Below are 288358 nucleotides of genomic sequence, written 5' to 3' on the forward strand. Positions count from 1 at the left end.
TCAAGCTCATGTTCTAATAACAGCAGGAGCCTGGCACTGAACTCAAGAGAAGTGCCCTACAGAGTACCCTACAGAGTGACCAACGGAGTGCACTCCAGCATTCCACACCTTCCACACAGACAGAGGCTATTATTAGAACACAGCGAAGGAGACAAATTAGAGCAAAGACCAAAGATCATATATCACTGTATTTTGGTTCTGAAATATTCTGCAATATCATCAAGTCCGTAAATAAATGCTTTCGTGGAAAACAGAGGTTCAGGTTTACGACGGTGATACAGACGGACAGATAGACGGAGGGAAAGAGAGGGATGGAGTTTCGTCAGAGGTGCAGGACTACAGTGTGAATATTTGATGCTGATAGATGTGTGGTCACTTTCGCAGAACAAACCAGAATGCAGCAGAACAGTGCACACACTCTCTCTCTTGCGCACGCACGCACACACACACACCTGCTCAGGTGGAAAAGGCTCATTTAAAATCAGGCCTACTTGGTCTTACATGGAGTCCTATTTTTTTTTGTATGGCATAACCAGTTGACCGCTCCACACCTGAGCTCTCTCTCTCACTCACACACACACACACACACGTCATGTATTTCTGAATTCAATCAGTCATGCTTTGGTGGGACTGGAGTACGAGATGGAACTTTGAAAATATTTATGTATTTATAGGTTTCCAAATTAAATCATTGCTGCAAGCTCACACACTTAACCTTTCTGCCCTTGTGTGTGTGTGTGTGTGTGTGTGTGTGTGTGTGTGTGTGTGTGTGTGTGTGTGTGTGTGAGAGAGAGAGAGAGAGAGAGAGAGAGAGAGAGAGAGAGAAAAGGGTGTTTTAGTGCAGCCATTAAGAGTTGGCAGGAAGGAGCTGGTTGTGTAATAACGTATGTGTAAAGACAGCAGCCCATAGCAGCTGCTCAGCACGTGCGTGTGCGCACACACACACACACCTACAGATATAAAAATGTATTGTGCATACGTGGCATTCATGTCTGATTTTCCTCTCTGTCTTTCTCTGCAGGTGTAAATGTAACCTGCATGCATCGCAGTGTGTGCTGGCGGACGGGAATCTGCAGTGTGTGTGTGAGCACAACACCACAGGCCAGGACTGCCAGCGCTGCAAAAAAGGCTTCAAAGCCAAAAGCTGGAAAGCAGGATCATACCTGCCAACTCCTATCGGCACACCTAACACATGTGAGTAAAACACACACACACACACACACACACACACACACACACACTGTAAAAAAAAAAAGTTACGAATTCAAGGCAACTTACTGCACAGGATTTTTGAGTTTATGTGACAACTAAGATTTTTAAGTTTTGAAGAAAGTTGTGCCAACTTATACTTTTGGTCTCAGATAACTTAGCCTTCATATTCACACAAACTTAATTTTTTTCAGTTTTACATCATAAGAATTCAACTTTAAGGCCACTAATCTTTCATCCAAGTAAAAACTTCAAAATTTGAGTTCAATTTTCTTTTTATCCCACAATAAAACAAATAACAATCCAGTTCAAATAGCATGTTTATTTTAACATGATGGTAGCAAAACTGCTATAAAACTGTAGTGGCAGTGCTTTTTTGTTAAGTCACACATTCACTTATTTTAAGCCTGAAGCTAATTTGACCCAGTATACTGAATTGTTTGCACATTTCGTTTGTCAAATTAGTTTTTACTTGGATGAAAGATTAGTGGCCTTAAAGTTGAATTCTTATCATGTAAAACTGAAAAAATTAAGTTTGTGTGAATATGAAGGCTAAGTTATCTGAGACCAAAAGTATAAGTTGGCACAACTTTCTTCAAAACTTAAAAATCTTAGTTGTCACATAAACTCAAAAATCCTGTGCAGTAAGTTGCCTTGAATTTTTAAGTTGGCGTAACTTTTTTTTTTACAGTGCACACACACACACACACACACACACACACACACACACACACACAGAGATTTGTACGTACTTTTTTTTTTTACATTTTTTAAAATAAAAAGCTTCATCTTTTTTACAACCCCAAATCAGAAAAAGTTGGGATAGTTTGTTGAAATTGAAATTAAAAGTGAAAATAATGATTTTAAATAATCTTTCACCTCAAAACAATATAACAGCACATGATTTGATATTTTACCTCATGAATTTTATTGGGGGTTTTGTAATGAACGCATTTCAATTTTGATTCTTCAAATAATTTCAAATAAAATTGGGATAGTAAACCATTTATCACTTTATAATATTGCCATTCCTTCTCACAACACTTAAAAGATGTTTAGGGACTGAAGACACCAAGTGATGAAGTGTTTCAGTTGTTCTTTTGACCCATTCTTCCTGCAAACAGGTCTTAAGGTGTGCAACACAACAGGGTTGCCGTTGTCCTATTTTCATTTCAAAATTCACCACACATTCTCTATTGGGGACCGAGGGGACAGGCACCCTCTTCTTCCACAGCCATGCCTTTGTAATGTGTGCAGAATGGGGTTTTGCATTGTCTTGTTGAAATATCCCTGGAAAAGATGTTGTGTTGAAGACAGCACATGTCGTTCCAAAATCTCAATATACTTTTCTGCATTAATGCTGCCATCACAGAAGTGTAAGGTACCTTTGCCAAGAGCACTGACACGACCCCATACCATGACAGACCCTGGCTTTTGGACTTATTGCTGGTAACAGTCTGGATGGTCCTTTTTGTCTTTGGTCTAGAAAACATGGCATCCATTTCTTACAAAAAAAGGGGGGAAAAGGGGACCTGGAATACTGATTCATCTGACCACAATATGCATTTCCACTGTGTGATGGTCCATCCCAGATGCCTCTGAGCCCAGAGAAGTCGACAGCATTTCTGGACACAGTTAGCATAAGGCTTCCTTTTTACACAGTAAAGTTTTAACTGGTATTTGTGGATGTAACTCCGTATTGTAGTGCTTGAGAAAGGTTTGCCAAAGTAATCCTGAGCCCATGTGGTTATATCAGCTATAGATGAATGGCGGTTCTTGATGCAGTGCCATCTGAGGGATCGGAGATCACGGATGTTCAGCTTAGGCTTGTGCCCTTACCCTTTACACACCGAAATTCCTCCAGATTCCTTGAATCGCTTCATGATATTATGCACCACAGAGGGTGAAATATCGAATTCCCTTCATATCTTTCTTTGAGGAACATGTTTTTAAACATTTAAATAATTTTCTTATGCATTTGTTGATAAAATGGAGCTCTTCAGCCCACCTTTGCTCCTCAAATACAAGGCCTTTCCTGGATGCTGATTTTGTACCAAATATGATTGCAATCACCTGTTGACATCACCTGCTTCAAATCACATCATTATTTAATTGTTTTACCTCGTTACTAGCCCTAAATTGCCCCAGTCTCAACTTTTTCAGAATGTGTTGCAGGCCTGAAATGCAGGAATGGATGTATATTACCAAATGAAATGAAGTTGACCAGAAAAACATGAAATATCTTGGGTTCGTACTGTCTGCAGTTTAATACAACTCAAAGTAAATTTAGAAATCACCACTTTCTTTTTTATTTGTATTTTCCATACTATCCCTACTATTTCTGATTTGAGGTTGTATTTCATGTGTATGGAAGTGTATTGCTGCCAAAACAAGAAAAAGAAAAATGGATCAGTATCACGTTATGACATGAAAAGTTTATTGTGATAACAAGATGTGATAATAAACAACATACTGTTTATATTGTTAGAACATGAAACGTTTCACGTTATAAGGAGATAAGTTAGTCTCGGACATAAGTCCCTCCCACGCCAGGATCTGCTCTTCCCAGGCAGTCTCCAGTCCCAGCATCACCCAGCTCTTGAGGTGCATGGGTGCCAATCTCTGTTTCTATAGCCCTCGGCCTCTCACCTATTATATATAGCTAGGGTTACAGTGGGGAGCTGGTCCTCTGGTAACCGTGAGACTTTGACTCCCTACTCACATCTGTATTGTAGCGTACCTTGCTAGACGGCAGTAGATACCATTTTTATGATGGCCTTTGTTATGACCCAACCACAAGTAGGACTCACGATCTCCCAGTCGAGAGGTGGACACGCTTACCACTAGGCGAGCTTGCGGTCCTAGATATAAGTAGTGAGCCATATTCCTCAGTTTATCCACTCTCCACACACCATTTCCTCATTCAAACATACATTTCACCTTATAGCCTGACAATATAAACTAGACAGATACTGTGACTAAAGTCACAGTGATTTGCGCTAGCTCTTACAAACCGGGACGTTTGGTCACCGTACGCTATAGATCCAGAACGGTAAGAGATAGTGATGCTGAGTGAGGAAAAAAGCCCGTTTTTTTTATGGATCATTCCGGTTCGGTGATCCGGATCAGCACCAAAAGTCATAGCTCAAAGGTATTCTTTATGTGAAATTTGGTGATGATTGGTTGAAAACTGAGGGAGAAAAAATGTTAGGATGATGATAATCATAAGAAGAAGAATAAAGGAGAAAGATCCTGAGTGGGGCGGCACGGTGGTGTAGTGGTTAGCGCTGTTGCCTCACAGCAAGAAGGTCCTGGGTTCGAGCCCCGGGGCCGGCGGGGTCCTTTCTGTGTGGAGTTTGCATGTTCTCCCCGTGTCCGCGTGGGTTTCCTCCGGGTGCTCCGGTTTCTCCCACAGTCCAAAGACATGCAGGTTAGGTTAACTGGTGACTCTAAATTGACCGTAGGTGTGAATGTGAATGGTTGTCTGTGTCTATGTGTCAGCCCTGTGATGACCTGGCGACTTGTCCAGGGTGTACCCCGCCTTTCGCCCGTAGTCAGCTGGGATAGGCTCCAGCTTGCCTGCGACCCTGTAGAAGGATAAAGCGGCTAGAGATAATGAGATGAGATGAGATGAGATGAGATCCTGAGTGAGAGTAACAGTTTGCGCCAGCACTGCTAGTGCAAATTAATTAACATAATTGTCATGTTGTAACAAGATAGATAGTAAATTTTATAGCAAGAAAAGTTTGTATGTTGTCATAACGTGAAAATATCTTGCGACTTGGAAAATGAAGGAAGAGAAACAGAGTAAATACTGTTATGTCTGTTCTGGGAGATACTCCGAATCAATCTATCTCTCACAAACAAACAAACAATCTGAGCTTGTGCTATCCTGAATAACTAATCACAAAGTTGTGATGTATGTAAATTCAGTAACTCTTTCTGTGTCTCTTCTTTTTTTTCCTCTCTCAGGTGCTCAGGCTGGTACTTCTTCTGGGTCCAGTAAGTAAAGCTGATCTTCAACTTCAACTGGACATTCCCAGCTTCATTCCTCCATCTCGTTCTTTCCCTCACTACCTCATTTTCTCTTTTTGTTTGTTTTGTCCTCTGTTCTCATTGCTTCATTTTTAATTGGCCATATGTCTCGTGCCTTTCAGCAGCAGCTCAGGAGCACAGACTGCAGTTCAGAGAGCATGAGTGAGAAAGAGAGTGAGACAGGGTTAAAAGACAGACAGTTAGAACAAGGGAATTGTGTGGGAAGTGAGGGAGAGAGAAAGGAAGGGGATGGAAGGATGGGGTCAATCCCAGAGGAATGGAACAGAAGGAGAGTGATTAGCGATTCTCTCCGAGGACACGCCCTCAGCTCTGGAAACACTTCACACATACAGTACATTCTCTCTCTCTCTCTCTCTCTCTCTCTCTCACACACACACACACACACACACACACACACAGAATTAGGGAAGGTGTTCCTGTGGGATATAATCAGGTTTGACGTTATGACTTGAGCGCTGAAATAAACCGATGGTAGAACTCTAAAAAAGTTCCCAAAGGTTCACAGATCATTATGCTTTGCTATTGGTTCACAGTTTTCAATACCATTCTTTACATAATCTTCAAAAAAGAACATCTCTCTCAACTGATGCAACTCCATAAGTGCTACAAAGGGGGACACCATTGCAAATACCGTGACAATGGTTACCATGACTACCACCTCCATTACCACACCCATTGTGCCTGTTATTAAGCATCTTCTTTCTTCTTCTTCTTCTTCTTCTGGCTGATCCTGATTAGGGGTCGCCACAGCGGATCTTTCGTCTCCATTGCTCCCTGTCTTCCGCATCCTTCTCTACCACACCTGCCACTTTCATGTCCTCTCTCACCACATCCATGTATCTCCTCTTTGGCCTTCCTCATTTTCATTTGCCTGGCAGCTCCATCCTCAACATTTTCCTTCCCACATGCTCTGCATCTCTTCTCAGGATGTGCCCATACCATCTCAGTCTTATCTCTCTTAGCTTAATTCCCAAGCTCTCCACATGTGCTGTCCCTCTGATGTGCTCGTTGCCTGCACTCTCTTTCTCACTTCACTATCGCAGCCCCCATTTTCCTGCACAGTTGACCCCAGGTACTTGAATTCACAATGAGAATGTTAAGCATATCAGGTGAAAATTCAAATTCAATCCAAATCACTTGAATCTGATCTCATTGAATTCATAATCGAATGCCGAACAACATACTTTTTACGGAATTACAATATGTTTATCCGTTCTTGAGATATTACAAATCAAAGATTGGGAAAAAAGCGGCTTAATTTTTAGAAAACTGCCATAATATTATGTATTTGGATCACATGGTCCAAAATAGGCCTTATTAACGCATGAGATCAAATGTTTTTTTCTTAATAAGTTTTTTATTTTTCAAGATATTTACATGGAAATTGGCAGGCACAAATACAAAGTTTAAAAAATTTGTAAAAACCAATTATGCAAATTAGTATTAATTGTGCTAATTAGGTAAAAAACGTTAAAATCGGTACACTCTCTTCTTCAAAGTTTCACCAAATGGCTTTATTTGTGCAATATAAAGCTGATCTTAACTCTCGTTTACACATCACAAAGAAGGAGAAATCAATGTTAATTATAAAATATGCATAAATAAGCATTGAATGTCATTCACATCTACCATTCTCTATCAAAATAAAAAAAGTAATAAAAGACTATTTCTAATACCCTCTTTGTGCTCTGTAGGCCTTTGTATTTCTAAGAATATAAATGATTATTTCGATTAATATTTACAGCTTTCAAGGCTAACCTTGAAAAAACTTCATGATCCACATCCAATAAACAATTCCAATTCATTAAATTGAAATTGACACTTGCGTTTCTGACTTCTGGTTTTTTAAAATCTCATTCTGACCACTAAGATCTCAGTATTTTTCATCAAAACAACTACAGTTATATTCTAAAATAGTTATTTATTGACATGAATCAGTTTGATTTGAAAAAATAAGTCGGTAAAGCTATGAAAACTCACTTCAAAGTACTGTACAGATACACAAGATGAATAAATCAGTGTGTGTTAGCATGTGAGTGAGTGAGTGAGTGAGTGAGTGAGTGAGTGAGTGAGTGAGTGAGTGAGTGAGTGAGTGAGTGAGTGAGTGTGAGTGAGTGAGTTTAAACCCATAAATCATCCTCTTCCATTTTCCCTACATTCTATAAGCAGGATTTCTCAGTTCCAGTCCTCAGCCCCACTGCACTGCACAGTTTTGAGCTCGACTTGTTCCCTGCACACCTGCTCCATCTCAGTGGTTAATGATCACCAGTCCTGTGTGAGTACCAGCAGGTGTATTTTGAGCAGCGAAAGCTCGAAACTGTGCAGTGCAGTGAGTTCCACATGACTTGAGCGCAGAGTCCCAGGTCTAAATATCTGTGGAGTTGTCCTACACCAAACACACTCCAAGACATGCCCATGCACACGCACACTTGTTGTAACTAATGAACTGAGCATAGTGTGTATCTTAATATGCCTTCTAGCACGCTACTGTGAACCAAAGTTTTACTAAACTGCCACTGTTCCTTTTTACTCAAACACAGATACTGATAATGCAACTCTGGACTTCAACAAAGGTGGGACAAGTTTGACCTTTAGAGGCTCCTCTAGTGCTGTAGCAAAGCTGTAGAACACTTGGGCATCATCTGAATCCTCAGTATGTACTAACGATGGTTAAGTACTACCCGGCATAACTGTAGTACGTGATATGAATATATATTATATGGACACGAGTGTTTTACAAGGAAATATGCCACTTTTATTTTTCATACGAGATACATCTGGGACACAGAGAACCAAAACCGTGACATAAATCTCTATATGCCACTTGTGAGGAAATCAATGAATTGTTTTTACACATTTGGGTACTTTTTGTTTGTGAATGTGTCGATATAATAAAAATAAAATCACACGCTCACTTGAAGATATGAAGTTTATCTTCTCGTGTTAAAAAACTCGCATTGTTCATATGAAATACATCATGGATCTGAGTGATATATTTAAATAACATTGGCTGGTGTTGCGTGGTATATCAGATATATTTCATGCTAGCTGAATTGAATATATATGATGTACCACAAAAAAAGCCAGCCAATATTAGTATTATTATACATACATACTCTCTTTTCCAGTTTTTCGATGTCCGTTGGTATGTTTTGCTCTTGTAAACAGAGGGGAACCGTCAGGGCCTTCTAAGCCTTCAGAGAAGGCCCAAACATATCAGTATTATCGAAGGCCAACGCAAGCTTAACCACGAGTCGGCGCAGCAATGAAGTCACCTTCCAGCCAGTGTAGGGTTCATCAGTAGTGTTAGCGAATGCTAATAAAGCAGTCAAGCCAGTGCTATTGAGAGCAAGTCAAAAAAGTCAAGTCAAAGTCCTTCCCGCGCCGACAGTACCTGGTATTCCTAGGCAGTCTCCCACTCAAGTACTAACCAGGCCCAACTCTGATGGTGGCGCATCCGGCGGCGCCGATCTCCGTTTCCGTAGCCCTCGGCCTCTCGTCTATTACATAGCTAGGGTTACAGTGGGGGGCTAGTCCTCTGGTAACCACGAGAGTTTAACTCCCCATGCGCATCTGTATTGCAGCGTGCCTTGCCAGATGGTAGTGGGTGCCATTTTTATGATGGTCTTTGGTATGACCCGACCGTGAATAGAACTCACGATCTCCCGATCGAGAGGCGGACACGCTACCACTAGGCCACTAGTCGGTATTGAGAGCAAGTAGCACAGGCTAACGACTGAGAAACTAAGATTTCTGTTCCTAGATTCCTCTTCCATGCACGCTTGCCACAGTTTTTTTCACTCGTGCTGAAGTATTCATTTTCCTCTGTAATTTACTTAGTTACTTTTAAAATCAACATCAACAACTGCACACAACAGAGCTATCTGACACCCTGCTGCTAATCCCTTGCAAAATCCTTTTCCCTGTTGCTGTTTTGGTGTGTTTGGCTAAGTTTTGGCTGAGCTGAATTCCCAGCTCTAGTAGTAACAGTTCGCCACCACTTGTAAATATGTGTGAAGAGTATCTAATGAAGGGCGGCACGGTGGTGTAGTGGTTAGCGCTGTCGCCTCACAGCAAGAAGGTCCTGGGTTCGAGCCCCGGGGCCGGCGAGGGCCTTTCTGTGCGGAGTTTGCATGTTCTCCCCGTGTCCGCGTGGGTTTCCTCCGGGTGCTCCGGTTTCCCCCACAGTCCAAAGACATGCAGGTTAGGTTAACTGGTGACTCTAAAAATTGACCATAGGTGTGAATGTGAGTGTGAATGGTTGTCTGTGTCTATGTGTCAGCCCTGTGATGACCTGGCGACTTGTCCAGGGTGTACCCCGCCTTTCGCCCGTAGTCAGCTGGGATAGGCTCCAGCTTGCCTGCGACCCTGTAGAAGGATAAAGCGGCTAGAGATAATGAGATGAGTATCTAATGAAGTTTTGGTAGCCTTTCGGGTGTTCAACGCGTCTTTCTGTTTTCCAGCGAACAAAGAAATGCTACTGCGCATGTGCAGCAGAAAACTTTGCCATTGGATATTTGCATCAGCGCTGACATTTTATGTCATGTTATCTTGACAACCATGCAATATCGTAAACCATATTGGACACTCATTCTCCATTAGGTAGACTGACGTAATACACTCAGGATAAGTGACATGCTAATAATATTGCATGCTATCAAACCAAATGAACGAAACCCACTAGAAGGGAATAGAACACATTTTTATTCCATTGAAAAGGTGTCTTGTATGTATAATAATTCCCGATATTTCACTCCGATGATATCACTCCCAGTGTTTTCCTGTTGACTAGAAGTGCATTGTCAAAATGGCAAACCGGTTGGTTCAAAATTAAAATCCTTTTGATTAACTTGCATTTTTTTGTGGATGTGTCCATATAATATAAAGAACATTACATGGTGGCACGAAGAGATGAAGTTTATCTTCTCGTGTTGAAAATATTTTCACTCATTCACTTCGCTTACTCGTGAATATGTTCACCACTCGATGATAAACTTCATAACTTCGCACAACTGTGTAATATCCTCTATGTAAGCAAGTAGTAAGGAAACAATTTGGACATACTCCACTGCCATCTTACTTGTCCAGTGACCCAGATATTCACAGATGACATATCGTATGTTGCAAAATTTAAAAATATATACTGTATATTTTTGCAATGGCAGAAATGTTTAAACAATTCCTAATACATTTGTACACGACTGCAACAAACAACTTTGCTTCAGACAGCCATCTTCTTTCTGTTTTTCCCTAAGGAAATTCAAATTCTTTGGTTATTCAGAGGCTCCAGCTGAATTATGAGATAATGTAGTGTGGTAAATTTACATACTACAGATGTTATTCAAGTATTATTAAATGCCTACTGAGTTTTCGGACACCCTACATACTGCTTTTTGTGTACTAATAGTATGGAAGTATGTATATTTGGATGCTGCCTTGGTCTTACAAGTCTTGGTCTAGCTTCACATTCATGCTGCTTTTACTACATCCCAATGGTGCACTATTGGATCAGGTGCCCAGGAAAGCCATTGAAGTTCCTTGAATTCAAAATTATTTATGCAACCTGTTTGAGAATACATGTGCTTTGTGACATGGTGTAGTATCATGCTGGAAGTAGCCATTAGAAGAGGTATAAATTGTAGCCATAAAGGGATGCATATGGTCAGATAGGCTGTGGCATTCAGTTGCAGTGTTGCAGTCGAGTCACTAAACCTCGAGTCCAAGTCCAGTCTCAAGTCCCCAGTGTTCAAGTCTGTCAAGTCCAAGTCATTAAAGAAAATTTCAAGTCAAGCCCGAGTCGAGTCCGAAAACAAGACTCCAACCGCACCATCTGACGGTGGCTGTTGCTGCCTTTATGTGAACCCACCTCTGCCACTGTGTTGGACTAACATTACTGCTTGACTGCCCCATTTTAGTTAGTGGGCTACAGATAAAAAGTTTGCTCATTGCTCAGCAAGCCCCGCCCACTACCAACAGGCCAAATAACATGAGAGAGGGTTAACATTAGCTAGTTCATCGGTCAGCAAGCAAGCAAGCCCTGCTATCAACAGGGCAATGAACATAGCATGTCATTTACTTACTTCTCTGGGTGGAGTCTTGCCAAATAACGATTGAAGTTCGATTTTGTCCCCGCCGTCTCCTCGATAGTTCTTCTACATATGGAACACATAGCAGTGCATTTCTTCCCACTGCACAAGAATCAAATCAAATCAAGTTTATTTGTATAGCGCTTTTAACAATAAACATTGTCGCAAAGCAGCTTTACAGAATTTGAATGACTTAAAACATGAGCTAATTTTATCCCTAATCTATCCCCAATGAGCAAGCCTGTGGCGACGGTGGCAAGGAAAAACTCCCTCAGACGACATGAGGAAGAAACCTCGAGAGGAACCAGACTCAAAAGGGAACCCATCCTCATTTGGGCAACAACAGACAGCCTGACTATAATATTAACAGTTTTAACAGGTATAACCCTCAACTGTCCTCATGGGGCCGTCCTTCACAGGAGCGGTGCGATAAAACTCCGACCAGACACAGGGCACCAGGATGGATCAAGCAGGTCCGAGGGGCAGAAGAGGCCAGCATCTCAATCCCAGGATCAACATGTAACTCAGAGGGACAGATTGGGGGGGGGGGGGGAGAGAAAGAAAACACAGGTTGTTAGGTATGCCCTAAAAATGACAAGTATTAAATCTGTGTGGTAGGCTCGCAGAGACGAGAGTCTTTACATCAGGCATAACACACAACAATGGCATGTTAATATGGTAAAAATATATCATGACCTGCTCTGGCTGGATGCTTGATTGGGTGATGGGAGCACACTCCTCAGCAATGATGAGATGCAGATGGGACCCTTAGGGCTGGCCAAAACAATTCAGTTACATTTCACCGGGTCTGGGACATGCGACAGAATGTCTGACGGCCGATTCCCTGCAGGCTACAATAGCCAGTCGAGGTCTCCACCCTCTCCACCAAAAAATTTCCTGTTGACTCCATGTAACTCAGAGGGACAGATTTGGGGTGGGGGGGAGGGAAAGAAAACACAGGTTGTTAGGTATGCCCAATGTCACCTGAATAAGTAGGAGCAGTATATATATTGCACCGAGTACAAGCAGGGACTCCGGCAACTAACTATGACAGCATAACTAAAAGGAGAGAGCCAGAAGGTAACACAGGCATGAGGGAGCCCCGGGACATAAAGCAGCCAGCCACTACACCGTCAACAAACTCGAGTGAGCAAGCGAGTGGGGACTGACAGCATCCATACATCCCAGTTTACCAAAACACTCTATGTCTGAGGACCCTCCAGATCTACTCCTTTACCTCATAAACACCATTAACAAAAGGCTTGACTAAACAGATATGTTTTCAGCCTAGACTTAAATGCTGAGACTGTGTCTGATTCCCGAACATTACTTGGAAGGCTGTTCCATAACTGTGGGGCTTTGTAAGAAAAGGCTCTGCCCCCTGATGTAGCCTTCACTATACGAGGTACCAGCAGATAGCCTGCACCTTTTGATCTAAGTAGGCGTGGCGGGTCATAGAGGAGCAGAAGTTCACTCAGATACTGTGGTGCGAGACCATTTAGTGCTTTAAAGGTCAATAGTAGTATTTTATAATCAATACGAAATTTGATTGGGAGCCAATGCAGTGTGGATAAGACAGGCGTGATGTGGTCATATTTTCTAGTTCTAGTAAGGACTCTTGCTGCTGCATTTTGAACTAACTGGAGCTTGTTTATGCACTTATTGGAACATCCAGACAGTAAGGCATTACAATAATCCAACCTGGAGGTAACGAAAGCATGGACTAGTTTTTCTGCATCATGCAATGACATTAAATTTCTTATCTTTGCAATATTTCTGAGATGAAAGAAAGCTATCCGGGTGATGTTATCAATGTGAGTTTCGAATGAAAGACTGGGGTCAATAATCACTCCGAGGTCTTTTACTGCTGCACGTGAAGAAACAGAAAGGCCATCTAGAGTCACTGTGTAATCAGAAAACTTACTTCTAGCTGTATGTGGTCCTAGCACAAGTACTTCAGTCTTGTCAGAGTTAAGCAGAAGGAAATTAATAAGCATCCAGTGTCTAATGTCCTTAACACATTCCTCAATTCTATTAAGCTGGTGTCTCTCATCAGGTTTTGCAGAGACATACAACTGTGTGTCATCAGCATAACAGTGGAAACTAATACAATGTTTACGAATAATATCGCCCAGAGGTAACATATATAGAGAAAAAAGCAGTGGACCCAAGACAGAATCTTGTGGAACACCAAACTTTACCTCGGTACGTCTAGAAATATCACCATTTATATCAACATACTGATAACGATCAGTTAGATAAGACCTGAGCCAGGAGAGGGCCATTCCCTTAACTCCCACAACATTTTCTAGTCTATCCAGAAGAATGGAATGATCAGTGGTATCAAATGCTGCACTAAGGTCAAGCAACACAAGTAGCGAGACACAGCCCTGATCAGACGCCAACAGTAGGTCGTTTACTACTTTAACCAGTGCTGTCTCTGTGCTATGATGAGGTCTAAATCCTGACTGATACATTTCATGGATGTTATTCCTATGTAAATATGAGCATAACTGCTGTGCCACAGCTTTTTCAAGGATCTTGGAGATAAAGGGGAGGTTTGATATTGGCCGATAATTGGACAGCTGACAGGGATCAAGGTCAGGTTTTTTAATCAGGGGTTTGATAACTGCTAGTTTAAAGGATTTGGGTACATAGCCAATCATAAGAGAAGAATTTATTATTTTTAGAAGCGGTTCAATTACTCCAGGCATTATCTGTTTGAATAGATGTGTCGGTAAGGGATCTAGTATGCAAGTTGAGGCTTTTGATGTAGAGATTAATGAAAGTAATTCAGTTTCTTTTAGGGGAGTAAAACATTCTAACTGATGATCTGATACAGTTATATTGTTAACTACAAGGTTACTTTCATTGTCTAACCTTAAATTAGTAGTTTGAATTTTTTGTCGGATATTCTCAATTTTGTCATTTAAAAAATTCATGAAGTCGTTGCTACTACATACTGCAGGTGTGCATGTGTTGATAGTGGACTTATTCCTGGTTAATTTTGCTACAGTATTAAATAGGAATCTAGGATTATTTTTGTTATCTTCTATTAGGGAGGAGAAATATGTTGATCTCGCAGCACTAAGAGCTTTTCTATACTTCAGGAAGCTCTCCTTCCAAGCTAATTTGAACACTACCAATTTTGTTTGACGCCATTTACGTTCCAATTTTCGAGTGATCTGTTTTAATGTACGAGTGTCATCATTATACCAGGGTGCTAATTTTTTGTCTCTGATCATTTTCCTTTTTAGAGGAGCTACATTATCTAAAGTATGGCGGAATGTTGACTCTAAGCATTCAGTTGCCTGATCAAGTTCTGCAGGGGCTGACAGTGACCCAATCAAAGTTGACAGCTCTGGGAGATCATTTATAAAGCTCTGTGCAGTAGTTGACGTGAAAGTACGTTTAATACAGTAGCGTGGTGAGGTGCATATATTATTACTCAGACATATCTTGAATGAGATGAGACAATGATCTGAGATAACTTCAGACTGTGGAAGTATGACTATATTATCTACGTTTAATCTGAATGTTAGTATTAGATCAAGGGTGTGACCACCATTATGGGTCGGTCCTATGACATTCTGCTTAATCCTGACTGAGTCTAAGATGGACACAAATGCTGTTTTTAAAGGGTCTTCTGGGTTATCGAAGTGAATATTAAAATCTCCGACAACTAAAGCTTTGTCTAAGGAAATAACCAGATCTGAGATAAAATCTGCAAATTCAGAAAGAAACTCAGAATATGGCCCCGGGGGCCTGTAAATAATAAGCAATGGAATTAACTGGGTAGACCTATTTTTCGAGGCTACATACATTATATGAGTATGAAGAACTTCAAATGTATTAAATTTATAACCAGGTTTTTGTGTTACACCTAGATAATCGTTATAAATAACTGCGACGCCTCCTCCTCTGCCAGTTAGACGAGGCTGGTGTATATAACTGTATCCAGGAGGACTCGCTTCATTTAATGCTATATATTCATTTGGCTTAATCCATGTTTCTGTTAAACACAGTACATTAAACTCCTGATCAGTAATGAGTTCATTAACCATTAGCGCTTTAGATGTAAGAGATCTAATATTTAATAGCCCCACCTTTAGATCAAAGGTGCTGGCAGCAGCTGTACAGTCAGTATGATCTAATTTTATATTGATTAGGTTACTGGAACAAACTCTCTGAAAATTTCTACCTTTTTGTTGAGCTCGGGGAACAGACACAGTCTCGATGTAGTGGGCCCTGAGTGACGACTCTGTGCAGCTAGCAGACAGTCGGTTTAGCCTGTTCGTCTGCTCCCTGGCCTTGGTTCTGGATTGTCAGAAATTAACTAGGCCTGTTCTGAGACTATGACCTATGCTGCAGGAAATGAGAGCAGCACCTTCCCGAGTGGGATGGATGCCGTCCCGCCCTAACAGGCCAGCAGTGCCCTCAAAATTAGCCCAATTATCTATAAAGCCCACACTGTTTTCAGAGCACCACCTGGACAGCCAGCAGTTCAGCGACCATAACCTGCTGTAAGCTACATCGCCACGCCGCATTGGGATGGGGCCAGAGCATACTACAGCATCGGACATCGCCTTCGCTAATTTAAACACCTCTACAAAGTTACTCTTAGTAACCTCAGACTGATGAAGGCGTATATCATTAGCTCCTGCATGGATAACTATCTTTGAGAACCTGTGCTTGCCTAGGACCCTAAGATTGTCTGCTATGTCCGGCGCCCTGGCTCCCGGTATACACCTGACTAAAGCTGCTGGTGCCCCTAAAGGCTGAGCTAATTTCACGTGCCGTATGATAGAGTCCCCTATAACCAGAGCTCTTTCAGGTTTCTCAGTGGGTGCATCACTAAGGAGAGCAAACCTGTTCGACACGTGACGCGGAGAGGAGTGGTGCTCCCGTGGGCGAACCTCAGCGGTAGCTTTGGCTCTACGCTTATGCCGCCAAGCCGTCACCCATTCGCCCGCTGTAAGGGCTCTAATGCCGGAGTTGGGGGATTGCTAACTCCACCTAGGGTGTCCAGACTTTCCCTAACAGAAACTACACTGTTCTCACGCTCACTAACCTGCTCTAAAGCCTGGACACGCGCTTCTAGCACTGTAATCTTCTCCGTCAGAGAGCTAACTAATCTGCACTTATCACAAGTAAAGCTAATAAAGCTATCGCTAGTGACGGAGGAAGAATGACTAAACATCCTGCACTCGGCACACTGAACAGGCTGAAGGTGTGCCATGATGAAAAGATTCACGTACCTTAAATGAAGATCTGTTGATATTAAAGCAGATCAGATGTGGATGGCCTCCGCTTGTGGTCTTTACACAGGAGGAGAGAAAAAGAAAGCTTCCGGTCTCGGCGTTCTTCCGAAAAAAGAAAGAGAAAAAACCGGGGAAAAAAAAACGGAAAAAGGAAAGCGAAAGTGAAAAGTACAAAAATGAAAGCGACAGTACAATAAAAATGAAGAGGATACTAGAAATTTATTTGTAGAAAAAAAGTTAAAAAAGGATTAGTAATTAACGCCAGCACTCGTGGGAAAAAAGGACTCGGCACGAACAACTCAGGAAGCAAGAAGTCTGTATAAGCAAGGTGGACAATCCTAGGGGCGTTCTCTCCAGGCGTTTTAGCACCATTAATATTAGTTGGTTCCTGAACATGATGTACAAACAGGTGAATGTGCATTCTTTTGCACGAAATTAGTATAAAAATTAATGTAGATATAAATATCTTATGCCAAATTATTATGGCATGTTACAAAAAATAAAGAAAAAATCTGAGGCCTCGTCTCCAATTTACAAGTCTGAATGCAGTTAATGCACAAGTCCGAGTCATCAATGCTCAAGTCCAAGTCAAGTCACGAGTCCTTAAAATTAGGGCACAAGTCACTCGAGTCCGAGTCCTGGACTCAATTACTACAATCCTGTTCAGTCAGTGCTCAGTTGGTGTTAAATGGCCCAATATGTGCCAAGAAAGCATTCCCCACACCATTACACTACTACGAGCAATATTTCTGTTAACCCTAACTGATGCAGTGAGTAGCTTCTCATTTCTTTCAAAACCTTGTCAGAAGATGTATCCCGTGCTGGTGGAAAAGATGTCACTGTGTTTCAGAAGGGTCAAATAATTGGCCTGCATCAACAAAAACAAAGAGATTACTGAAATTACTGGAATTGGGTTAAGAACTGTCCAACAGATTATTAAACTTTGGAAGGATAATGGTGAATCAGGGCAGCACAGTGGTGTAGTGGTTAGCACTGTTGCCTCACAGCAAGAAGGCTCTGGGTTCGAGCCCAGTGGCCGACAGGGGCCTTTCTGTGTAAAGTTTGCATGTTCTCCGCGCGTCTGCGTGGGTTTCCTCCAGGTGCTCCGGTTTCCCCCACAGTCCAGAGACATGCAGGCTAGGCTAATTGGTGGCTCTAAATTGACAGTAGGTGTGAATGGTTGTTTCTCTCTATGTGTCAGCCCTGCAATGATCTGGCAACTTGTCCAGGGTGTACCCCACCTCTTGCCCATAGTCAGCTGGGATAGGCTCCAGCTTGCCCGTGACCCTGCACAGGATAAGTGGTTATGGATAATGGATGGATGGAGTGGTGAACCAAGTTCGCATAAGAAATGTGGTAGGAAATAAATCTTGACTGACCATGATCAGAGATCACGTTAACGCTTGGTGAAGTTGAATCATAAAAAATCTACAGTATAACTCATGGCTGTGTTTAATAGTGAAAGTAAGAGCATTTCCACACACATTTCCAGAGCAATGGGTGTGTCAGGGTAAGAAGGGAAGCGCACGAAGCAATGCACCCATCACTCATAGTGGCCACTGTACAAGCCTCTGGAGGCAGCGTTATGATCTGGGGTTGCTTCAGTTGATCAGGTCGAGGCTCAGGAACATTATGTGGCAATAAAATGAAGTCAGCTGACTACCTGAATATACTGAATGACCAGATTATCCCATGAAGGGATTTTTTCTTTCTTCATGGCACGGACATGAAATTAGAGCTCAAATTGTGAAGGAGTGATTCAGGAAGCAAAGGGAATCATTTTCACACATGAATTGGCACAACAGAGTCCTGATCTTAACCTCATTGAAAGTCTTTGGGATGTGCTGGAGAAGACTTTATGGAGTGGTTCGACACTTCCGTCATCAAGACAAGATCTCAGCAAAAAATGACTGCAAGTTTGGATGGAAATAAATGTTGTGATGTTGCATAAGTTTGCTGAAACAATGCCACGGTGAATACACACCTTAATCAAGGCTAATGGTGGTTTAATAAAACATTAGATTGTGCGACTTTTTTGGGGGCCGGGCGGTGACAAGGCCTCAAATTGACTGATTAGTCAGAGAATGTTATGGTTTCTGTTTGGCCTAAATTTCATTGCGAGGCTGAAAAGATTAGAGTAGAAAAATTCTGAACACTCCTGTGACATCTACAGCGGAGCCAATAACAGGGATTTCTGTTTATTGTTGCTAGCCTGTTGTCCTTGGAGAGGAAAACCTGCTTACATAGTGAAAAACAAATCAAACCTTCTTATACCAGGGGAAGTGTTTTACGACAGCAAAGCGGTGGATACTCTATAGTCAGGAGCATCCATTTCATTGCAAATGTGCCTTAATTTCATAGTGCTAAATGGATATGAATCCCCCTCAACACACACCATAACATACACTGCCTTTTGAAGAGTCTTCTCCCTTAAAACAGACAAGGTTTTTTAGCATCTTAGTGCTAAGGTAGTAAATAGATCCTGTTAAAAACATATCTGAAATAAGCATAAAAGCTCAGATAAAAGTGACACAAAAGGCTGCAGGAGAGAATGACAGAGTCTCTCGAATATTGTTTGCGAATTCAAGTCAGAAAGATGTTTATTGATGAAAAGCCATGTTAATTTAGACAATAGACATAGCTAGCTGCTACTAATTAGCACAGATCATAGCTTACTATTTCAGGCATATTTTCAGGAATTCAACAACTCAAGTATGCTTTCAGGAACCTGGGCCTGTTTTAGTTCCTGGAACATTATTCCAGGAATGTTTTTTTTTTTTATTCCTACTTTATAATAGATACTTTAATCTTGATCAGAAAGTACTGAAGTGGAGAATTTCCAGAAAGAATGGGCTGTCAGTATGCAGGCATCACATACCTGTTAACAAGAGACTACGGATGTTTGTGTACATTTACATTACTGGCATTTAGCAGACACTCTTATCCAGAGCAATATACAACATACCCAGAGCAGCCTGGGGACCAATTCGGGGTTAGGTGCCTTGCTCAAGGGGACTTCAGCCATTCCTCCTGGTCCAGGGAATCAAACCAGCAACCTTTAGGTCCCAAAGCTGCTTCTCTGACCATTAGGCCATGGCTTCCCATCAGACATGGTGTGGCATTACCAGGAAAAGCAGATTGTCTCAGCAATGCTTTTGTTGTCATAAATATCACAAATGTTATAAATATTGTTGGAGTGGCGATCAGCAAAACTAGATTCAAAGCATAGTGTGGGCAATAACTGTTGCCCTTTCCAAAATATATTGACAAATGGTAACATCAAAATGCTCACCCTAAGTGTGGGGATACTGTGAAACAGGAACTCATCCAGGAACTGTGCAATTTTCCCTCAGTGCTGTTTAATTCCTGAAAATTTCTAGAATGTGCAGATAGAGTATCACACTAAAATGTGTCACATGTTCCCTACACTTTCAAGATTGGGAAGCACAGAGTCCTTCCACCTGACTAATCTTTTTAATGCATCAAATTGCCATGTGTGTCAGTTCTGGTGCAGCTGAAATCTGAAAATTTTCCTCTCCTGTTTCAAATTTGTATCCCGCAATGCCTTGCATGAACAGGGAAAGCCCACCACGTGCTACATGACGTAGTATCTTGAATTGGGTCACAGTGAAGCAAGAAAAAATAGTGGAGAATTTAGGGCCACGTGGCCCTCTCTCTCTCTGTCTCTCATTATCTCTAGCCGCTTTATCCTGTTCTACAGGGTCGCAGGCAAGCTGGAGCCTATCCCAGCTGACTACGGGCGAAAGGCAGGGTACACCCTGGACAAGTCGCCAGGTCATCACAGGGCTGACACATAGACACAGACAACCATTCACACTCACATTCACACCTACGGTCAATTTAGAGTCACCAGTTAACCTAACCTGCATGTCTTTGGACTGTGGGGGAAACCGGAGCACCCGGAGGAAACCCACGCAGACACGGGGAGAACATGCAAACTCCACACAGAAAGGCCCTCGCTGGCCACAGGGCTCAAACCCAGACCTTCTTGCTGTGAAGCGACGGCGCTAACCACTACACCACCGTGCCGCCCCCCATGTGGTCCTGAATTCATTAATTGTTCTACTTTTTTTTTAAAACTAATAAAATTGGAAGTCTGTGATTCGAATTCAGTCGCTTTCGGTCCACTAAACAAAAATAATTTGGTGTCAGGGAAAATTCTTTTTATGACCTACACTTGAAAAATCTGAAAGGCAGTCTACCTGCCTTTAAAGGAAAGTTAAGGAAGAAATAAAATATGGCAGTGTGTGCTGTTATAAGTAAATAATCAACAATGGGGTGGTGTGATGTAGTTCAGTGGTTAGTATTGTCACCTCACAGCCAATGGGGGCTTTTCTGAGTGGAGTTTTCATGTTCTCCCTGTGTCTGTGTGGGTTTTCTCTGGGTGCTTGGTTTCCTCCCACAGTCCAAAGAGCTGCAGATTAGGTAAAATACCCAGCTACTGAGGTTGCATAAGCCAGTACATACTTAGTGTTGGTCCCAAGCCTAGATAGATTGGGGAAGGTTTGTCAGGAAGGGCATCCAGTGTAAAAACCTGTACCAAATAAAATATGTGGATCGTGATGATCCATTGTGGTGACCCCTAATTGGAACAGCCAAAAGAAGAAGAAGGGGTGATGTGATCTAATGTGACCTTAACAACCTGAAGTTGATTACTGAATGACACACCATGTATTTGATTTTTCTTTTAAAGTGCAGCTCGTTGTGTTAACAAGAAACCACTAAACTTAAAGAATCAGTCTTTCTTTTGACTTACAAAGTGCTGACACTGGAGACTCCTTCCATAAATGTTAAATAAACATCTCTAAGTGCCACTATATAACCAGTTACGCATGTTTTTGTTTGTTAAATAATGGGGCTTTTTTTTTTAGATTATGTGGAGCGTCCAGCATGCAAATTGCTGTTACTATAGAAACAATAGTGTATTAGAACAAGCACATTAATATCAACATGGTATTTGCCTTGCAGAAGGAACTACTACCAGAGCTGCTGTTTTAAAAAAATAAAAAACACCTTCTGGCCAATCAGAGTCAGTAATTCAGTCATCGTCAGTGGCTGTCCATCGCTAGCAATGATGACTGCTTCATTAGGATGCACAGAAACGCAGATGGGCCACGAGGCCCGCACCAGAGCAACAGAGCCGTCCGCAGCTGTGGCATGAACAGCCTGACCTCGTGAGCTCTCGTATACTATTCTCCTGTCCTAGAGAAGTGCCTTGCACAGTAGGGTAAGACCAACGATGTCGTGCCCCCATCGTGTTGTCTCTCTGGACCTCCAGACCTGATGCCAAGTGGTGCACAAAAGTGCCACAGACCTGATGGGTATGGAAGTTGCCCCACAGTGACAACTGACTTGCCGAGTGATGCCATCCATTGGCCATTTGAGTGGCTCTTCCACATGCCATCTGGTGGTGTGCCATTGACCCTGTTGGGTTCATCTGCCACACTGTACTGAAAAGCGCCCTGCTGCCAGCACCTTATTGGTGATGTACTATTTAACCCATAGCTGGAACCCACGCAGGTGCTACCACTCCGGGTTCAAGCAGACCTGGGAGCAATGGTGATTCGGGGTAACTTCACTTTCCCCAATACTCAAGTCCTCCTGGACCTGAGACTCACCACTGGTTGCAGTTTAAAGTCATACCCAGGACTAATAATAGGAATTCAGTAATCATTATATCAGACAGTATGTTTCCACGCACACTAACATTCCATGATTATTCCAATATTCCAAATTTGATAAAGGTCTTGTAAACAGCATATTCCATTTGGATATTCCAAATTTAGCATATTCTGATTAAGACATGTAGGATATGTTGATATTATCCAGATTTTAGGAGCATTCTTTGGACATGTATACAGTGCATTTGGAATATGCATCTCAACTGGGGTTTTTACAGCAATTTGCGACAAATGGCTTCTTGCTTGTTTGCGGTCATCTCTGTATGTTGTACACAAACCAACTAGATAATCAGAGTATCTACAAATGTAAATGAGAATATATAGTATGAGACAAAGGTTTGGACACAGCTTCTAATTTAATGTTTTTTTCTTTATTCTTATTAATTAAAAGACACTTCATGTCATAAAGTAATGATGGATGTTGTTTCTCTTTACTTAGTTGAGAGATTCTTGACATAATATGGATTACTACAGTTGTGGAATAGGGCCATTTACTGTTTGATCTCAAACACATTAAGAAGGCAAGAAATAGCACTAATTAACTTTTGACGAGGCACACCTGTTAATTGAAAAGGATTCCAGGTGACTACCTCATGAAACTGGTTAATATAATGCCAATAATGTGCAAAGCATCATCAAGGTAAACACTGGCTACTTTGAAGAATCTAAAATATGAAGCATCTTCTTTCGGCTGTTCCCGTTAGAGGTCGCAACAGTGGATCGTCACGATCCACAGATTTGATTTGCCATCGGTTTTCACACTGGATGCCTTTCCTGACTCAACCCTCCCCAGTGTGTCCGGGCTTGGGACCAGCACTAAGTATACACTGGTTTGTGCAACCCCAGTTACTGGGTACTTTTACCTAATCTCCATGTTTTTGAACTGTGGGGGAAACCGGCGCACCCAGAGGAAACCCACGCAGACACGGGGAGAACATGCAAACTCCACACAGAAAGGCTACCATTGGCTGTGAGGTTCAAACCTGGAACCTTCTTGCTGTGATGCAACAGTGAGAACCACTGCACCACCATGCTGCCCAATCTGAAATATGAACCATAATTTGTTTTTTAACACTTTTTTTTTGTTTACCACATAATTCCATCAATGTTCCATCTGTTATTTCATAGTTTTGATGTCTTCAGTATTGTTCTACAATGGAGAAAATAGTCAAAATACAGACAAATCTCTGAATGAGTAGGTGTGTCCAAACCTTTGACTGGTACTGTATGTGGAATATTCTGTTTCATTAGCAATGTAAGCAGCTTAGAAGGAATACTGCCTTTTTTGGAATATTTTGTGCATATAAACATAGTGATCGTTCTAACTTAAGTACTAGTTTGCTTTTTGGTAAGTAATAACCTGATGAAGCTTTATCTCTGAAGTATTCCACTGAGCAGAACAGAATTTTGGGATTACCAAACGTTAGCGTGTATTACATTATGCTATCCTGGCAACGTGATGACACACTGCTGCATTTGAAGTGCATCTCAAACCTCTGGTTTAATACAACCTTCATAGTTATTGAATTGCTGCCTTCAGAGCCAATAAGTCAGAAGACAGCATAGTCAGCAAGTCACCAAAGCAGCTGACTTCTGTTTCAGTCACACCCATAGAGTGATGCCAGTTGTCCTCTGCAGAGAATTGTGGGTAGTCTCATGCAATGAGGAATATTAGTGCACAGTTCTTCTTCTTCTTCTTCCAGTACTAGACGCTGTCAATCTTGACCATTATGTCTAGTTCTTACTTAGCTAAGTTCAACAGTACCCATATATTGAATGAAACTGGCAGAGCTGAGATTTCTCATATACGAAAGTGCACATAAGCATATAAACGCTGCATAATCGCACAAACAGCACACACACATACACAGAATGAAAATGCTGATAAATGAGTAGTTCATAGAGCCAAATGAATCAAACGTAATGTTGTGTAAGGTGGACAGTAGAAGAGAAGGGACAATGGAGGGAAATGAAAAATGGTGGAAGGAAGAAACAAGAGAGAGAAGGAAAATGTGTAGACAACAGTGCATACAGGTTGATTATCTGTATTTTAGCCTATAGCAGTGACTGTGAAGGCTAAAATAGCATTCATTAGACCCTGATTTTGGAATCAAACACAAGCATGCACACATGCTTCATTTTCTATTTGGAGTGTAGCTGCTGGACCTGAATAATAACTAGTGTCCAGTGTGTATCAGGGTGATTTGTTCAAGCTAATACCATTCTGTAGGGCTGTCAGAAAGCATTACAACGTTCGAATCTTCATATAATTTAAATACAAAAAAAAAAAATCCACATTTGAATGTCAGCCCTGCAATGATCTGGTGACTTGTCCAGGGTGTACCCCGCCTCTCGCCCATAGTCAGCTGAGATAGGCTCCAGCTTGCCCGCGACCCTGCACAGGATAAGCGGTTGCGGATAATGGATAGAAAAATTTAAAAAGTGTGCATCATGTACTGTAAGTAATATTATAAGTTTGTAGTTAATCATTTCCATTTCCTATGTGTTCAACATTTCAAATTTTTAAATTGCCTTCTCGTGATCTCAATTTACAACCCCAATTCCAAAAAAGTTGGGACAAAGTACAAATTGTAAATAAAAACAGAATGCAATAATTTACAAATCTCAAAAACTGATATTGTATTCACAATAGAACATAGACAACATATCAAATGTCGAAAGTGAGACATTTTGAAATTTCATGCCAAATACTGGCTCATTTGAAATTTCATGACAGCAACACATCTCAAAAAAGTTGGGACAGGGGCAATAAGAGGCTGGAAAAGTTAAAGGTACAAAAAAGGAACAGCTGGAGGACCAAATTGCAACTCATTAGGTCAACTGGCAATAGGTCATTAACATGACTGGGTATAAAAAGAGCATCTTGGAGTGGCAGCGGCTCTCAGAAGTAAAGATGGGAAGAGGATCACCAATCCCCCTAATTCTGCGCCGACAAATAGTGGAGCAATATCAGAAAGGAGTTCGACAGTGTAAAATTGCAAAGAGTTTGAACATATCATCATCTACAGTGCATAAGATCATCAAAAGATTCAGAGAATCTGGAAGAATCTCTGTGCGTAAGGGTCAAGGCCGGAAAACCATACTGGGTGCCCGTGATCTTCGGGCCCTTAGACGGCACTGCATCACATACAGGCATGCTTCTGTATTGGAAATCACAAAATGGGCTCAGGAATATTTCCAGAGAACATTATCTGTGAACACAATTCACCGTGCCATCCGCCGTTGCCAGCTAAAACTCTATAGTTCAAAGAAGAAGCCGTATCTAAACATGATCCAGAAGCGCAGACGTCTTCTCTGGGCCAAGGCTCATTTAAAATGGACTGTGGCAAAGTGGAAAACTGTTCTGTGGTCAGACAAATCAAAATGTGTAGTTCTTTATGGAAATCAGGGACGCCGTGTCATTCGGACTAAAGAGGAGAAGGACGACCCAAGTTGTTATCAGCGCTCAGTTCAGAAGCCTGCATCTCTGATGGTATGGGGTTGCATTAGTGCGTGTGGCATGGGCAGCTTACACATCTGGAAAGACACTATCAATGCTGAAAGGTATATCCAGGTTCTAGAGCAACATATGCTCCCATCCAGACGACGTCTCTTTCAGGGAAGACCCTGCATTTTCCAACATGACAATGCCAAACCACATACTGCATCAATTACAGCATCATGGCTGCGTAGAAGAAGGGTCCGGGTACTGAACTGGCCAGCCTGCAGTCCAGATCTTTCACCCATAGAAAACATTTGGCGCATCATAAAATGGAAGATACGACAAAAAAGACCTAAGACAGTTGAGCAACTAGAATCCTACATTAGACAAGAATGGGTTAACATTCCTATCCCTAAACTTGAGCAACTTGTCTCCTCAGTCCCCAGACGTTTACAGACTGTTGTAAAGAGAAAAGGGGATGTCTCACAGTGGTAAACATGGCCTTGTCCCAACTTTTTTGAGATGTGTTGTTGTCATGAAATTTAAAATCACCTAATTTTTCTCTTTAAATGATACATTTTCTCAGTTTAAACATTTAATATGTCATCCATGTTCTATTCTGAATAAAATATGGAATTTTGAAACTTCCACATTATTGCATTCCGTTTTTATTTACAATTTGTACTTTGTCCCAACTTTTTTGGAATCGGCGTTGTATAAGTCTATAATGTTTATTTGTTCTGTATACAATTATGGACTCATTAATATTTGACTCATTGAGATTTTAATGCATTTGAATATACTAGTGTGTCTCAAGCTATTAGAATATCATGAAAGTTCATTTTTTCATTATTTAATTCAAAATTGTAAACTTTCATGTATTCTATATTCATTGCATGTAAAGTGAAACATTTCAAGCCTTTTTTGTTTTTTGATGATTATAGTTTATAGCTCATGAAAATCAGAAATCCAGTGTCTCAAATTATTAGAATATTTCCTAAGATCAATCAAAAAAGGCTTTACAATACATAAATGCCCAGTTTCTGAAAAGTATGTTAATTTATACACTCAGTACTTGGTTGGGGCTCCTTTACCATGAATTACTGCATCAGTGTATCGTGGCATGGAGGCAATCAGCCTGTGGCACTGCTGAGGTGTTATTGAAGCCCAGGTTGCTTTGATAGTGGCCCTCAGCTCGTCTGTATTTTTGGGTCGGGTGTTTCTCATCTTCCTCTTGACAATACCCCATGGATTCTCTATCGGGTTCAGGTCAGGCGAGTTGGCTGGCTAATCAAGCACTAAGCACAATATGATGGTCGGCAAACTGTTTGATAGTAGTTTTGGCACTGTGGGCAGGTGCTAAGTCCTGCTGGAAAAGGAAATCGGCATTTCCATAAAGCTCGTCAGCAGATGGAAGCATGAAGTGCTCTAAAATATCCTGCTAGATGCTGTATTGATTTTGGACTTGATAAAGCACAGTGGACCAACACCAGTAGATGACATGGTGCCCAAAATCATCACAGACTGTGAAAACTTCACACTGGACTTCAAACACCTTGGATTCTGTGCCTCTCCACTCTTCCTCCAGATTCTAAGCCATTGATTTCCAAATGAAATGCAAAATTTACTTTTGTCTGAAAGGAGGACTTTGGACCACTGAGCAACAGTCCAGTTCTTTCTCTCCTTAGCCCAGGTAAGACACTTCTGATGTTGTCTCTGGTTCAGGAGTGGCTTGATATTAGGAATGCAATAATTGTAGCCCCTTTCCTGAAGACGTCTGTGTGTGGTGGTTCTTGCTGCACTGACACCAGCCTCAGTCCACTCCTTGTGAAGCTCTCCCAAGTTCTTGAATCGACTTTTCTTGACAATCCTCTCAAGACTGCGGTCATCCCTGTTACTTGTGCACCTTTTCCAGCCAGCCTTTTCAGCAATGACTTTCTGTGGCTTGTGGAGGGTGTCGATGATTATCTTCAGGACAACTGTCAAGTCAGCAGTCTTCTCCATGATTGTGGTTGCATGTACTGAACTAGACTGAGAGATACATGGTATTTATATTGTTTTACTCAAACTTGAAATGAAATATTTTAATATTTTGAGAAGTATTTGTGTGTGTGCTTGTAATTATCAAAATTAAAATAGAAAAATGCTTGAAAGATTGTAGGTTACATGTAATGAGTCTAGAATATGTTAAATTTTCACTTTTTGAAATAACTGATGGAAAATATGGAACTTTTTAAAGGCTATTCTAATCGTTTGAGATGCACTAGTATAATTTGAATGAAGCCATCCATCATATGTACTGCTTATTAATCAGGGTCACAAGGAAAGCTGGAGGTTGCCAGTCTATCAGAGGACTAACACACAGTGCATTTACATGCACATAGAGAAAATCGAATTTCTGCCATAGCTCAACTGAAATCGAAGTTCTAAATGCCATGGAAACACCTTAGCTCGGCTGAAATCGAACCAAACTGGATTTCTCGTAATCGAGCTACGCGACCTAGATTATGCGATTGTAGCCGAGCTACTTAGTGCATGTAAACCCTATCGAGCTACGTAGTCGAGCTACTTACTTCAGCACTGCCCCTTCCGGAAGTGACGAGACCACAAGCGGGAAACACAACAGCCTCGGTCGGCATGACAACAGTAGTAGAAACGTGCACTTCTGGAGCAATGAGGAGATAGAGTTCATGCTCATTCAGCTTAAGGAGTTGAAAAAATATATATATATATATATATATATATATGGGCGTCACGGTGGTGTAGTGGTTAGCGCTGTCGCCTCACAGCAAGAAGGTCCTGGGTTTGAGCCCCGGGGCCGGCGCGGGCCTTTCTGTGTGGAGCTTGCATGTTCTCCCCGTGTCCGCGTGGGTTTCCTCCGGGTGCTCCGGTTTCCCCCACAGTCCAAAGACATGCAGGTTAGGTTAACTGGTGACTCTAAATTGACCGTAGGTGTGAATGTGAGTGTGAATGGTTGTCTGTGTCTATGTGTCAGCCCTGTGATGACCTGGCGACTTGTCCAGGGTGTACCCCGCCTTTCGCCCGTAGTCAGCTGGGATAGGCTCCAGCTTGCCTGCGACCCTGTAGAAGGATAAAGCGGCTAGAGATAACGAGATGAGATGATATATATATATATATATATATATATATCTCGATGTTGCTGTCCTCGTCGTCGTTCTTCTTGTGAACACGGAACTGATAACTTTGTTTATACTCTTGAATAGCTCTTCTTCATGACGACAACCGGAAGTGTACCAACACGATGATGGGGCGTGTAGCGCCACCTGTGGCTCGGGTGCACAATGTACCTCACACAATAGCTCGATTTCCTTGTGTGCATGTAGGATTGGATTTCTCTGGCACCCCTGCTGGGACCCTTAGCTCGATTACCGACAGTAGCTCGATTTGGATGTGCATGTAAACGCACTGACAGAGATGAACCACCATTCAGACTCACATTCACACCTATGGGCAATTTAGAGTAGCCAGTTGACCTCATCAGCATGTCTTTGGACTGTGGGAAGAAACCAGATCACCTGGAAGAAACCCACACAGGCATGGGGAGATCATGCACAGGTTTGAACCCAGAACCTTCTTTCTGTGAAGCGACAGTGCTAAAAACTGCACAACCATGCTAGCCTGAGTACTGCATATTTTAAATAATTAAAATTTGAACTCATTTTACAGGGAATTTGACAGCCCTGTCATGTCATTCTGTGGAAGGTAGACAAGTGTGAATGGTCATATCAGAAACTAAATCTGTAATTGTTTTCTAAGTAGATTAATGTTGGTCCTGTTGGTTGCTGATATGCAGTACAAAATATGAATAATTGGTTACTTTCCATCGAGTCTGGAACTCCTCTCCAATGTACTGTAAATTGTGCAGGCCTAATTTTGGATAAACCTTCTGTGTACACTTGAATAGCCTTTTCTGAGCAAGTAGGCTTATGAAGACAAACTAGTGAGGGAATAATCCCAGTCTTAGAGGAATGGATCAGAAATGGATTCAAATACAGGTTAGGAGCTTTTATTTAAAAAAAAAAAAAACATGAAGGCAAGAGATGTAAACAGGAACAGGCAAATAGTCAGGTGATCAGCACCTGAGGGGGCAACACTGACAGCGGGAGGCGTGACCGACCTGTCAATATTGGCAGGGAGGTCACGCCTCCACAACATCAGCTGATTATAAAGGCACGTCACACACCAACATCCGGGTGACCCTCTGATGAAGACGGAAGTTACACCGTCGAAACATGTCAGGTAAAGGTAAAAAAGCTTTTACATGTCTGAAACAAAAGAAAAACTAATTATTTTGATTTAAGAAGAAGACATAATGAACGTAATATATTTAATACTCGGGTAAATCCAGAAATCCAAAAACCAGGTAGCAAGACAAGATCAAAAGCAAAATATCAAAACATGGGATCAAAACAAGGCTTGGTAAATTCAGGTAAGCATACACTGAGCATTACTTTGCCAAGAGTTCAGAGTCTGTATCTAAAGGCCCGGTCCCACTGGCCGATGGACACAAAACGTATGCAAAAAGGACACAGCGGACGAGCAAAATTTCGGGGGTGGCTCTATCCGTTTTCATCTGCTCCAGAAATGGACAAAATTGGCGAAAATTTGCGAAAACAGAACGGAAAAGAACGGACGTGGGTAGTATATAGCGGGGATGTTAAACGCATGTTCATAGGAAGCCTAGCGGATGAAAGCGGATGGAAGTGGATGACAGCTCCGAAGGGGTTACCGGTGATAACTGAGAAGCGGACGCATAGCAGAAAGAGCGGATGCATAGCGGATGAAGGGGATGCATCACGTACCCCTAACGGAAACAAAGGGGATGTTGCGCGGATGTATATCGGATGCAGACCGTTCATTGCGCATGCGGGGAGTATGAATTGCGTCTGCTCCGCGGATATAAAGGGATGCAGCACGCACGCCGTCAGCATAAAGCAGAAAGATGTGCTGGCGGCTACATCAATACATCTCTACTACATCTCGTTTTTGAAGAAGGCTACATTGATACATCTCTACTACATCCTTCTACATACTCTAGACATACTCCAGACATCCTAAATATACGAGATACATCCCAGATCTAAACGCTTTGTCCGTTTTGAATACTTTATATACGAGATGCATACGCTTACATCCTTTCTATTTCCGTGCTACTAACGATGAATAGACGTTTCATGTACCTTATCTTTCCTCCCTCTTTCCGTTTTCAGCTGCAGCGGATGTGAGTTGCGAGGATGCCCAGAGGATGCAGAGAGGATACAGCAGACGTTTAACGGATGATAACAGACATAGAACGTTTGTTGCTCGTATATGTCGCGGATTTACATCGTACACGGCGGAAAGTTCATCCGTTCTAAAAGTTTTGTGCAGCTCAAAACTTTTTGCGCGGATGAAATCACAGTGGACGGATGCTCGATGGATAGAGCGTATGAAGCACGTATGCAATGAGTACACAATGGATGCATAGCGTTTTCCGACGGATGGCAAAGATTTTTTTACGTTTTACATCCTCTTTGCATCCGTAAGTGCAGTGGGACCGGGCCTTAAGCATGTATGTAAGCATGAGGTGTGCTTGTGAACAGTTGCACAGAATTAGTACTCAGGTGAGTATGAATGTGTTGGTGGAGTACAGTGCTTGTAGCCCGTGGTGGCCATATTGTAGGCTGTGGTGTGTTCTAGGAAGTGGAGTTTGGGGTGGATTCCTGGTGCTGATGTGACACCTAGCAAACGCTGTGATAATTCTGTATTTCACAAGGTTTGTACGTTTAGGATGGAACAACCTTGAGTCTTCTCATCATTCCTTGCACAACTGTGGGGTGTATCAGACTGCAGGGTTTGGACAGAAGGACATGACGCGGGTTTGCACATTAGAATATTAACATGATACGTGTACAGTTCTCAGATTGCTCTGATGAGTGAATCAAGAGTGGTTTTGTATCAGATTTCTATCTTGCAAGATGTTTGCTATATGACAGAATTTTTTAAATACTTCATATTCCCATGCTTGTGATTCTGAACTTTATAAATACAATTTGCTTGACTTGACCTGACTCTGGTAAAGGATTCTGGAAATAAAAAAAGACAAACTTGAAGGATGATCCAAAGACAAAATGAACAGAAGAACCAAAAGGAGATGCTGAGAGAGCGATAAAAAGAGAAATAAAATGTTTATAAGGTTTTGCTGAGTTGGCAAGTGCTGTGGCTGAGAGGACAGAAATTGTTACAAAGTGACAGAGGAATAGGACTGAAAGAGTGCATTGTGGGAAATAAGTGTGCGCTCTGCGGTTGATAAAAAAAATCCATTTTCAAGTGTCTTACCTATAAAAACCTATAAAAGCTTTATTAAAAAAAAGAGTGTGGGAATTTTGGTCAGAAGAGACTGAACATCTGATATTAGATTTGGTATTCAGATACATTCAAGTAGAACATATGTACTTTTACAATCAGATAAAAAATGCATTAGTACATATACTGTATATCCATTCAAATGTAGCTATCATTTCCTTTAAGCAAATGTTTTTAATCAGTGTACTTATTTATCATTTATGGCTGCCCCTGTGGTCACTAAGATCTACTGAGTATTAGACACATTACTCTTTTTTATATACTGTACATCCTGATAACGGGGCGGCACGGTGGTGTAGTGGTTAGCGCTGTCGCCTCACAGCAAGAAGGTCCTGGGTTCGAGCCCCGTGGCCGGCAAGGGCCTTTCTGTGCGGAGTTTGCATGTTCTCCCCGTGTCCGCGTGGGTTTCCTCCGGGTGCTCCGGTTTCCCCCACAGTCCAAAGACATGCAGGTTAGGTTAACTGGTGACTCTAAATTGACCGTAGGTGTGAATGTGAGTGTGAATGGTTGTCTGTGTCTATGTGTCAGCCCTGCGATGACCTGGCGACTTGTCCAGGGTGTACCCCGCCTTTCGCCCGTAGTCAGCTGGGATAGGCTCCAGCTTGCCTGCGACCCTGTAGAACAGGATAAAGCGGCTAGAGATAATGAGATGAGATGAGACATCCTGATAACAATGTAAAGGAAATATAATAATGAAACCATCAATGATGGCGTAGCTCACTCCGGTCCCATCTAGTCCAGAAGGAACGATCTAAAGTGGACCACCTAGCATAATAAATGTTGCAAGCTATATACACTATATAGAAGCTATATATAGAAGCTATATACAACCTAGGAATACCGATCTATTTGCCAGAAAGAATCCAAAACAGTGAGGAATTGACCGAGAAGAAGTGATTTTTGTTGAACTGCTCATTAAGGCTTAATTAGTCCATAACTTCATTAATAATTGTAATTAAGTAAATCTGAGTAGAAGTTATATGCACTCTAGGTACCGCTACCTTCATGCCAGAAAGAATCAACATTGGTGAAGAATTGAGGGAGAAGAAGCAATTTGTGTGGAAACTGCTCGTTAGGGCTTAATTACTCCATATCTTCATTATTAATTGCAATTATGCAAATCTGGGTAGAAGCCATATGCATCACAGGCAGACTTACCTTCCTGCCAAAAAGAATAAAAATCAGTAAGAATTGAGAGAGAAGCAATTTTCGTGAAATGTGGACGACGCCGGATGGACACCGGACAACACATGATGGCATAAGCTCATCGCCTGTCGGTCGTATGAAATAATAATAATAATAATAATAATAACAACAACAACAAAGTCCTAGTCAAAGGGGTCCAGTGTTTAGTGTTCTCAAAATTCAGCGTCTACAGTACTAGGTACACTGATAAACATTATGGTTTGCTATACAGAAATTCTTCTTCTATTTTGGTGCACTATTTAGAACAGCTTTATATAGTTTTAGATTAAACTATTTATTTTTCTAAACCATTTCTGAAAGCTTATTTTGCAGAAGCTGATCCTAGATCAACACTTTCTTTTAGTGAGCATCTTTTTTTCCACTATTTTCTATCTATAAACATATTTGTAATTAAACATGCCAAAAAATAAAAATTTAAAAATAAATAAATAAATACCAGAAAAGAAAAAGATGAGAAAAAGCCTCAAGAAGGTACCAGTAAGATACTTGAGTCTGATTTATTTCGTACAATGGTGTGAAAATTTAATTTGGAAAATTACTAGTTTACTTTTAGTGTAAAGATATTTTGGTGGACATTGTTCCTCTTGGTGTTTTGGAGTGATAGAGGGAGTTGTGGAGAAAATAGTGGTTTAGTCGTGAATAAGAGCGGATGTGAAATGAGAGTGAAGGGTTTGATACCATGAGTTACCACACTGTGTGCCACCAACCCTAGTGATGCTACTGAAAATTAAAAATGGATGTTTTAGAAAACAACACACACCTTGTATATGGCAGGAACAGCATCTATGCATTAGTGAGTAAGATGATGCAGTGCACAAGGAATATAATCTCGGCGGGCATTTTGTAAGCAAAAATTATAATTACTCAATAATAATAATAAAAGTCTTAGTCCTAGCTGTTAAGCTGGGGAGCCAGCTAGTAAAGTTTCCAAACTAGCTGCTGTCAAGTGCGCGAGAGAGGCGGATGTATGTGCAGAAGTGTTTATTATAATACAGTGCGATATATACATGAAGTGCATCAAAAACACACTAAAGCAAACAGTCCAAATCAGCAAGCAAGGTCATAAACAAGAAAACAGGCAAAGGGTCAGTCAAGGCACAAACAGGATGTCAGAGGTAAAACGAGAACTAGAACCAGGAACAGGAGTAGAGAAACCAGGAAAACCACAAACACGGGAAACAAGGCTCGGTAATGCGCACTGAACGTGGCGTAATACTTCGCAGTGTCTTAGCGTCAGCACAGTCCTTAAATAACCCAACCCTTAGGTCTCTAATAGAGTTCAGGTGTGCCTTGTTCACGGCGTGCGTGCTGGAGCTTACTTGGCGCGCACGCAGCCTGAGGCACACCTTCTGGTGCACGTGCCACAGCACGCAGGACTGACAGCTGCTAGTTTACAGACTCTGCAGCAACTTTATTGTAGCAGATCACAGCCGCATACTTAAGAGAATATGGTAATGCATTGACCTGATTTTTGATGGGTTGACTGTACAATGTCCGTACGTATGAACGTCTACCACAATAGGGAACCCCATCTTAAGTGCAAGGCAATGTAGCACATAAACACTTGACTGTTGGACAACAAAATTTGTATCTTTATTTACATAAGATAGATGGGTTTTTATCCAGTGCTTATTTTTAACTTGGTTTTTAAAAAATTACATTACAGACATTTAGCAGCCGCTCTTATCTAGAGCAACATACAACATACCCAGTGCAGCCTGGGGGTTAGGTGCCTTGCTCAAGGGCACTTCAACCATTCCTGCTGGTCCAGGGAATCAAACCAGCAACCTTTTGGTCCCAAAGCTGCTTACGCTAACCATTAGGCCATGACTTACCCAATTACATTACATAGGAATATTTACTAACACATTTTATGGAAAATATTCATGACAGTTTCATATAAAACTAGTTAAAACAGTTTTATTAGTCCACTAGCTTGTTGGACAATTGACAGTTTCTGTCATGTAAAGAGTGATAGATGGATACAAGTTCAGGAAGAGTTTTATTGAAAGCACACCTAGCAAACATATCCAAAATGGAGACCAAGGCAGAGTCAAATAACAGGCAGCGGTCAACCGAGGCACAGACAGGATATTGGAGGGAATACAATACTCAAAGTTCAAAAACACAAACAGGGTCAAAACCAGAAAAGCGATACAAAATATAAAGCTTTCACAAAATCTGTGTGTTACTGAGAGTCCTTATATGTATGCGCTGTAATTGAGCTTTAAATCAGGAACAGGTGCATGGTAATTAGTCCTAAAGGTGTGCGCGCTTTGCAATCTGCAGCTGTGCGCTCTGAGGGCTAACGCATATGGACATGAGAGATGTAACCAGACAACTGTTTGACATATGAAATCTGATATTTAATTGTAACTATATAATAATTATGGAAAGTGAAAGCACTGGTTCACTGCTGTCCACCAGGCACCCAGCAGAGTCACAACATAATAAATATCGTGGTGTTGTTTCTGATGCATGGTACACAGTGTCAAAAAAAGGGATAAATATGTATTCGTAACTGCGATGCGTATCTCATTATTGGTATCACTGTCACAAGACAATACAGCAATTTATTGATGTGAAATACACGACACTACACAACTCGATGGTTCCTATAATAAATATTATTATTCTGTTCAGGTTAATTTTGTGCCCTTGCAAATATTTTGCTCATACACTCATCAGGAGCTCCAGTTTTAGGCACTGCCTAAATATCTATATTTTATTCTATCCACATTCAATGGATATGAGCAATTGCACACTCTGATTGGCTACCCTACTACTAGGATATCAGCTCATATACCATGAGTAGAGAAAAACAAAATGGTGGTGCGCATCAAGTCAGATATATCACTTTGTTATCAAGTATTTAAAAGAAACAGAAATAGCTAAATAAAAGAATATAGGTCCCCCCCCCCCCCCCAAATAGCTCCTGTTCCACACTCCAGCCCAGTCGGTGGCAGTAATGCACCTTTAAGTTAGTTTGCCAACCGCCAAAAAACAAAGAAAAGAAAATGTGGGCCATGTTACTGAACCAACCGAGGACAAAATAAAAAATCTACTCAAAAGCAAAACCCCAAAAAATAAAAGAAAAGCAACAAAATATGGAATAAAAGTATTTGGGGGTAAGAACGTTTTTTTTTTTTTTCAAGAATTATTATTATAGCAATTTAAACAAATTGTTACTGTCATTTCACCAGTTTGTATACACTCTAAGCAGAACTTATGTTGTCAGACGTTTTGTGTAAACTTTTCATTTATCAAATTTGAAAAAAAAAAAGTTCTGTTTCTCAATATCCAGTGACTATGGATTATCAGTGAGAGTATTGAGAACAACAACAACGCTGAGCAAACTACAAACATGGCCACTCAAGACTACAATGCCCATGAGCCACAGCTCCCCATCACCGCAGTATTGAACTCAGCTGAGGATCATTAACAATCAGCAACCACGCTACTTAAACCTCTCTCTCACAAACACTCAGGCTACGTTTACATTAGACCGTATCTGTCTCGTTTTCTTCGCGGATGCACTGTCCATTTACATTAAACCGCCTGGAAACGCCGGGAAACGGGAATCCACCAGCGTCCACGTATTCAATCCAGATTGTGTCAGCTCCGGTGCTGTGTAAACATTCAGAATACGTGGATACGCTGTGCTGAGCTCTAGCTGGCGTCTCATTGGACAACGTCACTGTGACATCCACCTTCATGATTCGCTGGCGTTGGTCATGTGACGCGACTGCTGAAAAACGGCGCGGACTTCCGCCTTGTATCACCTTTCATTAAAGAGTATAAAAGTATGAAAATACTGCAAATACTGATGCAAATACTGCCCATTGTGTAGTTATGATTGTCTTTAGGCTTGTCATCCTTCCACTTGCAAGTGGTAAGTGATATGCGCTGGGATCACACACACAGCGGCTTGAAAACACTGCTAGTGTGCTTCACTCGCGCGCTCTGTGAGCTGCGCAGGGCCGGAGTGCGCACCCTCCAGAGGGCACTCGCTGTTCAGGGCGGAGTGATTTGGAGCGCAGGATGCCTGCGGAGCCGAGCGTACCCGTGTATTGGTATTGTTGTGTGCACGCAAATCGTGTATTGGTGTTGCTGTGTGCACACTAATCGTTTTAAAAACGTTAATCTGATGATCCGCTGATACGGTCTAATGTAAACATGGGCTCAGTGCGAAGTATCGTTCTGTGTTCTCCAGTGCATACCGAGCCTTTATCTATCGATCTATCTTCCTGCCTATTGTTGTTTTGATTCTTGCTATCCTTTCTCGTTTACGTTTCTTGTCTTTCCTAAGTTGTCCTGTTCGCCAATCGACCAACCCTCACCTGCCTTATACCACGACTCTAGTCTCACGATTTGGCTTCATTACTGTTTGCTCTCCGCTTTCCCCTGCAATTACATCTGTAAGTGCCTGCATCCTGACAGGATACTTCACCTACAACAGATGTAGCCGAGGAGGCGAAGCAAACTGCACTGAACGCTCAGGGGCATTTGTTGGGAAAACATCAACAGATGTGCTCCCACTCCCATTCACATTCAGGTGGGAGCACTTCATTCAGAGCACATCTCCATCGATGTGACAACCACTGTACATCACGACATCATTCTTGGGTATTCTTGGTTGCAACTTCGTGACCCACTGATCTCATGGCAGAATAAGGAAATTCTTCAATGGTCTCCCACATGCTTTCAAAACTGTCTTTCATGTCCACAAGTTTGTATTGCATCAACGTTGGTGGAGAGTCCTCAACCAGACTCCATGAAACATGTCCCCAAGTGTTATCTGGATCTACAGGAGGTCTTCAGCAAGGGGAAAGCTTGTGGGCTACCGCCCCATCAACCGTACGACTGTGCCAGAGAACTTTTACCAGGTATGTCACCCCCCATGGGGCTGAATCTACCCTCTTTCCCAGAAGGAGCACGCCGCCATGAAAGAATACATTCAAGAAACCCTCAACCAGGGCTATATTTGTCCATCCAAGTCCCCTGCCTCCGCAGGCTTCTTCTTTGTGGAGAAATGAGGTGGTGGGCTCCAACCTTACATAGATTACAGAGATCTCAACCAGGTCACAGTCAAGTACCCCATCCTCTTCCTCTCGTAATGTCTGCCCTCGAGCAACTTCGTTCAGCCAGAATATTCTCCAAGCTTGACCTGCACAGTGCCTACAACTTAATTAGAATTAGGAAGGGCGACAAATGGAAGGCTGCTTTTAGCACGACTACCAGCCATTTTGAGTACCGGGTAATGCCTTATGGCCTTGCTTCAGTGCCCAGTGTATTTCAGTGCCTTAATCAGCGACATACTAAGGGACATGCTAGGAAAGTATGTAATTGCATATATTGATGATATTCTGATCTACTCCCCTGATGAGAAGAGCCATGTGGAACATGTCAGAACTGTCCTCCAATGCTTACTAGCAAACCACCTCTACATCAAGGCACAGAAATGTGAATTTCATTTCATTGGAATCAAATTTCCTTTCTGGGATATATATATATATATATATATGTATATATATATATATATATATATATATATATATATATATATATATATATATACACACACAACCCCGATTCCAAAAAAGTTGGGACAAAGTACAAATGGTAAATAAAAACAGAATGGAATAATTTACAAATCTCAAAAACTGATATTGTATTCACAATAGAACATAGACAACATATCAAATGTCGAAAGTGAGACATTTTGAAATTTCATGCCAAATATTGGCTCATTTGAAATTTCATGACAGCAACACATCTCAAAAAAGTTGGGACAGGGGCAATAAGAGGCTGGAAAAGTTAAAGGTACAAAAAAGGAACAGCTGGAGGACCAAATTGCAACTCATTAGGTCAATTGGCAATAGGTCATTAACATGACTGGGGATAAAAAGAGCATCTTGGAGTGGCAGCGGCTCTCAGAAGTAAAGATGGGAAGAGGATCACCAATCCCCCTAATTCTGCGCCGACAAATAGTGGAGCAATATCAGAAAGGAGTTCGACAGTGTAAAATTGCAAAGAGTTTGAACATATCATCATCTACAGTGCATAAGATCGTCAAAAGATTCAGGGAATCTGGAAGAATCTCTGTGTGTAAGGGTTAAGGCCAGAAAACCATACTGGGTGCCCGTGATCTTCGGGCCCTTAGACGGCACTGCATCACATACAGGCATGCTTCTGTATTGGAAATCACAAAATGGGCTCAGGAATATTTCCAGAGAACATTATCTGTGAACACAATTCACCGTGCCATCCGCCGTTGCCAGCTAAAACTCTATAGTTCAAAGAAGAAGCCGTATCTAAACATGATCCAGAAGCGCAGAAGCCTTCTCTGGGCCAAGGCTCATTTAAAATGGACTGTGGCAAAGTGGAAAACTGTTCTGTGGTCAGACGAATCAAAATTTGAAGTTCTTTATGGAAATCAGGGATGCCGTGTCATTCGGACTAAAGAGGAGAAGGACGACCCAAGTTGTTATCAGCGCTCAGTTCAGAAGCCTGCATCTCTGATGGTATGGGGTTGCATTAGTGCGTGTGGCATGGGCAGCTTATACATCTGGAAAGACACCATCAATGCTGAAAGGTATATCCAGGTTCTAGAGCAACATGTGCTCCCATCCAGACGACGTCTCTTTCAGGGAAGACCTCGCATTTTCCAACATGACAATGCCAAACCACATACTGCATCAATTACAGCATCATGGCTGCGTAGAAGAAGGGTCCGGGTACTGAACTGGCCAGCCTGCAGTCCAGATCTTTCACCCATAGAAAACATTTGGCGCATCATAAAATGGAAGATACGACAAAAAAGATCTAAGACAGTTGAGCAACTAGAATCCTACATTAGACAAGAATGGGTTAACATTCCTATCCCTAAACTTGAGCAACTTGTCTCCTCAGTCCCCAGACGTTTACAGACTGTTGTAAAGAGAAAAGGGGATGTCTCACAGTGGTAAACATGGCCTTGTCCCAACTTTTTTGAGATGTGTTGTTGTCATGAAATTTAAAATCACCTAATTTTTCTCTTTAAATGATACATTTTCTCAGTTTAAACATTTGATATGTCATCTATGTTCTATTCTGAATAAAATATGGAATTTTGAAACTTCCACATCATTGCATTCTATTTTTATTTACAATTTGTACTTTGTCCCAACTTTTTTGGAATCAGGGTTGTGTGTGTGTGTGTGTGTGTATATATATATATATAAAATAAGTTCCGAGGGAGTCAGCATGGACTCCTCCAAGGTTACTGCAGTCACATCTTGGCCAGTTCCCACATCCATAAAGGAGTTTCAACGATTCCTGGGCTTCACAAACTTCTACCGTCACTTCATCAGAGGCTTCAGCACGATCGTGGCTCCTTTAACCCTTTGGAGTCAAAGGCCTTTCAGAGACTTTGAGGCTGTTTGCAACACCCTGACATTTTCAAGTATTTCAACTAACTGTAAACATCTATGCAAAAGTGGCACATATGGTTGTATTCTGAAAAGCCTAACAAAAAATAATATGAAAGTAAAGTGAATGTAATACAAACACGTTTTATTTAAATTGAGTGTAAACAAAAAACAGGTTTTAGAGGTCTTCAAACAGTGCAAGAAAACACACAATAAATATATCTAGCCAAGACTTTTGAAGTTTGAACCTTGTAAACAAAAGTGTTGGCTGCATAAAAGTAAAAAGAGCATTTAGAAATGTTTTGTTGTTTCCATATAAAATGTAAAAAAGTAATTGTATGTCAAGCCAGTGTCTCTGTTAGTCGAATACTAATTAGATGGGCGTGCTCTTACCTCTGAATAGCCACTCAAGCACCGGGTACAAGCACCGGGTACTTTACATGTGAATAGCTATAGGTGTGGCCTCGGGGGCTGCTGCAGTCAGACAGTACAGAAAATCCAAAGATTTCTTTTCACTTTCTTTAAAAAGGGCCAGCTATATAATTTATTTCATATACATATATATATATATATATATATATATATATATATATATATATATATATATATATATTTGAAAACTAGAAGTTTCAAGGTTTTTAATGGTGTCACTTATATGTTTGAATGACAAAAACTCACAGGGTTACAGATGTGTTTTTGGAGAAGTGTCAAATTGCCCACCGGCAGGCACTTTGACTCCAGAGGGTTCAGTCCTGCTTAAGAAGGGACCCAAGAAGCTCCAGTGGAACACATCAGCTGAGGAAGCCTTCAATCATCTCAAGAGCAAGTTCACCTCGGCCCTAATTCTGCAATATCCCAACCCAACCAAGCCCTTCACAGTGGAGGTTGATGCATTTGACACAGGAGTAGGAGGAGTCATCCCAGCGTTTCAGTGAAAGACAAAAACTTCACCCTGTGCCGTTCTCTTCCAAGAAACTCACATCTTCAGAGAGAAACTATGATGTCAGGAATTGCGAACTACTAGCGATCAAGCTTGCTCTTGAAGAGTGGAGACACTGGCTGGAGGGAGCCACTCACCCCTTCGTAATCCTCACAGACCACAAGAACCTGGAGTATCTTAAGAAGACCAAGAGACTAAACCCTCGCCAAGCTAGATGGGCATTCTTCTTCACATGTTTTAACTTCACAATCTCGTTTCATCCAGGTTCAAAGAACATGAAGGTAGATGTCCTGTCCTGCACCTTCATCTCATCAAGACCCCGCCACCCACTCAATTCTTCCCTCCAAATGCAATCCATTACATGGGACTTAGATCAAGAGATATGGAAGTCTCAACCCAGGACACTTCCAGTCAGCCTTCCACCTGGCCTTTTCTATGTACCCAAGCATCTCCGGGGATGACTCATTACTTGGGCACACACATCTTCTGCCACAGGACATCCTGGCAGCCATCGAACTCCTCAGCTGCTGAGAAACAAGTACTGGTGGGAGAACATGCTTACGGAGATCAACCAGTTCATCACATCATGCTCTGAGTGTGCACAAGCAAAGGTTCCACAGACTCCTCCAGCTGGTAAGCTTTGTCCGCTTCTAGTACCTCAAAGACCTTAGTCACACATAGCCATTGACTACATCACCGATTTACCACTATCCCAGAGTAACACCACCATCATGGTGATAGTCGACAGGTTCTCCAAGGCACTGAAACTCTTTCTGCTTCCAGGCATCCCTACAGCACTCCAGACAGCAGAACTACAGTTTCAACAAGTGTTCAGGTACTATGGTATCCCTGAGGACATAGTCAGCAACAGAGGTCCCCAGTTCATCTCACACTTATGGACTTGCTTCATGGAGCAGCTCAGAGTTTCAGGAAGTCTCACATCTGGCTACTATCCCCAATCCAATGGCCAAGTGGAATGGGCCAAACAAGAGCTCGGATGCTTCCTACAAATTTTCTGCATGAGAAACCAGGGGGACTGGTCACACTTTATCCCATGGGCTGAGTATGCACAGAACTCACTTAAGCACTCCACGACTCAACTAACCCCCTTTCAGTGCATACTCCAGTATCAACCACCATTGTTCCCCTAGGACAACTGACCAGTCCAAGTCCAAGCTGTTGAAGACTGGTTCTCTCGCACCCAAGCTATCTGGGAGGAGGTACATCAGCGTATTGAGACAGTCAACGCCAAGTACAAGAAATATGCTGATAAGCACAGAAGTATCAACCCAGATTTCTCACCAGGTGACAGAGTGTGGGTCTCAACTAAGAACCTCAGGGAACCCAACACATGCCGAAAACTACAAGCACAATACATCGGTCCATTCAAGATACTTCGACGCAGCAACAAGGTTTCATACAGGTTAGAATTCCCCTCCCCCACAGCCAGATCTCCCCAACATTTCATGTCTCCTGTTTAAAGCCTGCTATTCCAGGTCCACTGGCCAAGAACTGTCCAGTCCTTGAGCACCCACCACTAAGCCTCGAAGGTGAGCCCATCTACCAGGTCAACAGATTACTCGACTCCAGACACAGAAGAGGTCAGGTTGAGTATTTGGTAGACTGGGAGGGCTATGAGCCTGAGGAACAAAGCTGGGTGGGAGCCAAGGACATCCTGGATCCTCTGTTAAAGCAGGAATTCCATGCTCAACACCCTGACATGCCTGCGCCTAGGGGGAGAGGGCACCCAAGGAAGACTGTAGCTCCCAGAGGGAGCTCCTCAGGGGGGTCCTATCAGTGAAAGCATTGAGAACAACAATGCTGAGCAAACTACAAACATGGCCACTCAAGACTACAATGCCCATGAGCCACAGCACCCCCTGCCACCGGAGTATTGAACTCAGTTAAGGATCATTAACAATCAGCAACCACGCTACTTAAACCTCTCTCTCACAAACACTCAGTGCGAAGTATCGTTCTGTGTTCTCCAGTGCATACCGAGCCTTTATCTATCTGCCTGCCTATTGTTTTGATGCTCGCTATCCTTCCTCATTTACATTTCTTGTCTTTCCTATGTTGTTCTGTTCGCCGATCGATCAACCCTCGCCTGCCTTATACCACGACTCTAGTCTCAAGATTTGGCTTCGTTACTGTTTGCTCTCCGCTCTCCCCTGCAATTACATCTGTAAGTGCCTGCATCCTGACAGGGATAGAATAAAACAGTTATTCCACTCAATCTCGTCGTACATGACTTATAGCCAACTTGGTGCTATGCGCCTCATCGGCTATCAGCTCATATACGACTATTGGAATAACTTAAATATACAGTGTTAATTTGTTAACAAGCCACTTGTGGTGAAAGTACTTTTTTGTGGTGGAAGGAATGACTTTTTTTTAATTGATACAGTATTTGAAACAATTTTGGAACTAATTATACTTTTCTGTAGTATGAAAGTGACAGAACACTTGAGGTCATGTGTTATCATGAACAGCACACTCCTTCTCATATTCTCTTGCTTAATTAGTTCATTAGTAGTGTAGTCATATTAGTTCTAGTTTGGCGCATAGGAACTAAAAGTAACTGACTGCTTCTGTAGTGTATATCAGAAAGCACAGCTTAAGCAGATAATCCTAATTGTCTAGAAATCATGTTTGTGTGATGTATGACAGAATAAGGGTGCCATCATGATCCTTGTCATTATTATCTTCTCTGTATCACCTTCATGCCTCTCCCACACTACCCTCAGAGGATTCTGGGGCAAATGAGGGGCCTTTGGGAAAATATGGAGAGAAAGGAATAAAGGAAAGCAAGAGTGTCAAAGTGAACGAGAGTGACAACAAGACAAAAGGTATCAGTTCCACTTTCTGGTTCAGTAAATAAACAGCAATACAGAGAAAAGCATACTTCAAGTTGGCTTTTGCTACTAAGCATCTTGTATGGCATTACAGTGTCGGTGAGTAAGTATGTTTTTCCTTCTTTTATTAATGCCCTGTGAGCTTACCATTACTAGTGCTCATTTTAACAACACTTTAACAGTTAATTCTTCAGCTATCATAATGTTTATCTCTTTCAAATAAAGTGGCAGTAAAGTCAGGGCTGTCTCACGTGGTGTGCAGCGTTCAAAGGGGGTGTAGTGTGTGTGCAATACAATAAACGAACACCAAACATAACACGTTTGCATTGATGCCGAAAAATTTCCTGACGAGGCACGTAAATTTTCACATCACAGCAAAAAGGTTCCAGGGTCAAACCTGCTGGCTGACTGGGGCCTTTCTGTGTGGAGTTTGCCTGTTCTCCCCATGCCTGCATGGGTTTCCTCAGGGTGCTCCAGTTTCCACCTACAGTCCAAATACATGCAGATTAGGTCAGCTGGCTACTCTAAATTGCCCACAGGTGTGAATGTGAGTGTGATGGTTGTTCATCTCGGTGTTAGCCCTGCTATAGATCATTGACCTGTCCAGGGTGAACCCCAAAATCAGCTGGGATTGGCTCCAGCTCCTCATGACCCTGACAGATAAACGGTATTAATAATGGATGGATGGATAAAAGAAGAACAATAACTTTATTCATCACACGTACACTTGTGAAATTCCTCTCTGCATTTAACCCATCTGAAGCAGTGAACACACACGTGAGCAATGAGCACACACACACATACCCAGAGCAGTGGGCAGCCATGCAAACAGCACCCGGGGAGAAGTTCAGGGATGGTGCCTTGCTCAAGAGCACTTCAGCCCAAGGCCGCCCCACGTTAACCTAACCGCATGTCTTTGGACTATGGGGGACAACTGGAGCACCTGGAGGAAACCCACGCAGACATGGGGAGAACATGTAAACTCCACACAGAAAGGCCCCCATCGGCCACTGGGCTCAAACCCAGAACCTTCTTGCTGTGAGACAACAGTGCTAACCACAACAGTACCGTGCCACCCAGAATATGTAACTAAGATTGAAGACTCTTGCCAGGACATACAGTACTGTACAAAAGTCTTAGGCACCCTATTTTTTTTTCATAGAAACTTTGTTATAGATTTCTATTGTATGACTTCTACATTATCAAGTCAGTATAAAAACATTTTAGAGTCCAAATGTTCATTTTCCAGCACAAAATTAAATGTTACAGAAAAAAGTTTGCATCTGAGCAGCATATTACATAAGAGATCACTTTTCAGATTAAAAAAGAAAACATAATGAAGGCTACTGGGTTTTGCTGCAAAATTAAGAAGCGAGTGTGACAAAGTGTCCAGAAGAACTGTGGCTGCTTCTGTAAGATGCTCAGTAAAACCTACAGCTCATTTCCTTATAAAACTGCACTCACTGTACCTGAGACTATTTTTTTTAAAGCAAAGGGTCATCTCACACCAAATATTGACTTTCATTTATTATGGCTGTCTGCTGTTTATATATATTTTTTTTAATGTTGAAACATTTCATTTCATTATTTTGAAGCCCTTTCTGGTCTACAGCATTTCTTTGCATGTGCCTAAGACTTTTGCACAGTACTGTATACTGTATGTCCCCTAATATTTCTACAAAAATTCATCATGTATATGTTGAAGCCAAAGAAGTCCATTTCCAATTAAATATCAATTAAATAAAATATACTTCACATAAAACAGCAACCTAATCAGGAAGTGACTGCTGATATTGTGTTGTTTCTTTCTATCGACAACTCATTATCTATCAGTAGCACAATAATAATGATTTCTCAATTGCACAATAATTTCTTTTAGCATAAATACACAGGTGATGATAGAAAATCGAGTGCACTGATTGGTCGAGAAATTCGGATTATTTCCCAATAATCACTATGAGCGCCTTGGCAAAATGGCGGCCAATCATTTTGTCACCATAAGTGAGGAAGAATTACAAATGATGAAAGAAAATGCTGTTCCTAAAAGCACTAAAGATGCTGTGAAGTTTGGTCTAAAACTATTTAAAGGTAAGATGGAATTGTGATTTATCACTTTCAAAACAAAGTATTTTATGTGAGTCGGCATAGATAAGTGACACAAGTCTGTGCCACGTCGTTATTACATTTGCATGCCAATTTTGAAGTTTGAAATGAATGATTTTCTTAAATACGATTTTTTTTTAATCAGCAGTGTATTTATACTAAAACAATTATTCACCTCAGGCTCAGTGAATATCGGTGAATAATAACCTCGACTTTGTTTTGGTTGTTATTCACAGATATTCACTGAGCCTGAGGTGAATAATTATTCAATAAATAATATGGAATGATAGATTTGCCCGATTTTATTTTCCATATAAAATTTAAGACATACACACCTTCCTCACTGCTATAGCCTCTCCCAGGTGAAGCAAGTTGTGTGCACTCCTCATTGTAACATTAGTGCTTGATTACTAAAAAGCACATGTTTTTTTGCAAAAATTCAAAAAGCATTTTGTGAGTTCTCAGATCATTTGCATTTGTCATGCGGAATTTCACCTCAATATTCATTTCACACTCAATGTTTGTTGCTATTATTTTATCTCATGCATAATAAGTATGGATTTCAGAGAACACCCCAGTCACCCACCCATTGAGATGGCCCTAGACGTAGCAAAGCTATTTCTTCTTTATTTATATTAAACATATTAATCTTAAATCCAGTCTGTTGGGGGCATTGAACTTAATTGAGGCCAGTTCTATTAAAACATTATAACATGAATAGCTGAAGACTGAAATGCAAATTCCCACCATCAGACCACAAAAGAAAAGATGGAGAGGATTATATTCATGAGAAAGAAGGAATGGAGGAAGAAGAGGTGGAAAGAGAGATGAAAGAGAGAAACTTGCCAGAAAAAGAGAAGAGCAGAAAAGCTGAAGGTGAGGAAGAAAAGGAGAAAGAAAAGGGCCATGGAAGAGAAAGGACTGATGAAAGAGAGCATGGGAGAAGACATCACTATGAAAGTGAGGAAGAAAATGAACAAGAGAGAGAGAAAGAGAAAAAAGGGCTTCCTGGAGAAGAACATGTAAGAAGACATCACTCTGAAAGTGAGGAAGAAAGAGAGAGGCTCTCTGAGAAACAGCATGGGAGAGGACATTACTTTAAAGTAGAGGAAGACAGAGAAAGAGAAGAGTATGGGAGAATTCATTACTCTGAACATGAGGAACAAATCAAGAGACCATCTGAAAAAGAGCATAGGAGTGGACATCACTCTGAAAGAAATAATGAGATGCAGGAACCCTTCAAAAAAGTGCATAGGTGGGGACATCACTCTGAAGAAGAAGAAATGATAGAGAGGACAATTGAAAAAGAACATGGGGGAAGACATCATACAGAAGATGAAGAAGGAAAAGAGAGACCTTCTGAAAAAGAGAATAGGGGAAGACATCACTCTGAAAAAAAGGACGACAGGAATGGAACCTCTGAACGAGAACATGACAGACGAGAGGAGGAAAGACAGGGGTCAGCTGAAAAGGAACATGGTGGAAAACATTACTCTAAAGGAGAGAAAGAAAGAGAGAAATTGTCTGAAGTAGAGCATGGTGGAAAACATCAATCTGAAGATGAGGAAATGAGGAAGAGCTCAACTAAAACTATGCATGGGAGCAGACATCACTCTGAAAGAAAAGATGAGATGAATAGACCCTCTGAAAAAGATCATTGGAGTGAACATGACTCTGAGGAAGAGAAAGAAAGGGATATGTCTTTTGAAAAACAGCATGAAGGAAGACATCACTCTGAAGGAAATGAAAAAAGAGAGATACACTCTGAACACGAGCAGTGGGGAAGACATTATACTGATGGAGATGACAAGACAAGAAGGTACTCTGAAAAAGACCATGATGAAAGACATCATTCTGAAGAAGAGGAAGAAAGAGAGAGGTATTTTGAAAAAGGGCATGGGAGAAGGCATCACTTTGAAGGAGAGAAAGAGAGAAAAAGGTTGTCTGAAAAAGACCATGGGACACGACATCACTCTGAAGAAGAGGAACAAGAGAGATCTTCTGAAAAAGAGCACGGCAGTAGATATCCCTCAGAGCACTGGGGAAGACATCACTCTGAAGCAGAAGAAGACAGAGACAGGCACTCTGATAAAGAGCATTGGAGTAGACATCACTCTGAAGAAGAGAAAGAAAGAGAGATACCCTCTGAAAAAGGCCATGGGGGAAGACCTCACTCTGAGGGTGAAGAAATGAGGGGGGTGCATGCTAAAAGAGAACATGGGAGACATCATGAAGAAGAAGAAGAAGAAGAAGAAGAAGAAGAAGAAGAAGAAGAAAGCCTGGTTAAAAAAGAGCATGGAGGAGGGCATCACTCTGAAGTAGAAACAAAAAGGCAAACACTTTTTGAAGAAGACCATGAGGGAAGACATCATTTTGAAGGACAGGAACAAAAACGGACACCCTCTGAAAAAGAGCATGGGAGAAGACATCACTTTGAAGAAGACAGGATAGGGAGGACCTCTGAAAAAGACCATGGGGCAAGACATCACTCTGAAGGAGAGGAAGAACGAGAGATACCCTCTGAAAAAGACTATGGGGGAAGACATCACTCTGAGGGTGAAGAAACAAGGGGGGTGTATGCTAAAAGAGAACATGGGAGACATCACGAAGAAGAAGAAGAAGAAGAAGAAGAAGAAGAAGAAGAAGAAAGCCTGGTTAAAAAAGAGCATGTAGGAGGGCATCATACTGAAGTAGAAACAAAACGGCAAACACTTTTTGAAGAAGACCATGAGGGAAGACATCATTTTGAAGGACAGGAAGAAAAACAGAGACCCTCTGAAAAAGAGCATGGGAGAAGTCATCACTTTGAAGAAGACAGGACAGGGAGGACCTCTGAAAAAAGCCATAGGGCAAGACATCACTCTGAAGAAGAGGAAGAACAAGAGATACCCTCTGAAAAAGAGCATGGGGGAAGACATCCGTCTGAGCACTGGGGAAGACATCATTCTGAAAGAGAGGAAGACAGAGAGAGACACTCTGATAAACAGCACTGGAGTAGACATCACTCTGAAGAAGAGAATGGAAAAGAAATATCATCTGAAAAAGACCATGGGGGAAGACATCACTCAGAGGGTGAAGAAAGGATGGAGATGCATGCTAAAAGAGAACATGGGAGACATTACAACAGAGAAGAACACAGAGAGAGACCTTCTGGTAAAGAACACTGGAGTGGACATGACTCTGAAAAAGACAAAGAAAGAGAGATACCCTCTGAAAAAGACCATGGTGGAAGACAATCCTCTGAAGAAGATGAAGAAAGAGGGATACCCTCTGAAAAAGACCATGGGAAAAGACATCACTCTGAAAGCGAGGAAGAAAGAGAGGAAGACCAAGAGAAACACTCCAATAAAGAGCATTGGAGTAGACATCACTCTGAAGGAGAGAAAGGAAAAGAGATACCATCCGAAAAAGACCATGGGGGAAGACGTCACTCAGAGGGTGAAGAAAGGACAGAGATGCATGCTAAAAGAGAACATGGGAGACATCACAACAGAGAAGAACTACACAGACAGAGACCTTCTGGTAAAGAGCACTGGAGTGGACATGACTCTGAAGAAGACAAAGAAAGAGCGATACCCTCCGAAAAAGGCCATGGTAGAAGACATCACTCTGAAGAAGACGAAGAAAGAGGGATACCCTCTGAAAACAGCCATGGGAGAAGACATCACTCTGAAGATGAGAGAAAAAGAGACATAATTTCTGGAAAAGACCATGGAGGAAGACATCACTTTGAAGAAGAAAAAGAGAGAGAGATACCCTCTGAAAATGGTCATGGGGGAAGACATCACTCTGAGGGTGAGGAAATGAGGGAGATGTACACTAAAAGAGAACATGGGAGACATTACTCTGAAGAAGAAGAAAGCCTGTTTGAAAAAGAGCATGGAGGAAGACATCACTCTGAAGAAGAAAGAAAAAGAGACAAATTCTCTGAAAAAGAGAACAGGGGAAGACATCACTCTAAAGCAGAGGAAGAACGAAAGGGAAGACATCACTCTGAAGGTGAAGAAATGAGGGAGATGTACTCGAAAAGAGAACACTGGAGACATCACTCTGAGGAACAAGAGAGTCTGTTTGAAAAAGAGCATGGGACAAGACATCACTTTGAAAATCAAGACAAGACAGTGAGGTCCTCTGAAAAAGACCATGGGAGAAGACATCACACTGAAGAAGCTGAAGGACAGCGCCTGTTTGGTAAAGAACATGGAGGGAATTATCACTCTCAAATGGAGGAAGAGAGGAAGAGACTATCTGAAAAAGAGCGAGATAGAGTAATCAAAAGGGAAGGCAAAGATCATGAGAATAAGAAAGGTAACATAGTAGTGTAGAGATAGTGTAACCATTTATTATTAGGAAGGAGACTAGAGTTTAGCGTGTGTGTGAATACATTAGTGTGAATTAAAAGAATTTTTATCTCTAAAGCTCTACTGAAGCTTCTGCTGTCTGGAGGAACCCAGCCCAAGAAGCTAAAGGGCATAATATATGATGACTTTAAAGGTGAGAACAGTTGGTTGGATGGATGGATGGTTGGTTGGTTGGATAGTTGATTGGTTGGATGGATGGATGGATGGATGGATGGATGGATGGATGAAGAAAGCTGATTAGATGGATAGATACAGAGAACCCAGAAATAGAATCCTGTAATTTATCAAACTAAATATTTGGGGGGAAATCATGCCTCAAACACACAGTATTAACACTAGCCACTATTATTGGTTGCACCAACAAGGTACATCCTTATTAATAAATGTTAGAAACACACTACACTGTCAGAACTAGGGGTACAGTAGGGGTACCATATCTGTCCCCCCAACTGTGGGTGGTAGAAATGGGCAACTGGACTTGCTTGAAAATTCTTGAAAACATTTCACCTCTCGTCCAAAAGGCTTCCTCAGTTCTGTCTGACTAATAGGGAGTATCAGATATTTATCTTCTCCTGGATCAGAATCAGAATCAGAATTCTGATGACCAGCTCATCTAAGCTGTCTACATTCATCTTAATAATAAAGGACACTCATTTCAGGATTGTAACATACGCATTTTAGCCAGAGAGGATCGTTGGTATGAGCGAGGAGTTAAAGAAGCCATTTTTGTCAACCTGGAACGGCCATCACTGAACAGAGGTGGGGGTCTAAGACATCATTTGTCAAACATCTACAAGGCGGTCTTGGACACTCTTCCCAGATGGCTGGGTGTATGCCAGGACCCAGCTGTTTTCGGTGACTCACAGGAGGACAGAGAGAGTCAGCTTGCCATTGATCACCCTAATGGGCAATCCTTTGATCACCCTAATGACTCGCCATTCACACCCAGCCTCCAGTGACCCACACCAACATGATGCCTCAATGACACCTTAGATGAGCTGGTCATCAGAATTCTGATTCTGATCCAGGAGAAGATAAATATCTGATACTCCCTATTAGTCAGACAGAACTGAGGAAGCCTTTTGGACGAGAGGTGAAACGTTTTCAAGAATTTTCAAGCAAGTCCAGTTGCCCATTTCTACCACCCACAGTTTACTATGACCTGGATGACTGAGAATCTTCACAGACATCTGTCCCCCAAGGTACAGTTTACACTCATGTACCTCCTAGGGCTCATTATTGGATCTCAAGGTAACTATGTGTACCTTTTTAGGGCCAAAAAGATGCATACATGTTCCCTAGCAGTATATAAAGGGTACAAATAAGTCCCTTAGAGCAGCATTTCTCAACCTTTTTTCAGTCACGGCACCCTTCAGAAGTATGCAAATTCTCATGGCACCCCCATATAAAATATACGCAGTCACGTTGACCATACGCTGACCCCGGCAGTGACGTTGTGACATGGGAAAGGGGGCCGTGAGACAAATTTTGATGATGCATGAGGCGGCGATGATCTGCATTAGTGTAACTATCGCTTTTTTTAATTTTAATTCATTTTATTTATTTCAATGTTAGAATATATAATTTTTTGATGGCACCCCTAATGAAGCCAGACGGCACCCCAGGGTGCCACGCCACCCCGGTTGAGAAAGGCTGCCTTAGAGGGTACTGCCCCAGTGACAAGCCACTGTACTCCTAAAGGTACAATAATATACTTTACATGTTTTAGTTTTATTTTGCCAGTGTCCTTTTATTTTAATGCTGTGTTTATTGCTTATAGTACTTTGGTCATATCCATCATATTGAATATTTGTGTAATTGAACGTTATATTAAAAGCTTATTATTTGAAATATAAAACATCCAGGACTTGTAGGGGAAGTCATTTTAACATCAATTAGTATTTTCTAGCATTTGAATGCAACATTCGGAAGCTAGATGAACCAAGATTAAGTCTTTTAGTTTTGCTTGTTTTAAAATAAGAATTTTTGAATAAATAGGCCCATTCTGCATGGATCCACATGGATGGTTCATGGATCCCCTGGGTCTCCACATGAATCTGTGCCCTGAGCAATTTACCCATAAAAACAATATACACTTCCTAATCTGCATATATATTGTAATTGCATATTTTTGATGGAGTTTTCCTTTAAATATAATGTTCTTCAGATAATTAAACTATGAAAACATATTTCTGTTGGTTAAACATACAAAAGTTTATACTGTTTACTATATACTCACACTGTCTATCATGTGAAGATAAATAAAGCCACTTCATACATAGTCCATTTTGGTTCTTTTTAGAAATTGGGTATTTAGTTATGTGCTCTGTAACCAAAGATGCCAATTTTTCTACCTTGCCTAATAAGGACTACATCCATGCTAATTTATTAGTTGTTTAACTCAAGTCACAAGTCAGTCAGTGTGTGACTCAGACTCAAGTCAGACTTGAGTCAGTGGCCAGATGTAATTGACTTTTGTTTATTACAGACGTTACAGGTTCATCTCCGGTAACCTTGCCAACATGACCCTCACATGACGGATATGATCCTCTGGGCTGAAAGAGAACACCAGGATATTATTGATAACTACCCAGACATACCTGTGTAGCATTTCATGGACAACCCCATTTACTGAAACGTGTGGAGCAATGACATTGGCATAACCAGAGTACCAGTCAAAAGTTTGACTATTTTCTACATTGTAGAACCATACTGAAGACATCAAAACTATGACATAACATCTGGAACATATATGTGATTATGTGGTAAACAAAAAAGTGTTAAACAAAATAAGTTTCGTATTTTAGATTCTTCAAAGTAGCTGCCATTTACCTTGATGATGCTTTGCACACTATTGGCATTATCTTAACCAGCTTCATGAGGGAGTCACCTGGAATGCTTTTCGATTAACAGCTGTGCCTCGTCAAAAGTTAATTAGTGCGATTTATTGCCTTCATAATGTGTTTGAGATCAAACAGTAAATAGTAAATAATAAATCATACAGTAAATGACCCTGTTCGACAACAGTAGTAGTCCATATAATGTCAAGAAACGTCCAACTAAGTAAATAGAAACGACATCCATCATTACTTTAAGACATGAAGCATCTTTTAATTAATAAAAATAAAGAAAAAACATTGAATTAAAAGGTGTGTCCAAACATTTGAGTGGTACTGTATAAACACTAACTGACCACTTTAACAGGAACTTGTTCTTGATTCTAATGCCGCTTTTCCACTACAAACGCGGCTGAGTTGGGCTGAGCCGTGCCGTGCTGAGTTGGGCTGAGTCGAGCTGAGTGGGGCTGTTGGAGTTGCATTTTGACTACAACCGCGCTGAACCGTGCTGGCTGGAAGTGGGTGGACACATTGGGTGGAGTTAGCGAAAGTGGGTGGACGTCACGTGATGTCGTTAAGCAGCGCAAACAGTGACATCAGTGAGCTTTTAAGCGGTAGTCTCACGACCCGGATAGTAAACAATAAACATGGAGGACATGGAGTCGTTAGTGTTGCTGGTCTTGGTGCTGTGGCTTGTTGTCACCGACAATGCCAACAGATACTGGCAAGAGTGTATAGATGAGGCGAGGCACATAAGGCTTCAGAAATTCTCGTAATTCGTAATTCTTCTTCTTCCGGGTTTACGGTGTTTACAGATCCCAGCGTGCTCGTGGGGCGTGTGAGGACACTCCTCCTCACCAATCAGTGCACAGGGGAGTGTCTGCTCACGCCCCCAGCCTCACTCGGCTCGGTTTGGCTCGCTTCAGCCCCACTCCAAAACTGTGCGAGTTTTAGGGGCTAAGTAGGGCTGAAGCGAGCTGAGTCGTGCTGTTCTTTGGTAGTCGAAACACGAGCCGTGTCGGGCTGAAGTGAGCTGAAGCGAGCTGAAGTGAGCTGAAAAAGGGTAGTGGAAAAGGGCCATAAGATTCCTGTTCTTGGCTGCAGGAGTGCAACCCAATGTGGTCTTTTGCTGTTGCATGCTGAGATGCTTTTCTGCTCACCACGGTTGTAAAGAGTTGCTATGAGTTGTTATGTCCCCTTCCTGGCAGCCTAAACCAGTCTGGCCATTTTCCTCTGATCAACAAGACGTTTCCACCCGCAGAACTGTAGCTCACTCAGTGTTGTTTGTTTTTCGCACCATTCTGTGTGAACTCTAGAGATTGTTGTGTGTGAAAACCCCCAGGAGATCAGCAGTTTCTGAAATACTCAAACCAGTCCATCTGGCTCAAACCAACACCCATGCCACAGTGAAAGTCACAGAGATCATATTTTTTCCCATTCTGATGTTTGAAGTGAACATTAACTGAAGCTCTTGATTTGTATCTGCATGATTGTATGCGTTGTGCTGCTGTTGAGTGATTGGCTGATTAGAGAACTGCATAAAAGAGCAGGTGTATGGGTGTTCTTAATAAAGTGGCCGGTGAGTGTATATTAGGACAAAGACACATTTCTTCATCTTCCTTTTCCATAAAGAAGAATCCATAAAGAAGATCCTGTACTGTTAAGGGTTTTTTTTCCATCTCCGGCCTTCACCATCTCGAGATCAGTCCCCCCGTGTCACCCAGACGTCTGGGGGTGAGTCGCAGAAAAAAGAAAGGAACCCCAAAGTAGTTCACAATCTTTATCCGCAAGTCCCCCCAATACAACGAGAGAATACAGGGATTTTATATATGTGTGTGTGTGTGTGTGAGTGAAACCTTGGATCAATCATGTCATATTAAACAAAGACTATGTTTAGTCTAACAAAGAAGTGTCTTCTCCACTGGATGAAGGTCAGGTTACACAGGAATAGTTTAAAATCACTGTTATAGTATATGTAATAGTCTAAAATAATAAAGGATCTTAAAAAGCTCTAAAATATTAAAATCATAAAGTCTTAACACCTTGTACAGCAATAAGGCTAATATAAATCTATAGAGCTATAAAACTAACTTAAATCATGGCTTTAAATCTAACTTTTAATCCCAAATACACGTTGGATATGCAGCCGTGGGTGTGTGTGGGTGTGTCTGACATCATTGCAGACTTTGGCGCTGTTCAGACACAATAATCTGATCGATAACACACATTTCACATCAAAATAAGCAGAATGTTCTGATGACACGACAGCAACGTCCAGACAGAATGGAACCTTCAAACAATGTCTAGCTGAGCCAGAAGGTCATCCCAACTGAACAGAATGAATCCCTACAACCCTGTCACAAAATAAATTACTCCCTTCTTGGTCAAGAATAAATACTTACAATTATTTATCCTTACAAAGGAATAAAACCTTACATGTACTATTGTTGTTGCTGTTCACATCTCAAAACCATTGGGACTTTGTTGATGATAGTACAAAAAGTAATTCACAAAGTAATAAGACTACCCCATATAGCAGGCACACACTCAGGGATACACTGGAGAGCAAGGTGGAGTGGCCCATGCAATGAAGGCATTTTCTCATTTCTTGCTAAAGACCTCTACCAGGAGTGAGTACACCCAAAGAATTTTAACCACCTCTTTAGTTGCACACTTAATCCAGAGGCAATGGTCCTTGGTACTCAGGGGACCAGGCTGCAGTCTCTCTACAGGGCCAGCATACTTGTGAGAGAGGTTCCTCCAAATATTTATGGTTTCTACTTGCAGGGAATCAAGCATTCCTGGCTGAAAGGGTCCCCGCCTACATGTAACTGGCCTAAAGTTCTTACTAAACTGACCTATTTAGCAAAACTTAAGCATCAAAGCAAAAACTTACCTACGGTATAATCTGTTTGTTCAGTGAAACCCTGCTGGTCAGTTGCTGGTTAGCCTGTACATTCATACACTCTGACACACATATAAGCAAACGTTCAACATTTGTTTCACTTCACTAGACCCACCACTACAGCTGATATTAAAGATTCACTCCAGTCAGCTGATTCAAATCTGTGAATCAGGAATCAATTGCCTCTCTTAGAAATTCTCTTAGTTTTTCCTATCAAAGAGAATAAGTGAGCAGAACAAGAGAAGATGAAGAGTGAGGAAAGATCAAGACCTAAGCTTTTAACTAAAGCTTGAAAATCGCTTTCATCATATGCTCCAAAAAGCTGAAACACCCACCCACCCACACACACAACGTTGAACGAGTAAGGATCTCCACAGATTAAGTGAAATATTGCATTGTCAGCACACTTTCTTCTCCAGATTAGCCTTACACATACCGTACATCTTTTCCTTTTTCTTGTTCTTTTTCATTCATTTCCACCCCCACCCTTTCATCTGCAAATTCATTTTACTCCAACTTTATCCTTTATGTTTGCCATCAGCTCATTATTTATTCTCTTTCCCTCTTTTTCCTCAGACTGTGAGTGTCATGGCCACTCCAACCGCTGCAGTTACATCGACTACCTGAACATTGTCACGTGTGTGAGCTGTAAGCACAACACACGTGGCCAAAACTGCCAGCACTGCCGCATGGGCTTCTACAGGAATTCCTCAGTTGAACTGGATGACGAGAGTGTGTGTGTGGGTGCGTGCTTTATGTTCTACAATCATTTTGTTCAGTTTTGTTAAACTCCTGGAGGCTGAAGAGGAACTCAGTGCATATGTGCTAGCAGAATGTTTAATATTAATCGAGGTGGAGCTTTTCTAGTTTTTTTTCTTTACTAGTATTAAACAAAATTGCAATTTGAGGAAGCTGGAGAAAGGTCTCAGATTGTCAGGACTCCTCTGGAGTGGGAAAAGAAACATGAAAATTTATAGCGGGACTCATTTAGTATAGAAGTAGTCATAACTGTTTCAGTCTATATTGCTGATATTAAAGATTTAGATTTTTATCATTGTTGAATTTTATTAGCTAAAATTGCAAGTATTGCTGTTCAGAAAAAAAAAACCTCTTCTCCAACCATCCAACCAAGAGAGAGAGAGAGAGAGACTATGATGAACAGAAAAGGAATGTAGACTTCCTTACTTTATATAAGTAAAGTAAAGATTTGGCCCCAAATCTCAAAAAACATTGATGAAGTGACCCTTTCCTGTATGTGGCCAAGTTTACATTAGACCGTATCTGTCTCGTTTTCTTCGCGGATGCACTGTCCGTTTACATTAAAATGCCGGGAAACGGGAATCCGCCAGGGTCCACGTATTCAATCCAGATCGTGTCTGGTCCAGTGGTGTGTAAACGTTGAGAATACGCGGATACGCTGTGCTGAGCTCTAGCTGGCGTCGTCATTGGACAACGTCACTGTGACATCCACCTTCCTGATTCGCTGGCGTTGGTCATGTGACGCGACTGCTGAAAAACGGCGCGGACTTCCGCCTTGTATCACCTTTCATTAAAGAGTATAAAAGTATGAAAATACTGATGCAAATACTGCCCATTGTGTAGTTATGATTGTCTTTAGGCTTGCCATCCTTCCACTTGCAAGTGGTAAGTGACGCGCATGCCCGACATGCACTGAGATCACACACACAGCGGCTCAGTCCCAAATCACTGCTCGTGCGCTATACTCGTGCGCTCTGTGAGCTGCGCAGGGCCGGAGTGCGCACCCTCCAGAGGGCACTCGCTGTTCAGGGCGGAGTGATTTGGAGCGCAGGATGCCTGCGGAGCCGAGCGTATCCGTGTATTGGCGTTGCTATGTGCACGCGAATCGTGTATTGGCGTTGCTGTGTGCACACTAATCATTTTAAAAACGTTAATCTGATGATCCGCTGATACGGTCTAATGTAAACCCCACCTGTGTAAGGAAGAGGAGAAGCTCTGGTAGGGTAAGGACCAGTATGACAAAGAGTGTGGTTCAGTGCCCTGTTCTATCATTAATAAAACAGTTTATTTAAAAAGGTAACTTATACCATGTACCAGAACTTATTTCTAGACATTACTGATGTTGAATCGCAGTCAGACCACCTTGTTTTGTTTTATATTTTTTTTAAAGGCAATCAGACCATTTAACTTTTTTTCTGTTGATTTTGGTCTCTCTCTAGAATGCGGCTGTAACCAGATGGGTTCACTACATGACCGCTGTAATGACACTGGATTCTGCCAGTGTAAAGAAGGCACAATGGGCACCAAGTGTGATGAATGTTTGCCTGGTTACCACTGGAAGCAGGGCTGCCAACGTGAGTGCAACACACATACACTATTAATACAGTATTTTACTTTTTTTAATGGGAACCAAATGACTATGGATATAGATAGCCATAGTCGAATACTGTATATTTAACAGTTATTCCACAAAATCAAGTCGTACATGAGCTGATAGCCGATGAGGCGCGTAGCACCGAGTTGGCTCTAAGCCATGTACGACAAGATTGAGTGGAATAACGGTTTTATTCTATCCACATTCACTGGATTTTGAGAAACAGAGCATTTTTATTTTTATTTTTTGCAAATTCGACAAATAAAAACTTTATACAAAACGTCCGACAAAATCATTTCCGCTTAGAATGTAAATAATCCGGCGAAATGACCGTAGCAATTTGTGAAAAATGCTGCTATAATAATTCTTGAAAAAAAAAGATGCGTTCTTACCATCAGATACTTTTATTCCGTATTTTGTTGCTTTTTTGTATTTTGGGGAGGTTTTCTGCTTCTTCTCATCTCATCTCATTATCTCTAGCCGCTTTATCCTGTTCTACAGGGTCGCAGGCAAGCTGGAGCCTATCCCAGCTGACTACGGGCGAAAGGCGGGGTACACCCTGGACAAGTCGCCAGGTCATCACAGGGCTGACACATAGACACAGACGACCATTCACACTCACATTCACACCTACGGTCAATTTAGAGTCACCAGTTAACCTAACCTGCATGTCTTTGGACTGTGGGGGAAACCGGAGCACCCGGAGGAAACCCACGCGGACACGGGGAGAACATGCAAACTCCACACAGAAAGGCCCTCACCGGTCACGGGGCTCGAACCCGGACCTTCTTGCTGTGAGGCGACAGCGCTAACCACTACACCACCGTGTCGCCCTCTGCTTCTTATTATTATTATTATTATTCAGGTTTTTTTTCTGGTTGGCAAACCAACTTAAAGGTGCATTACCGCCATCGACTGGGCTGGAGTGTGGAACAGGAGATTTGGGGGGGGGGACACTATATTTCTTTTAGCTATTTCTGTTTCTTTTAAATACTTGATAATTTGGGGGGGGGGTTGTTTTCGAGTAGAGTTTATATTTCGTCCTCAGTTGGTTCAGGAACATGTGCCGCCATTTTGTTTTTCTCTACTCATGGTATATGAGCTGATAGCCTAGTGGTAGAGTAGCCAAACAGAACACACAATTTCTCATATCCATTGAATGTGGGTAGAATAATTATTGATATAACAATTATAGTACTAGTCAAAAGTTTGGACACACATTCTAATTAAGTGGATTTTCTTTATTTTTACTCATTAAAAGACACTTCATGTCTTAAAGTAATGATGGATGTTGTTTCTGTTTACTTAGCTGAGCAGTTCTTGACATAATATGGATTACTACAGTTGTGGAATAGGGCTATTTACTGTATGTTTATTATTTACTATTTGATCTCAAATGCATTAAGAAGGCAAGAAATTGGACTAATTAACTTTTGACGAGAAACACCAGTTAATTGAAAAGCATTCCAGGTGACTACCTCATGAAGCTCCATCCATCCATCCATCCATCCATTATCTCTAGCCGCTTTATCCTGTTCTACAGGGTCGCAGGCAAGCTGGAGCCTATCCCAGCTGACTACGGGCGAAAGGCGGGGTACACCCTGGACAAGTCGCCAGGTCATCACAGGGCTGACACATAGACACAGACAACCATTCACACTCACATTCACACCTACGGTCAATTTAGAATCACCAGTTAACCTAACCTGCATGTCTTTGGACTGTGGGGGAAACCGGAGCACCCGGAGGAAACCCACGCGGACACGGGGAGAACATGCAAACTCCACACAGAAAGGCCCTCGCCGGCCACGGGGCTCGAACCCGGACCTTCTTGCTGTGAGGCGACAGCGCTAACCACTACACCACCGTGCCGCCCCTCATGAAGCTGGTTAAGATAATGATATATAATACTATGCAAAGGGTCATCAAGATAAATGGTGGCTACTTTGAAGAATCTAAAATATGAAACATTTTGTTTTTGACACTTTTTTTGTTTACCGCATCATTCAATATACGGTATGTTCCAAATGTTATGTCATGGTTTTGATGTCTTCAGTATTGTTCTACAATGTAGAAAACAATCAAAATACAGAAAAACCTATAAACTGTAAGTGTCCCCAAACATTTGACTGGTACTGTATATCAGCCATGACATTTAATGAGAATGCTTCTTTTTACCTTGTTATAAAATTTAAATTTCATCTATATTAAACAAATTAAATAGAGAATCAGAAGCACTACTCTACTATAATTGTGCAATAATATGAAGTGTTTGTTATTCAAGCCAACCGGTTTGTACATTTTCCCCTTATCCTGTGTAAACATCTTACCATGGATCCATTATGAGCATGCCTTAAACTCCACTTTTATCCACCATATATAGGTCATGCAATATTTAAACACTCAATCCCCACATCATAACATCAAAATGTTATTAGAAGTACTATAGAAGTGTAGCAATTTGTGTTGTGGAGATTTATGAATTCACAGAGGTTTTTTGTACCCAACTCCCCAGCTGCATAAAGGAACTGCATCTGTAAGATCAAATGGGCTTTAAGCGAGAATTGCTTACTGCTGGCAAAAGAAAAGAATAAGAAGATTCCTGTGTGTATTCACTTATGAAGTACAATGCAACATGTTTATATTTTTATTAGATATTCGAGAGTTATGCTTTTTCTGGAACTCAATTTACGATTCTTTCCTGTCAACTCAACAGTGGTGTAGTCGAGTCATTAAACCTCGAGTCCGAGTCCAATCTCGAGTCCCCAGTGTTCAAGTCTGAGTCAAGAACAAGTCATTAAAAAAAAATTTGAGTCGAGTCCATGTCGAGTCCAAGAGCAAGACTCCAACCGCACCATTTGACGGTGGCTGTTTTAGCGACATTAACATTAGTTTGTTCCTGAACATGACGTATGAACAGGTGAATGTGCTTCTCTTTGTCAGGGAGTATGAAGTGTTCTGTCAGAGACGGTTGGGAGACGGATGCAAGTGCAGAAGCTGTGTTTATTAATACAAGTGAAGACAGGTACACAATCCAGAACGGCAGGCAAAATCATAAAACAGTGAAACAGGCAATAGGTCGAACGAGGCACAAACAGGCGATCATAGACTCTGCAGAATCAAAGACGAGAAACAGGAAATCAGGGATCAGGAAACCAATCAAGGAAATAAGGCTTGGTAATGTGTCAGCAACACAACTCAATACTTCGCAAAGTAAGTGTGTTTTCACAGTTTTTAACATCAGCGCGCTGTGCAGGTGCGAGTCCTGTGCAGGTGCGAGTCGTTTACGGCACGGTGTAAGAGAGTTGGCGCATGTGCTGTCCGAGAGTCTATCTGATGCACGTGCCAAGGCGCGCAGGTGTGACACTCTTACACGAAATTAGTACAACATTAATATAGATATAAATATCTTATGCCAAATTATTATGGCATGTTACAAAAAATAAAGAAAAAATCCAAGTCCTCATCTCCATTTTCCGAGTCCTAATGCAGTTAATGCGTGAGTCCAAGTCCGAGTCATCAGTGCTCAAATCCAAGTTGAGTCACGAGTCCTTAAAATTAGGGCACGAGTCGGACTCAGGTCCGAATCCTGGACTCGAGTACTACAAGTCTGCAACTCAATTTACCAACTAAAAATAGATGACAGTATTAAGCCCGACCTCCCTGTCTCTGTCCAGGAGACAGAGAACATTGGAAACCAATAGGGAATGTTTTGGGTGATTTTTCCTTCATTGTTCTTTTTTTTTTTTTAAACATCAGACCATAGAACACAGTTCCAGTCAAGGTTGTAGGAGCATTTCGCAAACTTCAGGTGCTTAGGTTTGTGGTTAACTGACAGAAAAGGCTTTTTTCTGGCAAACCTTCCAAATCTGTCGGCGTGGTGGTAGTGTGTGATGGTGGTTTTGGAGACTTGGAAACCCTAAGATTTTACCTTTTCTTGTAATTCACCAACAGTGATCCATGGGGATTTTTTTTTTTTGCCTGTCTTACGCTCCTCACTGTACGAGAGGGACAAAATAAACTTGGGTCCTCTTCCAGACATGTTTGTAACAGTTCCAGTTGGTATCCACTTTTTTTTAAATTGCCCTAACAGTAGAAATGGACATTTTCAGTCGAGTAGCTATTTTTTTTTTAATCACCATTCCCTGATAATCAACACGCTTCTCCCTCATTTGATCTGTGTGTTCAAATGAGGGAGAAGTGTGTTGATCTTTCCCATGTTGATGTTGAGGGAATTTGGCCTCTGTGTCACCTCATATTTGTCCCCCAGTTAATCAGGAAGTCATGGATTACAGGTTGAAAGTTCCTACATACACCAATCATCTCAAACACGTGCAATTTAAATGGGAAACGTGCTTCAATTACATTGTTTTCACCATCATTTCCAGGGGTGCCAATAATAGTGGCACATGTTTTTGTTGAAAATAATTCTTGATGGATTTGTTTTTCTCTGAATAAATTTATTTCAATTAAAGGTTGGATTTTTCCCATTTTTTCAGTGTGAGATGACGCGACTTCACCAAAAGGTGGATTTTTTTTATAACCCCTTTTTACTAATCTATACAAGGGGTGCCAATAATTGTGGAGGGCACTGTATGTCTGTGGATATGTGTCATACAAGTTGATGGATGAATGTGCCCATTTAATGTGTGTCTGTGTTTGATATATGCCTGTATGAGGGTTACACATACACGTGTGTGAGTTTTCAGTAGCATGGGATGCATGTGTGAAAGTTGCATATGTGAAAATGTCCATGATTTGTATGTGTTTGTGTAACAAAAGTCTGAAATATTTCTTACATGGCCCCTCCTACATACTAGCTTGTTAAATCTTTAACTTGGAGTATAGAGTTAAGCAGTATTGTAGTCGAGTCACTAAGGCCCTGTCCACACGGCAACGGATTCAGGTGAATCTGATAAAATTGTTTATCATTTCGGCCTGGCGTCCACACGGCACCGGCGTTTTGGGTGCCCCAAAACGATATTTTTTGAGAACGGGTTCCAGAGTGGAAAAATCTGGCAACGGCGCCGTTGCAAAGTCGTCTGGATGAGTAGAACGGATTTGTTTACGATGACGTCACAACCACATGACTAGAACAAGCGGCACTCTCGCGCGCATCATTCGTAACAACAGAAATTGAAATTGTTTACACATTAACCTGACTGACCTGCCAGACAGACAATTTACACCTGCTTTGATGAACAGAAAGTACAGCCTTCCACACAAAGCAACAGTTACCTGACTATAATGGAGGCAGAGGGGAAAAGGGTCAGAAGACCCTTCAACAGACTGTTTTGTATGAACCACTGCATTGCATTCACTTTTGTATACAGCTTTTCTTTTAAATAAACAAGTAACTGAACCATTTCTTGAATTTCTTTTTTTTATTGGATAAGACTGCTTTTCAAAATGTTCACACACAATATAAAAAGTTATATAAATTATATAAAAATGCTTTTCAAAATGTTCACACACCATAAGAAAATTAAGTTATACAAAACTATGCACACTAATAAAACTAATTTGTACACACAGAAGGCACGATTTCCTCGCGTAGTCGCAGCCATCTTCTTCTTGTTGTTGTGTGTTTGTTCCTGTGAGTGCTTCACGCCGGGTAGAAGAAGGGGTTTATGCATGTAACAGACATTGCGTTGTGTTGTTCACCAGTCTTTTTATTCTGAAGAAATGAGACACAAATACACTGCTGAGGACGGGCTGCAAACGTCCAGTGGCATTGGCGCATACATTTCCAAAACGAACTGAAAGAGGCCAGCGCCTCGTTCCCATAACTACCTGCGCTCTTAAAGGGCCAGCGCAGAATTTCCTCACCACTACACACAATGGCAAGTGGAAAAAAATAAACCCGTTATATGCGCATGCGTCCTACTTCTTCTTCTATTGTTCTGGTGTCTCCGATGGGACCGTCTTACAGCGCACGTAGAGGTGTGGCATGTGTATTGCATCGTTTTCAGCAAGCGTTGCGTTGCCATATGTACCTGATATTTTACTGATCCGTTGCCCATGTGGACGCGATATTTTTTTTACCCGCTAAAAAAAAAATCTCGTTGCCGTTGTCGTGTGGATGTAGCCTAAACCTCAAGTCCGAGTCCAGTCTCGAGTCCCCAGTGTTCAAGTCCGAGTCAAGTCCAAGTCATTAAAATAAAATTTCGAGTCGAGTCCGAGAACAAGACTCCAACTGCACCATTTGACGGTGGCTGTTGCTGCCTTTATGTGAAAACGTCTCTGCTACTGTGTTGGACTAACATTACTGCTTGACTGCCTCATTTTAGTTAATAGGCTACAGAAAAAAAACTTGTTCATCGCTCAGCAAGCCCCGCCCACTATCAACAGGGCAAATAACATGAGAGAGGGTTAACACTAGCTAGTTCATTGGTCAGCAAGCCCCGCTATCAACAGACCAATGAATATAGCGTATCACTTACTTCTCTGGGTGGAGTCTTGCCAAATGACGATTGAAGTTCGAGGTTGTCCCCATTATCTCCTGGATAGTTCTTCTACATATGGAACACATAGCAGTGCATTTTTTCCCACTGCACGAGAAGTCTGTATAAGCAAAGCAGATGATCCTAGGGCGTTCTCTCCAGGCATTTTAGCGCCATTAATGTTAGTTTGTTCCTGAACATGACGTATGAACAGGTGAATGTGCATTCTCTTGGACGAATTAGTATAAAAATTAATGTAGATATAAATATCCATCCATCCATTATCTGTAGCCGCTTATCCTGTTCTACAGGGTCGCAGGCAAGCTGGAGCCTATCCCAGCTGACTGTGGGCGAGAGGCGGGGTACACCCTGGACAAGTCGCCAGGTTATCGCAGGGCTTAGATATAAATATCTTGTGCCAAATTATGGCATCTCATCTCATCTCATTATCTCTAGCCGCTTTATCCTTCTACAGGGTCGCAGGCAAGCTGGAGCCTATCCCAGCTGACTACAGGTGAAAGGCGGGGTACACCCTGGACAAGTCGCCAGGTCATCACAGGGCTGACACATAGACACAGACAACCATTCACACTCACATTCACACCTACGGTCAATTTAGAGTCACCAGTTAACCTAACCTGCATGTCTTTTCGACTGTGGGGGAAACCGGAGCACCCGGAGGAAACCCACGCGGACACGGGGAGAACATGCAAACTCCGCACAGAAAGGCCCCGGGGCTTGCCGGCCCCGGGGCTTGAACCCAGGACCTTCTTGCTGTGAGGCGACAGCGCTAACCACTACACCACCGTGCCACCCCAAATTATGGCATGTTACAAAAAATAAAGAAAAAAATCCGAGTCCTTGTCTCCAATTTACGAGTCCGAATGCAGTTAATGCACAAGTCCGAGTCATCAATGCTCAAGTCCAAGTCAAGTCACGAGTCCTTAAAATTAGGGCATGAGTCGGACTCGAGTACTACAAGCCTGGAGTTAAGTATAAGCTTTGAGTTGCAAAATATAAAATCACTCATAGTTAGATGGCTGGAGTCCTGCTAACAAAAGACAAACATGGAGGCCCATGTGCTTTGTTTTGTTTTTTCCTACTTTGTAGTTCAAACACATGGAGGTGAGAAGTGAGGTAAATCTGAAGTCCAACTTCATACTTTAAGTGAAGTTGAACACAGCACTGGACACGTACTCTCTTCTCCTCTGCTCTGATGGAGTGAGAATATTCAAAGCATCCTTTACAGAACAGAAACATTAAAGTAGTTCGTTTAAGGACTCATATACTGACCGAAAGGAACTCACTAATGATCAAGAGTGTGCCTGGAGATCAGGCTTCCTAAGGATTACGAGTCCAGCTTTAATCTGTCAGCGCTAACTGATTATTTGGACCAGGATTAAGAAGGAATAAGAAAGCAGATTTCCAGGAGCACAGTTGGTAATAAACAGGTATAACCCCATAATGCTGGAGTTGGTCATCACCAACATGAAATATAGATGTGTGATCATCAAAGTGTATTTGGTTGTGCGTGCGCACGCGTGTGTGTGATAATTCAGTTTGCCCATGTGGGAGCTGTAAGTGTGTAGAACATATAGCTGCTGTGTTTTGTTCAACCTTAACTGAACTCAGTATTTTTTTCGCCTCTCTGAAACTCTTTCAGTTATTTCCCTTCTCAGCACTTCAGACTGTAACTTATTATGAAATTATTTTTACTTGTAACATGCATCACATCACTGATATAACCATGCCACAAACATCTCGTGGCAGATGGTAGAATCTGTCATGAGCTGCTGATGAATGTTCACGTCAAGTGGCAGTTGTAAATGAATGCTCCTACTAATTGCCTATCCTTTTCATTTTATTATTTGAGGTTTGTTGAAATCAAGATAGGGTCAAAATTATGTGCAAAGGTCAAACATTTACATACAGCACACCGAATATTTGGTTAAATGTCCCTGAGCAAGTTTCACCTTTACCAGACGCTTTTGGTAGCCATCAACATGCTTCTGTCAAAATTCTGACTCAAGAATCAAAATCTGCAGCTGTAATTGCAGCTAAAGATCATTCTACCAAATACAGACCTGTAGGACAAGGGGTTGGGGGTTATATCAACATGGTACATGTTGAAACATGGCATATCAACCAATTATCAACACAGATCTAATAAACGCCTTACAAAACAGTAGGGCATCATAATTCACTGTAATGAAATATAATTGCTCAAAAGTGAACTTAATTTTCTCTCTCCTTAGCAAACGTGTGTGATGAGTTGCTGCTGATGTGCCAGAATGGTGGCACATGCCACCAGAACCAGCGCTGCATCTGCCCACATGAATTTAAAGGTGTCTTATGCCAACACTCACGCTGCGAAGACGGGAAGAAGTGCAACCATGGGGACCACAATGGCGCCTCTGTGCCTGCTCTGAGCCTGGCACTGATGGTGCTGTGCCCGCTCCTCACCCTCCTGCTGGGTTCTGCAGTCCTGCGTCCTGAAACAGTGCCCGTCTTTCTCCCACCGTCACACACATCAGCACACACCTGTGATGGCGCACTGGCCATTACTCTGCTGTGCACCCTCAAGGAACCTAGGACTTCCTGGACATAGAAATAGGGAAGATAAATGACTCAAGATGAGAGATTTGTATTTTTTTTCTTTTTCACAAAAGAAAAACCATAGCCCAAAAAATAAATGATATATACATGTATCAAATATTTATATATATATATATATATATATATACACACACATACACACACTATACAAGTATCAATAACAGCTATGAAGAGTTTAGGCACTATCCTGATTAATGATTTAGGAAAACCATTTCTGGTACCAGGGAGAGAACTACTCAACAGGAAGAGCCAGGAATTTCAGCACTCTGATTGGACGACAAAGAGAGGCTCTGCCTTTACATCACCCTGCTGTGCTGCTGTATGTAATGAATTCACTCTTAAACGCTAAAAAGATATCAAAAAATATCAATGAAATCAATAGTATTTGCAAGCTCAGAAACATTAAGGGTTTATGCACTATTCTGATTAGGAGTAGCCCCCAAGTATAACTATGTCATCAGTTGTTTATCGCAGTGCATTATGGGGGATAGCCGGGGGTCGGTAATTGTGCAGTATAGCGGATGTCAGATTAATTTTACATGAGAGCGATGCAAGAGGAGCAATTTTGCTGTGCTCTGTCATGGAAGACAATGAAATTGGTGATTTAAAGAGGTGGATAGCATGTCGAGGGTTTACAGCAGGAAAATCGGAATCCAAATCAAGCTTGGTGAGAAGGTAAGACGTAAGTGACAAGAATTCGTACAACCTAGAGATTGACCGAGTCTACCACACTATACAACAGCAACATCAAATCTCAGAATGTCTTATCAAAACATTTATAAATGAATGTTTGGTCAAATAAAACTTGATATTAGGAAACATTACAAAAAAAAAAAAACTTTGGAAACCCGCTGATCTGTCGTGTTATGTTCAGTATAAATGCATTTGCTTCAATAAATGCTGCTAGTGAGGTACACTGAACATTATACATACCCGAAAGAGAACCCTTCGTGGTTTGGGAGTTTCATCGGTCCTGGCCAGGCTCGTTCAGCTGCTGAGTGCTTCAGCACGTTGACGGGCAAAGGCCGAAGAATGCTTCTTTGTTTTACAGGCTTTGGAATATCGCTAGTTTCAGACGATGAACAGTGTTGATTGTTATAATCTTCTATAACCAAAGCAATTCCGCAGACCATGGGAATATCGCTGGGTCACAGTTTAAATACGTCTTTTTCCCACCAGAGAAATGTAAGCTACAAAACACTTGTCCATTTCGATTCAGTTCAAAGGTTTTCGTTACGGATTAAACTTATCCATTTCTTTCTTCTCTTCTTCTCGACTGGCAGCTGATAAAAGCTCAAATTAGGTGGTGTTCTCTTTGTTGTGGAGACACAGTAAAGCACACAGCAATTCACTTTAGGCATGGTTAAAACTGGTTAGACAGAAAATGCAATGTTTAACAAAGGCGATAGTAAACAATACGGCGGAGCTGACCCCAGGTATCGCCCATAATGCATTGCGGTAAACAAGCGATGACGTAGTTATGGGTTAGGGTCATTACACAGTTAGAGGAACACTGTACTCAAGATGCACAATATGAAACTTGAACAACAAGAGCGGAAAAAAGCAATGATTACATATCGCTTACATATCACATTCAACTATTTTTGGTACAGATTATATTTGTTTCCTTTTGAACCTATACATAACGGGGAGAACTGTAGTCGTGATACAACATGAATTTTTATCAGCGTGTGCGTGTATTACAGTATCAATGTTACATGCTGATATATTACAGACATTTATTCTGTATAAATGAAAAGTAGGTTCATGAGCACGGCTTATAATTATCTCTACAGAAAAAACATATTCATGAATAATTAAAATGCGATGATTAATTAACTCGTAGATATAGGAAATCTTGATGCAGCATTTGCTAACTTCCTTCTGTTGCTAACTATACGTTCAGAGCGTGACATGCTAGTTTACCTTGATCAAATCAGCTGTAACTCACTTTTGAACAGATTTTCACCAAATTTGGATTGTTAGACATTAGACATATTGAAGGTGATGTAAATATAAATACAAATACACTATATTGCCAAAAGTATTTGCTCACCTGCCTTGACTCACATATGAGCTTAAGTGACATCCCATTCCTAATCCATAGGGTTCAATATGACGTCGGTCCACCCTTTGCAGCTAGAACAGCTTCAACTCTTCTGGGAAGGCTGTCCACAAGGTATAGGAGTGTGTTTATGGGAATTTTTGACCATTCTTCCAGAAGCGCATTTGTGAGGTCACATACACTGACGTTGGACGAGAAGGCCTGGCTCTCAGTCTCCGCTCTAATTCATCCCAAAGGTGCTCTATCGGGTTGAGGTCAGGACTCTGTGCAGGCCAGTCAAGTTCATCCATACCAGACTCTTTCATCCATGTCTTTATGGACCTTGCTTTGTGCACTGGTGCACAGTCATGTTGGAAGAGGAAGGGGCTAGCTCCAAACTGTAAAAACAGTCTGCATGCCTAGGTGCTTGATTTTATACACCTGTGACCATGGAAGTGATTGGAACACCTGATTCCGATAATTTGGATGGGTGAGCAAATACTTTTGGCAATATAGTGTTTAAATAAACCTGGACCGCCAATAATTTAATTGAGTCTAACTGCTGGAAACTGCACCAAAGCACTGGGATATACAGTAGGTTAAGTACAAAAAATACAGTTGGACAAAATAGATCATAAATTAACTGCCTGTCTTGAGTTTCCTGTTTTTGATCTATTACACACTTGTAGATCATTATGTGCACCACGGGCCTCGTTTATCAAGCCCATTTATCAGCAAATTTATTCAGAAATCACTCAAGACGGTGAAGTGTGGTATTCATGAAAATCCAGTAAGTTGGGAAAACGTTTGTATCCTCCTCCTGAGTTTATGTAAATTTATGCATATGAGACCAACACATTGTGTAAATTTACATATAAATAGCTGACATTCCGCAAAGGCTGATTTGCATTATGAGGAGATTTAGTGCATGTCGTACTTAGGAGGCGCTCTTTCACCTCAGTTCACCATTGTTAGTTCTCTGTGACTTTTTTTTTTTTTTCAAATCAGCTATGTCACTACTGTGCTTTGTATAAACCCAATTGCAAAAAAGTTAGGACACTGAGTACAACATAAATAAAAAAAGAATGTGAAGATTTGCAAATCATGGAAACCCTATATTTCATCGAAAATAGTACAAAGACAACATGTCAAATGTTGAAACCAGGGCTTTGAACCAGAATTTTTTTCCTATTGGTTCGTTCCGAACAGAAACGGAATTTTAACGTTTCCGGTTTTGGGTTCCACCATTAAATAGACGTTCCCGAACCGGTTAGAACAAAAAAAATTTTGTTCCCGGAACGGTTAATTACGTTCCCTGTCAGCGGTTCAACAAATGGCTATAAAATTATGTCTCTGTCTTATCCAGCTTAAGCCAAATGTAGGCTAATTCTATTACAGCCTTCATTAAATAAGACAAGAAATAATTCAAAACAATTATTATTTCAAATGTTGGCGATTTGGATTCTCAGTATGTCTTCCCATCTACACAAACAGAAAAAGTGCCAAAAATGAAGGATAATTCGTTTAGTGTATTACCAAAGGCTAGTCAGGCCCTATAGAGGGCTACCACATGACGTCACTGCGCCGCGAGATTTTGTTAGGCGCCATATTGGAAGACCAAGTACACATCTATGCAAGTACATACATTCATAAAACAAACTACACCTGAAATGTAGCCAGGGCCGGTTCTGCCCTAATCTGGACCCGGGTGCAACATCGCGCAACCCCCCCCCAAAAAAACACCAGTCTAAATCAGGACAATCATCACATAACTATAACTATAAACATTTTATATCAACTATTTTAACTAAATGGGCTATAATAAATCAGCCTGCAGGCAGCCACGGCGGGCTGCCTCAGAAAAGTAACCGTTCAATGACGCAACTGAAAGCCTGCAGCCACGGCGGGCTGCCTCAGAAAAGTAACCATTTGTCCTACCTTAAAACTCGTTTTGCTTTTTCTGCCTCCTTTTTTGTATTTTCAACCCTCCGTTTATTTTCTTTCCTTTTCTGAAAACCCGATTTGTGTCCAGACATTTTGTTCTGCTACCAACGAACTAACTCGTCAGGTCTCGTCTCTCGAGCCCGCGATGATTCCCGTGGGAAGGGCAACAACTGATACATTTTTACAAACAGCCAATAGGGAGGTTGCATCGTTCAGGCTCTTCTTTGCTCAGACACTCAGTAATGCACTTACTTATTATCACATGGAGACGTGATAGTAGTCCACCTTCCTGCTCTCTCCATTCAGTCAGCGAACGTCACACAGGAAGTGAACCCCAGCGGGTCATAGAAACTTGCGCAGGAGAAGAATGGCTTTTTTATTTGTAGGCTACGGAAACTTTGAGGAACGAAATAAAAACCGGTATTAACCGGTTACCATTATTTTTAATAAGCGTTTCTGTTCCGGAACATAAAAAATAATAAAGTTTCTGGTTTCGTTTCTGTTCCATGTGAAATAGAAAAAGTTCCCGGTTTTCGTTTTCGTTCCTTGAACCGGTTCAAAGCCCTGGTTGAAACTGAGAAATTTTATTGTTTTTTGAAAAATATACACTCATTTTGAATTTGATGTCAGCAACACATTTCAGAAAAGTTGGGACAGAGACAACAAAAGACTGAAAAAGTTGTGTAATGCTAAAAAAAAACTAATTTGATTAATAGGCAACAGGTCAGTAGCATGACTGGGTATAAAAAGAGCATCCCAGAGAGGTGGAGTGTCTCAGAAGTAAAGATGGGGAGGGGTTCACTGCTCTGTGAAAGACTGCGTGGACAAAGAGTGCAACAATTTAAGAATAATCTTCCTCAGTGTAAAATTGCAAAGAATTTGGGGATCACATCATCTATGGTACATGATATCATTAAAAGATTCAGAGAATCTGGAGAAATCTCTGTATGCAAGAGACAAGGCTGAAAACTGACATTGGATGCCTGTGATCTTCAGGCCCTCAGGTGACACTGCATTAAAAGCAGACATGTGTCTGTAGTGGAAATCGCTGTATGGGCTCAGGAACACTTCAGAAAACCATCATCTGTGAAAACAGTTCATTACTGCATCCACAAATGCAAGTTAAAACCAGATATAAACAATATCCAGAAACACCGCCATCTTCTCTCGGACCGAGCTCTTTTACGATGGACTGAGGCGAAGTGGAAAACTGTCCCGAGGTCTGACAAATCACCACGTCCTCCAGGCTAAAGAGGAGAGGAGACCATCCGACTTATCAGTGCACAATTCAAAAGCCAGTATCTGTGATGGTATGAAGGTGCATTAGTGCACATGACATGGGTAGCTTGGACATCTGGGAAGGCATCATTAATGCTGAATGATATCTACATGTTTCAGAGCAATATGCTGCCATCCAGACAAAATCTTTTTTCAGGGAAGGCCTTCCTTCATTCAGCAAGACAATGCCAAACCACTTTCTGCACGGCTCTGTAGTTAAAGAGTCCGGGTGCTAAACTGGCTTGCCTGTAGTCCAGACCTGTCTACCATTTGAAACATTTGGTGCATTATGAAGCGCAAAATACAATAAAGGAGACCCCAAACTGTTGAGCAAGTGAAATTGTATTTCAGGCAAGAATGGGACAACATTTCTCTTTCAAAACTATAGCAATTGGTCTCCTCAGTTCCCAAACATTTACAGAGTGTTGTTAAAAGTAGAGGTGATGCAACACATGTTCCCGTCCCAGCTTTTTCGAAACGTGTTGCTGACATCGATTTCAAAATGAGCATATATTTTTCAAAAAACAATAAAATTTCTCCGTTTCAACATCTGATATGTTGTCTTTGTACTATTTTCAATGAAAATAGGGTTTCCATGATTTACAAATTATCGCATTCTGTTTTTATGTATAGTTTACACAGCATCCCAACTTTTTTGGAATCGGGGTTGTAATTTACAGGTGATTGCCATTTACCAACACATGCATATGAGTACAAACAAAATCATCATTGAAGCTTTTCTTAATCTTTAAGCGAATTTTCTTAATCGCAAGAATTTGTAGTTCTTTGAGCAAAACAGACATTACATAAAATCAAAGTATAAACTATATATACTGTACATCATTGATTGATAAAGTAACATAATGCCAGTTAATGCTCAATATTGTATAATGTTAGCCAGCTTAATTACATCAAACCAGACAACTGAGCCAGTGGCACTCAATTATAAACCCAACTACAAGTCCAATGTAAATCTGAACTTATCATCCGTTACCAAATCAAATCAGAACATTCGCTAAGAACTAAAGTCCATTGAAAGAGAAGCTAAACAGTATTAAATACTAATAAACAGCAAACTTTCCTCACCAATCTGCTTTACCTCCTGAATAAAGTCCTTCAGAAAATGACGACACACTTATTCTCCAGGCTTCTACAGTGAAAAGTCATTCTTTGTTCAGATATTAGTGATTTGCGACATGCAAATGCTGCACATAAAAATGCCACATTTTGAATCTGATTTCACTCAAAAAGACAAAATCTGAAAACCCATTGACACAAAGACATCAGTGCTATTGACATGTCTGTTTCTGCACAATGCAACATCTAGTTTTCCTACATCTATAACCAGAACAGACACAATTAGGGAAACAAGTCCAGGTTCAATACAATAGATATGAAGAAATTATTACACTGTACATGGAATATAACTTCAATAATAACTTACAAAGACACTTGCACTACACTGAAGGATCTATAAGATGTGACGGATTGGAATATGGCCTTGTAAACAAGATAGGTGGAAATAAGGAATAAATCAAGGTTATTTTATATAACAGAAAAGCAGGTTCATGAGGAAAAAACAAAGAAAAAATGTATCTAACTGTTCATGGTTTTGAAACAATGGACACAGTATAAACTACAGAAACGCAATAATTATTAAAGGATGAATTTAACGGTTTCAGAGAGACTTTCATTATGAGAGATTTTCACACTTGTAAACTTTACAGTAAATATGACTGTTATTTGATCAAGATCTTGGCGGTGTGTTTTAATTGTTTGAAACATTATTATGTCACATATCACCACTTTTTTTTAATAAGAACATTAGCAAAAGCTTTTGAGGTAACTGCTTCACAACACGTCAGTTTGGATCAAACCTTCGTGGGCGTTCTAGGCTCTACTTTCAGTGATTCAAAATAGACTGCAGCCAAGTGAACTAGCCAGTCAAGTAAAGGGAATTTTAAAAAAACCCACTTTCATAGGAATATAATCAGTAACAGTGGTGTCGTGCAGCGTGACACAATTGATTCATTTCCTATAATAGCACATGATGAAGCATTTTATTTTTCTTACACGACAGCAGTCTGCCAATGCTATTAATTTTTATTTATTAAAGATCAACTGATCGTACTTTTTATCTGTTTAGAGTTACATTTAAGTTTATGGAACATCAGAGAAACAAGTTAGAGCCTATAAACCCTCACTAAGTTAATCTCATCTCATTATCTCTAGCCACTTTATCCTGTTCTACAGGGTCGCAGGCAAGCTGGAGCCTATCCCAGCTGACTACGGGCGAAAGGCGGGGTACACCCTGGACAAGTCGCCAAGTCGTCACAGGGCTGACACATCACTAAGTTAATAAGACAAAAAAAAAATAATTTTACCAACAAACCACAAAATATTCCCCCCCATATATATATATATATATATATATATATATATATACACACACACACACTACCGTTCAAAAGTTTGGGGTCACTTTGAAATGTCCTTATTTTTGAAAGAAAAGCACTGTTCTTTTCAATGAAGATCACTTTAAACTAATCAGAAATCCACTCTATACATTGCTAATGTGGTAAATGACTATTCTAGCTGCAAATGTCTGGTTTTTGGTGCAATAGGTGTATAGAGGCCCATTTCCAGCAACTCTCACTCCAGTGTTCTAATGGTACATTGTGTTTGCTCATTGCCTCAGAAGGCTAATGGATGATTAGAAAACCCTTGTACAATCATGTTAGCACAGCTGAAAACAGTTTAGCTCTTTAGAGAAGCTATAAAACTGACCTTCCTTTGAGCAGATTGAGGTGGTGTTTACATTAGACCGTATCAGCGGATCATCAGATTAATGTTTTTAAAACGATTCGCGTGCACACAGCAACGCCAATACACGGATACGCTAATCACATGACTAATTAGACGGCACGTAAGTTGAAATGTGTCAGTGAGGCTCAGCGCTTCCTCCTCAGCGGCTGCGCTCCAAATCACTCCGCCCTGAACAGCGAGTGCCCTCTGGAGGGTGCGCACTCCGGCCCTGCGCAGCTCACAGAGCGCACGAGTGAAGCGCACGAGCAGTGATTCGGGACTGAGCCGCTGTGTGTGTGATCCCAGTGCATATCGGGCATGCGCAAGTCACTCACCACTTGCAAGTGGAAGGATGGCAAGCCTAAAGACAATCATAACTACACAATGGGCAGTATTTGCATCTTACCATGAACAACATTAAGAATGACAAAGCAAAGCATTATATTCATACTTTTATACTCTTTAATGAAAAACAAAAAGGTGATACAAGGCGGAAACAATAGCAGGAAGTGAAGTCCGCGCCGTTTTTCAGCAGTCGCGTCACATGACCAACGTGGCATGACCAACGCCAGCGAATCAGGAAGGTGGATGTCACAGTGACGTTGTCCAATGACGACGTCAGCTAGAGCTCAGCACTGCGTTTCCTCGTATCTCAATGTTTACACAGCACCGGATCAGATACGAACTGGGTTGAATACGTGGGCCCTGGCGGATGCAAGTTGTTCCGCCTGTGGAGTCGTTTCCCGGCGTTTTAATGTGAACGGACAGTGCATCCGCGACGAAAACGAGACGGATACGGTCTAATGTAAACACCACCTGAGTTTCTGGAGCATCACATTTGTGGGGTCGATTAAATGCTCAAAATGGCCAGAAAAATGTCTTGACTATATTTTCTATTCATTTTACAACTTATGGTGGTAAATAAAAGTGTGACTTTTCATGGAAAACACAAAATTGTCTGGGTGACCCCAAACTTTTGAACGGTAGTGTATATATATATATATATATATATATATATATATATATATATATATATGGACGCGAGTGTTTTACTGGGAAATACGCCACCCATATTTTTCCTATAAGCTACATCTGGGGCACTGAGAACTACAACCATGACATATTTTTCAATATTTTAACTTGCGAGGAAAGATTTTGAGAGAATTTTGAAAAAGATGCATTGAACACCTGAATGTGTTCAATGCATCTTTTTCAAAATTCTCTCAAAATCTTCCATATTTAACAAAGCAAACTTGGCAGCCATGTTTGTTTACAAATTACAGTCGCTTGCTAGTGCAGAAGTTTTACATCTCTGACATGTGATGTCGTGTTGTCTTGACAATCATGCAATATGGTAAACCATATTCAATGCTCATTCTTCATTGGATAGAGTGAGGTAATACATGTAGGATCAGCAATATGATAATGTTGCATGCTATCAAACCAAATGAATGAAACCCACTAGAAGGGAATAGAATACATGTTTTTATTCCATCGAAAAAGTGTCCTTTATGGATAATAATTCAATAATATTGGCTGGCTTTGAGTGGTCTCTCAGAAATATTCCATTCAGCTAGCTGAATGGAATACATCTGCTAGACCAAGAAAAAAAGCCAGCCAATATTATTATTATTAGTAGTATAATACATACACACTCTTCATATCAGCATTTTCAAAGACCAACATTAGCTTACCTGTGACTCTGTGCTGTTAGCATGGCAGCACAGTTACCTTCCAGCCAGTGTAGTGCTAGCATAGGGCAATGCTAGCGCATTCAAGCTGAATATTATTATTATTTTCCATGTGCAATTTACTTAGATACTTTTAAAATCAACAACGACAACTACACACAACGGAGAGACCTGACAACAAAAATTCTCTCGAAATCTTCCACTTTTAAAGAAGCAAACCTCACGGCCATGTTTGTGAACAAACTGTCACAGTCACTCACTAGTGTGGAAGTTTTATACCTCTGACATGTCTCTTTTCCAGTTTTTCCATGTCCATTGGTATGTTTTTCTCTTGTAAATATGCGTGAAGAGCATAAAATAAAGTTTTGGTAGGCTTTCGGGTATTCAGCACGTCTTTAATTTCAGTTTTCAGTTTATTTGTTTCGTGCTGAATTATAGCATAGGTAATCCTAGCAGTAGCACTGATTTGCCTCATTATCTCTCTTTCCCGGCGGACAAAGAAATGCTTCAGCGCACGTGCAGCAGAAAAGTTTTGTCATTGGTTGTTCACATAAGCTCCGACATGTGACATTGTGTTGTCTTGACATCGTGCAATATTGTAACAATATTGCATGCTCATTCTCCATTGGGTAGAGTAGCATAATACATGGAGGATAAGCGATATGATAATATTACATGCCATCAATAAACCCATTAGAGGGGTATAGAACATATGTTTTTATTCCACTGAAAAAGTGTCCTGTATGTATAATAATTCCTGATATTTCACTTTGATGGCATCACTCCCAGTGTTTTCCCCCTGACTTGGCGTGTGTTGTCAAAATGGCGAATCAGTTCAAAATTAAAATTCTTTTGATTAACTTGCATTGTTTTTTTTCTGGATTTGTCTGTATAATATAAAGAACATTACATGGTGGCGTGAAGATATGAAGTTTATCTTCTCGTTCGCTTTGCTCACTCGTGAATATGCTCACCACTCGAAGATAAACTTCATATCTACTCGCAACTGTGTAATATCCTCTCTCATATATATAAAATCTACAAAGCAGTGACACTGGAGAATCCTTTCAAAAACACGGAAAAAAATCATCTCACAAAATAATTACACATCGTTTTAAATCCGTTTATGTGAAATATCCACCCACGAGTCACTGTGTAAGTTGTTACCATAGACACAATAACATAGTAGAATGAGTGTATTAATATCAACCTCTGATCTGCCTTGTAGAGGCACTATTGTCAGAGCTGCTGTTACAGAAAATTAATCAACACCTTCCAAGCAATCAAAATTGATCATTCAAAGCACCGTGGTGAATTAGAAATTACTTTATGGAAGTCTCACATTTTTAAAATCTATCTAGCCAGGTTGGAACGTGCTTTACTTTTAAAACTTTGCAAATTGATCATTTTAACTAATTACCAAGATTACCAAGTTCATAAAATGCAAACATTTTTCCATGGATTCCATTTTAGGTAATGACAATATGTTTAATCCCCATAAATCATATTAAAAAAAAAAAAAAGATGTTTACCAGGAACAGCCAGTCACAGACACTCAAAGACGACTGCAGCATATTTTAGTAAGAATAATAATTATGCTGTCGAGGCCAGAGAAGAACTTTGTCTGGAAAGTGACAGGAAAACTTGAGTTTGCACTGCTCCTGCCAGAATGTGTAGCAACCTGGAAATGCAGTAAAACATTAATTCATAAAACAGCATATGTTTATCAAAAACAATTTGTTTTCATTTCCATGGGTACAGTATAATAAATCGTGCATCTTTATTACTGTCTGTCATCCATCAGACCCCTGCACAAACAAACTTGGGAGTTAGACCATGTCCTACTCAAAATCCTCATAATGTTTAACTGGCAATAGAGAACATGGAATATGAAAGTAAGGTTTAAAGCTTATATATGAGAGAGGATATTATATGGTTCCACAAAGATATGAAGTTTATCTTCGAGTGGTGAATATATTCACAAGTGAGCGAAGCAAATGAGCGAAAATATTTTTCGACACAAGAAGATAAACTTCATATCTTCATGCCACTGTGTAATGTTCTTTATATTATATGGACACATCCACATACAAAAAAAAGCAAAATACGCAAGTTAATCAAAAGAATTTTAATTTTGAACCAGTTTGCCATTTTGACAACACACATCTATTCAGAAAATATTGGAAGTGATGTCATCAGAGTGAAACATCTGATATTATTATACATAAAGGACACTTTTTCGATGGAATAAAAACACGTGTTCTATTCGCTTCTAGCGGGTTTCATTCATTTGGTTTGATAGCAGGCAGTGTTTTTATCATATTGCTTATTCTACGTGTATTACGTCACTCTACCCAATGGAGAATGAGCGTTGAATATGGTTTACGATATTGCATGGTTGTCAAGACAACATGACATCACACATCAGAGATGTAAAACATCCATGTTGGTGAGTGATTGTGACAATTTGTAAACAAACATGGCCACCAGGTTTGCTTTGTTAAATACAGAACATTTTGAGAGAATTTTGAAAGAGAAAGATGGATTGAACATCTGAAAGGAATGTGTAGGAGAAGAAACCCTTTATTTGTCACATGCACACTTCAAGCACAGTGAAATTCATCCTCTGCATTTAACCCATCTGAAGCAGTGAACACACGCACACACTCAGAGCAGTGGGCAGCCACACCAAAGCGCCCGGGGAGCAGTCAGGGGTCAGGTACCTTGCTCAAGGGCACTTCAGCCCAAGGCCGTCCCACGTCAACCTAACTGCATGTCTTTGGACTGTGGGAGAAACCGGAGCACCCAGAGGAAACCCACGCGGACACGGGAAGAACATGCAAACTCCACACAGAAAGGCCCTCGCCAGCCGCTGGGTTCAAACCCAGAACCTTCTTGCTGTGAGGTGACCATGCTAACCACTACACCACCGTGCTGCCCGTATGTATAATAATAATAATAATAATGGCTTTTTTTCCCCATGGTATATCAGATGTATTCCATTCAGCTAGTATGATACTGAACTCATCTTTGACTCATTCAGTATCATGCTAGCTGAATGGAATACACCTGATATACCACTCAATGCCAGCCAATATTATTTAAATATGTCACTCAGATCTGTAATGTATTTCCTCTGAAAAATGTGAGTTTTTCAACATGAGAAGATAAACTTCATATCTTCAAGCCAACATGTGATGTTCTTTTTATTATATCGGCACATTCACAAACAAAAAGTACCCAAATTTATCTAAACAATTCATCGAAATTCTCACGAGTGACATATATATTATATTACAAAATCTTAATCTTCATTTTGTAGATGCTCTTATCCACAGCAATATACAACATACCCAGTAAAGCCTGGAGAGCAGTTTGGGGTTAGATGCCTTGCTCAAAAGCACTTCAGCCATTCCTGCTGGTCTATTGAATCAAACTGGCAACCTTTTGGCCTCAAAGGTGCTTCTTTAACCATTAGGCCATGGCTTCCCCTAAATCCAGAGATTTAAATCAAGAATATAGACATAAATATCAAGATTTAGGTCATGGCTTTGCCCAGTAAAACACTCATGTCCATATAATATATATAGCTATTTGTCTAAGGTTAACTGGGAAAAGGGCAGAGTGATCATTGTTCTTACACTGACTCAGATGAAGATTTAGGGTACTGTGGTCTTTGTGACAGCACCATCACAAAAAAACGTCCTCATACCAGTGGCATCATCTTTTAGTTTTCTTTCCAGAAGCCAAATTATAATGTTTAACATGTCAAAAAAAGGAGCTAATCAATTTTTGGTGTCTGTGTAAACCCCTACCTACATTACAGTGGCGGCTGGTAGTCTTTCAAACAGGGGAGGCTGGTCGGTTACGATATTTCCAGATTTTAAAAGAAAAAACACATCAATTTTGCCCATACTCTTGCCTCTGATCTGGCTGATTGTTGGCAGGGTCACAAACTGTGAAATAACAGGTTCTTTTGGCCCATTAGCCTACTGTCCAATATACATGATGGTGGTGTTGGGGGGGTGTATTTTAACATTTTATATTTTAAAATTGTGGCACGTTGTTTAAAAATGTATCATTATTGAAAGCAGCTCGGGGTTCAAGCCCTGTGGCCGGCGAGGGCCTTTCTGTGCGGAGTTTGCATGTTCTCCCCGTGTCCGCGTGGGTTTCCTCCGGGTGCTCCGGTTTCCCCCACAGTCCAAAGACATGCAGGTTAGGTTAACTGGTGACTCTAAATTGACCGTAGGTGTGAATGTGAGTGTGAATGGTTGTCTGTGTCTATGTGTCAGCCCTGTGATGACCTGGCGACTTGTCCAGGGTGTACCCCGCCTCTCGCCCGTAGTCAGCTGGGATAGGCTCCAGCTTGCCTGCGACCCTGTAGAACAGGATAAAGCGGCTAGAGATAATGAGATGAGATGAGATGAGATGAGATGAGATGAGATGAGATATGAGATGAGATGAAAGCAGCTCTTTGTCAGGAACCTCAGCAGTAACAGCAGAGTGTTCTGGAATAGGCACTAGCACTGACCTTGGGGAGCCAAACATAGAGCTGGGTGCCACACATTTCATTCAATGACACTTTCCCTATATTTTACTTATTTTGACTGAGAAATGTTTTACTGACAATTTTGATAACCCTTCACTTTTAATCCAGGTCTGTAGTGTGAAATGTTTTCGGCTGTGTTTTTGTTTAAAAATGTTTTCCAAATTGTAGCTGTGTTTAATTCATATCCAGAAAAATATATATTCCAATATAATATACTCAGCATAAACATTTAAAATAGATTCTATATTTTTGGTCCATCCATGACATATTACTAAAGTAGCCTATTTACTGTTGTTGATGTGGGTCACTTGCTGTTAGCCAATTCACTTTCTCGTACCAGGAGAGCTGAAAGGAACGAGTATTATTCCCTACCTTTTTCACCAAGTCAATTTGAGGTGTTGGTCTACCCTGCTCTTTAATTTTAATTTTTTCCTCGAAAGGAAGACTGGCAAATGGCTTCGCCAAAATTAAATCAACAATGCTTGGCATCCGTGCGCAGCTTTCTTGCTAGCTGACTAGCCCCCTCAAGTTCAAGTTTAGTCACTCAAATAAACGAAATTTCTGGAACTAAGATAGCAAACTTGACAACACTATATTTACACTTTATTTACAATGAAAATATATACAAACTAAAAAAGCTGGTAGAAACCGTATGTAATGAATGAAATCGAAATGTAAGCTGATCTCTTACAATACACCACACCACTTGCGAATCCGCATGGGACTGAACTGAAATTCACCGCTGCCTGTCTATATTTGAAACGAGCTGTCAATCAAAGAAAATATCCGGCCGCTTTCACCAATCACCAGTCTCCTCGCGGAAAGCTTTGCCATGTCCCTCCCACTGTGAGGCTGGGAGTCCGGTGGGCGGGTGTTTTCGCAGTATTTGTCCAATAATCGTCTTGCATTTTGATATTGAAAGTGCATAGCTCCCAAATGCCATTGAAGTCCACTGAGGCTGGGCTGCATCGCATTGTCACGAGGGGGAAAAACTCACGCACACATTAGGCGAACTGGGGAAAGTTATAACGGAATGATTTCGCACTGTAGTTGGGTTGAGCACATATATTTCTATGATTCTGAATCTGAAATAGCAATGTTATAAGGTCGGCTATAACATAAGCCTAGCGCAATTCATCCTACACGATGTTCATCATTTTTAGAGGAGGCTGAGCCTCCCTCGTTGTCTTAGAGCAGGGGTGTCAAACCTGATCCATAAAGGGCCGTGTGGCTGCAGGTTTTCATTCCAGCCATGCAGCAGCACACCTGACTTGGCTCATTCAATCAACTGAACTGTCTTCACACAGTCAAATACTTGCAGCCACACCCACCCTTGATTAAAGGGTGGGTGTGTCAGTTGATTGAATAAGCCAAATCAGGGTGCTGCTGCATGGCTGGAATGAAAACCTGCAGCCACACGGCCCTTTATGGATCAGGTTTGACACCCCTGTCTTAGAGCAATCGCCCATGCTACATTAGCATCGTGAACTGTGACAGAATTAAACTGTAAAAGCCAGAATAGCAGGGTAACGACTAAACTCAATCATGAGCAAACCTATCCCAAGGGCCAATCTTAAATGGTTCCTTTTGGCCATACAGTGTACTATATAAAGCTGTAGAAGCCCTTACCGTACATGTTCCACCTTATGTAGTGAACGTTCTGTCAAGAGTAGAAAGCCATTCAGCCACTTTCTGGTCTGATGACCACTACAGAGGAAATGTAACAGTGAAATTCATGTCAGCTTGATTTATCAGGTCTTCATTACTCATTCATATGAATGGAGATAGATATTTGCCTGGAAGTGTTGTCAAAATGGCAGAGAAAACCAGGCCAAAATTTTTGAGTGTTGTATTAAATTTATATGCTTGTGCATATAAATTTTTGGTCAACTAAAACCAAGGTGAGGTGTGGCTATGTTTTGCCAGCCAGATTTCAAGTTCATTACAATCATGCCACAGTGTCATGGTGGCCATCACTGGGCCATCGTTCATTTGCTATCAGAGATGGTCTTAAGAACTTTGCTTTGTCCTGCCACTATTTCAGTGAACTCAAGTAAAAATGTTTCTCACTATCAAGCGACAGAAAATCCAGTTAGATTGATCTAAGCTCTGCTAGCTACCAAATAAATCTAAAAAGTCCGAGATTAGGTAACTATGTTACAGCAGACCTAGCATTGCTAGTCTATCGTGACTCTACAGTACATGTAATAATACTACGTGGTTTGTACGCTTGGCTGATTACATTGTCTTTTATTACCACCCATACTTGCCTATGTAGACCCTTCTGAGTTTTTCTATGTTACCCCAGACGAAGGAATGAGCCCACGGAAAGTTACAATACGTTTACGAAACAACGCAAAAGGAAGAACTCTTCCTGCCGAGTCAGTGAGTTTATGAATAGAAACACAATGTAATAAAAGTGCTGGGTCACAGCAAGATAAGTGCAATACACCTGCAAAAGGAAAAAAAAACCCTCGGGGAATGGACTACTTTAGATGGAAACATCAATGTCAGTATGCGGTTTAAATCAGAGAAGATTGTCCATTTCATTTTCCAGTGACACTATACAGCACTAATACAATCAAATCATTGAACTTCACTAGAAATTACCCAAACAACACTGCAGTCTGATTCAATTTCCTTTTTTAATACAGTTAAAAATACAGCAATGTGGAATAGTGTCATAGCAGGTAGTCTTGCTGCCTGGCAACTCCAAGTTTGATCCTGGGCTCAGGTTCAAATGTTCACCCAGCGTGCACATGAATTTCCTCCCATTTCCCAAAATATACAGTATACATAGGTAAGATAGCTATGACCACGAGTTGGCCTAGTGGTTAGCGTGTCTGCCTCTCGACTGGGAGATCGCGAGTTCTACTTGCAGTCGGGTCATACCAAAGACCATCACAAAAATGGTACCTACTGCCGTCTGGCAAGGCATGCTACAATACAGATGCAGTAGGGAAGTCAAACTCTCATGGTTACCAGAGGACTAGCCCCCCACTGCAACCCTAGTTGTATAGGCGAGAGGTCAAGGGCTATCGAAACAGAGATTGGCGCTGCACCCATACACCATACAAGATGGCTATGCTAGATTTCCCCCATGTAAAAATGTATGCACACAAGGTGCTTGACAATGAACTGGTTTCCCATTTAGGCCAAATTTTCCCACCTTGTGCCTAGTGGGATATCATTTAAAAGTTTGGACACACCTATTCATTCACTGACTATTTTCTACATTGTAGAACAATACTAAAGATATCAAAACTATGAAATAACATGGAACATATCTGGAATTTTATTCTATCCACATTCACTGGATATGAGCAGTTGTGCACTCTGATTGGCTACTCTACTGCTAGGCTATCAGCTCATATACCATGAGTAGAGAAAAGCAAAATGGCGGAGCGTGTTGCTGAACCAACCAAGGATGAAATAAAAACTACTTGAAAACAAAACCCCAAAAAATACAAAAAAAAAAGCAACAAAATATGGAATAAAAGTATTTGATGGTAAGAACGTATCTTTTTTCATTTTTCATAAATTGCTACTGTCATTTCGCCGGTTTGTTTACATTCTAAGCGGAAATTATTTTGTCGGACGTTTTGTATAAAGTTTTATTTATCAAATTTGCAGAAAATAAAAATGCTCTGTTTCTCAAAATCCAGTGAATGTGGATAGAATAAAAGAGTTATTCCACTCAATCTTGTGCATCGCTTATAGCCAACTCGGTGCTACGCGGCTCATCGGCCATCACCTCATGTACGACTCGATTTCATGGAATAACTTTAATGTAGTGAACAAAAAGTGTTAAAAACAAAATGTTTTTCATATTTTTAGATTCTTCAAAGTATCCATCATTTACCTTGATGACACTTTACACACTATTGGCATTATCTTAACCAGCTTCATGAGGGAGTCACCTGGAATGCTTTTCAGTTAGCAGGTGTGCCTCGTGTGTGAATGTGAGTGTGAATGGTTGTCTGTGTCTATGTGTCGGCCCTGTGATGACCTGGCGACTTGTCCAGGGTGTACCCCACCTTTCGCCTATAGTCAACTGGGATAGGCTCCAGCTTGCCTGCGACCCTGTAGAAGGATAAAACGGCTAGAGATAATGAGATGAGATGAGATGAGATGAGATGAGATGAGGTGTGCCTCGTCAAAATTTAATTAGTGCAATTTCTTGCCTTCTTAATACATTTGAGATCAAACCGTAAACAGCCCTATTCCACAAATGTAGTAATCCATTATATCAAGAAGCACTCAACTAAGTAAAGAGAAATGACATCCCTTATTACTTTAAGACATGAAGTGTCTTTTAATTGCAGTTTTTCCTCAATTACTTTGAAGCAATTCACACATCAGAAATGTCACGCTTCTCACTCTTAATACAGTTGTGCAATCAGTATCACATTTCTCAATGAACATTTCTCATTGTTTGTACAAACCGCCATTGTATCCACACACATTTCACTACTAAAGATGTTGTCACTGTGTTGATCCATTTCTCATCTGACTCCGACAACTCGTGAAAACAGTTCGTATGTTCATCAGTCAGAATTATACCCACCCCTCTCACCTTGATACTGTCCTGCATTGCATCATTGTTTTCAATCAAATCACTTTAAAAACTCTTCAAATGTGTGTGAAAGAGCAAAGTCATACACTGCGAGTAGTAAAACTGGCCTTCAGTTGAAAACAAATGTTTGTTTTCAATGCTCTCAGAACAGGTTCAGTTGAAACAAAGAGAAACACATGTTCTTAATCTTGTAGCACAGGTGCACGTCATGGCACTGCAGTAATTACACACAAGCGTCTTCGGATGCTCAGGTTTCACCCAGTGCTTAGTGCTGAAAATGGGACAAGAACCAGGCTTTGTGAGAGGACATGGTGTCCGAATGCATGGTATGGCAAGAAGGAGAGGCGTGAATACGTACCAGATGGTGTCTACTGAAACATGGGCAACGATTATGGACCATGTTATCAACCATAGCCTAAGCTTGGCTGAAGCTGGTCGACGGGTGCAACCTCAGGTGACACGGCCTACTGCAGCATCTCTAATACACACATTCAGGAAAGAGAACCGGTATCTGAGCCCACATTTTCATTAGTTCTGTAGCATATGTAATATATCACATACACTACCGTTCAAAAGTTTGGGGTCACTTTGAAATGTCCTTATTTTTGAAAGAAAAGCACTGTTCTTTTCAATGATGATCACTTTAAACTAATCAGAAATCCACTCTATACATTGCTAATGTGGTAAATGACTATTCTAGCTGCAAATGTCTGGTTTTTGGTGCAATATCTCCATAGGTGTATAGAGGCCCATTTCCAGCAACTATCACTCCAGTGTTCTAATGGTACAATGTGTTTGCTCATTGCCTCAGAAGGCTAATGGATGATTAGAAAACCCTTGTACAATCATGTTAGCACAGCTGAAAACAGTTGAGCTCTTTAGAGAAGCTATAAAACTGACCTTCCTTTGAGCAGATTGAGTTTCTGGAGCATCACATTTGTGGGGTCGATTAAATGCTCAAAATGGCCAGAAAAATGTCTTGACTATATTTTCTATTCATTTTACAACTTATGGTGGTAAATAAAAGTGTGACTTGTCATGGAAAACACAAAATTGTCTGGGTGACCCCAAACTTTTGAATGGTAGTGTACATGTTTGCAGTATGTGGGAAAAGTAGAATCTGTGACCTCTGCATAACAATTGATGTCACCTTTTGGATTGTCCCAAGAATTAGTCTGCGCTGCCGAGGATCAGCACGTCCAGGCTCCTGGCTTTGTCTGCCACCCAGCTCACGATGCACCCCACCCCAGTGCCTGTCCTTGTGGGTGGTGAGCCCACATGGTGGCGACGGCTCCACATAATTTCTTTGGGCTGTGCCTGGCCGGGCCCCATAATCCAAGGCCCAACCGCCAGACACTCACTGGCGAGCTCCCCTCCCAGGCCTGGCCCCAGGAGGAAGCAAGAGGCGGCTCAGCTCACCCTTAGAGATGGGGTGAGGAGCTCAGACATCCAGAGGGATCTCGGAGTAGAGCCACTGCTCCTTCATGTTGAAAGGAGTCAGATGAGGTGGTTTGGGCATCTGATTAGGATGCCTCCGGGGCACCTTCCTTTGGAGGTTTTCCAGGTATGTCCAGCTGGAAGGAGACCTCGAGGTAGACCCAGAACACACTGGAGAGATTATACATCTCATTTGGCCTGGAAGAACCTTGGGATCCCCAGGAGGAACTGGAAAGCATTGCTGAGGAGAGGGACACCTGGAATACCCTGCTGCCACCGCGACCTGACCTCAGCTAAGTGGAAGAAAATGCATGGATGGATGGATGGATGGATGGACAGACCTTTTGTATTATCAGAATTGTACCACTGCCTCATTCTGTTGGGAAAGGCCCACTTTTAACACACAAGCAGCAGATGGAAATCATGGACATGGAAGCGAAAACAACGCCATTAGACTCAAAGGAATTCAAAGAGCTGTTATAGAGGACAATGGCGCTTTTTTTTGACAAAATGCCTCTGTAAGTCTCTCTACCAAAAACAGGGTAATGAAAAAGTATGCTGTTTCAACAAAACAGCTGTACAAGATGCCATTTGAGAGGAACAGTGGGAGAGTAGAAGAGCGAAGACACCATTCTAGACAAGTCAGAATGTAGAGATTTTTTTCCCTCTCTTTTTGTCTGGCTGTGTTGAGTTATATGCTCTAATTAATGATATTACTGTATTTGTATTATTTCGTGCTGCTGGATATATTCTTATTTGACTGAGTAATGCTCCGATTACATTATATGTGCAGAGTTCATTGTGCACGTCTTATTGCGAACTAATGTGACATACACATGGGACTCTTATTTTAACCACTGTTGAATGGATAGGAACTGTTGTTGTGGCCTGCGTCATCTGAACGTTTTGATGCCTCACAGGTACTGATGCAATGCCGGTGCTGTGAGATGGAAAACCTGTAAATAAATAATACTAAAAAGATAGTTGTTATCCGAGTGATGTTTAATGCTTATGGATGAACGAAAAAACAGAGTACACATAAATATGGACAGAGAAGAAGAAACCTTTACAGGCTGACACTATTCCAAACAGTTCTAATGTGAACTCACTCTCTTTCAATTTTATAGACAACACTTTGAGTTGGAGGCTAGCGAGACCCAACACACTTTAGTGTATGTGGATGAGGTAGGATTTGACCCGAACAAAGCAAGGAGACGGAGCAGGAAAATCAGTCAGAGGGCCACAGTGGATGCGAGACTAGACATGAGAGACTAGATGAATCTTGAAGGATTTCACATCGTGCCTTTCAGAGTCACTTTTGATTTATACAGGCAGATGCATATATACATATCATCTGTAGCCGCTTTATCCTGTTCTACAGGGTCGCAGGCAAGCTGGAGCCTATCCCAGCTGACTACGGGCGAAAGGCGGGGTACACCCTGGACAAGTCGCCAGGTCATCACAGGGCTGACACATAGACACAGACAACCATTCACACTCACATTCACACCTACGGTCAATTTAGAGTCACCAGTTAACCTAACCTGCATGTCTTTGGACTGTGGGGGAAACCGGAGCACCCGGAGGAAACCCACGCGGACACGGGAAGAACATGCAAACTCCGCACAGAAAGGCCCTCGCCGGCCACGGGGCTCGAACCCGGACCTTCTTGCTGTGAGGCGACAGCGCTAACCACTACACCACCGTGCCGCCGCATATATACATGTGGTGAGATTTTACTGGACTACAGTGGGGCAAAAAAGTATTTAGTCAGCCACCAATTGTGCAAGTTCTCCCACTTAAAAAGATGAGAGAGGTCTGTAATTTTCATCATAGGTACACTTCAACTATGAGAGACAGAATGGGGGGAAAGAATCCAGGAAATCACATTGTAGCATTTTTAATGAATTAATTGGTAAATTCCTCGGTAAAATAAGTATTTGGTCACCTACAAACAAACAAGATTTCTGGCTCTCACAGACCTGTAACAACTTCTTTAAGAGGCTCCTCTGTCCTCCACTCGTTACCTGTATTAATGGCACCTGTTTGAACTCGTTGTCAGTATAAAAGACACCTGTCCACAACCTCAAACAGTCACACTCCAAACTCCACTATGGCCAAGACCAAAGAGCTGTCAAAGGACACCAGAAACAAAATTGTAGACCTGCACCAGGCTGGGAAGACTGAATCTGCAATAGGTAAGCAGCTTGGTGTGAAGAAATCAACTGTGGGAGCAATTATTAGAAAATGGAAGACATACAAGACCACTGATAATCTCCCTCGATCTGGGGCTCCATGCAAGATCTCACCCCGTGGGGTCAAAATGATCACAAGAACGGTGAGCAAAAATCCCAGAACCACACGGGGGGACCTAGTGAATGACCTGCAGAGAGCTGGGACCAAAGTAACAAAGGCTACCATCAGTAACACACTACGCCGCCAGGGACTCAAATCCTGCAGTGCTAGACGTGTCCCCCTGCTTAAGCCAGTACATGTCCAGGCCCGTCTGAAGTTTGCTAGAGAGCATTTGGATGATCCAGAAGAGGATTGGGAGAATGTCATATGGTCAGATGAAACCAAAACAGAACTTTTTGGTAAAAAATCAACTTGTGTTTGGAGGAGACAGAATGCTGAGTTGCATCCAAAGAACACCATACCTACTGTGCAGCATGGGGGTGGAAACATCATGCTTTGGGGCTGTTTTTCTGTAAAGGGACTAGGACGACTGATCCGTGTAAAGGAAAAAATGAATGGGGCCATGTATCATGAGATTTTGAGTGAAAACCTCCTTCCATCAGCAAGGGCATTGAAGATGAAATGTGGCTGGGTCTTTCAGCATGACAATGATCCCAAACACACCGCCCGGGCAACAAAGGAGTGGCTTCGTAAGAAGCATTTCAAGGTCCTGGAGTGGCCTAGCCAGTCTCCAGATCTCAACCCCATAGAAAATCTTTGGAGGGAGTTGAAAGTCCATGTTGCCCAGCGACAGCTCCAAAACATCACTGCTCTAGAGGAGATCTGCATGGAGGAATGGGCCAAAATACCAGCAACAGTGTGTGAAAACCTTGTGAAGACTTACAGAAAACGTTTGACCTCCGTCATTGCCAACAAAGGGTATATAACAAAGTATTGAGATGAACTTTTGTTATTGACCAAATACTTATTTTCCACCATAATTTGCAAATAAATTCTTTAAAAATCAGACAATGTGATTTTCTGGATTTTTTTTTCTCATTTTGTCTCTCATAGTTGAGATATACCTATGATGAAAATTACAGGCCTCTCTCATCTTTTTAAGTGGGAGAACTTGCACAATTGGTGACTGACTAAATACTTTTTTGCCCCACTGTATAATTGGTGCTATAGTCAAAGTTTGATTGGACATTTTTCTTGGTCTAGTCCAAAGCATAGTTCCATGTTTATCTCTTTTTTTTTGCTTTCCTCAATTACAAATAATTTGCACATTTACAAATAAAAATCATTCATTCACATTTCATTTTTGTGTCTGAACAATTTTTTACTCTGTTTTTTGCAGTATTTTTTTTTTTAAACAGTAAGGTTTTTTTTTTTTAATATCAAAACATCCAATGCTCACATCTTAAAGCATTGGGTTTTCTTCATTTGGTAACAACATTGAAGTGGTTGACTGCCTCAGCATGTTTCAACACGTGAACAAGGCTCTGATTGCACGAAATTTACCTGGAACCAGTTTCCAGCTAAGCGTTATATGTAAAACTAGAATAAAATATTGAATTCATAAGGTCAGGCACAAATTTAAAGTCTCATATTTCTGCAAAAATAATTATCCTTTCAAAATGGACTTCCATTCTGTCAAACACTTATTTTTACTTGACATGGAAGACCAAAAGTAGAGGGAGTGAAAAAAAATAATCAGATCTGAAAAAGACAAAACAGTTGACTGAAAACAAGCACAGCATATTACCAATTATAATACATACAGAACACTTTCATTCATTTGGTTTGATGGTATGCAAAAAGTAGATAAAGAGAACCTAGTTAAACAAATGAGACAAAAATATTATACTTGATCATTTATTTATTGAGGGAAATGATCCAATATTACTTATATGTGACTGGCAAAAGTATGTGAACCTATGCTTTCAGTATCTGGTGTGACCCCCTTGTGCAGCAATAACTGCAACTAAACGTTTCCAGTAACTGCTGATCAGTCCTGCAGACCAGTTTGGAGGAATTTTAGCCCATTCCTCCATACAGAACAGCTTCAACTCTGAGATGTTGGTGGGTTTCCTCACATGAACTGCTCGCTTCAGGTCTTTCCACAACATTTCGATTGGATTAAGGTCAGGACTTTGACTTGGCCATTCCAAAACATTAACTTTATTCTTCTTTAACCATTCTTTGGGAGAACGACTTGTGTGCTTAGGGTTGTTGTCTTGCTGCATGACCCACCTTCTCTTGAGATTCAGTTCATGGACAGATGTCCTGACATTTTCCTTTAGAATTTGCTGGAATTTACTACCACCACCATGTTTCACAGATGGGATAAGGTTCTTATGCTGGAATGCAGTGTTTTCCTTTCTCCAAACATAACGCTTCTCATTTAAACCAAAACGTTCTATTTTGGTCTCATCTGTCCACAAAACATTTTTCCAATAGCCTTTTGGCTTGTCCATATGATCTTTAGCAAACTGCAGACGAGTAGCAATGTTCTTTTTGGAGAGCAGTGGCTTTCTCCTTGCAACCCTGCCCTGCACACCATTGCTGTTCAGTGTTCTCCTGATGGTGGACTTATGAACATTAGCCAAGTGAGAGAGGCCTTCAGTTGCTTAGAAGTTACCCTGGGGTCATTTGTGACCTCGCCGACTATTACACACCTTGCTCTTGGAGTGATCTTTGTTGGTCGACCACTCCTGGGGAGGGTAACAATGGTCTTGAATTTCCTCCATTTGTACACAATCTGTCTGACTGTGGATTGGTGGAGTCCAAACTCTTTAGAGATGGTTTTGTAACCTTTTCCAGCCTGATGGGCATCAACAACGCTTTTTCTGAGATCCTCAGAAATCTCCTTTGTTCGTGCCATGATACACTTCTACAAACATGTGTTGTGAAGATCAGACTTTGATAGATCCCTGTTCTTTAAATAAAACGAGGTGCCCACTCACACCTGATTGTCATCCCATTGATTGAAAACACCTGACTCTAATTTCACCTTCAAATTAATTGCGAATCCTAGAGATTCACATACTTTTGCCACTCACAGATATGTAATATTGGATCATTTTCCTCAATAAATAAATGACCGAGTATAACACTTTTGTCTCATTTGTTTAACTGGGTTCTCTTTATCTACTTTTAGGACTTGTGTGAAAATCTGATGACGTTTTAGGTCATATTTATGCAGAAATATAGAAGATTCTAAAGGGTTCACAAACTTTCAAGCACCACTGTACATGTATTACATCACTCTACCCAATGGAGAATGAGCATTGAATATGGTTTACAATATTGCATGGTTGTCAAGACATGACATCATATGTTGGAGACATAAAACTTCCACGCTAGCGAGCGACTGTGACAATTTGTAAACAAAACATGGCCGCCAGGTTTGTGTTGTTAAATACAGAAGCTTTTGAGAGAATTTTGAAAGAGAAAGACGCGTTGAACACACGAAAGGAACGTGTATGTATAAGGAGATCATCGATCACAGCGTAGCTCACTCCAGCCCCGTCTCGTCCAGAAGGAATGATCTGAAGTGGGCCCCCTTACACAAGAAATGTTGCAAGCTACACACACACACAGGAATACCTACCTATTTGTCAGAAAGAATCCAAAACGGTGAGGAATTGGCCGAGAAGTGATTTTTGTTGAACTGCTCATCAAGACTTAATTAACCCATAACTTCATTAATAATTGTAATTAAGCAAATCTGGGTGGAAGTTATATGCACTCTAGGTACCTTTACCTTCATGCCAGAAAGAATCAAAATCTCTGAAGAACTGAGGGAGAAGTAGTGATGTGTGTGGAAACTGCTTGTTAGGGCTTAATTACTCCATATTTTCATTATTAGTTGCAATTATGCAAATTTGGGTAGAAGCCATATGCACCACAGGCAGACCTACTTTCTGGGGGGGGGGGGGGGGGGGAATCAACGAAGAACAGAGAGAAGCAGCAATTTTCATGAAACATGGACGTCACATGATGAGCATAAGCTCATTACCTGTCAGTCAGATGAGCTAATAATATTGACTGGCTTTTTTTTTTGTGGTATATCGGATACATTCCATTCAGCCAGCATGATATTGAACAAGTATTCGAATATATCTGATATGCCATTCAACACCAGCCAATATTATTTAATCATTTAAAAAAATTAAGCACTCTCCATCGATCGATAAACCATAATCAGCGCTGTAGTTCTAGCGGTAATGAAGCCAGCTAGCAAACTTTTCAAAAACCAAACAAAAAAGTAAGGGGGCGGGGGAGACCCATGCAATTAAACTTTAACCATAAACAACTTAATTGTGAACTCAAAGGAAACTAACATTTTAGTTTCCGTTGAAACTAAACTGGGGCGCAGGGGTCCATTGTACAATATCAGAAAATGCCCAACAGTGAGTTTCCTAATTGTCTTAATCAGAATCAGAAACACTTTTATTGTTAGGTGTGGGAACACACACGAGGAATTTGACTCCGGTACCACTTAGAAGTCCCGAGGCAGCCGTCCGCGGCGCCATCTTGGATGGACAATACTGACAGTATATGATCCATATACACTACCATTCAAAAGTTTGGGGTCACCCAGACAATTTTGTGTTTTCCATGAAAAGTCACACTTTTATTTACCACCATAAGTTGTAAAACGAATAGAAAATATAGTCCAGACATTTTTCTGGCCATTTTGAGCATTTAATCGACCCCACAAATGTGATGCTCCAGAAACTCAATCTGCTCAAAGGAAGGTCAGTTTTATAGCTTCTCTAAAGAGCTAAACTGTTTCCAGCTGTGCTAACATGATTGTACAAGGGTTTTCTAATCATCCATTAGCCTTCTGAGGCAATGAGCAAACACATTGTACCATTAGAACACTGGAGTGAGAGTTGCTGGAAATGGGCCTCTATACACCTATGGAGATATTGCACCAAAAACCAGACATTTGCAGCTAGAATAGTCATTTACTACATTAGCAATGTATAGAGTGGATTTCTGATTAGTTTAAAGTGATCATCATTGAAAAGAACAGTGCTTTTCTTTCAAAAATAAGGACATTTCAAAGTGACCCCAAACTTTTGAACGGTAGTGTATTTAACACTTGTAGATGTTTATTGCTACAACAATTTACTTCAGTCAGCCTGGGACCACCCCATACAATTAATATGGAGTACAAGCACCCTCTTGTGGTTTATTACAGTATTACACATTAATACCTGCACTTTTCAGGCCACTTTCTTAGAGTTGATTTATTAATGTTTAATTACAGTAATACAAATTTAGCATCCATATCTACTGAGGGGGAATAGATATGTAGAGCAATGCTGGCTGCTTTCAGTTACTTGGCCATGCAATTCCGTGTGCTAGTCCGCAGTTTGGGATTGAGCAAACATTCCAGATATTTGCTCCAGAAGGAAAAGAAAAAGGAAACAAGCTTCCATACAAAACTTGTATTACAAAATGTACAATTCTTAAAACATTTACAAAATAAAAAATAATTGCAGTGTCAGAACTCCAAAACATAATATTCCTGATTTACAATTTCAGAGCCATTTTTAGACACAGCTGAGTCCTTTATTCTCTCAATTTTAAAAATAAAAGATCTCCCAAATCTTCTCCTAGAGCACAGCTTCATCGCAGTTAGCATTACATTGCTCTGAAAACATTAAAAATGAAATAAAAGAAACAGACTGCTCCCGTGTGTCGGCTTTGTAACCAAAAACTATCAGCAGTAAAATGTATTTAAGCTTTTACAACTTTTTTTTTTTTTTATGCAGATAGAATCGACATTGAGCTATACAAGTCAGGAAAAAGGTTAATTAGAAGTGCATGTCTGTTTTGTTTGAGACTTACTGCCCATTTTAGTTGTGTGTTTTGTTTTTTTTTTAGCATAAATGCAAAAATTTTGCATTGAAAGAAAAAGACTGTTCAGTTTTATCACTTATGTACATGAAGACAAATCGCTAAAATAAAGCCGATTACCATATATTGGGGTACAATGTTAATTTGGTATTTAATCGAAGTCTGTCACAAAGTGCCATTATTTTACATGACCACTTCAGCTAGCGATCTTCTAGGATTGCCAGGTTGAACAAGTTTTATGGTAGAAACACGTTTAGTCAGAGCTACCGTGACATGTCGACAGTCATTTAAGCAAAAGAGGTGCAAAGTCCTGCAAAAATAAATGCAAATATTATTTTCTGTGTGAATTTGATGAGGAAGAAGTAGTGTGACGTTCGTAATGTCCTGAAAGGGAACGAAAGGAACGTGTGGCGCTTTGGTGAAGCCGAGGATCTGAAGCACGGCGACTGGGTGGCATTGAGCGAGTGAAGTTTTGGTTCCCGCTGTCCTGCTCTCTGCTTGCATGATAAGCCTCTGGCGGACGTCGGTCTGAAGGTCTGGGATGCATTCTATGGTCTCGGTGTCGATCAGAATGGCCAAGAATGGGGATGCGGTTGGAGGATTCCAGGTGACCATGAGGATATCGAATCGGTTTCAGGACCTTCTTGGTGACCTCGTGAAATTTGGACTCGGATGCCGTTAGAATGAAGCCACGTTCCTCTGCGTCCTTTATTAGTGCACCCCAATCGCTTTGCTCCTATGGGGAAATTGGGGAAAAAAAAAAAATTGTGTGTTGCATAGGCTGCACTGTTAAACATACACAATGCCATTATCATAACCTTCCAGTGCTCTTTTTTATATATATTTTTTACTGATTTAATTGGTCACATTTTTGTTTATAAATTGCACAGAGACGTGTCCACAGGAGAGTCCGACCGATACAGGATTAAGACCGATCAATTTCGATATTTGAGGATTTAAAATTTTAACCATTTCAGCTGATATAAATTTTTTCAGAAATGCAGATTTCACTAACATTTATGTGTAGTTATTTAAGAGTCTGCACCAAGCTAACATGACTTCATGCAGTTTAAAACAATACAAGTTTACTATCAAATCCAGTATAAACTACAGAGTAGACGGGGGCCTTTCTGTGTGGAGTTTGCATGTTCTCGTGTCCGTGTGGGTTTCCTCCCCACAGTGCAAAGACATGCGGTTAGGTTAACATGGGGCAGCCATGGGCTGAGGTAGTCTGGCTAACGCAACTTCAAAGCTCTGCGAGCATTTGGCCTGGCAAAGATTGGTCTGGCCCAACCGTTTCCCAAAGCGCGTGGTTGACCCGCCTCCCTGAAATGCCTCAGTTTGCTACTGGTCGAAGCCAGAAAAGGCTGTGACGAAGCTTAAATCAATCACATCACTCTTTCCTCTGACGTATGTAACGCGACGGAAACTGCTTGAGTAACAGGAAGAAGATAAATACCTCCAGGGCTGCTCTTTGCTCCGTTTTCAATGAGAACTTCCCGTTGAATGCTTTCAATACAGCATCTACCGCTGTGTCAAAGGCTTGCCGCTGCTCCATGTTCGTAATGTTTCTAGTGAATGAAGCGCTTCCGGCATAGATTCTGTAAACAATCTATGGCTTCCGGTCGCAGTTCTACTACGTCACTGCCTTGAACACGCTTCTACCCAGGGCCGTTGGAGATGCTCAAAGTTGATTGGCTCCCGATTTTTCGGGAGCTTGGAAGAGCAGGAGATAGCTTGCCTTGCCAGACTAAGTTCGCAACAGACCCCCGTGTTGCGTCACACTTAGGATGGGCGGGCCCAGGCTAGGGCTGAGGTGCCCTTGGGCAAGGCACCTAACCCCCAACTGCTCCCTGGGCACTGTAGCATAGCTGCCCACTGCTTCAGATGGGTTAAATTTCACTGCGTGCTTAAGTCTGTGCTTGAGTGTATATGTGTGACAAATAGAGGCTTCTCTGGTCACCAGAGTCTCGAGCACTTGATTGTGGTGCCATGTGTACAATTGTAGGAGCTGTCTACAGGAAGACAGTACATGGCAAATGGTTCCATGCTTGATACTACAACACAGACACAGGTGGGAGTCCAAGTATTTCCACAACTTCAGGTTGACAGGTGTTGGGAGAAGATTCTACACCGAGCGCCGGCTTATTGGCCACAGATCCAACCATGTGACTCTCCTTCCCTCAGCTGCTTCCCATGTAGAAATGGGTATATGATATATGCTATGACCGCAAGTTGGCCTAGTGGTTAGTATGTCCGCCTCTCGATCGGGAGAGATCATACCAAAGACCATCATAAAAATGGTACCTACTGCCATCTGGCAAGGCACACTGCAATACAGATGCGAGTGTGGAGTCAAACTCTCACGGTTACCAGAGGACTAGCCCCCCCACCGTAACCCTAGCTATGTAATCGGCGAGAGGCCGAGGGCTACAGAAACAGATCAGTGCCGCCCTATGGCGTGGGAAGGACTTTAGAATGATAGGATATACATGTCAGGTGACCTAAATTAAACATTTTATCGTGATTAATTTCAGCTATAATTGCCCAGCATGACATAAAACAACAAATCAAAAAACACAATAAAGTCACATGATTCTCTGCACCAGTTCTGAGGTGCATGTGATCATTTGTGTCAACTGCCTCATGCATTATTTGTAGTTTTCCTTCCCTCTTTACCTTGAGTGTGCAGAGATGTCCCAGGATAAACAAACTGGATTTGGCTCTTGTTATGGTAACATTCATCCTCTGGCGATTACCAACAAATCTAGGACAAGAGGAGGGGGGAATTGGGGGGGGGGGGGGGGGGGGGAAACCCACACATGCTGTTTAAAAAAAAAAAAACACACCACAGTGCATCTACTATTGTGCATCTACTAACACACCCAAAAATAAATAAATAAATAAATAAAAATTCCTCTCTTACCCGATAGAACCATTTTCGTGACTGGCTCTTACACAAGACACAATGGTGCAGTCAATTTCACGGCCCTGGAACCCATCCACAGTGTCCACCTCCAGGCTGACCACACACAAATGGGTTTTATATGAGGTTACGTGCACTCATTTTGCAGTAGCTTGTTTGAGGCTGACCGTTAAGAACACAAGCAACTCTAGTCCACGTTCAGGCAATACTCAAACTTCCAAACCTCATACACTACAGTTCAAAAGTTTGGGGTCACCCAGACAATTTTGTGTTTTCCATGAAAAGTCACACTTTTATTTACCACCATAAGTTGTAAAATGAATAGAAAATATAGTCAAGACATTTTTCTGGCCATTTTGAGCTTTTAATCGACCCCACAAATGTGATGCTCCAGAAACAATCTGCTCAAAGGAAGGTCAGTTTTATAGCTTCTCTAAAGAGCTAAACTGTTTCCAGCTGTGCTAACATGATTGTACAAGGGTTTTCTAATCATCCATTAGCCTTCTGAGGCAATGAGCAAACACATTGTACCATTAGAACACTGGAGTGAGAGTTGCTGGAAATGGGCCTCTATACACCTACAGTGGGGCAAAAAAAGTATTTAGTCAGCCACCAATTGTGCAAGTTCTCCCACTTAAAAAGATGAGAGAGGCCTGTAATTTTCATCATAGGTACACTTCAACTATGAGAGACAGAATGGGGGGAAAGAATCCAGGAAATCACATTGTAGGATTTTTAATGAATTAATTGGTAAATTCCTCGGTAAAATAAGTATTTGGTCACCTACAAACAAGCAAGATTTCTGGCTCTCACAGACCTGTAACAACTTCTTTAAGAGGCTCCTCTGTCCTCCACTCGTTACCTGTATTAATGGCACCTGTTTGAACTCGTTATCAGTATAAAAGACACCTGTCCACAACCTCAAACAGTCACACTCCAAACTCCACAATGGCCAAGACCAAAGAGCTGTCAAAGGACACCAGAAACAAAATTGTAGACCTGCACCAGGCTGGGAAGACTGAATCTGCAATAGGTAAGCAGCTTGGTGTGAAGAAATCAACTGTGGGAGCAATTATTAGAAAATGGAAGACATACAAGACCACTGATAATCTCCCTCGATCTGGGGCTCCACGCAAGATCTCACCCCGTGGGGTCAAAATGATCACAAGAACAGTGAGCGAAAATCCCAGAACCACACGGGGGGACCTAGTGAATGACCTGCAGAGAGCTGGGACCAAAGTAACAAAGGCTACCATCAGTAACGCACTACACCGCCAGGGACTCAAATCCTGCAGTGCCAGATGTGTCCCCCTGCTTAAGCCAGTATGTCCAGGCCCGTCTGAAGTTTGCTAGAGAGCATTTGGATGATCCAGAAGAGGATTGGGAGAATGTCATATGGTCAGATGAAACCAAAATAGAACTTTTTGGTAAAAACTCAACTTGTCATGTTTGGAGGAGAAAGAATGCTGAGTTGCATCCAAAGAACACCATACCTACTGTGAAGCATGGGGGTGGAAACATCATGCTTTGGGGCTGTTTTTCTGCAAAGGGACCAGGATGACTGATCCAGGTAAAGGAAAGAATGAATGGGGCCATGTATCGTGAGATTTTGAGTGAAAACCTCCTTCCATCAGCAAGGGCATTGAAGATGAAACGTGGCTGGGTCTTTCAGCATGACAATGATCCCAAACACACCGCCCGGGCAACGAAGGAGTGGCTTCGTAAGAAGCATTTCAAGGTCCTGGAGTGGCCTAGCCAGTCTCCAGATCTCAACCCCATAGAAAATCTTTGGAGGGAGTTGAAAGTCCGTGTTGCTCAGCGACAGCCCCAAAACATCACTGCTCTAGAGGAGATCTGCATGGAGGAATGGGCCAAAATACCAGCAACAGTGTGTGAAAACCTTGTGAAGACTTACAGAAAACGTTTGACCTCCGTCATTGCCAACAAAGGGTATATAACAAAGTATTGAGATGAACTTTTGTTATTGACCAAATACTTATTTTCCACCATAATCTGCAAATAAATTCTTTAAAAATCAGACAATGTGATTTTCTGGATTTTTTTTTTCTCATTCTGTCTCTCATAGTTGAAGTGTACCTATGATGACAATTACAGGCCTCTCTCATCTTTTTAAGTGGGAGAACTTGCACAATTGGTGACTGACTAAATACTTTTTTGCCCCACTGTATGTAGATATTGCACCAAAAACCAGACATTTGCAGCTAGAATAGTCATTTACCACATTAGCAATGTATAGAGTGTATTTCTGATTAGTTTAAAGTGATCTTCATTGAAAAGAACAGTGCTTTTCTTTCAAAAATCAGGAAATTTCAAAGTGACCCCAAACTTTTGAACTGTAGTGTATACTGGTTCTTATTTCAGTTACGCAACACCAGTGTGTGTTTACTGCACAACAAAAGTAATGCCATAATGACTGCCATTTTCATGGTGGTGCATACTGTCTGACATTAAAATGAGGAAAGCATTTTGACCAACGTTTCTGTCGACTTATCGACTAAGCAAGAAGGGAAGGCATGTTCCTTCCTCTCTCTCCTGAGGAGCCTTTTGCCTTACTGTATGCATTTTTTCAATGATTCATTGTCTAGTTCCTTCTCAAGGGTCTGCTGGATGGTTTTTTTCTGGGCGTTATATGGAGTGATGATCCCAACACGTATTTGCTGTTTTTCCTTGCGCGTGGCCTGCTTTTCCCAAAGCAGCTTAACAAGCAGCACTGCCAGCTTGACCTCCTTCAGGTTACTAAATGAACTGATGGAAAAAGAGACACAGTAAGAACAGAGAGAGTCACTTGTCATGAAATACTGCCATGCGGAGCCTGTTATTAAATTTCATTTTACATTAGATACTTTATATAAAACAGCGTAGTGCTCGCAACATCAGCAGCAGACATGGCAAACAAGCCATTTATCATTAATATTTTATTTTTATTCAAAATATGAAAAGCTCAGATGAAGATGGAACGGTCACAATATTAAACAGTAATTTCTTGCTTATAGAACTGTTGCATAAAAGCAATAAGTCACGCTCAAATCATGCAGTTATACAGGTAGTCGTCGACTTACGACCTATGCGACTTACGACCGATCGACTTTACGACCGTCTGGTTATGACTGGCAAGTGTTTCCCAGCTGAGCGTACGACAGTTTCCGCCCCAGCTCCCGGCAGCGCCCAGCATCCAGCCAGTGTTGCCAGATACTGCTGACGGTTTCCAGCCCAAAATATGTTCAAAACCCGCCAAAATGCACTTAAAACCGCCCAATCTGGCAACACTGCATCCAGCCTCTTGTATTATGTGTGCAGTGTTTTGCTGGACAAACAATGAGCGAGCTACAGCGCGCGTACGGCTTAACCAGATCTTGTGCTATAACGTGCGCAGCTGGTAATCAAAGTAACTTTCACTTTTCTGTTCTGTTACACTGTTCTGTGTCCAATGTCCAAAATGAAAAGTTAGTTTTCAACTGTTCAGCTAAAAAAAAATGTAATTAAAACGATTGTGTTGTTGAAATGATGTGTTTGCAATTTATTTATAATCAAAAACTGATACACGTGGATGAAAGAGTGATAGTGTAATTAAAAAAAGTACTATACTAGTCCTACTGAGTGATGAGAAGTCCTAGTGAATGCGTGATAAGTAGACAATAATAAATAATTAGGTGTATTTTTCAGCACGTGCACTATGACTCAAAATAATAGTACCGGCAAGAAATTAAAGTTACTTTCACCCCTGAGTATGCAGTGTTTGACTTAAACCAAATAATGAGCCAAGGTAATGAAATAAGAAAATGTTGATAAAATAAGACTTTAAGATGATTACAGTATCATTACACATCACAATATACTTGCGTTCATTTAACACAGGCCGACTTACGACCAGATCGGCTTACAACCAGTCAGTCGTAACCAAACGCAGTCGTAAGTCGACGACTACCTGTACTGAATAAGTGCACTCTTGCTTGTCTACTCTATATTGAACCTCATGAGGATAGTTACTAAAAGGCAAAAGATTATATGTATTATAACTATAATTTCCACATTCATTGGATATGAGCAACTGCATGCTCCGATTGGCTACTCTACTACTAAGCTATCAGCTCATATACCATGAATAGAGAAAAACAACGCGGCAGGGCGTTTTGCTGAACCAACTGAGGACGAAATAAAAACTCTACTCGAAAACAACCCCCCCAAAAAAAATACAAAAAAAGACAAAATATGGATAACTCTATATTGAACCTCATGAGGATAAAATAGTTACTAAAAGGCAAAAGATTATAATTATAATACAGCGTTTGTCAAAATTATGTTAACACTTAAATGGTAGAAACCAATCAGATCTGTAGTGGAAGTTTATCAAATGGCATACCGCTGCACCATCTGTAAGTACACATCTTATGTCACTGTTGGGGTGTCAGAAAAGTAGGGCCCAATTACGCCAGCAGCGGTCACGGTGCACCACATATTCAGGAGAAAAGTAATCCATTCGTGTTCACATAATTTTGACTAACCCATAATATATATACAGTAATTTCCACATTCACTGTATATGAGCAATCTCATGCTCCGATTGGCTACTCTACTACTAGGCTATCAGCTCATATACTGTGAATAGAGAAAAACAAAAAAGCGGCGGAGCGTTTTGCTGAACCAACCGAGGACGAAATAAAAACTCTACCCGAAAACAAAATCTTCCCAAAATACGGAATAAAAAGTAGTTGATGGCAAGAACGTTTTTTGTTGATGTTCAAGAATTATTATAGCATTTCACAAACTGCTCCGGTCATTTCACCAGTTTGTTTACATCAAGTGGAAATGATTGTTGAACGTTTTGTAGAAAAGTTATCAAATTTGCAAAATTTTTTTTTTTTTAAAAACGCGCCGTTTCTCAAAATCCAGTGACTGTGGATAGAATAAAACGATGGTTATATGTGTAACCGCGGTTCTATGAATTTCGGATGACTGCCAGAGGCGGCGCTTTAAGCACCTGGATGTCCATTACGTGCCCATGCAGGTACAGCGTTTCTATCAACAAAGTCACCTGTGACCTGGGTGACTTATGCCCCCTGCCCTGGCACTAAAGGCACGTTCACCTAGGAAGTGACCTCTTGCACTGGCAAGTATGTTTCAGGAGTGTTCAGGCATCGCTGGTAGCCTTGTAACTCGAGAGGAGTTGGCGCTGCGAACTGATGCCCTCCAACGACTGCAATTAGCCTTTTATTTACAGTTAAGTGTGTTCCATAGGCTTTCGAGCAAGCCATGGATGGGGTCATATGACAACAGGGAAGTAAATCTTTTTCCATTTTAGCCATATACAAGTGGACTCGCTCTGACTCGGCTGTCTAAGAGGAATAACCAAGTGCGTGATCGGGTGGTGTCTCTTGCCTTAATGCTGATCTCGAATGCAATTAATTTGCGTATCGGGCTGGGATCTTCCTTCATTAGGTCTCAGTTACAAAATGCAAACTGTGTAAGCATGAAAGGCCTTTGAGAGTGGGATGGTAACTATCCACTTTTATGTTAAACTGTTATTGAAGACTGGCTACTCGCCAGCCAGTAGAAATGAAATAGAACAATTATTCCACTCAATATGGCTTACAGCTAACTTAGTGCTACACACCTCGTTGGATATCAGCTCATATACGACTTTCGTAGAATAACTGTTTTATATACATTTTTTTTAAAGCGCAATTTACACCAGACTGAAGTCTGTGATACAATGCCACACCCAATACATTTCCAATGTACCCGCCTCTCACCCAAAATCAGCTGGGACTGGCACCAGCTCGCCAGAACCCTTAACAGATAATGCATGGATGAACAGATGGAGTACTGTCCATCTTCCCCAACTTACTCTCCCTCTCGGTTCTCTTTTCCATCAGTTACATCAAACACTCTGTAGGGTTCAAACGGCCAGGAGGACGAACACAGCCTCTGCGCAGTCTCACTATGAGAAAGGAAGAAAAACAAAAAGCAAACAAACAAAACATTGACATCTAAAAATAAATATCCAAAATTCCTGGTGGGAAATTTATGGACCCACTTTTGGGGGAGGGGAATAGATGATAAAATCAGCAGGACTTCAAACACACTATACTCTATAACCGTTATTTATATACATTACATTGTATTTATAAAAACTAAATAAATACCGAAACTACATAATTAGAACAGAATTAGAATTTCAACTTTGTTTACAAACTTTAACGCAGATAAACATTAGGGTAGTGCAACACAACTAAATGCAACCAATCATCTTTATACTCTACAGATACAACTGGGGAAGAGTACATTCGGCAACCACGAAGGAAGTAAATCTGATCGTTTGTCTAACAGATGTGCGTGGGAGAGGAGAGCTCGTACCTGTCGTTTTTTAAGTTCCTGCCGTAGATGTACTTGGATGGGAACTCGCAAATATATGGGTGCATGCGGTACTGGAAACTGAGGAAGATGCTGGGAGACGGACGTGTGAAAGATGTGCAAAGGCGCTTGCAAACCCGAGCCATCAGTGACTGGTCATAGCCCAGCTCTTTAGCTTTCTGACATCACAACAAACAAGGATTATTTCAAAGTTGAGAAAAATAATCCCTCAGAGTTGCTTGGTGCTTTTGACATAATGACAAGTTTGGACCACAAGAAGTAATTCGGAAAATTTTTTTGCAAATATACATTCATATTTAAAAAAAAAAAAAAACACACACCCAAGCAAAGTGTCTACATTTTGCAAGTATAATGATAGTCACACACACACACACACACACACACACGTTCTAGACCTTAGCAACAAGTCATTTCCAAAAGATATAATTTACTTTATATTAAAAAAAAAAAACACCCACACCACACCCAATTAGTCTTTACAGTGGATAAATTAAGTATAAGCACCCCTATAAAAATTGCAGACTGTGATACTAAAAGTGAAACCAAGATAAATCAGTTTTTCCCCCCAACTTTAATTTGATATGACAACCAATTATATTCAAGTGAAAAACAAATAGATGTTTTTTGTTTGGCTTTTTTTTTTTTGGGGGGGATCCCAAACACACAGGTTACTGCAAGGTGTGTAAGAGTCTACTAACTTGGCACATCTTGATTTGGAAATTTTATCCCACTCTTCCTTGCAAAAAGCTAGAACTGAGTAAACTCGCTACAGAATACCCCTTGCTTATGAGCCGGTCATCATATATTGCCATATGTAAGGAAATAAGTTGAATCATCTCCCCTTTGAAACATCAGACCGGGATTAGTTTCCTTCATGCACATCTTCAGGTGGTTTACTGCAAACATGTAACGTTTCATCAAAATCCATCAAACCGTTTAGCAGGAGTTGTGCCGACAAGACACATGGACAGGGTGATTCCTATATACTGTACCCTGCCCAAACTTTTTTTTTTTTGGTGGGGGTAAAAATTGCAGGGGAATCTCCTGCACATCACCCTCTTCAAATCATTCCACAGGTTTTTAAATGAGATTTAGAATTGGCCAGTCAGAGCAAAAATCAAAAACACTGATCATCTCAAGCCAGTCCTTTGTGGATTTGTGCTTTGCGTTGTCGTTATGCTGGAAAGTGAAATTTTTTCTTCATCTTCAGCTGTCCAAGAAGGTCTGGGTTCGAGCCCCGTGGCCGGCGAGGGCCTTTCTGTGTGGAGTTTGCATGTTCTCCCCGTGTCCGTGTGGGTTTCCTCCAGGTGCTCCGGTTTCCCCCACAGTCCAAAGACATGCAGGTTAGGTTAACTGGTGACTCTAAATTGACCGTAGATGTGAATGTGAGTGTGAATGGTTGTCTGTGTCTATGTTGCCCCTTTTCCACCAAAGCAGTTCCAGGGCTGGTTCGGGGCCAGTGCTTAGTTTGGAACCGGGTTTTCTGTTTCCACTGACAAAGAACTGGCTCTGGGGCCAGAAAAACCGGTTCCAGGCTAGCACCAACTCTCTGCTGGGCCAGAGGAAAGAACCGCTTACGTCAGCGGGGGGGCGGAGTTGTTAAGACCAACAACAATAAGACCGCGAAAGATCGCCATTTTTAAGCGACGAGAAGCAGCAGCTGTACAAACGAGAAGTCATCCATTATTATTATTGTTGTTGCTGCTGCTTTTTCCGTGTTGTTTTTGCTTCGATATTCGCGACAAGGTTTATGTAAACGTAGCGCCGTAACTGACGTATACAGCGACGTAATGACGTGGCTCCGCTTAGCGCCGCGAGCTATGGAAAAGCAAACTGGTTCTCAGCTGGCTCGCAAGTTGAACGAGTTGTGAACCAGCACCAGCCCCAAACCAGCCCTGGAACTGATTTGGTGGAAAAGGGGTATGTGTCAGCCCTGTGATGACCTGGCGACTTGTCCAGGGTGTACCCCGCCTTTCGCCCGTAGTCAGCTGGGATAGGCTCCAGCTTGCCTGCGACCCTGTAGAACAGGATAAAGCGGCTAGAGATAATGAGATGAGACGAGATCTTCAGCTGTCTAATGGAGGCATACAGGATTTGCGCTAAAACAGATTGCCATTAGGAATCATCCATGATGCCCTCCATCTAGACTATAGCCCTCGTCCCAGCTGAAAAGAAACCGCTCTATAACAACGCTGCCACCACCATGTCTCGCCATAGGTATAGTGTTCCACGGGCGATGAGCCGTCTTGTTTTTATGCCAGACGTCTTTCACAATTATGCCTAATGTTTCTACCCAGACCACAACACATTTTGCCGTATGGTTTGGATGGATTTTTGGTGAGAAAGGGCTTCTAATCTAGACACCTTACCCCATAGTCCAGACATGTGAAGAATAAAGATTGTTGCCACGTGCTGGGAGTGAGCAGTAACTGCTAGATTCCGGCAGCTCCTTTAAACGTTGCCATAGGTCTCTTTGCTAGCCTCCTTGATAAGTTCTCTTATTGTCCTTTCATCATTTTATAGGGATGACTCACTATTGGTAATGTCATTGTGATGCCCCATTTTTTTTTTCCCCAAGTTGCTGGCTGGCCTTTACGGTGTGCCATGGTACAGCTAACGTTTTGGAAATTATGTATCCTTCTCCTGTTCAGTCCATTTCGACAGTGAGATCCCATGCATGCTTCAAGCTCATTGTCGACCATGGATTCAGCTGTTGGATGAAGCCAGGAAGAAGTCATGAAAATCCTCCAGAAACAGCTGAGTTTTTCAGTTCAATCTGAAAAACGGTCTACAGTTTCCAGGTTGAATATATGCGTTTCCTAGAAATGGTACGAGACGGGCTTTGAGGCACGTTTTCTCGTTTGGTGGGCGTGTTCCAAATCAGCACTATCGCGTACATCAACCTCGCCATATTAAAAAGGCAGTGTGCAGAAAGAATCCAACTAACCTCATACTCGTTTACTTGATTTGGATATTCTCTGCTTTTCTGGACGATACAGGCAGGTGACCAACATGGAGCATATTTCAAAGCATTAAATAAAAAAAAAGTATTTAAACCTCTTTAACGAGTCTCTGAAAATTCTTCAGAAAGACGACCAACAATAGCTTTCTCAGCTGCCATAGTTGCAGTGCTTGCGCAACACAATAAGGTGTTCAATATACCACCATTTCTTTTTAAACAAACGGTTTGCTACATTTTGTTGGGGCTGAACATAGCCCAGACCTTTATTTGGGGTTAATAAGAATCACTCCATTAATGACTGGTGTATGATAATTACTTTTGAACATAGGTTTGCATGTGACTGGTTAATTCTGAGCACCCAACATGCCTCATTATTAAAGAGTTTGCACACTTGTGCAACCAGATTTGTTTTTTCCAGTTTAATTTTGTTGGTTGCTAGATCACAGTAAAGGTCTGGGATCCGATATGACTTCAGGAATTTTGTTGAGTGGTGGAATAAAACATTTACAGGTGGTGAACTTTGATTTTTGAACCCTTTTTGGCAGTTTATCGTAATCTACAATACCTGGGATATGACCGTGGGTGGGAGTTGCTCAGGGTCACCCACCAGGATGAGGGTTTGGCATCGATAAAGCAAAGGGATCAACGTTTCTGTTTCTTTAGCTTGTCCCGCCTACAAGGACACACACACACACACCCTTAAAACATGCATATTGTAACATTTATGAAATGCATAAAACCTTCATATGATATTTAAAACGATCTCAAAAATCAAGCAAACGGACCTCATCGATAATAACACAATCAAATGGTTCATGTCCAAGATGACGAAAGGCAAATTTAAGGAGGGTACCACCACTTGTGCTGAGCGTGCAGCAGATCACATGAGCGTTAAGCAAGAGACGTGACTGGACATCATGCCTTTTATCATCAATCTAAAAAGAGAGTAAGAACAGAAAGGTAAAGAAATAAGAAGTGAGGACAAAATGCAAGAGGCACATTCTTCGAGAGTTAAATGGATAAAAGCCATTAAAAAAAAAAAGTAACCAAATTAGAATAAATGTAATTCATTTAAACAGAACATAAAACATGCTGAATGATACAAAACACAAATGGACATTTGAAATGTCTGTGCCATACTTCTATGATTGGCCACAAACTTCAAGCTTATCAGAACACACACACACTGCAACTGCACTATAACAAACTCTTACTACAAACTTTCACATAACGAACCAAGTTAGTGACAAGGAGTCAAAGTCTTCTTTATATATTAAAAAAAAAATAAAGAAAATCCTGAGCCATGTGTCCCTCGCTCAGAGACAAACAATAAGTCATCAAGTCTGCAGCCAAGATAACAATACATGTTAATACCATAAAACAAAGGCTTAACGAACCTTGCTTAGGTGTCGATCACTAAGAGTTATCGAAAAATGTGATCAAAGGATCAATAAAAGGACGAAATGACTGCAGACATCGGTGACTTGCAACGCATGAATGAACTGAAAACATAGTGGGCGGGACGATGGTGTAGTGGTTAGCACGGTCGCCTCACAACAAGAAGGTTCTGGGTTCGAGCCCAGTGGCCGACGGGGACCTTTCCGTGTGGAGTTTGCATGTTCTCCCCATGTCTGTCTGTCTGAGTGGGTTTCCTCTGGGTGCTCCAGTTTCCCCCCAAAGACATCCAGGTTAGGCTCTAAATTGACCGTTGGTGTGAATCATGGATGCAAACGGCGTACCTTTTGGCGGATGCTGCCTTTTTCACGGCTGTCTGGGGGACTTGTGTGAATCGTGCAGATCCGATGAGTTTTTTTTTTTGGGGGGGGGGGGGGGGGGCATTGGAGTGTCTGATTATAATTTCATCAAAGTAAATTCTGTATTAAAATGACTAAATAAGCAAATCAGAAAGCTGCGCACGTAAAGCCAATTGGCTGCGTGCCATTATCTGCTGCTGGCTGCACTTCACGCGCAAGGATTTCCATCAGTCCAACGTAAGTTACATAATTGGCTTTACGTGTGCAGCTTTCTGATTTATTGTTTTCTTCTCATACTTCTACTTCTTATGGTTCATGGACTGTAACGGCATTTGCTTATTTAGTAATTTTAATACAGAATTTACTCTGATGAAATTATAAGACACTCCAACGCCCCCCCCCCAAAAAAAAAAAAAAAAAAAAAATCGGATCTTCGGATCTGCACGATTCACACAAGTCCCCCAGACAGCCGTGAAAAAGGTGGCATTCGCCAAAAGGCGCGCCATTTGCATCCATGGTGAATGGTTGTTTGTCTTGAGGGGTCAGACTTGTCCAGGGTGTACCCCGACTCTCGCCCATAGTCACGTGGGATAGGCTCAGCTTGTCCACGATAAGCAGTTACAGATAATGGATGGATAGAAAACATAGCGAGTCAGTGCATGGACATTGACATCATGCTGGTAACCTCCATCATTTCCATAACAGACGAAGAAACCATCCTCTGTTCATGAGCCTTTATCTCAATCAATGAACTGTGATAGTGACTCAGGCATTTAAATCATTGAAGAAAAAGCAGCCCAGGATACAAGTTTCTTCGGCAAGCAAAATTAATGGGACAATAGTATTGTGCTGTAACTACTTGTATGCTGGGGCAATGAGCAACTGAGAGGCTGTCCACACGGCAACGGATTCAGGTGAATCTGATAAAATTTATCATCGTTTTGGCCTGGCGTCCACACGGCACCGGCGTTTTGAGTGCCCCAAAACGATATTTTTTGAGAACGGGTTCCAGAGTGGAAAAATCTGGCAATGGCGCCGTTGCGAAGTCGTCTGGATGAGTAGAACGGATTTGTTTACGATGACGTCACAACCACATGACTAGAACAAGCAGCTCTCTCGCTGTTTTGTATGAACCACTGCATTGGATTCACTTTTGTATACAGCTTTTCTTTTAAATAAACAAGTAACTGAACCATTTCTTGAATTTCGTTTTTTTTATTGGATAAGACTGCTTTTCAAAATGTTCACACACAATATAAAAAGTTATATAAATTATATAAAAATGCTTTTCAAAATGTTCACACACACAATAAGAAAATTAAGTTATATAAAACTATGCACACTAATAAAACTAATTTGTACACACAGAAGGCACGATTTCCTCGCGTAGTCGCAGCCATCTTCTTCTTGTTGTGTGCTTGTTCCTGTGAGTGCTTCACGCCGGGTAGAAGAAGGGGTTTATGCGCATGCGTCTACTTCTATTGTTCTGGTGTCTCCGATGGGACCGTCTTACAGCGCATGTAGAGGTGTGGCATGTGTATTGCATCGTTTTCAGCAAGCGGTGCGTTGCCATATGTACCTGATATTTTACTGATCCGTTGCCCATGTGGACGTGATATTTTTTTTTTAATAAAATCTCGTTGCCGTTGTCGTGTGGATGTAGCCTGAGAGACAGACGCAACATGGAAAGTTTTTTTTTTTTTTTTTTTTAAACTTTATCATTAGTTTCACTTTTCAGGTCTCACTCACATGCGCAATGCCCACAGCTGGTCAACATAGCTCTCGCTCTTTCATTACTAGCCATCTGAAATTTACATCAGTGTCGAATTACTGGCTGCATCATCACGTTCCCTGCTATTTCAATTTGAATCCTCGCTGTTCATAGCGGAAGCTCGACCACACACACACACACACACACACACACACACACTTTACTAACTGAAACTTTACAATATTCACATTATTTTTGTAACACTACTGACTCATTTCCTTTAGTTCATAAATATGCAAGTGAATTAAGTGTAAATACAAGAAGACAGCGTCATCTATACCAACTTTCAAGATATTATTTGTCACATTTTTCCAAGTTCTGCTGCAGGAAACCAACCCTACCTCTTTACACTGACCTCAGCAACCCACGGCAAAAGCCCACTGGCCCTTTGGTCCAGCTGAGCTAAAAATCAAAGTTTCTCACATTTCTTAGTATCAAACGGCACATATACATTCATCAAAATCAACACAGCTACCAACTTTCAAGACCGTACCACTCAGTTTTCAAGTTCTGCTCCGGAAACATAACCTGAGAGACGAAGTCTGAAATGGTTTCCATGGAAACATGAAAAATTTAAATTTCTAAGTATGAAAATGCACATCTACATCACCTTGTTAACATGTGTACCAAGTTTCAAATCCGTATCATGAATAGTTTTGGATACGTGCTCTGGAAACAAACGTTGCTTTTAGAAACCAAGTCAAAATCATCATCTTTTTTTTTTTTTTAAATGCAAAAATTTGAAAAACACTTTCCCAAAAAATCCAAAAAGGCACCAGTTCACATGTTGCTTGATAGGTATACAAAGTTTCATGAAGATATCTTCAGTAGTTTTAAAGATATGGCCCGGAAACAAAAACGCGACCGGACGGACGAATGGAACCCGTTTCTATATCCTCCACCAAACCATGATAAACTAAACACAGTTGGTCTTGTTTTACATAAAGAACAAAAGTTGTTTGGTATGAGAAGTGGATCCATTTAAGTACTACAAACTTTTTGGCATAAACTATTTGGACATCCCCCAATAAGTTCATTATAACAAGGTTGCAGTGTACTTTTTTTTTATATATATATAAAAAAGATGTATACCTCTTTAAAGTTTCTGCTGAGTTTTTCCCTTTCCTTTAAATAAGACAGCTTTTTGGTATTCAGCTCGTCAAACTGCAGAAAGGACAGAAGACCACAACATGAGAGGAAGGAGAAAAAAAAAAGTTGCAAATGAACAAAAATCTTTAGATTACAGTCCGTCATTTAATACAAGTCTATAGGAATTTGGTTTAGTCATAAAAAAAAAAAAAAAAAAAAAAAAGTTTACATATGAACCAGAGCAATCAAAATCAGTAAAAACAGTGCACTGGATAAATGCAATACTATGACACCAAGTGTTACTTCTTGGGTAGTGCAAGTTATTGTTGGGACAGTATGTTGAAACTGAAAACAATGATTTGTAAATAATCTTTAACCTGTATTGCACTCAAAACAATACAACACATTATTTGATGATTTACCTCAACAATTTTGTTCTGCTCCCTCCCCCCCAACCAAATAAATATGGAATCAATTTTGTGCCAAAATGTTCATACAATAAAATATTTTACCATCCCGACTTTTTTTTTTTTTTGGAAATGTAGTGCAAGAGTCAAAAATTTAAATGGGTGTTTATTTATGGAATCAATTTTGTGCCAAAATGTTCATACAATACTTTTGAAATATCAAACAAAAATGATAAATCAAGATACAAAAAAAGAAAAAAAAGTCAATTGTTTTAGACTGGCAAACTAATTATTCGTGTAATTGTGCAAAATATCAGTCCATTACTCTTCAGAAACCTTTTATTTTTGTTCCGCGTCTTTCTCAGTTTTGTTTGACGTAATTTATTTTGGTTGCGATTCCAGCTCTCATTTGCACTCCCTGACTTTTTGCTTGCAGTTTTGGCACAAACTTCACGTGTGGGTGGGCTGTCCAGGAACGCATTCCCATTGGCTAACTTGTGTTTGACTGACGGCTACGCTCAGCCATTCCCTACTCGGATTTTGGCGGACTGTTTGACGAGTGACCGATCCATTGACGGTACACAGGGATCAAGTGGACTTCAGTGGCGACTATGATATTGAATTTACACTTTGTTGAATTAATTCAATATCATAGTCGCCACTGAAGTCCACTCGATCCTTGTGTACCGTCAACGGATCGGTCACTCGTCAAACAGTCCGCCAGAATCCGAGTAGGGAATGGCTGAGTGTAGAAGAGTAATAGACTGATATTTTGCACGATTACACGAATAATTTGTTTGCCAGTCTAAAACAATTGACTTTTTTCTTTTTTTGTATTTTGATTTATCGTTTTTGTTTGATATTTCAAAAGTATTGTATGAACATTTTGGCACAAAATTGATTCCATAAATAAACACCCATTTAAATTTTTGACTCTTGCACTACATTTCCAAAAAAAAAAAAGTCGGGATGGTAAAATATTTACCACTTTTGCCCCTTTTCCACCAAAGCAGTTCCAGGGCTGGTTCGGGGCCAGTGCTTAGTTTGGAACCGGGTTTTCTGTTTCCACTGACAAAGAACTGGCTCTGGGGCCAGAAAAACCGGTTCCAGGCGAGCACCAGCTCTCTGCTGGGCCAGAGGAAAGAACCGCTTACGTCAGCGGGGGGAGGAGTTGTTAAGACCAACAACAATAAGACCGCGAAAGATCGCCATTTTTAAGCGACGAGAAGCAGCAGCTGTACAAACGCGAAGTCATCCATTATTATTGTTGTTGCCACTGCTGCTTCTTCCGTGTTGTTTTTGCTTTGATATTCGCGCCAAGGTTTATGTAAATGTAGCGCCGTAACTGACGCATACAGCGACGTAATGACGTGGCTCTGCTTAGCACCGCGAGCTATGGAAAAGCAAACTGGTTCTCAGCTGGCTCGCAAGTTGAATGAGTTGTGAACCAGCACCAGCCCCGAACCAGCCCTGGAACTGATTTGGTGGAAAGAGGGTATGTTGCCATTCCTTCTCACAACCCTTAAGATGTTTATGGAGTGAGGACACCAAGTAATGAAGCATTTCAGGTGTTTTGTCACATTCTATCTGCAAACTGGTCTGAAGCTGTGGTCCAAAATCTTAATGTACTTTTCTACATTAATGCTGCCATCACAGAAGAAGTGAAAGTCACCTTTGCCAAGGGCACTGATACAACCACATACCATGACGTACCCTGGCTTTTGCACTTGTTGCTGGTAACAGTCTGGATGGCATTTTTTGTCTGTGGTCCAGAGAACACTGACTACGTTTACATGCACATCCAAATCAAGCTGCTGTCGGTAATCGAGCTGAAGGTCCCAGCAGGGTGCCAGAGAAATCCAATCGTACATGCGCACAATGAAATCAGGCTATTGTGTGAGGTGCATTGTGCACCCGAGCCACAGGTGGTGCTACACGCCCCATCGTGTTGGTACACCTCCGGTTGTCGTCATGAAGAGCTATTCAAGAGTGTAAACAAAGTTATTAGTTCCGTGTTCTCTATTGCGCGTTTTTCTCCCGTCCATGAATTTTAATATATTCAACTCCTTAAGCTGAATGAGCATGAACTCTGTCTCCTCATTGCTCCAGAAGTGCACGTTTCTGCTCGCCATTTTCTCTTCTCCGTTTGTTCCTTCTGACCTCTTCTGCTGCTCGCTACTACTGTTGTCATGCCGACCGAGGCTGTTGTGTTTCCCGCTTGTGGTCTCGTCACTTCCGGAAGGGGCAGTAAGTAGCTCAACTACTAGCTCGATAGGGTATACATGCACTAAGTAGCTCGGCAGAAATCGCATAATCTAGGTCGTGTAGCTCGATTCCGAGAAATCAAGTTCGGTTCAATTTCAGCCGAATTAAGGTGTATACATGGCATTTTGAACTTCGATTTCAGTCGAGCAACGGCAGAAATTCGATCCTCTCTATGTGCATGTAAACGCACTGACTGTCCATTTCTTCCACAAAAAACACCCAAACCCTGGAATACTGATTCGTCAAATCACAAATACACATTTCCATTGTTGCTGATAACAGTCTGAATGGTCCCTTTTGTCTTTGGTCTGGAAAACACAGCATCCATTTCTTGGGGGGAAGGGACCTGGAATACTGATTGATGTGACCACAATCCACATTTCCATTGTGTGATGGTCCATCTCAAATGCCTCAGAGCCCAGAGAAGTCAACAGTGCTTCTGGACACAGTTAACATAAGGCTTCCTTTTTGCACAGTAAAGTTTTAACTGGTATTTGTGGATGTAACCCAGTATTGTAGTGCTTTACCAAGGTTTACTAAAGTAATCCCGAGCCCATGTGGTTCTATCAGCTGTAGATGAAGGACGGTTCTTGATGCAGTGCCGTCTGAGGGATCAGAGTTCACGGGTGCTCAACTTAGGCTTGCGCCCTTGCCCTTTACACACTGCAATTCCTCCAGATTCCTTGAATAGTTTAATAATATGCACCATAGGGGATGAAATATCCAAATCCCATTGTATCTTTTTTGAATAACAGCTTTTAAACATCTCAATTTTCCTCAAAAATTTGACAAACCGGAGATTCTCAGCCCATCTTTGCTCCTAAACAACTAGGCCTTTCCTGGATACTGATTTTCTATCAAATCATGATTATAGCTGCCAACATTCTGAAGTTGTAAATAGTAATACAAGGTTGGGTACTGAGTCTTGGTGGGGGGTTGGGGGGGGGCGAAGCCCCCCCACCGCCAAAGCTTTCTAGCAAAACTACCCTGAAAAATCACACTAAAACAAAATAGTTTGACAAAATTTATTCTACAAACTAAACTATCATCTTACATTAATTTGCAAAGTTCTTTTCAACAATGGAAACAAATTTACCTGGAACTAGAATACATATCATCAAAGCAATTTGGCACAGATCAAACATAAAAGGAACCTCTTGTAATCAACACCAAACATAAAAATGCCTCAAAACATGCTTGGCACAAAGTGAAACAGCTCAAAAAAGTGTCAATTTCAACTTGCTTCTTCACATGACTACAAATCAAAAAGAACAGAATCAACAACACACCCAGGGCATCAAATCGTGCCCGCCAATCACAACGCAAGGCTTTTGTTTGGATTCTTTGGGCGGGCTTTTGCAGGAGTGACGACAAAGCTGCGCGACGCTGGAGAAAGCGCTAGTGAACAGCGCTCGTTTGACTCCGCTTTGGAATCAGTTTTAGAAGAATTAGGCTACGTTTACATTAGACCGTATCTGTCTCGTTTTCTTCGCGGATGCACTGTCCGTTTACATTAAACCCCCTGGAAAAGCCAGGAAACGGGAATCCGCCAGCGTCCACGTATTCAATCTAGATCGTATCTGGTCCGGTGCTGTGTAAACATTCAGAATACGCGAATACGCTGTGCTGAGCTCTAGCTGGCGTCTCATTGGACAACATCACTGTGACATCCACCTTCCTGATTCGCTGGCGTTGGTCATGTGACGCGACTGCTGAAAAACGGCGCGGACTTCCGCCTTGTATCACCTTTCATTAAAGAGTATAAAAGTATGAAAATACTGCAAATACTGATGCAAATACTGCCCATTGTGTAGTTATGATTGTCTTTAGGCTTGCCATCCTTCCACTTGCAAGTAATAAGTGATCTGCGCTGGGATCTCACACACAGCGGCTCAGTCCCGAATCGTGGCTTGTTCACTTCATTCGCGCGCTGTGTGAGCTGCGCAGGGCCGGAGTGCGCACCCTCCAGAGGGCACTCGCTGTTCAGGGCGGAGTGATTTGGAGTGCAGGATGCCTGCGGAGCCGAGCGTATCCGCGTATTGGCGTTGCTATGTGCACGGCTAACGGTTTTAGTGTAAACGCGAATCGTTTTAAGAACATTAATCTGATGATCCGCTGATTCGACGTAATGTAAACGTAGCCTTAGACTTGGAGTTTTCGTTGAAACATGAGCAGGAAGAGGCTCTCCGCTCATTCCATGATCGCTGAATCTTCACCAAAACACTCGACGCTCCAGTGGTGTCCCTCTCCACATGCTGTTTGTTTACCCCATAGACATATAAACAGACGCCGCATTGAGCTGGTGTCCCGTTGCTGGGATACGTCAGAGTGTCCGCCATATTGGATGTCGCAAATCTTCCCCGTAAACCAATGCAAGTAAATGGACTGAACTTCATAAAGCCCCTTTCTACAATAATATTTAACTCCATGCCTTTTATTCACCCATTAAGACACACACGTATATATTTGGGAAACAAACAGGCATCAAAACAACACATATAACTTTTAATGTGATGGTTATAAAATAGTGTGCGAAATACCCTGTACACTGCAAACTAGTGACAGATACACGATAGATAGCTCAGGTAAGCTAATCAGTCAGCATACCGTAGCAAGCCACCAAAACCTGAGGCCACAAAGTGAGCTGAATGAGCGCCAAACTGAGTTCGGCCAGGTTCTCACGTCATACCCAAACAAAATACATCACTGATTCCTTCACATTCAGAAAGGTTAAAAACATTCATCATACGTTCAAAAACGCTCATCATAGTGTGGCACTGTATTATTTAATTCTCACTGCTTATAACTCTATACCTACCCGGTGGAGATGAGCTGGGAAACTGAAGGAACAGTATTGAAAAGTATTTTTCCAGTCTCACCTGTGAAAGGTAATCCCATGTGATCTCGTTTGGACGGTAAACCTGTTGGTACAGTTAAACGCAGTCAATATGGCGGCGAGGATGACGTATGATTCTACGCAGAATGCGACGTCTATGTTTATGTGTCTATGGTTTACCCTCCCCCACTGCTTTCTGTCGCTCTGACTACGTCACAGTCACTGTTGCGCTGATTGGTCAGAGCGAGTTCAAATACAAATCCCACCGGTGATAGACTTTGAAAATGACCCATGAAAATTGGCAAAATCGTATTTTATTGTAGTAAATTCGTATTTTCGTAATCAAAACGACAAATCATAATAAATATGATTTATTCGTAGTAGTTGGCAGCTATGCATGATTACAAAATCACATTATTTAATTGCTTCATGTCATTATTAGCCCTAAATTGCCCTCGCCCCAACTTTTTTTGGAACGTGTTGCAGGCCTGAAACACAGGAATGGATGTATATTAACAAATGAAATGAAGTTGACCAGACAAAAACATGAAATACCTCAGGTTCATTCTGTCACCGATGAAATACAGGTCAAAGTAAACTTAGAAATCACTGCTTTCTTTTTTTTTTTTTTTAAATTTGCATTTTCCACACAGTCCCTACTTGTTCTGATTCGGGGTTGTAGATTGAGGTCTCAATTAAGAAAGTATTAAATCAAGTTAAGCTCAATCCTGAAATGACAGACTACCACAAGAAAATGTCTAATCTATTTCTACTTTATTTGTAACCTATTCATGGAAAAACATTAGTGACACTTAATCAAAGATTACGATGGAAAACATGTAATCATTGATGATCATCTTCCTCCTCAAAGTTCCACTTCCGCCAGTTTTTAAGCCTGCTCCAGAACAGTAAGGATGTGCCTATTATTTTGAAATTTACTGTTCAGGTAGCAAGAAATCTTTAAGACCATTATTGAGGTATTTCACCCACGTGACCAAGTCACGTGACGCAGCCATTTTGGACGGCACGCTTAAGTCCTTCAGTGCAAGGCGGTATGAGATGGTGGAGACCTTTGCACATTTTAACAAGAAAGTAAGCTGTGATTCGTGTTAAATTGGATCTGTCTTTTATCACAAACACTGTACCCAGCCTTGGTATGGAGCCCTGTTTATTTATTTCTGTGTCCCGTTTCTTTCTAGCCTCTGTTATTGCGTTTTATGTCTGATGTCTGCTACATGCAACCCTAGACAAATTAACACTGCCTTGTTTCACTGCTCAGATGGGTTAACAAACACTGACCCATTTACTTTTTGCTATATATTTTATCAAAATTGCGTTAACTGATAAACTAACCTGAAATGAAATGATCACTGCAAAGTCTGGAGTACTCTGTTGGCTCCCAATCCTGTCTCTTCACAGCTGCAATCCATTTGGCCCTCTTGTCTGGGTCAGTAGGAAACCGGGAGTGATGTGTCGGTCGCGAACGATCCGGTTCAAAGAGCCGGCTCTTTGAAGTGAACGACGGGAGCCGGCTCTTCGGTGGGAGCCGAATTAGTTTTTGTCCTTAGGTGTCTCAGAGAGAGAGAGACTTTCACAAAAAAAAAGCTGCTGTCCGATTGCGTCTTTCTGTTGTCTATTACCATTCAAAGGAAAAAAAGTAGCATGGTGTACGCCTACTTTTTTTGGTTGGGGGGGTTGATGTCATTCACAGCTGCGAAAATACGAAAACTGGTGTAATGCTTAAAGCTGTGGAGCGCAGGGAGGAGGGGAAAATCAGCTGTGTATTTTATATTGGTAATATAACAGTTTTGCATTATGTTTGTGAGAAAATAATTTATTAATTGGTAAGTAAGTTTTATTTCTATAGCTAGAACATTGTTACACTGCTATACTTTACAAAGCTTTACAATGGCTACAAAAACTAAAAAATAAAATGGAAAACATCCTATTGATAAAATATAAATAATAATGTAATTAATTAACTAGTTAATTGCAGCAATTAAATCAAAAATAAAATCTCAGGAGCCGTTTGGGAGCCGAAAGAGCCGGCTCCTTATAGTAAGAAGAGCCAAAAGAGCCGGCTCCCGAAAAAGAGCCGAAATTCCCATCACTAGAAACCGGTAAAAGGAGCGTCCTGCACGCTGTCCCTGTCTGTTATGGCAGCCCACAGCACAACAAGCAAACACCATGGTTATTTATAGAGTGCTTACTGACAAATTAATCTATTCTAGGTGTCTGTAACACGTTTTTTTTTTTCAAGCTGGTTCTCCCTCTCTGTCTGCAGCGTTAGTATGTAGCTTGACGTTCAAAATGGCGGACACCGGGGCGTCACGTGACCCTGTGACGTCAGGTGAAATACCTCAGTAGGAGAAATACTGGAAATCTGTTTCTCAGGGTGTCAGGGGGTGCGCGCGCGCGTGTGTGTGTGTATATGAGGAATGCCTCACCATGGGCCATTTTTTGCCTTTCCTGCCACACTGTTCAGAAAGTGAGTCAATAATCATGTCCAATTCCTCCTTCCGCTTCTGAATATCCAGACCATTCTTTTGCTGACCATTCTTTTGCTGCCCTTTCTCTGCACAAAGAAATTTCCAATGTTACACACCAGCTGAAAGGTGAAGAACTGCATCTAAGGGTTTGACAATACAAGAATATGTCGATACAGACCGGTCCATAAGCATTTAGACTGTGACAAATTTTCCTATTCTTTTCTCTGCACACCACCACAATAGATTTGAAATAAAACAATCAAGATGTGAATCAAGTAGAGACTTCAACTTTAATTCAAGGGCTTGAACAAAAAAAAAAAAAAACCCACATCACATTGTATTAAACCTTTAGGAATTATAGCCTTCCCCCAATATCGTCCCACTGTTCAAACACTTATGGACCCGAATGTACATTGTGATGAGGAATAATGAAACAGCATTTAAGATGTTCACACTGAAATACAATTTTAATTGACTCCGATATCTAAAACAGTGAGGGGAAATAAGGAATTTTCTGACATGTTGCCTGTCCATCCAAATTTCAGCCTATCCGAACGATGGGCCAAAGGCCCGGAACAATGCGGCCAGGGGGTCCGGGACCCACCTTTGGGCCATGGAAGCTGAAGGGCTTTAGATGCCTGCAGATGGCTTCTCAGCTATTTCCAGGCACCATTTTTGTGATCTTCAAAGGCCAAGTTACACTAGCTATTAGTTGTTAATTACACTACAAATTGAATCCAATTTACAAGAAAATATCAGAAGATTGAATAAAAACATGCTTAAAAGTTATACCCAAGAGAATAGTTGTACACACAGGTCAGTTTCATGTCCAAAAGAAAAAAAAAAAAAAAAGGTGTGTGTGTGTGTGTGTGTGTGGGGGGGGGGGGGGGGGGGGGGGGGGCGGGCGGGCAAGGATGTTCCAGTTGGTTACAACTTACTGGTACTTGTATATAGGTACTAAAATAACACTTGTGAACCATTGTGTCAACAATGAGGTTATGGGTTTTTTTTGTTTTTTTTATATAAATAATACCAAGTCTAGAAGAAATTCAGTAATTAACAATACTAATCTTACGTTCATTTACTAATGCACGTTCATTTTCTCTGCGTAACACTCATGACGTATGTATGTGCCCAGTTGTGTTGGCTCATTGAGGTTGGGAATAGCACGTGTGAAATACCCGTTTCTGCCTCTTGCGACGATTTCGCAAGTCCACGGGTGGCGCCTCTCTCATTGCAGCAAATAAATTCTGCTGGACTCGTGAGCAACTCCACGTTACATTTTCCGCACGAGCACCACGCCGTGTCACCTGCACGCAGACGCTCTGCCTCACGCTCGCCATGCCCATGGTCAGCATCAGTCTCATCCTCGCCGTCATCCGAGCTTTCTTCTCTTATTTCATCACCGGAGTCGAGAGTACCTCTCCTAGCTATTTTAAGTTCGTTTCTTAAGAAAAGGATTTTTTAAGATGTTACCTTGTTGACAGTTTCGGCGAGAATCTTCCGCCTTCTTCAAAACAGTCACCAGATGTGTCCTGGGGGAGCGACCTGACAGCAGGAGGCGTGAACTACCTGTCAAATTGGGCGGGACGTTCACGCCTCCGTAGCGTAACATCAGCTGATAACGCACGTCACCACTCGACATCTGGTGACTGTTTTGAAGAAGGCGGAAGATTCTCGCCGAAACTGTCAACAAGGTAACATCTTAAAAAAATCCTTGTCTTAAGAAACGAACTTAAAATAGCTTTAATAGTTAGACGTAATGAACTTCCACTACATAGTACCTCTCCTAGGTTCAAACTGGTACCCTTCTAAGCCATAGCCTGCTTGCAGTGTGTCTTGCGGGATCTCTTCGTATGATTCGACAGAGCTGTCGCTTTCACTTGATGCGCCCGACGCCATGATTACACGCTTATCTCCTCTATTTCGGAGAGTTCTGCTAGTGCAGTGGGTAGCGCTGACATCACGGTCTTTTAAAAATGGCGACTCTTGTGCGGTTTAGCGTATAAAGTATTATATTTACAATTACCAAGATATTTCGTTGTTTTCTAGCATATAAATTTGATAGAATACTTAAGAGTACGTTACTTTGTCACATCAGCAACTGTATATATTATATTTGGTACCCCTTTAACATAATACTGTACTGCAAAGTTTCATGTAAACTGAACTCTTAAATCAACTGACTGGATCAATTGGGTACCGTCAACACAAACACTAGTTCAACTGCATTGTGCAATAGAAGCAACAGTGAATACGGAGCATGTTATTATCTTATTTAGTGTGCCACTCAGGGAGAGGGAGCAGCCTGTAAATTCTGGCGGGACTAGGACCTTCGGTGGCCGAGTTATGAATTTTTAAATCCCCACGAGCAGCTGGAGCCAGGGCTCATGCTCAAGTTTTCCGCAAGCCGCGCCCAGTCCAAAGTCAGACAGGCTAACACGAGCCCTGGCTTGAGCTTTTTCGGGGGCTCTGGGACAAATAGCGGACTGAGCCGCAGTCATACCAGGCTACGCCTGGGCTGGTTTGAAAGGGCTCGGGGAGAGGGATGTGCCTGTAAATTTTGGTGGGGCTGGGACCATCAGCGGCCAAGTTTTAAAATTGCGCCCGCAGGGGCCCCCGTTTCACAGGCCATGTTGCGACAATGTAAACACCCAATGTAACATTTGGCAGATTCTACCGTAACTGGATCCATTAATCACTTGCCCACAAAATACGAAATTTTTCTTGTCCTTTTTTCAGTGAGGTAATATTTTCAAGACTGAAAATATAGTATTTGGTCTTCTAAAACAGCACGTCATTTAAAAATACACCGAGTATATCAATAAAAGATTTTTAAAGAATAAAGTTCTATTTCTTTGACATATCTGACAGACATAACTCCCATTTTAAAAATCACTTTCATTATCCCTGTTGCTATCGTCAGTGAATTTCTGTCAGATGACCTGACGATAGACTCAGCCGTTATGGATCTTTGGTAGTTATCGTGTGGAAGCAGGCTTTATCATTTTTGGGTAACAGAGTGTGTTGAAATAGATTAACAGCAAAAAAACTATTTCGTTCACGAGAGAAGCCCACAGTTATTTTTAAAAAATGCTATCGTCAGTCTGTCAGTCTAATGCACCTGACGACAGCAAAATTCAAGCCCTCACCACGCACATGTTGACTGACGCAAAGAGGAAATTCTACTGCGCATGATTTTTGTGACGCAGACATTTACTTCCGGGCAAGACTTGGAGTTCTGACAGCTAGATTTCATCAAATAAATCAAGGTAAGATTTTCAGTCAGCTATCCTGACGAGAGAAATTTTTGACGATAGAAACATTGAGAATATATTTGTGCATTCATATTTAAATTTTTCTGGAGGAAAACTATCGTAAGTTGAGATAAATCAGAGCCACTTGTGACCCTTTCAGCCGACAGGCCGTTTCAATGTGTTATTTCCCCGCGAAAGTGACAGTCGTGTCTATCGTCACTGTTCTGACAATTATTGTTGATATTTCAATTTTGAAAATAAATTTTCATCTTTATTTCAATATTTTATTTTATTATTTGGTTCTAGTGATGAGGTATTTAATATTATTATTAATCTGACAAATTTAGTAATGTAAGAAACAGTTTTGTTGCTATTGTCATCTAGAGTGTCTGTCAGAATATGATGGTAGACGTTAGTTTGTCTGTCAGATTTTGATGATAGAAACCGATGTGTTTCTATTGTCATTTAGCATGTCTGTCATGTCAGGCTTTTATTAATTAGTTACCAGGACTACGGTCCTAAAATTTACTGTGAATATCCAAGACCCCAAATGCTACTAGAAAAACTTAATAGAATGATCAAAATAATCAATTCAGCAATTTAAGGAGATGGGACTTAGCTGGCCTCTGTTATGGTAGAATCTGCCATTTGGAAGAAAATTAGAAAAGTAGATTCAACCTATATCTTTACAATTTTTCATGGGCCATCGGTTTGATGCTTTTGAAATCCAGACAGATACATACGAATCTTTATTTATTTTTTTTTTTTAAATCAACCATCCAGTCTGATGCTTTTGAAACAGACAGACAAATGCGAAAATTACTGGTAAATGTCCGCCAATCCGGCCTTATTTCCCACACTGTAAAGATACTCTTCACTAACATGAGAATGTGCTGTAACAGTGACCACAAAGCACTTCTCTAAATGTCATACATGTATGCATTATTAGCAAATCCATTTTAATGAATATTCCAACAACTGGTATCAAAACAAAACAATTTAACCCTTAAACTCCACTGTAGTCTTGTAGAACAGTCTCATTTAAACCCCCCCACACACACAAACACACCCTGAAGCCAAAAGGCTGACATTAAGTCATATTGCTATTATTACCATTAATGTACTTTTTTTTCCCCCCTTAACTCTAAATGCATGCATTTTACTCACCCAAGTCTTTCTTGACCTGGTTGTCAAGGCTGAAGAGTTTTAGGTCGTTAGAAATAGTCTTGTCACTCCCAAGTCGCACCAGGTTAATGTCACCACAGGTTCCTGCACACACAATCTTTATCAGTCTCTTAGGCCCTGTCCACACGGCAACGGATTCAGGTGAATCTGATAAAATTGTTTATCGTTTCGGCCTGGCGTCCACACGGCACCGGCGTTTTGGGTGCCCCAAAACGAAATCTTTTGAGAATGGGTTCCAGAGTGGAAAAATCTGGCAACGGCGCCGTTGCAAAGTCATCTGGATGAGTAGAACGGATTTGTTTACGATGACGTCACAACCACATGACTGTCAGTGCTTCACGCCGGGTAGAAGTGTAACGAACTCGATGCGAGTTGTCAACAAATCCTATAACTTGGTTCATGAAACGCACTTACAAAATATTTTCACTGTGAATATTTAAACAATCCCACCAGCAAAAATAGGGAAAAAAAAAGGAGCGATCTCACCTCTTCAGATGTTGGTTTAAGTCCGACAATACATTCCTCAAAAAGGGCGTAGAAGAACAAATTAATCCATCAACGTGTAGCATTCAATTTATTCCGGACCATTAAAGAATTCTGGAGGATATCAGAATGTTGGCGTACTGGCTTCCATCTACCCCCATTCATTCCTCTTTCCGCATCTTTCGTTTTACGCTACTGATTAATAACCAAAACTTTATGTGGCTAATGCTACAGAAGAAGGGGTTTATGCGCATGCGTCTACTTCTTCTATTGTTCTGGTGTATTCGATGGGACCGTCTTACAGCGCACGTAGAGGTGTGGCATGTGTATTGCATCGTTTTCAGCAAGAGTTGCGTTGCCATATGTACCTGATATTTTACTGATCCATTGCCCATGTGGACGCGATATTTAAAAAAAAAAAATTTAAAAAAAAAAAAATCTCGTTGCTGTTGTCGTGTGGATGTAGCCTTAGTAAAGCTGTGTGAAACAGACTTTCTCAGGAGGTACAAGTGAACGGTTACTTGACTTGCATCTATGCCATATTATTTAACAGCACCTGAAAGGCCTAAAATATGGAGCGCCAAAAGTCAGGGAAAGTATACATGCGAATTAAGGTGAAATGAAAATAGTTTTAAGTATCTTCTATATCCAAGTAACGAGACAACAAGCACTGTTGCATTTCTTTTTTTTTTTTTAAATTCAAAGCTAAGCGTCTCCGCCAGCAAAGACGTCCGGACAGAAATCCTTCGTGGCCTGCCCCATTCGCAGTGACACGTTTTCACAACTACAGTGGTGCTTGAAAGTTTGTGAACCCTTTAGAATTTTCTATATTTCTGCATAAATATGACCAAAAACATCATCAGATTTTCACACAAGTCCTAAAAGTAGACAAAGAGAACCCAGTTAAACAAATGAGACAAAAATATTATACTTGGTCATTTATTTATTGAGGAAAATGATCCAGTATTACATATCTGTGAGTGGCAAAAGTATGTGAACCTTTGCTTTCAGTATCTGGTGTGACCCCCTTGTGCAGCAATAACTGCAACTAAACATTTCTGGTAACTGTTGATCAGTCCTGCACAGCGGCTTGGAGGAATTTTAGCCCATTCCTCCGTACAGAACAGCTTCAACTCTGGGTTTTTGGTGGGTTTCCTCACACGAACTGCTCGCTTCAGGTCTTTCCACAACATTTCGATTGGATTAAGGTCAGGACTTTGACTTGGCCATTCCAAAACATTAACTTTATTCTTCTTTAACCATTCTTTGGTAGAACGACTTGTATGCTTAGGGTTGTCGTCTTACTGCATGACCCACCTTCTCTTGAGATTCAGTTCATGGACAGATGTCCTGACATTTTCCTTTAGAATTTGCTGGTATAATTCAGAATTCATTGTTCCATCAATGATGGCAAGCCATCCTGGCCCAGATGCAGCAAAACAGGCCCAAACCATGATACCACCACCACCATGTTTCACAGATGGGATAAGGTTCTTATGCTTGAATGCAGTGTTTTCCTTTCTCCAAACATAAGGCTTCTCATTTAAACCCAAAAGGTCTATTTTGGTCTCATCCGTCCACAAAACATTTTTCCAATAGCCTTCTGGCTTGTCCACGTGATCTTTAGCAAACTGCAGACGAGCAGCAGTCTTCTTTTTGGAGAGCAGTGGCTTTCTCCTTGTAACACTGTCATGCACACCACTGTTGTTCAGTGTTCTCCTGGTGTTGGACACATGACCATTAACATTAGCCAATGTGAGAGAGGCCTTCAGTTGCTTAGAAGTTACCCTGGGGTCCTTTGTGACCTCATTGACTATTACATGCCTTGCTCTTGGAGTGATCTTTGTTGGTCGACCACTCCTGGGGAGGGTAACAATGGTCTTGAATTTCCACCATTTGTACAAAATCTGTCTGACTGTGGATTGGTGGAGTCCAAACTCTTTAGAGATGGTTTTGTAACCTTTTTCAGCCTGATGAGCATCAACAATGCTTTTTCTGAGGTCCTCAGAAATTTCCTTTGTTCATGCCATGATACACTTCCACAAACATGTGTTGTGACGATCAGACTTTGATAGATACTGTACCTGTTCTTTAAATAAAACAGGGTGCCCACTCACACCTGATTGTCATCCCATTGATTGAAAACACCTGACTCTAATTTCACCTTCAAATTAACTGCTAATCCTAGAGGTTCACATACTTTTTCCACTCACAGATATGTAATATTGGATCATTTTCCTCAATAAATAAATGACCAAGTATAATATTTTTGTCTCATTTGTTTAACTGGGTTCTCTTTATCTACTTTTAAGACTTGTGTGAAAATCTGATGATGTTTTAAGTCATATTTATGCAGAAATATAGAAAATTCTAAAGGGTTCACAAACTTTCAAGCACCACTGTACATAAAAATCACTTCCCAATTATATGGAAGCATGTGGTTGTGTGTATGCATTACTAGTACCTTGTGGAGAATGGATGTTCAAGCAATTTGCTTTGAAGTCACTAATGACTTTCCTCATCAAGCTGTCAATGGCGGCATTCGATGGGGCGCAGAGCAGAATTCTCGTTCTGCAAGACTTGCCATAGCGATTCACAGAAGGACTCTGACCAGGCTAAAAAGAGTTCACAACATACACCACAAAATGAGGAAACCACTTCACTCCATTTGGAGACTAAAGGGTTGATGCAACGAGTAAAATAGCACACACAGAAGAGAAAAGAAAGAAAAAGCCTAAAATCTTTTCCATTTCAAAAGACAGAACTAAAAAAAAGGACACACAGCAAGAAGTCTGCGCAGAATGCCAACTATGACTTTGCTCTTCCCGGTCCCTGGTGGTCCGCGGATTAACATCATCTGTGGGGTCTTCTCCTTCCTTTTCACCACTGCAACACCACAGCTGATTGCTTTGGCCTGGTCCCCGTTATATTCCTATAGGGGGGGAAAATATATACATGTTTAAAATAAACTTGCAATCCCATTTTGTATATTCCTCCCCTTTACGGTAAACAGAGTGAACTACTCTTCACACTTGCTCATTGCCAGCTTTACTTCATCTAGATCAAGGTAAGCTAAGCATCACCACGTTACAGGCATTTAGCAGACGCCCTTTTCAAGAGCGACGTACAACAGGGCTCGGACATACCCACAGCAGTGGGCAGCCCAGGGAGCAGCTAGGGGTGAGGTGCCTTGCTCAAGGCAGGCTTGTAGTACTCGAGTGCAGGACTCGGACTCGTGCCCTAATTTTAAGGACTCATGACTCGACTTGGACTTGAGCACTGATGACTGACTTCTGCATTAGGACTCGTAAATTAGAGACGAGGACTTGGATTTTTTTTCTTTATTTTTTGTAACATGCCATAATAAATTTGGCATAAAAGATATTTATAGCTACATTAATTTTTGTACAAGAATGTCACACCTGTGCGCCTTGGCACGTGCATCAGATAGACTCTCAGGCATGCTCCGGACAGCGCGCATGCGCCAAGCGGACTCTCGTGCGCGCGCATGCCGTAAACGACTTGCACCTGCACAGGATTAAGGTGCAATCAGCATGCCTATTTAAAATACTGTGAAAACACACTTACTTTGTGAAGTATTGAGTTGTGTTGCTGACACATTATTATTTCCTTGTTTGGTTTCCTGATCCCTGATTTCCTGTTTCTCGTCTTTGATCCTGCCGAGTCTACGATAGCCCATTTGTGCCTCGCTCGACCTACTGCCCGTTTAACCGTTTTACAATTTTGCCTGCCGTTCTGGATTGTTTACCTGTCTTCACATGTATTAAACAAACACACCTGCACTTACATCCGTCTCCCAACCATCTCTGACAGAATACTTCGCACTCTCTGACAAAGAGAAGCACATTCACCTGTTCAGGAACAAACTAACGTTAACATCACTGAAACAAATGGTGCGGTTGGAGTCTTGTTCTCAGACTCGGAATTTTTTTTAATGACTTGGACTTGAACACTGGGGACTCGAGACTGGACTCTGACTTGAGGTTTAGAGACTCAACTACAACACTGGCACAAGGGCACTTCGGCCAATCCTGCTGGTCCAGGGAACTGAACCAGTGAACTTTCGGTCCCAAAGCTGTTTCTCTAACCTTTAGGCCATGGCTTCCCCTGACAGTATAATTGACAAAGTGCAAGAGTACAGCCTGGAGCAAAGTTAACTTACGTGAACTAGTGGAGAAAGAGAGATAAATAAAAGAAAAGAAAAGAAAAAGAAAGCAACCTCCCCACACTAGTCCATCTAACAAGCTGTGTTCTGACCCTCACGCCATACTTACAGGCATATCTAGGTTTGGAAAGCCATCCTGGCAGGGTGCAAAGTACTTGATGTCTGGATTGAGAACGGGAGGTGCCATCTTGCTATTTCGTAACAAACACAGCGCTCTGAATTCCCGCAATGTACTGATAAGGGAGCCGATCCGTTCGCAGCGTACAAGCTGGGTGTTAACAGAGGACACATTCCCATACGTCTGAATGGAAAGATCCAATATAGACCACTGCCCTACATGTGAAGACAGAGAGAGAGAAAAAAAAAACCCACACATTTGTATTGTACATTGTAATTATTGACCAGCATGATTATTTAGTCAAGCACTCAATGTCCCATTGACAAAGGTCACTTCTTCACAACGGTCTTAAAAATACAATTTTAGAACATTTTATCTTACTTTGGCAATGAATCGAATATACACTACATATAAATATTTGTACAATTCCCAAAAGCACTCTCAATGCTTGGAGAGCCTCCTGATGGCAGGTGTGGATGCAAAGGTGTGGGTGTTTAAAAGAAAAAATACAGTAAAAAAAATCAATCAATCAATCAATCAATCAATCAATCAATCAATCAATCAATCAATCAATCAATCAATCAATCAATCAATCAATCAATCAATCACTTTTTGTTAACCCTTACTTCAACCTTGTTACTCTTGGACCTGAACAAAATTAGTATTGCACATTTGAAACTTTGCCAGTCACACAAACTGTGCACTCGAGTTTAACTACTAAAAGTTTTAAAATCACAAGTCTGTAAATGCTGCATAGTTACAAGATACAAGTACACAGTGCAATAGTTCCAACATGACAAGTAGTCTAAAATAAGGAAATCCTGTTCAAAATTGCATAAAAAACAACAAAACACACACCTCCTCTAATATTTGACACAGTGGATCGTGACACAAATCCAAAGTGGATACTCGTCTCAGGAACAACTGGTTCATCATGAGCATATGCACCAGTGTTCTCCGGCAGCCAGAGGAGCACAAGGTCTTCATCTTTAGGATACGACTGCTTCATCTGCTCAGTCTTAAGGTTTACTATACAATATGATGAGACCAAAAAAACAAAACACACACATTTAAATCGAGTTTTAAAAAAAAAAAACCTACAGCCTACTGTTATACACATGTACAAACAGCACAAAAATTATTTTTTAAATATTTGAATAAGACAACCAAATCATATGCGATACAATGCATAACATACAGGTCAAGCACTTCAGGTAAGATTCACATGAAACATAAGTGCTCCGAGAGCACAATATCCCCCGCTAGCAACTATGCCATAACGCTGGTAAAATGCGACTGAATTGAACGAAATTGCAACGTATTACCGACACAAAGAACCCTACCAAGTTTCGTGAAATTCCTCCAAAAATCGTGAGAGGAGTTGATTTCAGAAGAACATACAGCCTCATGAAATTGTCAAAGTACAAGTTATTTAATCAAGGGTCAAAACTCTGGTAAAATTTTCACAAAATTAAACTGCAATATGTGCGTTACCAAGGCCTTTTGGCAGCTTCGAGAAATTCGTCCAAAAATTACGAGAGGAGTTGATGTCAGAATGCAAGCACACCTTCACGAAATTGTGAAAGTACAAGGTTGTTAATCGAGGGTTGTAACTCTGGTAAAATGCGACCGAACTGAACAAAACAATATGCGTACTTCCAACATATAATAATGCCTCGTCAAGTTTCGTGAAATTCCGCCAAAAATTGAGAGAGGAGTTGATTTCAGAAGGTGAGCACCCTTCCCGGGACAGATGGAAATCGCCACGACATAATCCCCCTTCGGGCCTTTCGGCCAGTGGGGGACAACAACGGGGGAAACGTGATCTCTGACTCTGATCATGTCAAACACTGATGTGGACTAGGGATGTTAACCGATGACCGTTTGACCGGTGGTTGACCGAATCAACGTCAACCGGTTAATTTTTTTTTGGTTGTCGGTGAAAAAAAAAAAAAAAAAAATTATCAATCGTTTTGAAGCTGCCGATTTTGGAGCGGAGAACCTGGAATTCTGTGTTGTAAACGCTTGGGGCATGCCATGCGGTGTAAGGACGACAGCTGACAAATCAGAAACACCCATTCAGTCATGTCCCGCCCTCCCGCCCCAGTTCAACACAGCTGCCACTCAGCGAAAGAAAAGTGTAGACAGGCTTTTTAGCTTACAAATTACTATTGTTTTTTTTTTTTTTTTTAATTATTATTAGAAGGCACATGGAGTTTAGTCCTGCCTTGGCCAGTGCATTCTGAAAGTATGTTCCGGTCTGTAGCCAACAATGCATGTTATTGCAGATCATATCTCTCCACACAAACTAAAGGCACAGATGCCGACTTTTTCACGGCTTTTTCATGGACTGTAACGGCATTTGCTTATGTAGTAATTTTAATACAGAATTTACTCTGATGAAATTATTCAGACACTCCAACGCCCCCCCCCAAAAAAAAAATCGGATCTGCACGAGCCGTGAAAAAGGTGCGCCGTTTGCATCCCTGTTTAAACTCACAGGTTAACCGACTTTAACCAGCTAATGAGGCTCGGTGGTCGGTCAAGATTTTTTTTTAGTTTTCGCCATCCCTAATGTGGACAGACTACAGCACCAAAGACCACATGGATTTCCAGCTGGTCAGTGAAAAACCAGGAATCTGAGGCTACAGTGGGCGCAAGCTCACCAAAACTGGGGAGTCGATGATTAGAAAAATATATGTCACCTGGTCTTTTTGTGGTCCTCTACTGTAGTAGCCCATTTGACACAAGGGTCAAGATGTTGCATACCGAGACGCTCATCACTGTTGTAAAAAGTGGATATATGACTGACCACAGCTTTGTGATTCTGTCCACTGACTTCAAAGAAAAAGGCATTTCTACCTATAGAACTGCCACTCGGTGAATATTTTTATCCTCCTCCCTCACCATTGTTTAAACTCTAGAGACTATTGGATATCAGCATTCTCTGAAATTCTCAAACCAGCCCCATTTGGCACCAATAATTATGCCACAGTCGGTTATATCCCCCTACCTTGGATTTGATGTTCGACATGCACATTAACTGAAGCTCTTGACCCAAGTTAAGGGGTGTTCACACGGCAACTTTTACTCCGGTGTAGCACCGGGGCTGCCCCAGTAGAGCGTTCACACGGTACAAAGTTATAGCGGTGCAGCCCCTGAAAGCTGCTTAAACCGGTGCAAATCTAACCCTGCTCGGGAGGTGGTTTAAGAAATTTACTCCGGAGTAAATGCTAGTTTGCGGGGCAGCACCGATATAAAATGGGACGTCTGAACGCTACAGGGGTAGACTCGCTACGCGTGAGGAGAGTTGATTACATACGGGCATTGCATAATTTGCATCCTGGTATTTTGCACTTCCAAAATGGCAAATATCAACAACAACAACAGAACTGCGTGTCTTCCAGTGTTGCCAGATTGGGCGGTTTTAAGTGCATTTTGGCGGATTTGAACATATTTTGGGCTGGAAAACGTCAGCAGTATCTGGCAACACTGGTATCTTCATCCACATTGTTTTCCCAGCGCTTGGTGATGCCATGACAACCGGGAAAAGGAAGTACATTTTCACGCATGCGCATATTTCATTTCCGCATTATTACTATCGTATAGCATGGTCGCAAAAACTGCCGTGTGAACCAAGTGGGGCTGCACCGGTGCCAACACGCTTCTCTCTAGTAAGCAGGTTTGTGACGTGTGAACGATCCACGAAATTTACACTGGTGTAAGATATATCGCAACAAAATACATCGGTGCAGCATCGATGCAAATATGTGCCGTGTGAACACCCCTTTAGTCAGATCTTATGCAATGCAATGCGGCCACATGACTGGCCAATTGGATAACAGCATAAAGTAGGTGTTCCTAATAAAAACGGTTGAGGAGTACATCTAAATTTCAGTATGCATCCATTTGAGAGAGACAATTCTTTGCAGTAAGAAAACTTTGGCGCCAAGTGTCCATCATTAGACGAACGCACCTGTGAATCTGGCCTTGGCCATGCGTTTGCTGTATTCAATTCCCTGGACCTTGAGGTCAAGTCTCATTCTGCCACCTTTAAGCCATTCACTGACCATCTACAGAAAGAGAGAAAGTACTTTTAAATGTACCAGTGAAAAACAGCAGGGAAACAGGAGGTAAAACAGTAAACTAAAACGGTTTTGAAATGCAAGACATGCAGATAAATTAAGTCTACTAAACAAAAACAGTCTAGGTCACATCACTTGTTCTCTTCATTCAATCACAGAAAAGAGCTGCGAATGTGTAATAATTGTTGCAGCTATAGGAATTTGTCTTTAGGAGTCTTGTTTTTGGAGTAAAATTGTAGAAAGGAAATGTGCATTTCAAGATAAACTGATACATAAGGTATGCATCAAATGACCTCCTCTGAATAAGAAGCACATGATCCATCGTTCATAATAAACCATGCATAGTGCAAAGCATCTTCTGAATCGGTACAGGTTACTGGCAGTGCATAAAGACAAACAGTGTTTTAATTAATAAATAAATAAATAAAAATCAATCTCACCTCCTCGAATGTATTAATGAGGAGGAGTGGGTATAAGATGTTGAAGTACTCCTGATAGTTAGAGAACTTCACTGGTACTTCCTTAAGGGGAAATGGACACAAGTGTCGAGGTATCCCAAACATTTTGTAGTTGTCAAACATGCAGTACTCCCACTTTAAAATAGCCTGTATCAAGTAAGGTTCCTCAAACTTCTCAGATTCAGCTCTTTGATGTTGACCCATTGTTGGCGTTTGCACTGATACAGGTGTTTCTGGTCTGGGATAGGTCTTATAGGAAGGTACATGGGGAGCAGGGGTTACATTAAAAGGTGATGTTGAAGCCTGATTTGGAGAGTGCAGTGTGGGTCTGGGTGGGAAAGGTTGGCAAAATTCGTGTTGTGGTGTGGATTTGGGAGGTGGCGGCGGCAGCATTGCCGGTGGTGGTAGCATTACTGGTGGTGGTCGTGCAACCTTAACCTTAGCAACATTAGCAGCCAGTACAGGGTTGGCTATTTTTCCCATCTCTTTGGCCAAAGAGGCACTGCGGGAACTCGATGTATAAATTTTTGTTGTAGGAGGCTTTGCTTTTTTCTGATGCTCAGTGGGCATGCTAGGTTTCGAGAACAAATGGTCATCTGAAGAGGTCTCGCTGGAAGCATCAAGAAGCGATTTCTGAGGTGCGTTTCCAGATAATGGCTTAAGTTGCACATTCATTTCTCCTTCAGAAACATTTGCTTGGTTGCCAGAGCCATTGTCCATGGGCACACAGCCAGTATCTATCAAGTGCTCACCATACTCGGCTTCCATTTGCTCCACTTGAGAGCATAGCTCCATGTCCGTCGGCTCATTTTGTGTAAGGCATGTCCATTCATCATCACTACCACCACAACTTTCACTCCTGGATTCTGCACCTTCTGCCATGGAACCACTGCCACCGTCATTGTTTTGAAGGGAACTGAACTCTCTACTTTTAATGCTCTCAACACAATCATTTATTGCTTTTTTGGAGTCATCTGACAAACTAGTAATGACTTGACCGGTATCCATTTTACTGTCCACCCTTCGTTCAGGATCAGGCTGAGAGCAGGGAAGGAAATCATCCTCCTCTTCGTCACTTGGCTCCTCCACAATTTCACTTGTAGGTTTTGATTTGGGTAGGGTATCTGATACAGGGTATTTGTTTGATTTGGCAGCAACAGCAGTGGCTGGCCTTGCCTTCTGGACCATCCCACGGCTCTGTCTAAAGTATTGCCGATCTTGCGATGGAAGGAACTTCTTCCCTTTCTTTACGCCACCCTTTTGTTGATGAACTCTCTTTGACTTCTGTTCTGGCTCAACATGTACGTTCTTGCCATGTGATCGAAGTTCATCCAAGGCCACCAAGGAACATTGTGACAACTCAAAAGCTTTCCTTTTCTTTTTTTTTAACCCCAGAAGCTCTGCTACAGATTCTGGTTCAACACGTTTGCGAACCTTTTTTGGTGGAACGATAGCTGGGGTGGCTGTACGTGCAACAGAGGATGAAGCCAGCATTGTGGAAGAACATGGTTTCACGGGGTCTGGAGATATACCGTGATGTGATCTGCGATGAGTCTTGATTTTCTGACTCGGGGCTTCAATAACAGGAGGCTTTCTGCTCAGCCATTGCTTGCCTTTGTCAATCAGGTCAACTTTTTCAGGGGGACTTTTGGAATGTTTGGACTGTATAAAATCACATTTCTCATTGGAACTTTCTTTGGACGGTACTTGCATGGTTGGTACAATTGGTTCCTGTGGCTGTTGCTGTTTATGGATTTGTGCCTCCACTTGCAGACAGACTTTGTCAATGTCTTTATCTGAGACAGGCTGAGTCCCCAAGGGCTCCAGAGCGTCATGACTAATGCATGCTTTGGAATCATTCCCAAGTTTCTGCTTTTTGGTCACCACTGGGATGTCAACACATGGCTCATTCCAGGCAGATCCCACATAATCTTGGGTTTCAAATTCAAATACTTGTGATTCACTCAACTCATCAAAATCACGGCCTGGGCTCTTACTAGATTCCATGTCCAAAGAGGGATTACCGGTTACCTTGTTTTCCAACAGCTTTTCATCACTTGAAGAAACATCAACTGAAATGGTGATTATGTTAGTCTCATGGACCCCTTTTGCACTGCGAGGCAACTGCATTGAAACCTGTCTAACATCAGTTGAATCCTCATCAGTGGACTTGAGGGATCTTTTTAGACAACGCCTTTGGACATCAAGGGACTCATCATCTTCATCGTTCCAGATCTTGCCAAGCTTGGCAGAGTCTAGGATCTTAGATTGTGAGGTTGAAGGCTGAGGGCTTACACATGATGCATTTCCAGTCTCTTTCAAGCCAGTGCATGTACCTTGTTCGCCCTTGGTTTCAAATCTTCCCTTAGCAATGGCTTGTATCTTGGAAAGATTCTGATCCTTCAATAAAGATTTGATTTCTTGCATTTTCCCCAAGTCTGGTTTCATACGAGCCACCTCAAGAGGAGGTCTCAATTCTGAAATTGGTATTGGGTTGCAAGGTTCTTTCTTTGCCTTAATTATTTGTTCATGACCATCACAGAAACTTTGACATTCCTCCTGATCCCACAATGGTTCATCCTTAATAGATTTTATTGTACCTACAGGACCACCTGGACCAACTGCTGCATCTTTGTTTTGTAGTTGCTGCAGAGGTGGGGTCGTTGTTGCATTTGGGTAGGAAATGACATTTTCCGAAGGATCCGACGGTGGTGTTGGCGGAGCACATGGCAGAACGTTTGAAACTTCAGGCTTTTCCGATATTGCTTTTACAAGCTTGAGTAAGCATTTCTTAAGATTCTCATATTCTGATTTGGGAAGATTCCACCCTCTAGCAGACACACCACGCAGGTGTCTGTTAATTAGGTCCAGAAAAGGTGCAGACTCTGGAACTGTTCCTGTACGTCTCCCTTCTTTCAACAGAGTGTGAATCAACTTCATGCAAGCTTGAATCATTGCACCAACACCATCTGCTGGCATCCAGGTCCCTCTAGCAAGATGCAAAGAAGTTGAACAGACCCCCATCCTATCTTGAATTCTGGTATTACAAATGTCAGCGGAAAGGGTTGCACACTGCATTACCATATCTACCCATATATGAGTAAAATAGGACAGCACTACCATGCAGCCTTCACTTAGGTGCAGCTGAATTATATCAACAAGGATGCGGATAAAGAACTCCGTGACTTTGTCGCAGGTGCGTGTCCGTCCAGACAGCACATCCTTGTTGACATTGTTATCCAGATAGTGGACAACTTCCCCAATACAGATGCTATTAAGCACAGTCAGCTCCATGATGGAACGAACAAAGGGAATGAACCAAAGAAAGGTGCTACCATATACACGCATGCCTTGGCCCATTTCAGACTGCAAGACCTTAACTAGGCAGCTTATTTCTTCAAAAATTGCATTGCCATTGGAGTCACTACTGCCAGATGAACAGTTTGAAGACTACAGGTCACAGCATACATGGAACAGAAAAAGGAGTCATGGTTACAAAAAAATTCTTTTTCCAGAGAAACAAAATGACAATATACTTTTCTAGGCATCAATCAATAATGTGCTGATTACTTTTGCAATATAGGCTACGTTCACATTGCAGGCTGAAGTGACTCAAATCCGATCTTTTCGCCCATATGTGACCTGTATCCGATCTTTTATTGACAATATGAACGACACAGATCCGATTTTTTCAAATCCGACCCAGGCCGTTCGGATATGTGGTCCTAATTCCGATCCCTATCCGCTCTTTTCATATGCGACTTCAGTCTGAACCGCCAGGTCGCATTCATCCGACTTACACGTCATCAACAAGCCACAAACGTCACTATTCTGCGCTGAAGTAGGCGGCGGGTCTCTCAAAAAAAGTTACAAGAACATGGCGCATAATCACGGGCGCAGATAGAGGGGTGGGACTCGTCCCACCCAGATTTAAATTCACCTCGTTCGGTCCCCCCCCCACTTATAGGGAGGAAAAAACGTCTATGCTGTCTTTCTTTGCATAAGGCAAACCTCACAGAAAAATCAAAAGACTAATTACCATTCGGTTTATTGAGGTGCACAGCAGTGTATACATAGTTGCAACAACTCACATAAAACAAAGACTGATATTCGGTTGGTTGAGCTGCGCAGACTGCACAGGTTGCGAGCTCGAGATTGGTTGCTATGGTTACTAACAACAAGTTTGACAGGCATATCGGGGTTGGGGTTGGTTTGCTGGCAGCTTTGTTCCCCCCAGTTTTTTGTCCCTCCCAGTTCAAAAAACGTATCTGCGCCCCTGCGCATGACATCAATGCGAGGGATGCTTCGGGCTGTGAAGGTTCTGAATCTTCTCAATGGAAGGACGCAGAGGTTAGGGAGCTGATTTCCATTTGGGGGGATACAGCTATTCAAGCTAGATTGGATGGGTCATACCGCAACCGGGCGGTTTTACTTCCGTAAACACTGGCCATGCTCACTGCGTGTGACGTCGTCGTATCCTGCAATGCGCATGCGGAACACTTTTAGGTCGCTTTTCGTTCATACTGAGGATCACATACAAGTCGCATACATTTGTTAATGTGAACGACCTCACAAAAAAAAAAATCGGATTTCACAAAAAAATCGGAATTGAGCATTAAGCCTTGCAGTGTGAACGTAGCGTTAAAGATGGTATGCAGTTTAAAAATAAAAATAAGACGACCTTACTTTACGTGTTTGCTCCATAGAATAACAGCCATATACAATTTGACTACAGGATAATGGGACATCATGATTCTCAGGTTCCACTTTCACTCTTGTCCTGATTACAATTAGAGAAACGAAAAATAGGTCTTCGAATTGCAGAAATCAATTATTGCATCACCAACTAAACTGTGTGCATATGCATACATACATGCAACCCTACATTCTCAGTATTATACTTCATAAAATTTACCAATACAAAAAGTAAATTCTATTTCAAGGTAAAAAGCTATCCTACCCTATCGCTACTCAAATTACATTTTAAGTGCATTTCAGCATTACTTTATTACACCATAGAGAGCTGCATCATACCCTGCTGTTTTCTGTCGGATATCTTCAATTTCATTTATGTAGCTGCCTGCTTTAGTGATGGCTTGGAAAGCTTCGAGTGGTTCGATTTGACCCCAGATTTTTGAGCCCAGTCGGTCTAGAATGACCAAGAAACAGTGCAAAGCAGGCCAGAAGGGATCTGATCCCTGGTCGACATCTGGGGGGGGTAAGAAAAGGAGCAACATTAAACATCAACAGTGTAATGAACTCGATACGAGTCGTTAACAAATCTTATAACTTAATGCATGAAACGCGCTTACAACATATTTCCAATGTGAATATTTTATTGTATGATGGTGCAGAATGAGAGAGAGTGAGAGAATAGCCTTCAGGGCAGAGTCTTTAGTCCAACCACTGCGTAAGCAGTATAACAAACCGCGCACCGCCCGTGCGCTTTCCAAAAACAAAATCCTCGCCAGCAAAAAAAATGGGAAACAAAAAAGGAGCGATCTCACCTCTTCACCTCTGGGTTTAAGTCCGTCTGTACCTTCCTCAAAAAGGGCGAAGAAGAAAAAAGTAATCCATAAGCGTGTAGTCAATCAATCTATTTCGGAGCATTGAAGAATACTGAAGGATGTCAGAATGTACGTGCGCCGGCTTCCATCTACCTCCATTCATTCCTCTTTCCGCTTCCCATTCAAAAAACGAGCACGTGATTTAAAGGGTCTAAGGCCATAGGACAGGGAGCAAGGAGGTGTGTGCGCGTGTGTCAGTGACAGGGTGAGTGACAGAGAAGAACCCTATAGACTTCCTAGGCTCACGCTCGCCCTGAATTTCTCTTAAAGTGAGGCTATCTATGTCTTACTTTACATAGACGTTTTAATACGTAATATAAAGAAGTGTCTTAGACATAGATACTATTTTACGCTACTGATAAATAAAACTTTATGTGGCTGATGCTACAACAGTGGACATAAACAGTCTACACTACACTAGTTTGGATCCTGACAATGCCAGAAGAGGGTGCCTGTCCCCTCAGTCCCCAATAGAGAACGTGTGGTGAATTTTGAAATGAAAACTGACGACGACCCTGTACTGCTGCACACCTTAAGACCTGGGGACGGGGGGGGACACCTAAAACGCTTCATCCCTTGGTGTCTTCGGTCCCTAAACATCTTTTAAGGTGTTGTGAGAAGGAATGGCAACATTATAAAGTGGTTTACCGTCGCAACTTTTTTGAAATGTGTTGCAAGAATCAGAATTGAAATCTGTTGTATTCCTTTTCCAAAATAAATTCATGAAGTAAAATATCAAATGTGCTGTTGTATTGTTTTGAGTGCAACACAGGTCAAAGACTGATTTGTAAATACTGTTTTTAGCTTTAATTCCAACAGACTGTTCCAACTTTTTCAGATTTGGGGTGGTATTTAATTAGTTCATTAATTGCTACTAGGAAAAGGCGCCACCAGGAACTGAGTGTACATGGTAGAAGGGAGAGAATCTTCTCCGTGTGCAATGATTTATTTGGAAAACAAAAGGCAGATGTTAGCAGAACATATCGATTGCCAAGGCATGTTATTCTTAAGTTCAGGGATGAGAACGAAAAATATTTAAAAAGTCTGAAAAAAGCTGGGGGTTTGGGGGCCGCAGGCACCCAGCAGGGCCCAGGGGCAGAGCCCCGGTGGGGGCCCAGGGGGCGGGAGCTAATGATTTTTGGCTTTTTTTTTTACCCCAAAACCATTAAATTTTATTCAGCAAAAAGTTGCAATTTATTTGGAAATAAATTCCCCTTCTTGGTGGACTACCAGGTGAAAATGATATGGTACAAGAGACTTGTTTTTAAATCAATTCACATTTGATGATTTCAAAAAGTCAGTGCACCTTTTAATATAAACGAGCTCTACAGTATTATGTTTCTGCATTTTTGCTATTCATGTCTGAATACTCTAATCCTTTAAAATGAAGTGCAAACCAGAAAAAAAGTTCTATCATATAATTCTCTTAAGCTTTCTTCTGCTGTTATCATGGTAGCAGGAGGTCTTGCATATTAAGCAGGCAACATTCAACATCACTCATCACTTCCCTTTCAACTGTTGTGTGTACTAACTAGGATTTATCTGGACAGGATGTTGTGTAATGTAATACAGATACCATATGGTCAATTTGAAGATCAAGATGGTGATTTTGAATTAAAGAACAGGCATGTACAATTGGCATTACATATTGGAATTTTTTTTTTTTTTTTAAATCAAAAACTATAAGTTCATCTCGGGCTAAAAAATTTGGGCAGATGCTCCCGCGCAGCACATGCCAGCAATCCCCCCGTTCCCCTATGAAATGAGCAATAAGTAGGAGAGTTATACATGGTATCATACCTAAAATTTGATCAGAAATATAGATACAATACTATGATTCTCCCCAACATGCTACATTAGACAAGCTAACCCCATTTATAAAAAGATACACACTTATATATGACGTTATTACTTTACGGAAATCTTCAATAAGTTTGGTCTTTTCATGACAGACCTAAATATAATGCACATGAAATGACACTACTCATCTAAACATGTCTTTTACAATCATTTAAGCCACCATGGGCAATGCTGAAATCACTGTTGCAAACAGTACATCGCGCGAAACTGTCATTATCTTTGACCCTTATTAGACAGGGAGATTCTTTTGTGTAATCTGAGGTGAAGTGGGTTTTGTATTTTCGTTTTTTGGGGCGTGCGCTCTCTCTCGGCCATGCTCTTCCTGTAGGCTGCACTGACTGATAGGGGTGGGCGTATCGATACCAAGGTGAGTATCGGAATCGAATCGATACTAGCATGATGAGATCGATACTTTCGTCGCAGTTTCTCTTCAATACGTCCAGTAAATTATTCGAATTTACTGAGTTCATGCGAGTGTAGTTTCTCTCTAAATCGGTCTGTGTAAACAGCACACCTCTCTCTTGCCCCTTTTCCACCAAAGCAGTTCCAGGGCTGGTTCGGGGCCAGTGCTTAGTTTGGAACCGGGTTTTCTGTTTCCACTGACAAAGAACTGGCTCTGGGGCCAGAAAAACCGGTTCCAGGCGAGCACCAGCTCTTTGCTGGGCCAGAGGAAAGAACCGCTTACGTCAGCCAACAACAATAACAAGACCACGAAAGATCGCCATTTTTAAGCGACGAGAAGCAGCAGCTGTACAAACGCAAAGACATCCATTACTGTTGTTGCTGCTGCTGCTTCTTCTCCATGTTGTTGTTTTACATTGTTGTTTACTTACGACGTCACCACGCCGCGAGATTTTGTTAGGCGCAATATTGGAAGACCAAGTACATGCACTCACAATATAAAACAAAGTACGAGCGAGAGTAAAGTGACACGATGGATGATAATTCTGGTTATGTGAGTACATTACCAGCTGCAGAAAGGGCACGGTATGTGGAGAAACTGGCTGTGATTGATGGGTTTGACCCATATGATAAGACTCAGGGCAAGGGAGAATGGAAACATAAGGAGGACCGGACACCAATTCTGCCATCTGTTTGCTACCCAGACATTGTAAACTATTAGTTGTTTACACCCAGTGCCTACACTCAGTGTTCGAACTATGCCGAAAAAAGGGGGGGGGGGTCCCTTTTTTTCCCTTGGGTGGGCGGGGGGCGCGCTTGCGCTCGTCTCGGAGCGCGGATCTCCAAACACTTGAGAAGCCTTGCGCTCGTCTCGGAGCGCGGATCTCCAAACACTTGAGAAGCCTTGCGCTCGTCTCGGAGCGCGGATCTCCAAACACTTGAGAAGCCTTGCGCTCGTCTCGGAGCGCGGATCTCCAAACACTTGAGAAGCCTTGCGCTCGTCTCGGAGCGCGGATCTCCAAACACTTGAGAAGCCTTGCGCTCGTCTCGGAGCGCGGATCTCCAAACACTTGAGAAGCCTTGCGCTCGTCTCGGAGCGCGGATCTCCAAACACTTGAGAAGCCTTGCGCTCGTCTCGGAGCGCGGATCTCCAAACACTTGAGAAGCCTTGCGCTCGTCTCGGAGCGCGGATCTCCAAACACTTGAGAAGCCTTGCGCTCGTCTCGGAGCGCGGATCTCCAAACACTTGAGAAGCCTTGCGCTCGTCTCGGAGCGCGGATCTCCAAACACTTGAGAAGCCTTGCGCTCGTCTCGGAGCGCGGATCTCCAAACACTTGAGAAGCCTTGCGCTCGTCTCGGAGCGCGGATCTCCAAACACTTGAGAAGCCTTGCGCTCGTCTCGGAGCGCGGATCTCCAAACACTTGAGAAGCCTTGCGCTCGTCTCGGAGCGCGGATCTCCAAACACTTGAGAAGCCTTGCGCTCGTCTCGGAGCGCGGATCTCCAAACACATGAGAAGCCTTGCGCTCGTCTCGGAGCGCGGATCTCCAAACACATGAGAAGCCTTGCGCTCGTCTCGGAGCGCGGATCTCCAAACACATGAGAAGCCTTGCGCTCGTCTCGGAGCGCGGATCTCCAAACACATGAGAAGCCTTGCGCTCGTCTCGGAGCGCGGATCTCCAAACACATGAGAAGCCTTGCGCTCGTCTCGGAGCGCGGATCTCCAAACACATGAGAAGCCTTGCGCTCGTCTCGGAGCGCGGATCTCCAAACACATGAGAAGCCTTGCGCTCGTCTCGGAGCGCGGATCTCCAAACACATGAGAAGCCTTGCGCTCGTCTCGGAGCGCGGATCTCCAAACACATGAGAAGCCTTGCGCTCGTCTCGGAGCGCGGATCTCCAAACACATGAGAAGCCTTGCGCTCGTCTCGGAGCGCGGATCTCCAAACACATGAGAAGCCTTGCGCTCGTCTCGGAGCGCGGATCTCCAAACACATGAGAAGCCTTGCGCTCGTCTCGGAGCGCGGATCTCCAAACACATGAGAAGCCTTGCGCTCGTCTCGGAGCGCGGATCTCCAAACACATGAGAAGCCTTGCGCTCGTCTCGGAGCGCGGATCTCCAAACACATGAGAAGCCTTGCGCTCGTCTCGGAGCGCGGATCTCCAAACACATGAGAAGCCTTGCGCTCGTCTCGGAGCGCGGATCTCCAAACACATGAGAAGCCTTGCGCTCGTCTCGGAGCGCGGATCTCCAAACACATGAGAAGCCTTGCGCTCGTCTCGGAGCGCGGATCTCCAAACACATGAGAAGCCTTGCGCTCGTCTCGGAGCGCGGATCTCCAAACACATGAGAAGCCTTGCGCTCGTCTCGGAGCGCGGATCTCCAAACACATGAGAAGCCTTGCGCTCGTCTCGGAGCGCGGATCTCCAAACACATGAGAAGCCTTGCGCTCGTCTCGGAGCGCGGATCTCCAAACACATGAGAAGCCTTGCGCTTGTCTCGGAGCGCGGATCTCCAAACACATGAGAAGCCTATCTTACGCACATATCACGCGGACTCCACACCTCCACACACGCATCGCGTCTGAAGTCATAACTCATCAGGGGAAATCGTGTCCGCATTGGCATGTTCAAAAAACAACCTCGCATCAACAATGATACCACACGCAAGAAAAAAAAAAAAAAAAAGTCAGGCTACTCAACAACCAACCTGGCAGCAGCGAGCAAGCCCCAAACCATGCTAAATTATTATTATTATTATTATTATTAAATTGTAGAAGTCTGGGAGGCTTGCTCCTCATACAGTTATCAACTTGAGGCCAATTTAGCATGTTTTAAATCTGAATTTCTTGCGTTTGCTTACCTCAAAGTGTCCACAGATCATGCACAGACTTATCCATTATATCCACAGTTTTTTGCCAAGTCTCACACAGGTTTCTTTCAAGTCTACTGTTGGGCCAATAAATCATAAATAAAACAGCTCAGATTTGTTTAAGTCGTTTGCCACTCCACTTTATTCTCGTGGGTTCACATACCGCTGCTGTTATTATCCCCTTATCACGAGTTTGTTGGTCTTCCAAAATGGCGCAGGGTCTGTTTACTTCCGGTTTCGGGTGACGTCAGTGAAAGGGGTCTATAAGGTGACTACAGATTGTTAACAATATCCCCCCCCCCACGAAAATTTCTCAATGGATTTACATCGATCTCAAAAACTATCATTTGGGTCTGAAAAAGTCGGAAATCCGCCAATTGGCGGAAAATTCTCATCCCTGCAAGTTGCTGGGGGACGGGGGGAAAAAAATAAATAAAAAAGACGACAACCTGGAATCTCCAACTCTGAGTCACACACCTGTTTGTGACCCTATGGTAATTTGCACTGTTATTGGTAGATAGTGTTGCTAGTTAAAATGAACTGGCTTGTGTCTTTTCATTAATTTGTGCATCGTTCATAGGTAACCTGCAGAACTGACCACTCCCATCTGCTCTTTTTTGGATGATGGTCCCGCTAATTTGCCCTGCTTAGTAAATGTAGCCCTTAAATGTGCAGTGATTAATAATGGCATACCATTGCCATGTTTCAAGTGCTTTAAAAACAGCAGAAGGCATAGTGCCAGCATGGTTGGTTTTATAAAAACAAATGTGAGAGATTGTGCTTTACCTTTATGACAGTCACTCATGGTATTGATAATGCACAGGGGAATGCTGGCCTGCCCTTCTGGCCCCATTAACAAAGAGTCCATGGCCTGCGAGTCCAGCTGCATCAGCAACATGCAGATACCTGAAAAAGATATGAAGTCCTGGAGAATCATCTCTGCAGCCAGTAGTTTCAGCAAAGTTCTTCAGTGCCACAAGATTACTGCATAAAGCCACTGCATACAGGATTTGTGGATCTAGGTTAGAAAGATCTAACCCCTTTGTTGCGAGATGCAGGTCAACATCAATACATTCAGAATCCAAAATTCACACACACATTCAGATTTTTGATGCTTGGGGGGGGGGGGGTAGTAAAATAAATTTCTTCTATCCACAGTCACTGGATATGAGCAATCGCACGCTCTGATTGGCTACTCTACTACTAGGTTATCAGGTGATATACCATGAGTAGAGAAAAAAGAAAACAGCGGAGCGTGTTGCTGAAACAACCGAGGACAAAAACTACTCGAAAACAAAACCCCCCAAAAATAAAAAAAGGCAACAAAATATGGAAGGAAAGTATTTGATAAGAACTTCTTTATTTTTCAAGAATTATCACGAGAGCATTTTTCACAAATTGCTACTGTCATTTTGCCAGTTTGTTTACATTCTTCATCTGTAAGCATTAAAATTATTATTTTGGTTTTTTTTAGACTGGTTCAAAAGCTCAAAGTAGTTTGAAAATTACATAACTGAAATGTCCAAGGAAAAATAAAAGGTCTAAAGCTATTCTATGCCTCAGCATGACAACACTTTCTACAAAATCTCAAGTCAAATCGTACAGCTATCAACAGGTTTTTAAGAAGTCCGCTGAAGTGGAAATAATTTAGACTTTGTTTTTAAAAGTTCTTACCAAATTTGCAAAAAAATTTTTTTTTAAATGGTCTGTTTCTCAAAATTCAGCGAAATGTGGATAGAATAAAACAATATGTAGTGGAAGTTCATTATGTCTGACTAAGTATTTTTAAGTTCGTTTCTTAGACAAGGATTTTAAGCTCGTTACCTTGACAGTTTCGGCGTGAAACTGTCAACAAGGTAACGAGCTTAAAATCCTGGTCTAAGAAACGAACTTAAAAATACTTAGAATAAAACAATATTTCCATTTCAATCTCGTCGTACATGGCTTATAGTCGACGAGGCGTGAAGCACCGAGTCAGCCATCAGCTCACATACGACTCAAGTTCATTGAATAATCGTTAAACAGAACCAGTAGCCTTACAAAAAAAATAAATAAATAAAATATTGGTACCAGCTACCACCATTTAGAAAATGGGAACAAAGACAGCTCAGAAGAAAACATACCTAGCCAGTAATTCTTCTTATTTTTGGAGTCATACAGATGTGGAGGTAGCATCTGGAGCTTGCCAGAGCAGTACGAGTCATCCATGTTTATATCCAAGTCCACAGTGATTCCTAAATCAATGACATAGAACATGCAAGTGAAGACCTCCTGAAGATAATAATAGTTATCTCGGTCCACTCTGCCCAACGACTTGGCAGTGGCTATTGCCCAGCGACGCACCTAAGAAAGGACAAGGACAAAAATGAAATTGGTTAAGCAATTTTAAGTAGATATACTAAATGGCCAAAATTTTGTGGACCATCTGACCACACCCATATGTGCTCGTTGAACATCCGGTTCCAAAAACGATGGGTATTAAAATGCAGTCGGTTCATACTTTGTTGCTATAAAAGCTTCTAGTCTTCTGGGAAAGATTTCCACTAAATTTTAGAAGACGGCTATAGGGATTTGAGCCTACTTGGCATTCATGCGGTCAGACAGTGATGTTGGGAGAGGTGGTCTGGGATGCAATTACCATTCCAGTTTATCCCAAAAATAAAATTATTTAAGTGTCAAGTGTTCAGTAGGGTTTCGATCATGGTTCTGTACAGGCCACTCGGGTGTCTTTATGGCCCTTGCTTTGTACACAGTGGCACCGTCATGCTGCAATATGTTTGGGCCCCTTAGCTCCAGTGAGTGAGTACACGTACACACACGACAAGTGCATGCTTCAAACTTCAAGGCAACAGTTTGGGGATGGCCCACATATGGCTGTGATAGTCTTGCGTCCACATACTTTTGGCCATATAGTGCATGTTCAACACTCCTTCTAAAAATCAGACACCCAAATAGGGCTGCAACAACTAATCATCAAAAAGTCCATACAAACTGATATGGAAGTTCGTTGCCAAGTATTTATCATCGAATAGTTGAACCATGTTATGAAACATGCTGTGCGCATGCTATGTCACTTCTATAGATCTCTAGAGGACGCCATCCTGCTGACCTCCAGACAACTTATTTTAATGTAAGGAACATCATTCGTTTGTGGCAAGTGTGAGAAACATACATGCGCCTTGTACAGCGTTTTCCGACCTTATCCGGTTTTCCAGCTATAGAGTAGCATTTATCAGTGCTACAGGGTTAAAACAAACTTGCATACAAGCTAACTGATTCAAACAGTGATGCTGGATTTTCTCTGAAAGTCTAAATTAAGTAAATGTAATGCATGCTATAGTGCGCTTCCAAGTAGAAAAAAATTAGACCAGCTAATCAATAATGATTTACTGTCAACAAAATTCAAGTCCTCAATTAGTTGTTACAGCTACAATAGGGTGCATCAGTTGCCGTCACTTTCATAAAATCTGATGCATTTTTGTTTGGGTGTTCCTTTTCACCAATAAAGACATCCTGTAAAAATTTTTGACCATATTCAAAAGTCTAATGGTGGCGCCATGAGGTTCATTTTTTGCCAAAAAAACTATTATGTTTTCGCGCAAGGTTTGAATCACAATGTTGGACTCTATTTATTGATTTCTTGTGAGCCAGAGATCATGTTAAGAACCTTTGCAAGGGATTGAGAAGCATTAAATGTGATTCATAATACATTTGTATTGTTTAAAAGTAGTTGAACAATGATTCAATGAACAGCTAAAACTCAAACTGTGCTTGATAATATATTTAGAATATGTACTAAAAATGTGTATCTAAGATATTTGGTATACTCTATAAGGTGCCATAATGTTTCATGAAAAGTGATCGAAATTTTGTCATAAAAGTCATAAAATAGCAGCTTTTTCCATAACTTTGAGCTCCTGGTGCCACCATTAAACTTTTGAATTTTGTCAAGATATTTCACCCAGTGTGTTTTCTTACCAAAAGGAACATAAAAACAAAAATGCATCATGATCGGAGGAACTTTTCATTTTTAGGGGGCAACTGATGCACCCTAAGCTAGAGCCCTGCACTCCCGCGGGAGTCCCGTGGGACCCAACGCAAAGCAGTGCGGCGCGGGACAAATTTTGAAAGCTCATTGCGGGCGCGGGCGGGAGTGCACAATGCGGGAGCGGGAGGGAGAGGTGATAAGTTGCAGTCCCGCTAACTAAAAGCGTGTTTAAAATAAAATTTATAAATTATTAATTTATGTCCATCATATATAATTTGTGCTGGATATTTTATTTGGCATTAATAAAAACATTTTAAGATGCCTAAATTTGCGGATGTGGTCTAATCTCGCGTACGTTTCCGATTCCTTTCCGCTCTTCCGTGTTTGAGATCTCTGATCATGGCAGAAGAGCAGAGCTCCTCTAGTGAAGCTCACAGTGCTTCAGAAGTAAGTGCTGCTTTAAAAAGAAAGTAGGGGGCGGGGCACCATCACGCTGTGTCTAAATTATATTAATTTCTTATAGGCCTACTTGTATTTCCTAGAATGTAAATGTGAGGAGTGACATAAGCTATGTGCAATGTACAATATTCTTAATATCCACTGTAGATTTTGGTAGGTGTGTTGGGTATCTCTGTAAAGCCTCAGCTGCGCATGCCGCCTGGCAACGCGCACCCTCGCTACGTGCGCTAGGTGAAGGATCGGTCAGTGGAGAGCTCAGCTAAGCATGTTTATTTCCCCAAGCCAATGACGAGAACTTTCGTGAGAAATAACGCGAACGCCTGCATCATGCGGGATTTGCGGGCGGGAGCGGGACAAAATATGGCAGGCGTGGGCGGGAGCGGGACTGAAAATTCTGTCCCGCGCAGACCTCTACCTCAAGCTACAATATTAAAATTAAAATACAAACACATATGCCTTAGTTCCTGTAGTGTAGGTTACATTTATTTTATGGGGGGTGTCAGGAAGTACAACCTGATAGCTTAACATCAATAAAATTCCAATTACAACTAAATGGATATATGGAGATGAACAATAATTCCCAAAACTACCCTGGCGAAAAAAAAAAAAAAAAGTACTTTATTGTATTTAAAGTATATTCATATTTTCAAATGTACTTACATAACTTGTACTTTATGTAAATATATAAAGTATACCAACATCACGCTTTCATGCCAACACTTGGAATGGAAACTTCTAATAAACACTTCAGAACGCTTAGCAGTTGTCTTTTCAGTTATTTATTATAGTAGATCATATAAAAGATATATAAGATAGGAAAGGAAAGAGAAGAAGACACCACTTCAGTGATGCCGAGAGTACGCGCACGCTCTGAGTTGTGTTTTAGTGGCGGTTATCTATATACTCAAAAGGCATTCGCTTTGCTGCCCGTGTCTTCACGTGATTGGCTCAAGATTTTCTATGAAGCTTTGCTAATGAGTGCACCTGGCATGCTTTGGTACGTGCAGGCAGATGCAAGCAGGGAGAACTCAAGCTCTCTGCTCATCACCACCAAGGTCAGGAAAAGTGGTTACATCATGAGTAGATGCGTAGTTAGGACGAACTCAAGCACCCTGCTCATTATCACCAAGGCCACAGAAAGGCAATTAACAGCATGTGGAAAACATCTCTCAGTGCACCAAGCTACTTCAACTCAACATACAGAAACACAGAGAATAATAATGTTCATCCATTAAATTTCCCCTCACACACTTAACAATAATTATACTATATTACACTTTATAGAAATATATTATACTAAAATATACTTTGTGTAATTTCTAAAGTGTACTAATTTTTAAGGTACTTATAATACAAAGTACTAATTAAGCATATATTAGTACATAAAGTCATATACTTAAAGTATCCAAAATATACTTTAAGTTGTTCCACTTTAGCACATAAAAGTAGACTAAATACACTTCAAGTTGCACTTTTCCACAATTTAATTACAATTAAAATATATTTAGTACAAAATTAGTTGTTCCAAAATAGCATGCCTCAAGTTAACTAATCATAAACGCACTTGAAGTATATTGATTAGTGTGGCTTCAAGTACACAAAACCATGCTAAATTTTAGTACACTTAGCACATTTATTTTTCACCAGGGTACATCTGGACATACCATTTCGGTTGGATGCACCATGAGCAGGTATATTCCCTGACACTGTTCATGTACTGCCAAAGGGTATGGCGTAGCCTCCATTTTGCATAACACACTCACTGCCATTTCACCTGGGAGAGACAAGGAAAGAAATCCCATAAGAAGAGAGTAAAACATTCATCAATGACAAGCATTTATCATTCATAATTAAAAAGACTGCTGTTAAGGAGCAGTTTGATAAAACAACACCCTGGGAGAGGGAACCCAACAAGTCAAATTAGGTGAACTTCTCTTGATGGAAAAACAATACTGAACATAATGTTGCATTATTTTAAATCAATAAGGAAAACCCTAGAAAATATCTTCCAATAGTTATTTGGAAGTGTTATTTCAGTCTATAAATGCTCATCAAATGTGTGACTTTGAAGGCTTTAAAAACTAGTTCTGCACCAATTCAATATTGTCCTAAATGGGTGGTGTAGTGGTCAGCACTGTTGCCTCACAGCAAGAAGGTTCTGGGTTCGAGCCCAGCAGCCGACGGGGGCCTTTCTGTTGCCCCTTTTCCACCAAAGCAGTTCCAGGGCTGGTTCGGGGCCAGTGCTTAGTTTGGAACCGAGTTTTCTGTTTCCACTGACAAAGAACTGGCTCTGGGGCCAGAAAAACCGGTTCCAGGCTAGCACCAACTCTCTGCTGGGCCAGAGGAAAGAACCGCTTACGTCAGCGCGGGGGTGGGTGGGGGGGTGGGGTGTGTGTGTAAAGACCAACAACAATAAGACCGCGAAAGGTCGCCATTTTTAAGCGACGAGAAGCAGCAGCTGTACAAACGCGAAGTCATCCATTATTATTGTCGCTGCTGCTTCTTCCGTGTTGTTTTTGCTTTGATATTCGCGCCAAGGTTTATGCAAACGTAGCGATGTAACTGACGTATACAGTGACGTAATGACGTGGCTTCCCTTAGCACCGCGAGCTATGGAAAAGCAAACTGGTTCTCAGCTGCCTCGCAAGTTGAACGAGTTGTGAACCAGCACCAGCCCCGGAACTGATTTGGTGGAAAAGGGGTATGTGTGGAGTTTGCATGTTCTCCTGCATCAGTGTGGGTTTCCTCCAGGTACTCCGGTTTCCCCCACAGTCCAAAGGCATGCGGTTAAGTTAACATGGAGAAGCCTGAAGTGCCCTTGAGCAAGACACCGAACCCCCCAACTGCTCCCCAGACGCTGTAGCATAGCTGCCCACCGCTCTGGGTGTGTACGAGCTCATTGCTCACGTGTGTGTTCACTGCTTCAAATGGGTTAACTGCAGAGAGGAATTTCACTGTGCTTAAGTAAACGTGTGAAAAAAGTTGTTCTTGTTCTTCTAAAATACTGTGGATCTTTTAGATTTTTCAAATAAAATCCATGGCCTTTATTTATTTAAATAAAATAGGAACGTTATGAGGCAGTTCTGTCAAAAACGGACAATGCTTCCCCCCCATTTTCCCCAGGTGCAGATCAGCCAAAAAATGCTGACTGTCCAAAGAGGAGTTGATTTCAGAAGGCGAATACCCTTCCCAAGATGGATGGTTTAGATTTTTTTCTTCTCCCAGTAATCTACACGCTTCTCCAAAAGGTCTTGTAGCAAACTTCAAACAAGCTTCAACATGCCTTTTCTTCAGTAATAGCATCTTCTGGATTGATGAGAATGGAGACCATGGCTGTGGAGTCCATTGCTTATTGCAGTTTCTGTGGTAACTGTATCCATTGCTTCCAGCTCTTTCTAGAGCTCTTTGAGTAGTCCTTGCTCTCGCACGATTCTTCTGACTGCCCAGTTGGAAATCTTGCAAGGAGCTCCTGTGTGTGGCAGGTTGATGGTGGAGTGATGTTCCTTCCTTGACAGATAACGGTCATAGTGGTGCTTATAGAGGATGTGCAGTCACGTGACCCGCACATGTGTACTCCGCCATATTGGACGGCTTCAGGATTGTTTACCTTGCGCGAGCGTAATGGATCCAGGGAGTAATCCCCAAGAAAATTCGGAAAATACCCCATCTACATCGCGCGATAACTTGTTTAAGTTTGTTCAGCATCTTGAAGGTGACGTGAGGCAGCGTTACGTGGAAAAGTGTTCCAGGTTGGGGATTGCAGATCCGTACAACTTGCCGCAATCCTTGTTCAGGGAAATTCGGAGCTGCAGTGCCGGCGATTTGCCCGATCTGGCCTACCATGACATTTACAATTTTCTTGTTAATTGTGAATCGTGTTACACTGGCAAAGCCCTCAAAGCTTATAAATATTTTGTTGCGGGATGGGTATCCCAACTATACCTCTGGAAGGTTCGGAAGAAGAATGTCTACTTGATAACCTCACGGGTAAGTGGCATTAAGACGTTTATCATAAAGAGACTATGCAGGACGTTTTATCGTAAGAATGTTCGAAATCTAAACTCTAAAGTACGAGAAGAAAACAGTAAATCAGAAAGCTGCGCACATTTGCGCAGCTTCCGCGAAAACGTGCGCAGCTTTCTGATTTACTGTTTTCTTCTCATACTTCCTATGTTTCACGGACTGTAACAGCATTTGCTTATTTAGTAATTTTAATACAGAATTTACTCTGATGAAATTATTCAGACACTCCAACGCCCCGCCTAATAAAAAAAAAAAAAAAAAAAAAAAAAAAAATCGGATCTGCACAATTCAGCCGTGAAAAAGGCGGCATGCGCCGTTTGCATCACTGTTTAAACTCATAGGTTAACCGACTTTAACCAGCTAATGAGGCTCGGTGGTCGGTCAAGTTTTTTTTTTTAGTTTTCACCATCCCTACTATGGATTGGCTTTTCAAAGGCATACATGAGCCAAAAAGATAAAACATTGTCATAGACTAGGCCAGGGTAGTAGGGCTAGGCATAGCCATTTTAAACATTGGAGATCAAGAGGACTGACGGCCACAAACACTATACTGTCTAGTTTCTAAGTATGCAGTTAAAATTAAATCCGAAAATCAACTTAACAGATGTGCTAGGAGTATTGAATTAGAAGATTACACCTACCTGATATGAAGTGTTCACTACAAATTCGGCTGGTAGAACTGGGGTACCAGTTTTCTCTTCGCACAGCGGACACCCATTTTGCGCGTCTCTCCGCGTCTGCGGGGAATCTATAAAACGACAGGCCCTCCTTTTGGCCCTGTCTATTGGTACAACCAAATGCTGAACAAGATATAACCAGTCTCGAAAGATCTACTCCCACACACTTGATAATTAGAACGGGTTCGTCTAAGTTCTATGCGCGGCCTTGCCGTCCAACATGGCAGATAAACAAATATCACATGACCTCGTGACGTCACATGCACTCTCTATAGGACCATTTAGGAGTTTAGAAATGCGTCGGTAAACACTGCCATTGCTGCTCAACAATCTTGTTGCGAAGGTCTTGGGAGAGCTCTTTGCCTCTGTAGATCATGAGAGGTTTCGGACAGGACAACTTGGTGCTGAATGATTTGTTGACTTGCATTCACAGGTGGGTTTCCCCTTTAACATGCACTAACCAGCAGGTTCTAATTAGCAAAAGGTAGGAGAACTAACTAGTGCAATCAGCTGGGTTTCTTACTGTGTTCAACAATTTTTTCCCAGCGTCATTCCACTTTATTGCACACAACTTTTTAAAAGTACACAGCCTTTCGATCTCAAAAAAATCTGTGAAATTTAGTCATGGTGATCCAGGTTTATTTTTGTAATATCTTTTAAAAAACACCCCCACCCAACCCCAGGCCATTCTGTGATTGGGAAGTTATTTAATTTGAGGGGATTCCCTAGAAAATAATGTGCATGAAAATTGTTCGCCTCGCGCAGTCAAGCAGACAGACAGAGGATGCCCGTGTACGCATGCTTACCTTAATCGTAGTAGTCTTCATCTTTTGGATTTTACGGGAGCTGGCATCCAGGTGGTGTTGCATTACTGCCATCTACATCGTCACTAAATGAACAGCTGATCACACCGAGGTGCTCGCTGACATTTATCAGTTTGGTCCTAAGTTTCCTTTCCTTCGCAACATAACGTCTTTTCTTCTCGCTTTCCGCTAAGCCCAACACACACGGGCAATTTTCCGTTGCTTGGTCATGCAACTTTTTGAAAAATCGCTTAGTGCGTGGATATTTGCAATGGCGATTTTTTTGTTGCTTGTAACAGATCGCTGGTATCAAACATGCTTGATATTGTGCAGCCAAAATAAATAAATAAATATTTTTTTTTTTGGGGGGGGGGGGGGGGGGGGGGGAGATCGCCAGTTGCCGACTTGTTGCAGAGATATCGCCATGTGTGCATGTCTTTGCGATAAGGAAGCAATCACCTCCAAAGGCTAAGCCAATCCCTGCCCGCGAAGTAGTCATGTGATTTCCACGTGACTTGCACCCCCTTCCCCAATCGCCACAGATAACACGCACACAAGAGGGGAAACTTGCGTCCACAAATCGCAACGCACTTATGATGGAAAAATTGCCCGTGAGCGCCGGGCTTTACTGTAGTCGGCCTTTCACGTTTCATTCGCATACTCGCGTCCACCAATTTTCTCTCCTGTTTCAAATTTGTATCCCACAATGCCTTGCGCAAACAGGGAAAGCCCACCATGTGATGCATGACAGTCTTATATTGTGTCATGGTGAAGCGGGGTGGTGGGGTGGGGGTGGAGACTTTAGGGCCATGTGACCCTAAATTCATTAACTGCTATTTAATAAAAAAAAAAAACTAATAAAATTGGAAGTCTGCGATTCGAATTCAGTAGCTTTCGGTCCACTAAACAAAAATAACTGGGTGTCAGGGAAAATTTATGACCTACACTTGAAATCTGAAAGGCAGTCTACCCTTAAGGTTTGGTTTTTTGTACATGCACTAGTCCCCCCCCCCCAGTAAGGATGACCTTTGCATGGAATTGCCCGATTAGAAATTGTGGAATTAACGTGCAAATCACCTGGAAGTGAGGATTATTCCCTCACCGGTCTTTTATCAGCCTTTAGAAATTAATAATTTCAGGAGTAACTTACAGAGCTCCCGGTGGCACAGCAGATAAGGGTATTTCAGCACTTCTAGGAGTGGGAAGCTCATCCGAATGTTAAATTCTTCAGGGGAAATCTTGGGAACGGGCTGCTCATTACCGTCGTCGACAAAGTACAGGTCACAGTCCTCTGGATTCGCCAACGTTTCCCGGAAAACTTCAAGCAGCCGAGCTGTCTCCAGTTCCCAGAGACGCTGAGAGCAAAAAAAAAAAAAAAAAAAAGGCAGTTTATATGGTTTTTAATTAATCGATATATAAGCCATGTTAGTGCAGCCAAAAGCCATTGTATTTAAGCCTATGGTGTTTTTATGCAAAAGTAGTCTAACCGAGCTCTTCCTGTTTAAACAGAACACCTACTGTATAAATGGGCATATACAACAAATGGCACTAATACACCATTCACACTCACACTGAAAACTTCTACTTTACTGCTATTATAAGGGTGCTGCATGGGAACAAGAGCAAAACGGTAAACTCAAAACGTTGATCTATCCTCTAGCAACATTGATTGGTCTTTTGTCATGGCTCCACTGGGAATTTCAGTTACTGGATTAAATGTGTCGCAACCGGTTGTAACATCATGATGCAGTGAAGTTGAAACAGAATTACGGAAATTCAAAACAAGGCAAGACGACATCAAAATCACAGAAATACATTTTTGAAAAAAAAAAAGTGATAAATAGCTGTGGCAGCAGGGGCGTGGTCAAGCGCTGGTCTGTGACAGGAGGGCAGAGTCAGGGAAGGTAAGTGGCAGAATCACTACACCTGACATGAATTAACTTGTGTGTGTGTCTTCCCAGTGACCATGCCCTATTTAAGGAGAGAGCGCGAGAGCAGAGGGGCTCTCTCCCCAACCAGACGACGAGAGTGTGCGTGGCTGAGAGAGTGACATTTGCACTGAAAAGTGAAAATAAAAGAGTTTTGTGAACTCAGTTCTGGCCTGCCATTCTTCTGTGCTCCACCCACCCATACGAACTGCTACAATAGCCTTTAACAAAATGTTCAGAAGCAGGAAGAGAATCTCTCATACCCCTTTTCCACCAAATCAGTTCCAGGGCTGGTTCGGGGCCAGTGCTGGTGCTGGTTCACAACTCGTTCAACTTGCGAGCCAGCTGAGAACCAGTTTGCTTTTCCATAGCTCACAGTGCCAAGGGAAGCCACGTCATTACGTCGCTGTATACGTCAGTTATGTCGTCATATATGTCAGTTACCTCGCTGTATACGTCAGTTACATCGCTACGTTTGCATAAACCTTGGCACGAATATCGAAGCAAAAACACGGAAGCAGCAGCAGCAGCAGCAAGAACAACAATAATAATGGATGACTTCGCGTTTGTACAGCTGCTGCTTCTCGTCGCTTAAAAATGGCGATCTTTCGCGGTCTTGTTATTGTTGTTGGTCTTAACAACTCCGCCCCCCCGGCTGACGTAAGCGGTTCTTTCCTCTGGCCCAGCAGAGAGTTGGTGCTAGCCTAGAACCGGTTTTTCTGGCCCCAGAGCCAGTTCTTTGTCAGTGGAAACAGAAAACCCGGTTCCAAACTAAGCACTGGCCCCGAACCAGCCCTGGAACTGCTTTGGTGGAAAAGGGGCATCAGTAGGTGCGTGATGCAGCTCGACTGGTGCCCTGTTGCTAACTAGCTAGCTAATCTCTCAGCCTGGGCTTTGTACGACAGTATGGACTTGCCACCTTGTTTAACACGTCTCGCAGAGGTTCATGCCCCATAGCAACCTGTTAAATACGATCAGGTGGAAATACATGATTGCATTACAGTTATGAAAGACTGGGTGGGAATATTTTTCTTTTGTTTGGCTACGTTTGGCCTGTCAAGTCTTTTACAAACGCACAAATCAGAAAAAGATGGGACAGTATGTTGAAATTGAAAACCATGATTTGTAAAATCTTTGCCTTGTATTACATTCAAAACAATAAAACAGCACATTATTCGATGTTTTACCTCATGAAATGTTATTGGGGTTTTGTGGGGGATCCCCCACACACACCAAAAACAAGTTTTCAGTTTTGATTCTTCAAAATATTTTAAATAAAATTGGGATAGTAAACCATATCACTTTATAATGTTGCCATTCCTTCTCAAAACGCTCAACGTTTAGGGACTGAAGACACCAATTGAGGACGTGTTTCAGGTGTCATTTTGCCCCATTCTTCCTGCAAACAGGTCTTAAGGTGTACAACAGTACAGGGTCATCATTTTTCATTTCAAAATTCACCACACATTCTCTATTAGGGACAGAGGGAACAGGCACCCTCTTCTTCCAGTCATGTCTTTGTAATGTGAGCAGAATGTGGTTTTGCAAAAGATGTCGTCTTGAAGGCAGAACGTTTTCTGCATTAATGCTGCCATCAGAAGAAGTGCAAGTTAAGGGCACCGACACAACCCCATACCATGACAGACCCTGGCTTTTCGACTTGTTGCTGGTAAGAGTTTGGATGGTCCTTTCCATCTTTGGTCAGAGCACACGGCATCCATTTCTTACCCCCTTCCCCCAAAATTAGCGCGGTGTCTGAAATCTCGTTCATCTCATTATCTCTAGCCGCTTTATCCTGTCCTACAGGTTCTCAGGCAAGCTGGAGCCTATCCCAGCTGACTATGGGCGAAAGGCGGGGTACACCCTGGACAAGTCGCCAGGTCATCACAGGGCTGACACAGACAACCATTCACACTCACATTCACACCTACAGTCAATTTAGAGTCACCAGTTAACCTAACCTGCATGTCTTTGGACTGTGGGGGAAACCGGAGCAGCCGGAGGAAACCCACGCGGACACGGGGAGAACATGCAAACTCCGCACAGAAAGGCCCTCGCCAGCCACGGGGCTCGAACCCGGACCTTCTTGCTGTGAGGCGACAGCGCTAACCACTACACCACCGTGCCGCCCCGTGTCTGAAATCACTCACTATATAGTGGACTGTATAGGGAGTTTGCCATTTTGTAGTGCTGTCCGAATGTATAGTGAAAATTATTATTACACCCTACATGGTGGATTCAAAGTATCCCACAATGCACCATGAAAATTAGTGTACAACCAATGGTCACTAATCAAGCAATATATACACCATCATGCATCGCGGTCGCATTGAAAAGGGGAAAGTGCGTGTTGGGGTGAATGGACGGAGGAAGAATCATAAAAAGTCGTTCAAGTACAATTAAAAATAGTAAGAGAATAGAAAAAAGCTCAAATAGAACGAGGCGGATAAAATACAAGAATAAAAATAAATTTAAAAAAAGTTACAGTGCAGAGCGAGGAATTAATCAAAAGCCTCAGATTTGATTGAATAAAAGGCAGCGGCAAAGTAGAAAGTATTCAGCCTTGATTTAAAAGAACTGAAAGATGCAGCGGACACAAAGTACTTTGTATTGATTAATGTGGGAAATGCGCTCAGTATGATATATTTATTTTGAAAACCCACCAGCCGACTGATCTGGCACATTTTAATTGTGCAACAGTAATGATGTAAATAACGGCACGGCGGAGGAGTATCCGAAGGTGTTTTCATTTTACCAATGAGCTCACTATATAGTAATTCCCTATATAGTGATTAGAGAGTAGTGAATGCGCGAGTGATTTCAGACACAGCTCAGGAATATTGACTCATCTGACACGTTTTGACTGCGAGACCGCTCATTCCAGATGCCTCCAAGCCACAGGGGTGATAGCGTTCCGGCGCCGCGCCGGATTTCCGGCGCACCGTGGCTGGTGCCAGTTAAAAGTTAAAAGTTATCTTTACTGTCTATCTGCGCATCTCAGAATGACACAGGACAATGGGCAAACTAGATTTTTTTTTTCCCCAGCCACGGCGCGCCGGAAATCCAGCGCGGCGCGCCGCGCCGGAACGCTATCACCCCTGCATATTGTTTACGTGCGCAGTATACACCGCTACATGCAGCATGGCTGCGCGAAGTTTCGTTTCTTCCCGTTCATTTTCGTTGCTGCCCGTGAAGACAAATGTAACTTGAACCACTATTGGTCAGATAGATTAGACCCCCGCGAAGTTTAAAAGTCCTTGGCTTGACATTTCTGACAGCTATCAAAACAAACGGATATTGCTCAACAAGTATGATGAGCCAGAGCAGCCTGCAGGTGATGAGAGGGAGTATGTGGCAGGAGATGTAGAGCCCCAGGAGAGACAGAATGAGGAGGCGCAGCATGATGTGGTGTATGACCCGATAGATGATGATGATGATCTGGATGAGGGTTTCGAAGATTGTGATGATAATGAGATGACTGAGGAAGAAGTTTATAGACAGTTGAAATTGATCACTCATGTATAATATGGTTGTATTATATGAATAAATATATAAAATCGGCTTGAAATTTGTAATTATAAATATGAACCAGTGCTACTCCATTCGGACCAGTACCTCTGAGAGGCACTGGTCCAAATGGACCAGTGCTCCCAAATTCCCATTTCGATCCCTGAAATGGTTTGAGCTTCCAGGAAGGATGTAGCAACTCTACAGTCATGGTGGGCAGAAAAGCATCCCAGCATGCAACAGCAGATGACCACATTGGGTTCTGCTCCTGCAGCCAAGAACAGGAATCTTCAAATCAAGAACTGGTTCCTATTATTACAGGGCCCATGCAAGGTGCAAAAAATAAAATAACTAAATTTAAAAAAGGCAGCTTGGGTCCACCCTTCAACGTGGCCAGATTTGGAAGTCCACTCTCGTTGCCAATTATACAGTCTGGACAGTTTGTTGTTGAACTGCAGCCTCTCCAAACTGGAAAAAAGTAAGGGGGGGGGGGGGGGGGGGTTGTCTGTGATATTCAGTGGGCTGGAACTTAAGGCCACCCATTTTTTATCTTTAGGTTCACGGATTTTTTTCAACATATTTTTGATGTCGGTCGAAAAAAAAAAAAAGTGTCCTTGGCCAATTTTTTTTTTTTTTTGCATGGCAAAATTTCAATATCATATTAAGATGATAAAATAATTTAAATTCAAGAGGCACACTTTACACACACACACACACACACACACACACACACACACGTGTGTTCTTGTGTATAAGTTTATAACACGGACTAGCATTCCAGTACTTACTTCTCTGAGGGTATGTGGTCATATGACCATTGAGCTCTCATGAGCACATCGAAGGCTGATACGTTCGTGCTACTTGATTCGATAGGACTCTCTGCAGCACCATCCTCTTCTAATTCCACAATCAGATACTTGCAGCCAAAATAGCGAACTAACGTTATGGCAGGCATATTCGGCATCGCGCTCGTTACATCACCACCTTCTTTCTGAGAACCAAAAATCGTTTTGATCTTTTCATTGTTTACTTTCAACGCTTGAGAGACGAAATCACCCACGTTTTGGTTAGTGAGACAGTGAAAAGACTTTTCTTTACCACATTTTATGCTTACGTACAGTTGAGACGATAGCTCGGAATCCACGCTGTCAGCGTCAGCCATGGTCAGCACGAGGTTGACACTGTCGTAAAGCGGTCGTAAATACTATAAAAACATTCAAGTAAATACTCAATGTCGTAAATAGTTTCGTTTTCGGACTCGGCTGAAGTGGATATATACACAACACCAGTGGCGGCTGGTGGGCTTTGAAATAGGGGAAGCTCAGTTTTAGGTCTATGTAATACAATTTTTCAATTATTTATTTGTCATGAGTCAATTTGTTGTTATGTGGGTGTGTCTCAGAAACTGGTCTCTCATTTGGGACATTATGGTCAAAATATAAATTTTCTAATTTTACTTTTTTTTTTTTTTTGCATTTACCCAACACTCAATGTTTCTTTTATCATGTTTAATAAGAATAGTGTCGTGCTTTATCTGGTCTCTGCTGTGGAATTTTTTTTTTTTTATTACAATTCAAATGTTTTTGTAAAATTTTTTGAAAATATTGAATACATTTCCTCTTTGATTGCTTGGGTTAAAAATGCCAAGTTATGATGACTGAATTGATTATTTCACTTAAATATGAATAATACGATACCATTTTGGGTATTTGATATGGCGAAATAGGACACAATGGAAAAATCAAGAACACACCGGAAAGATGAGAATAACGGCGGTGGTAAAAGAACAGCGACTGTAGCGGCTGAAGGTTGCGCGGGTCTCTGCTGCGGCGCGCGAGCAACGGGACATCACTACCGCACCGGACGGAGCGCGAGGCGGGGGCGGGGCAAAACGACTGGCCGTACTTTGCCATGATAGCAGATAGATACCAGCTGTTAGCAGCTAGCACTGCAGATCCCAATAAGGCTCAAGCTAGCCTACAACCACGTTGATTGAACTATAAATGAAATAAACGAGTGAATTCACGAATGATCAAACTGATAGAATGGATGAAAGTTAACGGAGCACAACGAGTAATATTTACATTTATTTACAGAGTAATGTACAGAGACATCAATGAGAAGAAACGTTTATATGAAAAGAAATTCGGACAGCACTTTGGCACACGACTACACTTTCTCGACATCATGCTTCCGTGTTCCTCGCCGACGCCGAAGTACAGCGACCGCCCCCTCCTCATGTCTTTCAAACACCACCTCCAATAATCCTTTATCAGCCCGGCTTCTTGGACCGCCCATATGCCGCCCATGTCCCATTTACCCCCAGAGATACCCGGCTTCCGCGGAAGTGACGATTTTGTCGATGTTAAAGGAGAACAGAGGGCAATATATAGAGTAAATATAACAATAAAACACACATTAACGAACCTTATTCAAGACTTACAAAAGTTTTTTGTTCTAAGGTTGGAAAGTTATAGTGTTTTGAAAGTAGCTCGAGCAAACTATTTCCGCAGTTTGAACAGCCCGCCATGATATTAATTTTATCCAATCAGAATGCACGTTCATTTTCTCTGCGTAACACTCATGACGTATGTATGTGCCCAGTTGTGTTGGCTCATTGAGGTTGGGAATAGCACGTGTGAAATACCCGTTTCTGCCTCTTGCGACGATTTCGCAAGTCCACGGGTGGCGCCTCTCTCATTGCAGCAAATAAATTCTGCTGGACTCGTGAGCAACTCCACGTTACATTTTCCGCACGAGCACCACGCCGTGTCACCTGCACGCAGACGCTCTGCCCCACGCTCGCCACGCCCATGGTCAGCATCAGTCTCATCCTCGCCGTCATCCGAGCTTTCTTCTCTTATTTCATCACCGGAGTCGAGAGTACCTCTCCTAGGTTCAAACTGGTACCCTTCTAAGCCATAGCCTGCTTGCAGTGTGTCTTGCGGGATCTCTTCGTATGATTCGACAGAGCTGTCGCTTTCACTTGATGCGCCCGACGCCATGATTACACGCTTATCTCCTCTATTTCGGAGAGTTCCGCTAATGCAGTGGGTAGCGCTGACGTCACGGTCTTTTAAAAATGGCGACTCTTGTGCGGTTTAGCGTATAAAGTATTATATTTACAATTACCAAGATATTTCGTTGTTTTCTAGTACATAAATTTGATAGAATACGTTACTGTGTCACATCAGCAACCGTATATATTATATTTCGTACCCCTTTAACCAATAACAACTAGCCAAAATTGGCTGTTCAGAGCCGTCTCAGACTGCAACGGATACCCGGCTGCCAGTCAGTGTTGCCAGGTACTGCTGACGTTTTCCATCCCAAAATATGTTCAAATCCGTCAAAATGCACTTAAAACCGCCCAATCTGGCAACACTGCTGCCGGTCCATAGAGCCCATTGAAATAAGAAAGGTTACAGCCTGGCAGCAAAGGTGATTCTCGTAGCGAACTGCAAGTTTGTCAGACATCACTCAAGTAAGTTACAGGATGACATAGGGATAGTTATGAACGTAAATACAATCTTGGGCATATATGTTATGCAAGTTACTGTTTTAATGAGAATTCAACGTCGTAGACGCCACAGTTTGGGGAGAGAATTTTAGGGGAAGTTCGGCTTCCCTTGCTGTCTGAGAAATCGCCCCTGCACAACACACACTGTCGTTTGTATTTGCGATTCTAATACTTTTCACTTAAAGAAATATGACCTAGTACCAGGGATACAGTGCTGTTACAAGAAAAACGTGACCTTTTTTTTTTAACATCTCTTTTTGTACGTTTCGGCGGTTAAAATAAAAATACGCACAGCCTTTTTTTATTTTTCTAGCGGTAGTATTTAACTGCCGTCGGCGGATCCGTGATCCGAAAAATCTAAAACGAGTTGCCTAATCTGGGTATAAAAGTGTTGATCGTTTTCATGGTTTAATTTTTTTTTTTTTAATTAATCATTGATATGTAAATTTATTTATGCCAAATACTGTGATCTGCTCGGAATGCCAAGATAAAAACATTTTAGAAATAACACGTGTACGCCCTAAAACATGAGAAACGATTGGCGTGTGCCACTCCAGAGATCCTCACTTGCTCTGTGTGTAGGCTGCTTCATGCACGGTGTAGCCACGCTCTCTTGATCCGTGTGCACTTTGTGGCAGTGTGGTGAGCCACTCTCTTGCGCGAGTGTATACCCCCATTTATCTGCTGCATGCGTAGCTTAGTATGAATACGTTCACTTAATTTCTCCGGGTTTGTATCTTGTACAGTGTGGAGGCCCGCTTCCTCGCTGTGTGCAGTATTCTTGGGTTTCAGTCACGTGACTTTTCTTAGCGATTTCACTTCCTGTAAAACAGCTGGTGGTCTAGCAAACCTAAACGGCTGCTGTAGTGCAAACTAGTGATAACTTAGAGTACGCTCGTAATCTAGAAACCACTGCTCGCTTCCAGATATATTCAGAAGATTTCCACTGCACATAGCATAGACCTCTACAGTCTGGGAAAGAAGGATTTGTCATACGATCTCGAAAACGACCCTTCAGTCGAGTTCCCAGACATCTTGAACTATCTGGTGTTGCAGACGTCCTTCTACACCGCAAAACGGATGAAAGCGTGGAACAGTATGGAGGCTTACAACTTTTTTTTTTTCCCTATGTGGCTGGGTAAAGGGCCTCGGTATCAAGCCGCTGCCGAATGAATCCCATGGTTTTCCCCCAAAGCGTTTTAGCGTATCGAGCCTGATATGCTTGCTCTGCCTGCCGATACGCTTAGCCACTTTAGTTAAAATCCGATACGCTTAGATTTATACCGATACGTTAAAATTTCCTACCCACAAGTAACTAGATACATAGGAGAGCAAATCTCATCTCATCTCATTATCTCTAGCCGCTTTATCCTGTCCTACAGGGTCACAGGCGAGCTGGAACCTATCCCAGCTGACTACGGGTGAAAGGCTGGGTACACCCTGGACAAGTCGCCAGGTCATCACAAGGCTGACACATAGACACAGACAACCATTCACACTCACATTCACACCTACGGTCAATTTAGAGTCACCAGTTAACCTAACCTGCATGGCTTTGGACTGTGGGGGAAACCGGAGCACCCGGAGGAAACCCACGCGGACACGGGGAGAACATGCAAACTCCACACAGAAAGGCCCTCGCCGGCCACGGGGCTCGAACCCGGACCTTCTTGCTGTGAGGCGACAGCGCTAACCACTACACCACCGTGCCGCCCCTAGGAGAGCAAATAACAGATCCATTTACATATCGATTGATATTTGTGTTAAACAAGCCGTCTTTTTTCCAATGTTTGTGATGATTCTGTCAAAGTAATATGTCTGCGTGGTATGATGTAAACAAACTAATCTGTTGGCTACGTCAAGATCACGTGTTCAAACCGTCCAATAAAAACATCGAAAGAAAACGTCAAACATCCCGGAAGTTTCCGATTCATTATAAGCGATCTCACTGGCTGCCGATGTTGTCCCGCACCAGACGGACAAAGCCGACTGATTTTAATAAGCTAGGAGAAGACTCGCTGGACAATTTGATCCACATCAGCATGGATGACAGCGAGATGGACTATAAGAGGGTTGTCCAATATTGGGCCGAGCAAAAGCCAAGGAGAATTAATCTGCTTTAAAGGAGAAGAAAACTTAATTCATTAGTTTGGGTTTGCAGAAAGATTATGTACTTATAAACACTCTCACGAAGTGAAGTTGTCCAAATGTGTCAAATACAGCATCATTTCAAATAATCATCATAAGCATTTTTGGCAGCGTGATGTCACTGAGATCCATTTAACAAAAGAAGGCTCCGGATTATTCTTTTGTTAAAGGCTCGCAGTGACCTCACACTGCCAAATATGCTCATCGTTATTATTCGAAATTATGCTACATTTGACACTTAACACATTCTCTTCATGAATGTTTTTAGAAATACATAATCTTTCTGCAAACTTAAATGTATGAATTAAGTTTTCTTTTCCTTTAAATGTTTTAATCTTAATCTAGTCCGTTTAATAAAGTGCCAAAATTTAAACTTTATAATACAGTTGCCTTACTTTTCTTTTCAGTGTATCTTAGTTATACATTAGTGCTGTCAAGCAATTAAAATATTTAATCGCGATTAATGTCGCGACTGTCATAGTTAACTCGCGATTAATCGCAATTTAATCGCACATTTTTGTCACATGAAAAACCATTGTAATTCTCTTAGCATAAAAAAGTGAATGGGCTTGCTTTGTACCAATGTTTTTTTTTTATTGCAAAGCATAATGGTGATGATACACGGGGCAACTTTTTGGGCAATGTTGCCGAGCAATGTTGCTGGGCAATTGCGTTTTGACTCTTTTCTATTGAGATTGGGCAACATTGCTTCTTTCTGAATGGTTTTGATAATCTCTGGCAACTTTTTGAGATAAGCCAATCAGAACGCGAGTATCGAGTCATGTGACCTCCGGTGAGGTTCGGATCAGAAATTTCAAACAAATATGGCGGCCGCTCAGTGTCAGTGGAGTGAAGAGATGGAGAGACTCCTCATCTGTTTTTACGCCGGTAAGTTATTTTAATATTCTATATGGAGGAATTTACCTCACCAAAGCTCTAAAAAAACAACAGGGAGCTTGATTAAATGGTCACAGCAAAAATTAAGACATCGATTTTTTTTTTAGCTAACTGTAAACTGCCATTGCTAACTGTTGTTGCCCTGAAAAGTTGCCCTGTGTCTCACCTAGTTGCCCGTTGCCAGCAACTTTGCTCAGCAACATTGCCCAAAAAGTTGCCCCGTGTATCATCACCATAACACATCTCGTCACAGCAACTGCAAAGTTGGGCTGGAGCCGCCAATGGGAAAACGAAACCTAAGCCGAGCACCATGGCTCTTCGTCCCGAGGCGCGGGGCTAGCGCGCCCTGCCCGTGCTGGTTCTTTGGGGGGAGGGCAGAGGACTCTGGCTGTGCGGGGCGTGGCATTACAGTCTAGCTGCTATCGTTTTTCTAAGCAAAGTCTCTGTTCCAAGTTCCTGGCAGTTTCAAAAGCTTATGAAAAACCTACATCATGTCACAGAGCGTTAATATTGCGATAAAAAAATTATCGCCGTTAAAATTGAGTCAAGTTAACGCGATAACGCGTCATTTTTGACAGCACTATTATACATATATTACAGTAATTGCATCCGAAACATTCTAAATCATTACAGTTATAGTAATACAGCAACTTATTTTAAGGTGGCAGGTCTTAGGTTCAGATCCCTTTGTGATCAACAGGAGGTCATGATGATCGATTCTCTTCATTGGATTGCATAAGATGGAGCAAACCACTGGTCATATATTTTCTAGTGCTGTCAAAGTTAACGCGATAATAACGCGTTAACGCGATCTCAATTTAACGCGATTAAAAAAAAAAGTGCCGTTAACGCAAATTCTAATTTGGCCCTGCGAGTCACCCGTAGTTCCTGCTGAGGCTTGTCGCGCGCTGCGTTTAACTGTACCAACACGTTTACCGTCCAAACGAGATCACATGGGATTACCTTTCACAGGTGAGACTGGAAAAATACTTTTCAATACTGTTCCTTCAGTCTTCAGTTTCCCAGCTCATCTCCACCGGGGAGGTGTAGAGTTATAAGCAGTGAGAATTAGATAATACAGTGCCACACTATGATGAACGTTTTTGAACGTATGATGAATGTTTTTATTTTTGTTATGTTTTTTTCTTCTTTTATGGCAAATACTTCTCTTCAAAAGAAACTAATGAAGAGTAAAATAAAACTTTTTTTTATTTTCACAGTGATATGCACTTTATTTTTCATCCCTTGGTTTTCTCATCTAATATGGAAGTTATGGATGTCAGTGGCTGTGACAAGATGTGTTATGCTCTGCAATTTAAAAAAAAAAAAACACATTTGGTACAAAGCAAGCCCATTCACTTTATGCTGATAAGAGAATTACAATGGTTTTTCATGTGACAAAAATGTGCGATTAAATTGCGATTAATCGCGAGTTAACTATGACAGTCGCGACATTAATCGCGATTAAATATTTTAATCGCTTGACAGCACTAATATTTTCATGTACGTTTTTGTTACAACACGACTTGATCATAGATAATTAAGTGCAAGGTATCCCCGTAGAGTTTTAAATCCATCACATACCTCAGTAATCTATAACAAAACAGTTTAACTTGCATGTTGAACTTTAAGGTGAAATTTCATGTGTATACATTAATACTATTTAGGTCAGAAATCATTGAAGCACTGTTAAAATCTATCCTTTAAATCATATATCTAAAACCTCTCAGAGACCCTGAAAATGCACCTGAGAGCATCTATTTTCAAAAAAATTTTCTGGGGTGGCATGCCCCCAGACCCCCCTAGTTTCACTTCGTGCCACTGGCGCTCAATTGTGTGTTTTATCATGCCAGAATTTAGGGCTTTAATTTTTTTCTGGGGAAAACACTGGAATCCTGTATTGTTTTTGCCCGTGTAAGTATGTTTTTTTTTTTTTTTTAAGCTTTCCGTTCACGTCTTTACAACGAAGTGCTGCAAGTTGAAGCGTCAACAAACAGTTCGCTTGATTCTCACTTGTGTTGGCTCTTATCTCTCAGGTACATCATACGCAAAGATCATCAGAAACCCCTTTAAAGACCTGGATCTTAGTTCAACAAGACAGAGAAGTGATCACGGCGCGTTGTAACTGTACGGCTGGGGAAGAATTGTCACGACCTTCATGCATATGGACTTTGTGAGAAGTAAACAAAGAAACAGCTGGGGACTTTAGTGCTTCATGACTTAAAAAAAAAAAAAAAAAAAAAGTACCATAAAACACACAGCAAGAAAAGTACTTGGAAAACACTAGCGACACAGCTGAGAGGGAAATACAAACCTTTCGCCAAGTGATCACTGCAAACTCGAGCATGCTTCGACTCCAGCGAGAGGTTCAAAAGCCGCCTTTCTCAACGTCTTTTCGTGAAATCCTGTACTCGTTCACCTTTTTTTTAAATTAGTTCACGGGGAACCCTGAAGAAACTTTCCAGTTTCACAGCTTGATCGAGTCGAACAACCTAAAACGACGCGAGCACAAGGCGTTTTTCATGAGAGCAATGCACCTTCTCCGTAGAAACGCTTTGTCAACTGGGCTTTGGTAGACCACCAGCTAAAGTTCCGAATAACTAATGAGGCGGATGTGATGTCACGTGAAACCCAGCAATTGGGATGACTTTTGCTTGGTGTTTGTATATATTGAGCAGTGTGAGTTAACCCCTTTGGTTGCAGTGTTTGTACCTTGTGCAGTGCAGGGACCCTCTCTCTTGCCCGGTGGTACGCCACCACACACTCCATGCAATATATGAAGTCAGTATTAGCATCCAGCATTTCCTGCGGCGTCATATCATTGCTGCAGTAGCGCTTTAGAACCGCTGTGACCGCCACGTCACTTTCAGCTGCTGATGTACACCACAGACACGTCTCCATAACTGTAAATACAAAGACAAATAAAAGGACTTGATTTTACAGATGCATTAAAAAAAAAAAAAAAAAACCCACACAAGACCCATGCTTTTACTAAGATTAAGATTTTGTGATCTGATGCTTTTTGAGAAAATGAAATCAAATCCCTGCTCAAGTGCCCCTTTTCCACCAAAGCAGTTCCAGGGCTGGTTCGGGGCCAGTGCTTAGTTTGGAACCGAGTTTTCTGTTTCCACTGACAAAGAACTGGCTCTGGGGCCAGAAAAACCGGTTCCAGGCTAGCACCAGCTCTCTGCTGGGCCAGAGGAAAGAACCACTTACATCAGCGGGGGGCGGAGTTGTTAAGACCAACAACAATAAGACCGCGAAAGATCGCCATTTTTAAATCGATGAGAAGCAGCAGCTGTACAAACGCGAAGTCATCCATTTTTATTATTGTTGTTGCCGCTGCTGCTTCTTCCGTGTTGTTTTTGCTTCGATATTCGCACCAAGGTTTATGCAAACATAGCGACGTAACTGACGCATACAGCGACGTAATGACGTGTCTCCTCTTAGCACCGCGAGGTATGGAAAAGCAAACTGGTTCTCAGCTGGCTCGCGAGTTGAACAAGTTGTGAACCAGCACCAGCACCGGCCTCGAACCAGCCCTGGAACTGATTTGGTGGAAAAGGGGTATCGGTGGTCATCACTTGCATCCATTTTTATGAAACAATCAATCATTGATCAGCCATGTCCAAAATTTCCACAATTCACAAGAAGGAAGGAGGTTCTCTTCAAAAAAATAAAAAATAAAAAATAAATTTAGTAGGTAAATCACGGTACTCAGATGTTAGAAAGCTGCTTAGAAATTATGCTTTTCAGATGCAAGAAAGTTGTTTTATCACTATAAGCATCATAATCCTTTGAGATGCATAACAAGTCAGCCATCTTCAAAAACTCACCATCTCTGCTCTCTCTTTATACTGGTAAACTTTCCAGCAGTACACAGGGCTAGACATGAACCTTTTAATCCACTCATCCAGTCAGACAAGCAGCAAGATTTTTCACTTGTCCTGATCATAACCTTATCGTCACTATGCATTTGCTAGTTAAATAAAAGGAAAGTGATAAACTATCAAAAAGCAGGCATCGTTATGATCAGTATGATTTAATTATTTATAATTTTCCAATCAAACAATAAACAAAAACATTACCCAGTGCCCCATTATTGTCCGTGCGTGTGTTGTTCTCACTCATTACCTGATCTGCAGCTTTAAGAGAGTCAGATACCCTGTCCACACTAGGGATTTTGTACTGATACGATACTACTTTCGTACCACAACACCTGTCCACACTAGCAACTATACCGGGACTGTAGCAGTATAACGGTATCGGTACGAAACCCACAAATGTATGGGTTTCGTACCGGTACAGTAGCGCTTCAGTGTAGTGTGGACAGATGAAGCGGTTCTGTATCGATACAAAAATAATGCGCAAAGTCACACACCTCAATCGATGTCTTCGCTGAATAAAATAGTGAAGAACGGAGATTCGTTTTCTTTGTTTCTTTCTCAACTGCCTCGTGCGTTTTATACGATTCGACTGAATAAATGACCACCAGAAATACAGACTGTACATTGACAACAAAAAGCGCACACACGTTGTTTCACCCGCCATATTCTCGGAAGGAAGTTACTCAGTAACCACGGAAACATTTCACGCACGCGCATTTCAACTACCGTGAAAGAAAACGCAAACATTTCTCGCTAGTGTGGACAGATGCACTAAACTGTACCGGTATACTTTGTATTAGGGATGTTAACCGATGACCGTTTGACCGAATCAACGTCAACCGGTTAAATTTTTTTTTGGTTGTCGGTTAAAAATATATATATATATATATAGTTTTGAAGCTGCCGATTTTGGAGCGGAGAACCTGGAATTCTGTGTTGTAAACGCTTGGGGCATGCCATGCGGTGTAAGGACAACAGCTGACAAATCAGAAACACCCATTCAGTCATGTCCCGTCCCAATTGAAGACAGCTGACACTCGGCGGAAAAAAAAAAAAAAAAGTGTAGACACAGGCTTTTTAGGTTACAAATTACTTCAGGGATGCAAACGGCGCGCCTTTTGGTGGATGCCGCCTTTTTCACGGCTGAATCGCGCAGATCCTATTTTTTTTTGGGGGGGGGGGGCGTTGGAGTGCCTGATTATAATTTCAAAGTAAATTCTGTATTAAATTTACTAAATAAGAAAATGCCGTTACAGTCCATGAAACATAGGAAGTATGAGAAGAAAACAGTAAATCAGAAAGCTGCGCACGTTTGCGCAGCTTTCGTGCAAACGTGCGCAGCTTTCTGATTTACTGTTTTCTTCTCATACTTATACTTCCTATGTTTCATGGACTGCAATGGCATTTGCTTATTTAGTAAATTTAATACAGAATTTACTCTGATGAAATTATAAATCAGGCACTCAACACCCCCCCCCCCAAAAAAAAAAAAAAAAAAGAATCGGATCTGCGCGATTCAGCCGTGAAAAAGGCAGCATCCGCCAAAAGGTGCGCCGTTCTGTTTTTTTTTTATTATTATTATTAGAAGGCTTTCTGATTTACTGTTTTCTTCTCATACTTCCTGTTTCGTGGACTGTAACGGCATTTGCTTATTTAGTAATTTTAATACAGAATTTACTTTGATGAAATTATTCAGACACTCCAACGCCCCCCCCCCCCAAAAAATCTCGGATCTGCACGATTCAGCCGTGAAAAAGGCGGCATCCGCCAAAAGGCACGCCGTTTGCATCCCTGTTTAAACTCATAGGTTAACCGACTTTAACCGGCTAATGAGGCTCGGTGGTCGGTCAAGATTTTTTTTTAGTTTTCGCCATCCCTACCTTGTATCGATACAGTTATACCACTATCGTACCGGTATATATGTGAACACAGCTAGACTCGCCCAAATTCAAAACTTCTGGAGGAAATAAAGTTAAACCCTGAAGTTTAAATTAATGAAATGAAACCAAAAGAAAACAAGTTGGACATGATAAGGGTGACAATCACGTTGGGAATGAAAACAAACCATCAGTGAGAGTTCGGCACGGTAGTAAATTTCCCCCGAAATATTTTACGATAATGTGTTAATGTGAACCATACAAAAGAATAATACAATAAAAAGTCAGAATGAAATGAAGATTCACCACATATTTATTTTATTGAGGTGTTTGATCGTCATCTCTCCAATTTCGAGGAAGTCAGGAGTTTAATAACCTATAATTAAATATTACAATGTGGTTATTTTTACATAAACGTGCGCACGCACACACACGCACCTGCTGTACTCTGCTTCCCTGGAATTTCGTAAATAATAACACGGCCGGATCACTGAGGGGATTGAACTAGTTTTGTTGGAACTTTACTGATGCAACTATTACATTTGTTTTGGTGATTTTCTGCAATCCCTAAAAGATATAAAAAGCATATGGTATCATTACTAGAGCAGCAGCTACAGTTACCGACAGTCCATAATTAGACACCTTTTCAGATTTATTTAGGCGTGACACAGCTCGTTACCCGAGACGGAATTTTTTTTTTTTAAGCATGATCAGCAATTTGAGGAAAACCCGGACGTCACCGCAGGTTAGCATGGTGGAAAGATCATGAACATGTCTGATCAAATTCACCGATACTTCACGATCTCCTTGTCGAAACCTACTTTGTTTCTTACTCTTTCATTTACCAGTCGGCATTTTGTATTTAAACGCGTGTTTGAGAAGTCACATGACGTTTCAAAAATAGTGATCACTTTCACCGGTGTCCACCATTATCGGCACCCTGTGGAATTAAGTGACATTTACAACTGTTATGGATCAATCTTTTGTGTAACATTGTTGAAGTAGACGAAATCCTTTTTTTTTTTTTTTTTTAAAGTGCTGTGATTTATAAATTTTTTTTCCCTGATTCATAACAGAATGGAATGCGTAGAGAGTATTTGGAATCCTACTGCAATAAACAGAATTAGACCAGAATTAAATTCCTAGCATATTAAAAGAAAAAAAAAATTACATGCTTGAGATATTCAGATTTTTCTATTCCATTCAGAAAATTATTTTTTTGTAGTCTGTTGTAAATATCTACCGCATATTACAATATCAGTAGACATTTTATATTTTTGGTTTGAGGAATGACGTGCGACCTTTGACCCTGGATGTTCATGTGGTTACAACGTCAATTGCCTGTTGACATTTATTGGTAAACTACAAAACTAGAAATTAATACAAACAAGGAATGATTAACAAAATGTGATCTATGAAAATACTTAAAGTGGAACAAAAAGATTTTCTGACGCAGGTTAAACATTATCAGTTCATTTGTTTTGAATTACTTCCTCATTTACGTAAACACCGACATCCATATATTTATATAAAGGATATTTTGTACTAAATATAAAAAAGGCTACTTAAAACAAATTTTAGATAAAAACTAGTTTTTTTTTTTTTTAACTTAAATACCACATACAGATTTTTTTTTTTTTAAATATAAATAATCTGGCTGTCGATAACCGTGGACAAAAAGGTGTCGATAATTGTGGAACGGTGTCACGTGAACTGATGCGCCAAGTAATCGGGAATCAAACACCCCCCCAGTGGAAGCCTGAGTAATTATTCATGCACAATTTACGTACCGAAAGTCTTTTCTACTTCTGCAATGGCCAAAAGATCGTTAAGGTGTCGATAATTGTAGCCGCCGATGTACACTGTCTGGAGCGGTTATACGCAACACTCAGAGTAATTTTCTCTCGTCTATAAACCAAATTAGATCAGCCTACGCTTAGAAAAATGTGACAAAAATAATGTTGACTACTTATACCATTTATGTAAAAACTGTTTATTACTAATTTTATATTCGACTGCAACTTTAAGCAAGTCTTCAAGGAGTCTGGCCTCATCATATAGCCTTAGCAGCGAACCAGCCCATACAGTATAAATAACCTGCACAGGAACAAATGACACTGTAAAACTCGCCTCAGCATGCCTTTTACAATCGTTCACCCTGCCATGGGCAATTCCCGACTTGCAAGTGACGTCAACGCAAAAGAGAAACCCGGATATTGGTGGATATACAAATGCGGGGTCAAGCAACATTCCACACAAAACAGTCACGCGTGCGCAACTCTGTTTTTCCACTGCTTTAAGCGTTCTTTTAGCTATGCCAGATCTTTGTGCGGTATACGGTTGTGGTCACAACAGTACTCGTGACCGTGGCGTGTTCCGATTTTTTAGAATTCCGTCCGTGACTCAAAGCGGAAACTCTGAGGCTTAGTACAGAGAAGAGACGCGGGGGATCGGGACACTTTGTCCAATAGTTAAGACATTCCGTCCAAAGCCTTTTTCATACGCACCATCAATTATTTTATATTTCAGGTATTCCAGTGTTCACAAACAAAAGCCCCATGAGCGCACTGCTCTGCGTCTAAAGATTTAACATGATCCAACCAGCTTTAATTAATAACTCTGCCAACAGAGCTCACAGCAAAGCCATATTTTACAGGCAGCTCCCTCTAATGGCCCTTTTCCACTACCCTTTTTCAGCTCACTTCAGCTCGCTTCAGCCCGACACGGCTCGCGTTTCGACTACCAAAAACCAGCACGACTCAGCTCGCTTCAGCCCTGCTTAGCCCCTAAAACTCGCACCGTTTTGGAGTAGGGCTGAAGCGAGCCAAAGCGAGCCGAGTGAGGCTGGGGGCGTGAGCAGACACTCCCCTGTGCACTGACTGGTGAGGAGGAGTGTCCTCACATGCCCACACACGCCCCGCGAGCACGCTGGGATCTGTAAACACCGCAAACCCGGAAGGAGAAGAATTACGAGAATTTCTGAAGCCTTATGCGCCTCGCCTCATCTATACGCTCTTGCCAGTATCTGTCCGCGTTGTCGGTGACAACAAGCCACAGCACCAAGACCAGCAACACTAACGACTCCATGTCCTCCATGTTTATTGTTTACTATTCGGGTCGTGAGACTACCGCTTAAAAGATCACTGATGTCACTGTTTGCGCTGCTTAACGACATCACGTGACGTCCACCCACTTTCGCTAACTCCACCCAATGTGTCCACCCACTTCCAGCCAGCACGGTTCAGCACGGTTGTAGTCGAAATGCAACTCCAACAGCCCCGCTCAGCCCGACTCAGCACGGCACGGCTCAGCCGCGTTTGTAGTGGAAAAGCGGCATAAGCCTCCCCCTTGGAAAGAGTACAATCTCGGGTCAGTAGGACCCGTGCCTCAGCCCGGGATTTTTGAACGAAGCCCCTGCAAGAGCGTTGCTCGGTGCCTAAAGATTTAACATGATCCATACTATGGCTCTTTTTTGCTTTACAAAAATGTGTTTTGCGTTGGTCAAATTCCATATTTTTTTTAAAACAAATACCTGAAATATAAAATAACTGATAGTCTCATCTCGTCATCTCTAGCCGCTTTATCCTGTTCTACAGGGTCGCAGGCAAGCTGGAGCCTATCCCAGCTGACTACGGGCGAAGGGCGGGGTACACCCTGGACAAGTTGCCAGGTCATCACAGGGCTGACACATAGACACACAACCATTCACACTCACATTCGCACCTACGGTCAATTTAGAGTCACCAGTTAACCTAACCTGCATGTCTTTGGACTGTGGGGGAAACCGGAGCACCCGGAGGAAACCCACACGGACACAGGGAGAACATGCAAACTCCGCACAGAAAGGCCCTCGCCAGCCACGGGACTCGAACCCAGGACCTTCTTGCTGTGAGGCGACAGCGCTAACCACTACACCACCATGCCGCCAATAACTGATAGTGCGGATGAAAAAAGGCTTTGGACGAAATGACCTGTATTCGTACTCAATGGTCGGTAGAAGCGTCTTCAGAAAAGCCTGACTTTTTTTTTTTTTTAAATAACATAGGTCAAGACCACACATCTATTTTCGCTTGACCGTTCAAATCATGGTAATACTGAGAAAATTCAGCATTGTTTACAGACACGCTTTCAACAGCCGCCATTCTAGTAGCTTTGTAAATCTACCATCATGGCGGACGCTCATAACGTAGCACGTTTTGATCACGTGGTTGCAAGTGATCTATGCTCAAGTCACTGATACAAACAGTACAGCACACAACACAGTCATGATTTTACCCCGATTAGGCAAGGGGATGCTTTAGTAGTCCGAGGTGAAGTGGGTTTTGCATTTTTTTTTTGGGCACTCTGCCATGATGCTTCTGGATACACTGAAGTGATGGACTCTCAGTCCAGGAGAGATGATGATGTAAAGCCCGCCCACACAGAACACCGATTGGTCTACTGAACAAGCCAGAGCAATCAGAATTTTTTGGGGGAGGACTTAAATGTAAAGTTTCAAAAAAAAAAAAAGTTTAATGATCAACTTATTTTGAGCTACATCAGGCGTGATGCAATTGGAATTTATTTCAAAATACGATTGCAATCTTTAAAGCTGCATCACAGGCACTGTGAAAGACGACATTACTGATGCATCAAATGATTTTAGAGGACCAAGCAAAATAATCCAGCTCATGCAGGTAAGAAATTATTATTGGACGTATAATTAAAACCACACTTTTTTTTTTTTTTAAATCTAGTTATGTGATTTGAAAAACTGCGTTGTGTCTTGACGCAGGAATCGACTGCACATGCGCATTGGCCTGCAGGCTCGTTGATTTACATATCTGGCTTTAGGCAGACGGCACATGAGAAGTTAAGAAGAAGAAGCAGCCTTTGTCACATGCACACTTCAAGCACAGTGAAATTTATCCTCTGCATTTAACCCATCTGAAGCAGTGAACACACACACACACACCCAGAGCAGTGGGCAGCCACACTAGAGCGCCCTTCAGCCCAAGGCCGCCCCAAGTCAACCTAACTGCATGTCTTTGGACTGTGAGGGAAACTGGAGCACCCGGAGGAAACCCACGCAGACACAGGGAGAACATGCAAACTCCACACAGAAAGGCCCTCGCAGGCCGCTGGGTTCGAACCCGGAACCTTCTTGCTGTGAGGCGACTGTGGTAACCACTACACCACCGTGCCGCCCCGTGCATGCACTGAGGAGCTGTTTTATAGGCACGTGCTTTGATAAGAGGCTCCAATCACAGGTAGTCATGTGATGCTGTAATTTAATAAGTATTTAACGCATGTTGCTGCAGTTTTACTGTTTAAACACCAGAGTGTTTAAACAGTAAAACAGTAAACTCTAAGAGCTCGTCTGCTCAAGGCCAATTTATGCTGACAACGCAGTCCTCGCAGATGGCGTCTGCGTAGCCCCCCCCTTTGCAGACGCTCTGCACGCACCTCCCAAAAATTGTGACCACCGCAGAAGCCTCGCAGACAGCGCCGCAGACAAGAGGGCTCTGATTGGCCCACTCTACATCCGCTGTACACGCACTTCCGCTTCCCTACTTTCCCGGTTTGGTTTGTTTTCACGACCGCCATTTTTAAAAACATGAGCGAAGATGGAGCAGCACGAAGAGCGGTTGATCGAGGAAGTACGTACATCTATACGACTCCAGTTCTAGTCATTATAAGTAACCGGAGGATAAACACTCCACTAACCACACCCACCAACTACTCCTAGTGATTTCGCGACTTCGCGCCCCCTTGCGTTGTGGCGGTGAATAACATCGCGCACGCCTATTACTCCCCACTCAACGATAAATTACAACTGCCTGCGAAAAGCTATCTGTGAAAGCCTTGTCGCAAGAGCATGCAGAGGCCTTTAGAGCTGCTGATCAAGTGCAAGAGTGCTGAGTTTTAAATAGCGCAGTTTTAAGCTGCAGTAGCGCCTCCGATTTTCCACAATCGCGGAAAACGGACGGAAATCGCGGAAACTGGGGTCAGAAACGGAATCTACACATTCTGACCTTTTCAAAACTTTTTTCAGAATTAAAATCCGTCAATTAGTTGGTGAGATACATGAAGATTTATCAACCTGTCAAATCCTGTCTTCCATAATGTTTTGATGTGTCCCCAGGGAGGTTTACCTTGCATCACACTAGGTGGCAGCACATATAAAATTTTTAAAATATTTAATTTTAACTATGCTTTAAAAACATAAAACATTTTGTTAGGTAAAGTGATTTGGGTAGTCATGGGTAAGTATTATAATTTTATCTTGATTAATTTATTAAATGACTTATGTTTAATGTTCTTAAATAAGAGGTTATGTTCCGAAGAATGATTTTCTATATAAAAAGAGTTTGAAGATTTGTGCATTATTAAATGAATAATTTACAGGCAAAATGTAAATTAAACTAATTAGTTTAATTATTAGTTTAGTCTATTAAATAGAGTTAACTGTGTGAGCCCTGTGATGACCTGGCGACTTGTCCAGGGTGTACCCCTCCTTTCGCCCGTAGTCAGCTGGGATAGGCTCCAGCTTGCCTGCGACCCTGTAGAACAGGATAAAGCGGCTAAAGATAACAAGATGAGAGGAGATGAGTTAACTGTTAAATAATTTGAATCATTCAAAGTATATATTAAATGGACACTATCACACACTTCATGTTAGACCTGTCATTGCACTGAAAACATTGTAAGCATAACAAATAAAAGTTTGAAAAACATGGATAAAATGATAACCGAGATTGTTTTATTTAAGCCTAGGTCACAACCGGACGTGCGATTTTTGGCGTTTCCCAAATCGCTGCGGTTTTTTTTTTTTTGTTCGTGGAGAAAGACGCACATTGGCCATAAGTTTGTCTTGCAACCTGAAAAAAAACGCAAGCGCCTGTAGAGTTTGTTTGACATGACAAAACCTCTGTGGCCAGTCTACAGCTCGAAAATCAGCACGTCACACGCGCGCCCTCCGTGCGTTTCTTGCCTTTTTTGCACGTAGACCGGCCGTACAGCGCTCGACATTAACGGTTGTCCGCTTGTCCGGGACAAGTGATCCTTTATGTCGGACAAGTTGATCGTCTCAGTTACTTGTCCGATTGGACAAGTGCCAAAACACGCCAATATTCGGGTTACGTATCAAATTTATCAGTTTATTCACATGATTTCCGAAGCATCTCACTCGACATATTGTTTTGATGAATCGCCGGATGTTTCTCTTCGGAAAAAGCGATGTGCGCATGAGCAATATTCCGCTTGCGAAACCGGCCAATACCGCTTCGTGTATTTGAGGGGAACAGTAAACGGTCGTTTACCAGACCCTCCAGGATTTCGCGATGTTGCGATTTGCATCATCAATGCAAATTCAACCAATCCCCGTGAATTCAGGGCGGTGTTACAATTATATCCAATCATCGCAACTTTCCCGCAAATTTGACCAATCGTTGGCGTCGTCTTGAGGGGACGTCGACAAACTACCTTCCGCCTTACTTCCGTCTATATGTTCAAGAGAAGCATCATGTGCAAGTCAGTGTTTATAAAGGCTTAAATTCTGTTACTGAAAGTGTGTTATGTTTACAGTGAAGGACTGCGTGCACTTTACATTTTTTTTTTTACTTAATTCAAGAAATTAATGGATGCCAACATTTTTGCCAAAATGGTATTTTATTTTCCATTGTTTAGGCAGCTTCAGCATCATACTGTGAGATTCTGTTCAAATTGTTTTTTTCTCTTCTATGAAGCCTGAGCCATTTATTTTATTAGTTTATAATTGTTTAATTTAGTCTTCAGGAGAGACTGCCTGCACACAGTACTAGTATTAATAGTTTTTTTTCTTACATGAAAGCTGAGGCATTTATATTATATTTTAAGGTAACTTCATGTTGTGCTGTGAGGTTCTCTGCACTTTAACTTTTGAACCAACAGGAGCATTTGGATAAGGAAAGCCTATTTTTCTGCATTTTTGTCGTCCTGGTAAAGTTGTTTATAGGACCATTTCTCAGTGTCTGTTTTTTTTAATCAATAGTTTTTCAGTAATAACTTAATATTTAACATATCACTCAATTTTAATCTAAAAATCTAAAAATGCCAATTTGTCATTTGAGCATATAACTGAAACAAATTGGGGCGGCACGGTGGTGTAGTGGTTAGCGCTGTCGCCTCACAGCAAGAAGGTCCTGGGTTCGAGCCCCGGGGCCAGCGAGGGCCTTTCTGTGCGGAGTTTGCATGTTCTCCCCGTGTCCGTGTGGGTTTCCTCCGGGTGCTCCGGTTTCCCCCACAGTCCAAAGACATGCAGGTTAGGTTAACTGGTGACTCTAAATTGACCGTAGGTGGGAGTGTGAACGGTTGTCTGTGTCTATGTGTCAGCCCTGTGATGACCTGGCGACTTGTCCAGGGTGTACCCCGCCTTTCGCCCGTAGTCAGCTGGGATAGGCTCCAGCTTGCCTGCGACCCTGTAGAAGGATAAAGCGGCTAGAGATAATGTGATGTGACTGAAACAAATTGCCTGAAACGGAATTAGTCAGTCATTCTCTGAAATGGAATTTAATGTTTTTCTGAAACGGAAAATAGGAGGCACTACTGCAGTTCGGTGCCTCAGGAAGAAACGGTTTATTTAAGGCCAAATAAAAAAAAATTAAAAAAAAAAAAATGGTGTGTGTTTCCGGTAACCCGACCGATCGAGAATTTCCGCGTCGAAATTGCCGACCGTAAAGTTATTACAAATTTCCCTCGATATTTTAGTGTAAGCGGCGTTAGTTTGTCAATTTTTTGTTTCAACGCATTCAAGTTGTGAAAGAAAAGATAAAAAGTAAAATGTTTCGCCACTTCCATCAGCCCTCCTGCATAAACATGGAAGCGCACTTGTATACTGAAGGAGGAAGGGAAAACTGAGCCGAGCCGCCATTTTGAATCCTCATTCAAGGCTGTAATGCAAATTGCTTCCTTTTCAGTATACAAGTGCACTTCCATGGCAGGGAAAAACACTACATTTTGCCGCCTATGTAGTCCCCTATTTATACAAATAGGAGTCATTCAGGATTCAGCCATGTTTTTGCTCGACCCAAGTTCTACAGTAGGCTAGGCTGTCTGCTTTTAATGGAAGTAGCCTAGGACGTTACTTTCACGTTATTTCTTGATAAGGTGTTTTCACGTTATTACATGAAAATATCATGAAATATCGCTTCCATAGATCATAACTCGAACTCTCGCAATATTTTTTTTATTCGTTTAAAAGATTTAAAACACTTATTTTATTATGATGTGTGGTATAAAGGATTCTGTGCCAAAATACTATTTTGTAAGATGTTTACTTGTTAATTTTTTCGAACAAAATAAAAGGGGGAGGGAAGAGAAAAAAAAAAAAAAAAAAAACACTTTCCTACCTACCGACCTTATTTTAGTATTTCATGTTACCGGAAACACACTTTTTTTTTTGGCCTAAAGGGCAAACTGGAAAACTAATACATGTAACTGCTACACAGTGCTCAATCACCAACTTGGTATCAGCAAAATACTTCATATCCGAGAACAACTGATGCAAGTTAAAATGTGCTCGTTGTAGCCAGTTAGCTAGGAATTACGCATATGGAACTGAGATTCAAATTGGACTAATCCACAAAAACGAGCAAAAAAGTTTCAACGGATTTCGTATGCAGCTCACTTCATGTCTACTGCGTTTAGTCTACGCAGATCGTCAATGCTTCTGTATGGTGCACCACTGGGGCCAAAAACGCGTCACTTACTGTTCAATGGTTTGCTAGTCGACGGTCATAGTTTAGTTTATTACGACGCAATAAAGCAGATGTACGTTGTTTAACACTTGCGCTACGTTCACACTGCAAGGCTTAATGCTCAATTCCGATTTTTTTGTGAAATCCGATTTTTTTGTGAGGTCGTTCACATTAACAAATATATCCGACTTGTATGTGATCCTCAGTATGAACGAAAAGCGACCTAAAAGTGTTCCGCATGCGCATTGCAGGATACGACGACGTCACACGCAGTGAGCATGGCCAGTGTTTACGGAAGTAAAACCGCCCAGTTGCGGTATGACTCATCCAATCTAGCTTGAATAGCTGCATCCCCCCAAATGGAAATCAGCTCCCTAACCTCTGCGTCCTTCCATTGAGAAGATTCAGAACCTTCACAGCCCGAAGCGTCCCTCGCACTGATGTCATGCGCAGGGGCGCAGATACGTTTTTTGAACTGGGGGGGACAAAAAACTGGGGGGGACAAAGCTGCCAGCAAACCAACCCCAACATGCCTGTCAAACTTGTTGTTAGTAACCATAGCAACCAAGCTCGAGCTCGCAACCTGTGCAGTCTGCGCAGCTCAACCAACCGAATATCAGTCTTTGTTTTGTTTTATGTGAGTTGTTGCAACTATATGTTTACACTGCCGTGCACCTCAATAAACCGAATGGTAATTAGTCTTTTGATTTTTCCGTGAGGTTTGCCTTATGCAAAGAAAGACAGCATAAACGTTTTTTCCTCCCTATAAGTAGGGGGGACCGAACGAGGTGAATTTAAATATGACTCGTCCCACCCTCTATCTGCGCCCGTGATTATGCGCCATGTTGTTGTAACTTTTTTGAGAGACCCGCCGCCTACTTCAGCGCAGAATAGTGACGTTTGTGGCTTGTTGATGACGTGTAAGTCGGATGAATGCGACCTGGCGGTTCAGACTGAAGTCGCATATGAAAAGAGCGGATAGGGATCGGAATTAGCACCACATATCCAAACGGCCTGGGTCGGATTTGAAAAAATCGGATCCGTGTCGTTCATATTGTCAATAAAAGATCGGATACAGGTCACATATGGGCGAAAAGATCGGATTTGAGTCACTTCAGCCTGCAGTGTGAACGTAGCTTTGGTCTGAGCCTTTTTAAACATTAGCCTAAAATCTGCATCATGGCTATTTCGTATATTTATGGCTTGACTAAAGCTACAGTCATGTTACAGCTCACGATGGGTTATCGATGAAAATAAGGCATTTTGGTTGCGATGCATAGCGATAGAAAGGTGAGCTCAAAGTTGTGGTCACACAGCAGTCGAACGCTCACGGAGTGTCACGTCTTTGCACACTCCGTGAGCATATTTTGTGCGTGCTTGGGACCCAGTCACTATGGGAAATGCCTGATGCTGATTTGAGCACAATCAGCACACATAAGTGGGGCAAAAAAAGTATTTAGTCAGCCACCAATTGTGAAAGTTCTCCCACTTAAAAAGATGAGAGAGGCCTGTAATTTTCATCATAGGTACACTTCAACTATGAGAGACAGAATGGGGGAAAAAAAAAAAATCCAGGAAATCACATTGTAGGATTTTTAATGAATTAATTGGTAAATTCCTCGGTAAAATAAGTATTTGGTCACCTACAAACAAGCAAGATTTCTGGCTCTCACAGACCTGTAACAACTTCTTTAAGAGGCTCCTCTGTCCTCCACTCGTTACCTGTATTAATGGCACCTGTTTCAACTCGTTATCAGTATAAAAGACACCTGTCCACAACCTCAACTTTCAAATTATCAATAAAAATTCAATTTTGTATCACTGCTATGCAGATGATACCCAAATTTATTTTGCTCTATCACCAAATGATTATGCCCCCCTTGAATGTCTCTACCAGTGTATCGATCAAATCAATAGCTGGATGTCACAAAATTTTCTTCAGCTGAACACAGATAAAACAGAAGTAATTCTATTTGGAAAAAAAGATGAAAGAAAGACTCAGGATTACCACTATTCTTGACACAAAAGGGATTAAAACTAAAGAAATGGTTAAAAATCTTGGTGTTTTCATTGACAGCGAGCTAAACTTTGACAGTCACATGAAAGCAATCACTAAAACGACATTTTATCACCTAAAAAACATTTCCAAACTAAGAGGACTTATGTCAAAACATGATCTGGAAAAACTAATACATGCCTTCATCTCTAGTAGGGTTGATTACTGCAATGGCCTTTTCACAGGCCTGCCAAAAAACACCATCAAACGACTTCAGCTGGTTCAAAATGCAGCGGCTAGGGTTCTCACACGAACAAAAAGAACAGAGCACATTACTCCAATTCTAAGGTCCCTTCACTGGCTTCCAGTAAGCTACGGAATTGACTTTAAAGCATTGCTGCTGGTGTACAAATCTCTAAATGGTACAGGGCCCAATTACCTCTCTGATATGTTGCAGCGGCCTAACCCAATCAGATCTACCAGATCGCAGCAGCAAAATTTACTATTAAAACCAGTTGTTAAAGTGTGGTGAAGCAGCTTTTAGCTACTATGCAGTCCAGCTATGGAACCAACTCCCAGAGGACATTAAAAATGCTCCTGCTGTTGGCAGCTTTAAATCTAGGTTAAAGACCAAGCTGTTTTCAGATGCTTTCTGTTAAATAATTAATATTTTTACATTTTTTATAATCTTTACTTTCTCTGCATGTTTTAAATTTACTTTAACTTTATTCTATTTTATTCTGCTAGTTTTTTTTCCCTTTCTTTTTCTCCTTTTTCTTTTTGGCATTTTAATATTTTATTTCTACTATTGTTTAATTCTTATTATTTTCTTTTAATTCTTTTAATTAATTATTTTAGAATAAAGAAAATTATTTTATGTAATTTTATTTCTCTATTGTTTACTGTTTTTGTTTTTACTTCTGTAAAGCACACTGAACTGCCATTGTGTATGAAATGTGCTATATAAATAAACTTGCCTTGCCTCAAACAGTCACACTCCAAACTCCACTATGGCCAAGACCAAAGAGCTGTCAAAGGACACCAGAAACAAAATTGTAGACCTGCACCAGGCTGGGAAGACTGAATCTGCAATAGGTAAGCAGCTTGGTGTGAAGAAATCAACTGTGGGAGCAATTATTAGAAAATGGAAGACATACAAGACCACTGATAACCTCCCTCGATCTGGGGCTCCACGCAAGATCTCACCCCGTGGGGTCAAAATGATCACAAGAACGGTGAGCAAAAATCCCAGAACCACACGGGGGGACCTAGTGAATGACCTGCAGAGAGCTGGGACCAAAGTAACAAAGGCTACCATCAGTAACACACTACGCCGCCAGGGACTCAAATCCTGCAGTGCCAGACGTGTCCCCCTGCTTAAGCCAGTACATGTCCAGGCCCGTCTGAAGTTTGCTAGAGAGCATTTGGATGATCCAGAAGAGGATTGGGAGAATGTCATATGGTCAGATGAAACCAAAATAGAACTTTTTGGTAAAAACTCAACTTGTCGTGTTTGGAGGAGAAAGAATGCTGAGTTGCATCCAAAGAACACCATACCTACTGTGAAGCATGGGGGTGGAAACATCATGCTTTGGGGCTGTTTTTCTGCAAAGGGACCAGGACGACTGATCCGTGTAAAGGAAAGAATGAACGGGGCCATGTATCGTGAGATTGAGTGAAAACCTCCTTCCATCAGCAAGGGCATTGAAGATGAAACGTGGCTGGGTCTTTCAGCATGACAATGATCCCAAGCACACCGCCCGGGCAACGAAGGAGTGGCTTCGTAAGAATCATTTCAAGGTCCTGGAGTGGCCTAGCCAGTCTCCAGATCTCAACCCCATAGAAAACCTTTGGAGGGAGTTGAAAGTCCATGTTGCCCAGCGACAGCCCCAAAACATCACTGCTCTAGAGGAGATCTGCATGGAGGAATGGGCCAAAATACCAGCAACAGTGTGTGAAAACCTTGTGAAGACTTACAGAAAACATTTGACCTCTGTCATTGCCAACAAAGGGTATATAACAAAGTATTGAGATGAACTTTTGTTATTGACCAAATACTTATTTTCCACCATAATTTGCAAATAAATTATTTAAAAATCAGACAGTGATTTTCTGGATTTTTTTTTTCTTATTCTGTCTCTCATAGTTGAAGTGTACCTATGATGAAAATTACAGGCCTCTCATCTTTTTAAGTGGGAGAACTTGCACAATTGGTGACTGACTAAATACTTTTTTGCCCCACTGTACATATAAGGACACTTCACAGAGAGAGACATTACAAAGTATTATCGTGGTCACATTTGTTTCTAGCCATGTTTATGATTCTGGTTAAATCATCTGCTTTATGGTTTGCGTTTTGTTACTTTGACCTTGCCTCACGTTTTGTTTTCGTAAATATCGTGCCTGCTAATACACACTCTTCCTGCGCTTACATCCGTCTATCACCGCATACCCGACGGAACACTTCGCAAAGTCTCTGCGAAAACAGCGTCCTTGTACACGTGTGCTGATTGCGCTCAAATCAGCATCAGGTGTTTCCATCACGACTGGGTCCCAAGAGCGCACGACGCGCTCCAAAGGATCCCCGAATGTAAACGCACTTTCAGTCTTGGCGAAGGTCAGGTTACTCCGAGCTGCTGTGTTGAGGAGGCTCCCGCAAGCATCAGGGACATAGATTCGAGACAAACGCATCTCGAGAAGCTTGACGAAGGTTCCCCGAGCTTCAGGAAGTATTCGGAAACCCATCTGCCAGTATCTGCCGCTTATGGCCCTTTTCCACTACCCTTTTTCAGCTCACTTCAGCTCGCTTCAGCTCACTTCAGCCCGACACGGCTCGCGTTTCGACTACCAAAAACCAGCACGACTTGGCTCGCTTCAGCCCTGCTTAGCCCCTAAAACTCGCACCGTTTTGGAGTGGGGCTGAAGCGAGCCAAAACGAGCCGAGTGAGGTTGGGGGCGTGAGCAGACACTCCCCTGTACACTGATTGGTGAGGAGGAGTGTCCTCACATGCCCACACACGCCCCGCGAGCGCGCTGGGATCTGTAAACACCGCAAACCCGGAAGAAGAAGAATTACGAGAATTTCTGAAGCCTTATGCGCCTCGCCTCATCTATACGCTCTTGCCAGTATCTGTCCGCGTTGTCGGTGACAACAAGCCACAGCACCAAGACCAGCAACACTAACGACTCCATGTCCTCCATGTTTATTGTTTACTATTCGGGTCGTGAGACTACCGCTTAAAAGCTCACTGATGTCACTGTTTGCGCTGCTTAACGACATCACCTGACGTCCACCCACTTTCGCTAACTCCACCCAATGTGTCCACCCACTTCCAGCCAGCACGGTTCAGCGCGGTTGTAGTCGAAATGCAACTCCAACAGCCCCGCTCAGCCCAACTCAGCACGGCACGGCTCAGCCGCGTTTGTAGTGGAAAAGCGGCATTAGTTTGCTGATGAAAACATCGGCACCAAATTTCAATGCGTGCTTGTGCAATTCTCATTATAACCATCACGTTTGTTTCTAGCCATGTTTATGGCTCTGGCTCTCTGTGTTAGAAACCCGTCGATCCGTCTTTTCAATGGCCAATACTAGAAGTCGTCGACGAGTAACCTTCTGCAACGACGGACTTCAAAATTCCTATTAGAGAAAATTATGATGAACCAAAAACGAGCAACATTAGTTGCACTGGCAGATCAAAATAAACACCAATGGATGAGTGAGGACCCCAAACAATACAATAAATCTGTATCCCATGTACGCGTTTCCCCAGTGCAATGTTCGTTCTCCCTTATTTCTGAAGCGTGACATGATTTGCTGCTCAGAACCAATAGCACGCTCCCATTGGCCAGCGCGCGGCACAGCAACCAACCATAGTCCTTGTTTCATACTATAGCCAGGCTCAGCCGTAGGCATGTAAAATCTCTAAATCAGATACGCCCCGAAGTGCCGGTGACCAGCGGTTTTCTCCAGCTACACAGATGACGTGTCGACCCGTCTTTGACGGCTAATACTGCAAGTCGACGGGTAATTTTCCTGCAACGACGGGCTTCAAAATTCCCATTTGGGGATCCTTTGGAGCGCGTTGTGCGCGTGCTTGGGACCCAGTCATTATGGGAAACACCTGATGCTGATTTGAGTGCAATCAGCACATGCTATAAGGACACTTCACAGAGACTGAAGTATTCGGTCAGGTATGCGGCAGTGGATGGCTGTAAGTGCAGGAAGTGTGTTTATTAATAGGCGTGAAGTGCAAAAACTAAACTGAAAGCAGAGTCATAAACACAGCTAATGTGACAGTGATAATGACGATAATACTACACAAAGCCTGTGTCCTTATACGCGCGTGCCGACTGCTCTCAAAATCAGTATCGGGTGTTTCCCATAATGATTGAGTCCCAAGCATGTGCACAACATGCTCTGAAGGATCCCTGAATGTAAATGCACTTTTAGTCTCGGTGAAGTTTAGGCCGCGCCACTCGTGTTCACTTCACTGGCTAAGAAGGAGCACCTTTCTGATTTTTTTTTTTGGGAGGGGGATTCTTATCTTCGTGGAAACGAAGTAAGCATACCATCAGGTTTTTGACTTCTCTGTTCAACACAGAGTTCCACTAAATGTAACATCCCCCCCTCCATTTAGAAATCTGATGACTTATATTTGGTAAATAAAATTTTTTTTTTTTAATTCCAAAAAAATCTGATGTGTTTCGTTCAAAACTTTCACCACATCCAAAAACGCAGCAAAACCTTCCCATACCGATCAATAACAACTAACTCGGCTGGATAAAGCACTACAACCGTGCCCCCTGTCATGGCGGCGTAGTTACCGTTGCTATGGGGTCATGTGATGGTGCAAAGCCTCTATTAGAGAAAATTATGATGAAACGAGAGCAATTTTAATTTATAAATTTTGCAATTGCAGTCGTGCATGTGATAGGATCATTATTTTGTAGGGCTATTTGAGCCGTTTGCTGCAGCTCTTTCTGTCCTGGTTGGTAATGCAGAGGCTGAAAGGGTCTCCAGCTGCAGCAACAGAATAAAGGTCGGCTTCCTCAACCAACTTACTATCAGTACATTGGACCGCCTTGCTCGTCTAAGCTACACCAAGATAAACTTTGAGGACTTCCCGTTTGAGGAAACGGCAGAACTTTTCATGCAACCTCATCCGCCTCCTCCTGCACGTTAAACGTTTATGTGCACTCCGTTATGAATCGTGAAGTTTCAGGTTGAGGCTGGGAGGGTGTGTTAGCCACAGAAAAATCTCCAGTGTGCATATTTTTCTTTTGTTCTCCATTTGTCTGAAGATACGGAAAAAAAAAAAAAACGGTTATGGAAAATGTGGCAGAAAATTTAACATGCTCAAGCTCTGGAGCTCTCGGAGAACAGGGGAGCTGAAGAGGCAACACTAGCACAAGTTATTACTTAAAATATACCAAAAGCACAGTCTACTAGCCCTCCTCAACTAACCCATCAGGGACAGCCAGCGTGCCACTTATCACATGATCAAAAAAAAGTCCAATCAGCATCCTCCACAATTGTCCAAAAAAAAGTCAAAGTCCTTCCCGCACCATTCATGGCGCGTTTGGTGGTGCCGATCTCCATTTCACAGCCCTCGGCCTCTCACCTATATTACATAGCTAGGGTTACAGCGGGGGGCTAGTCCTCTGGTAACCGCAAGAGTTTGACTCCTCACTCACATCTGTATTGCAGCGTGCCTTGCCAGATGGTAGTAGGCACCATTTTTATGATGGTCTTTGGTATGACCCGACTGCGAGTAGAACTCGCGATCTCCTGATCGAGAGGACGACATGCTAACCGCTCGGTCACTCGCCAATGCTTTTTTGCAATGGGAGTTGAAAGTGTTGACTTCAGTCATCAGCTACAACCTTGGTCCTGCTACTTCATACAAAAGTGACGATATAATGAATTTAATAACATGCATAAAATATACCATTTGCAATTATGTCATACTCATGCTCACTAGAATATGTGTCTTCATCTGAAGAGGTGCGCTTAACAGCTGATGCACCGATTGATTTAAAGTTACCGTAAGCAACCTGGGCTTGTGTGCGCGCCGTGGCACCCTGGGGTGCCGTCTGGCTTCGTTAGGGGTGCCGTCAAAAAATTATATATTCCAACATTGAAATAAATAAAATGAATTAAAATTCCAAAAAACAATAGTTACACTAATGCAGATCATCGCCGCCTCATGCATCATCAAAATTTGTCTCACGGCCCCCTTTCCCATGTCACAACATCACTGCCGGGGTCAGCGTGACTGCGTCTATTTTATATGGGGATGCCTTGAGAATTTGCATACTTCTGAAGGGTGCCGTGACTGAAAAAAGGTTGAGAAACGCTGGTCTAATACAAGGACAAAGCTGCAGATTTTGTAGTTCGCATAAATCTGGCTGATGCAGTGCATGTGCAGGGTTTTCCCCAAAGCTCTGCTGTGTGACGTCAGTGACGCGCTGTCACTTGCACACAAAAATAAATAAAACACAATAAAGTTGAACACTGCAGAGTACTTTCCACACCCAAATAGCTCCTATTCCCCTCTGAAAATGCATAATAACTAGACTATCCTAGTACTCAACCCAAAAGTGAATAGTGTTTCTCTGCATGCACTGCCTGCTATTCGCAACCCTACATAAAACCACGTTCTCGGCGTCGGTCGCTCGATGGCGCCGTTTCGTGATTTGATCTCGATTCTGTTCCTGGCACCATACTGCAGGCTTTTGTGTGTTGGTTTGCAGGTCTGTAGTTGACAGCCGTATTGCAAATATTCCAATTTCAGCAGCTATATTGTTCGATATTAGGCATTTCTTGTTGTGCAATAAAATTAAATACAGTCCCCTCCAAAAGTATTAGAACGGCAGGGTCAATTCCTTTGTTTCTTTTTGTACACTGAAGACATTTGGGTTTCAGATCAAAAGATATGAGACAAAAGTTCAGAATTCCAGCTTTTATTTCATGGTATTTACATCTAGATGTGTTAAACAACTCGGGACAGAGCACCTTTTCTTTGAACCCACCCACTTTTCAAGTGAGCAAAAGTATTGGAACAGACATTATTAAATTTACTTAAAGTGAATAACATTTAATATTTGGTGGCATAACCCTTACTTGCAATAACTGCATTGAGCCTGCGACCCATTGACTTCACCAGGCTGTTGCATTCTTCATTTGAAATGCTGTTCCAGGCCTTTACTGCAGCCTCTTTCAGTTGTTGTTTGTTTCTGGGGGTTTCTCCCTTCAGTCTCCTCTTCAGGAGGTAAAATGCATGCTCTATTGGGTTAAGGTCCGGTGATGGACTTGGCCAGTCCAAGACCTTCCACTTTTTCCCCCTGATGAAGTCCTTTGTTGTGTTGGCAGTGTGTTTTGGGCAGGGCTTTGAACCGGTTCAAGGAACGAAAACCGGAAACTTTTTCTATTTCACATGGAACAGAAACGAAACCAGAAACTTTATTATTTTTTATGTTCCGGAACAGAAACACTTATTAAAAATAATGGTAACCGGTTAATACCGGTTTTTATTTCGTTCCTCAAAGTTTCTATAGCCTACAAATAGTCAGTCATTCTTCTCCTGCGCAAGTTTCTATGACCCGCTGGGGTTCACTTCCTGTGTGACGTTCGCTGATTGAATGGAGAGAGCGGGAAGGTGGACTACTAGTGAGTAATTGCATTACTGAGTGTCTGAGCAAAGAAGAGCCTGAACGTTGCAACCTCCCTATTGGCTGTTTGTAAAAATGTATCAGTTGTTGCCCTTCCCACGGGAATCATCGCGGGCTCGAGAGACGAGACCTGACGAGTTAGTTCGTTGGTAGCAGAACAAAATGTCTGGACACAAATCGGGTTTTCAGAAAAGGAAAGAAAATAAACGCAGGGTCGAAAATACAAAAAAGGAGGCAGAAAATGCAAAACGAGTTTTAAGGTAGGACAAATGGTTACTTTTCTGAGGCAGCCCGCCGTGGCTGCCTGCAGGCTTATTTATTATAGCCCATTTAGTTAAAATAGTTGATATAAAATGTTTATAGTTATGTGATGGTTGTCCTGATTTAGACTTTTTTTTTTTGGGGGGGGGGGGGGGGGGGGGGGGGGGGGTGTTGCGCGATGCTGCACCCGGGTCCAGATTAGGGCAGAACCGGCCCTGGCTACATTTCAGGTGTAGTTTGTTTTATGTATGTATGTACTTGCATAGATGTGTACTTGGTCTTCCAATATGGCGCCTAACAAAATCTCGCAGCGCGGTGACGTCATGCGGTAGCCCTCTATAGGGCCTGACTAGCCTCTGGTAACACACTAAACGAATTATCTTTCATTTTTGGCACTTTTTCTGTTTGTGTAGATGGGAAGACATACTGAGAATCCAAATCGCCAACATTTGAAATAATAATTGTTTTGAATTATTTCTTGTCTTATTTAATGAAGGTTGTAATAGAATTAGCCTACATTTGGCTTAAGCTGGATGAGACAGAGACATAATTTTATAGCCATTTGTTAAACCGCTGACAGGGAACGTAATTAACCGTTCCGGGAACGAAATTTTTTTGTTCCAACCGGTTCGGGAACGTCTATTTAATGGTGGAACCCAAAACCGGAAACGTTAAAATTCCGTTTCTGTTCGGAACGAACCAATAGGAAAAAAATTCCGGTTCAAAGCCCTGGTTTTGGGTCATTGTCTTGTTGCATGATGAAGCTTCTCCCAATTAGTTTGGATGCATTTTTCTGTAAATTGCCAGACAAAATGGTTTTGTAGACTTCAGAATTCATTCTGCTGCTACCATCATGAGTTACATCATCAATAAAGACTAGTGAGCCTGTTCCAGAAGCAGCCATGCAAGCCCAAGCCATGACATTACCTCCACCATGCTTCACAGATGAGCTTGTATGTTTTGGATCATAAGCCGATCCTTTCTTTCTCCATACTTTGGCCTTTCCATCACTTTGGTAGAGGTTAATCTTGGTCTCATCAGTCCATAAAACTTTGTCCCAAAACTTTTGTGTCTGATCTCTGTACTTCTTTGCAAAATCCAATCTAGCCCTCTGATTCTTTTTGCTGATGAGTGGTTTGCATCTTGTGGTATGGCCTCTATATTTCTTCTCTCGAAGTCTTCTTCGAACAGTGGATTGTGATACCTTCACCCCTGCCCTGTGGAGTTTGGCAGTGATGTCACTGACTGTTGTCTTTGGGTGTTTCTTCACAGCTCTCACAATGTTTCTGTCATCAACTGCTGTTGTTACCCTTGGCCGACCTGTTCAATGTTTGTTGCTCAGTACACCAGTAGTTTTTCTTTTTCAGTACATTCCAAATTGTTGTACTAGCTATGCCCAGTGTTTGTGCAATAGTTCTGATCAATTTTCCCTCTTCTCTCAGCTTCAAAATGGTTTGCTTTTCTCCCATTGACAGCTCTCTGGTCTTCATGTTTGCTTAGCAGCAAATACAGTTTTCACAGGTGAAACCCAAAGCCAAAAACAAGAACTATTTAAAGTTTCAGCAATCAATCTAAAAGGCAACACCTGAGCAACTAGAAACACCCATGAGTCACATGTTCCAATAATTTTGCTCACTTGAAAAGTGGGTGTGTTCAAAGAAAAGGTGCTCTGTCCTGAGTTGTTTAACACATCTAGATGTAAATACTATGAAATAAAAGCTGGAATTCTGAACTTTTGTCTCATATTCATCTTTTGATCTGAAACCCAAATGTCTTCAGTGTACAAAAAAAAAAAAAAAAACCCACACACAACAAAGGAATTGACCTTGCCGTTCCAATACTTTTGGAGGGGACTGTGTTTCTCTGAATTGACTTTCCAGTGTTTTCATTTCAACTAATTTTGCAGGCGTCATGGTGGTGTAGTGGTTAGCGCTGTCGCCTCACAGCAAGAAGGTCCTAGGTTCGAGCCCAGTGGCCGACGAGGGCCTTTCTGTGTGGAGTTTGCATGTTCTCCCCGTGGGTTTCCTCCGAGTGCTCTGGTTTCCCCCCCACAGTCCACAGACCTGCAGGTTAGGCTAATTGGTGGCTCTAAATTGACCGTAGGTGTGAAATGTGAATGGATGTTTGTCTCTACGTGTCAGCCCTGCAATAATCTGGCGACTTGTCCAGGGTGTACCCCGCCTCTCGCCCGTAGTCAGCTGGGATAGGCTCCAGCTTGCCCGCGACCCTGTAGGACAGGATAAGCGGCTACAGATAACGGATGGATCTAATTTTGCCTTTTAAAGCAAGACTGCCTTTTGATTTCATAAAATTGGTGAAATTTAGTTTCCTCTGAAATTGTCATTGTGATGTTTACTTCTGCAATATCTCACAAAATATCAGGCCATTCTGTGGCTGGGAAGTTGTTTAATTTGAGCAGATTCCCGAGCAAATAACGTGTATGAAGTCACTCGCTTCATGCACATCTGTGTGTGCATGCGCAGGTTTACCTTAACTGTGCACTGACAGTTACATCATTCTGTCGCTAAACGAACAGCTGATCACTCCGAGGTGCTCGCTGACCGCCGATATTTATTAGTTTGGTCCTGCGTTTCCTTTCCTTCGCAGCATAACGTCTTTTCTTCTCGCTTTCTGTTACTGTAGTCGGTCTTTCACATTTTATTCACACACTCCCATCTTCCATTGTTCTCTTCTGTTTCAAATTTGTATCCCACAATGCGTTCCGCAAACAGGGAAGTCCACCACGTGATGCACGACATAGTATCTTGAATTGCATCAATTGCTCTGTTTAAAAAAAAAAAAAAAACTAATAAAATTGGAAGTCTGTTATTCTAATTCAGTAGCTTTCTAGCCTAGTAAACTAGACCCACCCGCCTAGCGGCCAAAAATATTTTTGCCTACGAGTGGGTCCATCCTCGCACCATAATCAACAAAACACCCCGGGCATTAAATTGTGCCCGCCAATCACAACGCAAGGTTTTTGTTTGGATTCTTTGGGCGGGCTTTTGCAGGAGTGACGACAAGGCTGCGCGACGCTGGAGAAAGCACAACAGGAAAGATGGCTACGGCTAGTGAACAGCGCGCGTTTGACTCCGCTTTGGAATCAGTTTTAGAAGAATTAGACTTGGAGTTTTCGTTGAAACATGAGCAGGAAGAGGCTCGCCGCTCATTCCTTTTCAAGAAGGACGTTTTCGCCGTTTTGCCGACCGGCTACGGCAAAAGTCTGATCTACCAGCTGGCTCCGCTCGTAGCCAAAAGGATGGGGCTAGTTTGTGCAGTACGAAGAATTAATAAACAGCTTTGAAACATTACTTTGTTTCTTATTTTCCTGTTATTTTAAATTTAAGGGAAATTATTTCACCAAACACCACTAAATAAAAATAAAAACTCTCAAACAGTTTAAGCAAACCCTTGAAAAAAAAAAAAAAAAAAAAGTGTATGTTAAGTATGTGGTACAGACTCCAAACTTGTGGTCATTATCTCCAAACTTCTTAATATCTAGAACCTGTTAATTAATACGCATTTTGAAAAATTATTTATTTCAAGGTCTCCCCCACTGCTTTCTGTCGCTCTCACTACGTCACAGTCACTGTTGCGCTGATTTGTCAGAGCGTTGACCTATACGCACAGACAGTTTGAAAGACAGTGGCTTGTTCCTCCCACACCCTTCGGAAATGTCTACAAGCGAGGCCAGACTAAATATTCACATTTAGTCTGGCTTGCGGGCGGCACGGTGGTGTAGTGGTTAGCGCTGTCGCCTCACAGCAAGAAGGTCCTGGGTTCGAGCCCCGGGGCTGGCGAGGGCCTTTCTGTGTGGAGTTTGCATGTTCTCCCCGTGTCCGCGTGGGTTTCCTCCGGGTGCTCCGGTTTCCCCCACAGTCCAAAGACATGCAGGTTAGGTTACCTGGTGACTCTAAATTGACCGTAGGTGTGAATGTGAGTGTGAATGGTTGTCTGTGTCTATGTGTCAGCCCTGTGATGACCTGGCGACTTGTCCAGGGTGTACCCCGCCTTTCGCCCGTAGTCAGCTGGGATAGGCTCCAGCTTGCCTGCGACCCTGTAGAAGGATAAAGCGGCTACAGATAATGAGATGAGATGAGTCTGGCTTGCCAGGCTAGTAGCTTTCAGTCCACTAAACAAAAGTAATTGGCTGTCAGGGAAAATTCTTTATGACCTACACTTGAAAAAACTGAAAGGGAGTACAAATTAAATTTTGCCCCTTGAATAATTGGCAAGGTTAAAGAAAGGAAAAAAAAAAAAAGGTTGAACTGCACCTAAAATCAGCCCTAGATGCCACCAGCCTGCCCCTGGATCCTCTTAGCAGCCGGCCCTATGGGCCCCTTCGGGCCGGGCATCAGTAGCACACCCCCCCCCCCCCTTGGGAAAACCCCGGTTTGTGTGCGCGCGTATTTATGTTATGGAAAGGTTAAACTGAAAATGTCAGAAACGCTCAATTTCCTGGCCCTTTGAGGTTAACTGTTACGGAGGAATAAATGTTTATCGTATTCTAAAATGGAAAATTGCGACCAGCGAAAATTCAATTAAAAAAAAAAAAATTATATATATATTATTCACACAAGCCTAATATACATAAAAACGTGGAACGATTATTCACACAACGACAGCTTGGTCCTTTTCAGCTCATCCCAACCGCACATAGCTAATAAACAAACAGTCACAGCTTTTATCCAACGTGCAGCCATGTGTGGTAATCTCCTGTCAAGAGCTTGTGTCAATAAAACTAAATCAGATGTAAACAAAATCATATGAGGAAGCCATGTTGATGCACTAGTGAAAACTCCACATTACCTATTAAAATATGAAGTCATGTGGTTGGTATCAACGGTCCAGTTTATGTGCCACCGTCTCTGGTCACAATACTGACTTAACTCATCGAGAAGAAAAATATGTTTTGACACTTTAAATGACGGGAAGATGAACATCAATCTACACTCATATGAATGAAAACCCTCCTTTAATAGTTGGTGTATTAGCCGATTTCGCAACAGCTCCACTGGCTTGTGCTTGCAGCAGGTGGCAGCACCTGATGGGAAGAAACTCGAGGGCTTTCCTCCTCTTCTTCTGCCTGCATACAGCTCCTCTCACTACATGTGATTTCTGCTAGGTTTCTACTCTCCATCTCTAGCATGTAGCTCCGTGTAGGATCCTGTGACCAGGGGCTAACAGGAAAAATAAGCACAGATCAGGGCAGAGGCCACTCCCAAACAGCCCTTCGAGACCTCTCTCTCCCTCCCCCAAAATCCAGCCAACAGTGTTGATCTTCACCCATCTATCACAACAGCTGGACCCTACAACTTACAAAACATACTAGGCATACGAAAGACGTCCTCGTCTCGAAAATCTTGATACATGATACTGGCGAGATGAATCTGCCATTTGTATATCATGATGGGCATCAATATCAGACGCAGGAGTGTACAGAGCGCCACGTTTGCCTTGAAGCACGCATGCTTAAATTCTCCAGAAGCGTTAAGCTATTCAGAAGAAAGGAAGGAAGACCGCTTTGTGCGCAGTCTGGTTTCTACTGTGGCTAGCTTGACTGCAACTGTGGCTGGTCTGAAACGCAGTTTAACGCCTGTGCGCTGGGCTTGACGTACGTCAGCTCACACACGTCATGTACTGTGCTGGCAGTGGCATTTAAATTATTTACGGTTAGAAGAGGAAATGCGCAACCACCTCAGGAAACATCTGTACGTTTAAAGGGGTGAAGGCGATGCACTTGTGCATTTCAGGCAAAAGTGAGACAGCAGCAGGAGCAGTGATGACACCAATTGGTTATTTTAATCGTTTTGTGTGCGTGTCTCTCTCCATGTGTTATACATAAAATAAATAAGAAATTCAGAAACATTATATATATATATATATATATATATATATATAAAAACGACATCACACATGCTGTATATATATATATAAAAACGACATCACACATGCTGGAGAGCCAGGGGGGCACTCATACTTGTGCACACCTGAGCCCGAACTGACCACATCAGACACCTATCAAAAAACACGTGCCACTCCTGACAAAGTGTGCTCTTTCATGAGCTCCAGTACTGCAATCTGTGGTTGGTAGGAGAGAGCAACTGGATTTGCTTGAGAAGTCTTGAAGACGTTTCACCTCTCGTCCGAAAGGCATCCTCAGTTCTGTCTGTCTAATAGGGAGTATCCAGTATTTATCCTCTCATGGATCATCATAGAATCCGAATCAGAATGCTGATGGCTGCATTGTAGGTGGCTGATAAAAGATGTCATAGACCCCCACCTCTGTTCAGTGATGGTCGTTCCAGGTTGACAAAAATGAACGATCCTCTCTGGCTAAGGCCAAGTTTACATTAGACCGTATCTGTCTCGTTTTCTTCGCGGATGCACTGTCCGTTTACATTAAAACTGCTGGAAACGCCGGGAAACGGGAATCCGCCAGGGTCCACGTATTCAATCCAGATCGTGTCTGGTCCGGTGCTGTGTAAACATTGAGAATACGTGGATACGATGTGCTGAGCTCTAGCTGGCGTCGTCATTGGACGACGTCACTGTGACGTCCACCTTCCCGATTCGCTGGCGTTGGTCATGTGACGCGACTGCTGAAAAACGGCGCGGACTTCCACCTTGTATCACCTTTCATTAAAGAGTATAAAAGTATGAAAATACTGCAAATACTGATGCAAATACTGCCCATTGTGTAGTTATGATTGTCTTTAGGCTTGCCATCCTTCCACTTGCAAGCGGTAAGTGATATGCGCTGGGATCACACACACAGCGGCTCAGTCCCGAATCACTGCTCGTGCGCTATACTCGCGCGCTCTGTGAGCTGCGCAGGGCCGGAGTGCGCACCCTCCAGAGGGCACTTGCTGTTCAGGGCAGAGTGATTTGGAGCGCAGGATGCCTGCGGAGCCGAGCGTATCCGTGTATTGGTGTTGCTGTGTGCACGCGAATCGTGTGTTGGTGTTGCTGTTTGCATGCTAATCGTTTTAAAAACGTTAATCTGATGATCTGCTGATACGGTCTAATGTAAACCCCACCTAAGATGTCTGCCAGTTTTCTGGAAGTCCTCTCATACTCCCGCACCAGTCGAAGGGATCTCATCCCAAAGTGCGTAGAAACATATCTGTGAAGATACTCAGTAATCCAGGTACATAGTAATCTGTCCAGTTGCTCTCTTCTACCAACCACAGATTACTATGTAGTGCTGCACTCACTCATTTATTCATGTGTTAGGGTCAGGATATACTTCACGCTACAAGACACATACGCGGCTGCTACGCAAGCAGTGGACTGACTATACTCACACGCCTGCTTTATGTAAACCTGGAGGATTCCAACAGGCAGCAGTGTGAGAAGTTGTCACGTCGAGAAAAACGTGCGGTTTCGCTGTATTGCGAGTTGATGGAAGAACGATGAAAATTGAAATTTTAATTCTTTTAAGAGGGTGGCACAGTGGTTAGCACTGTCGCCTCACAACAAGAAGGTCCAGGTTCGAGCCCCGTGGCCGGTGAGGGCCTCTCTGTGTGGAGTTTGCATGTTCTCCCTGTGTCCGCGTGGGTTTCCTCCGGGTGCTCCGGTTTCCCCCACAGTCCAAAGACATGCAGGTTAGGTTAACTGGTGACTCTAAATTGACCGTAGGTGTGAATGCGAGTGTGAATGGTTGTCTGTGTCTATGTGTCAGCCCTGTGATGACCTGGCGACTTGTCCAGGGTGCAGCGCTCGAAACTAACGGTGTCCTGACGTCCCGGGGACCATAAAAAATGTCATCGGGACACAAAATTATCATATCTGGGACAATCCCGGGACAATGGAAAAAATAGATCTAGAAAAAAGTTCTACATTAATATTATTTACAAAGCCGTAACACATACGTAGACATTCACCTAATTTGTCAATTTTAATTTTAAAACGTTAACAGCGAAAAATACATAGTAGCTACACTTTCGATGCACCTGCATCCGTAGGCTACAGAGCAGCGCATTCTGTTCTAGAATCTTCGGCCGGAGTCCGCATTATATGGACTTGGAATGGAATTGCTACCGCACACGCTGCGCCGACTCTTGCCAGAACAAAAATGCTTAAGTGGTTGAAGCGGACCGACCGCGGGGAAGAAACTGAAAGCCCAGACATAATGTCTCCGGGACCTTCAGGATCCAAAGTGTCATCGCCTGGTCTGCAGGCAACGCTAGCAACTGAATGAGCTTAATGAACACTGTTAGACACGTTATAAAATACAACAGGAATGATGTGGATGATATTGACGGAAGATACCGTTCAACAGAATAAGTGAGTTTTCTTGGTGTCTTTCTAGTTCAGAAAGTTTAGTCAGTCAGCAGCACAACTAGGCTCGGACCTGGCACTATGCTGATGTTGCTAACATTTGCACCCGGCAGCGAAAGTTCATAAAAATGGATAACGGTCTCATCTCATCTCATTATCTGTAGCCGCTTTATCCTGTTCTACAGGGTCGCAGGCAAGCTGGAGCCTATCCCAGCTGACTACAGGCGAAAGGCGGGGTACACCCTGGACAAGTCGCCAGGTCATCACAGGGCTATGGATAACGGTAATGGTGAAAATTATAAGTTGGCCTTATAAGTGCCAACAGATATTCAAGGTATAAGTAGATGAAATGAACATGAAAGGGGTCTTATTTTCAACTAAAGTGTACTGCAGATGTAGGGAGTTGAAACATTTTCTGAATGAGCTAGTTGGCCCCTTTAAATAAACGGGTATCTATTCATACAGTGAGATCGCCAAAGTTTAATAAACTGAAAATGCAATAACTGTAATTTTGAAGTAGATGATGTATAGGACATGTGTCGCTTGTGTCTTGTGACTTATTGTAAAAATGATATAAAGGGTTCAAAATCACATAGTTACAAATATAATAGTAACTTCATATGATAATATTAACCACTGGTTATTTCAGAGAGGAAAAAAATGGGGACACTATTGCTTCCATTCGGGACAATACAACACAGAATTCGGGACCACTGGGGGACACAAAGAAAAAAAGTTAATTTCGAGCCCTGCCAGGGTGTACCCCGCCTTTCTCCCGTAGTCAGCTGGGATAGGCTCCAGCTTGCCTGCGACCCTGTAGAACAGGATAAAGCGGCTAGAGATAATGAGATGAGAGTCTTTTAAGATAAATTCCTCTTCCTCCAAGTCTTCAGCCGTGCGGATAACTTCAGAATAGTAAACAACGATGTTAACATCACGTACCAAAACATGAACACTGCTGCCACCCCAAATTTTTGCTGGTACTTCAACTCACGCACACGTCGCGTTCATTTCTGACGACGTGCTCAGAGGACGCATCAAAAAAGTACCGGGAACACGTGGCAGTCATGACGTGTGCACTGAAGCGTTCTGAGCGTCAAGTATGTTCCGGCCCGGAGACTCCTCGATGACATCCTGCCATCACCTTGTCATAACCAGCGCCACGTCACTCCCCTCACACAGGCCACACCTCTACATCTTTTATGGAAATCTCTTATGTATGTATGTATGTATGTATATGTTGAGGTCCGTTTCGGAATGCAGTGCGCTGAATTTCTTTGTGCATCTTCCACAATGACAATAAAGCAATCTAGAATCCTCAGTGCACTCCTCTCCCTTTCCACCACACGTCAGTAGACAGGCCATTGGCACTTGCACGCTGTGATTTTGTCCTCTGCTCCAGAACTCCACCAGCATTTGCTGTGCTTTTGTTTCTGGTGTCTTGGCCTTGTTACCTCCGCCAACTGTGTCAAAGACGGTTATGTTTTCACCTACAACTGTTTGTCTGTTCCCAACAGAACTCAAAGCAGTGAACGGACTGTGATCAAATTTGGCGTACAGCTTTGATATCCTCAGTTCAAGTGATTCAAGTTCGATGATTATACACTATAACCCTGCTATAACGAACTATCGTATATACCAAACCAAGTTCATGTCCCCTGCCTTTAGTGACCGAGTCAGAGCCTTCAAAAAAAAAGTTAAGTCACTGTCACATCCACACACACTGGTGCTTTGAGCATGTGCACAACACATTAGGACCAATTACTATGCACCTGTTCCAAATTAGAGCGCAATCACAGCACACGCTTATAAGGACTCTGTAAACACAGTCTTGAAATATATGCGCTGTACCTTGTCTCTCACGTTACCAAGCCTTGTATCCATGTATAGACCCCTTTCACATGACGTCACCGTGCCACGAGATTTTGTTAGGCGCCATATTGGAAGACCAAGTACATGCGCACTCAATATAAAACAAAGTACGAGCGAGAGTAAAGTGACACGATGGATGATAATTCGGGTTATGTGAGTACATTACCAGTTGCAGAAAGGGCACAGTATGTGGAGAAACTGGCTGTGATTGATGGGTTTGACCCATATGATAAGACTCAGAAAAAAATTGTGAATCCAAGCACACAGTTTAACGCAAAAGTTCGTTTATATCCCGACCTTGTCAGCTGTCAGATTTATGTTAATGGACCCGGTAAGCTGGTAAATAATATATTTTTTTCCTTTACCAAATTCTAACAGAAAACGAGAGCGCCCGAAAGGGAAAACCGAGCCGAGCCGCCTCACGGCTGTAATGCAAATTGCTTTCCTCCTCGGTATACAAGTGCGCTTCCATGGCAGGGAAAAAGAAACTACATTCTGCCGCCTATGTAGTCCCCTATTTAAACAAATAGGAGTCATTCAGGATTCAGCCATGTTTTTGCGCCGTGTTTTTACTTGACCAAAGTTATACAGTATTATGAGCTTTAAATTGCATAAATAAAACCATTTGGTGAAACTTTGAAGAAGAGATTGTACTGGTTTAAAGTTTTTATCTAACGTTTTCATGTCGACTCCAATTAATACACTAGTAGAATCGATAACTAGTTTAGTAGGCCAAAACTTTTCAATTTTTGACTGTACCAGCCTGAAAAAACTTGCGACAGTCAAATGGAAAAAAAAAGCAAGCTGGTCATGTTGTACTGGACTAATCTATGACTGATGAGTATAGTCATGATACTAGTACTGATACTAGTATTGATACAATAAAGCAGATAACTGTAATCTGGTAGGCAGCACGATTTATATTATTTCTCCGTGTCAGATACATAAGGAGGACCGGACACCAATTCTGCCATCCAATTGCTACCCAGACATTGTAAACTATGTTGTTTACACCCAGTGCCTACACTGCCGATGACTTGAAAGCCTACAAAGGGCTACAGGCTTACAATTATGTTGTTAGTGGCTTGGTTCGTGATATTACAGCTGTTATTAAGAATAACCTACATATAGTTATGGCCAAGGTAATCTTGTTGATATTTATATCTTTTAATAATATATCTTTTCAGTTGAAAAATTAATACTTTGTTACTATTAAGGTATCCATAATTTAGGTTAATTTATCCAAATTATACATATGCATTTATGATATATGCCTACACAACAATTATGTTTTATTTATATAATAGGAGGGAGAGCAAGCCCCAAACCATCCTAAATTATTATTATTATTATTAAATTGTAGAAGTCTGGGAGGCTTGCTCCTCATACAGTTATCAACTTGAGGCCAATTTAGCATGTTTTAAATCTGAATTTCTTGCGTTTGCTTACCTCAAAGTGTCCGCAGATCATGCACAGACTTATCCATTATATCCACAGTTTTTTTGCCAAGTCTCACACAGGTTTCTTTCAAGTCTACTTTTGGGCCAATAAATCATAAATAAAACAGCTCAAATTTGTTTGTTTAAGTCGTTTGCCACTCCACTTTATTCTCGTGGGTTCACATACCGCTGCCCTAATCACGAGTTTGTTGGTCTTCCAAAATGGCGCAGGGCATGTTTACTTCCGGTTTCGGGTGACGTCAGTGAAAGGGGTTTACAGAGATCTTGCAGTCACGTGACCGGAAAGTACACAGCTGCCATCTTGTCGGTCAACAGCACAGCTGAATACTGCTGCACTCGTGTACAGAATGGATCAATTTCAACCGACGGACTACATGGCTCATTTTTCTAATGAACAGATAACTAGATACATGTCTAAAATAAACGATCTACAGATTAGTGACCCTTATGGCTTTCCGGACGGAGTTTTCACGACCGTGTCAGTGGATATGGAACTGCCAGAGGTGGAATACCCAGATGTGTATAATTACCTCATTAACTTTCCCTCGCTGTTCAGTGGTGAAGCACTGCGTGCTTATAAATCTCTGCACAGTTATCTTTACAGAAACTCAGGATTTGTCAGCGACTCAGATGTGGCATCTTGTAAACAAGAAAATGATCCTCATTGGACAGGTAAGTCACTTAAGTATTGAGTATAGCACTGACCAGCCGATTATAGAATAGAATAAGGTAATTCCAGCTGTAATTCCATATCGTCCGTCTTGTTTACCTGGCGTTGGAGAGGTAGAGGCTTAGCAGTGGAGGTTTGAGTAGCTGTTTTCTGAGCTTAGTCAACAGGCCGGCTCTGCAGCCTCGCTTTTGCTTCCTCTCCCGACGCCGCCTCCTTCGCTTTGCTTCCGATAACAATCCACGGAGACCCCGCTGGTCTCGCTATCTCATCCGGAATGTTGTGCATGCGATGGAAATCGCTACAAACCGTCATTTTCTGCTGGAAACCAATGTCCAGTAAGTCCATACGGTTGTAGTGGATATTGAAGTCCGGTACAGACGAACAACACGCAAAAATACACACAAAAAACATAAAAAACGTGCACAGGTAGGGAGAGCTTGTAGCCGCAGCCGTTGTAGTAGAATTGTATATAGTAGGGTTTTCCAGAAGAAAAGGTAGAAGCAGAACCAGAAGTAGAAGACAGAAATATGGCGTTTGACCGACAAGATGGCGTCTGTCACAATCTGGATCGGCTGTGACGTCACATGCAAGTGCTCCATAGGCTGTGTGTATTTGGACTCTCTCATCTTTGCCTCCACCATTCTGCTTGTGCCTCACATTTCCACTGCCCATTTCACGACCCTGCTTTTTTGAACTGTTTGCCTGCCTGTTTGTCAATGAACACTCTTACGTCCGTCAATTCACCTGCTTAGAGGACACGCTGAGCCACGTGTCCCTCTTCCCACCAGAGACGAACAATAAGTGATCAAGTCCGCAGTCAAGTTAACGATACGCGTCAGCACCATAAAACAAGGGCTTAACGAGCTTCGCTTAGGTGTCGATCTCTAACAATTATTGAGAACTGAGATCAAAAGGACAAAATGATTGCTAACATTGGTGATTTGCAACACATGAATGAACTGAACGGTGCAGATTTAAGAAGAGCGAGTCAGTGGGTGGACAAGGACAATGATACACCAATAACCTCCATCCTTTCCATAACAGATGAAGAAATAACCGCCTCTGTTCATGATCCTTTAACTCCATCAACGAACTGCGATAGTGACTCAGAAGGAGAAATTCGAGATAAGGAGAATGTGCCTAAAATTTTGCATATAACAAGTGTGATTAGGGAGTTCATTAAGCCTAGGTCACAACCGGCCGTACGTGCTCCTATGGCCGGTCTACGTGCAAAAAACGCAAGAAACGCACGGAGGGCACGCGTGTGACATGCTGATTTTCAAGCCGTAGACTGGCCGCAGAGGTTCTTTGTCATGTCAAACAAACTCTACGGCACTTACGTTTTTTTCAGGTTGCAAGACAAACTTACGGCCAACGTGCGTCTTTCTCCATGAACGAACAAAAAAAAAAAAGTTCATCCGGTTGTGACCTAGGCTTTATACTGAAACGGACCATCTGGACATCCCCCAGGGAGTTTGTTGTAGCAGGGTTGCAGTGCAAGGGCCTTGGTACAGGTATGCACTCTACATTGTGTCCTAGTTTTCCTTCTGCTACTTTCTCCAGTTTTGGGTTAAAGGGCACATCTTGGGTATATTTAGGAGCAAGATCAATGTAATTCTCTTGTTTTATATTAAACTTTGGTCAAATATCTGTCACATTTTGCGCAATTTTTTTTACCCTGCGCAATACCAGAAAAATTCAGTTGAAATCAAGCCATTTGAGGCGAATTGGTCCGCCTCTGAAAAATCTTGCCGTTTGGATTTCCCGGCAATCACTGATTTTCGTGACTCACGTGCGGGACGCCGCCTTCTGAATCCCAGGTCAACGTTGGTTTGTTTATGAGAATATCTTCAACTTAATCACGTAATTATTAAAATGGTTAACAGATGTATCGTAGGAGGGTGTAGCAACACCAATCTTGATGGGATTAGTACTCATCGTTTTCCAAAAGACCGGACAATGAGAAAGAAACGGGAGCGCTTTGTGCGAGTCCCCTGGAAAAACTGGCAACACGCAACAGACCACAGCATCATATGCAGGGCTCGCTTCATAAAGCCCGACAACTTTGAGAACTATTTGCAGTGGGAAATGGGCTTCAAGAAGCAACATGATCTGAAAAGAGACACAGTTCCATCTGTTAGAATGCCCAAAGCAGCACCGTCTCCATTTGTGTCAGTGTCACCAAAGGAGCCAGCCGTGTTCGTCTCCCCTGACAGAAGGTGAAGTGCCGCATCCACTGAGGCCCTCGAAGCCGAGGACCAAGCAGAGCCGAGAAAAAGACCAAGAAAATCGGCAATTCACAAGTTGACTGTTGCCAGGGTAAGACATAAGAGAGACCATACTCTAAATTAGGTGTTCCTGTGTTTGTGTGGTACACAGATAATGTTATTTATTGACACACAAAAATAAACACGAAAGCGCTAGGCGATAATACACTTCACATATATCGAGGGATATGCATGTCAGGGCTTGAGATCTTGGGACCTGTCAAACACATTAAATGTATATACAACCCTGCTTAGCCGATTCCATGTGTAGCTAATGAAATCTTTCTCCTACAGTAGCCAGTACTCTTCTAAATGAATATATAAATACATAATAGTAATTTTTAATTACTATTGAATACTAGAATCATCAAATCCAAACAGATGAAGCCCCAATTCTGACATCTCATTAGGTTCTTCATCCAAAGGTGAAGTAACATTGTGCTCAGGCGACAATTCTATATTTCAATGCAAAATCGCTAGCTGCTAAACTTAGTCGACACAGACTGTGCACTGAATCCACGCAGGGTCTCTCAGCCTGCTGGCGGATCCGCACGTGACGTCACGAATCTGGATCAATCTGGCTCCAGACTCCCTTGGGATTTTTCCAGACACGTTTTATTTACTTTTTTTCTGCTGTAGACAGATGGCCTTGTGCAAAATTACCCTTCTGGATCAGTGTGTAAAGGGACATACTTTCATATTAAAAAAAAAAAAAAAAAAAAAAAAAAAGACTGGTCCAGGATATGCACTTTAAAGCAACCCTGTCTCCCCCCCCCCCCCCCCCATCAATGACCCGACGTGTGCGCCTCCATCTCCCGACAGTTCAACTGTAATATAATAGGCCTAATGTTTGTTTATTAAGTCAGTTCTACACATCATGCTACAATTATACAAACTTCATTGATTTATTTGGGTGCAGGAGAAAGTTTAAAAAAAAAAAAAAAAAAAATCACTCTGTTCATGTCTGGAGGAAAGTTGATATTCTGTTAAATCGTGATAGTTGAACGGTCATATCGTGACAATAGTTTATCAATGCATTGCCCAGCCCTTTATAGCAGGATCTGCTGCCAAACAAAACCCTTAATATTTATTTCATCTTTCCAAATTCATAAGACTGTCAGAAGATACACGTGAACATCCCACTGAGTGATTAATGTTAAAAATAGAGAAAAGGACATTTTACATCATAAAGCCAGCTCTACTTTTCTTTTGCAGTAAACTCCAGCAAGCTGCTCCACCAACTCCCAGCTCCATACAACCGTTTCAACAAAATTCCAAACAAAACCCGTTTCTGCAAGATACTTCACTATCATCATCTTTTGGCTGCTCCCGATTAGGGATTGACACAGCAGATCATTCGTCTCCATTGCTCCCTGTCTTCCGCATCCTTCTCTACCACTTTCATGTCCTCTCACCACATCCATGTATCTCGTCTTTGGCCTTCCTCGTTTTCGTTTGCCTGGCAGCTCCATCCTCAACATTCTCCTTCCAACATGCTCTGCATCTCTTCTCAGGATGTGCCCATACCATCTCAGTCTCATCTTAGCTTAATTCCCAAGCTCTCCACATGTGCTGTCCCTGATCCTGTCCAACCTCCTTAACATCCTCAACTCCGCCACCTCCAACTTTGCCTCCTGTCTCTTCGTTAAGGGTCCGGTCTCCAATCCGTACATCACAGCTGGTCTTATCCATCTTACCTTTCACTTTTGCTGGGACTTTCCTATCACAAATGACCCCCGACATCCTTCTCCACCCTACCTCTTTCTCACCTCACTATCGCAGCCCCCATTTTCCTGCACAGTTGACCCCAGGTACTTGAATTCACCAACTTTCTTTACATCTACTCCTTGCATCTTCGCTACACTCTCATCCCCATTGATGCACATGTATTCTGTTTTGCTCCTGCTCGCCTTCATTCCAATGCATATCTCCATCTCTCCAAACCCAACTCTCACCACATATCGCAACCATCATGTTCCATGGTGACTCTTGCTTCACTTCATCCGTCAAGCTATCCATCACTACGGCAAACAAGAAAGGACTTCAAGCAGATCTCTCTTCACCTCGAACCATTCAGTCGTTCCAACTGCTGGTTCACTGTTCTCATACTGTACATGTCTTGCACCACTCTGATAGACTTCTCATTCAATACCATAACTCAGCACTCTATCATATGCCTTCTCCAGGTCTACAAACACACAATGTAGCTTCCTCTGGCCTTTAACATTCTTGCATCCGACATGCTCTTCCTTGGCAAGATACTTCACTAGATATTTAAAAAAAATTATACACACCAGAACATTTCAAACAAACTTGAGGAGGAAAAAAAAAAAAAAAGCTAAAAACGCAACTTACCTTCGTAGTTTCCAACGTATAGACATATAATCCAGATATTAGTTTGCTCCAACAAAACAAACCGTCTGTATATCTCCACAGGATAAAAAAAATACAGTCTTTAGTAACTTCAGAGGCTCCGTATTATAATAACGAAGAGTCAAGACTGTAGGTAATTGAAGTCACGGACAAGCTGGCTAACTCGGAACAAACAGAGAGATGGAGGGAGGGAGGGAGGGAGAGAGAGAGAGAGAGAGAGAGAGAGAGAGAGAGAAAACGAAACTTGGCTCTCAGACAGAACTTGTCCCACTGTTTATTTTCCCCCATTAGACTAGGTTGGAGAAATAAAACCCGCCCACCCATCCATCCATCCAACCAACCAACCAACCAATCACCCACCTCTCTCTCTCTCTCTCTCTCTGCAGGCACGAGCTCTTGTCTCAGATTTACCTCAGCATATTACCGTAAACTCAAAACCTTAAACCGCCGCCAAAACTTTCCTTACCGGCTTCCAGGCTGTAATTATTTCATCCTCTTCTGTGCAATAATAATATTCCTCATCGAAACTCCACAAAAGTTTCAAAAAAAAACCAAAAAAACCGCCCAGCTTGCTAGCTTAGTGTTTTGGTTCACGCAATGCAACCTAACCGAGTCCGCTAAGCTGTACCGGAAGAAGCGACTCCTACTTCCGTTTATTACACGCCAATCAGCGCGACGATGATTTGTTGAGCTGAAAGGTGACTTAATGCTGCCGTCACGTGCTCCCACTTGTGGAGTCGGAATTACGAGTATGTTATTACGTGATATAGTGTTCAAAATAGCACAAGTCTGTGGTATATAAACTATTAAAGGATGGGATTAAATTATCATTTGTATGGGTTCCTGCCCACTTAGGTGTGGTTGGCAATGAACTTGCTGACAGGTGTGCTAAGGAGGCTGCTGGTAACGATAATATAGATTTAAAGGTGGATTACAGCATGTTTGAAATCAAAAGCATAGTAAATAGGGTGACCAGACGTCCCGGTTTTACCGGGACAGTCCCGATTTGGGGTTGTGTGTCCCGAATCCCGACAAAAGTCTGTCGGGATACGGATATGTCCCGGTTTTCGCCACTCGTGACGTCAGGGGCGCCGCTGGGGGGGGGTTAGGATGATTCTAAAGGGCCCCATACACGTTCAAAAAAGTCGTCAAAATTTTGATGTAAAATGTCCACACACGATTCAATGTTTTTTCTATCAAAAATTCAGTATTGTCAAAAACTTTGACATGGACGCAGCAGTGGCCGTAGCACTTGTGTTCGCTTTGGACAATGAACCGCCTCGGCATCGACGGAAATGGTCGAAAGACTGGTTTTTGAAACGGCGAACGTACGGTCACGTCAACCTCCTCAGAGAACTTCGTCTCAAAGAACCAGAGGACTTCCGTAATTTCCTTAGGATGGATGCCCCATCCGGGCGGCACGGTGGTGTAGTGGTTAGCGCTGTCGCCTCACAGCAAGAAGGTCCTGGGTTCGAGCCCCGGGGCCGGCGAGGGCCTTTCTGTGCGGAGTTTGCATGTTCTCCCCGTGTCCACGTGGGTTTCCTCCGGGTGCTCCGGTTTCCCCCACAGTCCAAAGACATGCAGGTTAGGTTAACTGGTGACTCTAAATTGACCGTAGGTGTGAATGTGAGTGTGAATGGTTGTCTGTGTCTATGTGTCAGCCCTGTGATGACCTGGCGACTTGTCCAGGGTGTACCCCGCCTTTCGCCCATAGTCAGCTGGGATAGGCTCCAGCTTGCCTGCGACCCTGTAGAAGGATAAAGCGGCTAGAGATAATGAGATGAGATGAGATGGGATGCCCCATCCTTCGATGAATTATTGGACCTTGTCAAGCCATTGATATTGAAAGAAGACACTGTGATGCGTTCATCTATACCACCAAGTGAACGCTTGTCCATCACACTGAGGTACCTGGCATCTGGAAATTCTTTTGAAGACTTGAAATTCCTGACTGCAACGTCTCCGCAAGCAATTGGAAAGATAGTTAAGCCCCCCACACATGCATCGATAATTTGATGACTCTTCAAAAAATATCAAGTGATATGTCAAAATTTGGGTTCAAAATTTTGACATCAAATTTTTGACATCAGAACACCCTACACACGATCAAACTTTGTATCAAAATTTTGATATCAAAATTTTGATCCAAAATTTTGACGACTTTTTTGAACGTGTATGGGGCCCTTAAAGGGCCCCATACACGTTCAAAAAAGTCGTCAAAATGTTGATACAAAGTTTGATCGTGTGTAGGGTGTTTTGATGTCAAAAATTTGATGTCAAAATTTTGAACCCAAATTTTGACATATCAAATCACTTTGATATTTTTTGAAGAGTCGTCAAATTATTGATGCGTGTGTGGGGGACTTGATGGACAAGCGTTCACTTGGTGGTATAGATGAACGCATCACAGTGTCTTCTTTCAATATCAATGGCTTGACAAGGTCCAATAATTCATCGATGGATGGGGCATCCATCCTAAGGAAATTACGGAAGTCCTCTGGTTCTTTGAGACGAAGTTCTCTGAGGAGGTTGACGTGACCGTACGTTCGCCGTTTCAAAAACCAGTCTTTCGACCATTTCCGTCGATGCCGAGGCGGTTCATTGTCCAAAGCGAACACAAGTGCTACGGCCACTGCTGCGTCCATGTCAAAGTTTTTGACAATACTGAATTTTTGATAGAAAAAACATTGAATCGTGTGTGGACATTTTACATCAAAATTTTGATATCAAAATTTTGATACAAAATTTTGACGACTTTTTTGAACGTGTATGGGGCCCTTAAGAGCCTGGCACTGACAGGGGGGCCTGTGAGGGATATTAATATTATTTTAATAGTATTGCCTTGTGTAAGTTTTTGAAATAAAATATTTCATTTCATCTGTTAAAGTATGCAAATTATACATGGTTATGATTTGCTATAACATTTTTCTTGAATTATTTATGATAGTCATTTCACCCCTCCACCCTTTTTACTAATAGTACAGGCTGATTCTGGGCGCAGGACACGTGAAATGTGTAGCTCCGTGTGTGCCCAGTGACGTCAGGTGAAAAACCTCAATTAGCGCAGTTTAGAGCAGCTGTCAGTTTTTCTGTGTGCGCAACAGAGGTGTACATTCTAGAAGTTGCTAAGCAGGAGCAGGTGTGATGCATTATGAAGTCCGGATATCACACTGTGTGTGAAAAAAATCACCTTTTTTCATAGGTATCTTTATTGTATAATTAAGTCTAGATGTTTGTTCATGTGTGGATTTGTTGATATTGTTAAGTATTTAACTTTAATATTTTGCATATTAGCTGTGGTCATAGATATCATTGCTATTGTTCATGTGTGGATTTATTGATACTGTTGCTAAGTATTTAACTTGAATATTTGAACATTTGGGGGCGGCACGGTGGTGTAGTGGTTAGCGCTGTCGCCTCACAGCAAGAAGGTCCTGGGTTCGAGCCCTGGGGCCGGCGAGGGCCTTTCTGTGTGGAGTTTGCATCTTGTGTCCGCGTGGGTTTCCTCCAGGTGCTCCGGTTTCCCCCACAGTCCAAAGACATGCAGGTTAGGTTAACTGGTGACTCTAAATTGACCGTAGGTGTGAATGTGAGTGTGAATGGGTGTCTATGTGTCAGCCCTGTGATGACCTGGCGACTTGTCCAGGGTGTACCCCGCCTTTCGCCCGTAGTCAGCTGGGATAGGCTCCAGCTTGCCTGCGACCCTGTAGAAGTATAAAGCAGCTAGAGATAATGAGATGAGATTTGAACATTTGCTGTGTTTTCTAATAAATGTGTGATGCCTAAAAGAAACCAAAAACACTTAGATTTCTTGCAGTGCACTATGTAGCTGTATCAAAAAAATAGTGTAGTTATTCGTCAAGGCATACATTTGATCACATACAATAAGTCAATAAATGGAGGAGACAAAGGAATACATTTTGTAATCCTGATTATTGATGATGTTTGCTGGAGGGCTCTGGAGTATCCATAATGTGCATACAGAATGTTATAAATCCATACTGATACAGTGATGCATGCAATTTCTCTCAACACAAACATTTGGATTGAATGAACTCCATAGGCTACTGAGTGGCCTAATAATAGTTGCTCATAAAAGAAATATATATCTTCCATAATATATATCATGGAATTTTCATTTTAAGGCAACAGTTTATTCAGTCTAATTCTGACAGTTCTGCATTTAAAATGTTCATATACTAAATAATTGTATCACCTAAACTTGCTAGGTAGCTGATCACATGCATAGTAAAGTAGAAGTGCCAGCCAAAAACAGACTTCAAATTCAGTTGCTTGAGCTTGAAAATTTTACCGGGGAGGCCCTAAATTGTAATCTTTCATAGGGCCCTGCATTTGCTATTTTGATGAATTGACAGGAATCGCAAACTTTCCTGGTTACTGCCCCCTGGCCCTGTGGCATGGGTGTTTATTTAGCCACATTATTCCAGACAACAGAACATGTTGCCATGCAACAATAAAATAAACATTAACTGGCGCGAATGTTCTTTGTCTAGCAGCTAGCAGCAGTAATGCCGCAGCAATTATGCCGAAAAGAAAATGTACCTTTTCCAAAGATTTACAGGGCACCTACCCCTTCCTCCGAGAGGTGCAGAACAATGCGCACGAAGCCTACTGCACACACTGTAAGTGTTCCTTCTCCGTAGCCCACGGTGGTAACGCCGATATACAGGATCACATTAAAACTGGAAAAGATTCACTCTTCTTGTAAATATACGTAGGCTAATGCATTTTGTTTAGGGTGGGTGGATTGACAGTCGCCTTAGCTTTGTTCCTGTGCTTTGTTCTTGTACTGAGTTGGGTAGCCTATGTTGCAAATGCTGTGCGCTCCTGTGGGGGCTTTCCTCGGGCTGTCGCCCCTCTCCTCCTTTACTGCTGTTTTGTTTGAGTGTATATTCTCAAATCACTTGTCTCTTTTTTGTTTCTGTTTAACATACCATTCTGACAGTTTGGCCATATTGCTGTGTTGAACAGCTTGTTGCACCTTCCATTAAAGTGTTCACTTTTGTACACATCTTACTTTATTCATTCAGTTGTGAGGAATGGTTAGTAAGGTTGATTCTGACCTAGGTTATGTTGAGGTCACATATCTACTTTTTAAGTTCATGCTATAGTGCATACAATTTTAGAGATCTAGCCTACATGTGCATATGCATTCTTCTTGGTGTTCTCACAAACAGGTGAAATAAATCAGTTTAAATTTGGCCTATGGACATAGCCTGGCCTATTCTCAGCCATTACAAAATCTGTTGTCTGACCATAATTTAACTGATCTGTATACCACTACGCTACTAGATAACAAAATGCCTGTTTGTTTTATTTCATGTGAGATGCTGATAAATGTGAGCTTCAACAAAATAAGAGCACCTCTCTGAGTGTCACGTTTACGTAAAAAAAAAAGGTGTGCGTGCACGAGCATGGTCGCGTGCAAAAGTGTCCCGGTTTCAGACTAGGGAAATCTGGTCACCCTAATAGTAAAGCAGAGAATGAGAGAAAGATGGCAAACCCTATGGGATAGTGGGCAAACTGGAAGACACTTCCATAATATCCAGGGCATCTTAGGATGGTGGGCGGCACGGTGGTGTAGTGGTTAGCGCTGTCGCCTCACAGCAAGAAGGTCCGGGTTCGAGCCCCGTGGCCGGCGAGGGCCTTTCTGTGCGGAGTTTGCATGTTCTCCCCGTGTCCGCGTGGGTTTCCCCCACAGTCCAAAGACATGCAGGTTAGGTTAACTGGTGACTCTAAATTGACCGTAGGTGTGAATGTGAATGGTTGTCTGTGTCTATGTGTCAGCCCTGTGATGACCTGGTGACTTGTCCAGGGTGTACCCCGCCTTTCGCCCGTAGTCAGCTGGGATAGGCTCCAGCTTGCCTGCGACCCTGTAGAACAGGATAAAGCGGCTAGAGATAATGAGATGAGATGAGATGAGATGAGATCTTAGGACGGTCTAGATCTTCAAACAGGAGTAAGGGGGAGGAAGATATGCTCTCTAGAATGAGATTTGGACACACAAGACTAAACAGCACTTTAGCGATAATGAAAAAACATGCTGATGGAAACTGTGAGTTCTGTGGTAGCCCAGAGTCTGTAGAGCATGTGCTCTGTCATTGTCCCAAGTATCAGGAAGAAAGACAAATATTAATGGAACAGCTGGAAAGGGAAAAGTTGAGACTAGACCTGAAGGAAATTTTACGAAGAAGTTCAGGAGATATTTGCTTCAACTTTGTGTTTAGATTTCTCAAAAATACAGGCCTTATTCACAGAATTTAGTTCTTTTTCCCTCTTTTATAATTTCCCAATTTTAGTTTATTTCTTTATTTTCTTTATTTACTCCCATCCTTATAGGGATAGAATAGGCTTCTGAACCACACCCCAGTCCAGCAAGTGGCGGTAATGCTGCTTTTACGCTAAGCTGCCAACCGCCATAAAAACCAAAAAAGAAGAAGAAGTATGTTATTACATTCAAGGGTTTTGTTGTTTTCGGAGAACAACAGAAAAAGAGTGTGCTAGTCCCAATATACAAGAATAAAGGAGATGTAACAGAGGGACAAAACTGATGAGCCACACCATGAAGCTATGGGAAAGGGTATTGGAGGCGAGATTGAGAAAAGAGGTAGCAATCTGTGAACAGCAGTACGGGTTTATGCCAAGGAAGAGCATGTCGGATGCAGTTTTTGCTTTAAGAATGTTAAAGGCCAGAGAAAGCTACATTGTGTGTTTGTAGACCTGGAGAAGGCATATGATAGAGTGCTGAGTTATGGTATTGAATGAGAAGTATATCAGAGTGGTGCATGACATGTACAGTATGAGAACAGTGAAACAGCAGTTGGAACGACTGAATGGTTCAAGGTGAAGGTGGGACTCCATCAAGGATCTGCTTGGAGTCCTTTCTTGTTTGCCGTAGTGATGGATAGCTTGACGGACGAAGTGAGGCAAGAGTTAACATGGAACATGATGTTTCCGGATGATGTTGCGATATGTGGTGAAAGTTGGGTTTGGAGAGATGGAGGTATGCATTGGAACGAAGAGGGATGAAGGCGAGCAGGAGTAAGACAGAATACATGTGCATAAGTGAGAATGGGGATGAGAGTGTAGTGAAGATGCAAGGAGTAGACGTAAAGAAAGTTGGTGAATTCAAGTACCTGGGGTCAACTGTGCAGGAAAATGGGGGCTGCGATAGTGAGGTGAGAAAGAGGTAGGGTGGAGAAGGATGTCGGGAGTCATTTGTGATAGGAAAGTCCCAGCAAAAGTGAAAGGTAAGATGTATAGTGAGACCAGCTGTGATGTATGGATTGGAGACCGTACCCTTAACGAAGAGACAGGAGGCAAAGGTGGAGGTGGCGGAGTTGAGGATGTTAAAGGGATAGTTCGGGATTTTTGACATGAATCTGTATGGCATCCCCATCAATAGTGTCATGCAAACACACTGACTTACCCCTGACAGCATCCTGTGAGTCCAGTTCTTGTCCAGTTTTGGTCCAGACGAAAGTAGTCCGGCAAGTTTGTTGGGGTCACGAAAGTAAAACGTTTTTCGTCTCAAAACAGTATGTGTTCAAAAGAGTGATATATTTGCATCACAAAACCGTTGCCAAATAAAAAGTCAGACCTCGAAATCGCTTGGCACTATTTTCTCTCCCTCGGTATCACTGCGCGCTGTCATGTTGACATCTGCGCAGGAATCAACACCTTTCCCATTGTTTGGCAGTGATTAGGAGTTCAGATCAGCGCCGCTAACAAGCTAATTTGAGAGCAAGAACAGCGACAAATTTATCACCTTCTATAACCTATACAATAATATATTTGTGAAAATGGTGCGCACTTGCGACTATCCAGGCTGTAGCAACAAAGATGTGGCTGAATCTCCGCACACATTTCACCGTCGTAGTCAGACATGTTGTCGCTAACTTTGCTAGCAGTAAACAAATGTAGTGATGTGTCGGTCGCGAATGATCCGGTTCAAAGAGCCGGCTCTTTGAAGTGAACGACGGGACCCGGCTCTTCGGTGGGAGCCGAGTTGGGGAGCCGAATTAGTTTTTTGTCCTTAGGTGCCTCAGAGCGAGAGAGAGAGATAGAGACAGAGTTCAGCTCAGCTGAAGGATGATTGTCTATTTGACAACCATGATCACTGTTTTGTTGCCGTGAATTCCTAAAGCTCATGATATAAATTGTCGCTCATAAATTGACAGGTTCGGTCGGCAACCGCCTTGGCATGGCCAGATTAATCTGCGGTATACAACGAGACAGCAGTCATTATAACAGGAGCATATTTGCTGTTCCAGCGGCTTCTCATTACTGGTGGAGCAGAGTGCGGCACTTTTTTCTCTTTTTCCATGCGCTCAAGGTGCCACATATTTTGTTGCACATTGTTCTGTGTTTGTTAAAATAATTTCCAACTTTGCTTCATAGTTTCTTAGGCCTGATTTATACTTCATAATTTATTTTGTGGCATTTTGTTCAAGGTCGAGTGTGAAATAAAGCCATAAAGGATAAACAGTTGATGTCTTCTGTGTATTTTATATTGGTAATATAACACAGTTTTGCATTATGTTTGTGAGAAAATAATTTATTAATTGGTAAGTAAGTTTTATTTCTATAGCTAGAACATTGTTACACTGCTATACTTTACAAAGCTTTACAATGGCTACAAAAACTAAAAAATAAAATGGAAAACATCCTATTGATAAAATATAAATAATAATGTAATTAATTAACTAGTTAATTGCAGCAATTAAATCAAAAATAAAATCTCAGGAGCCGTTTGGGAGCCGAAAGAGCCGGCTCCTTATAGTAAGAAGAGCTAAAAGAGCCGGCTCCCGAAAAAGAGCCGAAATTCCCATCACTAAAACAATGAATGAAACAGCCGTGGCTGTCACCTGGCGGCAGCGCGCAGTGATAAGAAGGGAGAGAAAATAGTGCCAAGCGATTTCGAGGTCTGACTTTTTATTTGGCAACGGTTTTGTGATGCAAATATATCACTCTTTTGAACACGTACTGTTTTGAGATGAAAAACATTTTACTTTCGTGACCCCAACAAACTTGCCGGACTACTTTCGTCTGGACCAAAACTGGACAAGAACTGGACTCACAGGATGCTGTCAGGGGTAAGTCAGTGTGTCTGCACGACACTATTGATGGGGATGCCATACAGATTCATGTCAAAAATCCCGAACTATCCTTTTAAGGTTTGCAATGGGAGGTTGGACAGGATCAGGAACGAGCACATCAGAGGGACAGCACATGTAGAGAGCTTGGGAATTAAGCTAAGAGAGATGAGACTGAGATGGTATGGGCACATCCTGAGAAGAGATGCAGAGCATGTTGGAAGGAGAATGTTGAGGATGGAGCTGCCAGGCACACGAAAACGAGGAAGGCCAAAGACGAGATACATGGATGTGGTGAGAGAGGACATGAAAGTGGCAGGTGTGGTAGAGAAGGATGCGGAAGACAGGGAGCAACGGAGACGAAAGATCCGCTGTGGCGACCCCTAATCGGGAGCAGCCAAAAGAAGAAGTTTTGTTGTTTTCGGAGACAAGATTACAGATTAGATTATGTCCACAAGCAACAGTTAACGATAGCTGCATTGCTAAAAAATAACATTTCGTATCATCCATAGCTGAAACTCTTCTCTTCTCGGCCATGTTTAAAGGTGATCGGGTATCAAATTTATTTCTGAAGTTTCTAATCGAAATTACGAGATGAGGAGACGTTTATAACTTCCAAGTCGGCAACACGTATTTACCTTGAATCCAACAGCATGTGACTCAGCATTACCCCTTTCCTGCAAGGTTTATATCAATGCATGGCTGCAGCATAATAATAATCATAATAAGCATTATTGAAAATAATGTGAGAAATCACTAACCAGAGGCCTTAATATTACTATAATAAAGTTATCAATGGGGGACTTTCTACCCATAGATGAAAAATATTTCCAACATTTTTTTTTCTAGATTAGATTAGATAAAACTTTATTGATCCCTTTGGGAGGGTTCCCTCAGGGAAATTAAGATTCTAAAATTTCTACTTTTTAGTAGAAAGTATAATTGTTGATTTGGTGGAGCTTTTTGTAAGATGTTTATATAGAGTTTAAATAAGGAGTCTCCAATGTCAGTGCTTTATAATAAAGTTGTCTGCCACTGGAAAGTCTTCAAGACAGAGACCTTTTGTGCTTTGTGGAGTTTCTTGGTAACATCCATCCATCCATCCATCCATCCATCCATCCATCCATTATCTCATCTCATTATCTGCAGCCGCTTATCCTGTCCTACAGGGTCGCAGGCAAGCTGGAGCCTATCCCAGCTGACTACGGGTGAAAGGCAGGGTACACCCTGGACAAGTCGTCAGGTCATCACAGGGCTGACACATAGACACAGACAACCATTCACACTCACATTCACACCTACGGTCAGTTTAGAGTCACCAGTTAACCTAACCTGCATGTCTTTGGACTGTGGGGGAAACCGGAGCACCCGGAGGAAACCCACGCGGACACGGGGAGAACATGCAAACTCCGCACAGAAAGGCCCTCGCCGGCCACTGGGCTCAAACCCAGGACCTTCTTGCTGTGAAGCGACAGCGTTAACCACTACACCACTGTGCTGCCTTCTTGGTAACATGACATGCTGTAATATTTAACAATATTCACCAAAGGTGAAGTTAATCTCATCTCATCTCATTATCTCTAGCCGCTTTATCCTGTTCTACAGGGTCGCAGGCAAGCTGGAGCCTATCCCAGCTGACTACGGGCGAAAGGTAGGGTACACCCTGGACAAGTCGCCAGGTCATCACAGGGCTGACACATAGACACAGACAACCATTCACACTCACATTCACACCTACGGTCAATTTAGAGTCACCAGTTAACCTAACCTGCATGTCTTTGGACTGTGGGGGAAACCGGAGCACCCGGAGGAAACCCACGCGGACACGGGGAGAACATGCAAACTCCGCACAGAAAGGCCCTCGCCGGCCATGGGGCTCGAACCCAGAACCTTCTTGCTGTGAAGCGACAGTGCTAACCACTACACCACCGTGCCACCTTCTTGGTAACATGGCATGCTGTAATATTTAACAATTACTCACCAAAGGTGAAGTGAATATCAATGAATAATTACCTCAACTTCGTCTCAGTTATTATTTAAATAATATTGGCTGGCATTGAGTGGTCTATCAAATATATTCCAATCAGCTAGCATGATATTGAACAAGTCGAAGATGAGTTCAATATCATGCTAGCTGAATAGAATATATCTGATATACCATGAAAAAAAAACAGCCAATATTATTATTATTACTATTATTATTATTACAAATACACATTCCTTTTGGGTGTTCAATGCATCTTTCAATATTCTTGCAAAATCTTCCGTATTTAACAAAGCAAATCTGGCAGCCATGTTTGTTTACAAATTGTCACAGTCGCTCGCTAGCATGGAAGTTTTACGTCTCCGACATGTGACATGTTGTCTTGACAACCATGCAATATCGTAAACCATATTCAACGCTCATTCTCCATTGGGTAGAGTGACGTAATACATGTAGGAAAAGCAATATGCTAACAATATTGCATGCTGTCAAACCAAATGAATGAAACCCGCTAGAAGGGAATAGAATACGTTTTTATTCCATTGAAAAAGTGTCTTGTATGGATAATAATCACTGATATTCACTGAGCCTGAGGCAGATAATTGTTTTAATATAAATACACAGATGATTATTTTTAAAAATTAAGACCAAACTTTGTAGCGGAGCTCAGAGCCCCATAGACATAGAGTGTGGATGCATAAAGAAACCCATCGATTGTTTTCTGATGGTTTCGGTCCTGTGTGTGCCTGCCACCACACCAGTGTTGTAGTAATTACCAGTCATACACACCGCCTAGGCACAGTGGTGTAGTGGTTAGCACTGTCGCCTCACAGCAAGAAGGTCCTGGGTTCGAGCCCAGTGGCTGGCGAGGGCCTCTCTGTGTGGAGTTTGCATGCTCTCCCAGTGTCCGCGTGGGTTTCCTCCGGGTGCTCCGGTTTCCCCCACAGTCCAAAGACATGCAGGTTAGGCTAATTGGTGGCTCTAAATTGACCGTAGGTGTGAATGTGAATGGTTGTCTGTGTCTATGTGTCAGCCCTGCGATGACACAGACACATTGTCCAGGGTGTACTCCGCCTCTCGCCCATAGTCAGCTGGGATAGGCTCCAGCTTGCCTGCGACCCTGTAGGACAGGATAAGCGGCGACAGATAATGGATGGATGGACACACCGCCTAGTGGCCAGTGTAAGTAATTACCAGTCATACACACCGCCTAGTGGCCAGTGTTAGTAACTGCCAGTCAGACACACCGCCGAGTGACCCGTGTTAGTAACTGTCAGCCATACACACCGCCTAGTGGCCAGTGTTAGTAACTGCCAGTCATACGCACCGCCTAGTGGCCAGTGTTAGTAACTGCCAGTCATACTCACCGCCTAGTGGTCAGTGTTAGTAATTACCAGTCATACGCACCGCCGAGGCAGCACAGTGGTGTAGTGGTTAGCGCTGTCGCCTCACAGCAAGAAGGTCCGGGTTCGAGCCCCGTGGCCGGCGAGGGCCTTTCTGTGTGGAGTTTGCATGTTCTCCCCGTGTCCGCGTGGGTTTCCTCCGGGTGCTCCGGTTTCCCCCACAGTCCAAAGACATGCAGGTTAGGTTAACTGGTGACTCTAAATTGACCGTAGGTGTGAATGTGAGTGTGAATGGTTGTCTGTGTCTATGTGTCAGCCCTGTGATGACCTGGCGACTTGTCCAGGGTGTACCCCGCCTTTTGCCCGTAGTCAGCTGGGATAGGCTCCAGCTTGCCTGTGACCTTGTAGAAGGATAAAGCGGCTAGAGATAATGAGATGAGATGAGACGCACCGCCTAGTGGCCAGTGTTAGTAACTGCCAGTCATACGCACCGCCTAGTGGCCAGTGTTAGTAACTGCCAGTCAGACACACCGCCGAGTGGCCAGTGTTAGTAACTGCCAGCCATACACACCGCCTAGTGGCCAGTGTTAGTAACTGCCAGTCATACACACCGCCTAGTGGCCAGTGTTAGTAATTGCCAGTCATACACACCGCCTAGTGGCCAGTGTTAGTAACTGCCAGTCATACACACCGCCTAGTGGCCAGTGTTAGTAACTGCCAGTCATACACACCGCCTAGTGGCCAGTGTTAGTAATTGCCAGTCATAGTCACCGCCGAGTGGCCAGTGTTAGCTGGTAAAGAAATGAAACAAAAGAAGCTGGCTATGATATAAGAAAATTCTACAACCCAGAAACAGATGGGAGCTCAGATTTAGGCACTGCCTAAAAGCGATATATTAGCATCTTTAGTGCTTTTAGGAACACCATTTTCTTTCATAATGTGTAATTCTTCCTCACTTATGGTGACGAAGCAATTTTGCCGAATCGCTCGAGCTGATTATTGAGAAATAGTCAGAGTTTCTTGACCAATCAGCGTGCACGGTTTCTTGTCTTCACCTGCATATTTATACTAAATGGATTTATTAACTGCTTAAAAAACAGTCTGTGAGCTGCAAAGGAACAGCCCTTAAAATGATCAGGGAAACAGATGGGCATACAAAAACTTTATATAAATTAGTAACCTGCCAACATATCACAGTCCGCTAAACTCCTATATTGTGTTCTGAATCTCACCTCAATCTTCCAGTACCTTCCTAAGCAAAATTATATGCAGAGCAGGCTAGATTAATCTGGTTTCTTAACTACAATCCCTGGGGCTTGTTTACTAAAGCTGTTGGTGTTTTATGCATATGTAACCACACGTATACAGTACTGTGCAAAAGTCTCAGGCACCCTATTTTTTTTCCATATAAACTTTATATAGAGTTCTATTTTATGACTTCTACGTTATACAGTCAGTGCAAAAACATTTTAGAGTTCCAAACGTTTGTTATCCAGCACAAAATTAAATGTTACAGGAAAAAAAGTTTGTATCTGAGCAGCATATTACATAAGAGACCATTTTTCAGATTAAAAAAGAAAACAGAATGAAGGCTACTGGGTTTTGCTGCAAAATGAAGAAGCGAGTGTGACAGTGTCCAGATGAACTGTGGCTGCTTCTGCAAGATGCTCAGTAAAACCTACAGCTCATTTCCTTATAAAACTGCACTCATTATACCTGAGACTACTAATATATATATATAGTGCTCAGCATAAATGAGTACAACCCCTTTGAAAAGTAACATTTTAAACAATATCTCAATGAACGCAAACAATGTCCAAAATGGTGAAAATAAGGTTAATAATATAACTTAGATTACACATTTTTCAGTTTTACTCAAATTAGGGTGGTGCAAAAATGAGTACACCCCACAACAAAAACTACTACATCTAGTAGTTTGTATAGCCTCCATGATTTTTAATGACAGCACCAAGTCTTCTAGGCATGGAATGAACAAGTTGGCGACATTTTGCAACATCAATCTTTTTCCATTCTTCAACAATGACCTCTTTTAGTGACTGGATGCTGGATGGAGAGTGATGCTCAACTTGTCTCTTCAGAATTCCCCATAGGTGTTCGATTGGGTTCAGATCAGGAGACATACTTGGCCACTGAATCACTTTCACCCTGTTCTTCTTCAGAAAGCCAACAGTGGCCTTAGATGTGTATTTAGTCATGTTGGAAAAGTGCATGGTGACCAAGGGCACGGAGTGATGGTAGCATCTTCTCTTTCAGTATAGAGCAATACATCTGTGAATTCATGATGCCATCAATGAAATGCAGCTCCCCGACACCAGCAGCACTCATGCAGCCCCACATAAGGACACTGCCACCACCATGTTTCACTGTAGGCACCATGCATTTTTCTTTGTATTTCTCACCTTTGTGACGCCGTACAGTTTTGAAGCCATCAGTTCCAAAAATATTTATCTTGGTCTCATCACTCCAGAGTATAGAGTCCCAGTAATCTTCATCTTTGTCAGCATGGGCCCTGGCGAACTCTAGGTGGGCTTTTTTGTGCCTGGGCTTTAGGAGAGGCTTCTTTCGTGGATGGCATCCATGCATGCCATTCCTCTGCGGTGTATGCCGTATTGTGTCACGGGAAATAGTCACTCCAGTTTGGCTTTCTATTTCTTTAGATAACTGCAGTGAACTTGCATGCTGATTTTCTTCAACCCTTCTCATCAGAAGATGCTCCTGTCGAGGTGTTAACTTCCGTGGATGACCTGGACGTCTCTGTGAGATGGTTGCAGTTCCATTTTTCTTAAATTTTTATACCACTTTTGCTACAGTATTCTGACCGATAAGTAAAGTTTTGCTGATCTTTTTGTAGCCTTCACCTTTGTGGTGGAAAGAAATTATTTTCTTTGGGGAATGCTGAAGAGACAAGTTGAGCATCACTCTCCATCCAGCATCCAGTCACTAAAAGAGGTCATTGTTGAAGAATGGAAAAAGATTGATGTTGCAAAATGTCGCCAACTTGTTCATTCCATGCCTAGAAGACTTGGCGCTGTCATTAAAAATCATGGAGGCCATACAAAGTACTAGATGTAGTAGTTTTTGTTGTGGGGTGTACTCATTTTTGCACCACCCTAATTTGAGTAAAACTGAAAAATGTGCAGTCTGAGTTATATTATTAACCTTACTTTCACATTATAAGTTAAACAGATGTTATATTAAACTTTGTCTTGTCAACATTTTGGAAATTGTTTGTGTTCATTGAGATATTGTTTAAAATGTTACTTTTCAAAGGGGGTGCACTCATTTACGCTGAGCACTGTATATATTTTTAAGCAAAGGGTCATCTCATCTCATCTCATTATCTCTAGCCGCTACAGGGTCGCAGGCAAGCTGGAGCCTATCCCAGCTGACTACGGGCGAAAGGCGGGGTACACCCTGGACAAGTCGCCAGATCATCACAGGGCTGACACATAGACACAGACAACCATTCACACCCACATTCACACCTACGGTCAATTTAGAGTCACCAGTTAACCTAACCTGCATGTCTTTGGACTGTGGGGGAAACCGGAGCACCCGGAGGAAACCCACGCGGACACGGGGAGAACATGCAAACTCCACACAGAAAGGCCCTCGCCGGCCCCGGGGCTCGAACCCAGGACCTTCTTGCTGTGAGGCGATAGCGCTAACCACTACACCACCGTGCCGCCCCCAAAGGGTCATCTCACACCAAATATTGACTTTGTTTCATTTTTTATGGCTTTCTGCTGTTTATAGTATATTTTTAATGTTAAAACATTTCATTTTATTATATTTTTAGTCATTTTTAGTCTACAGCAGGTCTTTACATGTGTCTAAGACTTTTGCACAGTACTGTAGTGCACTGAAGTAATCACACACATGTCTTGCAAAAGTATTCATTCCCCTTGGTGTTTGTCCCGTTTTGTCACATTACAAGATGGAATTAAAATGGATTTTTGGGAGGCTAATACTATTTGATTTACACAACATGCAGACAGCTTTAGAGGTGAAAATTGTTGTTTTATTGTGATATGAACAATAATTAAGATGAAAAAAAATCTGGAGTGTGCATAGGTATTGTGAGGGAAATTTAATGGACGAACATTATTATTCTCTGTGTTTCTGTATGTTGAGTTAAAGTAGCTTAGTGTACTGAGAGATGTTTTCCACATGCTGTAACCGCCTTCCTGTGGTCTTGGTGATAATGAGCAGGGTGCTTGAGTTCATCCTAACTACGCATCTTCTCATGATGTAACCACCTTTCCTGACCTTGGTGGTGATAAGCAGAGAGCTTGAGTTCTCCCTGCTTGCATCTACCTGCACGTACCAAAGCATGCCAGGTGCACTCATTAGCAAAGCTTCATAGAAAATCTTGAGCCAATCACGTGAAGACACGGGCAGCAAAGCGAATGCCTTTAGAGTATATAAATAACAGCCACTAAAACATAACTCAGAGCGCGCATGTACTCTCACATCACTAGAGGTGGTGTTCTGCTTTAATTTTCTTTCTTTCCTATCTTATATATCTTTTATATGATCTACTATAATAAATAACTGAAAAGACAACTGTTAAGCGTTCTGAAGTGTTTATTAGAAGTTTCCATTACAATTTGGCGTCCCTGGGTGGGCCCTATGCGTCTGATCCTCGGACGACAGAACACTCCCAAGGCTACGGTGCGGAGCTGAGAACTCAGACGAGAGACCAGGCCATCAGGGCTCACCGAACCAGTCAGTGATAACTTTGCATTCTTATGTAAAGAAATTAGTGGAAACGGTATTTAAACAATGATACAAGAAATGGACAGAGATTTGTCCTAGTATTTAAAGAATGATATAAGAGACAGACAAAGATTGTCCCAGTCAAGGAAGACTGATATACAGTAAGAGACGGACAGAAGTTTGTCCGAGCCCAGGAGGACTGCTAAGCTGTGGTACCATCAATATGTTTGCCGAAACGGATAAAACACAATTTTGAGACAATAAACCGCGAGCAGTTTATTGGGTTGCATAAGAGAAAAATCCGCCCAAGTGACAACTGGGTAACGGCTCACCTACTTGAGCGAGGGAAGTACGGGTGTGTGTCTCGACGGACTCACGTTCAGTGATTTGTAACTGGGAGAGAACTGAGTTTTGCTCCCTTTGTTCTGTGTGAACAATTGGCCTGTCGGAGGAACGGGATAGAGAGGATTACGAAGTCGCAAAGACACAACGGTGTGCACGCAAAATATTGATGAATTAACAGAGTACTGTCCTCCTCCAAATTCTGAAACAGAGAAACAGCTTTTGTACACATGCGCGAGTTGTCTTTGAGGTTGTTGTGCTAAATGATACCTACTTTAGTTTAAGGCAAGTGTCAGATAAATTGTTTACTAATAAGAACACACCTAAAGGATTATTGTGTCGCATTTTTGGACATAGTCCAACTTGTTCTTCTTGTGATCCTAATAAAAAACTCAGCCATTGTTGTCATAACCTATTGATATAACAGTGTATAATGAGGAATAGAAATGGTAAGTTAGGGAAAGGAAAGGAAGAAGCAAGTAAGCCTGAAGCTACATGTGCTATAATAAGAATTGGGTGTTCCTATGACAGCCCAAACATCCAGTTTATGAAAACCTCGTATGGCGAGGATTGTTTGGCACAGTTTGACATATGGGTAAAGGACTTAGGATTCCCTGAAAAGGGCAGTTTTAGTCCCAGGCAGATAGGACAGTTAGAAGAAAAGTTGAAACAGAAGGAAAAAGAAGAGTCTGCAGATAATGTTAAGTTCTTAGGGGACTGGAGGGCGTTTTCTGCATGGAAAGAAGAAACACTTAAGAGAGAGTACAAAAGAGAGAAACGACAGGCAGGGCTCTCACTCTCTTCTCAGTGTTTGAAATTTCAGATGGACCCTGACCTGGAGTCTGCCCCACCACCCCGACACACACTGCCTCCTCAGCAAGGCGGAGCATCACTCCCACAAGCACTTCACCCACAGAAAGGGAGAAAAGTCGAGACAAAGAAAAAAAAAAACCTGAGCCTCTGGAATCTCTCCCAGCCTACCAGCCGCCTCCAGCATCAGCACCTCTCAGCGCTTCTCCATCACACGAGATCCGGTCTTGCATATGGCGATGGAAAAGACACCCTCCTGGACCTGACCACGTGCTCACCAGTGGGTCCACAAGACCGTAACCTAAAGTCTGAAGTCCTCCATCTTCCAATGATGGAAGTGGCTGGAGCTGACAGCGTACTTTTAGTCCACAGACCCTGGACGACAGCTGACATGAAGGAAAGCATGGCTTCTCTTCCCAATCTGAGAGAGGTAGGAGGAAAGAGATTTGGTAACGAGCTGTTGATATTTTGCAGAGAATTGCGACCAACCACCCATGAACTTCGCCGCCTACTCATGATCAAGATGGGTATAGATTGGAACAAAGTTTCCAAAGAGTGGCCGGAAGCTGACCAGCGAGCGACTACACCAGACTGGAGCGCGGCTGGCAATGGTGAGTACAGAGATACCATCACTGCTCTCTGTGCTCATCTGGACAGTGCTTTTCCCTTGAACATAGACATTACTAAGATCAGTATGTGTAAGCAAGAAGATGGTGAAGTGGTGTCAGCATTTCTCGCCAAACTCACCACCGCGCACAAGAAACACAGTGGCCTGACCAGGCCCGTGACCCTGGCTGCAGTGGAGGGCACTCTTGAGCCTCACCAAGATCGAGCAGTACGCTGTGCATGCAGAAAGGCTGATGAAAGAAAAGGAGAAGACAAAGTCAACACAAAGAAATCAAGACCTACACGCCGCCACTCTCACTCTTCTCCAGACTGCTCAGCCTGGACCTAGAGGAAGCGGTCGAGTAGGGGCCGAGGCAGGACGACCTGTGGTGACTCGTCCTGGATAAAAGGTGCAACCTGCTACAACTGCAATCAGAAGGGACACATTGCTCAAGATTGTCTCCACAGTAGCAGCCAGAGGCCCTGTGAGGAGTACAGCAAAGCAGACTGATGGGCGGACTCCGGGAACGGGCCCCACACAAAGAACAGGGGAGGTAACACACACACACCTGATGATACACATACAGTACACATAGACAGGAGCATTCACATAACGTTAAACACATTAGTAGCAGCAACTGCATGCAACAGCAAGACTACACAGAAACGCCCGATATACCAGTCCAGATAGATACACCTGAAGTTGCATTAAGTTTGTTAAAATACACAACTACTCCCTTCTCTAAACTCCCTTGTATGCCCCTCACTGTGTGTGGGCATGTGTTAACCTTTTTAGTAGATTCTGGAGCAGAACACTCAGTCATACAACATGGGGTACTTCCAGTAGACCCACCGCTCAGCTCAAATTCTATTCAGATGATGGGCATCTCAGGACGACCTGTAACCGAAACTTTCTCAGTCAACCTCCCATGTAAAAGCGAGGGAGGAATAGTTACGTTCCACTCATTCCTTATCTCACATACATGTCCAGTAAATTTGTTAGCACGCGATTTAATGTGCAAATTAGGAGTAAATCTCACGTCTACTCCAGATGGACTAACTATTGAAGTAACTGAAATGTGCGGTGTGCAGTATGGGTTTGGAAGCCCCCTGTATGTGTATGTCTGGCGGCTCTGCTCAGATCAACTCACACAAACTCCCAAACACCTTGTACAGCTCGCACATTTGAACACCTCATCAGTTGACGCAGATTATATGAAAGAGGAAGACTTACATTGCACAGCACATGTTCACCAAGGGCAAGATGTAGAGTTTGAAAAGGCTTGGTTTGCAGACCCGCATGTACGTGAAAGATTGACCCTCAAAACTGTATTGGTCTAAACATTATTGTGCTGTGCAGGTCCATTTTACTCGTTGTCCAAACAGCTGCATCAGTGTTCATCGCAGTGTTCTCAAACATGTTATATGCAGCCTCATGACAGAGGACTTGGAGGTCGGCTGCTGCCAGCATGATTTCTTTGACATCGTGAATTCTATACCCCATGTCTCATTAGCAAAGCCACGAGCCGTTCATTGGAAAGACGTGGGGAAATGGGTCAAGAAGTGCGCAGTCAATGGCAATGAATGGTCCCAAACAGAGGACCCTAGTGTGTTGTTTTGCCAAAAGCTTGGGGTCTACAAACAAAGTCATGCTACGTGTGTGCATGTTAAGTGCAGCGTAATATTAGCCACTGATGACCGGGATCCTGGGGACCCCGGCCATAGTGGCCTGTTTGTCTCTGTTTCCACAGGCATAACTCCAGCAGAGGTGCACCCCAAATTGGCGGGAGTTCCAAATTCCGTTTGGGCGAAGGGTAAACATGATGTAGGCCTAATAAAGAATGCTGAACCAGTGGTGATCACCCCAAATCAGATTTCAGGCCTAAACAGACCCAGTACCCACTCAAACCAGAAGCAATCGCAGGTATAAGATCGGTCTTTGATTCGTTGCTGAAGGCAGATGTAATTGTCCCTTGCCAGGACTCTCCAGTGCGCACTCCTATTTTTTCCAGTTAAGAAGGCAAGAAAACCGTCCCAGCCCGATGAGTGGAGATTTGTCCAAGATCTGCAAGCAGTCAATGCTGCGGCTGTCCTGTGCTCGCCTGACGTCCCTAAAGAGCGCTCTGCAGACCACACCCACTCTGGGACTGCCTGACCCCAATAAACCATTTGTTCAAACTGTAAATGAAAAGAAGGGTTTTATGACCTCTGTTCTTTTGCAGATAGATTGAGACCTGTAGCTTACTTCTCCAGCAGGCTGGATCCAGTGGTGGCTGGACTTCCTGTTTGCCTACGTGCAGTTGCTGCAGCTGAAAAGGTGGTAACTGCCTCCAGAAATATTGTGGGGTATTCTAACCTCACCCTTTTGGTCCCACATGCTGTCTCCCTGCTTCTGTTGGAGAAAAAGACGTCACATTTGTCAGCACAGAGATGGTTGAAGTATAACACTGTCATACTTGATATGCCTAACATCATTGTGAAACATTGTACTGTTCTGAATCCTGCCTCTCTTCTCCCTACAGAGGACGATGGAGAGCCACTTGACTGTGTTGCTCTCACTAATGATTTTTGTTCCCCCAGGGCAGACTTAAAGAGCGACCCTTTGGAAAATCCAGACATGGTCTTCTATGTGGATGGTTCAGCCTCCAGAGACCCAGAGACGGGAAAGAACAAAGTAGGTTTTGCCGTAGTCTCAGATCACGAGGTCCTCAAGGTGTCGTGTCTGCCCTCAAACCTGTCGGCGCAGGCCGCAGAGCTTTGGGCCCTCATTGAGGCATGCAAATTTGCGGCAGGGCAATCTGTCAATATTTTTACAGACAGTAGGTATGCATTTGGCGTTGTGCACCGTTTGGAAACACAGAAATTTTCTCACTAGCACAGGATCTCCCATTGCACATCATAAACTGGTCTCTGAGTTGTTGGATGCTATTCTACTCCCTAGAGCCATTGCTGTGTATAAGTGTGCTGCCCATACTAACAATAATGATCTTGTGTTTCAAGGGAATGCCAGGGCGGACGCGGCAGCTAAGTGTGCAGCCTCAGCTTCCAGTTCACCCTCTAACCTTGCTTTTCCTCAGGTTTCTACCCCCTGTTTACAGCTAGCGGACCTTCAGAGCACTCCCACTCAGGACGAGAGACGAGTCTGGAAACAGGCAGGCTGTATCTTTGCAAACTTGGTCTGGGTTTGTCCCTCGGGCTGTCCCTGTCTACCAAAATACATGTTCCCTTTCTATGCAAAATTGGCACATGGGCTCACCCATGTGTCAAAAGGGGGCATGGTAGCAGAAGTAACAAAGAGATGGTTCACAAAGGGGTTTTCAAATTATGTTGCGAAATTTTGCAAGCAATGCTTGATACGTGCACAACATAATGCAGGTCAAGGTATCAGACTAACTCAAGCAGCACACCCAATACCAGACAAACCATTTGATCACCTCCAAATGGACTTTATTGAACTGACACCTAGTGAAGGAAAAGGTATTGCCTGGTAATAGTTGACATGTTTTCAAAATGGGTTGAAGTATTCCCCACAGCTAAACAAGACTCAGAGGCGGTAGTCAAAGCAGTCCTGAGAGATATAATTCCTAGGTGGGGTATACCTAGCAAAATCTCAAGTGACAATGGAACACCCTTTGTTAATGCAGCCCTAAAGAAAATAGGAGCATTCCTAGGGATAGAGCTGAAACAACATTATGCCTACCATCCTGCCAGTGCGGGAGCAGTAGAGAGGGAAAATGGGTCACTTAAAAATAAACTAAGCAAAGCTTGTGCAGAAACAGGGCTAGGATGGACAAAGGTCCTCCCTGTAGTGCTCACACAAATGAGGATGCAAACTAGGCCAAAACATGGGTTAAGCCCATTCGAAATTCTGTTTGGACGAGTACCCAACATAGGGATAGGGCCAGCTCAAGGAACACTGCCGGACACTACACTGTGTGATGATGCAATGTTGAATTACTGTAACGTTGTCCTCTGCTTTGAAATCTATCCACAAACAGGTAAAAGAAGCACTGCCCAAACCCACTGAGGGACCTCTGAGGGTACGATCTACAACCAGGGGATTGGATAGTGGTGAAGGATTTCCGACGAACCAAGTGGAACAGGCCACGGTGGAATGGCCCAGTCCAGGTCCTGCTCGCAACCCCAATGGCAGTGAAGGTCACGGGCAGAGTGACGTGGATCCACGCTAGCCACTGCAGGAGGGTGCCTGAACCAGCTGAGCAGGAGGGAAAAGAAGGCCTAAGTGACCAGATGCTGACTAAAGCTCGTGAGGAAGAAAGGCATCACTACATGGAACAGTGCGAGTATCACATCAATCACGCACGCACCCTCAATAGGGAAGAGTATTTCAGTGTCTAGCCAATAGATAAGTCTTAGGGTTTCGAGTTTCCTCCAAGTCCTGGCGAGGTGGGACGAGGGCTGATAGGGCGTGCCCGCCCTCTGAGCACCAACAAACGTCAAGAAGGGCAAGGGTTAACTCTGAGACATAGTTAACATAAAATGAAGGGGGTAAATCATTATAAGCTAGGTCCAGTCATAGGCCTGAGCATCCTGATCCTGCTGGGGCTCATGGGAGGATTCTTGTGGTGGTCGATACAGGGAACCCAGGCTGACACAGAGTCAAAGACAGTTGGTTTAGTGGATTGAAGACTCTGATTCTATCCACCATACTGGTCCTAGGTTTAGTGATTGTGATGCTATGTTTGCTCCCTGTTTTCTGTGAATGTTGTATGTCTGTGTTTCAGAGGCAGCTGACAAATATCGGTTACCAGATGGTGAAAATAGACTCACATGACTTGCCTGACTGGCCTCCAAACCCACACGAAGACTATAACCCACCGTTCGATGACATCAGCACAGTTGACATGGATTAGTCCTAACTTAAAACACTTTCATTTTTGGTTGTTTCCTGTTCTATTATTCCTGATCTATGTATATAGCTTGCTAGCGTTAACTTAAGATGTCACTATGTCTTACAAAAACAGCCTTAGCATTATCCCTGTACACTCAATGACGTGTTAAGTCGAATCTCTCTGGGAACTCTCATCACTGAAACTGTGTACAGTTCTTTTCTTTTAGCAATTATTATCCTGTAGGATAAAAAGGGGGGAAATGTGAGGGAAATTTAATGGATGAACATTATTATTCTCTGTGTTTCTGTATGTTGAGTTAAAGTAGCTTAGTGTACTGAGAGATGTTTTCCACATGCTGTAATCGCCTTTCTGTGGCCTTGGTGGTAATGAGCAGGGTGCTTGAGTTTGTCCTAACTATGCATCTTCTCATGATGTAACCACCTTTCCTGACCTTGGTGGTGATGAGCAGAGAGCTTGAGTTCTCCCTGCTTGCATCTACCTGCACGTACAAAAGCATGCCAGGTGCACTCATTAGCAAAGCTTCCTAGAAAATCTTGAGCCAATCACGTGAAGACACGGGCAGCAAAGCGAATGCCTTTAGAGTATATAGATAACAGCCACTAAAACACAAAACTCAGAGCGCGCGCGTACTCTCACATCACTAGAGGTGGTGTTCTGCTTTAATTTTCTTTCTTTCCTATCTTATATATCTTTTATATGATCTACTATAATAAATAACTGAAAAGACAACTGCTAAGCATTCTGAAGTGTTTATTAGAAGTTTCCATTACAGTATTTACCCCCCCAAAGTCAATACTTTGTAGAGCCACCTTTTGCTGCAATTAGAGCTACAAGTCTCTTGGGGTATGTCTCTATTAGCTTAGCACATCTAGTCACTGGGATTTTTGCCCATTCCTCAAAGCAAAACTGCTCCAACTCCTTGAAGTTAGATGGGTTGCGTTGGTGTACAGCAATCTTCAAGTTATGCCACAGATTCTCAATTGGATTGAGGTCTGAGCTTTGATTAGGCCATTCCAAAACATTTAAATGTTTCCCTTTAAACCACTCCAGTGTAGCTTTAGCAGTATGTTTAGGATCATTGCCCTGCTGGACTGTGAACCTTCGTCCCGGTCTCAAACCTCTGGCCAACTCAAACAGGTTTTCCTCCAGAATTGCCCTGTATTTAGTGCCATCCATCTTTCCTTCAGTTCTGACCAGCTTTGCTGTCCCTGCAGATGAAAAATATCCCCACAGCATGATGCTGCCACCACCATGCTTCACTGTAGGAATGGTGTCCTCAGGGTGCTGGGTTTGCGGCACACATGGCATTTCCCATGATGGCCAAAAAGATCAATTTTAGTCTCATCTGACCAGAGAATCTTCTGTGTGTTTGGGAAATCTGCTACATGCTGTTGGGCAAACTCCAAACGTGTTTTCTTAAGCAATGACTTTTTTCTGGCCACTCTCCCATAAAGCCCTGCTCTGTGGAGCGTACGGCTTAAAGTGGTCCTATTGACAGATACTCCCATCTCCGCTGTGGATCTTTGCAGCTCCTTCAGTGTTCTCTTTGGTGTCTTTGTTGTATCTCTGATTAATGCCCTCCTTGCCTGGTCTGAGTTTTGGTGGACAGCTTTCTCTCGTCAGGTTTGTAGTGGTGCCATATTCTTTCCATTTTGCTATAATGGATTTAATGGTGCTCCGTGGGATATTCAAAGTTTGGGATATTTTTTATAACCCAACCCTGATCGATACTTCTTCACAACTTTGTCTCTGACCTGTTTGGAATGCTCCTTGGTTTTCATGTTGCTTGCTTCGTAGTGTTGCAGAGTCAGGGTCCTTCCAGAACAGGTTGATTTTTACAGACATCATGTGACAGATCATGTGACACTTTGATTGCACACAGGTGGATCTTAATCAACTAATTATGTGACTTGTGAAGTGAATTGGTTGGACCAGCTCTTATTTGGGGCTTCATACGAAAGGGGGTGAATACATGTGCGCACTCCAGATTTCTGTTTTTTCCCCCCCATCTTAATAAAACAATTTTCACCTTTAAAGTTGTAGGCGGGCGGCACGGTGGTGTAGTGGTTAGCGCTGTCGCCTCACAGCAAGAAGGTCCTGGGTTCGAGCCCCGGGGCCGGCGAGGGCCTTTCTGTGCGGAGTTTGCATGTTCTCCCCGTGTCCGCGTGGGTTTCCTCCGGGTGCTCCGGTTTCCCCCACAGTCCAAAGACATGCAGGTTAGGTTAACTGGTGACTCTAAATTGACCGTAGGTGTGAATGTGAGTGTGAATGGTTGTCTGTGTCTATGTGTCAGCCCTGTGATGACCTGGCGACTTGTCCAGGGTGTACCCCGCCTTTCGCCCGTAGTCAGCTGGGATAGGCTCCAGCTTGCCTGCGACCCTGTAGAAGGATAAAGCGGCTAGAGATAATGAGATGAGAAGTTGTAGGCATGTTGTGTAAATCAAATGGTGCTAACCCTCCAAAAATCCATTTTAATTTCATCTTGTAACACGATAAAACAGGACAAACACCAAGGAGGATGAATATTTTTGCAAGACAGTGTACATTGATATAACACACATTTACTATATTGATTCAATTATGTTGATTTTCAGTAAAGAGTAAATGAAGTTGATACTATTAAAAGTAATAAATTGATTTATGAACAATCATAATTACAGTAAACAAGTAAATACAGTAAAGAAATTGAGAATTAAACCGAAAGGTTGTTTTCTGCTAAATCACAAGCCTTATTTTAGTCATGTATTGTTTGAACTTCTGCACCTGCATTATCATCACGTGTTGTAATGAGCGAGACAAGACCATTCTGTATCAAGTAACTGAAGGCGGCGGCTTTATTCGTCACATGTACACTCAAGCACAGCGAAATTCCTCTGAATTTAACCCATCTGAAGCAGTGAACACACACACACACACACATATATATATGCCCAGAGTAGTGGACAGGTATGCTCATGGATTAAAGCAAAAAAAAAATCATCTGACTGAAAAAAAAAAAAAGCTCCATGTTGTTGGCCCCTACCACATCAGCGATGCGTCAAATTTTAAACATCGTGTTGTCCATTATCCCCTCAGCCCCTACTTATAGTGCATTTACATAATTTTAACAATGACTAAAGCTAAGGCAAGACTTTACCATTGTCATTACTGGCTATAAATGATGAAACATCAAGTTTTCAGCGCAAAGTGCAAATTTATTTCAACAATACTTTAGTAATGCACAGCAGTGGTTAAGAGAAAAGTGCAAGTGCAGTCGAACTTGAACCATGCTTTCAAAAGAGTGGAACAGAAAGAAAAATAAGAAAATCTGTTGACATAAAACCAGGAAACAAGAAAAGTAAAGTGAAAGTTCACTTTTTCTGCTTCTTCGCAGTGAAGCCAAAGGCATCTAGTTTTTTGCCATTGCTTCCATAGACTTTTTTTTATGGCAAACTACACAAAAGTGCACACCTGCCATTTTCATCTTTTTGCACCATGAACTAAATGGCTTGCCATTATCGCCCATTTCATTTAGCCAAGCCCATCTCCACTTATTCTTTACCGTTTTGTCGATGTCTGACACATCTGTGCCTTCATTTAAAAGAAGCGTGTCCATGCTGGCAAAACCGAAAGTAATTTGACGCGCTCTAGTGATGGAAATCGAAGGGCCTATGTCAGGTGGCCTTATACGCAGTACTCGAGTTGAGGGGGGATGTGGGGGGAGGCATCCCCCTTCTGAAATAAAAATCTCAAATCATCCCCCTTATAACTCGGGGCAGAGTGGAGGAGGTCCGTGTATCATCCGATCATTCAAGTATTCAATCTGGAAAACGAAAAAACCACTCAATATTTCTCCATCTTCAGACGCATGTAAATCGGGAAAACGAAGCGACAGTGGGCGAGAGGGCGCGTGTGAATATAATGAGTCATAGGTGTGAATCTTTCACCGAATGCCAATTGTCCCGGTTCTTCATGAAATCGCACGCGCATGCACAAATTCATTAGGTTAACTTTCAAATAACTGTTCTTGTGCACTTGCGACACCGGAGCCATTTTCCTGAATTTTGAGCTTCGGGGCATTGGCTTCTTTATCTATTTAATCAATGAATTTATTTGTCATATACAAATTACCAATGTAAACCATTAGTAGCCTATTTAAGCAATAGCTGTTTTCTCCACTGTTTTCCGACCTTTTGTGCTTAATGAATGAGACACTTCATTACACTCCACTGACTGACTTCCAATTCCGGACTTTTTTGAAAATGTAAAATATAGGCCTACGAGATGTTTTTTGGGGACTTAATTCGCGTTGCTCCTTCACTATTAATTTTTGAGACTGATGAGGCACTAAATACTGTGGAATTATTTTCTCCTTACTATGAAGTTTGGCATCTTAAACAAGTGTCGGGAAATCTTGCAGCCCGACTCTGCAGCTTCCAATGTTTAAACATTATGGTTTCAGCAGTTCGCTTAAAGATTAAATCGTAGGCTAATCAAACCAAAGAAAAACACAGCCTTTCCAGAACGTTGTCTGCCGAAGCCTACAAAAGGCTTAATAGCAAAGGTCTTGCTGCGGCTTCAACTTTTTCACCTGATCACCTTTCAATAGGCAAATATCATTATTACTACTACTACAAAAGGCCTAGTATTAGTAGTAGACAAGTAACCTAGTTGCCTACTAGTCGGACAGCCAAATAGTTTCATCAGTGGCCTACGCCACGGGCGCAGATAGAGGGGGGACGGGGGGGGATTCGTCCCACCCAGATTTAAATTCACCTCGTTCGGTCCCCCCCACTTATAGGGAGGAAAAAACGTCTATGCTGTCTTTCTTTGCATAAGGCAAACCTCACGGAAAAATCAAAAGACTAATTACTAGGGCTGCACAATTAATCGAATTTAATTGAAAATCGCGATTTTGGCTGCCACGATTAAATTAAATGAAAATCGCGATTTATTTCCATTTAAAATGCGAGCTCTGCTGCATATCTGATAAAGCACTTTTTGACCAGTACTCCGCCAAACCATTAGGGGCGAACCGACGCATGTAAGGTTTCATTACTCCGCCTAAATAAGCAAGCAAGCCAAGTGCGCAGAGCTTCAGTGCAGCGGTATCTTCAAGGGGTGATAGCGTGAGAGTAGGTAACAGATTGAGGTGAGAGAGAAAAGCTAACTATGTCGGAACAACAGACTATTTAGCACTGAAGGCAATGTTGTGACCTGCCTTCGCTCATGTTTAAAGCCAGAGCATGTTGATAGGCTGGTCTTTCTAGCTAAAAACTTGTCGGCCTCAGTATAATGCTATGTAATTGTTGCAATTGAGTTTTCAGTTCCTTCATCCTTTGGTAATTTCTTGGATAAATTTCATTTATTTGTCATTTGGAAATCAGAATTTCTCTTTTAAATTTCATTCTGCACTGAAAGCTGTTCATATTGTTTGTTTGAATATAGTGAAATAAAATTTAAGTGATTTCCCTAACATCAAGAATAATCGTTATTAATAATCGTGATTACAATTTTGATCAAGATAATTGTGATTATCATTTTTTCCATAATCGTGCAGCCCTACTAATTACCATTCGGTTTATTGAGGTGCACAGCAGTACATACATAGTTGCAACAACTCACATAAAACAAAACAAAGACTGATATTTGGTTGGTTGAGCTGCGCAGACTGCACAGGTTGCGAGCTCGAGCTTGGTTGCTATGGTTACCCACAACAAGTTTGACAGGCATATCGGGGACAGCTCCTAGTTCAGGACCCCAACACGGCATGATGAAGGGTGCCAAACCGAAAAGGCAGAAAACGATTGCATCGTTTTTTCAAAAAACAACAACTGTAAGTAAACTGTGCCTTACTTTATCATATCACCTTGCAATTTTTTGATAGTCTGTTCAAAGTAATGTCGTAGTGAAAGTAAAATCGTACGGAGTAGAGATGCCTTTCTGGTAGCCTCCTTCTTTCGATGGTAGCCTGTAGATACAGTGCTCAGAAGGCAGTTTTAAGGGCATCAGAGTATATTCCTCGCACAACACATGTTGGGGTTGGGGGTGGGGTTGGTTTGCTGGCAGCTTTGTCCCCCCCCAGTTCAAAAAACGTATCTGCGCCCCTGGCCTACGCCGAGCCTCCCCGGGACTAGACAGTAGCAGAGGCTGTATTTATTTATTTATGCCTATCTAGTGCAACAACTTATTCCTTTACATATACTCAAACATAGCACAAGAAAGGGTTCAACAACAGGCAATCACAGCAGCTTGGTGAAGTTCTAAATCACATCGGTGTCAGACCTATGGGCCTACCCCCCCTTTTTTCCTCGGATCTGCATCACTCTCATTATTGACCTTTAGCGCTCCCAGTTGACGGAAATCCGTCGTAGCGACGGAAAACTTTAATCCATGTATGCTACAGCACCCGGGGAGCAGTTGGGGGTTCGGTGCCTTGAGGGAAGTGAAAGTGCTGTTCATTCACTCAACTCCCCTCATATTTTTCCTGCTAGTTCCAGGAATCGAACCAGCAACCTTTTGGGCCCATGGCTGCCCCATGTGTCATTCCGACTTCTTGTTATACTGGTCCTGCATGATAATGCATAATATTTTCTCAAGTGACCCATTTATTTCTAAATTGTTAATTTTTCTTATGTTATACTAAGCTCCACACCTGTATCATTTTTTTTAAGCATATGTTGTAGTGATCTGGCCAAAGCCATTTTGAAATGTATTAATGCACTACTTTTTTTTTTTTAAATTAATTTGTGCTGCCGGTGGTGTAGTGGTTAGCGCTGTCGCCTCACAGCAAGAAGGTCCGGGTTCGAGCCCCGTGGCCGGCGAGGACCTTTCTGTGTGGAGTTTGCATGTTCTCCCCGTGTCCACGTGGGTTTCCTCCGGGTGCTCCGGTTTCCCCCACAGTCCAAAGACATGCAGGTTAGGTTAACTGGTGACTCTAAATTGACCATAGGTGTGAATGGTTGTCTGTGTCTATGTGTCAGCCCTGTGATGACCTGGCAACTTGTCCAGGGTGTACCCCGCCTTTCGCCCGTAGTCAGCTGGGATAGGCTCCAGCTTGCCTGCGACCCTGTAGAAGGATAAAGCGGCTACAGATAATGAGATGAGAAGTTGTGCTGCTCCTGTAAACCATTTTGAGTCATGTATTGTACACTCTGAATAGTGTAGTGTTCAATTTGCATCACTTTTTATCATACGTGTTGAACGTCTTCCTGAATCATGCATTCACGTACTGGAAAGTTTGGCTTGGCTGATACAAAATATGAGACGCGTGCGATGTACTGTCCAGTGGAGAATGGTGAGGTATGATGTGACATGTTCACCAATGAGATTATTTGCATCAAATTATCTTGAAACCGTAAAAAATGAGAACTTTGAGTCGGATCACTCTGCAGACCGACTTGGCTTTTGGTAGCGATTTAATAAAAGTCAAACTTTTCTGCAAACTTTTTGATCTTGCTTGAGAGTTTCCACAACAAAAGCAGACACCTTTTTTTCTTTCCACCAGAATCTGCAGGTGCCAGGAAGCTTACGCCTCCCACACAAACCGCACCATAACTCAAAGTTCATTGCTTGAGGAAGTCATCAAGAGTTCAGACTCTCAATCACTTCAGCCAACCTCAGGTGTCAAAGGCGATAGCATATTTCCAGATAGCTCCCTGAACTGCAACAGTTTTGTCTGATTTTCTTCCCAAATCTCTTTCGGGGATGTTTCTTGCTCTTGGCTTTTGCCTCCCCCCTTTAGGGTTTAAGTGCATACAATCCATAACCCTTCTCAAGAAATTCCAGTACATTTGACAAAACAGATGGAAAAAAGACATACTCTACTGTATCCAGTTGACTTTATTCAGCCTGATATGAATTATACAATAAAAGAAAGAAAAAAATATATCAAAGCGTTATTCTGTAATGACACTTCCATTTATGGCCATCCCATCATGAACACAATTTTTGTAGTCATAGTAGCTATCGAATGACATCACCTCATGCTCATGGTTGACCTGAGGGTTTGAGATTTTGAAGGATTTTCCTTTGATGCCAACAAAGCGGAATGTTTTTGAATTGGTGGGTTAGGTGTCCAACAGACCAGAAAAATGGAGGGAATAAGTTATGGCCCAGTCACTGCCGTGCCAATCTTCTTGAACTACATTTGGCGGGGAAACTCCAATAAAATGTACAGATAAATATGGAACAGGTTCCATATTTATCGTTATTCTATCCACAGTGACGGGATATGAGCAATTGTGTGTTCTGATAGGCTACTCGACTATCAGCTCGTATACCGTTAGTAGAGAAAAACAAAATGGCTGAGCATGTTGCTGAACCAACAGAGGACAAAATAACCCCCCCCCCCTTCACAAATTGCTACAGTCATTTCACCAGATTTTTTTTTTTTTTAAGACTGGTTCAAAAGCTCAAAGAAGTAATTTATCGCTGACATGTCTAAGGAAATATTAAATTAATCGGGTTGTTAAGGTAAGAAATTGTTCACTTTGTGATAAAAGCATGAAATTTGGCACATTAGCTCAAGCTGATGTATAGAATAACTAGATCTGGAGGCGTTTCAAATTTGGCTTCTAAACCCCGGAATCTGCATGTGCAAAACTGACCCAACGTGAAAATGAGGCTAAACAAAGTGTTGAAGGTATTTTTTGAAGATTGCTTACAATAAATGACATTGAATGTCTCTCACACAAATAGGGAATATCTTGTTCGCAAAGATCACACAATTAGTCACATGACCTAGGGATACAGTATTAAGTAAATAAAAAGGCTATCAGAAGAGCAAAGTTTTAGCTGTTATCAAAAAAAAAAAATTGTATATTTTTATATATATATATATATATATATATATATATATATATATATATATATATATATATATATATATATATATATATATATATATATATTTATTTATTTATTTCCCCCCCCCCCAGGGATCAGAAGCCAAATTTGAAATGCCCCATGTCTAGAATTATTATATTACACATCAACTTGGGCTAGTGTGCCAAATTTCATGCTTATCACAAAGTAAACAATTCCATGTTTTTTTTTTTTTGTGGCTTAACAGCCACACTAAACGTCTAAAGCTATTCTATACCTCGGCATGACGGCGCTTTTGACAAAAACACACCTCAAGTCAATTCATGCAGCCATTGATAGCTTTTTAAAAAGTCCACTCAAACAAATGATTGTCAGACATTTTGTATATTAGTTCTTATTTATTGAATTTGCAAAAAAAAAAAGTTGCTCTTCTCAAAATCCAGTGAACGTGGATAGAATAAAAAAAAAAAGTTATTCCACTCAATCTCGTCGTACACGCCCATCAGCTCATGTATGACTTGATTTCGTGGAATAACTTAATTCTCCCCAAATATAGCATCATTTACCCCATTTGGAGAAATTCATTTTTGAATCGTGTCATTTTTTCGATGCCCCAAATCCACACTCTAGAATACACTTTTGATCCAGTCCTCCAAGCTCCGAGTCGGAGTTTACTTTTCACACTATTCTCTTAAAGATCGTTCATACTGTACAGCTAAAATATACTCCAAGGGTCTTCTTCTAAAAGACAGATCTCTATTTAAAACAGCATCTGAACATATTGCAGTGTAAACCATTGAATGTGTCCCTGCCCAGGCTCTCACAGTGTACCTGCTCAAGTATGTATGAGGATTATAGTTGTCAAGTTATGCACTTTAGCTTTCCTGGAGTGAAACAAAGCTGCTAAATGGTCAGGTAAACTTTTATTAAGATTACATTTGGTGGGGAAATTCCCAACGACGACAATAAAAGTACCTTTTAAACATACGGGGTGGAAAAAGACGGAGCAGATCTCGGTCCCAGAACTTGGAAACTCGACTGTTTTAAAGGTGGAGAAAACAAAACGCTTCTGGGAGAGAAAGGGGAGGAAAAAGGGGGTATGCAAACTGCAACCAAAATCATCAAAAATGGACCAATAAAAGGTCTTGGTGTGCAACTGGACTAATTATTTTGATAAATGATCTGTATGGGAAGTCCATTAGATCAATACAAGGTCATGATGTTTAGGAATGTTGCCTTTTCATGAAGGGAAAGTAGGGAGGAAATTAAAATTCAGTTACCGGTACTGTGATGCAAATAGTGTTAAAGATAATAAAATGTTGCTTTTTCCATTCTGATTCACAAAGTGCAAATTATTTTACTTTATAATACATATATATTACCAGAGCATGGAAACCTGTTTCCAAACTATAAGAATAGTGGCGGGGAGGGGAGAACAAGAAGGGGAGAGAGAAGAGAACCCCCCCCTTTTTACTTTTACTTTTCTGCTACAAATCCCCACTTGAATAGCTTCCCCCTTATACAGTTTCTAAAAGAAAAACGTCATGCTGTAACAAAAATCAGCAATACGTCACTAAAGAATCTTCTCTCTCCCATTTTAAACCAGGTACCCTCGTGCGTTAATGGTTAATAAGAAAACGTTTCTTGTTAAATAGCTTCACCTCTTGCACGGTCAGCATGCATCAGAAAGAGATGACGAGGGGAGAGGGTTGAGCCCCTACATAGGCCCCGCCCCTTTGACCTCTCAACTGAACTCTCAGTTTTGGTCCGCCTGAAAACAGAAAGACTCAACCCGGACAGTCCAGACATTTGAGCTCCAGTGTGTTCGAATGTAGGAGTGTGTGTGTTGTGGGTATGTCTGTATGAGTGAGAGAGAGTGAGTGCGAGTGTGCGCGCGCATGTGTATTTTTGTGGTCCTTTTTGTCAGTTTGAACCAGCAGAGAGTGCGGATCACTGGAGTTTTGTTCCCAGCTTTCGTTGTCTGTTTCTGCACAAAGGAACATTGGGGGTCAAAGGTCAGCAGACTTCAGGATAGAGAAATTATAGATTTGCAAGAAATTTAAAAAAAAAAAAAAAAAAAAAAAAAAAAAAAAAGGGGTCTGTACTTTTACAGGGGGGATGATTAGAATGATTACATGAAATGTTACCTGGCTTCAGATCTGGTGACCGTGTACTCAAACCACAGAATATTGGGAATGAGACTCGTATCCCTCACTAGAAAAAACTCCGATATGGGCCTGAGAGAGAGAGAGAGAGAGAGAGAGAGAGAGAGCCAAGGAATTCAACTTCAAATTCAGCCCCATCACGAGGTATAAATCAAAAGATTTAGCTTAAACTAAAATCACACTGGTTATTTGCCAATCTTGGCACACTCCCAAAAGTTTTATTCATTTTATACAGTTGTGTTCAAAATTATTCAACCCCCAATGCTATAAAGGGTTTTAGGGAATTCAGTGTACATTTGTAATTGTGTTCATAATGACATCTTACAAGGACTTGTTAAAGAACCAAATGCAACTAAAATGACATCAATTGCTTTTGTAATAAAGTATTAAATGGCCTTTTTGTGATTTCTTCATTGACAATTATTCAACCCCTTTAAGGCTACATCCACACAACGGCAACGAGATGTTATTTAAAAATATATCGCGTCCAAATGGGCAACGATCAGTAAAATATCAGGTCCATATGGCAACGCAACACTTGCTGAAAACGATGCAATACACATGCCACACCTCTAGGGGCGCTGTAAGATGGTCACTTCAGAGACACCAGAACAATAAAAGTAAGGATGCATGCGCATAAACTTGTGCGCGAGACTTCATATTAGCCACAAAGTCAGGAAAATCTGTTCGTAAAATTACATTATAATGACCAAATACAATGAAAAGCATTTTTCCAGTCTCACCTGTGAAAGGTAATCCCATGTGATCTCGTTTGGACGGCAAACCTGTTGGTACAGTTAAACGCAGCTAATCTTTATTCTCCGCTTTGACCTATCCAATATGGCGGCGAGGATGACTCATGATTCTAAGCGGAAGGCGGCGTCTTTAATGGTCCGGAATAAATTGAATGCTACACGTTGATGGATTAATTTGCTCTTCTACGCCCTTTTTGAGGAATGTATTGTAGGACTTAAACCAACATCTGAAGAGGTGAGATCGCGCCTTTTTTTTCCCTATTTTTGCTGGCGGGATTGACTCTGCCCTAAGGGCAGAGTCTCTCTCTCTCTCGCTCTCTGCACCATTACACAAATATTCACAGTGAAAATATTTTGTAAGCGCGTTTCATGAACCAAGTTATAGGATTTGTTGACAACTCGCATCGAGTTCGTTACACTTCTACCCGGCGTGAAGCACTCAGTCATGTGGTTGTGACGTCATCGTAAACAAATCCGTTCTACTCATCCAGACGACTTCACAACGGCAATGTTGCCAGATCTTTCCACTCTGGAACCCGTTCTCAAAAAGACTGCGTTTCGGGCACCCAAAACGCTGGTGCCGTGTGGACGCCAGGCCTAAACGATAAGCAATTGTATCGGAGTCACCTGAATCCGTTGCCGTGTGGACAGGGCCCAAGACTACCACTCTTAAGAACAGAGGTTCATTCAAGTGTTTTCCATCAGGTATTGAAAACACCTGTGGATGTCAACGAGCATCAATCAAGCATAAGCACCAATTAGGCAGATTTAAAAGGACTGTGATACTCAGCTCCTTCTAGACATTTACTGGTGTGTTGACAAACATGAAGGCAAGAGAATGGTCCCAGAAGACAAGAGGTTATTTCTCTTCACAAGAATGGCAATGGATATAAGATTTCCAAAATGTTAAACATTCCAAGAGATACTATCGGAAGCATCATCTGTAAACTCAAGGCAAAGGGCACAGTGGAAACGCTACCTGGTCGTGGCAGAAAGAAGATCCTGACAGCGACTGCTGTGCGCTACCTGAAGCGCCAGGTGGATAAAAAAAATCCCCGTGTGACTGGTGAGGAACTGAAAAAAGATTTGTCAGATGTGGGCATTGAGGTTTCAGCACAGACAATAAGGCGCACACTGCGTAATGACGGCCTCTATGCCAGAACTCCCAGGCGCACCCCCTTGCTGACTCCAAAGAATAAGAAAAGTCGACTGCAGTATGCCAAAAGTCATGTGGACAAGCCACAAAAGTTTTGGGAAAGTGTTCTGTGGACTGATGAAACTAAATCAGAACTGTTTGGGCCCATGGATCAGCGCTATGTTTGGAGGAGGAAGAACCAGGCCTATGAAGAAAAGAACACCTTGCCTACTGTGAAGCATGGCGGGGGGTCAATTATGTTTTGGGGCTGTTTTGCTTCTAATGGTACAGGGAAGCTTCATCGTGTGCAGGGTACCATGAACTCTCTTCAGTACCAGGAAATCTTGGAAGAAAACGTGATGGAGTCTGTCACAAACCTGCGGCTTGGGAGACGTTGGACCTTTCAACAGGACAATGATCCTAAGCACACATCCAAGTCCACTACAGCATGGTTGAAGATGAAGGGCTGGAACATTCTGGAGTGGCCATCGCAGTCACCAGACTTAAATCCGATTGAGAACCTCTGGTGGGACCTAAAGAAGGCAGTTGCAGCGCGCAAGCCTAAGAATGTGACTGAACTGGAGGCTTTTGCCCATGAAGAATGGGCTAAGATACCCGTTGGTCGCTGCAAGACACTTGTGTCAAGCTATGCTTCACGCTTGAAAGATGTTATAACTGGAAAAGGATGTTGTACTAAGTATGAATGTCACTTGGGGGTTGAATAAAACTGATAATGATGTGAGCACAGAAAAGACATTTGTGGTCATTTTATTATAAATGTTATATTTGTCTAATTTACAAGTGCCTCTTTGATTTAATTGTAAATAAGATGACTGAAATGATCAAAATCAATGTCAAACTGGCCAAAACACTTAATTTCAGTGGGGGTTGAATAATTGTGAACACAACTGTACCTCAATTTACCAGCACTAACCATTACTTATTTATTAAAGAATGGTGCATTCTTTAATAAATAATCTATTTAATATTGTTGAGTGAACACTATACAAAGTAATTAGTATAAAAACACTGAGGTGATTACAGAAAAACTGCATGCACCGATTGGACGAGATAGTCAGACTACTCATTGACGACTCGGATAATCACCTCAAGTGACTCGAGGCTAATCCAGTGCTCGGTTTAAGCGCTAAATAAACAAACGGAAAACTGACACTAAAAAGACTCGCTGAACACCCAAAAGGCTACCAAAACTTCATTATACATTCTTTACGCATATTGACAAAAGAAAAAAGACCAACAGACATTGAAAAACTGGAAAAGAGACATGTCGGAGATGTAAAACTTCCATGCTAGCGAGTGACTGACGGTTCGTACATAAACATAAGCGCGAGGTTTGCTTCATTCAAAACCAAAAAGATTTAAAGAGAAGGACGTGCTGAACACCTGAAAGACCACCAAAACTCCACTGGATATTTTTCTCTTGTAAATACACATGAGCAGACATCGAAAAACTGGGAAAAAAAAAAAAAAAAAAAAGAGAGCAATAGCAGAAATATTGTCCAAGTTCTACAGAGGTGAGGAAAAGTGACGGAGACTTTTACAAGAGGACGTCACTCTTGGACTTCACTCAGCAAAGCCCTTTTGTTTTGAACAACTGCAATGTAACGATGAACTACGGCCAAAAGTAACTGAACTTGAAATGCCAACCTGGATATAGTTTGTATACAAGTTGGGTTGTGGTTCAGGCTTTCTGGACTTGTACCATTTTTCTTGTTAGAACTTTGACTTTGTACACAGGATTGACAGAACAGTGAGTTACATTCGATCAGAATCAGCATTCGACATTGGTAAGGTCACCCCCCGTTCTTAACTTTTTGTAAGATCTATAATCGTTCCATCGAATATCTATGTACAATAATGGCTTTTTTTTCATGGTCTATCAGATATACAGGGGGGTAAAAAAAGTATTTAGTCAGTCACCAATTGTGCAAGTTCTCCCACTTAAAAAGATGAGAGAGGCCTGTAATCTTCATCATAGGTACACTTCAACTAAGACAAAATGAGAAAAGAAAAAAAAAAAAAAAAATCCAGAAAATCACATTGTCTGATTTTTAAAGAATTTATTTGCAAATTATGGTGGAAAATAAGTATTTGGTCAATAACAAAAGTTCATCTCAATACTTTGTTATATATCCTTTGTTGGCAATGACAGAGGTCAAACGTTTTCTGTAAGTCTTCACAAGGTTTTCACACTCTTGCTGGTATTTTGGCCCATTCCTCCATGCAGATCTCCTCTAGAGCAGTGATGTTTTGGGGCTGTCGCTGGGCAACATGGACTTTCAACTCCCTCCAAAGGTTTTCTATGGGGTTGAGATCTGGAGACTGGCTAGGCCACTCCAGGACCTTGAAATGCTTCTTATGAAGCCACGCCTTCGTTGCCCGGGCGGTGTGTTTGGGATCATTGTCATGCTGAAAGACCCAGCCACGTTTCATCTTCAATGCCCTTGCTGATGGAAGGAGGTTTTCACTCAAAATCTCACGATACATGGCCACATTCATTCTTTCCTTTACACGGATCAGTCGTCCTGGTCCATTTGCAGAAAAACAGCCCCAAACCATGATGTTTCCACCCCCATGCTTCACAGTAGGTATGGTGTCTTTGGATGCAACTCAGCATTCTTTCTCTTCCAAACAGGACAAGTTGAGTTTTTACCAAAAAGTTCTATTTTGGTTTCATCTGACCATATGACATTCTCCCGGTCCTCTTCTGGATCATCCAAATGCTCTCTAGCAAACTTCAGACGGGCCTGGACATGTACTGGCTTAAGCAGGGGGACACGTCTGGCACTGCAGGATTTGAGTCCCTGGCGGCGTAGTGTGTTACTGATGGTAGCCTTTGTTACTTTGGTCCCAGCTCTCTGCAGGTCATTCACTAGGTCCCCCCGTGTGGTTCTGGGATTTTTGCTCACCGTTCTTGTGATCATTTTGACCCCACGGGGTGAGATCTTGCGTGGAGCCCCAGATCGAGGGAGGTTATCAGTGGTCTTGTATGTCTTCCATTTTCTAATAATTGCTCCCACAGTTGATTTCTTCACACCAAGCTGCTTACCTATTGCAGATTCAGTCTTCCCAGCCTGGTGCAGGTCTACAATTTTGTTTCTGGTGTCCTTTGACAGCTCTTTGGTCTTGGCCATAGTGGAATTTGGAGTTTGACTGTTTGAGGTTGTGGACAGGTGTCTTTTATACTGACGAGTTCAAACAGGTGCCATTAATACAGGTAACGAGTGGAGGACAGAGGAGCCTCTTAAAGTAGTTACAGGTCTGTGAGAGCCAGAAATCTTGTTTGTTTGTAGGTGAACAAATACTTATTTTACCGAGGAATTTACCAATTAATTCATTAAAAATCCTACAAGGTGATTTCCTGGATTCTTTCCCCCCATTCTGTCTCTCATAGTTGAAGTGTACCTATGATGAAAATTACAGGCCTCTCATCTTTTTAAGTGGGAGAACTTGCACAATTGGTGGCTGACTAAATACTTTTTTGCCCCACTGTATTCCATTCAGCTACTCGTCTCCAACTCGTTCAATATCATGCTAGCTGAATGGAATACATCTGATATACCATGAAAAAAAGCCATTACTATTATTAATATTCAGACATTGCTTTCAGGTGTTCAACGCATCTTTCTCTTTCAAAATCTTCTGTATTTAACGAAGCAAACCTGGTGGCCATGTTCATTGACAAATTGTCACAGTCGCTAGCTAGCACGCAAGCTTTACATCTCCAGTGTGTGCATTTTCCAGTTTTTCGAGGTCCATTGGTATGTTTTTCTCTTGCAAATACGCGCGAATATATCATGACCTTTTGGTGGCCTTTCAGGTGTTCAGCATGTCTTTCTCAGCAAACACAAACCCCTTCTGCGCACATGCAGCAGAAAATTCTCATTGAATATCCGCATCAGCTCCGATGTATGACATGTCTTGACGTCCATGCAATATCGTAAACCATATTCAACACTTATTCTCCATTGGGTAGAGTGACGCAATGCATGTAGGATGAGCGATATCCTAACAATATCACATGCTATCAAACCAAATGAATGAAACCTGTGAGAAGGGAATAGAACACATGGTTTTATTCCATCGAAAGTGTCCTGTATGTATAATCACAGATATTCACTTTCCCTTCATTGAATAGTTAATAATGATAAAAGTGAAAACATGTTAGAGTGAGCGCGTTTCTATAACCCTGTAATTTGCCGTGTTATCACGGCAGTACACAGAAAATTCAACAACATCTTCTGACCAATCGGATCCAAGAAACCATGGGATGAAAATCAATTAGTGCTTGTAACTATAGAATTTTATAAGGATCCTTAACTCAAAACTAAAAATCACGCTTTCAATATAAAAATGCTCCCTACATCTTCAATAGTGGACACATGGGGCCAAAACACACACACACACACACACACGTCATGACCCCCCCAAAAAAATGGCAACCTTTCTGATCAATCCCTCTAAACATGACAAAGTCTGTGCCGTATACACTGACCATTTTATTAAAAAAAAAATAATAATAATAATAATAATCAGTTTGAACAAGTTGAGGAATTGTCTTGGAACTGATTCAAGTACACGTGCATATATTACCAGGCTGCTATCTTGGGGAAAATCGGCGTCAACACTTCCTGCGTTATGAAAAACCAGACCACGCCGACCACCATTCCAGCCACGCCTCCATATATCACCTGACTCCAGGTGTGGTAGAGAAGGTAAACTCTAAACACAAACAAAACGATAAACACCTTGAATACAATATTTCAACAAGTATTCCAACAAAAACCAAACAAACCTGACCTGCTGTATGACACGGACAATGCCACACCCAGTAGGATGATTGACAGCACATGTCTCCATAACAACTCCACACATCTGGCGTTGTTTGTCTGATGCATTCTGTTGGGGGGGAAAAATGGGGGAAAAAAAAAAAAATCTAAAAATGTTCATTTTTTGTGAATATTGTCTGCATCTATTAACTTTAATGCAATTTTCATTTTCTTCATAAAGCATCTGTGATGGTACGAAATTACTGCATAGATTAAATCAAATACTAGGAAAAAGATAAAATGGAGCAACCCAGTGGACCTTTATCCATTTTGTGTTACATTGGGTCCATTTTGTGTCTTATTAAATTCAAACAGTATTATACTGACCTTGAGAGTGACCTACCTTAAATAAAGAAAGAGGAAAAAGTAAATGACAAAGAACCAGATGAACTGTGAGTGGCTGGATGGCATGCCGTACTCTGTGGTTACTGTGCTGTGGCCTCCTGAAACAGCAGCACAGAACGCTGTATAGTATATGATGCATGGGCCATTCTCAGAAAATGTGACGACTTCAGTTTTAAACATGAAGTTTGGTTTTGCTCTAAAGCCATTAATCGTTGCCATTTATTTAAAAAAAAAAAAAAGCCACCACACCCACAACAAGTTGTCTGCATTTGCAAAAATTTTATTGAGCCCAAATATACCAAAATGTCATTACCACCATGTGTCTAAATGTCAGTGAAATTTGAATGAAAATGAAATTCTCTCTCTTCACTTTTCTTTCTGAAATATTACCTCTATACCTTCACTTCTTATTGTGGAAGATATCATGTTTGCTTCAGTGGTTTTTGGTGTATAGTCTCAAATACGTGCATAAGAATGTGTACTTTCTTGATGTCTTTACCGTTACCCAAATGTGAAAATCACAGGATGTTGAGTAGCCTTTTTTTTGGGGGGGGGGGGGGGGGGGGGGGACCCACCCACTGCACTGCAAAAAGTAAAATCTAACCAAGCTTAAATATCTTAAATAAAGACAAAATACGCTTGTTATTTGTCTGCCAAGATAATTCTCCTTTCCAGGCAGGTTTTGTGTAAGAGTATTTCACTTACTTTAAGCATTTTTCCCTCAATTATCTTAATAAGGTATTATAACTTGTTATTGAGATTTTATTACTGGTTATGAGCAAGTTCTGTCTTAAAATGAGAATTACCATAATTTCATCGGTGTTATATTAACCATGACAAGTTTGTCAAAGTCAGAATTTCTTATTTCAAGCATCTTATCCTTTCTTTTAATCTCTTAACACAAAACAGATAACTAAATTAAATGAATTGTTGTATTGTCAATCTGGCAACAAAAATCTCATCTCATTATCTCTAGCCGCTTTATCCTTCAACAGGGTCGCAGGCAAGCTGGAGCCTATCCCAGCTGACTACGGGCGAAAGGCGGGGTACACCCTGGACAAGTCGCCAGGTCATCACAGGGCTGACACATAGACACAGACAACCATTCACACTCACATTCACACCTACGGTCAATTTAGAGTCACCAGTTAACCTAACCTGCATGTCTTTGGACTGTGGGGGAAACCGGAGCACCCGGAGGAAACCCACACGGACACGGGGAGAACATGCAAACTCCGCACAGAAAGGCCCTCGCCGGCCACGGGGCTCGAACCCAGGACCTTCTTGCTGTGAGGCGACAGCGCTAACCACTACACCACCGTGCCGTGGCAACAAAAATAGGCTACAAAATGGATTGGTTTGTTGTTTTGATTTATTTGGCGGTCTCAGTTGGTATAAACACTTAAACAGAGCACACCAATATGCCCAGATGAAATAGTCAAACTGTTGGTTGGGGGACAAAGTATCTAGCATGTTAAAATGAGTAGTACAACTTTACTTGTTTTTAGTATAAATACACGAGTTTTAAGACATCTGTGGGGTTTCTAGAGCTAGATATATTTACTTGTTTTTAAAAATCTTGCCAAGTCAAATTTTCTTGTTCTGTTGGCAGATAATTTTGCTTATTTTAAGTAAAATATTCCTAATTTCATTACTTTTTTTTCTTGTTTTTGTAAGCCGGGTTTTTGCAGTGTGGTGCATGAATGTTGGAACCTAAAGATATTTATAAGGTAAATATGAAATTTCGAGATGTCAGGGAAATTAACTGTCTTTGTCATTACCCGCAACTGATAAAAGATGATGCATGTTGAAAGTTTAGTTAGCCAAGTAGCAAGTCATGATGGGATAATAAATGCATAATTTGTTTTTTGTTTTCCCCTGCGCTCAGTGACCCAAAAATGCCATGAGATGTCTTTACCGTTACTCTATAGAGTAACGGTGAAGACACTCGTACCATCTACATTAATTTTTATACCAATTTTGTGCAAGAGAATGCACATTCACCTGTTCATGTCATGTTCAGGAACAAACTAACATTAATGGTGCTAAAATGCCTGGAGAGAACGCCAGGCGGGGGTGTGCACTGCTATGTGTTCCATATGTAGAAGAACTATCGAGGAGATGACGGGGACAACCTCGAACTTCAATAGTCATGTGGCAAGACTACATCCAGAGAAGGAAGTGACACGCTATGTTCATTGCTTTGTTGATAGCGGGGCTTGCTGACCGATGAACTAGCTAGTGTTAACCCTCTCTCATCTTATTTGCCCTGTTGGCAGCGGGGTTTGCTGAGCAATGAACAAACCTTTTATCTGTAGCCTATTAATTAAAATGGGGCAGTCAAGCAGTAACGTTAGTCCAACACAGTAGCAGAGACAGTTTCACATAAAAGGCAGCAACAGCCACCGTGAAGTGGTGCGGTTGGAGTCTTGCTCTCAGACTCGAAGTTTTCTTTAATGGCTTGGACTTGAACACCGGGGACTCGAGGTTTAGGGACTCGACAACACTACTGGCGCCTGCATCAAGTTGCCAACAACATTTCCTTCAATTACACACATGCTCCACATTCAAACACTTGGCAAACAATGTCTGAAAACGCAAAACACGGGATTTCAGTAAAACTAAAACTTTGTCGTTCTTTGTTATGCCAGCATTCATCTTTGTCACAATAAATAAAACTTCAGTTATATTTGTGTAAAATCCTATATTATTCTTCTATGGTTCTTTGGCTTGTCCTGGTTCTGTATAGGGATGTTAACCGATGACCGTTTGACCGGTGGTTGACCGAATCAACGTCAACCAGTTAATTTTTTTTTGGTTGTCGGTTAAAAAAAAAAAATCGTTTTAAAGCTGCCGATTTTGGAGCGGAGAACCTGGAATTCTGTGTTGTAAACGCTTGGGGCATGCCATGCGGTGTAAGGACAACAGCTGAACAAATCAGAAACACCCACTCAGTCATGTCCCGCCCTCCCGCCCCAGTTGAAGACAGCTGCCACTCGGCGAAAGAAAAGTGTAGACACAGGCTTTTTAGCTTACAAATTACTATTCTGTTTTTTTTTTTTTTTTAATTATTATTAGAAGGCACATGGAGTTTAGTCCTGCCTTGGCCAGTGCATTCTGAAAGTATGTTTCGGTCTGTAGCCAACAATGCATGTTATTGCAGATCACATCTCTCCACACAAACTAAAGGCGCAGATGCCGACTTTTGGAGAGAAGGGGAGAGAATGAAATGACGGCGGTGTCTGGACAGGGAGCGACAAACGCAGCTTTTATGTCTGTGAGCCAAGTCGGTGACGGCTTCAGAGCAACTTCAATACCATGCAGTAATGGCGTGTTGATATTGGTAATGGCGTTATAACGATTGTAGCTAATTAATTAGATTACCCGGCGTTATAACAGCCTTTATTTTAATGCCGTTATTCCCATCACTGAACGTTATGTACTTCTTCTAGCACTTGACCATTTTCAACGCCATCATGGCCAACTGAAACTGTAAGCTGGAGCCATTTGTTCTCCGCTCCAATACAAACCCCTCGACATCAGTGCCGCGTTTGACTAAATGTTTCGCGCTGTAGAAAAGGTAATGTGAGTGGAGGGCAGCGATTGGGACTGAATGTGCGGATGCTCGCGGTTAGATTTAGAATAGATTCTAATGCCGCTTTTCCACTACCAACGCGGCTGAGTTGGGCTGAGCCGTGCCGTGCTGAGTTGGGCTGAGTGCGGCTGTTGGAGTTGCATTTCGACTACAACCGCGCTGAACCGTGCTGGCTGGAAGTGGGTGGACACATTGGGTGGAGTTAGCAAAAGTGGGTGGACGTCACGTGATGTCGTTAGGCGGCGCAAACAGTGACATCAGTGGCCTTTTAAGCGGTAGTCTCACGACCTGGATAGTAAACAATAAACATGGAGTCGTTAGTGTTGCTGGTCTTGGTGCTGTGGCTTGTTGTCACCGACAACGCCAACAGATACTGGCAAGAGCGTATAGATGAGGCGAGGCGCATAAGGCTTCAGAAATTCTAGTAATTATTCTTCTTCCGGGTTTACGGTGTTTACAGATCCCAGCGTGCTTGCGGGGCGTGTGTGGGCATGTGAGGACACTCCTCCTCACCAATCAGTGCACAGGGGAGTGTCTGCTCACGTCCCCAGCCTCACTCAGCTCAGCTCGCTTCAGCCCCACTCCAAAACCGTGCGAGTTTTGGGTGCTGAGTAGGGCTGAAGCGAGCTGAGTCATGCTGCTCGGAGGTAGTCGAAACGCGAGCCGTGTCGGGCTGAAGTGAGTTGAAAAAGGGTAGTGGAAAAGGGCCATAATAATTCCAATTCTAGAATTTTAAACTCATAGGTTAACCGACTTTAACCGGCTAATGAGGCTCGGTGGTCGGTCAAGTTTTAATTTTCGCCATCCCTAGTTCTGTATCCTTCAGCTCGTAAACAAATGGTGTCCACAAGTGGAGCTCAAAGCCAGACTTGTTAGGACAGTGGCGTAAAAGTGAATTACACTCAAACTGTAGGGGGAGCCCAGGAGCACAAGATGCCAACTCTCATAATGGGCCTTGAAGTAACCCCATGTCCACCGCAGCCTCAGATTCCTGTTCTTGGCTCACAGGAGTGAACCGTGAGCTAGGTTGTATTCGGTCATGTGACTTTCACTTGAGAGTTTACTTCCAGTGGTCAGGCAAACTAATTTGGCTGCCGTTACGCGAAGAGCTAGTGAAACCGTCTCCGACTATTCTCACAGTTTCGAGGCCAATGCACGGTCAAGATACCTTCAGAAAGTTTGCAATGGGATAGGACCTTACATGCTAGTAAAGAAAGATTTTTCTTACGAGTTGGAAAATTATCCATCCGTTGAGTTCCCGGACATCTCAAACTACCTGGTGCTGCAGACATCGTTCTACACGGACAAACGGATGAAAACCTGGAAGAGCATGGAGGACTACAACTTTTTATATAAAATCCTGTATCGTTTTTGCCCGGGTTAGTAGGACTTTCTGGGCTTTTTGTACGCGTCTTTGCGATGATTGCTAGGACGCTACAAGTTTTAGTACCAGGTGTAAACAAACCACAGCCACACGATTCTCAATCCTCCCCGCTCTTCTCTTCCAGCTGTAGAAGATGCACAGAAACCCCTTTAAAAGACCTGGGGATTGTCGAAACAGGACGGAGAAGTTATTATGGCTCACTGTAACTGCATGGCTGGGGAAGCGGTTTCGTGCGGTTAACTCATGAGCTCTGCTTTTGTTTTTCCGTGGATCGCCTCGATTTTCTTATCTCTCTAGTTCAGTGTAGGAGCCCAATCTACATCGTCCTTGTAAAGACTGCTAGGACATCCTGATAAATAAAAGTGAAAACGTATGCATTAGTTTGCAACATGGCGACCACGATCAAACGGTAAACAAAAACACATCTGAGGACTTGAGCGCCTCTTGAACATCAAAACATCACGAAATAACAGAAAACGATGAGAAAAGCGACTTGCGAATCCAAACGAAATAAATTGGAGGAATTTGCAAGCCTTTCGCCAAGCGATCACTGCAAACTCGAGTGTTTTTCGACTCGGCTCCCTTCCAGCGCAGCGAAAGGTTCAAGAGTCACCTCTCTCATTGGCTTTGGGTAAAATCCTTCACCCTTTATCACTTCACAGGGACCCCGGAAGAAACTTCAGTTTAACCGTTTGATTCAAACAGCGCAAAACGACGCAAGCGTAGGGAATTTTAACGACTAGCAAGGCGCCCTGATGATACTAATGCTTTGTGAAGAGTGAGCTTAACGGACCACCACTTCACGTCTCGTGTATCTAATGAGGTGGATGAGACGTCAGACGCGACCCACCTATAGCCTTTTCCTGCTGTAGCAGCCCATCCTCCTAAAAGTCTGGCATGTAGTGCTTTCCGAGATGCTTTTCTGCTCAGCACGGTTGTAAAGAGTGGTTATTTGAGTTTATGCAGTTTTCCTGTCAGCTCAGCCTCCTCATTAGAGAAGCAAGTGGCTAGTGAAAGCATTCATTAGTGTGATTTTTATGAATATATAAATGGTTCTAAATGCATAAATTTAATCTTGTCAAATATTGACCTGCTTCAAATAATGAACAAATTCAACATTGTATCAAACAGACAACAATTCAATCATCCATCTACGAAGGACACCGAGAAAGTCTTGGAGCTTGTGTGCGTAGGGAGGGGCTTACCTCCACATGGGCGGGGCTCCTGTAGGATGTGCTTCAGCAACCAGTTTATCCCTTCATTCATCACTAAACCACCAAAGAACGAGATCTGCAAGAGAAAGGTTTTAAACAGAAATTCACACTAGGGCTGGGTAAAAAATAAATAATCAATTTTGGATAGATTTCATTTAAATTTCGCACTATCGATTCACAGGACATGAGATCGAGGTTTTTTTTTTCCACAACGCAATCTCGTATGTTGTGTGATTTTCCTCCCTCAGCCGTACGTTGTGACGTTCAAGCACGCACACAAAACGGCTGAGGCCAGAGCCATGGCTGAGGCAGGGAAAACACCGCTCGGCAAGCCGTCTCAAATGAAATCTGACGTGTGGAATCATTTCAAATTTAAAACGACAAAGGACGAAGAGCTTGATAAAACCAAGGTATTGTATGGCGATATTTTCAATATTTAAGAGCAGACTGAATTAATTCAGATTGAATCGAATTGTGATTAATCAATTTAAAACCCTAAGAATCGAAATCGAATCGATCTAGGAAATTGACTGATACCCAGCCCTAATTCACACACAATATAAATATATAAGACTTGAGTAGAAATTATCTAGTCGAGGACACACACACACACACACACAAACTCGAGTACTGAGCTCATGGGCTACATACTATACCTGCTCAGATTTAAACGCACCTCAGAAACAACCTGGAAACTTAACTGGACAGAGTTGAGTGCAAAAGTTTGAAGCCTTAAAGCTAGACGGCCTTTTGATTTCATAAAATCGGCGAAATTTAGTTCCCTCTGAAATTTGGTCATTGTGATACGCGTTTATTTCTGTAATATCTAAAAAAAAAAAACCACCCACAAGCCATTCTGTGGCTGGGAAGTTATTTAATTTGAAGGGATTTCCGAGCAAACAACGTGCATGAAGTCGCTCACTTCGCGCGGTCAAGCAGACGGAGGAAGTCCGTGTGCGCACGCGCCGCTTTACTTTGACATCATTTTGTCACTAAATGAACAGCTGATCGCGCAGAGGTTCTCGCTGACTGCCAGTATTTATTAGTTTGGTCGCGACATAACGTCTTTTCTTCTCGCTTTCTGGTCTTTCACGTTTCATTCGCGCACTCACGACCTCCATTTTCCGCTCCCGTTTCAAATTTGTATCCCACAATGCCTTGTGCGAACGGGGAAAGCCCACCACATCATGCATGACATAGTATCTTGAATTGGGTCGTGGTGAAGCAGGAAAAAAATAGCGGAGAATTTAGGGCCACATGGCCTGAAATTCATTAAATTTTTCCTTTTTTTTTTTTTTTAAACTTAATAAAATTGGAAGTCCATGATTCAAATTCAGTAGCTTTCGGTCTACTAAACAAAAATAAATGGGTGTCAGGGGAAAATTCTTTTTATGACCTAAACTTTAAAAATCTGAAAGGCGGTACAGCTTTAAAATAATAAAATTAAGAACAATTATACTAAAGTGAACCGGAATGCTTTTGATAAAAACGTTTTTTTTGCCAAGCATCCTGAAGCACATGTAATTAAATCAGTGTTATTTTGTTGATGGCTTGGAAATATTGGTGGATAGCTCATGAGTGATGACAGAGGTACTGTCCAATCGAAAATATTGGTGGAAATCTGGCAAAGTCTGATGTGAAACATCAGCTCATGACACTGATATCAAAATACTTGTGAACTAGGATGTTTTAGAACAGAATAAAATGAGAAATTCGGTTGTTAAAAGGATCACTCTGGAGACTGACTCGGCTTTTGTTACCATTTGAATAAGCGTCTCTTTTCCGCAAACTCCTTGACCTTGGAGTATTCTTGCTTGAGAGAGAGAGAGATTCCACGATGGTCTAAGAAGGCCGAGGGAAGACGACTCACCGTGTGCAGCTCTCTCTTGAAGACAATGAGCGTGACAAAGCCAACCAGGATCGCCATCGGCAGCAGACTGGCATATGCCAGGATCTGCCCTGCCAGATCACCTGTTCATTTAAAAAAAAAAAAAAAAGTCAATAAAACCAACATGAGAATTGTTCAATAACAGATTTTGCAATGGAGATACCCCAGAAACTCTGCAGTAAAGACCACGAGCATCCCTTTGCTTTGAAAATCTGGTTCATTTGGAGAGAGGAGGGGGAGGAAAAAAAAAAAAAAGTACAATAATACAGGGTGTTTCAAAAAATTTGATATTTCATAATCTAATAACTTTGCCAATTCTCGTAGCCTGGCAAGCCAGACTAAATGTGAATATTTAGTCTGGCCTCGATCCGTAGACATTTCTGAAGGGTGTAGGAGGAACAAACCGCTGTCTTTCAAACCGTCTCTGTGCGTATAGGCCAACGCTCTGACCAATCAGCGCAACAGTGACTGTGACGTAGTCAGAGCGACAGAAAGCAGTGGGGGAGACCTTGAAATAAATAATTTTTCAAAGTGCGTATTAATTAATAAACAGGTTCTAGATATTAAGAAGTTTGGAGATAATGACCACAAGTTTGGAGTCTGTACCACATACACATTTTTTTCCAAGGTTTTGCTTAAACTGTTTGAGAGTTTTTATTTAGTGGTGTTTGGTGAAATAATTTCCCTTAAATTTAAAATAACGGGAAAATAAGAAACAATCAAAAAGTAATGTTTCAAAGCTGTTTATTAATTCTTCGTACTGCACAAACTAGCCCCATCCTTTTGGCTACGAGCCGAGCCAGCTGGTAGATCAGACTTTTGCCATAGCCGGTCGGCAAAACAGCGAAAACGTCCTTCTTGAAAAGGAATGAGCGGAGAGCCTCTTCCTGCTCATGTTTCAACGAAAACTCCAAGTCTAATTCTTCTAAAACTGATTCCAAAGCGGAGTCAAACGCGCGCTGTTCACTAGCCGTAGCGATCCTTCCTGCTGTGCTTTCTCCAGCGTCGCGCAGCCTTGTCGTCACTCCTGCAAAAGCCCGCCCAAAGAATCCAAACAAAAACCTTGCGTTGTGATTGGCGGGCACGATTTGATGCCCGGGGTGTTTTTGTTTATATGGTGCGAGGCTAGACCCACTCGTAGGCAAAAATATTTTTGGCCGCTAGGCGGGTGGGTCTAGTTTACTAGGCTACAATTCTCGTTCAATTGACCTCAAATTTTAACAGCATGTGTGCAAACAGGTCAAAATTTTAATGTTTTTTTTTTCCCCCCCCATCTTTTTAGGTCTAGAAATGCCATTCACTGGAAACGAAAATGTGTTCGGTGTGTTCGAGTCCACTCGAACACAGTTGAACAAGACTGCAGCGTGCATTTATGAGAGAATTCTCTAAAAATGTACCAAGTGCAATGCAGATTTGGACACGGCTCACAAATTTCAGAGAGGAAGGCTGTCTGCATCTCAGGCGGCGCACATATCGAAATTGTTCATGGGATCCACATACCTTTGAATTTCTCATTCAAATTTTGAGGAGTAATATAAGATTTGTTCAACATTAAAAGTGTACCGGTACTGGAAATGCTTATAACATTAATCGTGCTTCATGTATTACTTATAGACAAAAGACGTGCACATTCAGTCAAAAAAAAAAAAACCCACTGTAAAAACACTTCTGTGGACAATTTTATTCCACGGATTACCCACAGAGGCAGAACCACGAGGAGCAGCCATTTCCGGCCGGAAGTGGAGCGCAGGCGTTGGTTCCGGGTTACCGGGTGCGAGTACACAAGCAAGGTTCTTGTGGGTTGAGATTCCCAGTCAAGTAACTTCAGGACACGTTGAATAAATATAGATCTAATACTTGTAACAGATCTTTATTTTATGGCACATATCTATTATTTCATGGCATTATGTTCAAGTAGATTTGGTTGCACTTCGGGGTCGAGAGCTTCACCGGTGAAGCTCGACGGGTTTAGAATGAGTAGGTCATGTATCGAGAGAAAGATATCTTCAAGAGTTTTTTTTTTAAATATCATACAAGCATGATAAACATATTGACAGAAACTTGACACTTTCCGATGTGCCCACTGCCAAATATTATATTTTTTTAAATTACCTAAAACAAAACTTGTCACCTTACACGGAGGGCTGAGCGCACACTTGCGCATTCAGAAAAAGAAAAACGTTCACATGCCCTGTACCTGAAATCACTCCCGACTCGCTATATAGCGAGGACGCCATTTTGTAGTGCTGTCCAAAATAATAGTAAGGATTATTACACCCTATATAGTGCACTCAAAGTATCCCACAATGCATCACGAAAAGTAGTGTACAACCGATGATCATTAACCAAGCAATACATCCCATCATGCACTGCGGTCGCGCTGAAAAATAAAATTAAAAGCCTCAAATTTGATTGAATAAAAGGCAGCGGCAAAGCAGAAAGTATTCAGCCTTGATTTTAAAAAAAAAAAAAAAACAACAACTTTGTACAGTTTTGTAAATTATTGTAAAGTTCAACAGCAATTATGAGCATCTTCCACAGATCGATATTGATTCGTTCTTATTTCCGATAATATGCGATTGTAACTCTACAGTAATGCTGTAAAGTGAAAGTGCTGGTTCCCTGCTGTCCACCAGGCACCCAGCAGAGTCAAACCATAATAAATGTCCTGGTATTGTTTCTGATGCATGGTACGCAGGGTAGGGATGGCGAAAACTAAAAAAAAAAAAAATCTTGACCGACCACCGAGCCTCATTAGCTGGTTAAAGTCGGTTAACCTATGAGTTTAAACAGGAATGCAAACGGTGCGCCTTTTGGCGGATGCCGCCTTTTTCATGGCTGAATCGTGCAGATCCGATTTTTTTTTAACCGGGGGGGGGGCGGCGTTGGAGTGTCTGAATAATTTCATCAGAGTAAATTCTGTATTAAAATTACTACACAAGCAAATGCCGTTACAGTCCATGAAACAGGAAGTATGAGAAGAAAACAGTATTTACCTTTAGTTTGTGTGGAGAGATATGATCTGCAATAAGATGCATTGTTGGCTACAGACCGAAACATACTTTCAGAATGCACTGGCCAAGGCAGGACTAAACTCCATGTGCCTTCTAATAATAATAATAATAATAATAATAATAATAATAATAATAATCTCATCTCATTATCTCTAGCCGCTTTATCCTTCTACAGGGTCGCAGGCGAGCTGGAGCCTATCCCAGCTGACTACGGGCGAAAGGCGGGGTACACCCTGGACAAGTCGCCAGGTCATCACAGGGCTGACACATAGACACAGACAACCATTCACACTCACATTCACACCTACGGTCAATTTAGAGTCACCAGTTAACCTAACCTGCATGTCTTTGGACTGTGGGGGAAACCGGAGCACCCGGAGGAAACCCACGCGGACACGGGGAGAACATGCAAACTCCACACAGAAAGGCCCTCGCCGGCCACGGGGCTCGAACCCAGGACCTTCTTGCTGTGAGGCAACAGCGCTAACCACTACACCACCGTGCCGCCCATAATAATAATAATAATAATAATAATAAAAAAGACAGAATAGTAATTTGTAAGCTAAAAAGCCTGTGTCTACACTTTTTTCTTTCGCCGAGTGGCAGCTGTGTTCAGCTGGGGCGGGACATGACTGAATGGGTGTTTCTGATTTGTCAGCTGTCTTTAACTGGGGCGGGAGGGCGGGACATGACTGAATGGGTGTTTCTGATTTGTCAGCTGTTGTCCTTACACCGCATGGCACACCCCAAGCGTTTACAACACAGAATTCCAGGTTCTCCGCTCCAAAACGATTTTTTTTTAACCCGACAACCAAAAAAAAAAATAATTAACCAGTTGACGTTGATTCGGTCAACCACCGGTCAAACGGTCATCGGTTAACATCCCTAACGCAGGGTCAAAGAAAGGAATAAATATGTATTCGTAACTGCGATCCATCTCATTACTAGCATCACTGTTACAAGACAATGCAGTCAAAAATCACTGAACTCTATATAAAATCTGGAGAGCTCATAGGCTTGCCAGAGTGAAGCCATCTGGCTGCCATCTTACCACTCGCATTGTGTGTATTTGGTTAGTGTGTTAAACCGTCGTAACTGATCAAATTCGCCCCAAGAAAAGCATCTCCTGACTTCCTCCTTTCATTACCTCCTCTTATTTTCTCAACTTGACCCACATTCCTGACAGCGCTCCCCTTCACTGTTATTGGGTTTTTTTCTCCCCCCCCCCTTTTCCAGTCCAGTCTCTGATCATTTAACAGCTCTTACCCCTATAATTATTTTTATGGAGAGGTCAGTTTCTCTCATAAGGTCCATCTTTCTCTTTCGTATAATTCTTCCTTTATTTATATTACTACTACACCAACACAAACCGTACAGTTCTTCCTTTCTATTTAGGACAGTTGTTGAAACAGGATTATTTTCTCATGTTCTTTGCTATTTTCGGTCATGTCTTAACACTATTTATTGGTCACATAATTCACGCAGCTTGCGACCAATATGACCAACAAATACTGTGAAGGCATAACTGAGAATGAAGTGAAAAGGGCAAACATGAGAAAATAATCCTGTTTCAATAACCAGGGTTTCTGCAGGCTTGAACAAGTTCAATTTAAGACTTTTTAAGACCATAACAGGTTAAATTTAAGACTTATGCCGCACAAAAAAATAAAGAAAATTGGGAGAGCCTGAATTACTTTCAAAATAACAAAATTTATCATTCACCCATGAACATTCCATCCCTACATTACATTAATGAGGAACTAAGTTGCAGTGGAGCCAAAGACATCCCGCAAATCACTTGAGGGTGAGGCATTTGATTCCGTACGGTTTGTGTGTTGTAGCGTTACAGTTCGCACGGAGTTAGCTGATACACCGTCTCGAGATGTGCTTGGACCTGACAACGGTGAACAAAATTGAGTGATGGCATGCGATTGTTGCAGACTTTTATGGGCAGCCTGGTGCTTCTCAGCTTTCGCGTGCGATTCCGGTGCCTTTACGCCCAGGGTGCGGAGTTTGAGTGTTCTTTTGCACAATGTGCAGTACGCCTCAAACGGATTGTTTGGTACACGTTTTAACCAGTCTATGAAATCATTGCGTTCAAGCCAGCAGTCGTTAAACTTGCATTTGCCCATTTTGCTACAAACCGTGACAATCTCCCTCGCTTCTTTTAGGCTCTACTGTCTAAATGCGCGCGTACCATGCCCTGTGCATCACCATGCCAACCGGGCTAGACGCCGGATTCCACTGTGTCTCATTTGTAGCTTGCAGCGTAGCCTACTGATACCAAGTAGGCCTAGCCTATATGACTAATTATCAGTGCTGGGAATAACGGCGTTAGAGTATAACGGCGTTACTAACGGAGCCACATTTTGGGTAACGGAATAATTACTTAGTTACTTAATCCATATTTGTATCGCCGTTACTGTTACTCGGGAAGTAACGTGATGCGTTACAATTTGATATGGGCGCCTTGACAACATGAGCATTGGCAACACGGTACCGCAATATATAATAATTATGTACCAATATGGCTTTTACATTCTCCCATTCACCCTTTGAATGCAAGAGAACAAATCGTGATTTGCTAAGATGTTCTAGGTGGGTGGAGTCGATTGTGTTTTCCCGCTACGCACACACACGCGCACACAGAGATGGGGATAGAGACAATGGCAGCACCAAGCCGCAAAGTCGCATTTTCGAACTGGAAACACCGGCATAATTTCATGCTGGTTGAAGTCAAAGGCAATAATGTTTATGTCCAATGCAAACTGTGCCCTGGAAACAAAGTTCTGTAAATGCGTTAGTAACTGCGTTACTTCACTAGAAAAGAACAGTTATCCTCGTTTATCTGTAAGCAAAAAAAAAAAAAAAAAAAGTAACGCAATAAATACTTTTCCTGGTAACTAGTTACTTTTCTAGTGAAGTAACGCAGTTACTAACGCAATTACTTTTTTGGAGAAGTAACTAGTACTTGTAACTAATTACTTTTTCAAAGTAATGTGCCCAGCACTGCTAATTATGAATATCACCAACGCATTTAACAAAAAAAAAAAAAAGCGCATGGGGTAAATGGACGTAAGGATTTAAGACTTCACAAAATTACATTTAAAAGACCTACAATGCAAAACATGCTCGTATTTTAGACTTTTTAAGGCCTTAAATTAGGATTATCAAATTTTAGACTCCGCAGAAACCTTGAATAACTGCCCAAAATAGAAAGGAAGAATTGTACAGCCCTTACATGTTGAATTGTGCCTGGGGCGGCATGGTGGTGTAGTGGTTAGCGCTGTCGCCTCACAGCAAGAAGGTCCGGGTTCGAGCCCCGTGGCCGGCGAGGGCCTTTCTGTGTGGAGCTTGCATGTTCTCGCCGTGTCCGTGTGGGTTTCCTCCGGGTGCTCCGGTTTCCTCCACAGTCCAAAGACATGCAGGTTAGGTTAACTGGTGACTCTAAATTGACCGTAGGTGTGAATGTGAATGGTTGTCTGTGTTTATGTGTCAGCCCTGTGATGACCTGGCGACTTGTCCAGGGTGTACCCTGCCTTTCGCCCGTAGTCAGCTGGGATAGGCTCCAGCTTGCCTGCGACCCTGTAGAACAGGATAAAGTGGCTAGAGATAATGAGATGAGATTGTGCCTAAATCAGCCCTAGATGCCACCAGAATGAATCATTCGAAATCTCCAATTTCAAACTTTCCAGGGGACCATGCCCCCAGACCCCCCTCAAGCAGGCAGCCTTTAGGGGCTGGGCTCCACATCAGTAGCACCACTGACTTTTTTTTGTCCCCTGGGGAAAAGCCCTGTGTGCGTAATGCTGGGATCAGATGACACAAGGTGCCTTGCTCAAGGTCCCTTCAGCCATTCCTACTGGTCCAGGGAATTGAACCAGCAACCTTTTGGTCCCAAAGCTGCTTCTCGAACCATTAGGCCATACAACACCTTCTCATAGTCTAGTATAGAACTCCATCATTTTGGTGTGACAAATAACAAGCACTTAGTAAAGAGAGACACAAAAAGTGCACAGAAACTCGCCGTCATCGTCGCTGACAAACCCGATCCAGGCTTAAGGTGAACCAGGTTTGGTTGACTTGACCAGAATTGCAGCGGCAGAGTGGCCAGTTCCTTTCTGTGCACTCATACACACACGGGCAATTTAAAGTAGCCAGTTAACCTAACTGCACATCTTTGGACTGTACAGGAAACCCACGCAGACACAGGGAGAACGTGCAAACTCCGCACAGAAAGGCCTGCATCGGCCGCTGGACTCAAACCCAGAACCCGTGAGGCGACAGTGCTAACCACTATGCCACCGTGCCGCCGCAGAAACTAACTGAGTAATAAATCCTCATGCTCGGTGTCCTCATTTCATGTCCCATGATATTCAGTGGGAGGATTTTTACTCTCCGTCTTAATATAGGCTTAAGAATTACAATAATAATTGGGACGACTACAGCCTCCTCTCGGATGTTGTTTTCACTCCGACGCACTGAAGAGAACCAAGAAAGACTCCACTGCCCACCACCACGAGCTCGCATTCCCGCGCCAGTGTTTATCTGCCGTCACGTGAGAGGGAACCCTGCTGTCTGGCTCCCTTCCGAAACCGTACACACTAGTCCACTAAACAGCATGCAAACAAAAGAGAGTACGGTACCACCAGAGGTGTTCGTGGCTACATGATAAGTCCTTATACTACACTACTAAAGAGTAGTAGTGTAAATCAAGGGAAAAACATTTCTCTCAAGACTATTTGAGCCTTTCTTGATCGTGCCAGACTGCCAAGTACTATGGAGCCTGTCTGGCCACACCTGCCTCAGGTCGAGTCCAAAATAAGAACCATTACAGATTAAACGTGTCAGAAAGATCATAAAAACCTCAAAGCACGATGGAAACAGATTAAAATGTGCAGCAGGTTAGAGTTTCATTCATTACTCCAAATGAAAAATAATAATACTAATCAGGGCAGGTTTATGAGGAATCTTGAGAGGATTAGAAGGACAACAAAAACAAATGGACACTAGTTTACTACCAGCTAGTGAGCTAGCTACTGTTAAACCGCTTAAACACCTCAGACTTGGTTTTTTAAATGTTTTTCAAACAAAAATAACTGCAAACAGGCAGCAACCTTAGCTTTGAATATATATGTCATTGAATATGACAGCAGGTTAAGTAATAATATAACGTTCATTAAAAAAAAAACAGCTAGCCTAGCAGAGAAGCTAATAACTTATTTTAAAAGAAAAAAAAAAAACTTGGTAAGTTAGCCGGCTAGCTAGCTTGGTCGTATTCTGAACGGCTTTGCTTAAACGTGATAGCTAGAAAGTAATTTTTTTTTAAATAATTAATACAAACTGCAGAAACGATAGTTTTGAGTTTTGTGACTTTATGTTTAGGGTTTATAAACAGTTAAATGTCTAACGCCAGCTAAAGGAAGGGAGTCCCAGACACAGTAAGGAGAGTATAGATAGAAACGCGCATGCGCGCACCGACCGCACAATTCGGCAGCTCGAGTCAGTCAGTCAAACTCCCTACGAGCCTCACTTTCTTTCTCACCCGTATTCCGTTTAACCACGCCTTTCTGATACAGGATTGGCTAGCGTTAGCCCGCCTCCTAAAGCTAACAAACTGCAAATACGACGATTACGCACAGACCCTGAATTTTAGCCAATCACAAAGCAGGAGGCGGATTGGTCGGAATATGAGTGGAGAACGAAAGGGGGGGGGAACCAGCTCGTCTGAACTACGCGCTTTGCTATGGTATCACTATTTGGCAAGCAATCCCTTAGTCGTGTCCATTCAGTTGTAAAACCTTCCACAGCGTTTCCAGCAAAGCCAAAGTGCTGCTTGACGATGTGAATCACTTTAGGAAAAAACAAAGAACCAAAAATTAAACTCACCAGCTGGATACTCTACGTGCGTTAAAGATATCGATTGCCATCGAGGTGGTGCCGAGCACTGCTCTTCCGCCGCCATCTTACCCGGACACCGGGCATCGAGATTCGGCGAATCAGGATGAGACGCCTATATGGCTTCAACCAATCAGCGTTTACCGCGCGCCGCCAAGATAATCGTCCATTCACCATGGAGATTCTCAGAGGGGGGTGGGGAGGGGAAATCTGCACAGGAACCAATGTCCAATCAGATACACGTAGCTGAACGAGTTCGACCAATCAGCGGGCGATAAACTGGACATACGAAAAATAGGTTTATTCAAATGAAAGAGAGAGAGAGAAATTAACTGAATGGAGAAATGTTACTCAGTTGATACAGTGCACAAAGTCGTTATTGAGCACGGAATATTCCAGAACAATAGGTATTTTGGAATAGGGTCTGAAAATATATTAAATAGCAGATAAATATGAAAATGCGCCTCTGACTTTGCCATTATTTTCATGGAGTCTTACCACAGAAAACATCTGAACACCCAGTTTGTGTGTGATGGTAGAAAGATTTCATTCACTGGTGATTTTGTCAATTTCCCCCACACATTTTCAATCCACTTATACACTGGGTTTAATGTTCATTCATTCAAGAGCAACTTGAGTTTGGATGGCACATCCTGAAGTCTCATCTCATTATCTCTAGCCGCTTTATCCTTCTACAGGGTCGCAGGCAAGCTGGAGCCTATCCCAGCTGACTACGGGCGAAAGGCGGGGTACACCCTGGACAAGTCGCCAGGTCATCACAGGGCTGACACATAGACACAGACAACCATTCACACTCACATTCACACCTATGGTCAATTTAGAGTCACCAGTTAACCTAACCTGCATGTCTTTGGACTGTGGGGGAAACCAGAGCACCCAGAGGAAACCCACGGGGAGAACATGCAAACTCCGCACAGAAAGGCCCTCGCCGGCCACGGGGCTCGAACCCGGACCTTCTTGCTGTGAGGCGACAGCGCTAACCACTACACCACCGTGCCGCCCATCCTGAAGTCATGTGTATAAAATAGACTAATATTTCACTCATCCTTCACAGAAGTTCTAAGTAGGGGATAAAACATAACACCATAGGGTATGATGTTTCTGGAAATTATTATACATATGGGCCACTTTTTCCATGGAATACTAGAAAAGCACTCGGAGAGCGCAGACCTCTGCCAAGAATCCTTAAAAAAAATCTGGGATCCAGAAGGTGATCCGGATCACCGCCAAAATTTAATGGATTGTTACTTGTGCCCAGTCACACCTCTGGAAAAAATTTCAGAGCAATCCGTTCATAACTTTTTCCGTAATGTTGCTAACAGACAAACCAACAAACAAACCAACGCTACCGAAAACATATAACCTCCTTGGTGGAGGTAATAACAATAACTAGAATGCATTTCTGGAGAAAATGCGAAAGTGTGCTTGCTCATGTGCGCCGCCATGGCGACCCGGCAAGAGAGGCGACCGCACGCCCACACGACAAGTTTTGTGTCAACACGCGAAAGTTTGGCCAAGACATAAGGCGGATTCTCATACGGAGATGACAGGCTGGCAAAGTTCTTTACAGGGACATCCCAGAGCATCACTAACATCAAAATGTAGATGTAATTCTAAATCCGTAAAGAGATATGACCCAAAACACGTTTTTGCTCATTTTGGCGCCCCCTAGTGGCAAAATGACACCAAATTTGATGAGGGTAGTTTGGATGGTGTCCAGTGTCATGCCACTAAATATGGTCTTGATAAGTCAAAGCGTCTCCGTGATATGAGCTGACTTCCTGTTTGGTGGCTTCGCCATCGAATTTGATTGGCTGCCACGGGCGAACGCTTCGACGTATGAGAGCGAAACGAATATCACTCATTAGCCATGGACTGGAGATCATGTGTGCCAAGTTTCGTGATGATCGGACAAAACATGCGGCCAGGGTCACTCTACCTTCACTTTGGACAAAATTCAAAATGACGGAAAATGTAATTAGGCGGAGAATGACGTCATAGGGTGCGTTGGAATCGTCTAGCTCCAAGGATTCCAACGGCACCAGACTTATGAAAATCGGACATACGGATCAAAAGTTACGGGCATGAACGCATGTAAGACTGTGATCAGTTGGTGGCGCTAAAGCGTGAGACGTACCAACATGAAACTTGATGAAATCAATCAGGGTCCACTCCTCTATCAGTGTACCAAGTTTCATGACTTTACACCTTATGGTTTGGCCTACAGAAGGAAAAATCTGTTTTTTGCATCGCACGCCCATTCATTTCAATGGGGAAAAAATTAATCCTTTAAAAAAATCCGGGATCCAGAAGGTGATCCAGATCACCGCCAAAATTTAATGGATTGTTACTTGTGTCCAGTCACACCTCTGGAAAAAATTTCAGAGCAATCCGTTCATTACTTTTTCCGTAATGTTGCTAAAAGACAAACCAACAAACAAACAAACAAACCAACGCTACAGAAAACAACCTCCTTGGCGGAGGTAAAAAACATATTCAATTCCCTTCTAGTGGGTTTACTGATGGCATGCGATACTGTTATCATGCCACTCTCCCTGGAGAATGAGTGTGCAAGATTGTTATAATATTGCACGTTGTCAAGACAACACCACGTCACACATTGGAGCTCATGTGAAGATTCAATGACAAAACTTTTCTGCTGCACACGCGCGCAATCATTTATTTGTCGGCCGGGAGAGAGAGAAGAAGAGGTTAATTCAGTGCTCGGTTTAAGGATGAAATGAATAAACTAAAAACTAAAACTAAAGACGCGCTGAACACCCGAAAGGCTACCAAAACTTCATTATATTCTTAACGCATATTTACAAGAGAAAAACAGACCAACGGACATTGAAAAACTGGAAAAGAGACACGTCAGAGATGTAAAACTTCTGCGCTAGCGAATGACTGACAGTTTATACTGTACACAAACATGGCCGCAAGGTTTGCTTCATTACAAGTGGAAGATTTAAAGAGAAAGATGCAGTGAACACCAGAAACGTTACCAAAACTTCACTGGATACTCTTCACGCATATTTACAAGAGAAAAACATACCAACGGACATTGAAAAACTGGAAAAGAGAGCAATAGCGGAAATATTGTCAAAGTTCTACTTGGAGGTGAGGAAAAGTGACGGAGACTTTTACAAGAGGATGTCACTCGTGGACTTCACTCAGCAAAGCCCTTTTGTTTTGAACAACTGCAATGTAACAATTAACTACGACCAAAAGTAACTTTAAACTTAAACTATCTACTTGTATATAGCTTGTAGTACAACCCCGATTCCAAAAAAGTTGGGACAAAGTACAAATTGTAAATAAAAACGGAATGCAATGATGTGGAAGTTTCAAAATTCCATATTTTATTCAGAATAGAACATAGATGACATATCAAATGTTTAAACTGAGAAAATGTATCATTTAAAGAGAAAAATTAGGTGATTTTAAATTTCATGACAACACCACATCTCAAAAAAGTTGGGACAAGGCCATGTTTACCACTGTGAGACATCCCCTTTTCTCTTTACAACAGTCTGTAAATGTCTGGGGACTGAGGAGACAAGTTGCTCAAGTTTAGGGATAGGAATGTTAACCCATTCTTGTCTAATGTAGGATTCTAGTTGCTCAACTGTCTTAGGTCTTTTTTGTCGTATCTTCCGTTTTATGATGCGCCAAATGTTTTCTATGGGTGAAAGTTCTGGACTGCAGGCTAGCCAGTTCAGTACCTGGACCCTTCTTCTACGCAGCCATGATGCTGTAATTGATGCAGTATGTGGTTTGGCATTGTCATGTTGGAAAATGCAAAGTCTTCCCTGAAAGAGACGTCGTCTGGATGGGAGCATATGTTGCTCTAGAACCTGGATATACCTTTCAGCATTGATGGTGTCTTTCCAGATGTGTAAGCTGCCCATGCCACACGCACTAATGCAACCCCATACCATCAGAGATGCAGGCTTCTGAACTGAGCACTGATAACAACTTGGGTCGTCCTTCTCCTCTTTAGTCCGAATGACACGGCGTCCCTGATCTCCATAAAGAACTTCAAATTTTGATTCGTCTGACCACAGAACAGTTTTCCACTTTGCCACAGTCCATTTTAAATGAGCCTTGGCCCAGAGAAGATGTCTGCGCTTCTGGATCATGTTTAGATACGGCTTCTTCTTTGAACTATTGAGTTTTAGCTGGCAACGGCAGATGGCACGGTGAATTGTGTTCACAGATAATGTTCTCTGGAAATATTCCTGAGCCCATTTTGTGATTTCCAATACAGAAGCATGCCTGTATGTGATGCAGTGCCGTCTAAGGGCCCGAAGATCACGGGCACCCAGTATGGTTTTCTGGCCTTGACCCTTATGCACAGAGATTCTTCCAGATTCTCTGAATCTTTTGATGATATTATGCACTGTAGATGATGATATGTTCAAACTCTTTGCAATTTTACACTGTCGAACTCCTTTCTGATATTGCTCCACTATTTGTCGGCGCAGAATTAGGGGGATTGGTGATCCTCTTCCCATCTTTACTTCTGAGAGCCGCTGCCACTCCAAGATGCTCTTTTTATACCCAGTCATGTTAATGACCTATTGCCAATTGACCTAATGAGTTGCAATTTGGTCCTTCCGCTGTTCCTTTTTTGTACCTTTAACTTTTCCAGCCTCTTATTGCCCCTGTCCCAACTTTTTTGAGATGTGTTGCTGTCATGAAATTTCAAATGAGCCAATATTTAGCATGAAATTTCAAAATGTCTCACTTTCGACATTTGATATGTTGTCTATGTTCTATTGTGAATACAATATCAGTTTTTGAGACTTGTAAATTATTGCATTCCGTTTTTATTTACAATTTGTACTTTGTCCCAACTTTTTTGGAATCGGGGTTGTATATAAGTTCGGTTGTTGTTCAGGGTTTTTGGACTTGTACCATTTTATTGTTAGAACTTTGACTTTGTACAGTACATTGGATTGACAGAACACTGAATTACATTCGATCAGAATCAGCATTCAATATTGGCATGTTACCCCCCTGTTCTTAGCTTTTTGTAAAATCTATAATTGTTCCATCGAATATGTGTATATTATAATAATAATAATATTGGCAGGCTTTTTTTTTGTTGTGGTATATCAGATATATTCCATTCAGCTACTCGTTTTCAACTCGTTCAATATCATGCTAGCTGAATGGAATATATCTGATATACCACTCAAAGCCAGCCAATATAATTTAAATAATCAATGACAGGTGTGGCATTTTATATCCTAAATGTAACCATGCACACATGCCTTGATGTCATCATATAAACAATAATTTAGTTTATGATGATTATATTTTGATTCATATGTAATCACACACATACACTGATTTCATCTTATGCTGATTATATATTGATTCAAAGCCAGTCATGTTGATTTTCAGTAAAGAGTAAATGAAGTTGATTTGATTAAAAGTAATAATAAACGATTTATGAATGATCATAATTACAGTAAAATACAGTAAAGACATTGAGATTGTTTATACTGAAAGGTTGTTTTCTGCTAAATCACAGGCCTGTTCAAAAAGTATTTTATTCTAACTCCAGCACCTGCAGTGTTATCATATGTTGTAACGAGTTAGCCAAGACCATGTTGAATTAAGCAATTGTTCATTCTGGAGCATTTTGCATTTTGTAGTGATACATTTTATCAAGTTATTCTGAATCGGGTATTGTTACAACACAAATTCTACAGCTGCAATGTGCATCATTTTTTAAAAATCCTATGCTGTGGTAGACTGGCCAAGGCCATGATTGTACCCTATTGTGCTCGTTTGCACCTGCAGCCTGTATCAATCTTTATCTTGTACTGACTAGCTCCAGTCATTTTGAATCATGCATTGTTTGCTATGAATACTGTGTTGTTCACGATGTATTACGTCTTATCATATGTTTTGAATCTTTCTGAACTGACCATTCATACTGGAAAATTTGGCTCGGTTGATACAAAATATGAGAAGCGTGAGATGTACCGGTACTGCTCAGTAGAAAATGCTGAAGTGGTATGACGTGACATGTTAACCAGTGAGATTATTTGTATACACTGTGTTTACTTTGAAACGGTATAAAATGAGAACTTTGTGATTTTGAGTCGGTTCACTCTGCAGACCTAACTCGGCTTTTATTAATTTAATAAAAGTCTAAGCTTTTCTGCAACCTCTTTGAATAATTTTTGCTTGGGACAGTTTAAGTTTTGAGAGTTTCCACGACACAGGCTAGTGTGATATGGCATGGCCCAAACTGTTTCAACTGTCAATGTTTTATTTGTCTGAACCAAGAAAAATTTCTCAACTATTATAATGATTTTGTGACTCTTTGTGGGTATTTTTATCCATTTATCCATTTGGGTGGCACAGTGGTGTAGTGGTTAGCACTGTTGCCTCATAGCAAGAAGGTTGTGGGTTCGAGCCCAGTAGCCGGCGGGGGCCTTTCTGTGTGGAGTTTGCATGTTCCGGCGGGGGCCTTTCTGTGTGGGTTTCCTCTGGGTGCTCCGGTTTCTGCTACAGGTTAACTGGCTACTCTAAATTGCCCATAGGTGTGAATGTGTGTGTATATACAGTGGTGCTTGAAAGTTTGTGAACCCTTTAGAATTTTCTATATTTCTGCATAAATATGACCTAAAACATCATCAGATTTTCACACAAGGCCTAAAAGTAGATACAGAGAACCCAGTTAAACAAATGAGACAAAAATATTATACTTGGTCATTTATTTATTGAGGAAAATGATCCAATATTACATATCTGTGAGTGGCAAAAGTATGTGAACCTTTGCTTTCAATATCTGGTGTGACCCCCTTGTACAGCAATAATTGCAACTACACATTTCTGGTAACTGTTGATCAGTCCTGCACACCCGCTTGGAGGAAACTTAGCCCGTTCCTCCGTACAGAACAGCTTCAACTCTGGGATGTTGGTGGGTTTCCTCACATGAATTGCTCGCTTTAGGTCCTTCCACAACATTTCCATTGGATTAAGGTCAGGACTTTGACTTGGCCATTCCAAAACATTACCTTTATTCTTCTTTAACCATTTTTGGTAGAATGACTTGTGTGCTTAGGGTCATTGTCTTGCTGCATGACCCACCTTTTCTTGAGATTCAGTTCATGGACAGATGTCCTGACATTTTCCTTTAGAATTTGCTGGTATAATTCAGAATTCATTGTTCCATCAATGATGGCAAGCCGCCCTGGCCCAGATGCAGCAAAACAGGCCCAAACCATGATACTTCCACCACCATGTTTCACAGATGGGATAAGGTTCTTATGCTGGAATGCAGTGTTTTCCTTTCTCCAAACATAACACTCCTCATTTAAACCAAAAAGTTCTAGTTTGGTCTCATCCATCCACAAAACATTTTTCCAATAGCCTTGTGGCTTGTCCATGTGATCTTTAGCAAACCAGATGAGCAGCAATGTTCTTTTTGGAGAGCAGTGGCTTTCTCCTTGCAACCCTGCCATGCACACCATTGTTGTTCAGTGTCCTCCTGATGGTGGACTCATGAACATTAACATTAGCCAATGTGAGAGAGGCCTTCAGTTGCTTAGAAGTTACCGTGCGGTCCTTTGTGACCTTGCCAACTATTACACGCCTTGCTCTTGGAGTGATCTTTGTTGGTCAACCACTCCTGGGGAGGGTAACAATGGTCTTGAATTTCCTCCATTTGTACACAATCTGTCTGATTGTGGATTGGTGGAGTCCAAACTCTTTAGAGATGGTTTTGTAACCTTTTCCAGCCTGATGAGCATCAACAACGCTTTTTCTGAGGTCCTCAGAAATCTCTTTTGTTCGTGCCATGATACACTTCCACAAACATGTGTTGTGAAGATCCGACTTTGATAGATCTCTGTTCTTTAAATAAAACAAGGATGCCCACTCACACCTGATTGTCATCCCATTGATTGAAAACACCTGACTCGAATTTCACCTTCAAATTAATTGCTAATCCTAGAGGTTCACATACTTTTGCCACTCACAGATATGTAATATTGGATCATTTTTCTCAATAAATAAATGACCAAGTATAATATTTTTGTCTCATTTGTTTAACTGGGTTCTCTTTATCTACTTTTAGGACTTGTGTGAAAATCTGATGATGTTTTAGGTCATATTTATGCAGAAATATAGAAAATTCTAAAGGGTTCACAAACTTTCAAGCGCCACTGTATATATGTGTGTGAGAGTGCACAGAAAGGAACTGGCCACCCTACTGCTGCAATTCTGGCCAAGTCAACCAACCATGGCTCGGCTCAAACTCCGATCAGGTTTGGTAGTGACAATCACTACGATGATAGTTACATTTAATGCTGTGGGAAATCTGCAAGACCAGTCGCTGTTATGATTGACATCAGTTAAGAAGCTTAGCCTTCTTTAAAATATATAAAAGTGCCCCCTGGTGGCACGGTGGTGTAGTGGTCAGCACTGTCGCCTCACAGCAAGAAGGTCCAGGTTCGAGCCCCGTGGCCAGCGAGGGCCTTTCTGTGCGGAGTTTGCATGTTCTCCCCATGTCTGCGTGGGTTTCCTCCGAGTGCTCCAGTTTCCCCCACAGTCCAAAAGACATGCAGGTTAGGCTAATTGGTGGCTCTAAATTGACCGTAGGCATGAATGTGAATGGTTGTTTGTCTCTATGTGTCAGCCCTGCTGGCACAGTGGTGTCGTGGTTAGCACTGTCGCCTCACAGCAAGAAGGTTCTGGGTTTGAGCCCAGCAACCGGCAAGGGCCTTTCTGTGTGGAGTTTGCATGTTCCCCCTGTGTCTGCGTGGGTTTCCTCCGGGTGCTCCGGTTTCCCCCACAGTCCAAAGACATGCAGGTTAGGTTAACTGGTGACTCTAAATTGACCGTAGGTGTGAATATGCTTGGAGAGGAGATGGGCGCCACCAAGCAATCCAAGCCCAGAGAAAAGACTGCAATAGGGTTACGGGAATGAACAGAACAGTCAGCCCTGCAATGATCTGGTGATTTGTCCAGGGTGTACCTCACCTCTTGCCCATAGTCAGCTGGGATAAGCTCCAGCTTACCTGTGAACTTGCACAGGATAAGCGGTTACGGATAATGGACGGATGGATAAATCCCCCCCAACATACCATTATGAATTTTACACTTTAAGACCCAGTTCTGTGGAAAAAGACGAACACGTTTAGACCATCAAGTTTCCCCAAGAAACGTCAGCAACAACAGAAGACGAACAGAAAAAAATTTATTGATTTTTTAATGTTTGTTTGTCCAGTAGAAGTACAGATATAAGAAAAACAAAACACACACGCACAAAAACAATGTCAAAAACAAGTCCACGAGTTTTGTGCTGGAACTGACTACCAGGCTTTACACCAAAGAGAAATGGAAATAAGAACCTTTTATCAAATGTGACCCCTAGCTCCTGTACATTTATATGATTAAAAATAATCAGATTAAAACTTTTTTTTTTCAGTCAGACAACTGTGTCAAAGATTAATGTCCATGAAACACAAAAGAATGATTCTTCACCGCCTTCAGAGAAGATTTCAATGCACTTGGAGAGGGCTTAACTTGGCAGATATATTTATGCTAACCAAATTAGAATTACGTTCTAAAAAAAAAAACCACATTAGATATTCAGCAGATGCTGAGTTTGTTAGTACAGTTCAAATGTTTTACATGAACATGTCCAGAAAGCGCGACTCAGACTGAATGTACACCGCTTCTAGCTCAGCTCTTGTGAAAAATTTGACCTGTGATCATTTTTTTTTTCTTTTTAAGCAAGACAGTTAACAGTGAAATATCAACAGGAACACAACACACAAGCACATGATCAGCTGCACACTGGCGTAGACAGTTTTCATTTTGACATGTGATTGTATCTGACTCATAGCCATATTTACGGAAGCATAGAACTACCAACATGTCAAATTTACTTTCCTGTAATGATTCATCACTTTTATGGATTCATTAATGAAGGACAGTGTTGTAGTCGAGTCACTAAACCTCAAGTCCGAGTCCAGTCTCGAGTCCCCAGTGTTCAAGTCCAAGTCATTCCGGAAAATTTCGAGTCGAGTCCGAGAACAAGACTCCGACCGCACCATTTGATGGAGGCTGTTTCAGCGACATTAACATTAGTTTGTTCCTGACATGACGTATGAACAGATGAATGTGCTTCTCTTGGTCAGGGAGTGCAAAGTATTCTGTCAGAGATGGTTGGGAGACGGATCAAAGTGCAGAAGGTGTGTTTATTAATACAAGTGAAGACGGTAAACAATTCAGAACGGCAGTCAAAATCGTAAAACAGGCAATAGGTCGATCGAGGCACAAACATGCTATCGTAGACTCGGCAGAACCAAAGATGGGAAACAGGAAATCAGGGATCAGGAACCCAAACAAGGAAATAAGGCTCGGTAATGTATCAGCAACGCAACTCAATACTTCGCAAAGTAAGTGTGTTTTCACAGTTTTTATATAGGCACACTGACTGCACCTTAATCCTGTGCAGGTGTGAAGTCGTTTATGGCATGCATGTGAGAGTCCGCTTGGCACGCTCGCTGTCCGGAGCGCACCTGAGAGTCTCTCTGATGCACACGCCAAGGCGCATAGGTGTGACGCTCTTGCACGAAATTAGTACAAAATTAACGTAGATATAAATATGCCAAATTATTATGACGTTACAAAAAAATAAAGAAAAAAATCAGAGTCCGAATGCAGTTAATGCACGAGTCCAAGTCCGAGTCATCAGTGCTCAAGTCCAAGTCGAGTCACGAGTCCTTAAAATTAGGGCACGAGTCGGACTCGAATACTACAAGCCTGATGAATGATTATGAATATCTTGAAATATTTCACAATAACAAAAAACATTTCCATTATAACGTCTGAAACTTTAAAGCTACGACCTGGAACACATTCGGATTTGGGTTCTGAATATATCGGTTTCCTCAATATCTCATCATCTCATCATCTCTAGCCGCTTTATCCTGTTCTACAGGGTCGCAGGCAAGCTGGAGCCTATCCCAGCTGACTACGGGCGAAAGGCGGGGTACACCCTGGACAAGTCGCCAGGTCATCACAGGGCTGACACATAGACACAGACAACCATTCACACTCACATTCACACCTACGGTCAATTTAGAGTCACCAGTTAACCTAACCTGCATGTCTTTGGACTGTGGGGGAAACCGGAGCACCCGGAGGAAACCCACGCGGACACGGGGAGAACATGCAAACTCCGCACAGAAAGGCCCTCGCCGGCCACGGGGCTCGAACCCGGACCTTCTTGCTGTGAGGCGACAGCGCTAACCACTACACCACCGTGCCGCCCGGTTTCCTCAATATGAATTTGTATATTCATAATCTGCATATAATTTAGTCAATGTATATTTTCTACCTAGTGTCATGTAGCTGAAACTATACGTCGTCGTATTGCCATGTTTATGTAGATGGTTTTAATTACAGCAAGTCAAAATCCATCACAAAGCTTGTATTGAAACTGTACACACCTTCCATCAGAACATATTTTTTTTCATTACTCAAAATTGTTCCCAGGAGCTCTTAAAAAAAAAAGAAAGAAAAAAACCCAACATACATATATTGGGGGGAAAATACTTAAAAATGAATATAGAAATTAATACACATTATTAAACATGATTCATTTTTTACAGTTCATGAGTACATCAGTCAATTTAACACCTTTCTCAACTCAAAGCTACAGTCAGTACGCTTTAGCACAGAACAACTGAATAAGGGTGACTCTTTCAGGGAGTCCATAATCAGCCTTGAGCATTCATTTTATCAAGTCAGCTTTAAGAAAAAAAAGGAAAAAAAAAAAAAACATGGAGCATGTTTTCTTAATCCTGTACTGCTCCTGCAGAGTCCTCATTACAGAGGAACTTTATAAACAGGTTTCCTGATGTACTGAAAAGCATCATATTGGGTGGGACACTTTCCATCCTGTTCCGCATCGAACCCTACAGTACATTCACGCTAGCAAACAAAGTGACGGATGACCATTAACGTTCTATGTAAATGTCCGACACGGAGCCACGATTTGGGCAAAATGTGAGTTCTCAATTCTGTGCGAATTAGATGACAGGGTAAAAGTACACTACCGTTCAAAAGTTTGGGGTCACTTTGAAATTTCCTTATTTTTGAAAGAAAAGCACTGTTCTTTTCAATGAAGATCACTGTAAACTAATCAGAAATACACTCTATACACTGCTAATGTGGTAAATGACTATTCTAGCTGCAAATGTCTGGTTTTTGGTGCAATATCTACATACAGTGGTGCTTGAAAGTTTGTGAACCCTTTAGAATTTTCTATATTTCTGCATAAATATGACCTAAAACAACATCAGATTTTCACACAAGTCCTAAAAGTAGGTAAAGAGAACCCAGTTAAACAAATGAGACAAAAATATTATACTTGGTCATTTATTTATTGAACAAAATGACCCAATATTACATATCTGTGAGTGGCAAAAGTATGTGAACCCATGCTTTCAGTATCTGGTGTGACCCCCTTGAGCAGCAATAACTGCAACTAAACGTTTGCGGTAACTGTTGATCAGTCCTGCACACCGGCTTGGAGGAATTTTAGCCCGTTCCTCCGTACAGAACAGCTTCAACTCTGGGATGTTGGTGGGTTTCCTCACATGAACTGCTCGCTTCAGGTCCTTCCACAACATTTCGATTGGATTAAGGTCAGGACTTTGACTTGGCCATTCCAAAACATTAACTTTATTCTTCTTTAACCATTCTTTGGTAGAACGACTTGTGTGCTTAGGGTCGTTGTCTTGCTGCATGACCCACCTTCTCTTGAGATTCAGTTGATGGACAGATGTCCTGACATTTTCCTTTAGAATTCACTGGTATAATTCAGAATTCATTGTTCCATCAATGATGGCAAGCCGTCCTGGCCCAGATGCAGCAAAACAGGCCCAAACCATGATACTACCACCACCATGTTTCACAGATGGGATAAGGTTCTTATGCTGGAATGTAGGATTTTCCTTTCTCCAAACAGAACACTTCTCATTTAAACCAAAAAGTTCTATTTTGGTCTCATCCGTCCACAAAACATTTTTCCAATAGCCTTCTGGCTTGTCCATGTGATCTTTGGCAAACTGCAGATGAGCAGCAATGTTCTTTTTGGAGAGCAGTGGCTTTCTCCTCACAACCCTGCCATGCACACTATTGTTGTTCAGTGTTCTCCTGATGGTGGACTCATGAACATTAACATTAGCCAATGTGAGAGAGGCCTTCAGTTGCTTAGAAGTTACCCTGGGGTCCTTTGTGACCTCGCCGACTATTACACGCCTTGCTCTTGGAGTAATCTTTGTTGGTTGACCACTCCTGGGCAGGGTAACAATGGTCTTGAATTTCCTCCATTTGTACACAATCTGTCTGACTGTGGATTGGTGGAGTCCAAACTCTTTAGAGATGGTTTTGTAACCTTTTCCAGCCTGATGAGCATCAACAGCGCTTTTTCTGACATCCTCAGAAGTCTCCTTTGTTCGTGCCATGATACACTTCCACAAACATGTGTTGTGAAGATCAGACTTTGATAGATCCCTGTTCTTTAAATAAAACAGGGTGCCCACTCACACCTGACTCTAATTTCACCTTCAAATTAACTGCTAATCCTAGAGGTTCACATACTTTTGCTACTGAGAGATATGTAATATTGGATCATTTTCCTCAATAAATAAATGACCAAGTATAATATTTTTGTCTCATTTGTTTAACTGGGTTCTCTTTATCTACTTTTAGGACCTGTGTGAAACTCTGATGTTTTAGGTCATATTTATGCAGAAATATAGAAAATTCTAAAGGGTTCACAAACTTTCAAGCACCACTGTAGGTGTATAGAGGCCCATTTCCAGCAACTCTCACTCCAGTGTTCTAATGGTACAATGTGTTTGCTCATTGCCTCAGAAGGCTAATGGATGATTAGAAAACCCTTGTACAATCATGTTAGCACAGCTGAAAACAGTTGAGCTCTTTAGAGAAGCTATAAAACTGACCTTCCTTTGAGCAGATTGAGTTTCTGGAGCATCACATTTGTGGGGTCGATTAAATGCTCAAAATGGCCAGAAAAATGTCTTGACTATATTTTCTATTCATTTTACAACTTATGGTGGTAAATAAAAAAGTGTGACTTTTCACAGAAAACACAAAATTGTCTGGGTGACCCCAAACTTTTGAACGGTAGTGTACAAAATACAAACAGCTCAAATGGATTCTCAGACCTATCCTATGGTCCGTTGTTTGTGTCAGTTCCCCAATTTCCTATTGATTAGCTTCAATTTACTGTTTGACACAAAAAAACAAACAAACATGGCTTCATCTTATCCTATAATATAATATGATATAAAAGAGACAATATGTAGGAAAATTAAGCTTGGAAGGGATTATCAATCAGAGATTGTTGGCCTCTCTGGTGAGTGCATGTAGCTCGTAAAAAGTTAACTTGTACTGCTAATTTGCCAACAAAACTAAGCACGTAATATAATACATAACTTGTACTGAAATACGTTTTAAACAAAAGTGGGACGGAGAAATTGTACAGTGAGCTGTAGCTTTACGTCTATATATTTTGGTTACAACAATTTCTCACTGGAAAACATAAAAGAACAGACAGTGCACTCCCACAAGCAGAAACAGGAGCATTCGCTACATGCCCACAAGAGACAAACCACAAGCGATCTGAAAGACAGAGAGACAGAGAGAGACTCATCACCTGCTACTGTGAATATTGGATAACTGATTTACACTTTAACTCAGAACAACTTTGGAAAACTCTTTGGACGTCAACTCTGTTGTTGAATCCTTTCAAAAAGGGTCGAAAAATTTTCGGCATTTAACATTTGTTGAGGTGAAGAAACCATGACTATACACTACCGTGCAAAAGTCTTAAGGGGTTTTCACACAGCAACTTTTACTCTGGTGTAGCACCGGGGCTGCCCCGGTAGAGCGTTCACACGGTACAAAGTTATACCGGTGTAGCCCCTGAAAGCTGCTTAAACCGGTGCAAATCTAACCCTGCTCGGGAGGTGGTTTAAGAAATTTACTCCGGAGTAAATGCTAGTTTGCGGGGCAGCACCGATATAAAATGGGACGTCTGAACGCTACAGGGGTAGACTCGCTACGCGTGAGGAGAGTTGATTACATACGGGCATTGCATAATTTGCATCCTGGTATTTTGCGCTTCCAAAATGGCGAACATCAACAACAACAGAACTGCGTGTCTTCCAGTGTTGCCAGATTGGGCGGTTTTAAGTGCATTTTGGCGGATTTGAACATATTTTGGGCTGGAAAACATCAGCAGTATCTGGCAACACTGGTGTCTTCATCCACGTTGTTTTCCCGGCGCTTGGTGATGCCATGACAACCGGGAAAAGGAAGTACATTTTCACGCATGCGCATATTTCATTTCCGCATTATTACTATTGTATAGACCCCTTTCACTGACGTCACCTGAAACCGGAAGTAAACAGACCCTGCGCCATATTGGAAGACCAACAAACTCGTGATTAGGGGGAAATAACGGCAGCGGTGTGTGAACCCACGAGAATAAAGTAGAGTGGCAAACGACTTAAACAAACAAATCTGAGCTGTTTTATTTATGATTTATTGGCCCAACAGTAGACTTGAAAGAAACCTGTGTGAGACTTGGCAAAAAACTGTGGATATAATGGATAAGTCTGTGCATGATCTGTGGATACTTTGAGGTAAGCAAACGCAAGAAATTCAGATTTAAAACATGCTAAAGTGGCCCCAAGTTGATAACTGTATGAGGAGCAAGCCTCCCAGACTTCTACAATTTAATAATAATAATAATAATAATAATAACAATAATAATAATTTAGGATGGTTTGGGGCTTGCTCGCTGCTGCCAGGTTGGTTGTTGAGTAGCCTGACTGTTTTTTTTTTTCTTGCGTGTGGTATCATTGTTGACGCGAGGTTGTTTTTTGAACATGCCAATGCGGACACGATTTCCCCTGATGAGTCATGACTTCAGACGCGATGCGTGTGTGGAGGTGTGAAGTCCGCGTGATATGTGCGCAAGATAGGCTTCTCATGTGTTTGGAGATCCACGCTCCGAGACAAGCGCAAGCGCCCCCCCCCAAGGGAAAAAAAAGAGACCCCCCGAAAATATCGGCATAGTTCGAACACTGAGTGTAGGCACTGGGTGTAAACAACAAATAGTTTACAATGTCTGGGTAGCAAACAGATGGCAGAATTGGTGTCAGGTCCTCCTTATCTTTCCATTCTCCCTTGCCGCGAGTCTTATCATATGGGTCAAACCCATCAATCACAGCCAGTTTCTCCACATACCGTGCCCTTTCTGCAGCTGGTAATGTACTCACATAACCAGAATTATCATCCATCGTGTCACTTTACTCTCGCTCGTACTTTGTTTTATATTGTGAGTGTATGTACTTGGTCTTCCAATATGGCGCCTAACAAAATCTCGCGGCGCGGTGACGTCATGTGAAAGGGGTCTATAGCACGGTCGCAAAAACTGCCGTGTGAACGCAAGTGGGGCTGCACCGGTGCTAACATGCTTCTCTCTAGTAAGCAGGTTTGTGACGTGTGAACGCTCCATAAAATTTACACCGGTGTAAGATATATTGCAACAAAATACATCGGTGCAGCATTGATGCAAATGTGCCGTGTGAACACCGCTATAGGCACATGTAAAGAAATGCTGTAGAACAAAAATGGCTTAAAAATAATGAAATGAAATATGTTTCAACATGAAAAAATACTATAAACAGCAGTCAGCCATAATAAATGAAACAAAGTCAATATTTGGTGCGAGACGATGCTTTGCTTAAAAAAAAAAAAAAAAATAGTAGTCTCAGGTACAATGAGTGCAGTTTTTTAAGGAAATGAGCTGAAGGTTTTACTGAGCATCTTACAGAACCAGCCCCAGTTCTTCTGGACACTTTGACTGCCACACTCGCTTCTTAATTTTGCACCAAAACCCAGAAGCGTTCATTATGTTTTCTTTTTTAATCTGAAAAGTGGCCTGTTATGTAATATGGTGCTTAGATACAAACGGGGTTTTTTTCTCTAACATTTAATTTTGTGCGGGAAAACGAACGTTTGGAAATCTAAAATGTTTTTGTGCTGAATTGATAATGTAGAATTCATACAACAGAAATCTACCTCAAAGTTTGTATGAAAAAAAATGGGGCCCAAGACTTTTGCACAGTACTGTATATAATTTCACTGAAGTGATGTGGAAACGTTTTTATTTATTCTTTAACCATGCCTGTACAAACCATGATTGGTAAGTAGTCAGTTTAACAAACACTGTGGTTAAAAAAAAAAAAAAAGTAAAAAACATTACTTGGTAAAGTGATTTTCTGACACAGTGAAGGTCATGTTTCGATCAAGTTGTCGTATAGTGTCATAGTGAAACTGACATAAGCCTCCATAACGGCTCAAAAATCAGCTGTCAGTAAGTCCGTGATGCTCCTATGGCACAGTTGGAATGAAATCTTTAAAGTGGCATTCCACCATTGGATGTATTCTTTGGCATAAAATACGACAACATATATAAACGGTATCACTAGATAGAGAAATCTTTTAGCTTCAAAATGATATATCAAACATAATTTTTTGACAACGACAAGTATATTAATTTTGCGACCAAAGTCACCTACCCTTTTAATTTCCGCGTGGTAGTGAAACGTGATGTCATCGGCAGGTTCCCCTTCTTGTGTACCACGTGACGTATCCTACCTCTTGGATTTGTCCTACCAAGCCTACTGCGCATGCGCGAAATCCAGGAGGGTAGGAAAATTCAACAGTAGTTTTGTCCTACCGATCAGCTGGGCTGATAGAAAATCGGTGAGCATTTCACGCATTTGCCGATTTTTATGTTTTGTGCGTATTGGTTGAGTCTTTGGCCGAGTCAAATAATTTGTAATGACTTGTTGTGAATAATAAAACGGTCTGCATGAGAACTTGCTAATTGTAATGGCGTCATGTGTTCTGCGCATGCGCAGTAGGCTTCGCGCATGCGCAGTAAGCTTGGTAGGACAAATCCAAGAGGTGGGACAACTTTACAGAACACCGACACGTGGTACACAAGAAGGGGAACCTGCCGATGACATCACGTTTCACTACCGCGCGGAAATTAAAAGGGTAGGTGACTTTGGTCGCAAAATTAATATACTTGTCGTTGTCAAAAAATTATGTTTGATATATCATTTTGAAGCTAAAAGATTTCTCGATCTAGTGATACCGTTTATATATGTTGTCGTATTTTATGCCAAAGAATACATCCAATGGTGGAATGCCACTTTAAAAGCAATTTTCTCCTCCCTCTCCACTTTTTTTTTTTTTTAAAAACACATGAAAAAGTGAAACATACTAAAGTTCAACAGCGGCTGTATTTTTTCAGAAGTTGAGCACAACACATCGAAATTTCTGCATGTGAAAGGTTTTCTTCCCAAACCGCCACACTGCTATCAACACAGGAACAGAATGAGCAGAAATATAGGAAGGAAGTCCTTTCGAACAGAGGCACAAATGATACAATTAATCCAATGTAATTCCTCACGCTTTGAACGTTACTAACTGCGCACAGTTAAATGAGCTCGAAAGTTCTTCGTTTACTTGTAAAACGCTGGCCAGTTATCTTTGTTGGCGCTTCTTTGCATTAGGTCTTCAGGATTCAACTTACATGACCGCACACTTCCAAGAAAGTACACACACACACAGCTTCAGAAGCAACCTATTCGACTAATCAGTATTTCGAGAAAAATAGACTGATTTCAGATTGGGTCCTAAACAATAAAGTGCGAAAACAGCAAATGAAGGCTGGTCCATAGGATTTCAGGATTTGGTTGGAGTTAAATGGAAGCAGGGAAAAACACAATTCATTCTATCCATGTTCACTGGATATGAGCAACCGCATGCTCCGATTGGCGACTCTACCACTAGGCTATCAGCTCATATACCGTGAGTAGAGAAAAACAAAACGCCGGAGTGTTTTGCTGAACCAACCGAGGACGAAATAAAAACTACTCAAAAACAAAAACCTTCAAAAAATATACTCAGCAAAAATAAAAACTTGACACTCATTTTTCAGATAGTGTTGAGAAACTTTTCTTGAAAGAGTTCTTGTTGTGATTATGGTTAAATGCATCGTCAAGGGCATTACGTCACACATTCATTCTACTGGTCGGGCCTACATAGCACGTGCGAGAGCACTGCACGCTAAAATCACGTTTCCACGCGACACAAGTGACGTGACCTATTGATACACGTGCAATTGATCTCACGGTAGCAGAGTAGGG

At 42.0% G+C, this 288358-nt stretch overlaps 3 protein-coding genes across 7 annotated transcripts in view; 1 reads left to right on the plus strand and 2 right to left on the minus strand.

Moving 5' to 3' along the window:
- ntng2b (netrin g2b) overlaps nucleotides 1-68213 on the plus strand; it is a 196202-nt gene extending 127989 nt beyond the window's left edge. The window contains exons 3-7 of the mRNA XM_060935624.1: nucleotides 1022-1194; nucleotides 5182-5211; nucleotides 57315-57482; nucleotides 58937-59071; nucleotides 67790-68213. Of these exons, the coding sequence (XP_060791607.1) occupies nucleotides 1022-1194; nucleotides 5182-5211; nucleotides 57315-57482; nucleotides 58937-59071; nucleotides 67790-68142 (859 nt within the window). The 3' untranslated portion in view covers nucleotides 68143-68213. The remainder of the gene's footprint in view (nucleotides 1-1021; nucleotides 1195-5181; nucleotides 5212-57314; nucleotides 57483-58936; nucleotides 59072-67789) is intronic.
- Nucleotides 68214-95872: 27659 nt separating this feature from the next.
- Nucleotides 95873-210804, minus strand: setx (senataxin). Of its 5 annotated transcripts, none has more exons than XM_060935627.1 (26): nucleotides 210640-210804; nucleotides 210156-210220; nucleotides 170553-170743; nucleotides 156991-157195; nucleotides 152002-152111; nucleotides 148014-148233; nucleotides 146677-146796; nucleotides 140225-140399; nucleotides 139877-139970; nucleotides 135173-138640; nucleotides 134624-134720; nucleotides 131506-131676; nucleotides 130639-130862; nucleotides 129126-129275; nucleotides 128808-128958; nucleotides 125843-125944; nucleotides 121377-121504; nucleotides 113425-113496; nucleotides 109593-109742; nucleotides 109373-109480; nucleotides 105828-106003; nucleotides 105319-105411; nucleotides 102027-102218; nucleotides 99453-99548; nucleotides 99206-99293; nucleotides 95873-97262 (listed from the first exon to the last, which is right to left on the minus strand). In XM_060935627.1, exons 3-26 carry the CDS (start codon nucleotides 170739-170741, stop codon nucleotides 96858-96860), a joined length of 6984 nt encoding a protein of 2327 aa, XP_060791610.1. In that variant the 5' UTR covers nucleotides 170742-170743; nucleotides 210156-210220; nucleotides 210640-210804; the 3' UTR covers nucleotides 95873-96857. The 5 variants fall into 5 exon arrangements, with proteins under 5 accessions (XP_060791610.1, XP_060791608.1, XP_060791609.1 ...); XM_060935625.1 differs by having other exon boundaries at nucleotides 210156-210228; XM_060935626.1 differs by lacking the exon at nucleotides 210156-210220.
- Nucleotides 210805-243171: 32367 nt separating this feature from the next.
- dolpp1 (dolichyldiphosphatase 1) lies at nucleotides 243172-269113 on the minus strand. The gene is made up of 8 exons (XM_060935630.1): nucleotides 269028-269113; nucleotides 260107-260207; nucleotides 258228-258312; nucleotides 252042-252141; nucleotides 251670-251768; nucleotides 251463-251591; nucleotides 244941-245030; nucleotides 243172-244780 (listed from the first exon to the last, which is right to left on the minus strand). Exons 1-8 carry the CDS (start codon nucleotides 269101-269103, stop codon nucleotides 244744-244746), a joined length of 717 nt encoding a protein of 238 aa, XP_060791613.1. The 5' UTR covers nucleotides 269104-269113; the 3' UTR covers nucleotides 243172-244743.
- Nucleotides 269114-288358: the final 19245 nt, after the last annotated feature.

Source organism: Neoarius graeffei, chromosome 12 (assembly GCF_027579695.1).
Source record: "Neoarius graeffei isolate fNeoGra1 chromosome 12, fNeoGra1.pri, whole genome shotgun sequence".
Lineage (NCBI taxonomy): Eukaryota > Metazoa > Chordata > Actinopteri > Siluriformes > Ariidae > Neoarius > Neoarius graeffei.

Excerpts from the sequence above, each read along its gene's own strand:
- dolpp1 (XM_060935630.1), bottom strand. The coding sequence starts at position 269,103 with ATGGCGGCGGAAGAGCAGTGCTCGGCACCACCTCGATGGCAATCGATA. Across the intron at positions 252,142-258,227 it reads GGAGCCCCGCCCATGTGGAG|GAGGCCACAGCACAGTAACC; the intron begins GTAAGCCCCTCC and ends CTGCTGTTTCAG. Across the intron at positions 244,781-244,940 it reads GTCACCAGATCTGAAGCCAG|AAACAGACAACGAAAGCTGG; the intron begins GTAACATTTCAT and ends TCCTTTGTGCAG.
- setx (XM_060935626.1), bottom strand. The coding sequence starts at position 170,741 with ATGGAGACGTGTCTGTGGTGTACATCAGCAGCTGAAAGTGACGTGGCG. Across the intron at positions 121,505-125,842 it reads CCAGGTCAAGAAAGACTTGG|AGAAAGGGCAGCAAAAGAAT; the intron begins GTGAGTAAAATG and ends TTCTTTGTGCAG. Across the intron at positions 97,263-99,205 it reads GACATCTCTGCACACTCAAG|GAGCAAAGCGATTGGGGTGC; the intron begins GTAAAGAGGGAA and ends ATTTCCCCATAG.